Source organism: Spea bombifrons, chromosome 7, assembly GCF_027358695.1.
Source record: "Spea bombifrons isolate aSpeBom1 chromosome 7, aSpeBom1.2.pri, whole genome shotgun sequence".
Lineage (NCBI taxonomy): Eukaryota > Metazoa > Chordata > Amphibia > Anura > Pelobatidae > Spea > Spea bombifrons.
In genome coordinates this window covers 2,529,665-2,765,472 of record NC_071093.1, presented here as the reverse complement: position 1 = coordinate 2,765,472, position 235,808 = coordinate 2,529,665, and the positions used below count along the sequence as shown (strand labels likewise).

Genomic DNA, 235,808 nt, shown 5'->3' with positions numbered 1-235,808 from the left:
GGGTTCTCATTTTGTTCCAATGTCTCCCGCGGATGAGATTTACGTGTGAGTTTACGTGTTAGTATGTGCGTGTGTGTTACTCAATGGCGAGTGTAAGCATGAAAGAAACACTGCGCCCAGGTGCCACGTTCCCTAGGGTCACCCTTGGATGGGGTGCAAAGCAATGAATGTGATCAGTGACGATCGTGTGCGTGATGTGAATGTCGTCGCTGTCTCGTTGTCCTTTTGTCTCCCTGAGTGCGTCAGCACCTGACACTACAGTGCGGTGTCATTTACAAAGCTTTCATATGTGTCAGCTCTTCCCACACGCTAACCACGCCAGTGGCGTTCACGGGACATGGGAACTCACGTTACACAGCGGTAAGCGAGTAGCTACCTTATCAGGGTTTGTTTTTTTTGGCAATTAAACCCCAGGTTTAGTGGACACGGGCCAAGCAGCGGACGTGGCCACCGATGTGGGTGAATCCAGAGCCCAAGGAACACCTTGCACGGTCGCCACGTGGCATTTTGTGACATCACCGCTGACCGGTGGCATATTCTAACCAGCCTGACTATTGGTTGGTCAGGCTCCTCGTAGAACCAATGTTCAATGGGCTGGTTAAAATGGACATCGCTGACCTCCCCAACCGACCCATTAACACTTTAGAGGATCGCGCCACGTTGGCACAGCCTCCATAGTTTACCTTTGCAGTGTGCCGCGTGTGCTTAAAGGACAGATCGCCGGGAGATGACATCAGACGAACAGTGGTGACATCAGAAAGAAGGGTGGTGACATCAAAAGAAGGGTGGTGATGCCACTGACACCAGCAAAACTACTAACGGCATCTCGCCTGTCTGTCATGTTTAAGAGCTGCTTTTGAAGGCATCTCATTATTCTTGGGTGGCATTGGAGGCGCCCAACCCACCCTTCAATCACCAAGACTTGGGCAGAGAAAGTACAGGTGGGGCAAATAACAGGAATGTGAACGGACATAAAGTTTATACCCCGGGTTTCCCTTATCACTACTCCAAAAATGGTCAGGAAAGCCAGGGGGACACCCAGTATGACCTGCATGACATCATAATGATGTTTCCTCTCTAATGCTTTAAGAGAATCTCCTCAGGTGAATCATTTTATGTATCAGTCTGCGGAATTAACTAAAAAAAATGGAAACATTCTTGGAAGCAGGTATCTGATTTCCGACATCTTTTAGAGAGATTAAAATAAACTCCCCAAAATTCCCAGACTGGATAAATACTACAAAAAAAAAAAAGAGACAATCGAAACTTTAGAACCCTGCGTAACCACCGAAGGATGACGGCTGCTGGGGATCGGGGGCCGCTGCTCGGGATCGGGGGCCGCTTCTCGTCCCGGCAAAGGAAAGAATTCTTCCGAAAGACAATACAATAATAAAATATATATAAATATATAAATATTCTCTGCAGAATATCCCCAAATCCCCCATAACTCAGATCAAACCCTGAACTCTTCTCTTCCCGTTATCCATCGAGTGACTTCAATCTTCTGAAACCCCCTCCGCTCGATGAAGCGTAAAAATAATCCATTCAGTGAATTCTTTCAGTCGCTAAGTGGGGATACTTTTTAAAAATTTCGATTCTCCTTCTGACTTAAAGCAACGCTGTTTATTTTTTTAAGTAATGTGATTAGAACGGGGCCGGGGAACTTGGATCTCACTCGTTGGCTTTTTAGGTAGAACGCCTATCTTTGATAGAATATTCAAGAAGCTTAGCAGAAGAAATAACATCTAAAACAGATAATTAGCCAAATCTGAACATTCCAATCAAAAAGAGCTCCTTGGAATGTGCCGGGACCGTAACCTTCTACTAAAAACAACATTAAAAAACACAAGCGCTAAAAATACTAATATTCTTGGATAGTTCCTTAATGAGTGGAGCTTAAAACACTCCACCTGAAGTTAAGCAGGAACCTCACTTGTGTCGTTACAGAAAAAAGGTTTCCATTGACATATCAGACTAATCCTGTCCAGAAGGTCATGGCTGGTGGCAGCGGGGAGTAGGAAGAAAGGAGACACGGAGGTTCCGGCAGAGCCTTTCACAACGTCTCCGAGAGTCCTGCGCATGCAGTTACATACAAAGAAAGCTCTCAGCATGGTGGGGATGCCGGCCAATCCCTTGCCTCCCTTTCGAGGGTCCTTGTACATCACTGCGGGTTTTACTCTGTCCATTTCGGACCCCCAGATGAAGTGGAAGACTGACTTGTCGATGGCTCGGGCAAATGGGAACCAGTAGAGGCCAAGCCTGAGCCACAAAACGCAGGCTTCCCTGGGCTGCCCTCGTGGACGGAGGATCGGACTGATTTGCCAATGAAGATTTTTTCTCTGTATTGGCACAAAACGCACCCAAGCCGTCCCGCGCCACACGGCGTCTGATCTCGTTGTTCCCGGTGCTTGGGCTCCAAATGAGTAGAATTCTGCAGATTTCAGGACCGGTGGGCGCGGGTAGAGGAGGGTCTCCGTGGTTTGCTATGGACCATGCATTGGGCAGTGCCAAGTCTCCTTCCCCAGCCCTGGAACCATTGTGTTCCTTGTCTACGAATCCCGAGCACAGTTTCCTCTGCGTTTGACTCCACCGAGACCACACAAGGAGTTCCCCGACCCAGATGTGCCGGCAGGCAGCCATGGGAAGAATTAGAGCTGATGGACAGGAACCTGAGAAATCCGCTCTCCATAAACAATTATTGTGGTTTAAATCATAGCCCCAAAATGCTGATTGTGGTTTTGGCTCGCTTCGTGCATCCCGGGCTCGATGTGCGGTATATTGGGTGTTAATGCCCGTCGGCAGCATTATCCGGCTGGATCGCAAGTAATTCCCCGGCTTCAGAGATTTCAGCACCTAGCTGGTTAAACTGGGAGCCGTGTCAGAGTACAATCCTCGCCTCTTTAGTTTATGGCATTTCAGGGTAACATTGTTACAATTTCAACAACAACCTTTAGCGGATTACAAATACTTACCTTAAGGAGAAGCTGCAGCTCCCCGGCTCTAAGCTTGAAGGAGCCAATCAGTGTCAGGAAAGTTCTTCCAGTGAACACCTTTCTGTGAATGCATACTTTGGGGTCTCTTTAGACCCCTCTATGACATTCCCCAGACTGTCGCTGGAGCTGACTGGCAGTAATCAGAGAGAGAGTCTCCTGCGTGGAAAATAACTTGGGTTTGGGGTAAAGGGGCACATAGAGGGAGTCTGCATTTTAGGGGACCTACACATTAAAGTGTATATGGTGGTCTGAGCGCCCCTTAAATGCTGGGAATGGATCAGAATCCCCCGGGTCTCCTTCTTAGAGCCGCAGGAAATCTGAATGCGAGGAGCGCACCTATTTGGACAGAGGCCGCTTTGTTTCAGCCCAGCGCAGAGGGAAGCTGGCATTACCCAGACAAGCCTGCCGAGGCCTCTGCCAGCCGCATTAACCTGCGCTTCCTTCCCCACGAGGAAGATCTTGGTTTTAAGATAAAGGTCACGTCCAGAGAGGTAAATCGGCGCAGAGAATCTCCCACCAGTAACTTTCCGCTTGTGAGCATAAAACTACAGAGGTAGCCACAGAAACCCAAACACAACGGGGGGGCTCACCTGGTGCGCAGCCATAAGAAAAGACGACGGCCAAAAATAATGGGGGACAAAGCCACTTAAAATGAAAGAAAACTTATGATTGTGAAGAGTGATGGGGTTAGCGCTGTTACCGCCTATAAAGGCAGAAGTGCCCCAAAATGCTCAGCCCTATCTACCAGGGGCTGATGGCACAGAGCGGCATGGAGCCTGGTAGCCCAGACATCCCACAAAGCCATGTTACGCTCGTTACGCTCGTTAGGTGGCATTGTGGTAATAAGGAGGTAGAAGAGAGACAGGTCTGTGTGAGTAATAGAGAGAGAGGCAGAGAGGGAGAGAGGGAGAGAGGGAGAGAGGGAGAGAGGGAGAGAGGGAGAGCTGCACTGATGATGGGAGAGAGGGACATTGTGTGTATGTGTATGGTGTTAGAAGGAGTGAGTGTTAGAGTGAGTTTGCGTGTTAGGATGTGAGTGTGTGGTGGGGGGCTAGTGCCACTAACCGTAGGCTCACCACTAATATTTTGTCTGCATTATGACTTAAAGTTGTCCAAATGCACCCCCCCCTCTCTCCCCAAACTCCCGCCTTTTGGAGAAAGTGAGCTGTTTCAACATAATAGATCATTATATTCTTCTTGCATTACGCAATCACTCTTTAGGATTATGTTTGCACTGCGGTCCCCCGGAAACCCCCAGCGATATTCCGACCGCCCCTGTGGATAAGTCCGACGTTGTGGCTCTTTATAGCGGGGATTCCTTAAAGTTACTGTTTAATTCGGTTTTATTGCATATCATATTATCACATGGCATGCGCTGTTATATTAATGGTCTCTATGCCAGGGGTCGGCAGGGCACCCAAAGATTTAACTATTACAGCCCTTGTCTTGGCACCAATAGAATAAAATCCTGTCTGGGTTAACCTTTTAATTGCTGGAAGCATGGGAATAATACTCTCCGTAGGTGAATATTATTCAGGTGGGCGAGGAATTCATAATAGAGAAACAAAGTGACCCAAGAAGAGGGTGATATGTTTCAACAATCCCACCCTTCAGCCATGGAGGAGGAATGGTGGGGAGAGGAAGGGGTATGAGTGTGAAGTGGGATGGGGTGAAGGGAGGATGATGGAGATAAAGTGGGAATGAGAACACCGGGTGGGATGAAGGAGAAGAGGGGAAATACATTGGGAATCAGAAGCCTGGAGCAAAAGGGAGTTGGAATCAGTTATAGAAACATAGAATCTGCTGACAGATCGGCCCCCATCCGGCCCCCGTCTAGTCGCCCGTTTCTCCTGCTCTAAAGACTCAAACCTTAATCAGTCGTTGGTCTCGTCTTAGATTCAGGAGCCGTATGTCTATCCCATGCGTGTTTAAATTCCCTCTCTGTATTACCCTCTACCACCTCTGCTGGGAGGCTGTTCCACTTATCTACCACCTTCTCAGTAAAGTAAACTAACATTCATTCCATGTCACTGTCTGACTCTCTTGTAGCTTCCCTCCTGTACTTTGGTAAATCCCTTTATGTATTTAAATATTTCTATCCCATCCCCTCTCTCATTCATGAAGGCAGGAAAGATGTAAATTAGGGAAAGGTAAATTTGAGGAGAGTGAAGAATGGTAAAGTTAGGGAGAGGTTGTAGGACTGGGGAGGGGAGAAGGAGGAAAGAGGTGAGTGTGAGTGAGTGCAATGTCAGGTTTTTAAAGAGAACATCTCTGAGCCCCTGGAACTTCCTGAAGAGTGGGAGGAGGAGAGGGGAGGAGAGAGAAAAACAAGCAAGTCCCAGACATTCTCCCCCTCCTACTCCTTCCCTCCTCACTCACACCAAGTGCGGAGCGCACAGAGCCTCCATCAGCCCGACAGCACCAGCCATGGGGAGAGCGGGGCTCCATCTGCCCACCTGGCACTGAGTCACCTGGAGACCACCTGAAACCCTCAGCCTGGCACTGACCGCTTGGTACCTTCAGCCAGGCACTGACCACCTGGGGCCATCAGCCTGGCACTGACCCCCTGGTACCTTCAGCCAGGCACTGACCACCTGGGGCCATCTGTCTGGCACTGACCACCTGGGGCCATCAGCCTGGCACTGACGATCTGGGACTATCAGCCTGGCACTGACGATCTGGGACTATCAGCCTGGCACTGACCCCCTGGTACCTTCAGCCAGGCACTGCCCACCTGGGACCATCTGTCTGGCACTGACCACCTGGGATTATTAGCCTGGCACTGACCACCTGGGATTATCAGCCTGGCACTAATCACCTGAGATTTTTATCCTGCTCATTAGGATTATAACCAAGCCTGGCTTGATCTGGTTTTATGCCCAAGGCATCACCAGCTAACTACCCCGGCAGCATTAAATGAAATTGCTTGGCAGGACTCACCCGATACCGCTAGCCTGGAGGCACTTACCTGACCTTCTTTGGGTAGGTAGCCTGGCACTAAAAGGCTTGGATCATTGCCCTGGCACCAGTAGGCTGGCACTTTAATCCTTAGATAACTACCCAGGGACTCTTTTGGCCACCAGTGACCTTGGATTTATAAACTGGTGATATTAGCCTTGAATTCCTAGCCTGGTATTATTTGCCCCGTGTCAGTAGCCTGGTGTTGTGTGAACTGGCCCAGGTAAGCAGCCCCTACTAGTCCACCTGCAGCAGAGGGTGGCCCTTGCTGGTAGTCTGCATGGGATGCACAGTGAGCTTTGTTTGCTGTGAAGAGGACCCCCCACAGATGTCTGCGGACCACCAAGATGACACTAAATCCACGGAGGAAAAAAAGAGGCTCCTTCCCAAGGTAACCCCCCCCACACAGACAGACACACAGACACACAGACCCCTTACCCCGGGGCAGATTGATCCATAAACCAAAACTCAGCCTCCTGCCCGCTTCCTTCCTCTCTCTGCCACAATGTATCAATATCAATGCGCTTTACACCCTGATTATTGCACCGAATGGCCGGATTATTCCACCCCTTTGGGTGCCGTGTATGTCTAGTAGTTAGGTGAGCCATGCCCCAAAGCAGGGTTCAAGGGGTTAATCGGCGGGATGGTAAAAATAGTAATAATTCTTGAATTATGAAATTCGTAGCACAGCCTGCAATGCACCTGTAAGTTAAGAGGTTAACCTTCACCCAGCCATAGTTCTGACAAAGCCTATCACTAGCCCATGGCAGTCTCCTAGGCTAGTGATTGACAGATCCCGACTGCTGCAGAACCTCTTGGAGAACAGATCTGTCAGTCATCTCTTTAACCCTTGTCTGATTGGCTGGTATGGCAGAGGTTCTGCGGCAGGTGAAACCTTTCCTACCCCTGTGATGACAGAAATGCCTCCCAGGGTGGCCTCAGCAATTAACAAACTACCTCTCCGCCTCCCAGGAACTCCATAGGAGGGAGTGAGTGTGAGTGTGAATGTGGGAGTGAGTGTGTGTGTATATGAGAGTCAGTGTGTGTATATGGGAGTGAGTGTATGGGAGTGAGTGTGTGTGTAGACACCACTACTTAACTCTTTAACTGCCAGGTGATAGCCAGCATTACAGTGACAGGTTCATCTAGCAGTTAGAGCAGGGTTATAATCCAGGCCTTGCAGCCTCTGGAGTGTGGGGGTCCCTACAGAGTGCTAATCACTGGAGATTTCTATAATTAAAATACGATTTATTTATCAATTCACAGGAGTCTTTAGGTAAAGTTGACATCTTTTATTGGATGTAAAGTTCATAAACTTTCAGTACCTCAGCGGTCTCTTCTTCAGATGGCACATGAACATTGAGTTAATGTACTCCATTATATATATATACCGGTATATATATATACATCTATAAATGAATACAGATCCCGCACATGCGCAATATGTTTCAAGATGCAGCCAAAACAGGGTCCACGTATGGACATGAGGCATAATGTTTAATAGAGATGGTTTGACAAACTATAAACACAAGTATCCTCTACCACTTCTGCTGGAAGGCTGTTCCACTTACCCATCACTCCTGGTAAAGTATTACATGGTCCTTTGCCGCAGTCTTTTATTCTTTATACTCGATACCGCTTTAAAAAAAGCTAATATTGTCAAAATATATAATGGATCGCCAATTCTATGATTTCATGGAATTTTAAATAGTTAAATTCCGCCGCTCCCTTGTTTTCTGGAGTTTATTTGGAAATGAAAACTGGGTGGGATTTGTTTAAATCATTTAATTACTATTATATCATAATTTACTTTTCTCTTGGTAAAACGGTCAAACTGGATTTTTTACACTTAAAAAAACCTAATAATTTTGCAAATTTCTGCATAAAGCTCGGACTTGTTGTAGCAAATAATAGAATTTCTGAGTTTTAGCCCTTTTGCTTATTCTTTCTTCCTGGGTGTGCGTTAGATATTGTCACTTGGCACGCGGAGAACCGCCTCCCAGCAGAGGTGGTAGAAGCTAATACAGTGAGGGAATTTAAACATGCATGGGACAGGCATGCTAAACGGGGCCAAACGGGGATTATTTGCTTTTTCTGCTCAGTAAATTTAGGTTTTGAGCACTATTTATGTTTCTGAGTAGGAACACCGCATGTATTCCCTACACAAGACACAGCTACCAACAATCCTGAATTTCCCTGGACAGTCCTGACAACCAGGCTTACGTCCCAGCTGTTGGCTGTTTAGAGCAGGGTAATAGGCTGTCGCGATGACAAAGTACAAAAACGCAGAAAAAGATATTTAAAACGAGATTTATCACCTCTTACTTCGTTTTGTCTCATAAATCCTGTAAGTGATCCATCGTTTCCGTGTGACTTCCCCTTTAAGCGTTTCTCTGTAGGTGATGTGAGAGCGTTGCTCCGCTCCTCGTCGCCTGTCAGCGACCCCTTCCTTATTTTCGGATTCGCAGATTGGGAATATTTGAAGGGAATTCTCTTCCTAGCAGAGAGACCAGAAGTCTGCGGATGACGATAATAATGCTTTATTCTGACGCACGGCTCGGAAACCCCAAATCTTTCCCCTTAAGGGATTTAGGAGGTGGTTTTGGAATCCGCCGACGAGATCTTTAACATGAATGAAATATAATTCGCAGACGCCGGCGGTGAAAAAAAATGTATCCATTTAGAAAAAAAAAAAGTTTTTTGTTTTAAATGTAAACATATTTCATAGTAATAATAACAATAATAATAACAATAATAATAATAATAATAATAACAATAATAATAATAATAATAACAATAATAATAATAATAACAATAACAATAATAATAATAATAATAATAATAATTTTATCATATTTCATATCACTGGCAGGATAGCAACCAATAAGAAAATGTGTATTAGGCTGTTTTCTTCAATAAACGATGAGCAGATATGATAAACGCTTCTTTCTCTCTGGGCCGGAGATCCGATGATTTTGTAAAAAAAAAATGTATTTCGGTCGGCAATTATGAAATTTTACGCTTCTGGCTTTTTCTATAACTAAATTATCGTGGAGTTCTGGGGTCAGCCATGGCTAATCCAGCCAATGGAATCCTGCTTGAAAAGGGGGCACAGATGGGTCATGGGAAATCTAAAGTGATTAAATTGTTAACCCTTTCATTGCTGGAGCCCCCGGGATCCATCTCCTGTAGGGCTGGGAAGACAAGAATGAATCATCTTTGATATTAAACAGGAAAGAATCTGACAATTTGACTTCTTTTCTGTAAACTGACAGTAACGTTGTTGCACGGTTTTCAGTTTTTAACATTTGCAGATTTGGGGGGTTTTCCTACATTTTCCCCATCTTCTCTTCCTCCTTCTTTGCTTGGAGGTGGATACGCCACGACGACGGAGCACGTTGTAGGTTAAGTAAAGATCCGAATACCTCTTGAAGAATCCCCCTATATGCATTTACCCCTTTTTTCCATTGATTTCTATAGGGACGCTTCCCTGCCACTGATTGGCCACAGTGGCGCAAAACATTGGACCAAGGAGGGGGGCATTGATCTGCAGCTCTGGAGCTGCAGCTTCTCCCTAAGGCCTTTTTTTGTAATAGGTGTGATGGTCTTTGTGTTCTTATTGGTTGGGGTAGAAGCGTCAGGTCTCCGTGCCGTAGACAGACTCCCTTTTACCTCTGAGTATAGAAGTGGCGCTGAGCTCACACTCCAAGCCCATCTCCCCGGCAGAGTCTGGAGTCAGGTACCCTCTCCTCCTACACCCAGCGCTGCCTGTTCTGTCGTTTTAAGGCTCATTGGCTCCAAGGAATTGCAGATTATCCATAGGGGGTCCTTCTTCCCTGCTCCGTGCTCGGGAGTTGAAAGGGCCGTGCTTTTTATTTGCAAATGGATCATGTCTTTAACGTTTATTATTATTGAGTTATATAGCGCCATCATATTCCGCAGCGCTTTGGGTTATGCGTAATCTACATTTGAACTTTATCCATTTACCTTATTCATTTATTTAGATATTGGGGGTCATGCTGAGGGTGAAGGGGGTGTTGTGGCGGCCGTTTGTTGTTGGTGGTATTATTTATCACGGTGGGTCGGTCCCAGTAGAGGGTTGTTGTAAAACATGGCGTGGCGCGGAGACCCTCAGAGAGTGCACAGGTCTCTTGGTCTAGCGTAAAGACCTCCAAGCTCGTTGTCGTACCCCTTAACGATGTCACAAAACAGGCAGGGAGCGAAGATCGGATCTTTAGGAATAACGCGGAAAAGCTTGCTTTACGACGAGCCCTTAGCGGCCGCCGCGCTTGGAGGTTTTCGCTTCTTCGGTTTTAAACCCAAAACAATAGAGATGGCGTTGAAGCCCCCGGCGCGTGTTTTCAGGAGACGCTCCGCATTCTGTCACACCATGTGCATTCCCGTGTAATGCCGACGACTTTCTGCCTCCCACTAAATGCGATAGAAAGCGAGCCGAGTCCACGCAGGAATGTGCGCTTTCACAACGCGACACGCCTGGCCTCCTTTAATTGATGTTGTGGGTCCCGAGCGCGCCCGCCTTATATTGTTAGGAACAGAAGCTGTGCTGGAGATAAGCCATTACCCGATATACCAGTCCTGAGATGAGAAATCTGATTGTTGCCAACAGTCCCGGATCTGGATGGACAGTCCCTACAATCGGGCTTACGTCAGCTGTCGCCCGTCTCCCGTGTTATTGGTGGGATTTCATGTTCCCCGTCACATTCTATTTATTTAAAGGGACTAAATATCAAATCCTTTTATATTTATAATTTCATTTGCTTGGTAGATATAAGAAAAAAGTCTGCTTTCTGGGGGATTTTTTGAAATTTTGTAAATTTTAAATCACTGACTGTTCTTGATTGGTTCAGGCAGCCATCGTAATGATGGGGAAGAGAACTTCAGGACAGGACGTTGATCGGATAATGCTAGATCTGCCACAGGCTGCCTCCGGTCTCCAATTCATTAAAAATCTCCAAAGCAGATACAAAAAAACACAAACTAGAATTAGATTCCGTAAATTAATTTAGTTTTGCTAAAAGGTCTCACAGCGGCCATATTTTTTCTGGTCATTTTACTGACCATTCCCACGTCCGCTCCTGGCCACCGGATGGCATGCTGCGCTTAAACATTTACCAAAAAACATGCCTTTCTTCTCAAAAAACTCCCTGTCCTGTTTTAGCTTCATAGAGTCTTTCATTCCTAAACAAACTGATTTCAGCATTCAATCGATTTGTGACAAAACTGCGCGAAAACAGCGATTCAGTCTAATCATTTTAGATTGTAAGCCTGCGAGCCGAGCCCTCTTTGCCTGATGTAACTAATGTAAAATTATCGGACCCTTTGAATGTAGGGACTGTGAGAAGCGCTTTGGGAATTGTCGCTATATAAATAAAAGATAATAATAATAAAAATAAAAATAATAACAAAAATAATAATTTTAATAATATTGCTGCATTTTCTATATATTATAAATGTTTGATTTTAACCACCTCTATATTTTATACTACAGTTCTACCAACTACCCCGAGGCTTCCAGTCTATTTATCAGATCGGGTCACATGTTCAGGGCTCTGATCGCCTTTATTAGGAGCTCGGAGTGATATGCGTCTTCTTCTGTAACTTTCCGTGGCTCGTCTATCCTTGTACCGTGAATCTCTTTATTATATTGCTAAAGAAAAATAACTAAAATAAAGAAACCCTTACAAAAAAATTACTGCAGTTTTTCTGCAGTTTTTTGGACATGAAAAAACTGCAATACTGTACTTTTACTGCAGTATTACTGCACGTTTACTGCAGTTTTACTGCATTTGTACTTCACTGTACTGCATTATTACTGCGTATTTACTGCGCTTTTTTTTTTTACTGCAATTATACTGCATTGTACTTCAATGTACTGCAGCTTTATTGCATTTGTACTTCCGTACAAAAATAACTGCAGTAAAACTGCAGTACAGTGAAGTACAAATGCAGTAAAACTGCAGTAATTTTTTCGTAAGGGAAATATTTAAAATTTGAATGTTGGCCCCTAGGCTGCCATTTTTGGTGGGTCATGTGATATTTGAGCCCCGCCCGCTGGTTATCAGACTGCGTGGTGATGCTTTATGGCAGACATTTTTTGAACGCAGTATTTTTATTAATAATGATTGGCTTATTTGGCGTCATCGCATTCTGGAGAGCTGTAAAGACTTTAAATGGTTAGACTTAGAAGCAAACGTTTGCTGTTTTGCTTTATATTTATTTGTATTTATTTAGTATTTATTTCATTAATAAAAAAAGTCTACTTTATTTAACAAAGTCTGAGTTAGCGTATTACATGCATGTAGCCCCTTTAGGGGAAATTGAATTCCAATAATGTTATTAAAACTTTCTAAGTATCTTTAAAGTATCGTAAAAGTTCTGCGTTGTGGTTATTTGGTGTAGAATTAGGAGACGCGAGCAGCCGGGACGCTCTCTGTGTGAGGAGGACGCTTTATGGCTTCTCAGGCCTTCTTCTGAGATATCTGATCTCTCCTGTGATGGAGGCACCATTGGGCCTGAGTTTTTTTGTCCAGTCCTGTTTATCTGGGATGTGTATCTCTTACAACGCCCCGGGGACAGCTTATTCTTTTTAACCGCTAAGGAAACAAACAGAGCGCACAGAATGATGAGCCGGGGAAGGCATTATGAGAGGGCGAGGACAGACATGACACCAGAACGTGTTCATATGACTGACAGTCTACTCTCCAGCCGCCGAGAGACTCAACACAAGGTACAGAGTGTACTATTCAGTGTCATACCTCCCGAGTGTCCCTGCTTAGGAGAAAAAGTCCTTCTTTGGAACTCAAATCCCTCTTTTCTAGGAGGTCAGAATGTTTGCTGGGTATGAGGGGATCGCAGGGTTCTACGGTCCTAAAAGCCCCGATAATGTGTATCGAAACAGCAGGGAACGGCTTTATAAATTAAATTCTGTTATTCTAAACCCCGTTCACATAAATAGATAAAACCATATAAAAAGTCCAAAAAAACACCCCAGGCAGTCGGGTTCTGGATATCGGGATACCTGGCAGCTCTGTATACAGCGCATGCGCGAAATAGTTCTGCAGACTGACCCCCAACTGTGCTGATTACACCGTTTTTGCCAGGGTGGCCTGTTTATGATGTCATAGCTCTTATGTGTGCCGGGAATGGTCCGCCGCGGATTTAGTGCCCCCCCCCCCCGGGCCAGGACAAACTCCGTAAACAATGTTTTGTAACACGGAGCCGCAGGCGCTTATTGAAAGATAAAAACCCCACGGAGCGCTGTGTCTCCCGGAGCAAAATTCATATTTAACCCTTTGAGAGCCAGAGGATGCTGAAACAGGCGTATATCGCTGGTAGGCATGATGGAGATATTGGATGAGGACCACGCACCTCCATGTCGATTACGCCGTCCGTTTCGCCTTTCTTGTCAAATATATGTTAGGAATGTTACGGGATGAAAGAGTTCGGACGCTTTGTGGGGGGGGGCTTTAAAAAAAATACTACAGAGTCATTGGTCCAAACCTGGCATGGACAACGGACTCAGCAGAAGGGTGAAGGGGCAGATTCTCCAGGTCGCACAGTCTGACTCCTTCCTATTCTCCTTCGCTGTGATCATAAATAAGACTATAGGTGCTTCTGCTCTTAGTATGTTATGGATAATATCCCTGCTTGAATGCAGGTAAATTAAGTGTATCTTTAAATAACAACTAGTCAAGGTTTCCATGAGGGCCGCCAATGGGCTATTAAGTGGTTAAAGTGACAAGAGTCTCAGGGTCTGCTCAGTTAGACAGCTCACATGGATGCTAATAATCCAGATCAATATTTCAGAATGAATAAAACGAATGAATGAATAAAATGAATGAATGAAATGATTTTGTTACACGGCAGAGAACAGAACTAGAAAAATCGCAGGCATTCTCGGCTGTTCTGTATCTTCGAGGCAAGTCCCCTCTTGCAGATTTGGAGCTCTATTATGTCTGCGTTGTTGTAAGATCTTCCTTCTGGGCTTTCAAAGAGAATATTGTCCTCGGCGGGCTACGGTGGCTGTCTGAGGGCGCATCTGTCTAACAAAGCCTGCATTTTATTTTCTTACATATAGCGGCGGATGAATTCGGCTACAGAAGCTTTCGGTATCGGCGGGTGGGGCGGAAGGTTTTAGAACCCAAAGTTTGAGAGTTTTAATTATTCTTTCTACGCGTCGCTCTATTAGGGTTTCCAGGATCTGGACTTCGAGGGACTGTCCCTCCTAAACAGGGATACTTGGGAGGGATGTAGAGGGAGTCTTCAGTGAAGCCCGCTTGGGTAACGCTACAAAGTCTTCCACTTCACACGGCAGCCGAGAGGTTAATAGCCGGTTTATTTCGTGTGAAACAGGTGGAAACGCAGGCCGATCTGATTGATAAACACATGGCGGTGACGCAGACGGTTTCCCCGGCGATGCTTGTCTCGTCGCTATGGTTTCAGATTCACGTCACGTGAACCCAGGGGACAAACAAGGGGGGGAAAACAGTATTTTAAACAATTTTGCCTCCTCCTGTCCAGTCCAGCCAGCAGGGGGGGTAATAGCCGTTAACCCTTTGAGTCCCAATCGATTTGACTGCATTAACGCATTGAGCGAATGAGCCGCTGACGGGGTACGCAGTAAATGAGTTGTCGCAGCTCCGTATTGCGCAGGAGACGGGGGATTCGATGACAGGAAGCCATGTTTAGGAATATTACCGGGACCTCCAAATAGTTTTTTTTTTTTCTCCTCCAATCGTACGACGTTGTAAAAAAAAAAAAAAAGCGAGGAAATGACTTTTATCTTAAATTTTGAGGGCTCTCACGAGGCCAAACTGGCACTTTCACACCTTATTGTTACACCCACAATGCCGTCTGTTGACTTTGGGTCATTCTAACCGAGGCGCTCTCGGAGAATCGCATTACTTTTTATTCCCATTGTTCTCTGTGAACGGCCTTTGTTTATTTTTCCAGATTCTCTCGACATTTCGTTGTTCCCTACAGGGGCCCATAAAGCTTTACTTTACAAACTAGGCCTTTCCGGGTCCTCGCCGAGACATAACACTGACCTATTGAGGACTTAAAGGGTTAAAACGGAAATAGGTCACTTTTCGCCGAATCTTGCCTTTTTACGGTTCTTTACCTGTCATGATGTTTACAAATTAAAATAATCAATATTTTATTCATGTAAAATTACCGACAAGGGGCACTCTTGTTTTAGAGGGCGTGGTTAGAGGCGTGGCTGGGGGTGGAGCTTTCCCTAGACTTTTTATGTGACTTTGTGCCCTATCGCTGGGTATTTGTGGGGTATTAAATGTTTTATTCACCCCGTTTAATTTATAAAGCCGTTCCCTGCTGTTTCTATACACATTATCGGGGCTTTTAGGGCTGTAGAACCCTGTGATACCCTCATTTTTTTAACTCCTTATGTCCTATCAGAGGGTATTTCGGATATTTCTTTAATATAAAGGATGCATTACGGCTCTGGGGTGACGCAGAGCTGGCTGTTGGTTTGCGGTGAGGCTTTAGTCTGTTTACAGAACCTTCCGCGCTAATTGCTTCGTTACAGTAATAGGTGTTCTTTTCCTCTGTAATTTGCTTGTGCTGAGGTTCCACTGGGTCGTTTTACACGCCGGCCGCGTAATTATAGATCACCGGCCGCTGTAGCCCGAAGCTCTTCTGTGCAGAGACCCCCGATCTCAGGGCCGCGTCCCGCTGGGGTCTGATCCGAAAATGATCGCTTCCCGACTGTTCTTATTGATACCCCTTCTATGGCGCCGGGGCTTTCAGTGTTTTTGAGCTAAAGCCTGGCCAGTTTCTAGCAAATAACCAAAACATTTTAACTCTTTAAGTGCCATTGCGGAAAACTGTGGTTCAGGGAAATGCAGCAAAATGCAAATAGGAGTTACAAATAAGATAGGATATGACAGCATACCTCCCAAGTGTCCCCTGTTTAATTTGCCCAGTCCCTCTTTGGTACCCAAACCCCTATATCTGTCTTTCCTCCGCTGTCCCTCTTTTCTAGGAGCTCGGAATGCTTGCTTATTCTACCCTGACTTAATGATATCTGGGCGTCCTGATCGGTGCTTATCTCCCTGCTTTATCACAGTAGAAATCCCTGCATGAATACAGTTGACTTCGTCCACTTTTGCCATAAGGGCAAATTATTAGAACCATTTGGTTAGAATTTAGAACCAGTAGCGACTCACTACAACTTTTGTGATTGGCTACTAGAGGGTTAACATAGAGCTTTAGGTTCAGCTCCTTTAGAATAGCCCCGCAGAATAAAACGTTATTAGTGTGAGGTCATCCGTTTGCCCCGTTTGCCCCGGAATGCTGTTTTAATCCTCTTTCAGGATATAAAACAATAAACATGCGCGGTGCGGGTGAATCGCCTGCTTTCCATACATAGGGGGTATAGGATGCTGCGGGACCCCAGACCGAGAACGGAGGGTCCGTAAAACATTCCATCGCAGATACGTGTTGGAGATCCAGGCTACACCCGTGTTATTTATCACGCCAGTCGTTACAACCGCTCCCTGGGTTACATGTGGTTAACACCAGAGTTTTTAATACCAGTTTCACTTGATATCTGCTTGAAGTAGCCGATGGGAGCGCTTTCTGCGCATGGCGTGGTGGGTCACATAAGGCTCTCCCAGGGAAAGAGGCATAACCCCCCCCCATGTTTTTGCAAGAGGGGCATTCAGTGTCTCTTTAAGATAAAGAGAAATATTGTGGTTATGATGGAGAATCAATTGTAAGCTCCTTTGAGCAGGGCCCTCCTCACCTGTTGTTTCTGTAAGTCAGATTGTTATGTTATATACTACTTCTTATGTCCTGTCTACCCACTGTACAGCGCTACTGAATATGATGGCGCTATATAAAAAATAAATAATGATAATATTAACCAGTGATCTCTAAGTCAGTCTTATTGAGCCGGACCACAACATCCTCACCGAATTCATCCGGCTGTTAGCAGAACCCTCCATGTTATGTTCTTGTGGAACTAATACATTCTGCACTAATAAAAAATAGAATAAAATACTTAAAAAGTGATTTCTTTTTATCACCGGAGAAACCGATCGATAGCTTCTGCTGATTGGGCTGTTCCATTGGTTTCTATGGCGATAAGACCACTTTTCAAACTTTGCACCGGAATCACTTTAGCACGGAACTCCCACGGCTCCAGTATCTTAATTGCTTCTGTTCTTGGTTTATTTTTCTGTGACTTGTTTATTTGGCAACATTGTTGTTTACAAAACACGGGGCTCTTTATGAATTGCATTGAAACATTGTAACGAGCAAAAAGATATAATAAAACGCAAAAAAAGAAAAAAGAAATAGCCAAATTCATTTTCGGTGCCCCGTATTCATTCGCATTGTGCCATCCGGGGGTCTAAATATATTAACATGAGCAAAAAACAATAAAAAGTGCCAATTTTGAGAGATAAATGATTTCTGGTACTCAGCACTCGGCCAATCAATCAGACGAATGCAGAAAATGATCATTTTTAAAGAGAGAGCAAAGAAAACTCAAAATTTCCTTTTTTTACCCTTTTTCTTTCATATTTCTGCCTCCTGCCAGTATTTATTGGGGTAAAACGTGCTTTTCTTACCAGTCCTTCTTTCTGCATTTTTATCTCTTACTTACCAAAGCAAAATTCTAATTGGCGTTAGATGGATGGGCATCAGTTAAGCTTTTTTTTTGGGTGAAATTAATATTTTTTTGGGTCCGTTTTCTTTCTTTTCACAACTTTTTTGCTTTGTCTGTTTCTGCTTTTAGAAACCCGCAAACTCTTATCAGTTAAGCGCTTGTTATGTGCCGGCGAGCGCTAAAATGTATCGGCAGCTACAAGTGACTGTGGCTTTAAGTGTTTGCGCAGTGAACTGACACCTAGAAACCTCGCGGGGTTAAACACACAGAGGGTTTGTCACACGTGTAACATTTCTCGGTTAATAATCAACCGTACATTCCAGTGTAAGCGCTGCATGTTGTTCAGTAACAGGGACAATATTGGCCTGTGGTCTCCGAGGGACCTTGGCCAAGAGTTATTCTGGGTGCCGGGCTCGTACCCCCCGGGCCGGGTCCGATCCCTGCCAGAGAAAACAAAGTCGCTCCAGCAAGAAGAGCTGGCGGAGGGCAGAAGAGGCGCTGAGCTGGCGCTCCGGTAAGCAGCTTCCTTTACGCCGAGTGTTTTCTCAGCTGTCGGCCCCCGACACGTCACTTTAAATGTCACCTTTTGGTACACTGGATAGGGGGGAGTGGTGTTTTAGGGGAGGTGGGGGGTGAAGTTATGATTAAAGAGGTGAGTGGTGACAGAGTCTGGGGGACGTGCCAGGGGCTGACTCACCCAGGGGGTAGCTGGAATATTTTGGATGGGGGGCAGGACCGTGGCTTCAGTTTCATGCGCAGTTTACTGGGATTAAGGGCTGCGTTTCCATTGTTTTTTTTCTCTATTGTTTAAGGGGATTGGGGGAAAAAAGAGATTTTATTTGCAGGGATGGGAGACTTCTGTGGCCTCTTTTCCCAAGTTTTAAAGGCACCCAGGGCGCAGTACTGGGGGGCACTGGGCAGATTTCTGTATGACACTTTGTATCCCCCCGGCACGGTGTCTGTGTACGTGTGGAACTGTGTTGCTTCGCTGCGTCCCGTGACTTCATGGTGCGGTGCACATTGCGGCCTTTCTGTGTACACACTCCTCGATCTGGCGAGGCTTCCGCCATCAACAGGATATTAACCCCGCTTTAACATTCCCTACATCGGGGTGGCATGGAAGGGCAACGTGCTGCTTAATGAGCTGACCCTGAGACTCTTTAACGATTAACCCTTTAATAGACTTTATACATTGGCTCTCCAAATGCGTCACCCGGATGTCTCTAATACCGGCCCTCATGGACACCTTGACCTATTAGTTAAAGATTACACTTGATAGAATCACCTGTATTCAAGCAGGTATATCAACCATAACATACTGGGAGCAAACGCACCAATAATATACGATCATAGCGGGGGGGTAGGAGGAGGGCAGTTCCAGACTGTGGGACCCTAAGAATCTGCCCCTTCACCCTGAGATTGGGGCAAAACCCCAGAGAGTTGCCAGGTATGGGAGAAACAATATTAATAATAATTGATGTTTAATTACCTATTTAGAGTAATATATTGTAAAGATGTATCCAGATTTTAGGCGTCTTGCAACAATTGTATCCTCCGTGCTGATAAGAAGCCCACGGCGCCGGCCGTCAGATATATGGAATAACCGGCTGCTGATTCTTACTACTGGCCTCATCAGTGGTTGGTAGAGGTCCTCGTCTGGACTCGCCTTAACACTTGGGGTGATACTTTGGAAAGATAGTTAATGTCTTTTTTTGGATTTTATTTCACTTTTTGGGGATCTCTTGGGGTAAACGTGAGTCCAGACGAGGACCTCATTGCTCTCTTGTGCCTAAAGGGATACCAAACCGATCCTGCCGAGGAAGCCCGTGATGCTTGGGGTTGTTGGTTCTCTTGAGCTGAGGATCAGACCGATATTTTGGTGGAGATTTTTCCTCTCTAATAACTTGTAGGGTTGGCTGATAATCTGCTGTCCGTCCCCAATAGTTGATCTCAGACCTTTTTTATGATAAAGTTAATTATAAACTCAGCAAATACCACATAACTTCGTTTTTAATAATAATGTTTCAAAAACTATGAGTTGCTTGATGTCATTTGATTATCGCGGTTATTTCCTTTCCATATCAAACTCTAAGATTCTGTGACCAATTTCCTTCTTTTTGTAATTTTCTGAAAACCACAAAACAATTATGATGTCATTTATTCTCAGAGTTAAAAGGGAATTTCCATGGGAGAAAAAAATCTCACCAAGCATAATCCCCAGTGCTATGATAAAGGACCATTGGAACACAGGAGTGATGGGAGTGATAAAGGGCCATTGGAACACAGGAGTGATGGGAGTGATAAAGGGCCATTGGAACACAGGAGTGATGGGAGTGATAAAGGGCCACTGGAACACAGGAGTGATGGGAGTGATAAAGGGCCACTGGAACACAGGAGTGATGGGAGTGATAAAGGGCCATTGGAACCCAGGAGTGATGGGAGTGATAAAGGGCCATTGGAACACAGGAGTGATGGGAGTGATAAAGGGCCATTGGAACACAGGAGTGATGGGAGTGATAAAGGGCCATTGGAACACAGGCGTTTCGCGGGGTATTCGATGAGCTCTGTGTGCGGTTCGGCTCCCGCATTATCTGTGCTGAGTTGTCTTATAACCAAAGGTCGTTAGTCTTCTCTCCGATGTACTATTATTTACAGAGCGCCTCTGCTGCCGCCATTAATCAGGGTAAGCGGCTCCGCTGTAGACCTCATCTCGGGCTCCCTAACTTGAAAAGATTAATGAATCTGAGACAAAACAAGACGGCCGGCGGCGGATCCTTTAATGACAAGTAAAATCGGACAGAATTATCTATTATTATGATTTGAACTCATTAACTATCTGTGGGTTCTAATGCGAGTCTTACCTCACCAGCTTGCAATGGGTTAATCCATCAATTAAAATGGATCCATACCCCCAAAATTTCAATTTTCCAAAGAGGTTTATTTACCCCGTTTCATTTATAAAGCTGTTTCCTGCTGTTTCTATACACATTATCGGGGCTTTTAGGGCTGTAGAACCCTGCGATCCCCTCATACCCAGCAAACATTCTGACCTCCTAGAAAAGAGGGGCATCAGGGGGGGAGAGAGGGGCATCAGGGGAGGAGAGAGGGGGGCATCAGGGGGGAGAGAGGGGCATCAGGGGAGGAGAGAGGGGCATCATGTGAGGAGAGAGGGGATGCAAAGAGGGATTGTCCCTCGAAATGAGGGATACTTAGGAGGTAAGAGGAATCGTTCGTAAATCCTGTTCATACCTTAGTGCTTAAAATTTAACCCCTTCGTGACCAAGGGTATTTTGTACCATTTTTTACCGCATGTCCCTCCACGGCGTCTCCCTGTCCCTGATATAAAAACAAGGAGACCCCCCAACATTTCAAGTGTGTATTTAGTGGTTTGGGAGTGGGTGTGGTGAGAGGTGGGTGGAGCTAGAGGTGTGGCTTCCCACCCACCTTACCCACAGAGCCGCCTTGTGGATGGGTGGCCATGTTTCAGATCTGTGATCAGATGATACCCGCCAACCATCTCATCTCTATCGGGACTATCCCATGAAATCCAGGGGGGCTTCTAGTGTAGCCACATTATTTTAACCTCTACCCTGCTGGAGTGTTGCCGGCAGTTATGGTGTTAACTTAGAACTGCACAGGCATGTGACCGCGAGGCTCCATGCGCGTTAAACTTTACAAGCGCAGAGCTAACAATTAACAAGGTGTTACTGAGGAATGCCGAGCCGCGCAAGCAGCCGCAGGAAAACAAACCGCCGGCCCGGCGCTGGGGAGCGTTAAAGGGGGACGTCTCCATCGGCCGCCATATCAAAGAACCCCCCATTAACCCGCGGTCATCTTGTTACGGCGCCCAGACAAACAGCGCATTACCTTTAACCCGCTTGGGACTAACACCGTATTCCGTTACATGCAATGGGGGGGGGGGTCCAAAATGGGGAAATCAGGGAAAAACATTTGTTTTTCATTAAAGGCAGACTCGGGTATTATACGCGCTTCAATTTATATAAAAACTGAGAGGTTCCCTTAAATTTTTTTGGTGTCCCTTTTGCAAATACAAAAATCCCTGTAACCCCCCAGCTATATTCCGGGGGGGGGGGGTTCGGCTTAATGTGATGCGATCAGCACCGGAAGCGCTCCCATTGCTCCCATTGCATCATTTTCCTACCAGTGATTGGCTGCTTCAGGTGCAGGGGTCTTTATTAGCTCTAGGACCCTGCATGCCCTGCGGATTCACTCATGGTGGTGCCAGGCAAGCATGGGGTCCTACGCTGGTACTCGGCGCACAGCTTTGACCCCCGGGGTCGAGTCGGATGCCTGATATTTTTTGTCCTTAACCCTATCCCATCCCGAGGACTCCTGCCTGGCGGCCGCCGGTTTCTCTCCGCTTTATGTTACGCGTCTTCTGCTCTTCTCGTTATTGCTCTTTTTCCGCTTTTCCTTCTCCTCCTAACCCGCTGACGGAAGCCTCGGGGGTCTCTCCCCGGATGAAATGTGCGCTGGGTAATTAATGCAATGGCTGCGATCGCTTATCAGCCCGTCGTACCTTGGCTTCATGGTTTCGGCTCTTGGCAGCGAGCGTCCCCTTGATGGCTACCCTTGGGCTTGGGCTCCGTCCAGGACCTCAGAGTCAGTATTGCCGTAGATCACAATATAAACCCTTCAGGGCCCAGCATCTGCGCGGTTAAACGAAATATCCCTGCGGCGACCTGCAGAGCTCGGGAGAAACCCCTTCGCCCTTTTAAACGCGCTTTTATCTCGGAATTGTTATTTATTGCTTCATATAGCGCCAGCATATTCCGCAGCGCTGTACAACGGATGCACTGATGTCCTGTAAAGCTGGGTATTGAAGGCACTCCTGGCTTTAAGGGGTTAAACATTAGAACACTGCAGTAAATATATATATTCTATATGGCTTTTCTGTCTATCTATATGCAGAACACTTTAAAGGGGCAGTAATCACAAATATTATCCCCCCCGGGTAAAACGCATCGGAGGGGGGGGGGTTGGGTACCCTGCATATTAATAAAAAATATTCCAGAAGTCTCTAAGGCACATTTTACTCTGAAATATTCAGCAGCCGCGGTGTCTACGTTTATTAACATTTCCCATAATTCCTAACGAACCGGCTGTGACAGCCAATGAAATTCCGTATAAAAAATCACGCCTTTTAAGAATACATTTATTCCCATAATCAGAATGTTTCTTTTTTTTTTTTCCATTAATGGTATTTGCTTCTACCACATCTGCTGGGAGGCTGTCCCACGTATTTACTACTCATACGGCACGTGAGGAGTTTCCTCCTGGGGGTGCGTAAGATGAGCCGCGGGTTATTAAGCTCATAGAGGATGAAATAAAATGAACGAAGATACGTCAGGGAGCATCCCCTGCGGGAAGGGCAGAGCTGGCAGAACGTATAGCTCACTGCGCCGGGAAATACTTTACTGGTGGGTAGGTGGAACAGCGTCCCAGCAGAGGTGGTAGAGGTCAGTACAGTGAGGGACAGGCTTATGGCTTCTAAGACGAGACCAACGACTGATTCAGGTTGGAGTCTTTACGGCAGGCTTGATGAGCGGGGCCGACGGACTGGTCTGGGACCCCGGCGGTGCTTTTGCTGAGTGCCGTCCTGTAGAGGAGACGCACGAGGCCTGCGCTGCAGAGAGCGACCAGAGAGGACTTATAAAAATTCAAAGCACATCCAGGACTTGTGGCTGATTCTGAGTATCGCAGGGGGGGGGGTTATTCATCCGAACCTAAACACGCACTCACACACTCGCACACTCGCACACGCTCGCCCCGCAGAGCTGCTATGAGCCAGGCGTTCGCTCCGTCAGTCCGGTCAGCGCCCAGGTTTTGGGCTTCAATCTTTTCTGGGACCCGGCTGGGAAACCGGCGCTGAGCTGGCCGGGCCGGTCATGGCTGAGAAGCATGCGCTTTCCGGTGTGCGCGGCGAGGGCGGCGAGGGCATCACTGCAGGTCCTGCAACGGAGAGATGTTCATCTCCGTCCGAGAAGCTCGCACTTCAGTGACGGCTGCTGGTCGGCGGACCTCCTCGTCTGACAGCTCTGGATGAAAAGAGGGAGGTGATCCGGGGGGAGCATGAAAGACGTTTAGGAGACAATTAGTCTGAATGAGCAGACGCAGGTTGGCAACAGAGAAGATCCGGTAACCGGAGCGGGGGGCTTCGGGACGCGCTGGAGTTGACTTTGCCCTCTAAGCTCGGAGACCGGGCTCTATTGGGGGGGGGAAAGTGGGATTTTTGCCCCGAAACCAGCGGATAGATAATGGCATGTTGGACCCGCTGCTTCAGCGCGCTTCTGCAATGGGGCAAATATGTCTTGTCCTGGATTTTCGTGCTGCGCATGTGCCGGAGCGACGAGAAGGTGAGTGCGGCAGGGACCCCGATCCTCAAAGCGCAGAGAATTCTTTATTCTTAGGTCTCGTAATTACTTTTCACCAGAAACGTAGAGCCGGGGGGCCGCCAGGAGCAGAAGATCTGCATTGAGACCCCCCCAATGAATATTTTAGCTCTTCTTTTGAATTTGATCGCCTTTTGGAGTCTAGAAGGAATTTTTCCTCCCCTTTAAGTGTCAAAATCCAAAGAATAGCTTAATTTTTGGGTTTTTTTTGCCTTCTTTCGGATGAAAAGCAGGAGGGATTCGTAGAATTGATGGATTGAAGTCTTTTTCAGGCTGAATGACTTTGTTACTGTGTTTCCTGGCCACGGTCGCTTGATACATTGTGACGCGTCAAGCTGGGCCACCTCGTTGTGTCTGTGAAGTTATTGGGGTCTCTGAGTCCCCTCCGTACCCCTCCGCCAGAAACCGGGGACCCCCAATCCTCTTTTTTCTTTGAATGTATTTGCTTTTTTTAGATTTTGAAGAATATATATTTTTTTTCTGCATGTGATGAGTTTTCAGTCCCTTTTTTTTAGCCGTTTCAGTTTTAACCCATTCACTCCCTGAGGAGGTGCGCGGAGACCTCGCTTAATGATTGGTTTGTGTTCGTTGGTTCGTATTTGTAGACATTTTGGTGCAAAGTTCTAAATGTGGGGGGAAACCAGCAGGAACATTCCATTGGTTTCCATGGTGATTGCCCCTCATGTGTGGCACATATGGTGCGTTATGGCTTCTGCGGCGTCTTCGTGAGAGGAGCGACCTTCGCGCAGTAATTACCGCTTTACGGGACGAATCAATCCTTCAGGCTGGCAGCGCCGGCGGTGCGGGGAGGGCATGCGCTGCGCATGGGGACGACGTAGGAATGAGTGCGTGAATACGGTCTGAATGCTGGCCCCCTCTGGCCCCTCGTAGATCAGCGTTCCTCCAGGATCAGCGTAAATGATGCGGGGAATCTGTGCTCGGGAGGCAGAGGTTGTTTAAACGTCCTTCCCCGTCTCTCTGTACAAGTCCTGGGACTCTACATCTGTATCGGTTTAGATTCCTCCCCGTTATCCTGCGTGTATAATACGTCCCAGCGCAGCGTAGCTCACATTGCTTATCGCGCATGCTCTGCCGGCTGAATAACTGCATGGCCTGCTTAGTATCAGGTCTACGTCCACGCTCTGATGTCCCGTTGGCCATTCTGAAACTCGGAGATTATGGATATATTGAGAACAAATGTCAAAGATCTACTTTATTGAGAAGGTGGTTGATAAGCGGAACAGGCTCCCAGCAGAAGTGGTAGAGGGTAATACAGTGAGGGTATTAAACATGCATGGGGTAGACATACGGCTCCTGAATCTAAGACGAGACCAACGACTGATTAAGGTTTGAGTCTTTACAGCAGGAGAAAGGGGCGACTGGATGGGGGCCAAATGGGGCCGATCTGCTGGCAGGTTCTATATTACAGTTTCTTAGGGTGGGGTTTCTTTATGCTGCTTCTGCCCCACCTGCCACTCAGCTCAGCTTTCCCGGGGTAATACCCCTACGCTGAATATCTTCAGGAGAACGTGGATTCAAATCCCGGAAGCAGAGTCCGGAGGAGGCTTTTATAGTCGCAATAAATACATTTAACCGTTTGTTTGCCGCGTCGGTGACAGACCCTCTGTGATCTGATCTACGAGACTGATCTACGAAATCGCGAGTCGTTCCCCGGTCTGTCCCCGGACATTTTATCATTATTATTTATTTATCATTATTATTTATTTATTATTTATTTATCATTATTATTTATTTATTGTTTATTTGTTGTTTATTGTTTATTTGTTGTCTGTTTTGCGCGATGAGCAGCTTGGGGGGGTCCCACGGGCTGCTTGCATCACCATTAACGTGATATTTTGATGAATTTTACAATAATTAAGGTCAAAATAAGCCACTAAATGGCCTGCTTATTCTACGTTACAGATTCCGCTCGCGAGAATGTTGTGTAAGGCGGAGTGTGTTAGTCTCACAAATATACGGGGTAGTTGGTTGCTATGACTTGCCACACACACTTTTTAACCTCATCTGTCCCAATAATAAAAAAAAAACTAAAAGCAGGCGCAGGTTGGGCGCAATAAGAGAACTTTATTCCCAAAACGTAATGATCTAATGGGATGATATATTTGGGGGGGTTCTAGGTGGTTCTAGAGCTCGCCGCTTTTTCCTGGAACCATTCAACGAAACTAATTGGAATTAAAAGGTGACATTGAAGCTGGCAGGACTCCTGCTTTGGCGAGATAGCAACGTCATGTGGGATTAGAGCGTCTAAATTGTAACGCTCATGGTTGGGGGTCGCTGAGACCCTCAGCGCTCCAAAGAGACACCTCGACAGAGGTCTATGATGCCACATTTTAGGGTTTTTTGTGTTTTTGCTCTTGATCCTGGTTCCAGGTAATAACTCAACTTTTCTCTGTCTGTCACTTTGTTACCCTGTCCCAGCCTGGCGGTGGAGAGGGCTTCTTCGCGGGCTGTCCAAGCTTTGTCCTCATTGTCCGTCCCGATGCCACCAGTTGGGCCATACCATCTTGCATTCGTCAATCCAGCCTCAACAGCCCCCCCACCCCCGTTGTAAAACCTTTTTCCACAAGACTTTCATCCATCATTAGGGAAGATTTCCAGTCTAAGCCATTCTGCTGAGCGATGACCCCGAACGAATGAATTAATTACCTGCTAATAAAAAGAGTCACAAATCTAATGCCTAAAAGCAATCAGCTAAGCAGCAGCGATACTGTATCAGCTACCGAGGCGAGAGATACTCTGTATCCGCTCCGTCCCCGGCTCCTGCCTTCTCCCGTCCCCTTCCCCAGCAATTTAATTAAGGTAAAGTGCTCCGCGTCCTCTAGATGTTTTTGCTGGGAGAGTTATTGTCAGCGGAATGGGATTTTACCATCTGAAGCAGCCATTAATCTCCATTCCTGGCAGATATAAACCTGCCGGGTCCCCCCCACCCCCGGGAGCTCCTCGTTACTGTATATGGACCTTTTAACTGCTTTGGGGCTCGGAAAGGGTTAATGAACACCACCTTGGTTTGAAATGCCTTGGTCTTCGCCATAGTGCGGCCCTGAAGGGTTAATGGCAAATCCCCTTCTGCCGTAGGCTCGGCTCCTGCAGATTGGATTTTTAACCCTTTAACGGTCAGTGCCAATCCCCCCATTGGCATCGACGAGATCGCTTTCAGCGCGAGGTTCGAGCAATCTGCAGCGAAGGATCATGGGAAACCGATGGGAATTAGCATAAAAACCATAAAAATAGAGCATGGTTTATAAAACTTATTTTAATGAATGAGCGGCTTTCGGGTCGTATGTAAGAAGTTTTTATATCGTGTATAATATATTAAGAAGGCGGCGTGCGGAACAGGGCGCGTTGTAGAGAGATTGCGGGTCAAGTCACCATGCGGAGTTGGAAGAGTTAAACAAAAAATACACACCTTGGCAAAAAAACACAAAGTGGCCTAAAATATTAGGTTCGGAGGGAAGTTCGCCAAAAGGTTCAGGAGATTTGATTAGGAGATTGTAAGCGCTGGTATGGCGAGGCGAGGGATGTTTGGAGTCATTCGATCTCTTTTTCTGCCCTCCTGTTGTTAAAAATGTGCAATGAATCGTAAAAAAAAAGAGTCTTGTGCTTTTTGGGTGAAAAACGGCAAATTTCCCCAAACTTCCAGATTGCTTGCCGGGAGGCAAAAGCTGTTTACACGGACACAAGGAGGTGAGGGGTCCGCGACCCGTCCAATCTGCCCACCTCGTTCCCAGGTGAGGACACAACAATGGAGCTTGGATTCCTCACAACTGGGATGGGAAACAAATAACCTCCGGCGGGATCCGCGGCGTCTCTGCTCCACCCTGTAAAGATCCAGCCACGGGGGGGGGGGTCAGTTATTTGTCAAATTTCTGGACTCCATGAAAATCCAGCTTTAATGAAAAAGTCATCCCAGCAGGCGCTCGGCCGCTGAGCTCACACTCCCTGCCGCTCTCAGACGCTCTCACCGGCTATTTGCGAGCGCTCTAATTACTGTCCAAGTCAAGCTTAGCAAACAGCAAGCATTGTCCTCGTCCCTTCTGTTACGGCCCCCGGCATTCCCATACCCTAAAACAGATTAAAACAAGGAGCACAGACCCCGGAGTGGACGGATTGGACGTGACCTCGGCTTTCTTTCCTCCTTTGCTGCCGGATCCAGCATTAATGAATCCACTCCCAAATATTATTCCCATTTTACATTGTACAGCGCTGCGGAGTATGATGGCGCTATATAAAACAATAAATGATAATAAATAGAAACTCCTCCTACAGCTTCCTATTTTCAACTTACTTTGTCCGTATAGAAACTAGAATCTGCGGGCAGATCGGCCCCCGTCGGCCCATCTTGACGCCCATTCCTCCTGCTGTAACGACTCAAACCTTAATCAGTCGTTGGCCTCGTCTGAGATTCAGGAGCCACATGCCTATCCCATGCATGTTTAATACCCTCACTGTATTACCCTCTACCACCTCTGCTGGGAGGCTGTTCTATTTATCTGCCACCCTCTCTGTAAATTATGAGAGACTGAGCAAGACTTGTATGTTTAAAAAGAGGGATTTGGGTGTTAAACGGGGCCGGATGGGAGTTATTCTGTGGATAGAACAGGCGTAGAATGTAGACAAGCTGTAATGAATGGCCGGGGTTAATTAAGTTTGGGGGCTGTAAATATTTATGGAGGGGAGGGGGGTCTATTAGGCTCTATTGGGATCTGTAAAACCTCATCCTTTTGAAAAGGACACTAAAGACCTTTTGTAGCAAACAAGCTCCTCGCATTAACCTTTTTATGATGTCACGGGCAATGTGGGGAAGATCTTCGGGGTCTTGGGGCTTTAATAAGTTCTTACAAGGTCACACGTGGCGACCTTCCCATCAACCGACTATTACACTGGGCTGGGGTGGATTTCATGACACAATACAGAGGTGCATAGCTCGGGCCGAGATAACACTCACCGGCTGTGAGTGATGGGCGCAGAGTTATGGGTTAAGCGCGGCTCAGGATCATTAGTATAAATAGTTTATATTTTAGATTATTATTATTTATTGGGTGATATGGCGCCATCATATGCTGCAGCGCTGTACAAACTGCAATATACCAGCGTTTATGTTGTGGACTCCAGCCGGGTGAGCCTGTGTATCAAACATGATTTTGGTGCAAAGTTTGAAAAATTGATCCTATCACCGTAGCAACCGATGGAATGTTCCTGCTGATTGAACAACTCCGTTGGTTGCTGTGGTGATAAGATCACTTATCAAACCTTGGATCAGAACCATAATTATATGTTTTTATGATTGTACAGCGCCACGGGATATGATGGCGCTATATAAAATAATAAATAATAATAATAAAATTAACAATAATAATAATAAAAATAATAATAATATAATAATAATAACAATATAATAATAATAATAATAATATTAACAATAATAATAATAAAATTAACAATAATAATAATTAAAATAATAATAATAATAAAATTAACAATAATAATAATACAAATAATAATAATAATAATATAATAATAATAATAATAATAATAATATTAACAATAATAATAATATAATAATAATAATGAGGGACACTACAGGGGTCAGTGTAATGCCTCCCAAAAGATTTTGCTCCATTGCCCCACTTTCCTGAACATCTGTTGTGTGCTGTTGCTTAAAGGGTTAAACCAGACTTTCTGAAGGTCCAGCTGCTTTCTGAGCATCGCAGCTTACGGGTTCTTGGTTGGCTGAGGATGATGGGGGTTGCAAGCGCACCCATCTGGAATGGCAGAGGCTTCCTGCCTGCACGGGAATTTAGAACCCCCCCCCCAAGGTGGACCCTCGCCAGCTGCAGGCGGTCTTTGATGTATAACTCGAGAGCTCCGCGCATGAACAGGGTCCGCTATTCTGTGTTATAGTAAAGAGTAGGGGGTAGGAATCAGAGAAAAGGAAGTAATGGGGGAATGTAACGGATCATTCAGACCCCTCTATTCTCTGCTTGCGCATAAAGGGCTGCTTTGTCTTTCTTTTGTAAATGAAACTCAAAATTTCAACCAGTTTTGTTTTTCATCCAAAGCCCCTAAAGGCAAAGCCTGCGAACCGGGACTGGAGAAAGGAGGAAGAAAGAGGAAGAAAGAGGAAGGTGCTGATTAAGGGCACAGGGGTCTCCGAGCCAGGAATGTCAGCTGTTTTCTATCTATGGGTGGGCTTGGTCGTTTTAACCCCTCATTGTCCATCTCAGACCACTGAAGGCCAATCCTTTACTTTGTAAGAAATGTAAAGTTATTCCGCGGTCTCTGGCAGAAGGTGGACGTTCTGGATCGGAATAAAATGGGTTAAACCTGATCTAGAAAAGGTCTACTTTATAACAAACCCTAAAACTGATTACATTCCGGAGCCAAAGGACCAATCAGCATCCGGCGGACCGGCCTTTAGTAGATAAAATATATGAAATGTAACCAAAGTGAAGACTTTCACGTCGCTTGGCATTCAGGATTCTTCTCTCTTCGCAATTCCTTCCGGAGAAACATTTATTCCCAGCATTCCGAAATGTTCCCGAAGGATCTGCGTTCGTTTGAAGAAGCCGGGCTGGGTTGGAGACACGGAGATGACACGGAGAGGACATGGAGATGACACGGAGATGACACGGAGAGGACACAGAGAGGACACGGAGATGACAAGGAGACGACACAGAGAGGACACGGAGATGACACGGAGAGGACACGGAGAGGACACGGAGAGGACACGGAGATGACACGGAGAGGACACGGAGATGACACGGAGATGACACGGAGAGGACACGGAGACCTGTTACGGCAACACGAGAGCGGCCTTCTTGTCTCGAGATCTGGGTTATTCCTCGTTTATTTTTATTCTCAACTTTCGGGAGTTTCCACCTAAAATAATAGACGGTCTGCCTGCGCGGGGATCGGATCTCCTGATGGATTAAGCGAGGATGACCTCATAGCATAAGGAAACACTTTTATATTGTCAACACGGTCCCATTCGGGGGGGGGCAGAAGATATTAACCCCCCAGCGACAGATTCAAAGCAGGAGACATCTGTTACCCACCAAATCTTAGCTTGGCTCGCCCAGCGTGTCCCCAAATAGTTCACTAGATTTACTATTATTCACTTATATAGCGCCATCATATTCCGCGGCGCTGTACAATAATAATAATAATAATAGCAAATACGTACAGAAACAGTTGCGAGTTGTGGAACTGCTCTCATAGGGTTAAGCCGCAGCGGAAATCCCTGCTTGAGAACAGATAATCCAAATCGACCTGATAGACCACAATACCAGTCGGTGTGATGGTCGGGATCTTAGTTGGCGGTTTCTGAACGCTCGCAGCCCGGCCGTAAAGCCCTGCCTGTATTTAGGTGGATTTGTGGTTCACCAAGAGATCATTCAATTTCCTTCAGAAAATGTAACAATTTCAGTGTTAATTCTGCTTTTTTGTGTCGTTTCCGCTCGGCGCGCATGTTGTCCTCTTTAACCAGGATAGCCGTAAATCATCGGGGGGGGGGGGGGGCTCTTCTCTTCGTGAAGGTCGAGGGAAGCAGAAAACCAACTCAGGGTCTCGGGGTGAGGGGGCAGATTCTCAGGGTTCTACCCCAGTCTCGGGGGAAATGGGAAGGTTCTGGGGGTCACACAGTCCGGAGCCGACTCCTTCATATCCCCCCCCTCTGATTTAATTATAACTGAGCCTCCTGATTGGTGCACTTCTCCCTGCTATATCACAGCTGGAATCCCTGCTTGAATGCAGGTGACCTCATTCCGAACATCTCTCCCTGCTGACTATTCATGGTTTCCGTAGCGACTGTTATTAGAACCATTCAAGACTTTTTTTTTTTTAATAATCGTGGAATTGGCCAAAAAAGCACAGAAAGAAGCGATTTGTTCGGAGCGAGCGAATGAATGAATCATGTCAGTGCTGGAACTTGTCCCCCGTGTTTCCCGCTCCCTGTGTTGGTAATAAGTTGTGCCGCACGCGGAAACTCGTTTAAAGCAGGCCGCCTCTGCCCGTCGCCGAGCGTCTGGCTTTCATTACCTTATTTTATTGGCGAAAGAGAGAGGAAAAAAAACAAATCCTTTTCGTTTTGAATTGCTCGGTAATGAAGGTTTTGCTCGTTCTGGACTAACGAGACGGCAGATCCGCCGCTTAGATTTCATGGATTTACAGATTAAAAATAAATTATATACACCCTATATGTATAACAGGGGAGCAGCCATATTAACTTCCTATTCCCAAGATCTGCATGATTATTCCTCCCCGTTGTTAAGTTGCTGATTGTTGCTGATTGGTTCAGGCAGCCTTTGTGTAGAGGAGTTTGATGTCGCGCATGCGCAACAAATTGTTCTCACAGTCTTTTTAAGACAGTACATGCTAGACCGTCTCAATAAAACTGCCCGGGGGGGGGTAAATGTTGCTTTACATTAAAGGGACACGCCAACCCCCATATACACTTTAAAGGGGTCCCTTTAAACGTCCGTGATGCCCCTCTTGGAAGTACATGGGGGGAGTTCTGCTGAATATGCATTGCCCCACCCCCAAACTGTTCTAAAGAGACCCCCCCTGTGCATAGACACGGAAAATGCCCCCCATTGGTTTCACTGGGAGCGCTTTCCTGCCACGGCTAAGCTATTTCTTCTCTAGCGGGGCGGTCCGGGACATTAAACTACCCCTTTACCCCTTTAAAGTAAAATGAACTTGCGATAGTGTTTGCAGAGCTGTCTAGGAGTAAACAGAAGGGGGTCGAATTCATCACCTGAGCCCATCTTGGCCAGTAAATTATCCACATCTGCCAACTGTCCGAATCTCCCATCCTTAAGATGTATCCCGGACTGCTGGCAGATAAAAATAAGTGATTTTGTCTTATTAACCGAAGATAAGAGGCTTTAGTTAAAGTCGATACCTTTAAAAGTTCCGTACGCTTCTGAGATCTCGGAGGTCTGTTCTTCAGATGGAATTCTAGCTGGAGTATTTCTCTTGTTTGTTAGCGAATGCACAGAATATGGTAGACAGCGAGAGGTTAAATGCCATAATATTATCCGCCCAATCAAAAAACTCCTATAAATTGGTTATTCAGGTGTAAGATCGACACTTTTTTTATTGCCGTCGTCTATCATGTTAAAGGATCTTAATTTAATTTTTTAGTTTTGTAGCAGTTACTGAAAGTATCATTGCAGGTAAGATCATCCAACATGACATCCATGCACTGCAAAGATGTCACAGACAAGTTGTTTGGGGGCAAAGAGGGCACAGTCAAGTTGTTTGGGGGCAAAGATGGCACAGACAAGCTGTTTGGGGGCACTGACAAGCTATTTAAGGACAAACATGGCACGGGTAAAGATTGCTAAGGCAAACTGTTGGGGACAGAAATGGCCCAGGCAAGCTTTTTGGGGACACTGACAAACTGGGGACAAAGACGGCACTGATAGGCTGTTTGGGGGCAAAAGTGGGAAATGTTACTTGGTGAAGTCTGGGGGCAATTTTCACACCGGGGCCCGATGGTTTCTAGCTACATTCCTGCTGGTGAATATATGTTGACTCCATCGATGCTTTTTTTAACCACGTGTTTGCCTTTGAGATATAAACCCCCCCGCTGTACAACCTGGTGCTAAAGGCTGGCCCCACACCAAACTCTACACATCATTAACGCCGCCGGCAACACCTTTCTCTCCCGGCGGACGCTGAACAGAGGCGGACGCTGTTATCGGCAGAGATAACGCGCTGTATCTGCAGCTAATGCAGGCGCTGGGAGCTCGGGGGGGAATAACCACAAGATGAATGAGTTAATGGACACATAATGGCAACCGTTTAGTTACCACGCAACCGTCCAATGCACTTAGTTCTTTGCTAACGTGTAGAATTTTATCAAAAGCGTGAAAGCGGAACATGGAATAAGCGGTTACCGTCCGTGTTAAAGCTGCCGTTCCATCTATTCTGCAATACATTCATACATTTTTTAACTAAATTAAAAACCAGAATTCTTTATGCCGCCGAACGTCCAAACCCTTCCCAGAAATATTTTTTTTTAATCATGCCAAATTTTGCTTCATTTCTAATTTTTGCAGGGAACACCTAATGGTCAGGTGATGAAGACACAGGAACTGATAGGTTGCTGCAACTGCGAATAATAGCCTTCGGTTCAGCAGGCAGCAGACCTGTAATAATAATAAAACTAATAAACAATAATAATAATAATAAAATAATAATACAAATTATAATGTATTGAGTATTACCATTTTTTGTTATTAGTTGTATTATTATTATTATTATTATTATTATTCATTATGAGTTTTATTATTATTCACTAGCTGCCTGCAACAACCTATCGGTGCCTGTTTTTGTCATCAGGTGACAATTTGTTCCCTATAAAAATTAGGATAGCGTGAGCGTCAGTTCATTTTTGTTATCTGCCCCGCAGTCTTAATTTTGCCAGTTTAGTTCTTCAAGAATAATATTAAATGACATCTATGTAGTTATTACTACTGCCAGAGTAGCACAGAATCCCATCTGTTATCGTATCATTCACTTTCTTTCTTTTTAAAATATATTGATGTCTTAGGCTTAAATGGAATGCAATTAAGTTTTACTTTACTGAGAGAGGTACAGATAAGTGGAACAGCCTCCCAACAGAGGTGGTAGAGGGTAATACAGTGAGGGGGTTAAACATGCATGGGATAGACATACGGCTCCTGAATCTAAGACGAGACCAACGACTGATTAAGGTGACTCGATGGGGGCCGAATGGGGCCGATCTGCCGGCAAATTAGACATTGAAGTGAGTTGATTGACACATCGTCCCTGGTAGGGATTTCGAGGGACGAGCTTAAAAGTTTGCCATCGGAAACCAAATAGCGGTTAATTGGCTAGTGTTTGCCCTCAGAGCATAATCCTTGTATTAAAGCAGTGAGACCCGGGGAGGCAGAGGAGGTGAGCTAGTGGGTGGGGGGGGAGCGAGATGAGAAGGAGAGGGGGGGGTGCTGGAGGTAAATGGTGAAAAGGAAATACCAAGGAATTAGGAGGTTTTTTTTCCAGCTCCCTAAAAAAGTTGCTTGTGGCTGCCAGCCTGGGGATGAGAAGGAGGGAGGAAAGAGAGAGAGAGAAAGCGACGAGAAAGGGAGGGAGAGAGAGAGAGGGAGAGAGAGAGGGAGAGAGAGAGAGAGGAAAGATTTTTTTTTTTTAGAGAATAAAAAAAGGCAGAGGGAAGGATTTGGCCGCAGCTCCTCCCCGTCTCTTCAGGAGGTGTTGGGGCTAATGTGAGGATGAAGGAAAAGTTGGAGAGGCAGGGATAAAGGAGAGCGGAAAGAGAGGGAAAGTATGATGTGGATGTAGAGCGAACGGAAGGTCTGGACTCGAGGGAACCTGGAGAAAGCAGGCGATACCGGGAGATTATCACAGGACCCGAGAAGGAGCCGGGAGCGACAGGGTTAAATCAAAGGGGGGTTCGCTTTTCGGCGGGGGTGCCGACCTACACTTTGTCTCCGAGCGCCATGGATGTGAGCGCCGCTCTCCTCGGGCGCAGTATTTTGGCTTAAAGTCGTCGGATCATGCCCTCCGCATCCCCCTGCTTCCCCCGACCGCATTCGGACCCCAGAATGACCTGGCTGTGCCTGTCCTGCATGCTGTGGGTACGTAAACCTCTCTAACGGCAGCTTTCATTCTCCTGCCTCTGCGTTTTATACTCCGAATAGCGGTGACGTGATTAACCCTTTCCGCTAGGAGGATGGATTGGGCGAACGGAGCGGTAATTATGATCGTCGATACAACAGCGTTAATCGATAATTAGCAGAAAGCAGCTGCCGGCGAGCCAGACGTCGCTCCCTCCTCTGACACCCAAAAAAGTCAAAGGCTGCTGCGTATTAAAGAAGGTTAATTCACGCCGAGCCGCTAGGTGCTTTAATGCAGATTCACAAAGTTTGGGGTCACTTAGGAATTTCCTTGTTTTTGAAAGAAAAGCAGATTTTGTCCATTAAAATAACATGAAATGGATCAGAAATCCAGAGCGGACGGGGTTAATGTAAGTGACTATTTAGCTGGAAAGGGATGATTTTCTAATGGAATCTCTTCATAGATCCCATCAGTCCCATCACTCCTGTGTTCCGATGGCCCTTTATCACTCCCATCACTCCTGTGTTCCAATGGCCTTTATCACTCCCATCACTCCTGTGTTCCAATGGCACGTTGTGTTCGCTGATCCAAGTTTACGTTTAAAAGGCAGATTGATCGTCAGAAACCCTTTTTGTAATTACGTTACAGCCAGAAATCTCCTTTCTTCCATGAAAACAGCCGAGTGACCCCAAACTTTTGAACCGTGGCGTAGTTGTAAACAAATTGTTAAATGATCGAAAAACGTTGAGCCACTAAAAGTTATTTAGAGGGGAGTCTCCTCTTATTTTGGGAGCGTGTTTTGGTTCAGCTCCAGGGTGTATGTATACGTTATGCATGTTCCTGTGGGATTCCGTGTATCACGCGTGTTGAGGCTCCGCTTCCCCGGTAATATTACGGTATTAGATCGCTCTGCGTACGCGGCCGCCTGGCCGTCGCAGGCTGCGGATTCAGCTTTGATGTAATTAAGTTGCCTCTTCGGACGGGGGGGGGTCCCGGATGGTGGTCCCGGGTAATATCTCTCATGATAAATCGATGCCAAGACGTTTGCTGACGGTCAGCGGCGAGCGGAGGGTAACCAGATGTGCGTAAATGCAGATAAACCCTGGAAATAACACAAATATAGAAATAATGGATTTATTCCAATCAGCTGGTTCCACTAAATAGGAACATAGAATGTTCCAGCAGATCGGCCCCATCCGGCCCCCGTCTAGTCGCCCGTTTCTCCTGCTGTAAAGACTCAAACCTTAATCAGTCGTTGGTCTCGTCTTAGATTCAGGAGCCGTATGTCTATCCCATGCATGTTTCATACCCTCACTGTATTACCCTCTACCACCTCTGCTGGGAGGCTGTTCCACTCATGTACCACCCTTTCAAAATGCTCTGGACATACCACCACCCTGAGCACCCTGAGGCGATTAAAACCCTCATCTGTTAGAATCTCAGCTAATGGACCTTTTGTTGTCTCAGGCAAATACAGTCATTTATCGCCGATCTTTCATGGCTTAATAGCCATTAGAAGGATTAGAAGCAGCAACAGCTATGATGTAATACAAAGTGCGTTAGTAGAACCTGGGCTGAGTCTAGTGATTCCCGGGAGCTGTTGCCGATCATCCGACCAGCAGAGGTGGAATTAGATGACTGTGGGGCAATTCATAAAGATGCCGCCGACGTAAAAATGGGGACGGTTGTGTTTGTGTATAAAGAGTTTTGCGGCATAGGTTTCCCACCATAGCTCACAATGACATCAAAAAAACGGGTTCATCCCATTTATAAATATTGTAAGGATTTGAGTTGTGCTGAAAATACCCCAAAACCACATTTATAACAGAATTTTGTGTAAAGTTATCAGTTATAAAATAATAATAATAACGATAATGATAATAATAATAATAATAACGATAATGATAATAATAATAATAATAACGATAATGATAATAATAATAATAATAATAGCAATAATGATGATGATAATAACAACAATAATAATAATAAATATGGCTGACAAAGCAGTACCCCGGTGTAAGTAAATAACCCGGGGCAGTTAGCAGTTATGAATAAGGCGTGCAGTACATGTATGCGTGTCGCGTGTTTATGTACGTTATACATGTAAGGGGCCGGGGGGGGGGCATTTGATGGTCCTCCGCACAAAGCGTTTGGATTAAATACCCTGAGTGAGGTAAATTTTTGGATCTGAGAGCTGTGAGGGTTCTGCAAGTTGCCACCGTGGGGTTTGTCAGTAAAGTTGGGCAAACAATGAAGGGAACTGCGAATATCGTAGAATTTTGCCCCTTTTCGGGTAACTCTCATGTTGATGGCTGCGAAAGTAGTGCAGAAGCTGTGAAGATCCGCTTACAAGTTGCGTGCGTCGTGGCCGTCTACTTTTAGATTTTTGGCCTCTTCTCCTAACGTTTCTCCTCCTTTGGAGTCCCTGGTCTACTGTTTGTGGTCCAGGCAGCGGTTGGGCCCTAGGGCCGCTTCTCCTCCTCCCTCAATAGCCCAACAAGGATGAAGGGATAATTCATGGCTGTTCCGCTGGCTGCTTTCATTCCCGTCCCGGGAGTCAAGTTCTGCTGTTTGCCCGGGGTCACGAGGCCTGTCTGAGAGCTCTTTGAGGCCTTTTTGTTAGGTCCTCAGGGTTTCCTTTTGGTCAGCAGGGAGGGTGAAAGGTCACCAGCAAGAGGCTATAATTGAGTGTCGGACTAGCCCCGGGCACTGTGCTGCTGGTCAGAGAGGTCACCGGGCCGCTGTCGCTCTCTGTGATGTGAGGCTCGGGCCGCTCCTGGCCTCTCCTCCTGCCACGGGTTGGTTTTCTGCTGTCTCTCAGCCGATGGCTCTTTGCCTGCTGTCCAAATACATTAACTTTGCCCAAAGTACGTCCAGATGTGAGAGCGTCGCAGGCCTCGCCGGGGTCCCTGATATTTAATTCCTTTAACCCTTTAGTACGCGGTTGTCCGGACGCCCCTGGAAAAGGTTTCTGTAGATATCCGAATAACAAGGAGCCTCACGAGGTTCTGACGTCGGCTTTAGTTTGGTCGCGGGGTGGGCTGGAGAATACGTTTTTTAAGTTAGATTTTGGTTAAATCCTCGGTTGCTGATTAGCAAACAGCTGGGTGATTTCAGGACCGCGCTGTTTCTGAGCGGTTTATAAATAAAATAAATAAAGCAATTTACATAACCCGCGCAGCCTTTGTATATTTACTTTCACTCAACGGAGTAAGTCGACCCTCGCGAAAAATAACATCGCCCATCGATTTATTTACCAAAAATCCCTTTTAGTGAGAGGCCTCGGTATACAATGCTGGGTATCTTCCGGGGGTTCTCATGCAAAAAGAACCCAGAAGAACTGGAAATGATGTAGAAAAGTTTTTTTTCATCACTGACATCAGATTAAAAGTTTCCAAAAATATGGATTTGTTTTTTACCCAAGTTTTAGTTTTTGCCCCCATAATATAATGTTTTCAGGCAGCTGCATATCAGCCATTTATATGAGTTCTCGCGCTGCTATCTGAGCCCCGATCTACTAAACCCCCCGACTCCTTATCATTCTGCCTGTGGGGAACAATAGAATGGCTCAGTCTTAGTCACCCAGCCAGACACTCTGACTAATGAAAGTGTATGGAGGAAGAGACTTCATTAGCATTACCATAAAGCGTCAGCTCCCTGTGGTGTTTGTGCTGGGAAAGCCACCCAAAATGTCACATGACTGACAGCAACGGCGGTTTCCATCGTCCGCTGGGTTTATCACGGGGTTTGGTGGTCTCTGGCCGACACGTCTCTGATTTATAATTCACCCAAATACTAACCGGAAAAAAAGGAAGTTGGGATGTAACATTCGCTGCCAAACAGACAAAACCACAATGATAATGAATGGTAAGAAAAATCTCTCTTGTTGCTTCATCCCTTCCGTGTCTCATAACTTTGGAGGGTTTCCAAAAGGATAACTGTGAATGAAGAATACAGAGGACTCGGAAAGTCTTCCCCAGCGGCTGTGTTTTTTATATTATATTATAGTGTTAATCTGAGTAAGTGGGACACAGACAAGGGATAGTACCAGGGGAGAGGTGGTATAAGGAAAAGCTGCCACTTGCCCCCTTGGTCTGCTTTAGAATGCAATACTTTTTGTTTTACTTGCAGTACCGCATTTAGCCACCAGGGTGTCCCAAAGAAATAAAGAGCTTACTGCGACCTTTACATGATATCTGGATCCATTCTGTGCTCTCCCTCTAAATACTTTAGAGATAATTGGAAACCAGCCTCTGACATATGTCTGGGGCTCCTGTATTACTGGGCCTTTTGGCTCAACCTGCCCCAAGGGCAGAATTCCCAGTTACTATGGTGAAATGGGGTGTTAATAGTTTAAAACAACTCGCAGTGGTTAAAATATACAGAAATCTTCTTTTCTGGTGCCTATTGATTCAATTGTTGATTTGAACCATTTACACAAGGTAGTAGGGGCCGAGCAGGGCCGGGAGGGTAACACTTAATGTTCAGCTTAGCTGGGTGGTCTTACCTGACGTGTGAATTCACCTGCTAAATTTGACACCTTGGATGCCGAGACCCGTTCGATGACCTTTATCCCCTATTTAATCAGCTCCCGTGTATATTTCTGTCAATGACTTTCTTTAAGTTTGTTATTAGACATAAATGAGTTTACAGCAGCTTTTGATAATAGATTTTTGGGGTAAGAAATGAATTGACTCCAATTGGCTTCTGGGAAGAGACGCGCATGCTGCGATCTGGAGCTTTAATCCATTGAAACCCATCCTGTTACAAAACATTTGTCATGTTCGTCCTGGATAGAATCTAACGACTGATGGATTCCTTCCTCAACTGGAATCATTTCTTGGACTCGCACCAAATGGAAAAAGACTTCTCCGTGATGTAAATGAAGAAGAGGTTTGGTTCTCTAGGACGGGATCAGTGAGATTAGAGAGGCTCTAAGTAAAGGTTTAGGAAACCACCTTGCGTTAGATGTTGCTGTATTGAGTTACATTGATACATTATTTACATTGATACATTATTTACATTGATACATTATTTACATTGATACATTATTTACATTGATACATGAAATTGAAACATTTTTCGTAAATTGTTACTGTTCAACAGACAGTTTACTGTCCCTGGCAGCCCCGCTAAATAAGAATGCATATTAAAGTACTCTGTGAGGCTGCCCTACTCCTTCGTGGGCCGATTCCTGCCCTGATTGACTTTTGAAGCAGCCAATCAGTTGCAAGAAAGCAATCCCATTGAAATTAGTGGGAGCACGTTTTGTGCATGCGCACAGAAGCAGAGCTTGGCTGGTGATGAAGAGGCGGCCATAGCTGGAGTGGCAGATCCGGTGGGTGTGTGGTGCTGTCAGCCAGCGGCCCACCGGGCGTTTGCCTAGTTTGCAAGTTCAGGGGGGAAAGACCCCCATCCGCAGCATTCCCCCCCCCCCCGAGCCACTGCTGGTGCTGACAAGAGGTGAGAATATCCTGTCGGCCTGACCCATCTTTGGCAAGACATTTAGCTGGGGGGGGGGTGGCAGAAGGGGACACCACAAACATTTAAAGGCACCACGCGGCTATCATATGCATTAAAGCGGAGGTGATGGCTGGAGACAATCCATTGAGCTCTTGTCTTACGCCGCTGCCGTAGCCTGTAGACAGTTATGGGGTTTTGTAGCGCGAAAGCAGGCAGCGGTCAGAGTTATCTAGAAAGTCCGTAGGAAGGGAAATCTTTTTTCTGACACGGTTGTAAAGCTGGCGTCCCCTTTAACGGCAGCCGCCGCTGGATTCTGGGTTGTGTTCTTTGGTGGAAGACCATTGACTCCAGTTCAAAAGTAGAGCAAACACGCCGGCTTTCTTCCGTATAATACGTAGCTTAGCGATTTATTGCGGGCTAATCAGAGAAATCTCCGAACGCTTCTGATTTCTGGAGCACAGAGTTTGACCCTGCGGTTTAACGCGCTGGAAACAACCTCCCTCCCCATAGCCGGGATCCGGCCAACTGTCCGGCCGATCGCCACTCTTGTGCTAGAATGTAAATGAAGTTGATTGTGGCCCCAGTGGACTCAGCTGTTCCTAAACGGGGATGAATATGCATAGGAGTCTCACCTGTTACCTCTGTCAGGCACTATGGCTGCTGGGGAGGAAAAAGGGGAACATTTAAAACTGGGCCCATCGGTCACCGAAGAGTAGGACACAAGGACCACTTCAAGTCATGAGTCGCATGTCACTGTAGCCACGACACACCACTGATGTCTTCAGTATTAACACTTCTTGGCCAATGGTCGATCTATAGAGTCCAGGGCTACACAGGGGTTAAAATGAATGGCGACCAATCTTTTTGTCTATTCTTTATGATCTGTAGGTTGCAGCTTCCCATTAAAGGTTGCATCTTCCATATATACCCCGTATACATCAACCACAGTGCCTCGGGGGTCCTTGTCCTCCGCCGTCTCTGTGGAGTTTCAGGATTTCTTTAGGGGGCCCCCTCTTAAAAAGTTTGGATTATTTTACTCCACCGCCTAATTCGATTTGCTGCTTCACGTCTCCCCACGTGACCCGTTCCGCTGGAAACGTCTTTTTCCTTCCAATGACTCCTTTTGTTTTGATTCCCCCCAGAAGTGCCGTGAAAAGTCAGCGGGGGCCGAGAAGTCACAGATCAAGGTTAATGAGCTTCCGTAGCGAGCCAGCTGCAGCCGGCGGGATGCCATTAAAGCCCAAGGTGTGGGGAGACGGCGAGTGACACTTTAACTATGCCGCGTCTCGCTAATTCTCCGGGCAAAAGCGGGGAATTGGAGGCCTCCGGGTCTCTGTTTCCGAAGCGGCTCTCGTTACTCGTCGTGTGAAGGGCCACAGCTGCCACTTGTTAGGACTCGAAATGTCCTATTTGCCGATACAAGGCGGTGGGAAACGAAATCTTTTATCCACATGGCTTTTGCCTCGTTCCTCGTTCCTCGTTACTCCTGGCCGGACTCCAGCTCTGATTTCATATTTTTAGTAGCTGGCTGTTAAAGGTCTTCTGGGTCTCTTTTCTCACACCTGCATAACGGTGAAATCCAGAAACACGGCACCCGGCACACGGACTAACATCACACCTAAACCCCGCGCACGTTTCTATTGGTCAAGAACAGCGCCGCTTACAAAAATGTTACCTTTTTTTTGTGCTCTTCAAAGAACCGGGATGGTGGCAGCGGTGGGATCCTTTCCTAAAGAGAATGAAAAATACATCACCGGTCCCAGAGCCATCGCAAAAAACGATATTAATGAACTGAGTATTATCATCATTTTGGGTGGAAATTTACAAAAATAAAAAATGAGCAGAAAATTTGAAAAAGGAGCTCTGTTTAGTTTCCCAAGAAGATTCTCTATATATTATAGTATTTTTTGTTAATAAAAATAGTCACAAGAACCAAAATAGCCATCTTACCACCAGGTACCATTTCACATTAACCCTTGACAACCTGAATGACTAGGGGAGTGATGTCCTCCAGACAATAATTACTATTGCCCTCTAATAATAAAATTATAATATTAATAATATTAAAAATAATGATAAATAAAGTAGGGGGGCTTCATCTTTTGTTTTGCTAAACGAAGCCATAAGAGCTTAATTGATAGAGCGATGGGCCGAGGGTTCTTAATTGGCGTATAATATTTTTTTTGAATTTTTGTATTCTGATACATATCTACTATTCTATAATATTCTTTATAATAGTCTAATTCTGTAGGCGTTGCTGTTCTTGCAAACATTGATTTATAGAAACAATATTTCACGTTCGTAACTTTGGATTTTCCGTTATTTTTTTTTTTTTAACTTTTATTGAATATAATTATGGTTTTATGATGTAAAAGGTTCATTTTAATGGAACAGAAAGTATTTTACCATTTTCCCTAAACTCCATGTGCCTCCAGTTATCACTGCACTGCTATAAAAGTGGGGCAATGGTGACTTTGTGCCCTCTCGCTGGGTATTTGTGTAACTGGGAGGGGCATTTAGAAGAATAATGGGGTTTATTTACCCCCGTTTAATTTATAAAGCCGTTTCCTGCTGTTTCTATACACATTATCGGGGCTTTTAGGGCTGTAGAACCCTGCGATCCCCTCATACCCAGCAAACATTCCGACCTCCTAGAAAAGAGAGAGGAAAGAGGGACATCAGTAGAGGAAAGGGGGACAGAATGGTTTGAGTCACAAAGAGGCTTCGTCCTTCTTAACAGAGTCACTTAGAAGGCATGTATTCTTCTGGAACGCCGTGTTTTGTGAAGTCAGGTGTGGCTTTCACCTCCATCTAGAGGTTTATCTCCTAAAACCCTAAAGAAAGTCTGAGCCTCAGAATCCTCCCGGCCTCTATTTCTTGGCATCTTATCACAGAGATTCCCAGTACAAGGTTCAGCTTCTCGACAATTCCTGTTTCTTCATTGACCTTTTGCTGATTAATGGCTTTTATGTTGTGAAATGAACATGTCTCAGCTCCGCGTGCTGAAAGCCTGCACTCACTCCGGTTTATTTAGCCGAGGCCAGAAGAATGAAGGATAGCGACGCTGACGGGCAGCAGGACAGACTCCCACGGTGATCATACCAGAACCTTTCAGACTCTCCCAGTGAAACCCTGTAAGGCTGGGCTGGCGCAGAACCAAGAAATGTTCCGGAGTGAGGGCCGAGGTGTATGAGGGTCCGGCTCGCCCCGGATAGAGACTTCTTGTTCTCTCTCTCCAGGTTTCTCTACGTTTTGGGATTTCGGGGTAGGAACATAGACATTATTGTCTATATCGGTTTAAAGTCTTTGACATACCTGCCCTTTTCGTAATGTCTCTTTCTTAACCTGCAAGAATCAGACTAATAATTAGAAAAATATCCATTCAACGACCTGCTGGGGGCCTCAGAACTAAATCTACTAATGTATCACACAAACTAACAAGTGTATCCATGGTAACCACTAATATTGGAGTTCTAAAGCAATTAATTGATGAGAGTTTTGATATTGGCCAACGTCTTGGCCATCTTGGTGGACAAAAATACTAAACTGGCCAAGCCAAGGGGTATCAGGTAGTCCTTATGCCACAACGTGGTGGGAAATGTGCGATATCACAGCCCGTGCCGCGTGGCAGCGCTCTGACGTAACTCATTAGTGCTTATTCATCAATCTAGGAGTTTGGAGAATACCTGAACACTTCAGCTCCCGTTATGAAGGAGCAACCCCGGTGAGCTCCACCTGCGAGAGGTTTGGTGTCCAAGTCTCCTTTAAACTCGCGGTTTAGTGAATATGGCCATTTGTGCCTGAAATGCCTACTTTTCACATGTATGAAATGTGTTCTCCATACAAGTCTCCAAACCTACTGAAAGTAACCGGAAGTTATATTTTGCGTTGCGGACCGGTTCTTGGAGTTTTTATCCCGGGGGGGTGATGTCATGGTGTGCTCGGCGGTTAGATGGCGTTCTGTTACTGAGTGTTTTCTTGAAGTCCCAAAGTGTCGAGTGTCTCTCGGGCTGCCCGTCCTGCTCGCCAGAAGATGCCGGAGAGATCCCAGTTTCTGGAACGTGAGACCCAGATAAGAGAAGGAGGGATATCGGTATTACCGGCAAATGCCAGCAAGATGGGTACCGAGCCGGAGAAACAACGAATGACTGTGTTGGAGGGATAAGTTATTTCTTACAAAACAGAAGAGAGAGAAACTTATTACATAAGGGGAGTAGAAGTTAATATATACCCTGCCGCTCCAAAGTTTGGGGTCACTGAGCTGGTTTTTTATGGAAAACAAGGACATTTCTGGCTGTACTTGGATCAGCGAACATAACGTGTCATCAGAACACAGGAGTGATGGGAGTGATAAAGGGCCATTGGAACACAGGAGTGATGGGAGTGATAAAGGGCCATTGGAACACAGGAGTGATGGGAGTGATAAAGGGCCATTGGAACACAGGAGTGATGGGAGTGATAAAGGGCCATTGGGACACAGGAGTGATGGGAGTGATAAAGGGCCATTGGGACACAGGAGTGATGGGAGTGATAAAGGGCCATTGGAACACAGGAGTGATGAGAGTGATAAAGGGCCATTGGAACACAGGAGTGATGGGAGTGATAAAGGGCCGTTGGAACACAGGAGTGATGGGAGTGATAAAGGGCCATTGGAACACAGGAGTGATGGGAGTGATAAAGGGCCATTGGAACACAGGAGTGATGAGAGTGATAAAGGGCCATTGGAACACAGGAGTGATGGGAGTGATAAAGGGCCATTGGAACACAGGAGTGATGGGAGTGATAAAGGGCCATTGGAACACAGGAGTGATGGGAGTGATAAAGGGCCATTGGAACACAGGAGTGATGGGAGTGATAAAGGGCCATTGGAACACAGGAGTGATGGGAGTGATATATATATATATACAAGCAAATACAGAGACTGCAGGAAAGAGACGGATAAACCGTCCGTGGCGCGTTTGGGACCCGGTTTCCAAAATTATGAGGATTTATAAAAAAACAAGCTGTCTATAATTGGCTTTAATGTTTGTCCTTATAAGGATCCGCTCGGCGACGGAGTATGCAGCTGCAGGAATGAATTTTAACATAAAAATCAGGAAAAGCAAAATGCCAAATGTCTTTAAATATATCTAAAGAGTTTATCCTGGAAGAAGTGTAACAGCGCAGCTGCCCAGCACTGAAAGAGTTAAAGGGTTCACTAGTAGAATTTAGGGTTAACTCTTCTTTAACTGGGCTGAACTGCACAGGGATGATATATGTCCTCGGATGATTAGTGTTATTGTCCTACCCAGTCGGTATGGGGGTATAAATTAATACCCTGCATGGTGGGTCCTGGGGCATAATTCCCTGCTCTCTTTTTTTAATACCCTTGCTCTTTTCTGTCCTTCTCACCCTGAAGGACGTTGCGGGTTCCAGCTGGAGTCCAGATGTCATTAAGACGGAGAAATCAGAACCGCTGTATGTGGGTGGTCCGAGGCAGGTCAGCGGGTGGATGGGGGGGGGGGAGAAGGACAAATGGGGGGAGGGATGAGGGTTACAAGAGACCTTTCTCACTTTCGCCTTTTCTTTCTTCCTTAAAACGAATTGCAAGGAATGAGTTCATTTAACAAAAATTGTATTGTCTTGGTGGGGGTCTCGGGGAGGCCTGGGGGGCTCAGAACCTCACTATTAAAATCTCTTATTAACTATTTAGGGGTTCACTCCGTTCAGTTGGTTGTTGACTTAAACTGAAGTCCCTTCTGCAGAACTTTGTCCAATGAATTATTCATAATGTTACTCAAAGGCCTGCATTAGTCCTGCTGATGGAGGGATCGGTAACTTTATATTTCAGAGAAGGAGAACAAGAGGCCAGAATCTAAAACTAGAGGAAGTAGATAAGTGGAACAGCCTCCCAGCAGGAGTGGTAAACGCTGATTCAGGGAGAGAGTTTTAAAAAATGTAATCTGCTGCAGACTTCTACTCCCATGACGCACATACAGCATGCTTCATGGGAATTATAGTCTAAAGCAGCTCAGAGTTTTGACTCCTGGTCTCGTTGGTTGACGGTTCCGGTCTCTCTTTTATTAGGAAAATTTGGCGCTTTGCGAACAACAATGAATTCTTATAATCATCGGAGCTTACAAAATGTGGCATTTCTGTAAAAAAAATATTTTTGTGGAAATGTTTTAAATGTTTTTACATTATTTGGGAGGCGGAGAGAATTTTCCACGTTTTTGTCTTTTGTGTCTTTCCAGTCGCAGAATTCAATTTTTTTTACCCAGAATTACCCCAAGATCCCTGCAGATGTTTTAGGAATTGCCTGCCTGTGATTAATTGCAGCCAGATGTGTAATTTAACTCCTCCAGCACCATAACGCTGCAGTTAGATATATGTATCTTTAAAATTCCACCGGCCCCTCTGGGTTTTGCCTGCCACGGGGGGCACAGTTTAAATGATTAAACTGCGTTTCATGGGGTCTGAGTACCTATTAACTCTATGCAGACCTGAGTGCAGCAGGAATCGGTCTCTGTGTCACACAAGGGGTTAAATCAGTTCTTTATGGAAATATTATGAATCAATCACCATTGTTCATAGTAAGTATTTGGCGCCATCTGCTGGTCACTGAGCAGAAAGCAGGCGCTGCCGGTGAACGGATCATTGAACGGGGTCGACCACCTCTACCTGTCTATGGAGCCCTGAGCCCAGCTTCCCACATCTATCACAGGTGTCCTTACGTACTGAGAAGGTGGTAGATAAGTGGAACAGCCTCCCAGCAGAAGTGGTAAAGGGTAATACAGTGAGGGTATTAAACATGCATGGGATAGACATACGGCTCCTGAATCTAAGACGAGACCAACGACTGATTAAGGGTTGAGTCTTTACGGCAGGAGACTAGACGGGGGCCGGATGGGGCCGATCTGCCGGCAGATACTATGTTTCTAACATTCCTTTGTTCTGTATACAGATGTTTGTTTGTTGATCGGTTACTTTGACTCGTTAGTGAGATTCTTTCCTTTTTTCCTCCTCTATCAGCCTGAAGATCTGGAGGGTCAGAACTGCCACACGTTCAAGGTGAAGAACTTTAAGAAGGTGAAGTCGTGCAGCGTGTGCAAGCAGGCGATCACCAGAGAGGGGAGCGCATGCAGGGGTAAGTGACAGCTTCTGGTGCAAAAATGCCCTGCCCTGCGCATGTCCCGCACATATTGTTACGCAGATCACAGCTCGTAGGCTGACTCCCTGGACCTTCTCTCCGGCTATATGGTGTTTAATAAATAGTTAAAGGGACAATTTAAAGTCCCAGGCAACCTCAGCAGCGAATGATGGATATCGGAGTCCTTTGTAATTACTCCAGTACACATTCTTTAAATCTTACGGAGAAGCTTCAGCTCCAGATCTGCAGCAGAACGTCTCCTCCGCGCTAAGAAGATCTTTTGGGCAACATGCGCACGTGGGTCCCGTTCTCTGAGCCGGCTCTGGAGCTGACCGGTGGTTGGTTTCCGCATCGGGGAAAGGGTAGGGACGGGGCAAATGCATATTGGGGGGGGGGATGCTGCTGAATCCCCCCATACATTTGCAAGGAGGACATCACTGAAATTTAAAGGGACCACCCAGCTATCATATGCATTAAAGTGCGCGTGATGGTTAGCGTGATGGTTAGAGTGATGGTTAGTGTGATGGTTAAAGTGGCTTGCAGCTATCATACATACATATATACACACATAAACTTAATCAAGCACATATTAATTACAGATATACATACTTTGTATTTACCCCAACAATGGTTACCGTGGTGGTTAGCGTGATGGTTAGCGTGATGGTTAGCGTGATGGTTAGCGTGATGGTTAGAGTGATGGTTAGCGTGATGGTTAGCGTGATGGTTAGAGTGATGGTTAGCGTGATGGTTGGCGTGATGGTTAGAGTGATGATGGGGAGATAAATGTTAAACTCTCCTGCAATTTCCCACTGTAGTAAATAAACATCTTTAGTGTTTTATTCGCTAAACAGTGAGGTTGGGAAGCTGTATTTGAAGACCCCCGATGTGTGGGCAGGGTGGGCATCCTGGTCCGGGGTCACCGCGTGGGGTCACAGCATTAATTATAGGAAGTTCTGTATCAGCTTCTGAGTCGGTTCCACATCTGACAAAGAAAATAAATATCAGAAGGACTTCCTCGGCTTAGGAGCTGACATTTAATGCCTGACCCGAAGGAAAGACTTTGCGATCTAAGCTCTGTTAACCCTACGAGGCGCCCTCCTCTATAAGTGGACTGTGTACTGATAGAGGTAGAGCTTGGCGGGACAGCGGGACGGAGTGGCAGAATCAGGACTGGCCCGCGCTAAGTGAGACAGTTGGGAGGCATGAGAATGTATAGTGAGTTGGTGAGTAAATTGATAAAATCCTTTGCACCAAAGGTGGAATTGCGGAGTCTCACTGCGGGGGTAAAAAGTTCCGAAACCGTTCCACTCGGCTGAAACACACGCATGCGTTCTCTCAACACACGAAGCGCAGCATTCTAGAATGTGACGGAAGCTGGAAAAACAAAACAAATAGTTTGAATTCCTTCACTGCTTTTTCTCCCCGTATAGAGAGTCTTATAAGTTATGTTTTCTCCACCGATGCGTCAGAAAGTAGCCAGAGGGCGGCAATCTTTAGCATTCCGCGTCTTATTGTCTCCTTTTGGGTTCCGATTGCTGAACAAACCACGTAATTAGTGCAGATGACATTTTAACTTGGGAATGAATACGACGCGTAACGTAAACCGCATCGTGCGTTATCAGCGAGTGGCTGATGTCCCCGGCGCTGTCCGAGGCTTCGCGCTGCCGCGGTTCTTGCGCGACTGGATTCCCTGCGGCGTGGCACTCGGATTGGGTCACCTGATGGAGTAAACAGTTCAGAGAATGGCAGGACCTCATTAGCTGTGCGGGGAATGGGATCACCTGAGACAGGATACGGCCCCATGCAGAGAGTGCCGGACGGGGGGGGGGAGAAGTGACAAAACAATTAACAGGCGATGAGTGCTAGAGAAACAACGAAATCAATGGATTTTGCACCATAAGGTGGGCAGAGGGGGCCGCTGGGTAGGGGGATATTCAGCAGAACTTTTTTTTTCTTGACTTGCAGTTTCACTTTTGGCCACTGGGAGCGCCGGTGAGATTCTCCAGTAGAATGTTGGGGTTTGTGCTCGTTGCGAACATTCTTTCCTTGAGCGACGTTGTTCTTCCACGCCGTTACCGCTCTATTTTGCTATTTAACATTTTCAGCCAATTAGCTCATTGCCTGAAAAAAACTGAAGTGTTTTCCTAAAACTAGGTGAGTCTGAGGACATCGCCGTCTGGAGTTGGGTGTCGCTGATCCGGGCTCCGCTTTTGCAGACACCCGGTGTAAGCGTGTGTACGCGTGTTTAGCATTCTGGAGTGTATTCACCAAACCGATGGTTTTCAGGAGGAGAACTGTACTGAGAGGTTGGTAGATATATGGAACAGACTTCCAGCAGAAGTGGTAGATGATAATACAGTAAGACTCTACATTAAGCAGCAGGTAGACCGGCAGGAGGGGGGTAGGATTTGGACAGGGGGGCTTCGGGAGAAACCCACATGGATGAGGGGCGGGGAGGCAGTAGGATTTTGCATTCACCCCCCTGCAATGTTGCCAGTCCCGTTAACTGCCCCAAAGTGGTAGTGGGGGGATAAGGGCCGCACTGTAGTGGCCCTAGGGCTGAGGATGGAATCATTCATCAAAATAAGGCATATGTCCTAAAATGCCCAGCTTTGCCAGTTAACCCTCGCAGTGACGGGCGGCTGCGTTACTCATTCCTCTGGAACACAGACTGTTGAGGAATGTGAAACGGGGAGAAAAAATCCTCGCTGGCGGCAGAAACACATTCCCCGATTCCCCGCGTGTTTACAGATCCCGCCGCCGCACTTCCAAACAAGGCCTGGAAGGAGCCGATCCCCAAGTCCCGCTCCTCATACCCCTTTATGGCCTGCCGGGGGTATCGGCGCGTCCCTCCTGCCCCCCCGACCGTCTCTGAGCGCGGCTTTGCTGCACTCAAACGTTGCGATTCGCCCACTGAGTGGCTCTCCTTTTAATGTGTTAACCCTAAAAATGCCAGAAGCAATGACCCGCGCGTGGCTTGGTCTGCGCTTTTGTTTGCCGCTGGTTGGCGCCACCAATTAAGTGACTTCTTTAAAGAAGTCGTTTTTAAAATGATTTTTGGGTCAGCGCCGTTGCATTTTGCCCTGAATAGGGGTCCAGAGTCACGTTAATCGTTCCAATGAGCCCAAAACTGGGAGGAGCCGCATTTATACCTACAGGGGTCAGCCTAGGGTTAGTGATGGCACCGCACGCTTACACACACACACTCTCACCTACCACACACTCACACACACTCTCCCCTACCACTAACTCACACACACGGATAGAGCCTGGGAGGCTGAATGGATGATATCACGTCGGCTATCAGCCCTCTGGAATTAGAACTCATGACAGAAATGTAAATATTCTCCGGATTACCATAATTTTGCGGTTTGATGACAGAGCCGACCGGCTGAGCGATAACCAAGATATTCCGCCTCCTTTAACGTTTAATCCTCCAGACGAGGAGAGAAGTTCTTTTACTTTATAAACGAATGATTTGCTCCGGGGGAGCGTCGCTACCGCGGCCTCTGCCAGAAATCCATCGGCGGGACTGGAAATGGTAAAAATCTATCATTTACCAAAAAAAAATGTGCAGTGACATCATTCGGCCCCCATCCAGTCGGCCCCTTTTTCCTGCTGTAAAGACTCAAACTTTAATCTTAGATTCAGGAGCCGTATGCCGATCTCATGCATGTTTCAATTCCCTCACTGTATTAGCCTTTACCACTTCTGCTGGGAGGCTGTTCCACTTATCCACCATCCTGTAAGCAAACTATCCATAAATGCCCAGTGTCTGGATTCCTATACCGACGGACAGCACCGGCTGCACCCACCGGGCCGGGTCACTGTCCCTTTAAACGGTTTCCTTGCTCGGGCTGCTGCTCCGCTGCAGCTTCTGCCCCTCCTTGGGGCCGTTTCCGTTCTCCGGGTCCCAGCAGCGCAGAGAGGAAGCCGGTATTGTCACCGCCTAAATGGACTTTTCCTCCCCAGTGAAAGATCGGAAAGCGAGCGTGCGGCAGCGGCGCACCTGACCGGGGTGATAACGCCACTTGCCCCGGCTGCCCTCCGCGCGCCAGAAGGTGACCTCACCTTTTAACCCTTTATTAACCGTCCCCATCATCTTTACCGTAACTAAATCTTTTCATTAAAACGACCCGGATTCTGTGTTTTTTTTCATCTGTCCGTAATTGTTTTAGAGATATTTAAAGTTTTTACATCCCCCCTCCTCCCCGCCAGAGCCAATCAGCAACAACCAGCGACTTAATAGAGGAGAGATAACTGAATGGGGAGGGGCCGGTCCTGATACATACGATGCTTATGTTACCGGAATACCAGTGACGTTAGCTGAAAAAAAAATAATTAAAATAATGAAATTTAAATTGAAATGAGCTAAAAATATATTTTCTGTTTGTATTAATAACTTTTTAAAATAATAATATAAAATAATAACAATAATAATTAATTTAAAATAATAAATAGTACATGATAATACTTAATAATATTAAATAATAATAAAAATAATAATAATAATACTTATTATTATAAAGACTCAAACCTTAATCAGTCGTCGATCTCGTCTTAGATCCAGGAGCCGTATGTCTATCCCATGCATGTTTAACACCCTCACTGTATTACCCTCTACCACCTCTGCTGGGAGGCTGTTCCACTTATCTACTACCCTCACAGTAAAGTAAAACTTCCTTACAGGCCTTTGTGGCATGCGTTCCCAGGGACTTGCTGGAAATGGACTATTACTAACGTCGCTTTAATGATTAACCGGCCATTTTGAATGTTTTATTATTCCGGGAAAGTTTGCTACATTTTAACTCATCTGTTTTTTAAATGGGATGCTTTAAATATTTAACCATTTGTAGGCCCGCGCGCCGCCGGCTGCGCATGGTGGGAGTATCGCGTGTGTGTTCACCGCTTGCTGTTGATGAAAGGAAACGTAGCGCCGACCCCACCTAAAGCGAAGAGAGGAAACCCAACAATGGAGTTCCTCCCCGCATCACACGTTAATGAATACGATCTCACCGGAGGAAATTAACCCCTCGTTAACTGATTGCTTGGCTTTCCTCTCCTGTGTGGGCCGTAAACACATACAGCAAACAGATAAACCGCGACTGAAGCCACGCAAAAAGGGTAGATCAGCAGATCGGCCCCCAGCCGGCCCCCGTCGAGTCGCCCGTCGCTCCTGCTGTAAAGACTCAAACCTTAATCAGTCGTTGGTCTCGTCTTAGATTCAGGAGCCGTATGTCTATCCCATGCATGTTTAATACCCTCACTGTATTACCCTCTACCACCTCTGCTGGGAGGCTGTGCCACTCATCTACCTCCCAACTTTTACCCCCCGGGGAATCGGGGGATGCTGGGGGCCGGATCTTGGGGGGTAGCGCTATTGTGCATGTATTCAGTATGCATTCTCCGGGGTCCCAGGCGCCAGTTGTGATTGTGGTCCCGTATCTCGCTGTCCCTCTCTGTCCCTCAAAAGCGCCAAAATCGGGACAGTTGGGAGGGATGTCGGATATTTAATTTACGTTTTTAACGTCCCTGATACATTTTTGGAGTAAAATTGGGCGGCGCGGGCTCCTCTCGCTAACGGAGATTTATATCGCTGCTGGAAGTCGGGAAACGAGCATTTTGGGGGAATTAAGAATTTTTGGAGCATAAAAAACAATCATAGAGGATGTTAACCCCTCGGTTGCTAGGCATAGTGCAGTCTGGCATGTGATGGGTTAAGGCAGCATTGCGAGGGTTAATGCGCCACCGCAGGCCTCGCTCTTGTTTTAGTTTTTACTTCCCTTTAATTAAGTGGAATGTGGTGATCCCGTTATAGCTTCCCGTTTCCCCGCCGCGCTCTGACAGTCCCTCCGTACACGCGAAGAATTTCCTGGCGTCCGGCTGGACGTCACTAGCGCATTACATAGACACGACATAGACGTATTTTCACACTGACCCTCTGGGGCAAATGGGACGAGTGGGGCAATTTTTTTTTAAGGTTGTGGCTGGGGGTGGGGCTTTTCTCAGTATTACAAGTGCCAGGTGAATCACCCTATGATGTCATACACGTGACGACGTTCACTGCACTAAGCGAATCCCTCAGCTCTGTTTGTTTGCCCACCCGACGCGCGGCAGTCCTGATACCCCTGGGGGTGGTTTGGGCTCCGTAGCTTTTATATAAAGGGTTTTTAAAAGCCTCCAATATGGAGTCCACGACCCAAACCACGAGCCCACCGTGAATCTCCGAATTCTTTGACTTTATTGACCGTAATTCTCTGTATTTTGACCCAAAATTTAAAATCAAAATTCTAAAACTTCTGACCCTCTGGGACTCCTTAAATATTAACCCTTTCACAAAGATTTCAACTCGATGATGGTGGCAGCCGGTCAGTCCTTACTGAAACCATGATTGGATCAGGAGGTAAAGGTATTCTGAAGGGAGTCACCTGTGTTCAAGCAGGGATCCTAGCTGTGATATAGCAGGGATGCTCAGATATCATTAAACCTGAGAGGAACGTCGCTTGCAGACTGTGTGACCCCGAGAAGCTGCCCCTTCTCCCCGAGACTGGGGGCAAAAAGAAAAACCCTTTTACCTTGAAATTGCCATTTTTTGTGAACGTGACTGAAGCTTTGTCTGAAATTGCAGGAAGTTTAGCGCCCCTGAAATGACCGCTTTTTGCGTGAAAGGGACGGCCTGTGTTCTAAGCCTGACCTGAAAAAGCCGGCTCTTCACCAAAACGTGTTACTTCCTTACATGCCGCCAGGTGCAGACCTGCGCAGGGACAAAGGCTGGATTGTATGTGGAGTAACAGCGCCGGGCCCGGCTTACATACGTGTGCACCGCAGAGCGTACGTTTTCTGCTTCTCTAAAATTAAGGGCCTTTTTTTTGGGGAATCCCCCTCCCTGCCCCCGCTGCCCCCCCCACACTGGGTTCTCTGTTCTAGGTGTATGGAGCGAGGCTTACAGTTAAATCCCACGCATTTTTATAGCGCCATCATATTCCATGGTGCTGTACAACGGGGGTATTGCTGTCATTTTTGCTTTTTTTTTATTTTTATTTTTTTATAGCTGTTCTGTTAACCCCTCGTGCTTGTGAGTTTAACCCACTGGTTGCTAGAATGCGCAGCTGATGGTTGGAATAAATAATGGAATCATTTCTGGTTATAGAAAAAAAAAATTGAGAGTTTTTTTTGTCTAAAAAGGCAAAAAAGCCATTTTCAACATTTAAAGTACAACTTTCATTAAAAAAATCCAATGATATAAAATGCGCAAAATAGGCCCTGGCTGCAATATTTATTTTTATTTCATTTTTAATTAATACATGTAATTATTATTATTATTATTATTATTATTATTATTTTAAATAAATAAAAATATAAATTGTATTTATAAATATATTTTTAATAATATTAGATATTTAAATATTTATAGATTATAAATTATAAATATTTAATATTAATTTTACAAAATATTCTAAAGGTAATTAACCCCTTGGTGCACGGTTCTCATAATTTTAGGGGATAAGCATGAGTGAGTGATGGCTATGTATGTAATGGGGGGTAGCCATGCTTGTGATGCCACATGGCTGTGTGTGTTCAGTGTAACATGACTCCCGGGGGGGGGGGGGTTAGGAGGGAGTAGAAATCCTGTTTGTTTTTTGGTTTGAAGCATTTAGTCCAAGAAAAAAAAAAATTGTGGGGTAGAATGTGAGGCCCAGGCAGACATCGCTCGGGGCCGGGGACGCCTTCCTACAATGCAGGCAGTGTCTGGCAGGGTGAGCCGGTACCTGTGGGCCAGGGGCTAGCGCTAGCCGGCGGCCTCTGTGTCTGCCGGCTGTATAGAGAGGGGACTGAATGCTGTAATGCGGTTTCTTTCTCAACGCGGAAAGATTTTTAATTGTTTTTTTTTCTTCTCCCAATTCAGTCTGCAGATTGTCGTGCCACCGGAAATGTGAAGGCAAGGTGAGGTCACATCGGCTTCTTTTTAACGCCTAATTTATATATAATAATGTATATTTCATAGTTACGCCTTTCTAAAGCATTGCTATTGTATTATTATTGTTATAATTGTTTTGTATAGCGCCATCATATTCCGCAGCGCTGTACAATGTGTCTCTTATATGTCTGGGCGCCAGATGAATTTGGTTCCATGATCGCAAACAATTCACATCCCTGTGAAACACAAAGGGTTAATGGACAACTTGTTTCAGGTCTTCTATTAACGCTTGGTGTGCCAAAAGGCATTAGTGCGGCAATTATTGGTCAATAATAGTCTGATCGGGGCCGGGAGGGCCAAATCGCGCAGGTTAATCGACTCTGACGTTCCCGCCCGGATGGATAGTGAAGGTTCCGAATGCTTGACATTTTGTTACCGATGGAATTTATGCGCTGATGACATCATGTTGTTTGATTGAAGTCGTCGCCATGCGTTCGGATCAAATTATTGCTTTTTTGAGTATTATTTTCCGTTCCGGTGATTTGTGTAGCGCCGTTGCAATAGGGATCGAGGAAACGTTTGAGCGCGGCCCGCCTTACCCCTTACCCCCTGCCTCTGTAAGTTACGTTATTTACTAACCCGTTGTACAGCGCTGTGGTATATGATGGCGCTATTTTCCAAAGGACATTTAGAGCATTAACACACATACTGGCACAGAGGGGCAAGAGGGGCAAGAGGGTCTCTGCTCCCGTGAGCTTACAATCTATTTTTTATTTATAACATTTCTAATGAATCAGAACAGTACGAACACTTTTCTATATTCTTATTTATTGTTTTATATAGCGCCAACGTATTCTGCAGCGCCGTACAATGGGATATTCAATCGGAACGCTTAAAATGTGTCCCCCCCCCCACACTTATTTATACTTTGGCAAACCCGTGTCACGAACCCTAACTCATGGGGAGGCGAGGATACAAAGGTGCATAAAATCAGGGAGGGGTCCTCGGCTCAGAGCTTACACTCTAGAGGTGTCGAGCTCCCATCTTCAAAGGCTGCACACCGCGGGGTAGCTCTGCAGGGGGTGCACGGGGTTAAATGTTTAATTACATTACAGGATCCTTATTGCCCCAGAAAAACAAATATTTAGCTCACTGAGATCTAAGTTTTTAACGGTAATGATGCTAATGAATGCGATTAGCAGGGCATGCGCGGGGAGGATGATCACATATGCATTCTATAGGGGTTTATATTTTTAATGATTATTTATATAATAATTAAAATCATGTTACGGAATATTATTTATTATTATTTTTATTATTTTTATTATTATTAATGATTGAGCCCCGAATGTACAGCAGCTCCAATCCAGCTGCTTGTTTTTATTTATTATATAGCGCCATCATATTCTGCAGCGCTGTACAACGGATCATTGAAATATTCTGTATAATGTCTACCGCTGCTATCGGAATCGCTCCCGCTCTCGTAATACTTTATCCGACTATAATGGGTTAAAAACGCTTATTTTTTTATGGTTGTTCGTGCATTTGCTGGTCTTTGGAGTGAAGTTTCGTTCGAAGAAACACGCAGGACATAAAATAAAAACTTGTGGCTACATCTAATGTAACAACGTTTTACTGAGAGGGTGGTGGATAAATGGAGCAGCCACCCGGCAGAAGTGGTAGAGGCTAATACAGGGAGGGGATTTCATGGGGCTTTAACCGTTTGGTGTGCGGTGTGTGTCTCTCGGGCGTTCCGGAGCTGAAGGGGTTAATCGGCTGCATTCCTGGCTAGACGTTGCTGAAACATGGGAACCCTTCTGCTGATATTGCTGGCATCTGGTCAATGTTACGGCTAAACGGCAGGAAACTGAAACTCATAAAATCGAGGAGGAAAAAAAAAAGACAGAGGAGCCGCCTCTACCCGGGGTCCGCTTCCATGATGGAGGGAGCGGTGCCACAATTTGCCCCTTGTTTATACAATGTTTCTATTGAGCATACAGTAGCAGAGAACAGAGGCAAACAGTGTTCGGCCTCTACCGGTTAACGCGTCCTAACGGGGGGGTCACCAAAACGAACCCCCGGGAGCAGAGTCTGGGAGAAGGGGGGTTAAAATAGCTGAGAAACCCAAATTATCTGACCGTGAGACCATTCAAATATCATCATGTAAAATTTTCCCCGGGAACACTTAATTATCATGTGACACGGAAGCCGGCACTGATAGGCTGCAGAAAAAGCTCCCTAAATGTATCTTCAAAGCACAGAATAAAAAAAGATATATTTACTAAGATTTATTTGCGCCGCGCAATGCAAAGGGGGTTTGATGTACAAGACCAGTGCGGTTTCTCGTTTAGCCGGGGGAAACATTTTTCTGTGCGCTTCCTGTTGTGTTTTAAAGCTGCTTGTAGCTCGATGCTGTGAGCGCTCGTGAGTGTACCAGGATTTTACCTCCCCCGGTTGGCATTTAAAAAAAAAAAAAAAAAAAAATATCATAATATGAAACATTGATTTATTTCCTGCTCTAAAACTTCTTCCATCGTGGGAAAGCTTTTTTGAGTCTTCCCACATAAATAAATAAAGGGCCATTGGAACACAGGAGTGATGGGAGTGATAAAGGACCATTGGAACACAGGAGTGATGGGAGTGATAAAGGGCCATTGGAACACAGGAGTGATGGGAGTGATAAAGGGCCATTGGGACACAGGAGTGATGGGAGTGATAAAGGGCCATTGGGACACAGGAGTGATGGGAGTGATAAAGGGCCATTAGAACACAGGAGTGATGGGAGTGATAAAGGGCCATTGGAACACAGGAGTGATGGGAGTGATAAAGGGCCATTGGGACACAGGAGTGATGGGAGTGATAAAGGGCCATTGGGACCCAGGAGTGATAAAGGGTCTGCGCTGGATTTCTGATCCATTTCATGCTATTTTATTTGATAAAATGTGCTTTTCTTTAAAAAAAAAAAAATCCCCAAGAAAATTCCTTTTTTCCCTCCTGCACCTGGATCCGCATTTTATTTATTGCCGGCGCGTCTCTTAACACACTGGTATCGAGTATTACATCCCCTGTAAACCGCCGGGCGCGAGATAAGAAACTCCGTCCCAATCTGGTTTAGATCTCGCCGCTCATCGAGACTCTCGGGGTGAAAGTTAAGGACGTTCCCGCCAGCCGCGTGTGTTTGGCTGCCTGAGCGTGATGGGAGTGACATTCCCCTTGTATGCCATGCATTGCTGTGTTCTGCTAAACTGATTGCGATTAGCGGGGGGGGGGGGGGGGTCATGAAAGTCAGCAAAACGCCAGGAAAGAGCTTTCTGTGTTTTCAGCGCATGTTTAAATTTGGAAACACGCGATCTTTACCCTTTGGCCGACGTTATTTATACTGTAGTTAACCCTTTGAGTGCAAGACAGCTGAGCAGCGTACTGACAAATAAACGTCATCAGATCCCGGGGGTGCGTTGGTGGCCGATCTGCTTCCGGATTTTATTGTTTTTGTGTCTGGATTACTGCAGGTTTAGATTCCAGATATTAGCAACACGATATAAATAATTTTGTTGAATTTGAAACAATGTTTCCATTTAAAAAAAAAAAGTGTGGCATCCGGCGATTGCTGTATTTTGACAGCGCAGGTGAACCCCAAGTCAGCACTCGGGGGGATCTCGGCCGCTTCCAAACCTGCAATTTAAGGATTAAATCATCGGAGCCCCTCTGCAAAGACGGCGAAGGAACAGAATAACCTACGGGGGGGGCAGAAAAGGGGGGCATTATTCCCAGCGACATAAAAGGGAATTTCTGGAGGGAGAGAGTTAATTATGTAGCGTGTTACAGATCATCTGGAAAGCATTAGGCTCCAGAAAATGCCCATTTACGGCTCGTTCGTTAACCGCTCCGAAACCCCCGCAGAAATATTTAAGGGTCACTATGGTTATGAGAAAGCCTCGCGGAGATCTTCCAGCGGGGCGAGGACGAGGTTTGGCGGCGTTCGTTTAGGAAGCCGTGTGTTTCAGGGGGGTGAATGGCAAATCACGATTGTTTATGTAGCGCCATCATACGCTGCGGCGCGGTATGCGTTGCGTTTCTTTATAGCTGCAAAGAAAATGTGGATGTAAAAAAAAAAAATGTGACCAGCAGAGAGAGACCGGGGGGCCGCAACTCCCAGTATGCTTGGCCGGCTTTTTGTTGATTGGATCTCGGCCAATGGCGGCGTTCCCTGGCCCCCAAAGAGCCAAGATTCTTAGAATTAAATGACCGAAGCTCAAGTCCCGTCACACTCGAGACTTGAATGGGAATGGGATCCAATGGAGAGCCAAGGCTTGAGTTACATCGTTATGGGCCCTAGGCAGAAACGCAGCCCCCCCCCGGGAAAAAATAGCCCCAATGTTTCTGTTCCAGTAATCCTAGTAGAAGGGGCTCGTGGGTCCTCCAGGTGGGCACACAGGTTGGCACCTAACGGGTCTGGTTATGGCTAGAATGCAGCCAGGCTGCCCCTTATATTCTAGGCATTGGGGGGGCTTTAATGGGCAGGGGGGGGCCGGAAGCAGCTCGTCTGGGGTCCTGTGATATCCCAACATCAGGAAGTCATTGGGAAATCCTTTCAAACGGAATCGGGCGGCGATCGATACGCAGAGTGCTTCCTCCCGTCTGCTTCGCTTGCGGTCGGAAAAACACATGATTGTGGGGGAAGACAAACCACGCGTCCCATTTGGGTGGTGATGGAATGCAAATAAAAAAAACCTGAGGTTTCCAGTCAAAAAAAATGGGGAATATCCTGCTTATCATAGATAAAAAAATGGCTTTCTGATAGAGTGGTGGATAAATGGAATAGCCTCCCAGCAGAAGTGGTAGAGGGTAATACAGCGAGGGTATTAAACATGCGCGGGATAGACATACGGCTCCTGAATCTAAGACGAGACCAACGACTGATTAAGGTTTGAGTCTTTACAGCAGGGCGACTAGACGGGGGGCCGAATGGGGCCGATACCAGATACAAAGCTCCCTTCTGTTTTTGTTGCGCTTTTCCCGTCTGTATCGTTGACCTCCGTCTATTCCCTCTGAATCGCTCCGTGTGATTGGCTGGGGTTCCGCGTTATCGCCCGGCGGGTGTTTATCCGAGATATCGGTGACCGTGAATGGGTTGTTAGGAACCCCGCAGAACACACAACAGCTTTACAATCGCCTCGAGTGTTTGAGGGGCAGATAAAGCCTCGTTATCTCCCCCCCCCCCCCCCCCGAGCGGGCGTCTGAAACGGAGATCAAAGACACAAAGTGTTACAAAGTTGTTAATATGTTGAAGCCGCGCGCCGGGGGTGTGTGTGTGTGTGTGGGGGGGTGTTGTTGTGTGTGTTTTTTGTGTGTGTTTTGTGTGTTTCATTCATCTACTGACTCCGGAATCGCCCTGTTCTAGAGCGGGACTTCTCAACGCGTTCCACAAAGTCACCCAAGACAGGGATGTTTTTTCATTGAGAGGGGCAGGTAACGGGGTATTAGCTGTGCTGATACCCCTTTTCATGGAATACTCGCCCCGTGGCAGGGAAAACACCCCCAGATCTGCTGATCTTTAAGCTTTAAGGCACCCGCTCAACGTCTACAAGGTCCATCTTTGCGAATCAGATCCAGACCGTTCCACCCCAGTTACTCCTTCGGGTTCCGCGTTCTGCGTGGTTCCTTCCGCCCGAAAGTCGCGATTCGGAGGAGGAAGAAGATCGCCGGTGACTCCGGGGCGAGGAACGCGACTCCCACGGATCCAAAAAAGAAACCCTCAGATAAACGTCGTTTCCTCCGTGTGATTTCAGTAATTCGGCTGAAAGCGGCTTCCTCTTTTATTCACAGCCGTGTGATTTTATTTATTTATTTATTTCCCTCTGGCAGCTGCTTCATAAAAAATAATCTCTTCTATAAATACATTTATCGCTGGTCAAACATTTACAGAGAATATTCCCGCTCCAGCACCCGGGTTCCTCAGCGTTTTGGGTAAAAACCCTATCATTTTTGAACGAGGCACAAAAATTAGGACTGAGTTGAGCGCCTAAGTAGCCATTTAATAATGAAGTTATAACCCCCCCAGCGCTGTATACAGTAATATAACCCCCCAGCGCTGTATACAATAATATAACCCCCCAGCGCTGTATACAGTAATATAACCCCCAGCGCTGTATACAGTAATATAACCCCCCAGCGCTGTATACAGTAATATAACCCCCAGCGCTGTATACAGTAATATAACCCCCCAGCGCTGTATACAGTAATATAACCCCCCAGCGCTGTATACAGTAATATAACCCCCCAGCGCTGTATACAGTAATATAACCCCCAGCGCTGTATACAATAATATAACCCCCCAGCGCTGTATACAGTAATATAACCCCCCAGCGCTGTATACAGTAATATAACCCCCCAGCGCTGTATACAGTAATATACCCCCCCAGCACTGTATACAATAATATAACCCCCAGCGCTGTATACAGTAATATAACCCCCAACGCTGTATACAATAATATAACCCCCAGCGCTGTATACAGTAATATAACCCCCAGCACTGTATACAGTAATATAACCCCCAGCGCTGTATACAGTAATATAACCCCCCAGCGCTGTATACAGTAATATAACCTCCAGCGCTGTATACAGTAATATAACCCCCAGCGCTGTATACAGTAATATAACCCCCAGCGCTGTATACAGTAATATAACCCCCAGCGCTGTATACAGTAATATAACCCCCAGCACTGTATACAGTAATATAACCCCCCAGCGCTGTATACAGTAATATAACCCCCCAGCGCTGTATACAGTAATACCCTCCAGCGCTGTATACAGTAATATAACCCCCAGCGCTGTATACAGTAATATAACCCCAGCGCTGTATACAGTAATATAACCCCCAGCGCTGTATACAGTAATACCCTCCAGCGCTGTATACAGTAATATAACCCCCAGCGCTGTATACAGTAATATAACCCCCTAGCGCTGTATACAGTAATATAACCCCCCAGCGCTGTATACAGTAATATAACCCCCCAGCGCTGTATACAGTAATATAACCCCCGGCGCTGTATACAGTAATATAACCCCCCAGCGCTGTATACAGTAATATAACCCCCAGCGCTGTATACAGTAATATAACCCCCTAGCGCTGTATACAGTAATATAACCCCCAGCGCTGTATACAGTAATATAACCCCCCAGCGCTGTATACAGTAATATAACCCCCCAGCGCTGTATACAGTAATATAACCCCCCAGCGCTGTATACAGTAATATAACCCCCAGCACTGTATACAGTAATATAACCCCCAGCGCTGTATACAGTAATATAACCCCCAGCGCTGTATACAGTAATATATAACCCCCCCAGCGCTGTATACAATAATATAACCCCCAGCGCTGTATACAGTAATATAACCCCCAGCGCTGTATACAGTAATATAACCCCCTAGCGCTGTATACAGTAATATAACCCCCAGCGCTGTATACAGTAATATAACCCCCCAGCGCTGTATACAGTAATATAACCCCCCAGCGCTGTATACAGTAATATAACCCCCCAGCGCTGTATACAGTAATATAACCCCCAGCACTGTATACAGTAATATAACCCCCAGCGCTGTATACAGTAATATAACCCCCAGCGCTGTATACAGTAATATATAACCCCCCCAGCGCTGTATACAGTAATATAACCCCCAGCGCTGTATACAGTAATATATAACCCCCCCAGCGCTGTATACAATAATATAACCCCCAGCGCTGTATACAGTAATATAACCCCCAGCGCTGTATACAGTAATATATAACCCCCCCAGCGCTGTATACAATAATATAACCCCCAGCGCTGTATACAGTAATATAACCCCCAGCGCTGTATACAGTAATATAACCCCCTAGCGCTGTATACAGTAATATAACCCCCAGCGCTGTATACAGTAATATAACCCCCCAGCGCTGTATACAGTAATATAACCCCCCAGCGCTGTATACAGTAATATAACCCCCCAGCGCTGTATACAGTAATATAACCCCCAGCACTGTATACAGTAATATAACCCCCAGCGCTGTATACAGTAATATAACCCCCAGCGCTGTATACAGTAATATATAACCCCCCCAGCGCTGTATACAGTAATATAACCCCCAGCGCTGTATACAGTAATATATAACCCCCCCAGCGCTGTATACAATAATATAACCCCCAGCGCTGTATACAGTAATATAACCCCCAGCGCTGTATACAGAGGATGTGATTGGGATCTATGATGTATCGGCTGCATTAGGATCGTCCTGCGGCCTCCGACCCACAGACTAAATCTTGTTTTTACCGATCTCCTTTTTTTTTTTTTTCTTTTGTCCTAAATTTCCGGTTATTGGCTATTTTGTACATTATTATTAAACGTGCCGGGGGGTGGCTGGACGCCAGGGCTGAAGAGATGCCAAGTATTCTGAAACTGAACGCTGTGTTCTAAAACGGGAAGAAATCGCCCAAAACTGAATACAGGATTATTGCAAAGGGCGGAAGAAAGCGCCATAAAGACTCAAACCAATGGTCGTTGGTCTCGTCTTAGATTCAGGAGCCGTATGTCTATCCCATGCATGTTTAATACCCTCACTGTATTACCCTCTACCACTTCTGCTGGGAGGTGATTGCACTTATCTACTACTTTCTAAGTAAAGTAAAGTAAAACTTACTTACATTCTATCTAAGCCTCTGAGCCTCTAGTTTTAAACGATGACCTCTCGTTCTGTTTTCTTTCAGAAGGATTAGTTAAGAATACTCGTGATTTGGGTTTTTATTTATAATATTTGGTTCTTTTCCCTTTAAACCAGAAGGGCGAGCGGCAGAACATATACCGTAGAGCCGCACAAACATCAGCGCCGCCCCGCCGGGTGTATTTTATGGAAGAGGCTGGCTTGTTGTTAATAATATTTATTGCCGGCCAACCCCGTAATAAACCGGGCTGCTTGCTGCTGCAGTAAAGCGTCTTTTCTTCCTCGTTAAATCTGCTTACAAAGAAAACGCGGCAGAGATTTTAAATAAAACGCAAAGTCCGCCGTTGTTTCAACTTCATTAAGATTTAGAGTCTTGTTGTTGTTTAAGAGTTAATTCTCTAATTTACCTTCGTAAATAACTTCTTTCCAGACCTGGAGCCGCCGTCGCTGTCAGTCATGTGATATTTTGGGTGACTTTCCCGGCCCAAACACCACACTGAGCTGATGCTTTATGGCGATGCTAATGAAGTCCGTTCCTCCATAGACTTTCATTAGTCAGAGAGTCACACGGGGTGATTAAGACTGAGCCATTCTATTGTTTCCCACAGGCAGTATGATAAGGAGTCGGGGGGGTTGTCTAGTAGATTGGGGCTCAGATAACCCCGATCTCTTTTTTCAGTGGTGCTTGTGGTTTAACCCTGTAATTACCCACGTGGTTTGAAAGTTTCTCCTGTCCCTCGCACACCCTCTCCTGAAACATATAAGTTAATAATCAGGAGGTCAGCGTTACAAAGTGTCAGATCAGCCGCTCCTAGAGTTCTACGTCTCGGGTTTTGTCGAGAAGGATTTGTAGGACGAGGTAGAAAAACCGTAAGAAAAATGTTAATCCCCCTAAATCTTGTGGGCTGGAGATCGGCTCGATGACCTCCTGTAATCCGGTCCGTTTCTTTTCTCACACTCACCAGAAATGGGCAGGTAGTTTCAGGGTTTGCCCCAGTCTCAAAGTATTTACCCCAATCTCGGGGTGAAGGGGCAGATTCTCGGGGTCACGCAGTCTGCATCCGACTCCTCCACATTCCCCTCTGATTTAATGATATCCGAGCCCCGGGATTGGTGCTTTTCTCTGTGCTATATAACAGCTGGAATCCCTGCTTGAATACAGGTGACTTTGTTCAGAATATCTTTACTTCCGGACCAGTCACGGTTTCCATAACGACCGATTTTGGCTGGAATCTTGACGTTTTCTCAAGAGCGGTTCTTTGAGGTCTCTCGTTGCCCCCTGCGGGGCGCGTCGGGTTACTTTACGGGGTCACCTCCCGAGGATCCCATTCGGCTCGTTTATTCTATTAATCCAGGCAGGTCTTATCTTGCGATTCTGCGGCTCGTCGTCGGAAGGCAGGTCCTGGGCAGGGATCTTGGCAGGAGAAGCGGGAGATTGAGGCTCTTGAATGACAGGACTGCCGGCCCAGGATAAAGCTGAATGGTAGCTGTATTGCACCCCTTCAGTGCCGCTGGGCTATGGTGGGCTGTGTTACATTCTGGTTACATTCTGCAGCAAACTGTGTGCTGTGCCACCAGTGAAAGGATGGTGGATAAGTGGAACAGACACCCTGCAGAAGTGGTAGAGGTTTAGACAGTGATGAGATTTAAACATGCATGGGGGGGGCAATTTGGTGGGGAATTCTTTGGTTCCGCGGAATGTTTCTGCTTGTTTTGGGAAATGTTTTTGTTGATCTCCGGCGCGCCCCCTGTAGGACGCCTGCGCTAAATGGCTACAAGACTGCGTTTTGGATCGACGTTGGCCTCCTGGTCCTAGCGACACTCCTGGGCGTCCTTTTTGAGTTGCACCGGGGAGGAAATACTGAGACTTGGTTGAGTCCACTCTAAAGACAATAAAAAGCCAAAGCAATAAGGCTGAGAATCCTGAAGCGACCCCCTCCGGAGATAACGAGCTTCGTGATGGTTTAGGACCGACTTTAATGACCTCAATTGGTTAACCTGTAAATGATACAGTAGCTCCGGGGTAGGGGCCGCTGTCAGACCCTCTGCAAGCTTGGGGGCCGCTCTCACATACTCTCCAGGACCCTCTTCTCCTTCCGTTACGGCTGTATTACTGTTGCTGTAATTAATGCACGGAATGCGTTCTGCGAGCGGCTGAGTGTAATGGGAGTTTCCGCCATCCCCGCGTCTCTATCACATGTTCACCCGACGCGCGCAGAGCCTCCAGAGCTGGACGGAAAGATCCTGAATCACCGGCCCCCGCGCCTCTCCCTAAACGCTCGTTTTGGGAAGTGCAGCAGAACGAGGTGTTTTCCGGTAACGGGCGGCCCCCCCGTACTCATAGTATATATTATACGTGTTTTCCGTGGTTTCTGAGCCTTCGCCATAAAAACGACGTTTAATAAGTAAAAAAAAGAAAGAAAAGAGAAAATCCAACCCGCTGATCGCAGAGCGCCTGCCGCCGGCGCCGTCATTATACCGTTATGGAGGACCCTCTCCCGGGAAGCCCCTGAAACATTTAACGTGTGTGGGGTTTACTGTGTGATTCCTAGCGGTTTATGTGCGATGGTTGTGAGAATTCACGTTTCGCCCTCGTTTTTATGGTTATTGGTGAATTTCGGGTAAATGGGTTTTATGATTAGCGGCGAATCTGACGCGGCTTCTGTGGAACTCCAAGGTCCGGGAAACGCGAACGCAACAAAGGAAAGATGGCTTTGATGTCAGAGCGATTGTTGAATGACTTTATCATAAAAACACAGAGCCTGCCAGCAGATCGGCCCCATCCGGCCCCCGTCTAGTTGCCAGTTTTTTCCTGCTGTAACGACTGAAACCTTAATCGGTCGTTGGTCTCGTCTTAGATTCAGGAGCCGTATGTCTATCCCATGCATGTTTAATCCCCTCACTGTATTACCCTCTACCACCTCTGCTGGGAGGCTGTTCCGCTTATCCACCACCCTCTCAGTAAAGTAAAACTTCCTACAATCATATGGGCAGAATTGTTCAAAAAATGCTTATTTTGTTATATTTTTTTGGTGGGGGGAGGGTGTTTCTATGAAAGAAAGTAAAGGGTCCATCAAGAGAATACGTGTCCTTGGATCCACAAGGAGAAATAGGGACCGGCCCTTACAGTGGGGGCTTCAATGGATCCCACGCCTCGATCTAAACTTGTATATAACTCCGGATATTTGCTATAGCCGACTATGTAAAGAAACAAAGCCCCGGCGGTACATGTTGTGTAGTTGTGGGTTTATAAAAATGTTACGCAATAATCTATCCACGCGCCGCTTGGGTCTCGTGTCGGTAAATGGGGCGTCAGTAGAAAGGGGAGGTCTATTCAGAGACCCCCTGTAGCAGATCTGTCATCCGAACCACGGTCGCCCCCTTCACCTGCTCCCGCACCCGGCTGATCCTCTTATCGTCAGAGGGAGGAATTTCACCTGGGGGGTAGAGTTCTGCAAACGTGATTTCCCTTCCCTGGAGGCTGGAATTCATCCTCGCAGGAGCTCAGGACTGGGGAGCGAGGCGGGTAAAGGGGGGGGGGTAAAAAATGGAGCCAAGCGACCTCCGGCTGTCCCTGCCCGGCCCGGAGAGGCGGAGATCCCAACTTTCACGCTTTTTGGGGATTTCTCATCATAATAAAGATACAACCCAGAAAAAAAACTTTCCTTTTTTCTGGTTTTGTTTAATATTAGAGCTCTGCAAGGATCCATTCAGCCTGGCCTTAGGAGCTTGCAATCTAGGGGTGTCCGACCTGTGGCCCTCCAGCTACTGCAGGGCTACATCTCCCATAATGCTGTTCCAGCTGGAGGGCCACAGGTTGGACACCCCTGTTCTATGCTATTAATATCCAAATGAGTCACGCATTAAATGTCCTCAGATTTCCGAAAGCATTATTGTGCTTAAAAAAAGTATTATTTTGGTGTAAATCCTTCTTCTTTGAGCGCACCTCCGTCCAGTTGTGTTTTTTTATTTTTTTGGGTAAAATTATCCTTTTTCAGGCATTTTTCCCCTTTCCTCTAATCCTCACACAGACCTTTTAAATAAAGCTCGTTCTGGATACTGTTTCAACTTTGCGTATTTGTTTGGAAACAAAGTAGAATAAATGTATCGATCCCCATATCCCCAATATTAACCCCTTATGTGTTTGTTGTTGTTGGGTATTCACTCTCCATAAAAAAAAAAAAAAAAAAGTCCAGATTAGTTAAAAATGTTTTTTATTTTTTTTTATCCGGCTGGCGCTGAGTCGGTTAAACTGAAGGAAGCAGCTGGATGTGTAGCTGGGTTTGTAACATGTGGAGGCTGAATTCCAGAGCCCTCCTTCTGGTCCACCTCTGCAGCTGCACGCCCTCCCACCTGGAGAGAGCCCAGACTCACTCCTCGCCTCCCCGGCCGCTCGCCCCGGTCCGCGCCCGCCGCGTCTTCATGTTTTTCCTCTCCTCCTGGATTCCATGCCCTGTAAGGCTGCAGAGAGCGACGAGGCGGCCAGGAGCTGTTGTTGGGTGTGTAAGTGTTTTGCTTGGAGTGAACAGCGCATGAAAGGGATAAAAAAAAAAAAAGGGAGAAGAAGAAAAAAAAAAAGTCACTGAATCCAATGGATGGGGAGGAATAAGACTGATCCCCCCTCCTCCTGCTTAGTTCCTCTAAGCCCTGCATGCCTCTCCATACACCGAGCCACACGCTTCTCGCACTCGGGATTACCGCTCGCTGCTCTCCGCTGCTCTCCGCTGCTCCGTTCTCTGCTGGCTTTTGTCTTGGAACGTTTTTTTTTTTTTTAAAGCTTCCATCGTTGTTACTTTTTAAAGGCAAGTTTTTCTTTTTTTTTTCTTTTCTTTTTTTCGTTCTCTTTTTATTTATTTATTTTTTACCCCCCCCCGCAGACTTGCGCCACTCCCCCCCACCCCCCACCCCTCTTGTCAAGGTGAGAAGGGAGATGGAAGGAGAGCGAGAGATTAGAAGCTGTGCTTTCTAAAAGATAAGCGTTTTGGATTTGCGGAAAGGAAAAAAAAAAACCCACGGGTCCTGGCACCTGGCGGAGCGGCTGCCGAAACACCGAGGATCTTACCGCAGCCATAGAAGGTGAGGGGCATGCGCGGCTTTGTGCAAACGGCAGAGGGGCAACTCCTAGGGAGCTGCGAAAGGCTACATTGATGAGGTCTCCTAAGTCTCTTCTTCAGTCATCTTAACAAAAGAGACCTAGATAGTCTCAACAGCTTGCAATCTATTACTGTACCGTGAGCCAGTAGAGGCGTCATCTTTCACAAATTTGCCTTTTTTTTTGCTAAGTACGGCTGTGCGCCGGGTTCTAGGTGTCAGAAATGTATTCGTGGAGCGGAACGTGTGTGAAATGTTGCTGTGTTGTGGGAACTTTGTTTAACCTTCGACATCCCAGAATGGCTAGCAATGCATGGCTTTGATCTTTGGCGCGCAAATGGTTAATCTGCACAGGCTGGAGCACTGATTTTTCTGTGATTTCTTTATTTTATTTTTAAAAAGAACTCAACGTTTTACTCAGCGTCTGGATATTATCGTCTCTGACGGATCTGGATGAGGTCGGGATAGTAGCATTTGCTCATTCCTGAATTTAGTTCAGGATGAGAGAGGGGTATGTAAAGTAGTTTTCTGTGGCTGCGTTTTGGTTGTGTTCTCTGGTAGAAAAGTGGAACGGCCTCCCAGCAGAAGTGGTAGAGGGTAATACAGCGAGGGTATTAAACATGCATGGGATAGACATACGGCTCCTGAATCTAAGACGAGACCAACGACTGATTAAGGTTTGAGTCTTTACAGCAGGAGAAACGGGCGACTAGTCGGGGGCCGAATGGGGCCGATCTGCCGGCAGGTTCTCTGTTTCTGGATCGTGCTGTCGGTGGAATCGGATCCTCTGCAGGTGTCGCGTTGTTTTGGTGAACATCGTATCACCCGTCGGCTGCTGTTGTGTGAAGTCGGGTTGTTGGTAGCCTTGAAGATCTTGGCGCAGGTCCCGTGGGAGACTAAACCTGCGCAAAACGTGTTTCCTAGAACCCTGCGAGAGCAAAACGGTCCCCGCAGACTTATTCACTAAGCCCCCCCGAAGTCAGGGGTCTTCGGTAATACTCATTACTGTCATTAAGGCTGCTCTGACAGGGGGCTCCTCGGGATGATAACGATGCCGCCAGATACTTTGGTGGGAAACCCTTTAGGAACACGGACTTTATCTGATGATATTTCCATTTTGGAACCTCGACCCGAAGCGTCTCCGGTGAGCCGGCATCCTCCGACCGGACTACTAATACCTAAAACCCGACGCTCAGTAATTATTCATCCGCAAAAAGCACTCTGTGATTCACCGACGGCTGCGCTCGCTGACGTACCGAGATTCCCGACAAAGTCTACCTGTCCAGAAGAACATCTCTGCGATCCAGACGGGGAAAGATCTCCCGAGCGGCTTCGGGGAGAACTCCTCCGTCGCTACGGCCGACGTGGATGTAATTATTCTGTGTGAGGTCTCCGCGTTTTTGAGGTGGAAAAAGGTTTTTGAGTATCTGGAATGTGTGAGGTCGTCGTTGCGTCTGACCCCGTGTGTCTTCTTATCCGTGTATCTTCTGGATACATTGTGACGAATGCGCTGCGTGTTCATGTATGTTCTGGATTAGAACTCGGTTGTCCTCGCTCTTTGCCGGGTTACCCGTCGTTGACGTTCCTGATTTGTTTGGATTCTGATTGTAGATCCGCCGAAGCCTCGTTCGCGAAGCACCTGCGCCGCGTTCTTCCTGCAGAAAACAGGATTTTTTTTTTCTATGTGAAAAACGAGGGTTTCTTTGAGGCTGGTTACCTAAACTGAAGCGGTTACGCTGCCCCTCGGATGAAACGTCTAAAATTCATTCTAATTCCTACTAAAACAGGAACGCTGATCTTGAATGTCTGGATGAGATGATCTGCCCCCCCCCACGCTGATCTCAACCCAAACTTTTCTGAAGTTCTAAGCTCGTTTTGGCCCCAAAACTGTTACGTTTTTAAAAACGTTGGTGACTCTTATCTCCACCTCATCTTTCCGCCACCTGCGGCTCCTCCGATGAGCTCAGAACCTACGCGGGAAGGCATTCTGTTTCGAGATTAGATCTGAAACCTTAGCTACGGAGGACAGAAATAGTTAACAATTAATAAAAGAAGGGCATTTCAGGTAAGAGGCTGTTATAAGATATTAGGAACGAGTCCGTAAACACAAGCCACTCGGCACTCGCTTCCAGTGCTTGTGTTGAGTGTAATGAAGGCCTCTATAATCAGCCTAGAAGCCAAGTTTAGGGGGGGGGGGCAAAAAATATCAGAGATTTAAACTCTTGGACACAGAGCTTGCAATCTAGATGGGATCATTCTTAATGAGACCTTTCCTCTTGCCTGTGGATTGTTTTTCTGGATAAGCCTTCTTGCGTGCTCTAGAACGTTCTGGCGGAACGATGGCTGTGAGTCTTTGCGGGCATGGCAGGCACTCTGTTGGCGCGACGCGGTTTACATGCAGGTTTTTTTCTCTCTTATTCTGCTTTTAAGTCCCCGCAGTTTGTGTTGCGAGTTGAAATCGTTTGGGAACATCTGGGAATCGCGTTAGGAAGAGGAGCCGACGGGGGCTTTGTGCGCCGTGGAAGCTGCAGGAAGCGGCTGTTATTCTTACACAGACCGGAGCGCTCGAGAAGTAACTCGGAACGTGTTCTGGAATCCGCCAAGAGATGGCCGGATACGTTCTCCGCTGTCTTAGAAATCCTTCCAGAACGTTATGGAACGCGTCCTGAAACTGGAGCAGATCGACCGATCTCTGATTTGTAAACTTTACTGAAATATTGCAACTCAAGCGATCCCTTATCCGGGGGGGGGGGGTAACGTAACTTTGTAGCGATTCTTCCTGTATAAAGAGGACTTTGTAGAGTCTGACTGCTGTTTCCCCGAGACGGGGGACCCCGAGACGATATCGAGATCGTGAACGCGTTTATTCTTCTACAACCCACTATAAATGAATATAAAAAATATGCCCCAAATATATTTAATAATTCAGGCGATATCTGGACTCTGTGGACTCCTTGTGCGAAGACCCCACGTCCTGAGAAAAATTCACGCGACATGAAATATATGTGAAATGCATTAACTTTATAAAAAATCCACATCTTTTTATTTAACATTTTAGTTCGGGAAGCCTCAAAAATCCCTCGGCATTGGAATATTGGTAATTATAGGGTTAAATTGCCATGACTTCTTTCTGTCTGGTCCGTTCTTGTTGTCGTTTTGGAGACAGAATGTTAGGAAGTTCTGGGATTTAATTATTTCGGCTTCTGGTCCTTAATTGGGTTAATGTCGTCCTCGATCGATGATTTATTGCAGATGAAATATGTCGGATCACGTGGATGGCGGATAATAGAGCGTTCGGAGCGTCGCCCCGGGAATAACCCCGCTGCGCTGCGACCTTATCTTTTATCGTTAATGGTTTATTGGAATAAAGTGAAATATTTTACCATATATTCATAATGAGGAGAGTTTGTGAATCGTCCTCTACCGTCGTCCGGTCTGTTAGTGAACGTCGTCCGTTCTGGACCTGCTGATTGGGCCGTATTTGGGAATTTCACGAGAATTGATTTTTATCGGCACGGCCATCGACTTTCTCAACTTTTAGAATCTGGTTTCTTGCTTTCTCTGTATTACTGGGAGTGAGAAGATATTTACAGATACAGAACACTCACACTCATACACACACACACTCACACACACTAACACACTCACGCATACACACTCACACACTCATACACACACTCACACACCCTAACACACTCACGCATACACACTCACATGTATGTGTGAGTGTGTGTATGTATGAGTGTACACACACGCACGCACTCATACACACATACACACACACACACACACATGCTCACACGCATACTCACTCATACACACACATTCTCACACACTCACACATACACTGTACTTCTACCTTTTCTGATCGTGGGTTGGGGAGGAAGTTCTGCGTTGAAAGCTTTTGCTGTTTTTAGTGTAACGATATGTGTAAAATATATGTAAATTGTCAGTAAATGTGTAAAGTCGTCACTTCGGCTCGAGCGGCGTCGTAGATACATTTATTATAAATTCCTGGCTGTTTACATTTAGCGAGCGGGGGGGTCTATTCCGTGTACAATAATGGAAGACAAATGATGGCGAGACACGCTAAATATTATCCATCCCATATGTACCGTGTAAATGTCTCCTTCCTCCTCTGACAGATCTGATGAGCCAATCACGGGCTTGGAAACCTGCGTTTGCCGGTGGAATAAATGTAAACATCGTATGACTCGGGTCAGGGCCGCCAACCCCCTCCCCCCACCAAAAACACCAGGGATTGGCTGAGGCTGTAGATATATATCTATATATATAGTTAACTCAGCAGCCGGACCCTGTATAAAGTATTAATGAATATATCGTTACCCTGGAGAGATTTATTGAGTGATCTCAGTGCCTTTACTATACATTAGACGGAGGTCAACCTTCAGCGCATACAAAGTGACCTTTTCATTTTGCCCAAAACTGCAAGAATTAAGATGAAGAGCGAGAATAATATCCGCACGCCCTCCGTGTTCCAACGCAGCCACGAGTTAGACTTTAATGTTCTGCGCGGAATAAACTTGAGAGCCGTGGTCGCGGAGGGGACGCCTCAACAAACCTCCGTTTGGTCTTTTTACAGTTTGTTTGCTGTGAGGAGCGTGGAGTTGGTTCGCTGACCGCACGCCGGCAAATCATTAACCCCCGAGTCAGACCCTCCGGCCCTGAAGCTTGCGATGAATTTGTGTTTTTTTTGTAATAGTTGATAATAACCCTGTTGCCCAATACCGGATATCTAGATTGTAAGCTTGCGAGCCGAGCCCTCGTTACCTAATGTTTCGGCTCCTCTCATTCTATTGGTTTTAGTTTGGTCAGACCCGTCGAATGTAGGGACTGTAAGAAGCGCTGCGGGAATTGTTGGTGATAAATATATAAATAAATAGGCTTCCCACTTTTAAATTAATCAGCAATATTTAAAGTTACATTTTGGCAAAACTAGTTTGTAATTTTATTGCGAGTTCTATTGAAATGTCAATAAATTATTTTATAAATCTTTTTTTTTTTAGATAATCAGTATAGAGATTTGTATTAGCTGTGAAAAGAATTGCACCATATGGGTAAAAGGTATAGAAAAGCAGGAAATTCCTCCCATTTCCAACAAAAATATTAAGTTCAAAATAATTTTAAAATAATAATTAATATCTACTATAATCCATTTAAATTTGCAGGTATTTCCAAAAAAAAAGAATAATTTATCTCCATTTATTTCGTTTCTCTTCTGGAATGTTGGTATTTAATTTATTTCCGTGGAATTGCTATTGGGGGCCGATAATCCCGAAGGACAAAGAGTTACTAATCAATTCACCAAACACGTCGCAGCCGTCATGGGGCGGACTTACAAATTTTTGCCAAGTTTAGTCATTCAGCAATAAGGGAGGATTAAATAAAACTAAAGCTTTGGGATATTCTTTTTTTAACGCTGTATTTAAGTCGCAATGGGTCCTTCTGCGTCTCTGTGGGAAAGTTGAGTCACAGAAGACTATACAGACGCATGCTTCTAATTTTCCGACCCTGGTAGGGTGGACCCAGCCAGCTCTTTTCTTCCGTTTGAGTGGGAGACTCCTGTGCACAGGGAAATAACGCGCTCTGCATACATGGGGCACATCTGCTAATGGTAAATCCCATTCCATCCTTTTCACGACTCTTGGTTATTGATAACAGACAGATGTGGAGCTCTGTGAAGCCATAACTCTTCCGGCATTCGGCGGAGGTGTCTGGAGAGGCCGGAGTCATCTTCCGACGCCAACCCACCCGCCAACCCACCCGCCAACCCATCCACTAACCAACCAACCCACCCGCTGACCCATCCACCAACCCATCCGCCAACCCATCCGCCAACCAACCCACCCGCCGACCCACCCGCCAACCCATCCACTAACCAACCAACCCACCCGCTGACCCATCCACCAACCCATCCGCCAACCAACCCACCCACCAACCCACCCGCTTTATCGACAGCCGGTTAAGGTTTTCTGCATTCCTCCTTCCTCCAGATGTGGCTCGATGATATCCATCTTTATCCAGCAAGAAGCTTCTGCTTTGTGTATATTTTTTATCGGAAAGTAATGTGCCGCATGTTAGGTACTTATGGTCTACGAAAAAAAAAAAGAAATAAAAAAATAGTTAAAAACATATATATCCATATAAAAAAATAAAGTAAAATAAAAAAATATATCCATATAAAAAAGATAAATAAAATAAAAATTATATATATATCTCTTTATTAATCAGATGTATCAGATTCTACTTGTCTAGAAGAAGGTTGTTGGTCTCCCAATGGTAACCCAATGAGTTCTCACGCACCCGATAGAGTTTACTGCGGGAACACATTAATTGTATGTACTGGTATAAGTTTCTCAGCCTGTGGTCCCATCGGCACCCAAAAGATACTTCTTACAAACCTAGATAATATCAGAAATCAATGCAGTTTAGTAGTTAATGGCTTAATAGACGAATGTCGTTTAGATGGATCTGATTCTAGACTTACTTGGGATTCCGAAGACCGAGAGACTCTCTGACCGATCGAATTCTTTTCTTTGCGTCGGCCGCCCCAGCCGCTGGTTGTATTTTAAGAAGATTGATTCTTGGGTTTTCTCCTTCCTTTTTTTCCCCATCCCGTTCTGTTAGTTCAGCGGTTGCCACAGAAAACAGCTTTAAACAAATTTTAAACACAAAGTAACTGCGGTCGACTCCCAAGATTTGGAACGCGAAACAATCGCGGCTCTAGATAATCGCAGATAAAACGGTTTTTATATTAAATCTGAACTCATCCTCCTTTCTGGTGGAGAACGAGACGTTTAATTTACCAGAAGGTGATTTCTGTGATAAACACAAAATAATACATTATTCCATTAATAGACGTTGGAAGTGTCTGATGACCTCGCTGGCTGTAATGGACAACAATCCCAGGAATCCCTGATGCTTTAAGGATGGGGTCATAGAAAGTCCTATAAATTGGTAACATTTGATCCAAGAGATTAGCTTGGTGAATTTAACTCAATGGGGAATGTTCTGGATTTAGAAGCGTAGAGTGTTTTGTAAAGAGGCTGAAATCTGTATAAATTTAGAAGCCACTCAAGTGAGGACAGATGAACCGGTCCGGCAACCAGCGAAGAGTCCACTGATCCGTGGTAGACGTAGGAGAAACAAACTTGGCCGTGAAGGACGGTCATCGATAACGGTTGTCTTTGGAAGAACGTTTTGGGCTAAGAAACCAATATGAAAAAACTTTACGATCCATCAGCCCTTCATGAGCAGCAACTCAGTGACCCCCTTTTTAGAGGGAACTCTATAGGGATCTCTATAGGGTATCAGGGGAGGTCTATGAGGCTTTGTATGTTATCTACACAGCATGTTTCTGCTACTCCACGCCGCACCCTTTGGAGGTTTGGGATGAAAGACGTCGGTTTGCAAAAAAACAGAATGTTTTTAGTGAAAGCGGAATTTTTCGGCGTGTGTCTTCTATGCGTATAATTTCTAGAAGGAACGCTGTTGATGGAAGTTAAGCTTTTCTTTTGCCAAAGTCTTGCGCAATCCCCTGTGCTCACGTGTCTTCACGTCTTCAACTTTGTAAACAAAGGCAGACCGGCCTGTTTGTGTGAAATGTTTTTCAGATTGGTTACGTTACTGCACGAAACTGCCCGTCTTTCTTTATTGGGGAAAAAAGTGGTATATTTGGCGGTCCCTGTTAAGCCATTTTTTTTTTTTCATTTTGTGTTTAAAGTGTCCGATTAGCCAGAACATGTGTGTGTATGTATGTATGTATATATATGTGTGTGTGTATGTATGTATGTATATATATGTATGTGTGTGTGTATGTATGTATGTATATATATATATATATATATATATATATATATATATATATATATATATATATATATATATATATTGAATAGTTCCCTTTAGTCTATCCGGCCCTTTGACGATCGGAGTTGCTTGGATGATGTATAGTAACATAAAAAGGGAATTCTTGGGAATCCTGGGATTAGCGTTTCTAACCTGCACGTGTTTGAGTCTGGTCTTCTGCTTGCCTTTTTCTGTAATAATCATTCGGTTTTTTGACGTCTGTACAACGCTCTGTAAAATGTCGGTAAACAGCCTAAAAAAAAGAGTAAAAAGTCTGAATTATCCAGATATTGTTACATCGTTCGTTAACCTTTTGGGTCTGGGAATTCTAAAGCCCGACATTCTTTCCTGTTCAATAAGTTGAGTTTCTTCTCCATACCTGACTTCTGGGTCAAATTCTTTACTCAATGAAAAGTTCAGTCCCGGCCATTCAGAGCGAAGCCCCCTGATGAATTTTGTTTCCATAGAAAGTAAATTGGGGGTGAGGGAGAGAGGGGGTACGATGTGGTTTTGGCTGTCTATGTATTCTCCATTAACCATTCCTCTGAAATTTGGGAGGGGATGGGAATGTAGGGGGGGGGTTGGCTTGTGTAACATCTGGGGATAGTTAACATAATTTGCTAGTGGGAACATTATGTATCACAATGAACGAAAGAAAAAAGAACTCAAATATTCCATTCCACTAACTGCTATGCCTTGTGTTTGTTCTTGTTACTTTGTAGCACAGAGTATGTGATTTTCTTGTTTATGACGTCAGCATGGGATGCGTGTAGGGCCTTTACTCGTCTGTCTCCCTATTCCCCGTATGATATATGGAGACGTTGGTGGAGAAGGACTCTGGGAGCCTTGGGCCTCTCGAGGAATCCGCAGAGGGATACAGTCTATCTTCACCTTGTCGTCGCTGTGACATAACACAAATGTTTACATTCTGTCTGGTCCGTGGTACGGATTAACGTCTGATACACAACATGTCACCATGTGCTTTAGATTGTAATAAATGAAATCACTGTTGGCTGATAACCGTCTAGAGCCGTCGTTGGGAACTTTGAGAACGAGTTGACCTTTTCCAGAGGTTGGAATGGAACCTATTAAGGCTAAATGGTGTTTCGTTTCAAAGTTACTGTATGTTACCAAATCTTCAAGTGACTCCCACCCGGTTCTGCGACCATCTAGAATTCTGGGGAATGTGGATACATAATTACAATGTAGGGTTCTATGATGTCCTAGAAACCACTTGTATGTAAGTGATGGCGTCCTATTACACTCTAATATTTCAGCTTCATGATTCTACTTTGTATTATGAAGGACCTAGGTGAACTTCTCCTACAAGACGTAGCCTTCTATAGAAGGATGAACCAGGGATGGAGGAGCCGGTCACAAAATGCCGGAGCTCCCATTAAGTGCTGCTTCCCGGCAGGGCATAAATAGGATTAAAACAGATATGTACGGGTCAAGTTAGTATCCAGGAGGTAAAACCCTAGGCATCAGGAAGCAGGAGACATGGTGCCAGGGGTTTGTTGAGCCCCTGGGAGAGAGCTGTATCACCCATGGGTGTCTTCTCAGAGTGAAGATACAATAATGGCCAAAAGAGACCATGTAAAGGAAATTATTTTGTATCAACCACATGTTCTTCTAACCCAACTCACAACCAAAACCAATTCTTTAACTTTATCCTTCCCAAAGTACGTGTTCACTCCATTTTGTTTGCCCAGAGGAGCATCTGTGTTGCGTTGCGCGGGGTCCCAACCAGCAGCGAAAAGGTCGAAGGATGTGAGAACCCGCGAGAAATTAATTTCCTTCTTCAAAACCCGGCCCAGCAGAACCCTTACGGGTCCGTGGGGAGATGGAGTTCCTGGGATCGCCTGATGCTGGATCATCTCCAGATGCTTAAAAATAGACATTTTTTTTTGGGGGGGGGGATCGGTGGATATTTTCCAACAAAACATTTTACCTTATCTTATGTCTGTACCAATAGCCGGCCAAGAAAGGAGCCGCAGGGGAAACGTATACTTATGTTATGACATTTATGTTTTTCTAAGATTGCCCATTCGGGGAGCCGCTTTATCGAGCTGTGTCTGACAAATGCAAATATAATCTGGGGCAAAGGTTTTAACCCGTCGACGGAAATAGCTTTTCAGAGGAGAGCTTAAACCTTGGTAGCCATGCCTTGAAAACAATAGAGTTCCTGGGTCTTAGTCCCACACTGGAACGTCAGGGAACGTGAAATAATTCACTCTTTCGGATTTTTGAGTGGAACAGAAAAGTCATTTCAGATCCTTCAGATAATAAGGACCAAAATCACAAGCGTCACTAACATGAGGTTAGTATTTAATCCCAAATAGAAACCCTTTTATCCCCCTTATGACTTGCTTTTTACCTCCATAGAACAGAAAGATCTTAGAGATACTTTTGGTGATCATTGGACTGCCACTAAATCGCTGAAAAGGTGGCTTAACAATTAGGAGAACCAAAGCCGAGGGCAGCTCGCTTCACTTTGATCCGAGAAGCGGGACAAACCGTGCTGACAAATCCGTATCGGAGCGCCTGCCTCGTTACTTCGGGATCGCGCCGAGGACTGGCTTTGCGTTGGGTGTCAGGTCTTGGTCTTTGATGCCGATTTCTGCCACCAAACATCTATCCGGTATATTGTTACCGTGTAACGGTCCTGGTTCGGAACGTTAACCCGTTCTTCGTGATATCGCATTCCGAGACTCTGTACACGGAACGTCTTATTCGTTCTTCCCCTAAAACAGTGTTTGAATTGCTTCTGGTTACCTCTGGTCACCCCTTCTGAACCGAGCTGGAAGAACACAGAAGTAATCTGCCTTTTCATATCTTAGGTTTATTTTGCAGCGGGATATGACATCACACGTGTATTAAGATTCAGAAATGTGACCACGGATCGTGGAAACATCAGACGCGAGCGCGTGTGTGTGTGTGATATGCATGAACATGTTATTCCTTGCCCCTGGCGGGCTCTTGTCATTAGCGTTTTTTGGATGCTTCTCGCCCCTCCGGCAGTAAATGGAGCATTTGATGTCTAGAATGTAAACTTTGCATTCCAGAGCCCAGACGAGATCCCGTTCTGGATAAGGAGATTTGGAATGTAATGCGGGGTCTCGTTGGGCGAGGGGTAGTTTCTGATTTATCACGTTTGGCATATGGCGTTACCCGGGGATGATAACAAATCATGAACGTGTTCTCGGGATCTAATGCAGACCTTCAGCCTGGCACGGGGTTTGGCCTCCTTCAGTATAGCGTTTCAGTGAATGTTCTGGGTGTTTAACCGGTGTCCTTTCTGATTGTTTTTACCCTAGAATGGACTGAGCCATCCGGAATCGTCAATACATACCTCCCAAGGATCTCTATTCAGGAGGGTCAATCCCTTTTTAGGACCATCTGCCCCTCCTCCCCTGATGCCCCTCTTTTCTAGGAGGTCAGAATGTTTGCTGGGTATGAGGGGATCGCAGGGTTCTACAGCCCTAAAACTAACTAATTTTCCAATTAAAATATTGGGGGTTCTGGTTACATTGCGAGCACCCCGATGTTTGACTCCCTTCGTCTCCCCCAGATTTAACCCCGTCCCTAGCGTCCCCTGGAGTGGAGTCTGAGACTGGTGTAATTTTGTGGTTACTGTGACAGAATAGAGCAAATTCCATAAAAATAATAAAAAACCACTGTTTAAATGTAAACTTTGTGATGTGGCTGCTGGTAGCCCCGGGCATTTGTCTAAACTACCCCATGAAAACCCAGTGCTGGGTAAGAAAGCGACAGTCCCTCTGCCATAAATGCCAAACATTGTTCCAATTATGCCGTCCGCAACAGAAACATTGTTTCAGTTTCAATGGTTCTTTTCAAGAGATCTAAAGCGTTAGTGGATTATTGGAACAGCCTTCCAACGGAGATGGTAAAGGCTACTATAGGGATATGCGCATGTGTCCCGGGACTCCCCGCTGGGTTAATTAGCTACATGCGCTTAGTGTATAGTCAATTAACCGTGTGTGACGTTACTCTGACTGCGCGCTGAGTCAAAACCAACCCCCCCATACTTTATACTTTCTGGATTATTATTATTAAAATTATTATTATTATTTATTTTTTTATATAGCGCCATCATATTCCGTAGCGCTGTACAACGGGTAACATAAACAAAACTTTTTGAAACTCCTCGTACCCTTATGGTCCCGTCTCATTACGATGGCTTTTTGAGGACAGATATCGCTGATTACAGTTTCAGTACTACTTTTTAAGTCCTGTTTTACCCATTGTACAGCGCTACGGAATATGACGGCGCTATATAAAACAATAAAAAAGAATTTATTTCTCATAGAAAGTAAAGTTTCTTAAAAAGTTTTATTTGTTAGTGATTCCCAAAAATAATGAGTCTTTTAGATGTTTTATATTTCTCTGTTTTGGAACAGAATGACATTTCTGTGCCCCCCCACGCCCTCCCCCTGGGCTCCCCTTTCCCCGGGTCCGCTCCCTTACATTAGGATCATGGAGGGCGACTTCAGCTTGTAAACAGAGCGCACAGCTGATGTTCCTCTCCTCCCCTTCCTTCCTTGGATCAATCAACGAGACATGAAGCACAATGCCGTGACGTTCCTGTGTAACAGGGAGATGTTTGAGGGAGAAAAGACAGGGCGTCCTCCAAAACAACAAAAGCATGAGAATCAAAAACAGCGCGTTAGTGCCAGCATCTGACTAATGGACTCCGGGAGCGCGGACAGACGCAGGACGAGAGGATATCAGGGGTGTGTAGCAAATTCTTCCAGCTTAAAAATGCACAACAAAACAAAAACAAAGACCCCGAACACCCTAACATCTTATATTTGCATTAAAAAAACCCATAGATATAAAAAATGGGGATATTTACAACTTGTTTCCGATTTCAGAACGTTCGGAAGATCCCCATTTTTGATGGATAAGAATCTGTCCACCAAGCGTTTAGGTAGAATTTTGGCCAGTTCACAATAATCAGTGAGCCGCTGTCCTGGTCTTTGCGGCTGGGTTCTATAGCGTTACTTGGCATTCTAGACCCTGCAGAGTCCAGTCGAGAGGTCTGAGGAGACTAGAAAGGGTTTGGTAGGAACTTGCGGGTTCAGAGTTCTGTCTAGATCCCTCTGAAGCCTCGTCATGCTTCAGTTTAACCTCCCCAACTAAAACCTACCCTTAAATCCCAAAGTAAGATAATGGTGCTACTGGTGGATCTAATCAGTGTTTTTGTCTAGAAGAGTCGTAGGGCCAATGTCTTTGTTGTGAGTCTTAGCTGAATTATAATGCTCTCCAAGTAAAGAATCCCTGGTGCCAGCTGGGCCGTATTTACCAAGTCAGATTAATGAGAGGCGTTTTGAAGAGGCAGCGGGTGCTGAAGCGCAACTGAAGCTAGGAGAGAAAATGTTACCAGGTCACCCACCTCCATTTCCTCTCCCATCTCCTATAAAATGCTTGTGCGTGACGCCACCGACATGATATATGCTCCTGGATCTGGTGGACAGACCCCTCCAAGCCTCTGGCTGTAATGTGAACCAGGAGAAAGCAATCGCTTGTTTGGTGATTGAGAAGAAATTGCCAAAGTGAAATAGGTCCCTGCCCAAAACAGCAGAAAGGTCAAGTACAATTAAGTAGCTCCCTTTGATAGGTCGTAAGAACTGGCGTTGCCTCACTGGAGGGTGGAATACAGGCAGCTAAAGGTCAAGTAGAGCGTTATCGGGGTAAGATGTGTCAAGCTTTCCTCCAGCAGGAACACCAGCATAGCTGGCAGTCAAAGCGTCTGAGCTGAGAACTATTTGGAAACAGATTTTCTTGAAATCGAAACAATTTGGTTAAAGTTATCAGGTTCACCGAGAGGTTGATGCAGGAGTATGGAAGATGCACCAATGGCACAGAACGCGACCGATTGTCGAATAGCTAACAGTGTTTGTTTTTTTGTTTAACTTAGAACTTTGAGATAAAAGTAAAGTTCTAACAGTCCAGAAAACACAATGTATCTTAACAAGTAACAAGTTTAACGGAGGACATTAGAGAGGAGGACAACCCTCGGCTCGGTAATTGCGGTCGAAAATTGTTGGGTTTTGCGAAGGAAGCCAGCTACATCTCACATTTTTGGACGTAGGGATTCCATGGCTTCCAAGCCCTTTGATGGATACGTAACATATAATTTGCAGCGTGAGTCATCCATCATGTCCTTAAACTTCGAGAACCGCGTGCGAGCTCTTGTGAGTAAAGTTAATATTACCCAAGAAGAGTGACCACAACTTTTTGGTTCGTGATGCGACCAAAGTAGAGTGAAGCTGGTGGGGAAAGGTCCATTGATTTGAGCGATTGGTAACAAAGGGAACGTATGACAGAAGAATATGTCTTGAATATCAATTGGTTGCGGGCAAGGAATTCCAAAGAAGGAGCTGCGTTTGGCAGGATCCAAAGTCAAATGAATTTGAATATCTTTGGAAGACGTAGATTAGTATCAATGTCCTTTAACCCCTTAAGGACAATGGGCAGTCCCTAAACCCATTGAAAACAATGCATTTTGAGCCCGTACATGTATGGTTAAAGGGGTTAAAGATCTGGGCAAGAATTTACCAGCAATTCCATTTAGAATCTTGCTAAATATTTCTATTTCTGCTCAGAACGCCTACAGTGGAAAGCTTTATCATAAGTTTAAGTCTCTCAATGTCGAAATCTTGTTGGGTCTTGGAAACGATGAGGTCCTTCATGTTCGGTCTTCATTCTGGTCCTTCTCCCATCAGTCTATCATGGTCTCCAGGCTTCCTGTCAATCTCCCAAGGTTCTCCTCGCTGTCTTCTGCCTGTTTAAATTCACCCCCCCACCCCGGCCCTCCTATCGCATTCCAGTGCAGCTTTACAACATTAGACGGTTGGTATTTAAAGTGGATTTAGTGGAATGTAAACAGAACAGGGCAGGGTGGGGAGGGGGAGAGCTTTGGGTAGAGTGGGTCCTGCTGGAAGGGAGGGCGGCTGAACGAAGGGAGGAGATGGGGGGGATGCACATAAGGAACACTTACGTCTGGGATTCTTAAAGGGACAATCTCGTCTAGAACCAAAAATTGCTTAATAATAATGTTTTCTGGATATACCAACTTTTTTGGTCATAGTTTAAGACATTTTGTTTATCTGGCTTCATGGTAACAAACACTGATTGAAATGAACATTTTTTTTGTGGTTAGAGTGACTTTTGGGCTATTATGTAAATCAGAATTAGTTTTTTTCCCTCCATTTAATGTTTATTAACTTTGCTGCCATCTTAAGGCAGAAAAAAAGGAATTTTACATCAGAATTTTGAATTTGATGCAAATGAGAACAAGGAAAGAATCCTTTGTCTCTCTTCAAATTTCTATTTCATTCTCGAAGAAAAATGAATATATTTCTTTTTTAAATGATCTTTTTGTCTGTTTTTCAGTTAAACACCGGTGTGCTTTATCTACCGTTACGATTAATAGGCGATTTGACTTAATTTTAATTCTCTTTTTTTCATTCAGTGAGAGATTTCTTAAGATCTTTTTTTTTTTGTAAATAATCTTGATAATGTAACATTCAATCAGTTATCACTCATTAATGATAAAAGTGAATAAATAAATTACCAAAACGTCGTCACATTTCATCATTTCTGGGAAATTACGTTTTCCGTTACTCTGCCGATGCTTTTTGGTGCTAAATGATGTTTTAAATAATGCTGCTATGTTATTACTGCGATTGACAGACGTTGCTCATTAGTTGTAAAGGCCGTGTCTGTTCGCACCGCAGATTAACCTCAAACACTCCGAATAATGACAGACCTCTGGAACTCTGATACTGCGACCCAGCAGATGTTCGGAATGGGGCTAGAATGTGGAGACAGACGCTAGCTGAGCAAAGACAGGTTACCAGAGGGTGAATCTCCAGAATAGTACAAATTAGGGGAAAAATGTGAGTTTTGTTGAAAAATTGTTTATGAAGATCATGGCGTAGCTACTGATGAGTTTTTACACAGAGATATGAGAATCGGAGAGGAACGCGCAGGAACCATCGAGAGGCTGCTGCCAATGATTACCTTTAAATGACGAAGTGGAAATAATGACTGTTTCTTTAAAAATATTAAAATAAAATAATAAAACACACATATATATATATATATATATATATATATATATATATATATATATATATATATATATATATATAATCTCTACTGCCATATATCTCTACTGCCGTCTGCCTTAAACCCTTTAACTCTGGGGACTGTTCGCTCCTCTGGTATGTAATGTGTTAATGTGTTAATATTACGAGCTCTAGTTTCTGCTTACATTTAGAAATGAAAGACTGGCTAATCCTAATTATTTAAAGACGGCCCTGGCAAGGAAGGGGTTAATGTTGAAGCATTCCCAATGTCACCTTTTCGATCCTTTAAGTCACCGAGTCCGATGATGACAGATGTGTCACGCATTGTGTTTGCAGGTGGGTGAGGGTGGGAATCACGCAATGCCCCCCCCCACGCTCGCTCTGTGGCATTTGCGGGGTTAATTCCTTGGCTCGGGCAGCCAGCACATTCCTGCCCCATCAGGCGCGTGCCGTACCTCTGAATAAGTCAGCCTTTTCTTCAAGGCCAAAGACAGAGGTTGGGGAAGGGGGGGAGGTTTCTGATATTTGATAATTTAAATGTTCTGCTTCTTTGCCCTTATATAGAAATATTTTTCGAAAGATGCTTTCGGGACGGGTTTCAGTACCCAGGAGAGCAGGTGTCCCGGAAATGTCGACTCCGCTTGGATTTGGGGGGTCTTAGGGGGTTTAAAAGTGTTTGAAGTACCCGCTTCCCTCTCAGATCTCATGTAAGAGCAGGAATTTTAAGTTTTGGAAACATTTTATCAGATTTACACATTACTTAGTAACCCCCATTATGAATAGAGCCCAGAATGATACATTTTAACCATTTTCTCTTGGGATTTGGCTGTTCTTAGTGTAAAAGTCAATCAATGGACAATGTGTTATGTTTCGACCCTTTCATGGTGCCAATGGACCGTCAGTATGCTTGTTGTAAGTGTAAAGGGTGGTCTTCAGACACTGTGTGTAAACCCCCAACATTTCAGGTGTCCAAATAGGCAAGATGGGGACGGGACCACCTGCCTTTACAGAGGCTGATGCTGTAACCTCAACGAGAATTTCACAGCATGGTGGGCTGGTAAGGGGAAGATACCCTGAACCCCCCCCCAGCTAGCCCACCATCCCCGCTGCCCGCAGTAGTAGGACAATGACCCAAGTTCATCGGATGGTGGGAATGGTTGGCCACCAAGGGAGATGCTCTTCACTCCAGCTCCAAAGATTGCCTGATGGGTTGGTGACACCCTGACGTTATATTTTTGGGGTAACCAACATTAAAAATACAAACTTCTTGGTGATGCAGTGCAGGACTTGGGGTTATTATCTTAGGGCAAGCAAGTATATTGTCTACATCCACCTGTCCATGGATCTAGATCAAGAATGGCCAACCTGCTTCTCTCCGGCTTCAGAACGTGACTTTTGATCTTGTTTCTTTTTTTTATATTTTTGGTTATTAGCGAACAGCCGAGAGAATGGAACAAACTGATAAACATCCCAGCTCCAGCTCCTGATTCTTTAATCTAATTAATCTCTAGCGGTTTGAAATCCGCATTAGAAGAATATATTCCGTCCGCCTCTGCCAGGCGGTGTATTTATTTTCACTCGCTTTTTCAGGCCACACGTTGAGCCGCCGTGGGGTACATTATGTCTCGAAGCCCCGATCTAGGAATATAAGACTGTTTTATTTCTGTGCCAGGGGAGTATTAACAAAACCCAAATAAATCATGGAAAGGGAACGTTACACGGGACTAAAACATCTGAAGAGAGATCTGTCCGCAGGGTTTGTAACGGGACCCTCAGGTTCCAGGATGGAGAAGGCGTAGATCCTTTCACTTTGTGCTTGTTCTCTGGTTATTGTGGTGTGGAAATTGGGTTGCATTGCACCTGGTCCCACGGCAGGGGCATATAGTCCTTTCAGGTGCCCCACCGTTGGGCCGCTGCAGAAAGATGCCCTTTGGGGACATCAAAGGACTTCTGTCGTGTGACGTTGGGAGAAATTTGCTCCAAAATAGGCAAAGACTTTTATGCATGCGCGCCATCGTGGACCCGAGACCCGAAGCAAATGGATATGATGGTCAGCCTTTGTGGGAAGGTAGAAAATGGGGGGGTCCAGAGTGGGTTTTAACCCCTTAATGACAACGGGTTGTCCTTACACCCTTTAAAAACAATGCATTATTGTCATGAAGGGGTTAAAGAAACTAAAGAAGAAAAATTGTGCTCACTGATCAGTCTGTTGGAGGGGCGATTGGCTGCGTTTATTGTCTCGGAAATGAAGCAATATCTATTATCTATTGATCTGTAATGTCTATCGATCAATCAATCTATTTAAATCCAGTCTGTCGGTTCTGGTTTTGTGAAGCCCTTTGAATGTAGGGACTGTAAGAAGCGCTGCGGGAATCATTGTTGCCGTAAAAATAACAAAAGGTGATGATGATATAAATAAGATGATGATAATAATAAGACAATAATAATAATATAATATAAATATCAATAAAAGATAATAATAATGTTCCTAATTTTGGGAAATCTGGTGCAGAGGAAAGTGCCGGTAACGTCTGAGCGGCTTGTGAATGTCTTGGAGCCGTAACGCTCTGCGATCTGTTTATACAAAGTCCAGATCCAGAAGCTTTGGAAGTGCTTTATGTTCCCCCCTCGACCGAGCGCCCGGAGACGCCGTCCAAACACGCAGCTCGGCCAATATCTGCTCGCAGGTTCCTGAGAACGCATTCCAGGCCCCCGGAGGCCGTGGCCGAGAGCCAGCACACCCCGGCTATTCCTTCAGGACCGGAGACCTTAAATGGTAGCGTTCTTCCATCGCGAGCGACGCGCATGGAGAAATGTCAGCCTTCGGGAATGTACAGAACACGCAACAACAGGTTAACCCCTTTTGCGGCCTTAAAAAAGTTAGCGAGACGCGCTATGCGTTGCGCCCTAAGGGCGCTGCGTTTAGAACTCAGACCCTTCAAGAGGTCGGCCCACCGCGCCAGCGCTCCTTTCATCTGAAGTCAACCATCTTTGGAGACCTCCCCGAGTCGCTCCTTTTTGGGGCCCACGTTAGGGCCACTTGTGGAAATCCTGAACTATTTGCGTGACATCATAATTTCGGTAAAGACCTTGTTTTAATGATGACATGGATATCAAAACACGCGAAGATAAGATATCTCCCGTGTTCTCGCATTTTTCTAATACCAAGGATTGTTTTGACATCAGAGAGGTTTTGTGGTATTTATTCAGCGTTTTGCATCCTGCGCCAACTAATTTAACACCTTCTTTTTTTTATTGTTACTTTTTTACGTTGTGTTTGGGACGCAGGTTTATACATGTCCTGGGTGACAGAGATTTAGATGACCACCCACAGGCGACGAAAATAAAACGTTTAGAGTGTGGTCTTATTGCTATAGCAACCAGAGGAACGATTCTGTCAGATCAGAATGTTCTGTTGGTTGTCGTGGCGATAAGAGCACTTTATAAATTTTGCACCTGAAAAATCTATAAATAAATAAGATATATATATTTAAAAATAATAATAAAAAAACATATATAATATAAAAAAGCACTTGGAATAACCACATAAAGTTTATATAAAAAAATTCCATTATGGGGAAAAGGCCAGCGCACTGTTATCCTCCAATCAGTTTACGCGTTATTTTTTTGTCGGTTGTTGCCATATAACTGCATTCCGAGAAGTGTGGCTGTTATTTAGTGATTGGGGGCCAGACCTTTTCATTCTTGGACTGTAACATCAATGTTGTTTAATGGAGCCTGACCACCTCCTCGCTTTTCATTTCTCAAATAACTCTGGTGTTTTCGCCATGGCTGATCAACTCCTTTCCTTAGCGTGTGTGTGTGCGTGTTGCGACCTGCATGATCATGTGGCATGTTCTAATTTTGCTCCAAGTTTGAAAGGAAAATCAAATACTGCAATTTAGCCAAACGTGTCGGCCCTTCTAGCCGCCCGTTTCTCCTCCTGTAAAGACTCAAACCTTAATCAGTCGTTGGTCTCGTCTTAGATTCAGGAGCCGTATGTCTATCCCATGCATGTTTAATCCCCTCACTGTATTACCCTCTACCACTTCTGCTGGGAGGCTGTTCCACTTGGCTACCATACTCTCAGTAAAGTAAAACTCCCTTACATTCCATCTAAGCCTCTGACTCCATATATTTAGCTTATGGCGTTTTGCCATAATGAAGAAGTTGGCTCTGAGACCTGTATCTGCAGTAGATGGAGTTGCTTCTATATGGGGAGTATCAGCCCACAGAGCCCTCAGCTCTCTATAGATAAGGAAATGGCGGATGAGAAGCATTGCAGGCACCCGGCCCTGTATCAAGGATGAAACAAACCGCTCGCTATTCATATTGCTTCATATAGTTCCGCGGCAGGGAGGTGATTTGTATATCGTGACAGTCGGCTTCTTATAGAAGAGGAAAATGGTGAGAAAGAGCGCCCAGAGATTACCAAGATCTATACTTTTAAGGAGGAGACGTTGGATGAAAGCAGGGAAGGAGGCAGATGCTGGGCTGGTTAACTGGGGATGGACAGTGTAAGCCAGGGGGTCACCTAACCACATAAGTGCACTCGCTCCCTCCTCTTTGATATTTATAAAATGTGAAGAAATATGGAACCTTCAGTACCCCCCCCCACCGCCATCGCCATCCATAGTATTAGACAGAGCCTCTCGGTGCCAGCCCTGAAGAACCCACAAGATCTGCTTCCTTACTCATCTGGCACGGCTGGCAAACGCTGATATCTCATGTAAAGTCCTCCTTGGACGTTGTGTTTCCGCATCCATACGCGATACATCCTCTGACTCTCTGCTCTTGATACGATGTTTCCGTGTTGGAGGATACAGTTTACCTTCTGCTTGATTCTTTACTCTACACCTAATCACTGGATGTGGAGACGTCATTTCCTATCCTATTCGAACTCAACGTGTCCTGAAGGCCTCATGATGGGATTTAACCTATGAAGAGGACAGAGGTCGCCCATTAATAAAACCTGATCACGTCAATGGTTTCTATTTTCAAGAGGACAAGTAGAGTCCTGTGCGATGGTTTGAGCTCGACGAGGCGTTTCAAGGAACGTTCAGCTGTCGGTGACGGCCCACCACATCCATTAAGCCGTAGGAATATGGAACTCACGTGTAACAAACATAACCCATCAGAAAGATCCGATGGCGGCGACTGGCCAAAGGCGGGAGCCGAATTGCTGGGTCACCTGTGTTCAAGCAGGGATTTTATCTGTGATAAAGCATTAAGAAATGCAAGTTCTCTTTACAGTGTTTTGTTTGAGGAAGCGTGATTCTAGAGATCCAGAAATAATCATTTATACCAAACGAAACCGATGATCTGCTGAGTTTCGGAAAATCAGATGATTAATTGTCTTATGTTTCCAGCGAGACGCAAAACAGGAAGCATTCTGATGAGTCTTGAAATAGTTTTCTCATTTCGCCTGTGTTTACTCGTAATCTTAGATAACTGCGTATTAGGGTTAAAAAAAAAATGTTTTAATATAAAATGGAAAATTCCATGGAAGTTTATCTTGGGAATAATTGATAGCCCCGCTGAGGGACGCGATCCCAGGATCCTCCAAAGCTTGGCCCGGCCGTTCTGGAAGGTCCTGGGAGATAATAGGTGATGAAAACACTGTTTATGCGCATTTGCTTTCAAAAAATGTCCTTGTAGACCATGCACATGAAGTCCCTCTTCCCACCAAAACCTCTGCCAAGTTCCAGTGAACTTAACCTCGATGTTCTCCCCAGAAATAGAAGGATTCTGACAGAGGTCACCCTTTAGGATGTGATTAAAAAGCGGAAACGTTTGTTACATTTTAGTTTCAAGCTGCTACATGTTTGATACATTCCTTCGAAGAATCCCAAACGTCTACTTAACATAACGGCCTTTTTTACCCGTGGCGGGTCTTCTCCATGGAATAACCGATGAAGATCCAGTCTATGATCCCTGAAAGAGGCAGAGGACCTAATAGATCAGCAGGTAATTGGCCAAGGTCCTCGCCACCTCCATCATGTGCTGATGTTTGCTGATTGGTTGAACACGTTTCATCTCATCAACCAATTAGGTTCTGTGTTGGTGTTTTTTGGTGTTCTACAAACCATCTTTCAATATTGTGAGTTTGGTGATTATGAAGTTACATAAAAAAAAATAAAATAAATATATATATATATATTAAATCTATATATAGTTCCAGTCTATTTGCCAAGATAAAGAACCTAAAGAATCATAATATTTTCCATCTTGATTGGTTGCTGATTTTATACATTTTTATTATTATTATTTTTTTATTTATATAGTACCAACAATTTACGCAGAGTTTATATTATTCATTACATATCAATCTTTTGAACTTCATGAAGAGTTAATTAAACGAGTTCCCTTAATCTCAGGTTGAAAAGCGTTATTACAAATAAATGAAACTTAAACCTTAAACCTTCTTATATAAGAGAGGATATGACTCTAAATCTAAGGAATAATCTCTAGAATATTAAATATATTCTCATGAAAAAATCCAGAATATATATATAATTTTTTTCTTCTAAAACTACTATTTTTAGGATAATTGTGTAGCAGCAGGAAGCTGGTTGATCAGTCAGCGTGACATTGCTGTCTTTCGCTAGATTGCTGACATAAAAGGCCGCCCTATGTGCCTGCGCCAGCTCAAGAGCCGGACCCCGAATTAAATTACTCTGTTTCCATATTACCGGCGATGCTCTGCTAGACCCCAGAGAATAGAGCTGTGTCTGCGGCAGACCCGAGAGGACATGCAATGCTGCTTCTTAATCTCGTTACTCGGATCCATTTACAGACAAATATTTCCCGAATTATGAAGATTCATCTTTTTAATGAATGAATTCATTTTTTTTTTTAACCTCCTCATTTCCGTTGCGCGGAATAACGACCCGAAGACCACCGAGTGTTTAAAGCTTAAAAGCTAAAGCATTTCCATTATTTTAGCAGAGAAGCTCTAAGTCTGGGAGGCTGCGCAGAAATTAGAATTTATAGTCTGATTTTAATGTTATTTTTTTAAACATTTTACATTTTTCAGATTTCACGCAATGAATCCTTTTTTTTTCTTCATTTTTAATATCTTTTTTATAATATTAGGGTGAAAAGTCATGATAAAAACATAAGGTTTTTTAAAACTGTCTGTAGGTGCATTGAGGAATGCCCCGCTGCATTAAATATACATTATAAGGGGGAAGCCCTTCCCCATGCATTGTTAATACAGTGACCCCAACTGGCTACACGACGTTATAACGCAGAGCAAACAATAACAACGTGCGACTTGGTAACATTGTATATCATATGTTCACCGCAGGCCTGTTTTCATGGTAAACCCATTATACTATATAGACTCTGCCGGCAGATCGGCCCCATCCGGCCCCCGTCTAGTCGCCCGTTTTTCCTGCAGTAAAGACTCGAACCTTAATCAGTCGTTGGTCTCGTCTTAGATTCAGGAGCCATATGTCTACCCCATGCATGTTTAATCCCCTCACTGTATTACCCTCTACCACTTCTGCTGGGACGCTGTTGCGTTTATCTACCACTGTGTGCTTCCTCTGGTGGAAAGCAGATGATATTATCACTAGATTGTAAGCTCCTTTGAGCCGGGCCCTGCTCACCTGTTGTCTCTGTAAGTCAAATTGTTGTGTTATATATTACTTGTTATGTGCTGTCTACCCACTGTACAGCGCTACGGAACTTGATTGCGCAATATAACTAATAATAATATTAGATGTTACTCTGTTGCTTTTATTATGATGTCATGCAGTCCGTTTTGGCCGTAACATTGGTTCCCAGCTCACCGTTAAATTGTAAGCTCTTTGGCACAGGAACGTCCTATCCTACTGTATCTATAACTATTGTGACCTAAGCAGCGGTAACATATGATGACATCATAAGAGCGGAACTATGTATATAATATAACCCAAAAGGCTTTTCTATAGCAGTGAATATTTAATATTATTCGTATAAAAATGTTGATTGTAACTGTTTAGAGGCTGGATGATAATTAATGCCCTGTATCGCACGTTTACATACATGTAACAGATGTGTTTCAGACATGAATTGTCACTAAAAACTGCAAAATCATATTTTGATAAATTGGAGGCTTAAACATTTTATAAAATACACGATTTTCGTTATTTTGGTGGTTTAATCCTAATCCGTTATTATTGTTACTGATATCGAACGCTCTCGATAAATTATCATTATTAATCGGCTTTTTTTTTGTTTTTACAGATTGTCTCGCCCTGCACTCCGCGCGTCAATTACGAGCTGGTAAGTGTATTTATTATGAATAGAGACATTTTATTGTTTCATTTGTTACTATAAATGTCTTTATACTGCTTGGTTTGAGCACCTGTAAGGATCTAGATTGTAAGCTCACGAGCCGAGCCCTCTTTACCTAATTTATCGGTTTGTCTCAGTCTGTCAGTTCTAGTTTTGCCAGACCTCGTGAATGTAGGGACTGTAAGAAGCGCTGCGGGAATTGCTGGTGTTATATAAATAAAAGATGATGATAATGTTTAAATATATATTATTATTATTATTATTATTATAATTATTATTATATTTTTTTTTGTGAATATATAATTTCCTGCTCTGTACAGCAGTTACATTTCGTTGTGGATAATATTGGCCTTAATCAAGACGGAATGTAGGCAGATGGCACAAAGTATGGATCAAGAGGCCATTAAGCCACGCCCCCTCGCGCTTAGCGCTAATTGAAGGGGCGCCATTACTCATGCTGTAAATTAGCTAAATTAGTAAAAACACAGCTTCCTGTTTTTGTCATTCTTCCCGACAATGTGGTTTATTAGTCTGGGTATTTTGTAGACTCGAACGTCTCATCTCCATGACCTAAGTCTCCATTATGAAGAGCAGACCCAGGGGACCTTCTCCTGAGCCGGCCCCTGTATAATGTATATGTGACATGGTTCTTCACAGTATAGTTAAATCAGCGAGCCGGCCCCTTGTATAATGTATAGTTAAATCAGCGAGCCGGCCCCCTGTATAATGTATAGTTAAATCAGCGAGCCGGCCCCCTGTATAATGTATAGTTAAATCAGTGACCGGCCCCTGTATAATGTATAGATAAATCAGTGACCAGACCCCTGTATAATGTATAGATAAATCAGTGACAGGCCCCCTGTATAATGTATAGATAAATCAGTGACCAGCCCCTGTACAATGTATGGCTAAATCAGTGACCGGCCCCTGTATAATGTATGGATAAATCAGTGACCGGCCCCCTGTATAATGTATAGTTAAATCAGTGACCGGGCCCTCTGTATAATGTATAGATAAATCAGTGACCGGCCCCCTGTATAATGTATAGATAAATCAGTGACCGGCCCCCTGTATAATGTATAGATAAATCAGTGACCGGCCCCTGTATAATGTATAGTTAAATCAGTGACCGGGCCCTGTATAATGTAAAAAATGTTAGGTAAAAAGGGCTCGGCTCATGAGCTGACAATCTAGAGCCAGCTATCTGTAATGTATTATATATATAGTGTCTTTTTTATCGTCACGCTATTTCTTTTAAAGCTTCCTTTTACTTGTTTTTTACGTTAATCTTCGGTATTTTTGGTGAGCGTCCTTTTAAAAGAACCGGAGCCACTTAAAAAAAACTCTTGTTTATTCCCCTCGGCCCTCGCTTTAACCTTTTATCATAAACTTGCCTTTCCTGCGAATGTTTACGTGGCTATGAATAAACGTTTGACCCCCGTGTGTTTATGCAGCATTATAACGAGAATACGCGCCGCTCGTAATACGCTCTCGCGCTCGCGCATGCAATATGTTTGTTACGGGTTTGCTTTTCCTGCCTCTTCCCCCAAAAATAAAATAAAAAAATATAAAAAATTCTATATATAATATTCTGCCGCAGAGTAAAATAATAATAATTAATAATATAATATATCTGTACACAATATTTCCGCTGCTAGACTGTCAGGAGGGGGTGGGGCATAGACAGTGGTGGGTGGGGCATGGGTGGGAATATTAAATGCCTTGAAAGAAAAGGGTGGGGCATAAATAGGCCTGGGAGGAGCTTTGGTGGATTTTTTTTCTAATGGAACCCTTACATTGACGAAGAATAGTAAAGTATTTTCAGTGAAAAAAGGGGAACTACTAATTTTCCGGGCGGAGAAAAGGATAAAAATGGGTGACGAGAAATAACAAGAAAAGGATTCACAGATATTTACATTTATTATCATTTTGACAGACTAAGACGAACCGACACATTGGGGAAAGAGGGCTTGGCTTGTGAGCTGACAATCTAGAGATATGTGGTTTGGATAAACTGGATAAGCTCAGGCTCTTCAGTCATTATTTGCAGTATTTTTAGGGCATTAGATGTAATAATCTGGATATTACATGGCGGTATAGACGTCTGGCGTATTCCTTATGATGAGTCCTCCAACCATAACACTCTCTGCCCCCCCTCTCCTCTCCCCCCAGGGTTTTAATAATTGTTTCCAAATCACTCTCAGAGCCGTCTTTTATCTCAGAGACGAGCAAACTGTGCACTCTGACCGCATCAGCAGGCGTGCGCGATAGGAGCCTTGTGCCTGGGATGAGATGTATTTAACGAGGCAGCCTGCCAGCCGAGGGGTTACTTTAATATCTTTGTGGTTACCGTCGGAAAATAAACGCAGAGGCCCCACGTGAACGCGTCCGAAAAGAGCGAGTCAGAGGAGAGACCTCCTTCCCAGAAGATCAAAAAATCCCCAAATCCCCGGAGGTTTTGGCCGTTTAATCCTGAAAGTTTCCATTTCATCCGAGGGGACGGGGCGATTGCGTCATGAATGTTTCACGAACGTCCCGCGGAACATAAAAGAACGCCGAATGTGAATGTAAGGGTAGAAGCACAGAACCCGCCGGCAGGTCGGCCCCATTCGGCCCCCCGTCTAGTCGCCCGTTTCTCCTGCTGTAAAGACTCAAACCTTCATCAGTCCTGCTGTAGATCAACAAAAACCTCAACAAACCCCCTTTATCCGCAGACCTGGGGGCCGCCATCGCTGTCAGTCATGTGATATTTTGGGCGACTTTCCCGGCTCAAACACCACACTGAGCTGATGCTTTATGGCGATGCTAATGAAGTCCGTTCCTCCATAGACTTTCATTAGTCAGGGAGTCCGACTGGGTGATTAAGACTGAGCCGTTCTATTGTTCCCCACAGGCAGTATGATAAGGAGTCGGGGTGTTTGTCTAGTAGATCGGGGTTCAGATAACAGAGTGAGAACTCATACATGTATTTTCGACATACACCCTGGGGTTCCGTTTAGGAAGAGACCCTGCGAGAAAAAACAAAAACGAGAAAAACTTCGTTCCCCGAAAGGAGAAAACCAAACGCCTGGAATGTTTTCTTCCGTTTTGATCTCTACATCCTGGAGAGGGAGACAGCGCAGAGTTTGCACGAAATATTTCACTGCGGTTCTGGGATTATATACTTTCCAGACAGTTTCTATTCTGTTAGTAACACAAATGAGGCTTTTTATGTATTTTCCTGTTTATTAATATTTTTTATATTTTTACATTTTTTATTATTCCCCTTTTCCTTTTTTTTGTATTAATAGAATACGATTTTCTTTTTAAATTCTCATTTTTTACCTTATAGAAAAAAAAAAAAAAGGGAATTGGAGGACCTCAGATTACAAATAAACATTTTTTCTAAATTTGATTTTTTTGCAGCAAAGCTTTTATTTACTGACCCAAATGTTGTTACTTAGTAACTTCCTAACATAGAAACAAGAAAATGCGTCTCGATTAATATTTTGGCGAGGAATGTATCGGAGATATCGATCGCCGCGTTATCTGTCTCCAGTGAACGTTTTGATCCATATCAGGGGACGAAACGATTACAGGCATCACAAGACCTACAACGGTCAGGAATTTTACCAAATGTACAACTTTTAGCCAGAATGTAATTGTTGAAAGTAAAGTTATAGGTAGAGAAGTTAAACTTCTTTCTGGGTTTGCGTCCAATGATATCTTCTTCATGCGAAGGCTTTTTAAAATGCTTTTATAAATAACCCCGCGCTGTCTCTCCATCCCTTGCGACTTATGTTCGCCACCTAATGGTGAAAGTGTGCATAACACCCAATATCTGCATCTGGAAGTCTCTCGTTGTCTAAAGTTGAGTGTTTGCCATGGGGCGCAAATTGCATAAAGATTTATTATATGTTATTCCTACCCTTTGGTGGTAGCCAGAAGTGTAGAGCAAGATGCCACAATCTAAAACTAGAGGAAGTCTTACTTTTGCTCTGAGGTTGGTAGATAAGTGGAACAGCCTCCCAGCAGAGGTGGTAGAGGGTAATACAGTGAGGGTATTAAACATGCATGGGATAGGCATACGGCTCCTGAATCTAAGACGAGTCCAGTGACTGATTAAGGTTTAAGTCTGTAAAGCAGGAGAAACGGGCAGGTTAGACGGGGGCCGAATGGGGCCGATCTGCCAGCAAATTGTATGTTCCTATCACAAACCCTCTTCCACATATTGCCCGCTGAGTTCAGACAGGGTCATGATGCTGACCATGGATGTACAATTGAGCTGCAGGAACTCCCATCTTTTTTGGGGGAAAAAGTGAAATCTGGATGTGAACATTCTGTACGAAAAATGTCTTCAACGACTGCCTTTATATTAAAGCTCCAGATGTTTATTACAGGAAAGTTCTGGCATCGGGATGACTGTAAATGTGTTTCCCGTTAATAATGAGGGTTCCGCTCGTCTATATAAAGCCTATAAAGAGTTAATTCTCAAAATTCCTATTTTCTGCGCTTCTGTAACATTTTCTGGGTGGATCTCCGCATGAATCATCAGTCTCTGTGCAATCCGGCCAATGATCAGGAGCCCTGTGATTCTGATTGGAAGGCGTCCAGTAACCCTCGGCAGATGCACCCGTTCTCCAAAGCCCCGTCCGCTGGTGGCGCGTGATCCATCACCCAGAGCTCTCCAAACGCTGGCAGCGCCACCCGCCGCGCGCTTCTCTGGGACCATGGAGACCAAAACAAAATAAATGTGGGCTACAGAGGACCGCGATTCATAGCAGGCGATGTTCCAGGGTGGTTAAGATGTAGAAATGAAGCCTTCAGAAACTTTTTATATATATCTTGTTATGGAAGAGATAACAATGTATCAAGATTCTCTAGACGTTTCTATTCTGTTGCTTCCATCCTGTGATAACAAATATGGTTTTAATAAATATTCTGGAATTCTTTGGAGCTCGGATTAGCCAGACCATAAAGCTAATTCCACCGGTGTAGATCAAGTAGGGACCAAGATCTTGCCGAATTATCGTTTAATGGCAATGAAATATAAAGTTGGTATCTGAAGGGCAGGATCTTCTCTAAAAGTTACGGGACATATAGACGTTCTTGGGCACATTAGACCATGGAGAGAAAATTGTGGTTGGCAAACCCAGCAGATAGACGAGACCCTGCTTGAGCACAGGTTATTCAGGAGAAATGACTTATCCGGAAGCTTTTATCCGGTACGTAACATTAACCGTACCGGATTGTGTCGCCAGATACCACGCGGTGCTGAAGATGGTCACCTGTGCCGTCTCACCCAAAGGTCAATCGATAGGATTGTTAATTTGCGATAGGCCTCTGACCCGCTGAGGTTTACATCTCCGGAATTCATGAAATGTTATTGGCCAAGATGGTATTTTAGCGGCCATTTTTGAACTCTAGTTGCCCGCCATTAAGATACAAGAGTCGCTAGATGAGGGTGAAGAAACGTGAGATGTTCACCATGGCTCTTCCTCAAGGACAGTTTTTTGGCTCTGGTCGCTGGACCTTGATTGTCGGAAAGGCCAAGAGTTTATTGTGGGGCTTTTATAATGGTGGAATATCAGACCTTAATCAACTTTATTTTTTGTTTCCTTTCAGCCAATCAGCACAGAGAGTCCACAGAAGCATGTAGAACCCACCGTAAGTCCAGTTCTTACCACCAAATACTTCTTCCAAATCGCTCCGAATCTTTAATATCTCGTCATGCTCTGTAAGCCCCTGACTCTCCAATGGATGATGAGGAATGATGTCATCGAGCTGAAAACGCCACTTTAGTCCCCTTTTGTTGGTATTGACCATGAAGCTGGCAGCAGTTGAAGTTCTTCTCTTCCTCCTCTGCCTTAATTATATTTATATTTTCACCACCAAACCTCGTCACCTGGCAGGTCTGGAATTCACAGAATGAAGTGGGGGGGGGCGTACAAACGTGGGAATCTGTCATGAAATCTTGCCCTGGGGGGGGGATTTTTAAAGAAATGCATCCATGGCTTGGGATTCTCTTGTGTTTTCGAGAATTATAGGTGCGATGGAACTCTATCTCTAAATAAGAAGTTGTTACGTTATGGATTTCCTTAGAAGGGAAAAGCACTGTATTTGGCATAGTTTGGCAGACAGGAAAGAGTTAATAGATTTGTTGTTCACATCAGCTGATAAGAGCCTGACCCTTCTGCTGCAGGGAGGCAGAGGGAGGGAGAGCGGAGGTACCCCGGGGCACATAGATCTGAATCAGAAGCCACTCCGCTTTCAGTATGGGAAAGAGTTGCCCCAAGAGTCACACACAGAGCGGTTTAACGATAAATGGGAAGCAGAGGAGTCGCCGGTGTCGGGGGGCAGGCGTATTTTAGGGTCCTCAGAGACGGAGGCTTGTTCCTGAGACGCAAGAGCTTGCAATCATGTCCTGGCAAAGGTTTGTGCGAACGCTCAGCTTCCCTAAGGTAAGGCAGCACGACTGATACCAGGGGGCCGTTTTAAATGTATATTTCCATACACTCATCCCTGGAGCCTCTTCAATCGGAAGATCAATTGAAATCGGTTTATCCCACAGGCTTCCTCTCCCTCTGCGGTACGGCTCTCTGGCACTGGGAGGGTTAAGGTTTTGTTTGGCTGTAGCGTTTAACGTAGAATAGAGGTAGAAGCGCTGTGTGGATTTAGTGACCGTTTGCGCGTAATTGTGTGTGTGACACATGCCACAGATTGTGTTTCCATGTTTGTGTTGTTGTTGTTTTTTTCATTTCACATGTTGACCAAAAATATTGTACCCAGCTCAGTGAACACGTATGTGACATGTAGTCTGTAAATCACTGACTGTTTTTTTTCTCTGTTAATTTCAGGGATCCACTAAATCCTCCAGAAGTACCACGTCACGCCGCAGACCATCAAGGTAAGCGTGCGCGTCTGCATTAGAGTGACTATAGCTGGGGAGGATATGTATCGGACTGTCCAATGGGCTGGCGGAATTATTGGCAGAGTTATTGTTTGAATCCAATGGGATTTAAACATGTTGGCCCCTCCCATTTATGGACTTGCCTTATACTATAGAGTGTAAATGTGTCACTGCCCGTTAAATAAAGCCCATTTATATCGTATATTTAACACACTGTGGCCACAATGTTGTGAACACCTTGGTTTTGTCTTGTTGATTATCCGTTACAATGTATCACGTGGAGGTGGGAAATAAATCGATACAGATCTGTTCTCACCTGGGAAGGGAGGAGCAACGGCTGCCCCTACGCGGCTCTGACATGAAGAACGTGGTCCGCCTGCTCCTAATGATTATCCATCCTCTATAGGGTTCAAGGTAGATATAACCATATCGTCCCAAAAGAAGGTGGAGTGTCTGGTCGTAGGTTAAACCTTTTTTGGGACCGGGATAGAAAAAAAAAAAAAAAGGACCTCATTCCATCTGGAATAGGAACCCCTGAGGTCTTGAAAGCTTCGAGTATTGATCCAATGAAGAGTATCAATCATGGTTAAGGAGTCCACCCATCGCAGTCATGAGCCGTTGACTACCAGTCTGCGTTGGGCGTTCTGTCTCAGGGCTCCTCCACGTTTTTTTTTGTTTTTTTTTTAAATTACATTTTTTATTCGGAATCTTAGACAAGAGAATGAAAATACATACATCTAGTGTCCGCAGTCAAAAAAGGAAAATGATCCCATGAAATGCTGCAGAATAAGTACAGAGGAATCCATAATAAGATACAACTCATTGGCGTAGTCTTTGTGCCTCTTTTTTGGTAATTTTAAGCACTTTTGGCCCAAAAGATACCTCCATACGAGGCTATCTTTGTGTGTGATGAGCAGGACCGTACCCAGAAAACCAGGAGAACAAAAGAGATGCCGGTGTTTTCGGCGTTATGCAGGTAGCCATGCCAGGGCTGTCTAGAATAAGTGGACCTCCTTGAACCGCCGGTCAGCGTCAGCTTTTACATTTGATTTTATCAAAAATAAGGAAAAATACATTTTTTTATTTGTCTCAAAACGTTAGTTAAAGAAAAATGCTTTTAGTTGCTCTTCTAACATTCTTTAGGATTAAAGACATATTCTGATATTTCAAATTCCCGGTAAAAATAACAATGATAAAAATAACAATTCATCGGAGAAGCCGAACTCTGGATCTCGCTGATCTTGAGAACTTTAAAAGAATTCGACGACCCGGAACTTCTGATTGGCTGTAAGGTTAACTCTGATGTCAACCCGGCCAATGGGGAACCGAGCTCAATGAACGCAGGGTTCCACGGAATGAGCTGGGAATTATATTTTTAAACAATTAAAGCTCCACAATCTGTTTTTTTCCTTGGATTCTGTGCTCCGGTGCGATCCGCTGGAGGGACTTCGCTAATCGGCGGTGCTATAATGTAACCAGCCTCTCGGGTTCTGCGTGTCCCAGCCGGCCCACGATGAATCGCTATTGTTTCCCGCAAGCTTTTGAATTTCGCAGGTGTCTGTGTAAGAGAGCACAACGAGAAGCCCCGATCAGCAGACGTCCATTCAGTGCTGCCCCTTGGGTTACTTTTGAAGTGCATTCCAGTGCCCACCACGAATGAAAGCAACCCCACGAGACAGAACAGCATCGGGAAGTAATTGGGCGATGGCCGGTGCTCTCTCACACAGACAGCTGGCTCATATCTTTCCTCCAAGCTCACGGAGGGTGAGGCTAGTCACATACCTCTAATCTCATGTGACGGAGTCAAACTCACCATGGAAATCTCCCGAGCACGAAGAGGACATCGGGCGGAATGAAGCCTGTTGAGATGTAGGGTCGCGCGTGGCGTGTTCGGTCTCGTTCACGTGATCCGCGCAGCTTTTAATTACTTCAGCCCTTGAAGAACATTTTAGGTTTGGTCATTGTGGACTCTTACATTCCGTAGCATTCGCAGGAACCGTCACGCCGCTCGGGACGTCCGAAGGGGCCGATGGTTCATCAGCGAGACGGAACGGTTTTATGAGCCCAAGCTTGGTGGGAAATCAAATGAATTCTCTGGTTAGATTTGTCATCATTTGTTAGATTTGTCATAATTCTGCGTTTTCTTTCTAGAAGCTTGAGCTTGATTCACACCATGGAGGACAGCTGCGAGCTGGATCTCACCTACATCACCGAGCGGATCATTTCCGTCACGTTCTCAGCGGGCGCAGAAGAAGCCAACTTTTGCCGGAACCTGAAGGAGGTGGCGCACATGCTGAAGTCGAAACATGGCGACAATTATCTGGTGAGTCTCGAGAAACTGGCAGAGATGCCCTAAACAGCTGCAAAAACCCCTTATCCCACCCCAGATGTGCGCCGTGATGTTTTATCTCTGCGGATTCTGCCGATAATGCCCTCTTACGACCTGTTCTGTACAGCTGAGGAGCAGAAGGTACTTAGAACAAGACGGCACATCATCAATATTCAAATGATTGATTTTGTAGGCATAATGTTCCCTGCTCAAGGAACGCTGTGCAGACGGCAGTAAATCACGGATAGCTACCTGCCAAAAAAATTGCAGTACGGCATTCAGCGGAGTGCATTGAACCCACGACTGGCACTGAAAATGTTAAATCTCTCTGCTCCGAAAGCTTTCCAGAGTAGAATACCGTGCGGAGCCGTAGCTGCTGATATCTGGGAACGTATTGGGTCCACTGGGTTATCGCCTCTCTGTTTTAACTCTTTGATTGCCAGCTTTCGGCGCTGAAATGAATAAGTTGTTCCCGCAGCACTTTTTGAGTTCTAACGTTCGGTTGGTTATTTATATCTTTATACTTTTTTTTCCCCGAACAGATCTTTAACCTGTCGGAGAGAAGACATGATATCGGAAAACTCCATTCCAAGGTGAGGGGGTTTGGACTGGAAAGAACCGGGTGTTATGTATAAAAAAAATAATAGATTTTTGAAAATAGGTTTTTATAATGGGGTCTTATCATTGATCAGTGATTGCATTGGTTCCTATGGTGATAGAACCTGATCTGTTCTCAGGTGTTGGACTTTGGGTGGCCAGACTTGCACGCCCCGGCTTTGGAGAAGGTGTGCAGCATCTGCAAGGCCATGGACACCTGGCTGAATGCAGATCCACACAACGTAGTCGTCATCCATAACAAGGTAAGAACCGCCTCTCATTTATTGAGAGGGTAGCAGATAAGAGGGACAGACTCCCAGCAGAAGTGGTAGAGGCTAATACAGTGAGGGTATTAAACATGCATGGGATAGGCTTTTACAGCAGGAGAAACTGGGGACTAGATGAGGGCCGAATGAGGCCGTTCTGCCGGTAGCTTCTGTGTTTCTTAATAATGATGTTTTGTGGGCATTTACTGCAAATGTGTTCAGTTTTTGCCAATCAGAACATTCAGTTTGCCCAGCGACCCACGTGCGGGGTGTCTCTTCTGCCCCCAAGACTGATTTTATACCCCCTCTAACAGACAGAACCCTTGGGTTTTTGGGGGTCTGGTACCACAGGGAGGTTTTACTGAACGGACTTTGTCTGGCAGCGGATATCACCCACGTCTTATTGGGTTAACAAACTGAAATTCTCATTATTCACTATTTCTTTATATGGGGGTTTCTTTCCGTATAAGTTTGCTTTTCTTCCAGAGAAATCTATAATATTGCAGCAGATAGGAAACCCATACGACCCCCCCCCCACAGGGGCGATCTGATGACCTCGTACATTCATTTGTGGTTACAAAGTAACGGTTCAGATTCTAAAACAAATATTATTGAGCAATTTTCAGGGGAATTTGGCCTTTGAAGTCGTTCTGCTCTCACGTAACACGTTCTGCATCTTTAACATTTCGCTCCGAGGTTCATAACAATAATTATTTTTGTAACCCAGCAAATGAATGGTTAATCTCTACAATGGCAACGATTCCCTAGCCCATGAATGCTTGAGTCGAGCTGAACCACATCTCCTGTTCTCCCTCAGTTGGCTGAGGATGATGTGAATTAGATGCTCCGAGCAGCTGAACATATAGAGATTAGCTGAGGATGTTGGGAGTTGTGGTCCTCAGTAGCTGGAATGCCAGCTGGCTGCCTCCCCCCGGTGTATGCGATGAAATAACGCTCAGACGCTCGTACAATGTTTTCCTTCTGCCTCTTTGCACAATGGGCGCAGTGTATACCTCCGGCCGCAGACGTGCCTTCAGTTTCTGTTTTCTTTCCTTTAGGGTAATCGAGGTCGGACAGGCGTGGTGATTGCGGCTTACATGCATTACAGCAACATATCTGCCAGGTACCGCACAACCCCCAACTCACCCGGTTCTTTCTCATAATTCCTTTAAAAATAAAAAATAACCACTTTATCCTTTCTGTGGAATGTATGTGTAACGGCTGGGGATAAATGTGTAAAAGTTTCATGTCCCGAAGGAGCGGGTGAGACTTCTGTACCGGGGAAGGAGCCGCTCACGTCTTCATTTCAAATCGCTTCTGCCCCCGGGAACACGGATAGGAACCCCAGAATCCTTAATAAACCTCACTTACATGACTGTTCAAAAGTTTGGGGTCACTCAGCTGTTTCCATGGCAAACAAGGACATTTCTGGCTGTAACATAATTACAAAAAGGGTTTTCTAACCATCAATTAGCCTTTTAAACTTAAACTTGGATCAGCGAACACAACATGCCATTGGAACCCAGGAGTGATGGGAGTGATAAAGGGCCATTGGAACACAGGAGTGATGGGAGTGATAAAGGGCCATTGGAACACAGGAGTGATGGGAGTGATAAAGGGCCACTGGATCACAGGAGTGATGGGAGTGATAAAGGGCCATTGGAACACAGGAGTGATGGGAGTGATAAAGGGCCGTTGGAACACAGGAGTGATGGGAGTGATAAAGGGCCATTGGAACACAGGAGTGATGGGAGTGATAAAGGGCCATTGAAACACAGGAGTGATGGGAGTGATAAAGGCCATTGGAACACAGGAGTGATGGGAGTGATAAAGGGCCTCTATTCGCCTATGAAGAGATTCCATAAAAAATCAGCCGTTTCCAGCTACAATAGTCATTTACAGCATTAACCCCTTCTGTGCTGGATTTCTGCGTTACCCCAATCTTTTGAACGGTCTTGTACGTGACAATAATCATTCATAGACATTCGGATGTTCTTGTTACTTGGTTTCTAATTTGTTCTGCTTTACGCTGTCACAGCCTGTGAGTTTGATACAAAATTCTGTCTTTCTTCAGAGTGTAAAATGTTCGAATTTTAGTTACAATGAGTTTGGTTTATATCAAATTCCTTGTTGTATTAAATGTTCCGTCCCACTTAGACAAAACATTCCTTGCGCAAATAACCCATAGCAGATCTGTCATTTTATTCTTTCCTTTGATGATTTAATCTCATAAAACCAATACAGAAATTTATAAAAACTTTATTCCGCTCCTATGCTGATAACCTCAGTGCTAAAAGAATTATTCCTGGGAAGGGTTTTCAGTGCTGCGAATGATGTTTGTAATGCTGGGTTTTGTTACAGAAATACAGAAATGTTAAATTCAGCAGAGTAGGGGGAACAGCACCTTTAATTGCTATAATTACTCATCTATAGGGTTTTCTATAGATCTGATCCAATGATAGGAGCCATCGCGAGATCTTCTAGGATATAGTTTGATACGAGGTATCGGTCTGTTTAATTTGCCGTCATGTCCTGTATCTTCCCCGCAGTGCTGATCAGGCTTTGGACAGATTTGCAATGAGAAGGTTTTATGAAGATAAAGTCCTCCCCGTTGCTCAGCCCTCCCAGAAAAGGTCCGTATCCAACCTCTGTGCCTCCGGCCTGCATCTTCTTGTTTAAAAAAAAATAAAAAAAAATTAACAGAATTTATGGCTACCTTACCAAGTCTCTGTGTCCTGCTGCCGATATGAAGATCAAGTGGGCAAGTTTTACGTTACTGAGAGGGTGGTGGATAAGTGGAACAGCCTCCCAGCAGAAGTGGTAGAGGGTAATACAGTGAGGGTATTAAACATGCATGGGATAGACATACGGCTCCTGAATCTAAGACGAGGCCAACGACTGATTAAGGTTTGAGTCGTTACAGCAGGAGAAACGGGCGACTAGGCGGGGGCCGGATGGGGCCGATCTGCTGGCTGGTTCTATTATGTTTAAATGCATGGATTCTGCATTAGATAACTTGTTAAGAAACTGCAGAATTTTCTTCATATCATCAAAACAGAATCACTTTTAGTAGAGTTACCTGTATTATTTTATAATAATAATGTTATTATTTATTAAAATATATATTATTGTTATTAATATCTATTTGAATTATATAATAATAATAATAATAATAATAATAATAATATTAAATTGCTACATTCTAGAACACGGTCACACATTTCCATCTTGGTTTTTTTTTCTCATGGTGTTTTGATAATTTATGGAATTTGAAAGCCGTTATCACCTCCACGTCTCAGGAAAGTTCGGGGTTAAGTTACACGATGTAGAAATCTACGGCGTTTAGTAAAACGTTAGATTCCAGCGGTAAAACGTATTTTTGTGTCTTTCGGCCCCCCCCAGGTATATACATTACTTCAGCGGACTCCTATCGGGGGCCATCAAGATGAACAATAAGCCTCTGTTTTTGCACCACGTGATCATGCACGGGATCCCAAACTTTGAGTCCAAAGGAGGTGAGTCCGGAAGTCACGATGCCGGGAGCGCTGGGGGGGGGGCATTACGTTATATACCCTCGTCGAGTTAGGGGGCTCCGCTTAAGAATATTCCATCCCTGCTGAATTTCCAATGAACGAACCTCATCGTCTTTCCCGCTTCCTCGCCAGGTTGCCGTCCGTTTCTGAAGATCTATCAGGCCATGCAGCCCGTGTACACGTCTGGCATCTAGTAAGTCGCCTGCGCTGCCTGATTCTTAAAATAAAGCCCTGTTTTTTGCTTCCTTTCAATAAAAAATCATTTAAAATCTTAAAATGTAATGAAATGTATTTGCTACATAGTGACAGGTTGTCTCCGTTGAGGAGTTAGAGGTCCCTGATCAATAAGTCCACGCGTTTCATTATCTCGATAAAATTCCCAATGGATTGAAAGAATTTCTTAAAGAGTCGACTCGGAAACTCAGATTTGTACCAATTTCAAGGAATTTTGGCAAATTCGTTAATTCCCATAAATGTCAACCAGGTCCTTCTCTGTGGGGGTCCAGAAAGCCCCCCAAAAAGCAGTGGGAATATTTCTAACCGACATTTACCACAAGAGGGAGACAAATACATCGAGATAAAAACATACTGCGGGAGTCTATAGCACAGAAAGTTCAAGGTTATTTTTATCTGAAATGTTAACTTTTCTTTAAAAGAAAACAAAAAACTTTAAAAAAAAATCTTTAAATTAAGCATTAATGTCTTTAAATGGTATCTGTTGTTTCTGGGGACTTTTAGGAGCTGCACTTCTCCTTCTCCTCACCTGAGTCCTGCACCAGTTCTAAAATCATTCAAAAGACCTTTAAAATACGACTTAGCAAGAAATAGGAATAGGAGATTCATTTTTATTTAAGAAAATGGGTCCGCGTTAAATTATATTTTATGTCTTACATAAAGGCCATCTCCGTCGGAGGATTCTAGGAATATTTTTCTCGCAGTTAAACGTCGCTTTTATATTTTTTTGTTTCTCAGCAATGTTCAGGGAGACAGCCAGACGAGTATCTGTATCACCATCGAGCCCGGTCTGCTGCTGAAAGGAGACATACTGGTAAGGGGCTTCGTATTTCCATATTTACAACGGGGGATAAGTGCAAAATAAACAGATTATAGAAAAAAAAATATTTTATTTTTTATAATGATATATCTATATCTATCTATATATTCCTATATCTCTATATATATATACCATAAAATATATTGGCAGAATTTAATATATCTATATATATATATATATAATATTTAACGTGTATATATATATTATATATATTTATAATATATATACAAGCATTTTTATAAGAAATATAAATATATATATAAATATAATATGTATCATGAATATATATTTATAAAATATAAACATTCATATATATTGTTAGACCAGATTTATTGCTTTTCCAAACCGTACGTTCCATATCTTAATTCGGCTGTTTCTTGTCTTTCCAGCTGAAATGTTACCACAAGAAGTTCCGCACCCCGGCCCGTGACGTCATATTCCGCGTACAGTTTCATACCTGCGCCATTCATGACCTTGGAATTGTGTTTGGGAAGGAGGATTTGGATGAAGCTTTTAAAGGTAACATTTTTAGAACCTTAGAAGGAATCGATTCGTACCTTAAAACACCCTTTCTGTACCGTAACAGGAATCCATGATTCTGGTTACACGCAAAACTACTCGTTGCATAGCAGTCGTCTGATGGGTCGCTGGGTTTATGGTTTTCTCCATAAAAATATATATATCACGGGGCAGCCGTATTAAATTGGGGGAAGCGAGTGATAAATTCTTCTTTAAACAGGAAACGTCCTCAAAATAAATCTCCAGGCATTTAAGGCATTGCTGTGCCGGCTTATGTGACCGGATTGGAAGTGACCCCAGAAAGCGGTCTAATTACGGCCGATCCCAGTTAGGGTTTGACCTCTTGAGCGCTCTTGCTGGTAGGGATCATTATGAGACATTCATGCGCGAGACTCCACGATGACGGCCGATGTCACGAGAGAGAAACCGCGACCCGCAAAACCTGAAAACGTGCTAAAATTACACCTAGAACGTTCTCTGATGTCTTCTAATTTGGGAAGAGAGACTCTGCCTCTCCTAACCTCGCCTCGGTCCTTTCCCTGCCCCGCCGTCCGGCTGATCTGGAATGATTTGCTGTTCCTTATACGACGCTCTCTAAAAAGAATAACTTTGAATAACTACATATAAAATAACTTTATCCCGCTCTTTGAAACCTATATGTATAATATATACACGGTTGTTCAAAAGTTTGGGGTCACTTACAAATATCCTTGTTTTTTGAAAGAAACACTAATTTTGTCTCTTAAAATAACATGAAATGGATCAGAAATCCACCGCAGACGGGGTTAATATTATAAATGACTATTGTAGCTGGAAACGGCTGATTTTTAATGGAATCTCTTCATAGGCTTACAGAGGCCCTTTATCACTCCCATCACTCCTATGTTCCAATGGCCCTTTATCACTCCCATCACTCCTGTGTTCCAACGGCCCTTTATCACTCCCATCACTCCTGTGTTCCAATGGCCCTTTATCACTCCCATCACTCCTGTGTTCCAATGGCCCTTTATCACTCCCATCACTCCTGTGTTCCAATGGCCCTTTATCACTCCCATCACTCCTGTGTTCCAGTGGCCCTTTATCACTCCCATCACTCCTGTGTTCCAATGGCCCTTTATCACTCCCATCACTCCTGTGTTCCAATGGCCCTTTATCACTCCCATCACTCCTGTGTTCCAATGGCCCTTTATCACTCCTATCACTCCTGTGTTCCAACGGCCCTTTATCACTCCCATCACTCCTGTGTTCCAATGGCCCTTTATCACTCCCATCACTCCTGTGCTCCAATGGCACGTTGTGTTCGCTGATCCAAGTTTAAGTTTAAAAGGCTGATTTATCGTCAGAAACCCTTTTGTAATTACGTTACAGACAGAAATGTCCTCGTTTTTCATGAAGACAGCTCAGTGACCCCAAACTTTTGAACAGTGTGTGTGTAAATATATATGTGTGCGTTTGAATGTTTCTCTCCAGGGATATTTTGTTCTTCCAAAAATTCATGATATTGTTTCCGTGTGTTTATGTTGATTTGGGACACGAAAAAATGTAGGAATTTTTTTGCGTCCTGATTTATTGTTTTCGGTGATTTACAATACAGAAGCTGATACCGGGTGCGGACGCGCGAAAGAGGCCACCGGCTTTGGTTCAAACGTCTTGCACCTGTCTTCTGAGTCGAGTATTTGGTTTAACATCAAGCCCCCTCCCCGTGGCCCTTGGGCCGGAGCTAATATTACATCCAGACCGCTGTTATCGCGTTCCTTTTATCTTCCGGCATGCGTCCCGGGGGGAATTTCTGATGCTCGGTACCCACTGTGTGAATGACATTAATGAGCCGGCAGTTTGTTTAATGCTGACTTCCATTCCTGGGAATAAATAAAAATATTTACAAATATAACAAATGCATTCAATCACCATGACAACAGCCCTCAGTCCCTTCCCGTAATCCTCATCCTGTGTCTGGTTCTGAACGATAAGCGATGCTCGTGGACCCCTCCAAACATATAACTAAGTAGAAAAAAAATTTAGGATTTATTTTTAAAGAGTTTTTTTCTCTTTCAGACGAGAGATTCCCGGAGTACGGAAAAGTGGAGTTTGTGTTTTCGTACGGCCCGGAGAAGATACAAGGTGAGATTATAGAAATTATGTATTTTTTGTAGTACTTTGTAAAGTAAAAGGATATCTGGGCAAGAGTTCAGCTCTAAAACTCCCAACAATCAGACAACCGCTTCTCCGTCTCCTTCTCCGATCCTTCTGTATTATTCTCTCCGCACACCGCAGGGACCCAGCCACCCCCCCATTCCTCCAATCGGGGGAGAGGCTGCCCCTGTGCTGTGCGCGGAGACCCCGAGGAGAAGCGGAGGAGATCGAGACACGGAAGCGGTTGTCAGAGCGGATGTTTTAATTTTCCTCTTCCCCCAGCTGCCTCTACTGGAAGCAGGAAGTGTACTTAAGTACACTTCCTGCTCATGCCCTACCCATAGACATCCGATTGGTTGTCATCACTCCTATCAATGAACTCTATGGGAATAGTAAAAACCAATTGGATGTCTGTGGGTGAACAGCAGAGCATGAGCAGGAAGTGGAATTAAGTAAACTTCCTGCTTCCAGTAGAGGCAGCCGGGGGAAGATGGAGCCAACGCAAAAAATGGACTCTGATATGCATTTTACATGAAAACCCAAAAGCGCTGAAGTGTTCTTTCCTGAATAAAGAGTTCGCCGCGCAGGTACAGTCCCAGAAATCGTTTTTACGTAAATATTTTTAGAAAGTTTAAGCCCTGCCTAGTAGGAAAAAATGTTAATAACTTAATAACAAGGCTGAAGGTTGCGTTTGTTTGAAATGGATGGAAAAGTTTAGTCCTCAAAGGGATTCTAAGAGAACTTGATTACTGCGGCCTTTTAACCCAAAAACAAGTGCTTTCCCACACACGCGTGTACGCCCGGCCGGAGCAGGGAGGATCACACTGAGTATTAATCACGCAAGATATACGTTTATACATTTCAAGCGGAATACTCGGGTTTGGCTTAGTGGTTTTCTTCTGGTGTAATTGTGCGTGCGTGCGTGTGTGTGCGTGTGTTTGTGTGTGAATGCGTGTGTGTGCATGCATGTGTGTGTGCATGCGTGTGTATGTGTGCATGCATGTGTGTGTGCATGCGTGTGTGCTATGTTATGGTTGATATCCCTGAGATACGTTGGATTTACCCCTCAGACACCTGATCCGCAAGAAAACAGGCTACTGCATACCCCCCAAGTGCCCCTATTTAGTTTAGCCAGTCCCTCTATAGACCCCCAAACCCCTGATGCCCCCTCGGAGTGTTTGTGGGGTATGAGGGTATCGCAGGGTTCTACGAGGTGTGTAGAAGTTGTGATCTGACGTTATGAGGTTATGAGGCTCGTTGTTGTTGTTCTGCAGGGATGGAGCATTTGGAGAACGGGCCGAGCGTTTCTGTCGATTACAACACGTCGGATCCGCTCATCCGCTGGGACTCCTACGACAACTTCAACGCGCACCGCGAGGACAGCCTGGAGGGTACGTGTTACACGGGATTATAATCCCACTTCGCTCATAGGGGGCCAGTTTACCACGAGGAGCGTTTAATGGAGCGGCGGGGGCTCAGTGCTGGGCCGGGGGTCCCTCCGGATGTTCTTGGAGATTTTGGCTGATATGATGTGGGATGTTGGTTCTCGACAAAAGCAGAAATGTACATTTTTAATGACTTGGTGAAGGAGTTTAAACATGCGCGGGATAGACATACGGCTCCTGAATCTAAGACGAGGCCAACGACTGATTAAGGTTTGACTCTTTACAGCAGGAGAAACGGGCGACTAGACGGGGGCCGAATGGGGCCGATCTGCCAGAAGTAGATCCTTAGGCTTTTAGTTTAGCAATAGTTAATTAAAATATATATAATATTCTTTTTTCGGTCTGCAAAATTCAGCTTGTTATAAAATAACATAAAATGATCAGCTCTGTTTGGTTAAAATGTTAGAAATGTTTTTCTTTGATGTGGGGATAACGGTAAACGACAGAAAAAGTCAATTCTTGGCTTCTTATTTGTAGCCATTTATTGCAACATTTAGTATTCCTTCTGTAAAGCTTCGCTTCTGATTGGCCGACTGCAATCACCAGATCCGTTTCCACCTCAAAAATAATATATCGGCCAGAAATAGCGGGAACGGGAAGCGTTACCGCCGTCCAACCCCCCCCCCGAAAGTGAGTGAGGATTGCAGAGGACGCGGAGGGCAGGGGTGTAAGTGACTCTGGGGAGTGTGGGGGGGGGGCGTTGGACGTCTCTGCTGGTGGTCTCGTAAACCTAGGAGCGGAGCGGAAGGTGAGAAGTCATGGGATAGAAGCGGTGCAGGTTGTGCCAAGGCAGCTGCTCGGCCGTGCATGACACGGAGGGCGTAACACGCTTTGTTTACACGGAATTGGGGAAACCTCCCCTTCTCTACCGGACGGGGGATCCGCTGACTCCGTCAGTCATCCCGAGAGAACGTTTATTCAACGAACTTTATAATGAATTCTTTTAAACTAAACATAAACGCGTCTTTCGTTGAAATGAATACCTTTTATTTTGCCAGCATAGAAAATGGAAGATGATTCCAAATGAGGAAGAGACCTCTGAGGTCCCAGGAGCGGATGTAGCTTTATATATTTTTCTTTGGTTGCCCAATAAACCGTATTCTCTTTATTCCCCGAACCTCGAGTTTCCGGGTAACATTCGGAGGGCCGACTCGGACACGTTTCTCCCGAAAGGGAGCCTTAAAGTCAATCAAGTCTTGATGATTCTGGCGACCTTGGAGTAGAATCTGGCCCTTGCGGCCCCCGCGCCGTCACAGCGTGTCCCTAAAACAAGCGCTAATGGCCTCTGTGAGTTAAAACGGTCCCGACGCCTCCAGCTATTTAGAAAGTGCAGCCCGTCGCGTCTGAGAGGGGCAGGTGCAGGAATATTACCCCCCAACACGCTTTTAGTGCAGACCTTTTCAGCAGATTTCCTGGATAAGGTCACCTGTGTTCAAGCAGGGATGGAACCCTGAGAAAAGCACCAGACATCCATAAAACCCCGAGCTGCTTAACCATTAAATTAAAAGCGATTAGTCTGTCGAGAGATTACTGTGTCTTTAAGACGTGTCCTATGACATCATAATTCTTGCAGTAGTTGCCTTCTGAACTCTGCTGTTTTCTATAAAGTCCCTTCCGTGGCCCCCTGAACGCACCCCGGACCCCCGGAGTCTCACGACATCAGGAATTCAGATGCCGGGCTTTACATTAGGATATTTAACGAGTTGCCGTAACTCTCCCGCGGCCGTATAAATGTTCTTTCTTGTGGAGCGGCTCACGTCAAGAAGTCTGAGATGGAGAACAGAATACGGTAATAAAAAAAAAAAAAAAAAAAAAAAATGAATCAACTGAAGCAGGAGGAGCTGGACCCGGCGGCCGCTGAATAAGTATTTCCATTCTCCTGCGCGGGAGGGACTTCCAGCAAAGGCCTCTCCAAATCTTCAATGAGGGATGTGAGAAAAAAAAATATGCGCTAAGTGGGCAAAATCGGGGGAATTTGTGTCTCCGGGGACGCTGCTCGGTCTTAATTGAGGTCTTGTAATGAAAGCGGTGGGGGGGGGGACCAGAACCCCCCCCCAACAAATTCCATTCTGCGCTGGCAAAGATCAGCCGGGGATTAGAAGGAAGGAACACAGCGCGGACTTGTTCTTTGCTGGCAGCGAGGAACAAAAACAAGGGGAAAAAAAAGGAAAAATAGAAAATAAATTTCGTTGGGCCAGTTACAGGGCGGTGATCTGCCTGAGGATAATGTGAGTTCTCCAACAATTTTGCGTTGAGGTTTTTTTTTCTGTTTAAGGTCACTTTTTGTTACATTACTGAAGCTCTCAGCAGAGGTGGTAGAGGCTAATACAGTGGCGGAATCATCTATTTATTGAGATATAGAGGGTGGTAGATTAGTGGAACAGCCTCCCAGCAGAAGTGGTAGAGGGTAATACAGTGAGGGTATTAAACATGCATGGGATAGACATACGGCTCCTGAATCTAAGACGAGACCAACGACTGATTAAGGTTTGAGTCTTTACAGCAGGAGAAATGGGCAGACTAGACGGGGGCCGAACGGGGCCGTTCTGCCGGCAGGTTCTGTGTTTCTGTTTGTATGAATTTGCTCGTGTCCCCCCCCGCTCCTCCGTCGCTATCTGTAACGGCTTCGGAATGTGAGGATAATAATAAAAGTTTCCTCCCCGTCAGTCTGGCTTTAAATAGTTGTGACGGGGGGGGGGGGCGAATTGGGGGGGACACACACAGCGCGTCCGATCCTTCCAGCCCGGTCTTAGGAACGGAGCCAGCGCCGGCTTTTCCCGCAGATCCCAAATGTTCTCCCGGGTTAAATCCAGCTTCCCGTTTCTGTTCTTTACTGCACTCGGCTCTCCTCGTGGAGCCACTCGTAAAAATGTGGTGGGGGGGGGGAAGTATTCGTCGTCTTCGCTCTTCCAAGTCTTGTGATTCCTTTTAATAAGAAGGAAAAAAAGGTTAGATTCATCCAGAGATAAGAAGCGCCTGATAAGACGAAAAATGCAAACAATCTCCGTAATCACAGGATCGGATGAGACTCGTACGGCGGGAAGTCTCTGCATTCCAAGGCTTAACGGCTTTTTATTTTTTTATTTTTTTGTTATTATCAGCCAGCCAGTTCCACCGTTGGCGTGAAGGCATGCAAATGGTTAAATTGCACCACTTACAAACATAGTGCCGGTTTCGGAGGGTAGGAGGTTACGTGGGGTTCGGCAAAACCATCTTAATAGCAAGACCCCAAGAATTTTTATTGGAATTTGTTAGAATTCTGTGGTCTGCTGATTTTTAACGATAAAGTTTTTTAACAATATTTATTAAACCCGCATTTGGGCAAATCTCTAGATTATAAGCAATCTACCATCTTTAGCGGAATTTTCATGTTTTTAAATTCATCTCAAAAACATCATGTCTTTTATTTGTTTTTACGAGAATTTAACTGTCTTGTGTTTATCCGGTGGAGACAACGCCAGAGCTGAATGTGAGTGGAGGTTCTGTTGAAGGACAAACTCAAACTCCAGAATCCAGAAACAAGTAGCCTCCAGGCGTTCTCGGATACAATGTTTCTGAAATCAGGAGAAATTAGCTGAGATGTTACTCGTTTCTCTGACTTCTGGTAGAATCGTATTTATAAGAGGTAAAAAATATTCTCCTTTCTTCTTGTGATGGATCACGCGTCCTATTCGTCGGGACGCGCTAACCGAAGCCGTCCAGCGCTTGGCAAAATGTCCTGTAACAGGGTTCTTTCTAGGGCCAAAAAACACAGAATTCTCCATCCAAACAGGAAAGAACGTTATGTATGACACCGCTGTCTGGAGTCAGGAGACCTCGAAGTCCTGAATCCTTCTTGGAACGTGTACGGAGTCATCGGCCGAGTCTCGTTGTTCAAGATTTGTGGCGCAATCGTGACGGCGACTCAGGTGTGTCAGAGCGGCAAAATAACAAACGCTGAGGTGTCTCCAAAATATGTGTTGTTGGTTCCCTTGTGAAGAGAAAATGTTCCTTGCGCTTTGGTTCTGGGCTGTCCTTGTGGTCAGGATCAGACTGATCTGTTGATGAAAATGTTTCTTCTATAATGGCACAAGTGAGTAAAAGCTTCAGATGTTCCTGTAGGACAGACCAAGTCGATGTCCGTTCTTGGTTGAGTTCTTCTCCTTAGATGCCGTCTCCAAAGTACATCCTCTGAATAGAAGATGGAAAGTATCTTTTTATCAGTAATAATCCAGCTCCTAATGTGGATGGATAGTTGACCAAGGCCAGATCTAACCAGAGGACTCCACTTTTTAATTGGCCCAGCAGCAGACAAACTGAAGATACTTAATCTATACCACCTTGAGTGTTCCTCACCGACTGTTCGTTCTGTTCTAGATCTGTTCTAGATTTCCAGCATTCCATTATTAAAACTGACTTAGAAACTGCTAAATCTCAAAGGATTAACATAAAATACCCAGCGTAAATTGGGAGAGTGATTCTAGCAGGACCTGCTTTTAAGGAAAAATGTTTACTTTTGGAAACATTTGTATCTCTGGAACACTGTACTGACAATGTAACGGCAAACGCATGACTTATGTTGGTTAGTTTGGATTAGAACGCCCCCCCGAATGTTTAATGATGGAACATCTCACGTATTTTCAGATCTGCTGGCTTTTCTCAACCTGTCACTTTTATCCAATCGGCAACCTCCTCTCTTCCCCAACGGCGCTCTTTATATGGAGCTACGGGCCCCGAGGACTCCGATTGGCTCATACCTCTTGACTAATTGTAAATATTCCTTCGGGTATTTCAAAACATGTTATCGTTTAATCATTCCTGGAATATTTTAAGAACGTTTCTTAACTCACTAATGGAACTGCTGACCCAGAACATTAACAGAGTGCACGGCAATAAATCCAGAAAAGGAGCAGCCTTGCCCTAAGTGGTTACAACTCCTTAAAATCCTATAATTCCCCAATTCCTATGAAATGTTAACTACTTGTTGGGGTAAATTGTCCTACGGTTTAAATTGACAGGGTTATCAGCTTTATTGTGACCTCGGTTTTGGTTATATGGTGTTAATAACTCAGAATGGTGCATCTTCTCCTAGAATCATAAGCTTTACATCCCTCCTTAGACCTTCAAGGGGCTCTATAGGATGCCCACTTCTATTTACTGGTTGACTCTGGCCAGAATATTTAATTGGGGATCTCTTTGGGTCAATGCATATTTTCAAAAGTCATCAAAGCTGGAGCCCAAGGATAATGGAGACACAGAAACCACCGAGAAATGATAATCCTCATCAGGAAGACAACTTCGTAGATTCGTAGACTCCAGTTGTGATGTTCTACCAGCCATAAGGCAAGGACTGCTGGGTCATACCAATCTTAATATCTGGGTTCTAAGACTTTTATTTTCTCAAGAATAAACCGATGATAATCGAGACGTTTCTTCCATGTGACTGGATTCATTGGTACATCTCAGATCTTCACAGCTGGTTCTTGGCTGGAAAGGGGTCCTCTTGGCTGATGGAGAGAGACCGTTTAACCCAGCCCTAGGTGTTCTCCCTTACACAAAGCTGTTCTCTTGGCCAGAGATCGCGGGGCTGCTTTTAGCAAGGCTTGGCGCCGGCGTTGAAATGCTACATTTAAATTTACCATGAAATGTCGCTACTGTCTGGCTGCCAGCTCACCTTCTCCTTCGGGAAACCGGCAGCCCATGAGTTTGTGAGTAGATTCCAGGTAGAGTTTATTTATCTCGGGGACTATGTCATGTGTTACTACGTAGCAAAAAGTGACGTCACTCACTACGTAAAGACGGGGGTCCGAAAATGACTCCAAAATATGGATATAAAAGTGCCATATGTTTGACTGGCGTAGAATAGAAGATGAACGGATTGTTCTGGGCACACGGTGTTCCTTCTGGATACTAAATGGAAGAATCTGATTATTTTGGTGGGGGAGCTCACTTTGCGCATATGTAAAATCTTGAGACGTTCTCCGGATCAGATGGTCCCAAGGATCCAAAACGCCCTGTTACACAGTTATCCATATCGAATGATACAATGTTTTTAAATTAAGTGGCCTCTACAATTCTTTCAGATTTTTTGAAGCCTATCGACACAGATTGAGTAGAAATAAGCCGTATTCAAACCCAACCTTGTGTAAATGCCATGGGATGTACGTTCGCTTCCTTTTCTCAGGATTTCCATGGTTATTCCTCCCCGTTAGCAGCAGCTTCCTGTTAACAAGGTCCCAACAAGAGCTTGCTGGTTGTTACGAGGATCCAATGATCCACAGAAAACAAGATCAAACTTTATCTGGATCCAATAAAAAATTATTTTGTTGAGCTGATATCGCATAAGCGTGAGATCCCAGTGGAGACCTGGTCTAGGATGGAGAATGGTGATGGTGAGGGCAGGGTGGTATGGGGTAATAGTTTAGGTGGCCTGTACATGGAGGTAAATGAAAGTCAAACATATGGGGGTGGAGCGATGTGGTTGGGGTAACTGGCAGAGGGTTAACACGGGGGGGGGCAGCGATAATGATGGGGGTTTTAAAAGGAGAGAAATAATGGACTTTCTCTAATAAAGCTCTTTATGACCTCAAGAACCGGCTCATCAGCTGGACTCAATCTTCTTTTTTGATTGGATAAAAAACTTGCCAGTTCTTGCCAGACTTTTTGTTACTTTGTGTCTCTTCCCAGTAGGAGTAAATAAACCGAATTCTCCGGATTTTGCTCTAGAAACGTGATAATATTCCTCGTTTCCCTGGAATTTGATTGTAGAGGATTTGGTTTTTGAGTATTTTCTGCTTCCCGTCGGACACAGGGATTTCTGTCTTTGTTCTTTCATCTGTGAACTTTGAAAGTGAATCCGTTTTGGGCCGGAGAAGGAAATAACGAAGATAATGATTCGCTTGTGTTTTTTTTTTTTTAAATCTGCTTCATTAGAATTCTTCGCAGGGATTGTCTAAAAAATGTCAGAATAACCCCATTCACCGGGGGGGAAATTTACATAATAAATGCAGCTCGCTCTCCGGCAGCGGCGGTAATATATGTAACGAGGAACCCGCCTGCGTGGGGCTTTTGTGCGGTGGAATTCAGGACAGTAAGAAGATCTCATTGCATTAACAGTGCCTCCTGCCCTTTGGGAGCCCCCATTAACCCCCCCCCGTCGCGTGACGTTCACCGTATTCGAGTTTTCGGTAGGAAAACACAAAGGTCCGCACCGGCCTTGCCCTGCCCGTGTCATGTACGGCGCGGCCTTCTTGGCTATTATATGTTATTGGGGTTTGGTTTCCTACTTATAGGGGTTTTATTTTTCCCGTGTTGCCCCCATGATTTCTCACAGGTCCTCTTTTCCCAGCAGGGCATTATTCACTAAGCCCCGAGTCTTGGAGTTAGGATTTGCAGCTCTGGGGAACTCGGCTGCACTCGGGTGGGATTTATTTCTTTGTTTCTCAAACAGAGTTCTGTTGCACGGAGTCCCCGTTGACCCGGTTGTACAGCGCTGGGGAATATGGTGGTGCTTTATTAACCAATACTTAATAATAATCTCAGGTGGAGAGCAGAGTTTTATCTCTGAATCCGTGAGTGAGGTTTTCCATGTTTTTTGGTAGAAACCAGTTATCGCTCCATTAGGGTAATTCTCCAAACATCGCTACATTGGGCAGGAGCAAAAACGGGGCAATAATGAGTGGAGAATCGCACTGCCGCTGCGTGGGGGGCAAATTGCTGCCCAGGAGGCCAAGTAATCAGAACTATGGCCGTCCAGGGGAGCCGCCCTCTTTGAGTAGCTCCATGATATCAGTGGGTGGGGTGGATGTCATCGGTGGGTGGAGCTAAATTGACAGTGGGCGGGGCTTGTGACATTGTGGGTAGGGCTGGTCCTAGAGGACGGCTAGAGGGGGAATAGCCATGGGGGGGAGTATCGAGTGTCCCGCATTTTCTTCCGGAAATAAACGCTGGCGTCTGCACCGAACCGGAAATAGCCTCGTATTTTTGGGACGTTTGGAGGTCTGCTGGATTCAGTAACTATAAAAGTGAAAGGATCGCAATGCTGCAGAAGATGTACTGCGTGTATATAGACTGATTCTTCCTTAAAAAGGAGTTAAAACCATGAATTATCCAGATTGTTATCCCCCCCACAGACTCGTTACTAAATATTAAATTATCTGCAATTAACTTCCGTGTATTTTGCCAACATTTGTTCTTTTTTTTTGTCAAATTCTCCTGTAATATTTCCTTGAAATTCACGGCTTTTTTCCCGCTTTCGGCTATTTAGAGAGATTTGTGGCTTCTGTTGAATTTGACATCTGCGCTTCACACAGGGGGAGTTAGCTGTATAGCTGCAAACTGTCCCGTTTCACATCTATTAACTAAACAAATAAAAAAACTCTTGGCATATAGTTATTCCAGAACAAAGGAAGTCATTTTAGTAAAAATAGTTAGTTTAATAGAATGCAGTTTTGGGTACTTCTGCTTTAGGGGGTGTGGTTAAACGTGACTGGAGGCGGGGTTTTATGCAGACTTTTTATGTGCCCTATCACTGGGTATTTGTGTAACTGAGTGGGGTATTTAGAAGAATAATAATGGGGTTTATTTACCCCGTGTAATTTATAAAGCCTGTTTCTATACACATTATCGGGGCTTTTAGGGCAGTAGAACCCTCCGATACCCTCATACCCAGCAAACATTCCATTATATGAGTCACCCCCGAAATTAACAATTTTGAAACTGCAAACACCGATAACGTCATCCCTAATACTTTTCCAGAAATATTTTGTTACTCTTGTAAATTTTGCCTCATTCATAAATTATACCGGGAACACTTTTATTGTCATGTGACACAAATGCAGGCACTGATTGGTGGTTGCCGTAGGAACAGAAAAAAACCTCTGAAAATTTATTTTTTTTAAACCTGATGAAATCATATAGAATTCAAGGTCATATTCAGCAAGGTTTGCTTAAAATACTAGAAGGGGGCCTTTAATGTTTAGAGTAATGTCACCGTTAACTCTTCGCACCCCACTGGTACTCCAAGGGTTATAAGCACAAGGAATTATGGGGAAGGCTCTGGATTTGGCAGCCATGGGTTATATGAGAGACACAACAGGCTGAATGTTCCCCAAACATCTGGATTTGCTCTGCTTACAGTATGAAGCCCCGCGCATGTTTGCAGAGAGGTTTAGTTTTCGGGGAGGACTTAACACCGAGCCGAAAGAGGCATGAAGTCAGGGTGCTTGGAACGTGGAGTTCGCTCACAGGAATGTTCCTGCTTCCTCGCAAAATGACACAAAGCAAGCTTTTATTTATTGTCATCATTTTTTTTTCCCAGCCAGAGTCAAGGTCATTTTTTCCTCCCCATTGAACTATTAAGCATCTCCCACGGTATCAGCTGCTGAATACGGGAAGAAAGAAAAAAAATGAAACATATGTTTTTTAGAATATTTGAGAGAACCAGAAAGCGGGTTTAATTAACACAAAATGTTTCTCTCATTAACAGAAAGTATTTTAAAACGTTCCATTTGGGGTTTATAGTCGCTGCAGCAGGAGAAACGGGCGACTAGACGGGGGCCGAGTGGGGCCGAGTATCTGTGTTTAGCTGATTGGACCATTCCATTGGTTGCCATGGTGATAAGACCATTTTCCTTTGCTCCAGAATGATTTTCTTTACGCATAACACCTACTTTTGGAGAAACGACGTGCAGAAACGTTTTGTTTTAGCGAAAGATGCGTAACGATCGCATTTATTTTTTAAAAGTATATATTTTTTGTAGCTTTGTAGATATTTTATAAAAAGTACCAAGTACACTAATATTCTTATTCTTTAATCTGCTTTTTTTATGACGAGTAACTAAATCCCGAAGAAAAACAAACAAAAAAAAAAATTCTGATTTCCACCTTATAACATTGAACCCCCCCCCGACTAGTAACTTTTTCGGCTGGCTAGTAAATCTAAGTAAAAATTCCCCAGCCCTTTCATTTGCCCCGGCACCAGCTCCCTGCCCCTGCAGCTGTATAGGGAAAAAGTTGCCCCCCTGCAGTTCTTTTTCTGCGCTGATGTCATTTTTAAATGACTTGGCTGCCGGCTGACAGACCAAACCCCCGGCATCCAGCTGGCGGGGCTGACAGAGCCTCTCTCTCTCCCAGTACGAGCCAGCGGCTCCCAGTGGCAGACACTCCTCCCGCTCTCTGGACTTGGTGCGTTACAATGTATCGGAGAAGCTTGTTTACAGCTCACATCCCCTCCCGGAGCTGAGCGAGCGAGCGAGCGATCCCGAGCCCCCGGCAGCCGGTGAGTCCGACCCCGACAGCTTTCGCAGCCCCAGACAGACCTTTACAACCATCTTTTCTTCTGGAGCAGCATGACACGCTCTTTTAAAGCCCCCAAAATCAGGTGTTTAGCCAAAAAAAGATACTTTTCTTTAAAGATCCATCCAACTCGATCCATCAACGTGATTTAATGGGGAAAAAGTCTCATTTTAACCCAAATAATGAGTTATTTTGCTTTTCTTTGCCTCCAAAGGCTACGTTCTTAAATCTCGAGTGTTCTTTTTCCTTCTTGTTTGCTTTTTTTGGGTGGGAGGCGGATTTAACTGACTATGTGGCAGAGGCATGCGAAGGAATGTATTACTCAGAGCTCTGGCACTCAAAGAGTTACATTCCCCCCCTCTGGCACTCTAAGAGTTACGTTTCCCCTGAGACCTGCGATGTGTACAGTGTTGTCTGGTTAGCTTGGTTCCAGATTTTGGGGTATTTCCTTTCCTTTCGGGGCGTTACTTTACCAAACCCACTTAACCCCTTAAAGCTTTTAACCCATGAAGAGGGACAGAGGGAGAAGCGCATTCATTATCAACCTCTTTGGTACCCAAAGGGTGGATCTGCTCACAAAAAGCACAAGAAAAAAAGAGGCGTTAAGGCAGAAAAGCAGGGGTTAAATAACCCAGACTGTGCTTCCTTCCTGTGAACCTTCCCAGATCCGCGTCCCCCTGATACCGCCGTATGACGCTGCAGTGTACCCGCATTATGACATGGACGTTTTATTAACCCTTTCATGCCCAGACTGGGCGGATCGGCGAAGGGAGTCATTGATTTTTTTTTTCTTTATTCAAGGTCACCGATGGTTTACTTGTTAACGTTTTTGTTAACTTAACTGTAAACTTCCGCTACTGAGAAAGTTACAAAGTGTTTCTCCGCCGTGTTCCGAGCTCCGGGTGGGAAACGGCACAAAGTATCAGATTGTTGGCGTGGGCTGCACCCCGGGGGTGAGAGATGTTAGGGGGTCCCCCACCTCGTGTTCCCGTGTAGACAGCTTGCATACTTGTCTTTTTTAAACTGGTCCACAACATGCTGTGATGTAGGGGGCAACGAGACCGTTAGGGGTCCTTTGGTATTTAAAACAGCGGGCGGCTCGGTCTACAGAGCTGTCATGGTTAATATTCTGCATGTTCGCTGTTTCTTCTCATGGATCTGCTACAATGTTAAGTTCTGTTGGCTGGCTGAACATACTGGGAGTTGCATTTCAATATATATTTATTGACAGAATGATGGTTGAAACTGGCTATGATGTCATGTGATGTCAGCGAGAGGGGCTCCCATTCTGGAGCCTGGTACATTGCAGGGTCCTTTTGTACTGCAACTCTCATCATCCTCAGTAAGCCAAAGGCTGCGTGTGCCACAATGATCGGTTGTTGTGGATGGGACTTCTGTTTCTGTCCAGGGACAAGCGAAGTCTTCCATCCCGCCGATGTTCGTGGCGCTCCTTTAAATATGTGGAGGAGAGAAGGAATGCGATGGAAAGATTTAAATACATGAAGGAGGGGAAACGTTACCACGAGAGGCCAGAATGTAAAACTAGAGGGCCAGAGGCTGAGATGGAATGGAAGGAAGCTTTACTTGTGAGTGCGAGTGAGTGCGTGAGTGAGCGTGTGAGGGTGAGTGAGTGTGTGAGGGTGCGTGTGAGTGCGAGCGTGTGAGTGTGTGAGTGAGCGTGTGAGGGTGAGTTAGTGTGTGAGGGTGAGTGTGTGAGTGAGCGTGTGAGTGTGCAAGTGAGTGCGTGAGTGAGCGTGTGAGTGAGCGTGTGAGTGTGCGAGTAAACGCTGTAATTGTTTGCATTCTTGAGCTCGGAGCGTTTATCAGGAGTCATGCGGCTGAGCGCGGTGTTATTGTTCCCCGGATTAAGTGTAATGGAATCTGCGTGTTTATGGAGGGGATGAGCCGCCCGCAAAGTGTGTGACGGAGCTCAGGAAGTGGAGCGAGTAGGGAGAGCGACTGCGGGGCCCCGTCTCCTAAAAACCTCACGGCTCCCTATGAACAGAGACTCGCTGCGGCGTTACTACGGGGTCTGGGTCCAACTTCATACTCTCCTCTGATTTAATGATCTCTGAGCCTCCCGATGGTGCTTTACTCCCTGCTATACCAATGCTGGTATCCCTGCTTGAACACAGGTGCCCTCATTCACAATATCTTTACCTCCTGACAAGTCATGGTTTCCCTAACGACCGATATTAGAACCATTTGGCTGCCAGCATCAGCGAATCGCTGTGTGATGGGCTATTAAAGGGTTAACATGTAGAGTCCCAAAGCCAGACGATTCACATGTTCACATTACTCCTCGCAAAAAGTGTTAAAGATGGGAGTAGTCTAACAGGGAATGTTAACCCTGCAGAGTTATTTTCCGGTGCAGCTGTTCTGGCCGGTGCTCTCCCCCTTCACTATTTTTACGCTCTCCCCCTTTACTATTTTTACGCTCTCCCCCTTCACTATTTTTGCTCTCTCCCCCTTCACTATTTTTACGTTCCCGCACACTATTTATAATTCTTTTTTATTGATCTCCTTGTCACAGGACGAGACTCCGAAACATGGCAGCCGCGTCTCCCCCTCCCCCTCCCTCATTTATTATTCACGTGTCGGTTCCAGTAATGGGTTCTGGATTTTTCTGTATCGATCGGCTGATCCGGACCTCCGGGTTCCGGGTCTCGCGGTGGGATATTTCCGCCCCGATTCGTTACGCTGCTGGCTTTGAGGAGTAACGGGCCGTCCTCCCGACATCTGCCTCCGATCCTACATTTCCCTTTTTTTCTGGGTAATTTGTCCGCGTAAAACATCTGCGAGCGCAACATAGTAACCGGTGTTTGGAAAACATTCATCGGCGGCCCCTCTGCTTATGTTTTATGTCAAAAGCGGACGTTTTTAAATATTTTTTTTTAAAGAAATATTTCAGCTGGAGTTTCGTTTTTTAGGCTCTACTGAGAGGGTGGTAGATAAGTGGAACAGCCTCCAAGTAGAAGTGGTAGAGGGCGACTAAACGGGGGCCGGATGGGGCTGATCTGCCGGCAGATTCTGGGTTTCAGAGGTTGCCTCATTGCTTCAAACCAGACTTTATTTTCCTGTCACACAGATATTGGTTAGTAACCATTTAGGGCATCAATGCCACCTCCATACCACCCCCTGAGTCCTGCTCCAGTTATAAAGGACGTTCCGTGTATTACGTGATGGCTTCTATCTTTCGGTAATTCTCATTATGCGCGTCCTGGGAACCGTGGGAACTTTTGGGAAGCCATGCCGGCTGGGGGGCTTGATACGAAGGATGGGATTTCCCAGGGGCCGATATATTTACCCCTGGCGGAGGTGCAGAAACCGTACGATAAATGAAGAACAATGAGCAGGGAGAGTGAAATAAAGCAGATTGTGCGTCTCGCAGCGACAAGGAAAATAGACAGAGACAGCTGGGTGACAGAGAACAAGAAAGTGTCACAGCAGGGGTGGCAGAGACGGCAAACAGACGGGGCAGGACAAATAGACAGCTATTGGCTCAGAGATGTACGGAACGCTGGGGGCTGAGAGACAGGCGGCATTCAGCGAGACCTACGAGGGGCCGCGAGCTACAGAGACAGCCAGAAAATACAGAGAGAGAGAGACACACAGAGACAGGCGGCATTCAGCGAGACCTACGAGGGGCCGCGAGCTACAGAGACAGCCAGAAAATACAGAGAGAGAGAGACACAGAGAGCTCTATTAGCTAGAGACAGGCCGGAGACACATAGACATTCAGAACCTCATAGATAAAGAGACAGCCAGGGGCCGGAGGCACAGAGAACTCTTCTATTAATTATATTAATGAGACGGATTCCGAGAAATAATAATAAATGAGTATTTTATTCGCGCCGCTCTATAAGATTTCTTATTATAATCGGATTGGCTCTTACCATTCGGCCGCGGCCTTTCGCTTCCTGCCAATTATAATAATAATAAGGGTCAGCGATCAAAGCCGAGGAGGAACGGGGTCCCCACCTTTGTCTCCCCATCAAACCAAACTCTCAACCGACACAATGCATCGCGAAGACTTCGCTCCTGAGTGTACCTGCGCGATGAAAACCATCCTCTACCTGACCTCCGACCATACGTGGAAGCAAAATCTCATCTTTTGCTTATTTTTTTTAGTTTTTTTCCCCCTCCGTAGACAACATGACCCCCCCCCCGTCTCCTCTCTGTGAGCTGCTGAGACGTAAAAGATGGCGTAGAACGTTCTTATCGCTCACGGGAAAACGCTCTATAGCATCTACTGGGATGCCATTCCTTGCAATAATGACTTTAAAAAAAAAAAAACTTGCGCACGTTTTCACCAGTCCTTTCCAGACCCCCCTTTCATGTGCCAGGGTATATTTCCGCACTTAGTGAGTCATGCCCCATTACTGCATGGTGCTTGTTTGGCACGTAATTCGGGGCTGGTTGTTCGCCGTCGGCTCCTCTCGCCTCCACCCTTGGACTTCAGAGTGAATCAGCCTCTCCGAAGCTTCCCAGAGGGTATAAAAATATCCCCGGTCCTGGCGGCTCGGGGTGCGGTGCGGTGCGGTGAATCACAAGCTGACGGTGGCAGCCGCTATCCTAATAAAAACAAAAAAAGGCAAAATGATTAAAAAAAGGATGAGGTTTATTCTGACGTTAAGGAATATTTTATCTTTTCCTCTAGAATGTCTTAGAAAGACGGCTTTGAATGCCAAGGAGGGACAGCATGGACCCCCCCCCCCAGCATTCAGTTATCTCAAAAATGTGAATTATGTTAGAATGAGGACGCGAGGACGCGCTGTGCAGATGTTCTGAGAAGTAACTACAGGAACCATAACTCATGGAGAGAATTTAGGCTACTCATTAAAATAGTCAAGGTAACCGAGCGGCCCGTCACCTTTCGATAAATCTAGACCCGCTTTACAGCCGCAAAATCCTTTTATTGCATTAATTAATCACTTGATACATTGATGCAAGCCTTAAAAATGTTTTTTTTTTTTTTTTTTACACCCCACTCTGCCTCTCAAAGAGTTAAACACGGCAATGCGATAACCAAGAGTCCGAGTTGAGAAGAGAATACCACCTGTATCTCTCCGCCGTCTGTTAAACTACAAGTCCCATGATCCCCGTCCTTTGCTGGTAGAGTATAATGAAGTCACTGGGGCAGCCAGTTGGACCACTGGTTCATACTGGAGGAGCCAATTGAACCCAACCACCATGCAGTCTCTTGGACACGCGTGTCTTCTTCTGCAGGCTCTAAACCTTTACCTCCCTTACCTAGTGACTTGTTACTTGTTTCAATGAAGTAAAAAGTAACATCTTAAAGAAAACCTTTAGAATTCAACTCATATTTTACTTATATATTCGATATAAAAGCTAAAAAGTGTCCTAAAGCTCTCGGCTCTTTAGCCATCGTACACCGACAGGTCCCAACATCCTACTCCGGTGCCATCAACGGCTGTAGAGTCCGGCGGCGTCTTCAAAGTCAACTGACCATGACACGTCTCTAAGATTAGGAATCCGTTCCTCTCGGCCGTTCCAGAGACTTTCCGCCATGCGTTGGGCCAAAAGCCAGGAAAATGTCACCCATTTCCGTAGTTCTGTACTTGGGAATAAAGCAAACCGCGGCGTGGAGTGACAGGCAGCAGAGATACTGACCCGGCGGGACCGGGACATTTAATGCTGAAAAACTAAAACCTGAAAGTTTTATGTGAAACCCATTAATAAAAAAAAAATAGTTGATAATGATGGCAGATCGTATATTCTTTAACATTATACACTATCTCTCAAAAGTTTGGGGTCACTCAGCTGTTTTCTGGCTGTAACATAATTGCAAAAGGGTTTCTAACCATCAATTAGCCTTTTAAACTTAAATGTGGAACAGCGAACACAACGTGCCATTGGAACACAGGAGTGATGGGAGTGATAAAGGGCCATTTGGACACAGGAGTGATGGGAGTGATAAAGGGCCATTGGAACACAGGAGTGATGGGAGTGATAAAGGGCCATTGGAGCACAGGAGTGATGGGAGTGATAAAGGGCCATTGGAACACAGGAGTGATGGGAGTGATAAAGAGCCATTGGAGCACAGGAGTGATGGGAGTGATAAAGGGTCTCTGTACGCCTATGAAGAGATTCCATTAAAAATCAGCTGTTTTTAGCTACAATAGTCATTTACAACATTAACCCCGTCTGTGCTGGATTTCTGACCCATTTCATGTTACTTTAATGGACAAAATGTGACCCCAAACCTTTGAGCGGTAGTGTAGATAACCTACCAAAAGCATACGTGTAGGCGCTGGAATATTTCATTTTGTGTACGAACATCAGATATAAAATGTAATTTTTACAAATAGAAACAAAACAAAGTATCGCTTGGGGAAAACTTTCCAAAAAAAAAAGGCTTTCTGAAGCCAGCGATTGTTTTTGTGGATAATTGATTCCCGTATGTTTGTGCACCGCTTTCCAAAACTCCATTATCTCACACATTAAGAGAAGCTGTTGTTGAAGCCACCGGGTAGTTGTGGGAGACTTAAGTGCTTGGATTGGGGACGGACTCCTGTGGGGTTGCATCGATGTCGCTTAAATGGACAATAAATTAGATTTATGACCCGATCTTCCACTTGCTGAGAAATTTTAATGCCACTTATTCTTGGATAGAAATTGATACCAGAGCTGAGCTTGAGGTCTAAGCGGTCTCGAGAAGGAGACGCTATGACTGTGCCATGGCTTTAATCGAGGTTTAATATCGTTCTGAGGCATATTTGGGAATGGAAGATGTTAATGCGTCTTTTGGTTATTGGCGAATCACGTTTGACGTTGAAACAATCTAACAATGTTTCTCTCTTCATTTTGTAGAAGTTGGACACACTCAAGGACCATTGGACGGAAGCCTGTACGCCAAAGTGAAAAAGAAAGATTCCACCAACGGGAGTACAAGCACAGTTAACGCCAGCGGTATCCCCCTGTCCGCTGCGCCCAACCATATTGAACACACTTTGTCGGTGAGCAGCGACTCGGGTAACTCAACAGCTTCCACCAAAACCGACAAGACCGATGAGCACGCGGCCAACGCAGCGGCCAACCAAGGGTTGACGCCCGAGGAGAAGCAAGAGCTTGAACGTCTTTTGAGTGGCTTTGGCTTGGAAACAGAAGCACAGATGCACAATCTAAATCCTGGCACATCGGTAGCAGGAGGGATGCTGCATGTGGTGCCGGCACAGGTGCACGTCAACGGAGACAGCACATCGCCACCAGCTGAACGGGAGACGGACATTCTAGACGATGACCTCCCTAACCATGATGGCCACAGTGTTGGGAGCTTGGGCACCCTATCTTCCTTCGATGTTACCCCCAATGTACATGAGACTGGTTTCCAGGACTCGACTCATATGAACATATCTTCATTAACCAATGGCCCACCCGCAATTAACGGCCTAGATAAGCTACACAAGCTTGACTTTAATAGCAAGGAGACAATGATAAATGGTGGATATCCATACAACAACCAGAATGTCTTAAGGAACACTACTGTCCCCCATTCTCAGGTTGTAGGTCACATGAGACCATCGGCATCGGCCCAGGAAAATCTGTCGGCGTATCCAGTAAACCAACCGGTGGTGTACACGTGGGGACAGCCTCAACCCTCAACACAAAAGCACTTATACTATTATGACCCCAGCGGGATGTACCGTTCTCAGTCTTTCACGGCTTCGGATCCTGGAAAATTTGATGCGGATGCTCAGCTGCCCCAAGCACCGGCTCGAAGTGTCAGCAGCAGAGAGGCAGTTCAGAGGGGCCTCAACTCGTGGCAGCAGGGTGGAAGCAGACCCCCTTCTCGTCAACAAGACGGGACAACCGAGAACCAAGTTCTCAGCCCGAGTCCTCAGCCAAGCACTTTTCAGACTGTTCCTCAGAGCCACAGCATCCCCGAGTTTCCCAAACTGGCCTCGCAGCAGGAGATTGAGCAGTCTATTGAAGCACTTAACATGCTAATGCTGGACCTTGACCCCTCGTTCTCCCACTTGCCCAAATCTCAAAGTGTACCGGTGGCCCCGAGAGAGGAGAGAATTGGCCCAGTGCCGGGGTCGCTCTCTGCCCAACCATCATTTGGATTGTATAGCCAACCTTCTTCGCAGGTGGCTCCTCCAAAAATAAGCAATTCGTATATCACTACACCACCTGGCATGGGGCAAAGTATCACTATTACTTCTAACCAGCCTTACGGACCTTCAGAGCAAGGTCCACGAGCATACGAAGCTCTCGAACTGACTCGGCCCCTGGAGACAGACCGGGTTCTAAACGATTACAGGGAGCCCTACTCAATGCCGACGTTCACCCCCTACAACTATTCAACCCAACAGCCATCTTTGGGTCTTGCTCGAAGCTACAGCTACGGGACCGGCAGCAGCGCCGCTCCTTCCTCTGTGCCGCCGCTTTCCGCTTTCATGCAAGCGAGTCCACAACAGTCTGTGGTGACGTCCCCGGTCGCACCGGCCACTGCCGTTCAAACCCCACCTTTGGCCAGAGAAGACGAAGACGAACATTACGACGTAGTAGGGCTTGTCGCTCACCGAGTTGCAGGTAACTCATTCTTACACTGTGCGTTTTAATATTTAACGTTATGATGTCATTTGGCCAAACTATAGCATGAAGCCTTCTGCCCTTTCTCTGAAGCTCTCCCCAAAAAATTCCAATAACCAATTTGCCAGAAACTCAAAAAAATGCGTTTTTATGGGCTTCCTATTCCTTCCAACATGGATGTAAATGTATAGATTATTTACATCCGTCTACAAAGTAACAGTTTTGTAAGACTGGCCGTAAAGGTCTTCGTAAAGACGCTCTGTAGAAGCGGTCAACGTTCTGGACTCGTCGTTGGGTTGAAACCCGTTGGCCGCGCTGTTGCCTGAGCTGTCAATCACAGTTTAGTAACGTTCAGAACGAGGAATGTGTAGTTCTAGCTTCTGGGGTAAAATGCGTAAGATCTTGCTAGACCTTTGGCCGGCGTTACTCCTATCGTCTTGCCTGTCCTGAGACCGCAGCGTTAGGTATTTTAACCCAAATCCTTTTTTTTTTCTATTTACTTAATATGATGATTGCTAAACACTCTGGTGAAATATCTGGATGGTAAATACTCGCCACTTACGGAGCACGCTTGGAATTTATTGACCGCGGACGTCCGCCTCGCGGCCCGCCGTACATTCCGTCCAACTCCAGCCGTTTCTAAACACTCGGCTCTCTGTAATTCTGCGGGGTTTCTGGCCAAAGCCGAGTGTTTGCACAGCATTATCGCAAACAGCCGTCCGCCGCAGAGTCAACGGCACGGGGAGGAAAAAATGTCAATTACCAGCAATCGTTAAAAGCATTACGTTTTGTTATACTTAATGGTTGCCTTCCCCGGGACAGTAAATGCATTGATAGAGCTGACCCCAGGATAGGTAATAAAGCTCTGATTTATGCACTAAGGCACTCTTGTGGTTACAGCCCCCACAGCAAAAGCTACATGGATGATCCTGGCGCGTTTTACGTTCGCTGCCCCAGATTTTTTAATGAATATTTGCACGTAAATATCTTTCAGTCGTCATCTTCGGTGCCGCTTTGGCTGCGATTTGAGGTTAAAGCGCTGTGTAAGTTCTCGGCTCTGAATATAAGACAATAAATTGGGAGACGAAGTGGGAAAAGTCGCAAAAATGCCCCGTACTCAGCAAAACGGCAGACGTGGGGGTCCGTTAAGTTTCAGAATATTGTAAAAGTCCTGTTTATGAAGCAATTGCCCTCAAGCTAAGGATTTATACTCTGATGACTGTAACCCTTCAAGTGCCATATCACATTTTGTGCACCCCACATGACCTTTTTTAAGTAAATTTCACCTGTTTTTTCTGGTTTAAAAACATATTCTAATTAACACTGACATGGTACTCTGTATAAAAAATAACTATTCCTGTATTTGTCCCAATCTGGAATATAATATTGAGTTATTACTTTCCTCCTTTCCGTCTTTCTTTCCTCCGTTCTTTTTTTCTTCCCTTCTTCCCTTCTTTTTTTTTCTTTCTTTCCTCCTTTATTTCTTCCTTTGCTCTTTTCCTCTCCTCTCTTCTGTTTTTCTTTTCTCCTGTTTCTCTCTCGCCTTTTTTCTTTTCCTCCTTTATTTCTTCCTTCGCTCCTTTCCTCCCTTCTGTCTCTTTTCTCCTTTTTCTCGCTCGCTTTTTCTTTCTCTTTCTCTTACTTTCTCTCTTTATTTCCTTCTTTCACCCTTTTTCTTTCCTTCTTAAATATATTTTCAAGACAACCATTTATTTAGTTTCCGTGACTACGGTAATGTAACTTAAACATTCCAAAACAATTCTGGTTTCCATATGTAGAGATGGCAGATGTGCAGAATGCAGCGCGAAGGAACACGGTGTAATTGGACAGAAAAGACCAAAATATTACATACCCTGTGTTAAAAGAATAACGCATAATATTGTTTGCCCCAGATCATGCTACCCCGGGGCGCTTTTAAATATTAACCCTTACTAGTCCACTGCAAAGAGTTTAAAGCCACCAGTGGGAAAAGTCCTACAAATTCCTCCGAGTTTAGCACGTTGTTTTTTGTATATATTGCCCATGTTGTTCTAATACCAGTCCTCATGGAAACAAATTGAGGTGAGGTCACCCGTTTTCAAGCAGCTAGTTCTGAAATAGATGTAAAAACGCCGAGGCCTGTAGGCAGGAATGTTCTTATGTTTTATTATCTACCGTGAATATTGAGATAACGCTCATGGGGACATCTAGCCTTCTTGTAAATAATTTTTGGATCATATAAAATGTTAGTAAGCTTTTTTTTTTCTCGGGAACATTCAATTGTCAGGTGACTCAAAAGCAGACACAGATTTTTTTTTTTGTAATATGATTAAATAAAGTGACGGATCTCTTAAGATTTATGCGACCGGACATAGGAAACCGTCTGACGGCGGCCCTATTTGCGTCGCCCTTACGTACCTGCCCCTCGGACACGCGTGGAATCCGTGCATCAGCTGCAGTTTTAAGGCTCGATTTATTCTCCCAGATTTAGCTCCAGTCTCTTGCCTTTTTCAGCTCGGACGCTGGGGGGGGGTGTATATATATATATATATATATATATATATATATGACCACCGGACGTGGAGGCCGTGAAACGGGATACGCCGGGATCGGTTACCGTCCCAAAACGATCATTCACTTGTCATTGTCACAAGAGCGGCCGTCTGGATGCCCGCGCGCTACCATAGAACGTTTATATAGGGAAAGAATTCCGTGCACATAACGGGCGAGTATTCTGGGAAACCGACCCTAGATGGAAACGCTTGTAATTATTTGCTGCGTAAAAACAGACATCGTTGGCCGGGATCGGCCAGATTCCGCTCCAGAAACATCGCCGGCCGATATTTACAGAAATTTAGAGCTGTTACAAAGCTTTTCAAAGAAGGAGAACGGCGAGAACAAGAGGCCATGATCTAAAACTAGAGGGTCGGAGGCTGAGATGGAATGGAAGGAAAAGTTTTACTTTACTGAGAGGGTGGTAGATAAGTGGAACAGCCTCCCAGCAGAAGTGGTAGAGGGTAATACAGTGCGGGGATTAAACATGCATGGGATAGACATACGGCTCCTGAATCTAAGACGGGATTCTGTGTTTCTAAAAGTATTTCTCCACCATTGGGTTAAGTGCAAGAAACTATGTATCATTAACAGAAATTTGTAAGAACTTTAATCGTTGTAGTAAAATCAGAGTAAAAATTACCACGTTTTGCTCCAATAAGATAAACTGTATTTTTTTACGTACTTTTTAATGTCGGTTTTACACAGAGTCCTTTTAGTTCTGTCTGTTCACCTTCTTTAATGATAATTCGTCACCGAGTGGGATCCTCGCCTTGGACGTTATCTCGTATAACACGAGTCGGCGACAATAACCAGCTGTCATAAAGTCCAAATATAATTCATCAAAGCAGCGAAGCCCAAGTGTCCCTCAACTCAGATCATTAGCGGTGTCGTCGCATTAGCCGCATTCATTTAAACACCTCGGCGGTGGGATAATCGGAGGCGCCAAGGCTTCCAATCTAATGCAAGCGGCTCAAGAATCAGGCAGTCGGGATCGTAAATTATCATTTAAACCAGTGTTCGCTTTTTTATATATATATATTTCAATTTATTCATTTATGTAACTTAAAACTGTATAACTCACCCCACAGACACATTATATATATATCTATACATTGTAAGTAGTAATAAACTAAAATGGAACTTTATTATAATAAAAAGAAACAAAAATATTACTAAAAAAATCAATAATAAATAATAAATAAATTGTTGATTTAACAGAGTCTGTATTAAAACAGAATTAGAAAATTCTCACCTTAAGCTCCAAAAATAAATACCGGAACCTCGATTACAAAATCCTCCCGACGTCTCAAATATTTTATCATTTCTATATTTCTGCGTTTTTGTATTTTATGTTTAAATTATAATTATTAAATTATTTTAGAATGGAGTACAGCTGTTTTTGTGAATTCTGGAAACGTGCAGTGAATTGAAAATGAGAATTATGGGCAATGATTTTGACGAATAACAAATTTCAGATATTTTGCTAAAAATGCTGGACTTTAATTTTCTAATCGTTTTCTGTTCTTCCAAATAACTCTTCATTGTTTTTTTTTTTCTTTCTCTGTTCGTTTTCCTCGTCTTCCTGCCCGTCCGCCCGTCTCCTCGCGGTGATGGCTCATTCCTTCCGCCCTGTCCGATCCTGATACCCCCTCATCATTCCTCCAGAGTACAACAGCAAAATCCGTAATATCAATAAAAGCACGAAACCCCCCCAAACACCCACTGTTCACCGCCAACGCTCCTTCACCTTTTCTGGTTTGTCCAACCACTTTGCTCCTCTGCATGGTGTGGCTCGTCTCGTGGCATTACGACCCAAGCTCTTTTCTGGGTCATACCAAGTGGGGTGCATGCTGGGAATTGTAGTCCTCGGCAGCCGGAATGACAAAGACCGCTCGGCTTTGATTATGCGTGTTGCTTGAAGCCGTTTTTACAGCGCATCGGAACAAATGAGTTTATTTAGATGACGTTATTCAAGATTGAGTGCAAATTGTATCGTTTCAGCTATTTATTAAAATTATGTATTAATTAGTTACGTTCCTAATGCTTTGAAATGCATCTATTAATTGCGGCAATAACTATTTACTAATACTAAGAGTAAACTATGGGTAAAACAGCTTTCCAGCCTATGTATAGCAAGGATCCTTCCAGCCACATCCATTAAATAGAGCTGGGAAGTGCTATACATTAAACGGGGCAGAATGCATGAGTGGGGTAACTAATAGCGCGGGGTGGGGGTAGCTTCTAACCCTGTGTTGGATGCGCTGCGTACGCCCTTGACTGTGGTGGTATTTTTTGGATGGTTTGGATTGCCGAAGACCCTGTTGGTTGAATACGTAACCCCCGTATCGTGACGTGTTTACGTTATCAACATCTTTTCTTTTTTTTCTAGCGATTATTAAAAAAAAATGTTGTTTTTCACGATTCCTACACCGCTTTCCTGGGATGACCTCCACTGGCAGAATCCCAAAGCGTTGGCCGTGGACCAAGGCGTCCATACTGACCGAATGCCGATGTTTTATCGACAACGTGCGATGCAGTCATTATTTTTAGAAATGTCATGCAGGTTGGGGTCTTCAGCCGACAGATCGGATCCCATCGGCACACAAATGCGGGGATGAAGATACGTTGTATCTATCCGTTTAGCTTAGATCATCGCTAGCAGATGTCTGTATCAAGTTCTTTAAATATTCTTCCCGTGCAGTCGGCTGTAAATGTATCACGGAGTTCTACGCGTAAAAAAATAAGTTATGGAAATAAAATCCATTATTCTTCTAAATGGCTCGCTCAGAGCGATAGGGCACAGAGCCTAATAAAAAGTCGTAGCAAAGCTCCACCCACAGTTACGCCTCTAACCACACCCCCTTAAGAACAGTCCCCCTTCTTGGCCGTCTATATGTTGAGTTAGGGGTCCACTTTCTGCAGGTTTCCAGAAACACGGATTTAGAACCTGTTGGGGTCTTTGTCTTCTTGACGTTCCCAGTAGGAAGCCAAACTGCCCCATTCAACATAAACCACCCCCCGGACTTGGTTGTCTATTTAGAACCTGCGGAATAAGACGCAGAATTAGTTAGGATGTTTGCGCGGACGTTATGGGCTCCATGTTGGAGGAGAATTCTTTTAGAAAGAGCTCCGTTTGTGTCTTGGAAGCCGCCCCGTTCCAGTCTGTAGAAGGGGTTTCATTGTATCCAGGGTTTCCATTTCAGCTTTGGCCTGCAAACAATGGCCCTTATTTTGATGCTTAAGAAATCAGAAGAATTCGCTGTCTGCTTAGCTCTAGTATCGTGTTCGAACAGAGACCCAAGTCAGGCGGGTCAGGACTCGTTGGAGAGCACAAGACTCTTACCTGCAGCCTCAGTGCTGTTTTGTTCATAAAACCGAAGCCTTGGGGTTTCGTGTGTGCGCGTGTCTGCGTGTCTGCGTGTCTGCGTGTCTGCATAAATACATGTTTTCCCAGCTTCTCCGTATAGAGCATATGGAATCCTCTTAAGCCATTTATTCAGAAACAAGTATAAATTCTGATTATTCAACTTTTTTTCAAATTAGGTTAACATTTACAACAAAGTATTTCTATTTCATTAACTGTCTCTTCTTGTGATGTCATAGCCAAGGTACATTTCCATTCATGATGTCACCTGAGACTTTTAGGGCTGTAGAACCCTGCAATACCCTCATACCCAGCAAACACTCCTATAAAAAGAGAGACAGCGGAATTCAGGTCCAATGGCGGGACTGTCCCTCCAAAACAGAGGCACTTGGGATGTATGTACAGCAAACATAACTGTACATTACATTTTTTTCATCTCCCTGTGGCATTTTTCTCCTTTTTTCCCGTTCCTCTATGACTTCCTCCCATGGATAAATCTGTGCAAACTTTCCATGGCCCCTGAGTTACTCCCCTGGCTGTCACGAGTTAATCTCTTAAATCTGTTGTTTATTCAGATACTTCATCCTTTAAGTAAACGAATGTAAGATGTCGTATTATTCCGTCCCTCGTCTCCTCTCCTCACGATAAATTCACTGCATTCTTTGCTCGCTCCCTTTCTTCCGCTCGGCTATCTTGTTCATCTCTTGTTCTTATATCGTTGCCAAGACCTCCCATCCGATTCGGGAACGGGGGCCCCCAGTGTGTGTCTCGGAGACCCTCCGTGGCATTGAAGGAACTCCCCCAGAGTGCGACGTTTCCATCCATTCATTCCCCCTCGTTTAGAGGCCAAACTTTCACTGTCTGCCTTGTAAGTTTGGGGCCACATTTATTCCGTACGAGATACGCATCTAATCGGCCTGCTGGTGACTCCTGGGCTCCTCTGGACAAGGATCCTACCGATCCTCCAACAAACCCTGTCTGATGACTGAGGCTTAGAGACCCCAAAAATCCCCCAAATTAAATATCTAAATGTATCGATTTCTATAAGGACCAAAAAAGACTTTTAAAGAGTAAAACTTAAAGCTCTTATCTTCCTTTCTACAATGCGTATACTTGATTTTATGAAGGTGTAACTCGTCTTTTACTTTTTTGTATTCATCAATCCTTAAAAATTAAATGGAAGACTAGGTTACTAGGTGTTTTTATTATCAACTAAAAAGTAAAAAAAAAAAAAATAATAATAATAAAACCCTTCTAGATGGTTTTGCTCTGGGGAAATGTTGTACCAGCGTTTAAAGGGTTAGTTACTAAGTATCCAGTTCCAAATAATGGTAATTTTTATATTGTGTTCCTTATACACCTAGAATGTCGTAAAATTGTATTGGATACGTTATTGCAAGATCAGTATTGATATCAGATTATTTTTTTATTTATTATTTAATTATTGATTTTTTTATTTTATTTTATTGTTTAATAAAATATTTTCTTTTTCCCAGTGTCACGTGGAACAATAATATTATGGCTTTAACATAGGAAATTAGTGTATTTTGGGGATCTATTTGCTTTTTTTTTTTGTTTTTTTTTTTACTAGAAATGGCTAAATAGGTCTGATTTTCCTAGCTTTTGTTTGTGTGGAAGAGACGCTGCTGCACGTTTTATTGCATTTTAATATTTTTTGCGTTATTGAAGTTTTCGGTGTAAATAGCGGATAATGGACGGTGGGGTGAGTATCGGATTATCAGAGCAAACTCTGGAATGCAGATATATTTTGTAAGCGAGCGGAATCCGGATTTGGGTCGGCTTCTAATTCTCTGTTGCGTTCTTCAGGGGTTCACTCGCGTGACAAGACTCCCGACGAGATAGGGTCGTCGTCGTCGCCGCGAAGGAGGACCACCAGCGAGGGACAGTATGAAGAAAGTGCAGAGGAGCCCAACGTTTTGGCAGGTAGTCCCACCAAGGTGCGGTCGCCCGTCCGCTGCGTCTCGCCCGAAGTATTCAACACTATTGCCGCCAACCCGGGAGGAAGACCTAAAGAGGTAGGACTGCCCCCCCCCCCGAGAGCCTTTTTAAACTATATGAACAGTGCAGGAACAAAGGAACAATAGAGATAATGAAAGTCGGACGTATATTCCCTTTGTACTGCGCTACAGATATTGGCGGTGCTATATAATCCAATACATAATATATATATTATATATACAATATATTCAGCTCTTCCCATGGGTTCTCCCGATTTAATGAGTAGAACCGAGACAAACTGATGATATATCTATAATTCTAATGCCGTTTATCTCTGACGTTGGCCTCTCGGGTTGTCTGTTTTCGCAGCCTCACCTGCACAGCTACAAGGAGGCCTTCGAGGAAATGGAAATGGCTTCCCCTGTGACCAGCCCGACGTCCGTAGGTAATAACAACACCTTCGTGAAGTTACAAATCCAAAACCGTGTGTCTGTCCCATGCATGTTTAATACCCTCACTGTATTACCCTCTACCACTTCTGCTGGGAGGCTGTTCCACTTATCCACCACCCCTTCAGTATAATAAATCATCTTTACGTTACATCACAGTTTAGGTGGTTGATCCCTTGGCGTCTGATGGCCTTAGAGGTGGGGGGGCCGGCTATTAGACTCTATATACTGAGCGCATGCCGAAGGCGGCCCCTGCTTGTCGGGGTATAGATGCTGCGAGGCGGGTGTAGCTGCCGCTCGGAATGATCTTTACATCTCGCGGTCGCGGTGAGTGGGAGATGGAAAATTCCCCGGCTGAATAAGAGGCCTTTGTGTCGCAGAGTGCGGGAGAATGTCTGGAATTAGCCCGGCCCGGCATTAAACGCCCCTCTCCCCCGAATCCCGCGCCTTGACAATTATGCTCTTTGGGAAGTCGCGTCCGTGGCGTGACGCGCGCTCAGAAGTGCTAAGTACGGCTTTCATAAAACTTTCCGCAGACTCCCTCGTGGCCCCGTCTGCAGCCTCAGCGCTGCTTTATGTTTTGGTCGATTCCCTTTAACGCTTTGAGCTTCGCAGGCCGCTAAGGAGAGGGGTTTTAGGGGTCCGGGATTAGGGGTTCATTAACTAAATAATGTACGTTTCCCAGATCATGTATATTCAGTAGGAGACTGACTTCACAGACAGGAATTATTATTAATTTCTTGCCATGTTTAGACAATCTCCACTTACTCACCTGTGCTCAAGCAGGGTTATTGCAGAAACCTGACTGCAGACCTTAAAGGTTTCCCCCCAAACGCTATACATTGGGCTTTTAATATCCCTGTTATGAGCTCAGCGATAGTTACCAATTAAGCTAATTAAGCTGCCACTCTCATAACCTTAAGCCAGCGAGTCAACCGAGCGACTCCCGATCTCTCGTCTGCTCGCCGTATTATTTCCGGGCGCGTTGTATAATTCATACGGTCACTTTGTATCCTGTATCCTCTTTCTCTTTACAGCCCGCTCCCCCCCAGGACTGGCCAGGACGCCTCTGTCAGCTTTGGGGTTAAAGCCACACAACCCAGCGGACATCATCCTGCAGCAATCAGGGGGTGAGTCGAGAAATAGTTAAAACTCCATAAATAACACCGCGTTCGGTAATGTACCCTGCGGCCGGCGCTACCGTGCGTGGAGCTCGTCCCCGTGTCTGGTGGGTAGCCAGAAGAAGTCTTTATTATTATTATTATTATTATTATTATTATTATTATTATTATTATTATTATATTTTATAAATTCCTAAGCACTTTTCTATTGTAACATTCTATAAAATATATTATCATTATTGTTGTTAATTTCTATAAATAATAACAATACTTATATTTTATAGAATGTTACAATAGAAAAGTGTTAAGGAATTCACTGGCATTCTATAAAATATAATAATAATAACAATAATAATAATTGTTATTGTTGTTATCATTATTATTATTATTATTATTATTATTATTATTATGCATCTTTACTGGTCTTACTTGTCACTCCTGAAAGTAAACTGAGAGAGCAATGACTCTGGTAAGACCCCCAGCGGCTTGGCACCGCGCTTGTTTAACTCTTCAAAGCCTGGGCAAAAAATTGGCCTTGAACAGCCTAGAACATAAAATAATATTTCTGAAGAGCCCGGAAGACGTGCGCTCTGTTGTCTTGAGATCAAAACACGAGAAAAATGTGAAGAAGCAGAAACCCGGACGGCTCTTAATGTTGGAATTGGGGCTTTTCAACAACTCAAAGGGCGGTGAAAGTGCGGAGCGCTGCGCTGGCTCGGGCTTCCGTCTGTCTGCCGCTGTCAGATCGGCTCTAACCGGCAAACGGGACCAAATTAGCTAAAAATGGAAAAAGGTGTATTCGCTGCGGGGCGTCTTGTCGGGATTACATTGTGTTTTTCATTCCAATCCAGCATCGTCTGCAGGGTGACGCAGCGCTCTTTAAACCTGCCGGCGCTCGTTAACCCATTGTCACGTGACAGCCGCTGGCCGGGCGCCGTGGAAAATGTGATACTTTATCGCGGAATGTAGCGGGAATACCGGAGATCGCTTCTTTTTGTAGTCAAAAAGTTGGGATATGAAGCTTTCGGCTTCAAAAAAATTACAAGGTGTTATTGAAATGAGTTTAACACTTTCAGTGCCAGAGGGGCGAGCGGAGCCCTTCAAATTAGGACTAGACAAAAAAAATAATTAAATAAAAACAGTTACCATGAAATTTTTTTCTGCTTTATTTTTCTATAGTGTATCCACCGCTATTATGTGTTTTTATTTTTCTCTGGAATGTAAATGATTTAGTTTATAAGGCTGATGAGTTTGTAACGTCGCACATAAGTCCCCTTTATGGGTTAAATCGGTGGTAGAATGGGAATCCTAGAAATTGCTTTTTATTTTCTTACTTTTTTCTGTGTTTTTTTTTTATTTCCGCCGATTTTCTTACCATACTTTCCACATCAGAGACAGTCATGGAAACTGTCATCGGATATGGGGACGGTAAGTATCCATTTATCGCTCGGAGACCCTTTGGGTTGGTTGCTCTGGTTCTAAATACCCGCGTTTGGAATGTTCCGATAACGGCATGGATGGAAGTGGTTTTGGGGAATTTTTTTTCATTGGATTTTTATTGTTTTCTAACTTTTACATATCTCATCTTTTGGGTTGCTGTTGCATGCTGGGCAGACGTCTCTTGGTGAGGTCGTTTGGGTGATGGCTGCGGGTTATGGTCCATGTCTATTTAATTCGCATGTTCCAGAAAGTAATGGAAAGGATGGGTTTGTGGCCCTAACGAATATTTTTTAGATTTTAATGTATATCTATATGTTTCTGCCGCATGACTGCACTGATGGAGAATGAAGCTTTTCATCCATGGTCCATACATTGGTCACCTTGCCCCGATGTTCTCATAACTTCACATTGAAAGCCCTCCAGGTTGATACGTTGTTTAAATATCATGAGGAGCCACCAGTGTGTATTTATGGCTTTCTTAGGTTTATATTGTGGGGCAGTTGTAGTCCTCGGTGGAACAACCCTGGGGTCACCAGCAGCCCTCAAGTAGACCGTTGTGTGTAGGGTTTGGAGTAAAGTTTATGTGAGAGGGAACTTGGTGGCGCCCCCTCGCAGCTCATGTCGCTGTACCGTCGTGACTCGGGGTCTTCTGAGTTCAGTTACATTATTCACAAGCTGACACTTTGTTTGGTTTTGTGAAGTCCTGTGAGAAGACACACGGTCATCATGAGATTAACACAAAAAACAATCGTAACCCCAAAAACCTCGGCGCTGAAAGAGGCTCGTCGGTTACGAACCGCATCGACTTCCACGACCAGGTTCATAAGATTGAGAAAGTCGCTATTTCCCAACATTTCCACCCATTATGATGTTGTGAAAAGAAGAATATTTTTCAATTTGCAGCGAATCGAGGGGCGTTTTTAATACAGGCAGAGGAAACCAAATCGGTACAAATAATATTCCGGGTGACCGACGTCTCTTCTCTCTGTAACAACGCACAGTTTTTTTGGGGGGGTGAGGGGTATAATAATGCACAGTTTGGGGGGTATAGAAAGAGAAAGAATTAACCAAATACTGAGCGTTTTTCAACAGATCTGGGTTCTGTCGAACCCCTTTTGGAAGAAGAAGGCAGGGATTCTGTCCATAAACGTTTGGACGCGTTCTGTGCAATAAAAACATACATGTTTAGGGGCTGGGATGTCTTGGTAAACGGATCCCAACAGATCCCCGCAAAAGGGGTAAGAATCTGCTCGGAACGAAAGCATTTCCCAGGTGGGGGTCTGCGATCTCCTGCCCGTTGGACGCTGTCTGTGCCTATATGAGCCTCAAATGTCCCATTAAAAGGTGGCAGCGTGGGACACTTTTTTTGATTTCCGTGACCCGGATTACGTCATAGAATTCCCATCCCTCCTAAAGAGGAGGAATCCTCACTCTCACGATCCTCACAATCCACCAGTCTTGACGAGACAAAAGCCCGGCGCATTCTCTCCCGACCCAAGAGCTCCCTCTCTGGATTCCAGTCTAAGCTCCGGTAACGAGCTGGGATGCAGAGCGGGCAGTAATTGGCTTCCGGCTCTTTTGATCTGATCGTTATCATTTGAAAAACATAATGGTAATTAGGGGGTCCGGCATTGTGCCCCTTCTAATCCCTAATTCATGATCATTGCCACCACGAAATTGGGCAATGAGTCGGGGGGGGCTCCAGGTCGGTCAGGCATAGGAAGGGAATTGGGGGGGCAAGTTAGAGATTGAGATGAATGAGGAGGAGGGGGAATGATCAGCCCACTGAGCCATGAATGGAGGAAAGGGATAGAGGAATGGGGAGTTAAATATTCTATTTCTCTAGACTTCATTGAGAAAAAAAGCATGTAGGTCATAAGAAAATAACACAAAATCATTGGTGATTTTTATGAATTCCTTGGTAAATCTTTACATTAACTCCTGAAATGCTGGTGACCTAATTCATGCAGTATTTTTGGTATGCGTGGGGCATGTAGATTGCAGTGAAGTGCTGTAGGGTGCATTCAGGGTTAATCCTTTACTGACGACGCAGACTAAAATTTATCTCAACAAAGGACTATGACCCAGCAATGAAGGGGTTAAAAAGTATATGGGGGGGGGAATGCTCTTTGGGGAAAAGCAGATTTGTAGACCTAATTTTTTTTTTCTGCCCTCGGAAAAAATGTCTGCTATTTAGGGGGGGCATTAAGGGGCATACAGCCAAAAGTACCCCAAAGTTCCTGATTTTCTGCGCTTTACAATTATTTTAAAATTATGCAGAGTGAGGAACCAATCAGCAAGAAGCCTGGTGCTTTCTGGGAAATCACACGTGATAATCACAGGGGTCTGGCAATACGTTATTTAAATTCCTTAAAAATATCTAAATGTTTATAAAAATTACAGAGCAACACGGTTTCCATAATAATATATTTTAGGGAGTAAAGTAATTTTTTCCATGCGAAACAAACCACGCGATGACTACGGTTACAATAAACTGAAAATTACATATTTTAACGGCTGAATTTAGTATTTACAAGATCTCGCTCATTCATCCACAATTAATTTTCTTTTTTCATTTAACGTATTTGATTTTTGTGGAAATTAACATATTTGACGCTTTTAAACATGTCCGCGATACTGCGCATGGCTCTAACTGCTGAGGCTTGGTTGGTTGATCCTGGTAACGGTTACTTTGTTGCAGGGAAAGTAATTGGATTCCCATGGATTAGAATCCGGGATTCAGCATTCCGTTCCCTTTGTTGAAAATTCCTTTTTTGTATCCTCGTAGAGCCCAGGAGCTACGTTGAATCCGTGGCTCGAACGGCCGTAACCGGTGGCGCGGCGCTCCCGTCCCCCACCGTGCCGCAGGCCTACAGCGTGGATACGTTGACGAGGAACGGAGGATACCCCAATGCCTTCGCTTCGCCGAGTCCTGTTTCCACCAGCAGTCCTGTACACGGCACTGATGGGTAAGAATCCACTGGAAAGAGCGGTGCGGGCGCTGAATGAATCATATCAATGGGATCCACCACCCCCGCAGCGTATGAAACAGCCCCTGGGACGCTGGAACATCTAATGGGGTATCTGCTGATAGAGGATGAAGTCGTAATTCCATGCACGGTTTTCTCGTGTGCTGCAGCATCATTTCTTGCGATTCCGTACAAAAGTGCAACTGTAATTACGCAGTCCTGGAGGTAGTCGGCCGAAGCGAACCTCTGCAGGAGAAGAAGTCATTTGCGATAGACCCCATCTGTTTCCATGTTCTGCTTGTTTGTATTCATCCATCTCTTTGTCATCCGTATTTGCCGTTATTTAATGTTTTTTTTTTACTCATTTTGTTTTTCAGTTTCTCTCTAAAGAGTTACCCGTCGGCGGAGAGTAGCGTCCAGGTTCCTACGCCCACTCAGCCATCCGTGAACTCGAGTTTCAGATCCACGAGTCTGTCTCAAGCTTCCCCGTCTAGCAGTTACCAGAACGCATCTCCATCCCCTACCATGGGTCCCCAAGCAGGCACCCCGGTCACCGCATACGACTCCTACACGTACAGTCCTGGCGGTGCCATGACCCAGGCAGATGGGCTCCCGCGAACGCAAATTAATTCGTTTGGTGGACATGTGGTTCAAGGCAGCCCGCAGCTTCATCACCGAACAGTGGGCACCAACACACCTCCAAGCCCAGGATTCGGGAGGAGAATGGTCACTCCTAATATGTCAAATGCCCCCGGCAGCCCAAGCTTGAGTAGACATCAACTGGGAGCCCACAACAATACGGCCGTGGCACCGGGTAGTCCTAGTCTTGCCCGTCACCAGGCTGTGATGGCAGGAAGTTCTCCGGTGACTCCTGGAAGCCCAAGCTTGGAAAGGCATATCATGTATGGCTACTCTGCCCCCGATGACAGGCGACCAACATTGTCTCGACAGAGTAGTGCATCAGGATATCAAGCTCCATCCACACCGAGTTTCCCGGTCTCTCCCGCTTACTACCATGGCATGAGCAGCCCATCCTCTTCTTCTCCCGACTCTACGCTCTACCGGCAGGGAAGCCCCGTGCCGCAGCCCTCCTTGCCCGAAAAGAGAAGGATGTCCTCTGGAGACAGGTCCAACAGCCTGCCCAATTACTCCACTCTCAACGGGAAGACGCCATCACCCATGTCCAGCGGGATGTCCAGTCCTAGTGGGAGCACAATGGCGTTTACCCACACGTTACCGGACTTCTCCAAGTTCTCCACGCTCTCCATGCAAGGTAATTTGTACTCCAAGTAATTTAACTAGATAGACACCCAAAATGTCACATGACTGACAACAATGGCGGCCTCCTGGTCTGCAGATATAAATGAACCAAACCCTCTGACGCTACGCTGCACAACTGTACACAACAATTTGGGTTGAATTACTTGACTATTAATAAATAGAATGTTAACGATCATATCGTATATATTTGTTCTGGGGATTTTTATTATTATTATTATTTTTACATTCCCAGACAGCAGCCCTGAAACGCGCGCGAACGTGAAGTTTGTACAGGACACGTCCAAGTTTTGGTACAAGCCAGAAATTTCAAGAGATCAAGGTAAGTTTATTATTTATCCGATTATTTTGTAGATTTTGCCCAACCTTTCCCACTCCCGTAGTTTTTGCCTCGGTTTAGGTGTTGATCGTTTAGCATTTATTCTACGTTTTCAGCAATCTCACTACTGAAGGACAAGGATCCCGGGGCGTTCATTATCCGTGACAGCCACTCCTTCCGCGGCGCCTATGGGCTGGCGATGAAGGTAGCCACGCCGCCCCCCACCGCTACCCAGTCCAGTAAAAAGGGTAAGTACGTCACATGACACTCCGTCGGTGTTGGCCACGTGTCTGCCACGGCCAGTGTTTAATGGAATGTGAATTGTTACTTTGTTGCCGCAGACTCCACCAATGAGCTTGTGAGACACTTCCTGATAGAGACCAGCCCCCGAGGGGTGAAGTTAAAGGGCTGCCTCAATGAACCCTACTTTGGTGAGTCTATACTTTATAGAGTACCCTCTGCCACTTCTGCTGGGAGGCTGTACCACTTATCTACCTATTAGAAACTGTATTATGTGTTGTTAGAAGATTATAAAGGAGGACTGAATGTGGCTTTGTGTAACACTACGTTCTCCCGTGGACAGGGTGTCTCTCCGCTCTGGTGTACCAGCATTCTATCACACCCCTCGCGCTGCCCTGCAAGCTGGTTATCCCAAGCAGAGGTAAGTGTCCCGGCATTAACACTACGTTCACCGGAGGCAGAACTCAATCTGCCGAGACCTTCAGGGAGGTCGCGGCGAATTCCAACCCTCTCTTGTCTTATCAGATCCTTCGGATGAAACGAAAGAGACGGCAGCCCCCGCCAATACCACGGCGGACCTCCTGAAGCAGGGCGCAGGTACGTGTCTTCAGCGGTCGGAATATATATATACGGCCGTTAGATCTTACCTAAAAAAAAGTATGGAACTTAGTTTTTCAGAGTTGGATAACTTTATTAAAGTTAAAAAAAAATTTGCACTGATTTGCCCGTTTTGTGCCAGGCCAGCCCCTTATTGTTCAAGCTCACAGGTTATTGGAGGATATCCCGGCCTTCGCTGTGATGTCATTACTCCACACGTCGCCTCCTTTGGTTTAACGTCGCTTCTCCTTCTTGTGTCTTCTCAGCCTGCAATGTACTCTTCATCAATTCTATCGACATGGAGTCTCTCACCGGCCCGCAGGCCATCGCAAAGACCATCGGGGAGACGCTAACGGCCGAGCCGCAGCCCGCCGCCACCATCGTCCACTTCAAAGTCTCAGCCCAAGGAATCACCCTCACCGACAACCAGAGAAAGTGAGAACTTAAATAAGCTTAATTATCGAGATAGACATTAACGTATTACAGGCGTACCTGGGAACTCTCCGGGGGAAGCGGTGGCTCCTCCACTGAGAAACTCCGGGTCGTTGGAGTGGTGTTCCAGCAAGTCCGACTCCCCACTGACTTCCCTCCAACCATGGCGTGGGGTCCAGCCCCGCCATCCTCGGGACCGCCCAATGGTGGCAGCGGGACCGCCTACTGGCGCCATCCCGACTGCCCACCAATGTCAGTGGGACCCCCCTACCCGCATCCCAAAAAGGGAGAGCTCCGGGTAGATGGATGTTCCCAGGTATGATTACGGGGGGGGGGGCATATGGCGTCAAGGGTAACTGACAGATAGAAGACCAAAAACGAGGCTGAAGCCAACTGAAGGAACACAAAGTGTTTGTTATCTGGGACGCTCGTTCGTGGATTCTGTTAGAACCCCCCATACAATGACTTCTAACAGACTGGGAACCGCAAAGAGATACAACGTAACTCCGGAACGAGCGACAGATAGGAAGCAGCCGGTAACTGCGCAGGAAGCAAGATAACAAAATAATCTCATGTTACGAGGTAACTGGATAACCCGTCGGAGCGGACCGCCAGCTGCCGGTTACCAAGAGAACTGCTTTCTCCGATTATCCAGAATGTTGGTCAAACCGACCCTCTGAAATAGCAGAATTCTGACAAAACTTAGACACATTGTTACCTAATAAATAATAATAATCACTGGAACCGGCTCTGGGTTCTGTTCTTGGAACTTTACTAATCATTAGTATATTATAGAACCTGCTGTCAGATCGGCCCCATTCGGCCCCCGTCTAGTCACCCGTTTCTCCTGCAGTAAAGACTCAGACCTTAATCAGCCGTTGGTCTCGTCTTAGATTCAGGAGCCGTGTGTCTATCCCGCACAGGTTTAATCCCCAGTACCCCTTGTTGTTATCTGAACACGGGGTAAGCGATAACATTCACAGAATAAGCGATTCTGGCCCAAAGTGGCAAAAATAGAGCAAAAAGTTTATATGGTGATGGCACCGGATCTTCTGTGATCATGTTGAAGCCCTGTAACCAGATCACTCAGATCCCGGTTTTCTCTCTTAAACATTAACCATTTCTTTAACCCCTAAAGGACAATGAGCTGTCCCTAAACCCATTGAAAACAATCCATTTTGAGGGGCTTTGTCATTAAGGGGTTAATGGAGACAGAAACACCGCGTTTAATTTAATTCTCTTTGATATTACGGGATTATTCCACTTGTTCTCCTTCGTTCGGAGAGATGCCGGAGGAAGCCAATTATTTGATTTTAATGATAACGTTTAATTTTATAGGTTGTTTTTCCGAAGACATTATCCTTTGAACACAATCACCTTCTGTGACCTGGACCCGCAGGAGAGGAAGTAAGTGAAATTACCAAATTATTATATTTTATCTATTATTCTTTATATATATAAATCAGATTCTGTGGCGCTAACAGGAAAGTTAAACCAATAACACTCCGGACACCCCTGGGGTCCTGCTATTGTGAGTTAATAATTTATTTGAAGGTTGACGGGGGGGGGGTAAATAGTTAAATCCTGTACCAAACGGACCATGAAGATAATTAATAAGTAACATTGTTACCAGTTAATACCGTTTAGAATGTCACGTGATGTTGACGTCTCATGTATGTCACTGTCCGTCGTTATACATACAGCTGCGACTCGTGTTATGCCAGAGTTATATTCCTGAGATTTACGGCACAAAATGAAGAAGCGTAAATTGTTCTCCGCTTCTTCATTCTTCTCTGGTGATCTGCTTCTTTTCGGCTCTCCCTGGAGCACTTCCTCATCACAGTGCAGCCACGGGGACGATCTCTCCTCCGATTGGAGGAATTGGGGAGAGGTTGTCCCCGTTGTGCGCAGCGAGGCTCCACCCAGTCGCGGAAGTGCTCCAGGAGCACAGATTATGTAGATGGAGCTGCGGACAGAGAGGAGTGCAGAAACTCGGAGACGGTAGGGAGACACCGAGTAAGATAGAGTGAGTAAGAGTGGGACAGAGAGTGAGTAAGGGTGAGTGACAACGAATTTCGTTTCTGAATGGGAAAAGTCTTCCGAATTTTTGTCTGAAACAAAATTTTATTACAATGTCGGGTCCATCGTTGTCTAGGAAGTCGGGCAGAGTCGCCTCCCTCCCTCCGATCGTAAACCATGAGAGGGGCAAACCGAGTCGTGCCTGCATATGGTATTCCTGCCAATTCCAAGTATGTTTTGGCCATAAAATATTTGTTTTTCTATCTCTAGGTGGATGAAGACAGACGGATCGCCTGCAAAGTAAGTTTAAAAACAGGTTTTAAGTTTAAATTACTAGCGTAGCGCGGGCCTTAAAACCGCCCCACCGTCCCACCTGTACCCCGGTCCCAGGCAGGTGAATCCAGGTGCGGAATTTAAATGAAAGCGTCTGGAAACCAAACGACGGATCAGCAGGTTCTGTAACACACATGGGTAGTAGATACCTGGAATAGACTACCGGTGGAAATAGTATAGGCAAACACATTAAAGTTTGGGATGTGGAATGTCTAGTCTTCATATGCTTCCCGCAATGCGTATTTGTTGCAGAAATAAGGGAAGGGGGTGTATTGCGAACCCCTAAAAAACTAAGATAACTTATTATCTCTTATTAAAAATATTGGATGAACCATTAAGAAATGTCTAATAGTTCTCGACTGTACGCGAATATTTTTAACGCCAGCTTCTTCTCCTGTAGACTCTTCGGCTTTGTGGCCAGAAAGCAGGGAAGTACGACGGACAACGTCTGCCACCTCTTTGCCGAGTTGGATCCCAACCAGCCGGCCACGGCCATCGTCAACTTCGTGTCGCGGGTGATCGGCTTGCAGAAGAGATGAGCCGACTTCTACTCCCCCCCCCGCCACCCCTTTGTTCATGAATTGGTTCAAAAGAATGGACTCTCAAGAGAGAAAGTGCATTATGGGAGAGGAAAGTGATTTTTTGGGGGGTTTCCTGATTGTGCAGGTGGGATATCAAAGCAAAAAAAAAAAACCAAAAAAAAAAGAGGAAGAGGTGACGCAAAAAAAGGAAATGATATCATAGTGATTTCCTGACGAAGGGGGTGAAAGCAATGATGTCATTGTACATACTAATACGTCTCATCGGTCTCTCGGTCATTTAACAACCGCATCAGAATCCTGGGTGTTTTATTTCGATTGACGATAAAATGCGACCATCGCTATACAATGTATCCGGCTACGATGGCGCGTATATAAACACATATAGCATACACGAAAAAACTATACCGCCTTGTTTAGGAGAGTATATTATAAAGCGATTTTTATATAAATGCGTTGAATGTACAGAGCTGGCTGCAGGTTTGCTGTCTTTTTAAACCGTTTTTTTCCGCGCTGTTTTATTTTTTTTACAGCGATTTAGGAAGTGGGGCGGACTTTCGAGATTTTCCTGGTTGGAAACGAACCGATATCTGCGGTTTTATCGTTTTTTTGAGGGTTTCTGGCATCTTACGGACAGAGCTCTGACGTTAGTGGCGCCACCTAGTGGCCAGTAAGGGCATTGCACGCGTCTCTATGTAATGGGGGCTCTGCCTCTTTAAGTGTATGGAGAGGCTGTGCTGCTGGCCCTGAGTGATGAGAGCTTCCTTTAAAGAGACAGTAACGTGCGGCCTTTTCTGTTTGTCTTTCTCCTCTTAGCTGCCAGGAAAGCTTGTTTAGTTACCCAGGGGCGGCGATATAATTCATGAAAAGGGCTGTTACAGGGGGCAGAAAGGGGTATTGATAAATGTTTGAATGCGGAGGAGATCTACTCTGTGATCCGTTACAAATTATTCCGCGGAGTCTTGAAGTTGTATTATTTCTTTTAAGATTCCGCCTCTTTTGTTAATACAAAAAGCAAGACGAGACAATGGCAACTCCTCTCGAGTGACCCGGCGCTTAAACGAGAGAGCCCGAGCACTCAAAGGGTGGGACGCGTTCAGCGTGTAGCCGCCAACAAGTTCGTAGATGAAACTGTATTCTTGCCTTGTTAGTTTGTAACTGTTACTATTGAAGCCGTGTAACTACAGAGCCCTCTGCGCATCCTAAACCCTGACTACTAGCTTTATAACCGGCGGGGGGGAGGGGAGAAACCCCCCCCCATTTTTTGTCCTTTGCGAAAACGCTCTGTAGTTCCTCTAAGGGGACATTATTTAGCCGCGCAGGTGATTAACCCTTTCAAAGCTCCGCACTGCTGCAAATCTAGTTAGCATAAAAAAACGTACCTGATAGGGTTAACTCAGAGAGACGAAGACGGGCGCGTTGCTTACCTCGCTGCCGCTCAAAGTGTTAAATTCCGCCGCATGAATGTGGGGTACGGATGTTTTTATTCTGGGTTTTTTTTATGGGGGTCAGGGAGGCGCATGGGTAATAAGACCCTTATGTTACGTTCGCCTGGGAGTTGGCCTGCGGCTGCCTGAGCGTAATGGGATTGTCTGCAGAAATTAAAGCGCCAGCGACAGCCAACGCTTAATTAAAAATGCCGACCTGGAAACAAGAGGTAGACTAATCCCTGAAGCAACTCGCCCTGTCCCGTGAGAGCCGCCTGCAAACGCATTTTATAGCATGGATCGCTTGCAGGGAAACGCGTTCCGGTGGGTCTGACCCGCTGCCTCCCCTCTGACCCACAGACGCCCCGGTCGTTTTACCAAGGCGCTCTCCGGGTCTCTTCCAGTATTAAACAGAAATAATGCTACAAAATGAGCTCCATTATATATATAATAAAAATCACACCCACGGCTGAGCATAATAGGGGTTGTAGTCCACAGCTTTCGATTGGCTGGAGGTTGTCTTTGGCTGGTAATGCCCCGGGAGCATTTACCGTCACGCGGGGTCTCAGAGTATGTTGGAGCTTTTAATCAAATAATATTTATAAGAGTGATGCGTTCTGTAAAATACATAAAAAGAACAAAGTGAGATTTCTATTTTTCTACTAAAACCGAATTATTGTATTTTTGTTCCGTTGAGATAATTGATTTATTTTAATCTAATAATCTAATCCCAGACATGACGGTTTTCACCTAACGGGGCCGGATCCACGCTTAACGGTAGCTTCAGAAAGGTCTGTTCACCAAGGGGGGCCGAGGTGGCCTTATCACCCTGGGGAGGAATAATTCAGTGGACACAAGTAATCATCACTCGGGTTCAGTGCTAAACCTGCTCCGTCGGTGAAACGCGTCGGCCCCCGATCAATGATTCTGAACTTCTTGGTCAAATTTATCAACAATCCAATGTAGCCCTGAAATGTTGTCTTTGATGAATTGCGGCCCTCGGGGCCGCCGGATGGCTAAATAATAGCAGCCTTTTTAATAAATCTGATCGCGATCGACAAACCTGTTCATTCCAAGCCGAAGCTTGTGTATCGGGGGCAGAATACTGGGGTCTCTGCTTCACCCCCTTCACGGGACGAAGGAATTAGCACGTTAGAAGATGTACGCGGAGGGCATTTCTGTAGATGGCGCGTGTCGTGCGAGTGTGCGAGGGAAATAACGATATTTCGAGATGGCGCACTTTTGTTTTATTTTTTTTTAACCCTTTGCATTCTTAAAAAAGCTGTTCTTGGCTGTGGATGATGGCATTTGCCCCCCCCCCGTGCCCCCTCTTTGGAGTGCCTTAAAATATTAACCCTCTGAGTTCCTAGGGGGGATTTGGGGGGCTATTGTGTCACGCCGTATGCCACTTAAGAACCAGCCAGCGAGAATGGCAACGAGGGAAGGGTTTCATGCGGTGCGTCGGGGAAACAATAAAGATGCCATAGGTTGCCTGCTGGCCTTTGTAACATCCAGCAGTGAAAGGGTGTTTTTTTTCTTTTTTTAAAGAATCCATGTTTTTTTTAAGGAGGTCGGATTCACGTGGAAACAGGACGGCGATCTGTGCTTATTGGTGCAAGCTGAGCTTTTTTGTTTGGTTGGGAAGTGAGGCCGATTTGCCGCCGGCGCTGATTCCCAGCTGACGGGAAACGGATTCCGTGATGATGTCACAATGTAACCGCACAAGGAATGAACGCGTCGGGCGCGCCGTGTCGTGTGTCAGCCCGGGCATGGCTGGGTATCTCATCTGATGCCCCCCAGAGGGCAGAATCTTTGAGAAGCACTGGTGGCGAGAAGCCTCGATAACGGGTGGGGGGGGTGATGAGTAGGTTTGTTGACCCCCTAATAACGCTTTATGGCCCCCGAGCGGCTGGAGGAGCCTCCTTCTTCTTTTTCAGGATCCCCGAGACGGGGTTTCTATTCTATCATCCGTCGTAGGTTTTGGGAAGAGAGAGATTTTACGTCCTCTGCTTGCCGGTCGCAGCCATTTTTTTTACCCCGATCTGAACGCCAGCTCACGTTGCTAACTACCGCCCAGCCGTGCACCGCTTAGTATTCCCTGCCCCATCCTGCGCGGGGTTTATACGTCTTCTCTGCACGAGAGTCCAAGCTAAAGCGCTGTTATCGTCATTCACTATAATTATTAGGCGTGAAAAGGACCAGCATTGGGCAGCGTCGGGTGCCTCCAGCTGTGGCCGGGCCCAGGCAGCGGCTGGCTGGGAATGATGGGAGTTTCAGGCCAACAGCAGCCGCAGGTACCCAACGTCAGCCGGTGCGAGTTTGTAACCCACCACGGCATATAGAATCACGGTTATAATGATCTGAGTTATAGCACTTGTGTCGCACGCGCCCGTGTACTCACACTCACAGACGATGCCGAGTTCACAGTTTTTCTTTTTTTACGGGAGGGGGTACGAGGAGTCACTTTTTTTTTAGCTTCAGCTGATGAAATCTCATTGGTTGCTGGATTTCCCAGCCCCAAAAAGGGTTAAGCCACGACAACGTCTCCCAGCACTGAACAGGTTAACGTATAATTGCTTTAGAGGACACTGGACACGTGAAACACGTATGATATAAATCACTAAAGCTTACTTCGCGGGGGAAAAACAACTAAACGCCTCAGCTTCTGTATAAGAGAAGAGTAAAAATCCATATTATTGGGTAAAAAATATTAAAAAAATGTAAAAACTTCTTGTTTTACGCCGTATTAATGAAGCGACAAAGCGATGCTCCTCTTCAAGCCATATCCCCACGTTAAAAGCCATCGCTTTGATGTTACCCTAACCAGGGGTAAATAAGCCCTGGGGGTCCCGGCACTAACACACGGGAGGTAATTACCGTAACGCCAAATGAAAGGGCTTTTTTTTTATCTTTGATGCTGCTTTTGACAAAAATGCTGATTTTTTTTATATATGTAAATGCTTAAAAACACGTTTTATTATATTTCCTGGATATCTTCTGTTCGACTGAAGAATTTAAACTTTAATGTTTGACTTTGAGGGCAAAACAACGGAATTTACTAGAAGTGCATAGAAGTGTATAAAAAAAGGACTTAAATGGGTATATTGCTTTAAATATAATATAGGTCCAGATATTGAAATCGGACGTTTAATTCCGGGGCATCTGATTGGCTAAAGGACATTGCGTGTTTTAAAGCTGCCCGATTGGATCTTTGGGTTTTCCAACGTCCGCTGTGTCGGAATTCTGCGGTCAGTCTGTGGCTTCTTCGGAGCACAGAGGGGGATATCGCTACTTAATGACCCCGCTAATGTTTTCTGCCCATGTCATCTAAGACGTGCTACCGATAAGGCCATTTGTAATCACGACGACTCCCGGGCAGATGCTACGGGAGAATCGAGGGGGGTCGTTTGACAACGTGCCCCAAAAATGTCCAAAAGCCAAGAAATTTATAATAATGTACATTGTTTTGCCTTTTAACCGTTATCCACCGTTACATGTCATTGTCACATGTTGTGGAACCGTATGTGACGCACACTGAACACGCCTCGCCTCTCCTTTCCAGTTCACCGGCGTCTGCTCTAACCTTTAAGATTATCGTACACCCCTAAATTATTCTGCCTGTTAGAGGGGGGGTCCGCGACCCGACGGCACCGACCCCTCTGACCAGCCGAAGCCAGTAATCCCCCAGCTCCACCAGTCGCTGTCAGCACCCATCACTGCCATCCCCTTGCATCGAATGACATCACCAAACTCGTCCGGCAATAATAGGGTTCCCCCGGAGCGCCTTAACACGCTAACCTTATATATTTGCGTCACAATTTATCAACCGCAATCAGTAACCAAAAAAAAAAAGAAGAAACAAAATAATAATAAAAAAATTGAAAAAATCACAAAAAAATAATAAAACAAATAAAAAATGAACAAAAAAAGGAAGAGATTACCCCCTCTCTGTATTTATATAGATTGAAATATACTTTATATTTTGTATCCATGTGCTCTTAATGTTATCACTTGTATAAATATACGGTGCGCTCTTTGCTTTCTGTACCTCTCGCTGTTAGACATGCGCGTCCCGCGTTCTGTTTGTACAGATGTCCGCATTTCTTTTCAGTTTATTGTACGGCTTCATCAGTGATAACATCAATATATAAAATATACTTTTGCTTGGAATGATTTGGTGTTTGGTGCTTTTATTTTATTTTTTTATTCATTAATCTGCATGTTCTGGTGGGAGAGACATTAAAATACATAAAGGGGCTTCACTCAGTACAGGAGGGGAGTTTATTTCAAAGGAAGAGAGCCATTAGAACACGAGATCATCATCTAAAACGAAAGCGTCAGAGGCTTAGATGTCATGTAAGGAAGATTTACTTTACTGAGAGGGTGGTAGATAAGTGGAACAGCCTCCCAGCAGAAGTGGTAGAGGGTAATACAGTGAAGGGATTTAAATAAGCATGGGACCTGAATCTAAGACGAAACCAACGACTGATTAAGGTTTCAATCTTTACAATTTTAATTTTAACATTTTTTTCTAAATTCCTTAATTCATCTAAAAACGAGGGGGGGCCTCAACAAAACAAAGAAAAGCTAAGAAAGATCAGAATTCTCACCTTGTTTTTTGTTGTTTTTTTTTATCTCGCTCTCTTCTATCTTTCAATGTCTCTCTTCCTTGTCCAAAAAAAATGTAAAAATGTAAGGTGAAAAAACAGATATTACACAGAAATGTAGAATTTGCCAGCTGATCGGCCCCATCCGGCCCCCGTCTAGTCGCCGGTTTCTCCTGCTGTAAAGACTCAAACCTTAATCAGTCGTAGGTCTCGTTTTAGATTCAGAAGCCGTATGTCTATCCCGCGCATGTTTAATACCCCCACTGTATTACCCTCTACCCCCTCTGCTGGGAGATCAGTAAAGTAAATCTGCCTTACATTAAAACAAAGCCTCCGATCCTCAAACATCCTAAATGCAAATATTTGATCCTTGCCTAAAGTCTGCACCAGGGAAGCAAAGTATCCAATTTGTAACAATGTATCTACTTGGTTCATGACTCCATTAAATGAAACAAAATGAATAATATTATTAGCGAGTTAAATACAATGTAACACCGAATGCTTTGCCGATCTGCTGCTTCATCCTTTATCAAGTTATCTCAGTGCTCTGCATTTTACATAATGACCACTAAGTGGCGCTGCTGCACTGCATGTGACTTTCCACGCCAGAAGCTCATAAAACCCATCCCTGCTCTGCAGACATTTCTGGAGCCGGGTCTCTCCATGTGTTTAAAACAGGAAGGAAGATATGACATAATCCGCGCAGGGTCACATTCAGGGGAATATTCAAGGAGCTGCTGATCCGGCAGAATTTGGAGAAGCGCTCACTCTATCAGCACAATCCTGCGGTGATGCCCTGCGGGGATCTGAATATCACAATTCAGTTTTATTTATTTTTTAATAAAAGACACAGCTGGTGCAGACGACAAACTAAATGATTGTCTTCCTGGGTCTCACACCTATAAAAACCTTTGCAATTGTTATTTTTTTTCGTAACGCTGCCTGTTCGTATTACTATACCAGTCAGAAACCGGGAAAGATATTCTGAAAAGCAACATTTCTAAATAAAACATTCAAAATAGCCAAAGAGGGGCACTTTGGTTTTTAGTATTTTTTAATAACTAGACAGAGTTAAACAAACACAATTTCAGACATTTGCCATGGCTTCCTTAATAGGGTTCTTCGCTTAGGGTTAGTGCCACCAAGGTGCGGTATTTCTTCAGCGCCTTCTTGTAACTCACACATGTACTAACACACAGACTCGATCTAACACCATGCACTAATACCGTCTATTCACTCTAACACCACACACTTACGCATGTTATCCTTCTCCCATCTGCTACGTCTCATTAATCTTAGGTTGACCCCTGACACCATGCGCTGACACACACTCATGCTAACACTATATACCAGCACACACTCTAATACCATGCATTAATACACACTAACACCATACGCTCATGCTAACACTATATACTAGCACACACTCTAATACCATGCAGTAATACACACTAACACCATACGCTCACACACACGCTCACGCTATATACTAGCACACACTCTAATACCATGCAGTAATACACACTAACACCATACGCTCACACACACGCTAACACTATATACTAGCACACACTCTAATACCATGCAGTAATACACACTAACACCATACGCTCATGCTAACACTATATACTAGCACACACTCTAATACCATGCAGTAATACACACTAACACCATACGCTCACACACACGCTAACACTATATACTAGCACACACTCTAATACCATGCAGTAATACACACTAATACCATACGCTCACACACACGCTCACGCTAACACTATATACTAGCACACACTCTAATACCATGCAGTAATACACACTAACACCATACGCTCTCACACACGCTAACACTATATACTAGCACACACTCTAATACCATGCAGTAATACACACTAACACCATACGCTCACACACACGCTCACGCTAACACTATATACTAGCACACACTCTAATACCATGCAGTAATACACACTAATACCATACGCTCACACACACACTCACGCTAACACTCCCATATACACATTCACTTTAACACCATAAACCTACACATATATACATACACACTCTCTCTCCTCTCCATCTCTTCCCCTCTCTCCTCATCAGTGCAGATCACATCTCCATCCCTCTCCCTCCCTATCTCTTACTTTCAGAGCTGCTGCTACCACTGGGTCGGGGAAAATATGGCGGGTGTTGGGAAGTGTTGCAATGTTTGCTATTCTGCTCACTGAAGAAACAAACAAACACGGCGTTAAACTAACTGACACCCATTAAGATAGATAGTTTTGCAGATGAATGTTGTTCTGGAGGGGTAACAAGTCATAATGATGTTCCCCAGCAGCGGAGGGTGAAGTGCCCCGGCTCCGAGACCTGCTCTTCATCCGCCTCCCTCCCACCGCCCGGCAGAGCTTTCATCGCTGCCGTCTGTTCGCTGGCTGGTATGCGGGGAATGATCTTTGGCAAGAATCGTAGCGTCCATAACTATGTCTCAGAAGCATTCAGATACTTCGGGGATTATGGAGACTTGGGAAGCTCTCCAGTGGAAGGCAGACATGGAAATGAGATAAAATGACTCCGTACGAGTCTCTGAGGCTGCGTTCCTTAATGCGGATCTGTCACTTTCCCAAATCCTACGTTTTACCGTTCCGTACTCTAATTAAAGCCATGGAAAATAAGCAGAATACGTTAAAACCCACCGTTCATTCCATGGGAGCCGCCATCTTAACTTCCTGTTTCAGGATCGGCAACATTATTCTTCCCCATCGAGGCTTCCTTTGTCAAAGTGGAGTGAGGAGGAGAGGGTTCAGGAGAGGACACCTATTCATATGCCAGATGTGCCACCCCTCGCCAGAGTCGGTATCAGCAAACCTTGAAACTAAATATCTCCATGGCGATCGCACGAAAGATGCGGATAGTTTAGCGCGTTCGTTTAGTTATGTTAAAAGCCGTGGAGACGGCTCCTCCGTAATACAGACAGATCAAATAGTCATTGCCTGGATGCGTTGGCGGAATGATTGAGGGACAGGAGAAGGAGAGAAGCTGCCTCGAATGTCCAGCTCTCCTGAGAACAAGGATCTGAGTTTAGTCGCTGACTTGTCACTCCAGAAATATTGCATAAACTAAGCCTTTAAAATTAGATTACCGCCACTTTGGATACGGGGAGCACGCGAAATGACTCGGATCGTATTCGCAAGTCTAATATTAACGTCAGTTATCTGACTCCTTTCACAGAGCGTTGGCCGCGTTCTGAGCAGAGCCTCGGGTTGGTGCAGCTCTCCAACCCAAAGAGCGCAAAAACTAAATAATACAAAAGTTTAGACACGAGGCTCGCTAGATAGTGGTTACTATTCTAGCTGTTTTGATCCAATGAGTGTCGACCATCAGTTTTTTTTAGTATTCCAATATTTGATCACAAGAGACACCTGGAAAATATGAAGAATTCCATACAGTTACACATACTCACAGTAACACACACACTTACACCATACGCTCACACGCATACTCACTCTAACACCATGCAGTAACATACACACTTACACCATACGCTCATACGCATACTCACTCTAACACTTACACATACATCAGTTTGGTTTGGAGACGCCTGGACAACGTAGCTTGTATTGAAAGTCAAGTGGTAAAATAATTTTTGGGGTGTAACTGTCCATTTTGATGTAATGGCCTCGAATTGCGACTCCAGGCTGCCCTTACTTACAAATATATGCCTGGATGGAAGGTAAGCAAGCGGCTCTTCATTCTCCTCTGCTTGGGCACGCGAGGCAGTCTGGAATTTATTTGCTTATCGTTGCTCGGCCTCAACCAAAATGGTGCCTCATTCATCCATAACACTTTCTTTAAAGTCCTTTTACTCCGTGTCTTCCACCCTACAACTCCGTTGGCGTGTCAGAGGACCATAAGCACGTCTTCAGCACCAGCAGTCCAGGTTAGTTACTAAGACTTCTAGAACTTTTTCAGTTGACCCGTGCGTCTCTTCGGCCAGACGTTCGTACAGCTAGAGCGTGCCATGAAGGAGAAAACATATGCCAAGCCCCAGCCCCCCCTGATTGTAGAGTTGGACCCTTTTCTAAATGCTATAGAAGGATCTCCACCCTGTCCTTTCCTGAATACCTTTCAGAACCAGACTGCGCCAAAGGATTTATTTTCAGACAGGTTCTACCAGCCTCTAAATCTCCGCGAATTACACCGTGAGCTGTTTTCTTTTACCGGGCAGCGAATCGGACGCCGCTAGAAAGGGGACGAATTACATTAAATCGTCCTGTCGACGGCACGCTGGCATTCCAACGCTCAGTGATGGATTCCTTACTGCTGTGTGTGCGACGGCTTAAATATACACAATCAGGGGTTTAAGCGCTTCTAGAACGTCTCTTCCAAAGAAAATCCGCCTTAGCTTATACAAGGCGTCTGCGCTGAAAGCAGACTTCACGAGTTCCCTGGCAAAATCTAATCAGATGATGTGGAGAAAATAGTTTAGAATCCGGGTTATTAATACTAACAAATTCCTCTTATTGGACAATATTGATAATTGGGCCAAATGTTGAATTTATTTTGAATTGCTCTTATTATTTATATATTTGGGTTGGAGGTGCCAAAGTACAGATACCGAGAGAAATAAAGGGGGATTGTGTAATTAAATGAGACGTTTACAGCCCAGGCAATCAGAGGGTATTATTCTGGTAAATCGGTTCCAGATTTTGATACATTTAATTCTTTTGGCATCAAAAAGATTTACATGGAAGGTTTTAAAAACAAACGAAACATCACATTGGCTATCGTGTCTTGGTCAACCCAAAGGCTTCACATTCTTAAGAGCTTGCGATTTATTTGTGCTCGCTAATAAAAAGTCTTTTAAGAAGTGGACAAGACGTCTGGCAGGAACTTGTCCAGCGTTCTGATCTTAAAGCGGAACTCCCGCGTGGTTGTGTGGTCAGTAGGGCACCTTAACCCCTTAATGACCAAGATCAAAATGCATTGTTTTCAATGGGTTTTGGGTCCACCCATTGTCCTTGAGGGGTTAACAGTATTTGGTTGGAAAACGTTTTCCATGGGTGTTCTTGCTTCTTCAGTGTTCATGGCTCCCCAACGTTGCCTCTTCCAGCTGGACCATGGACCTCCGATGACGTGAAGCCGGGTACTGCCGAAGAGGAGCAAGGCGCACGTTCCATAAAGGACGTCAGAAGCCATTTGCGGCTGATGACATCAGACTCCCCTGTACGCTGCATTGAGTTCACTGTCATTGCTACAATGTTGAAGGGAAGACACCGAAGAATGCCAGAGGATCATGGGTACGTGAGTATTGGTATACAGATCTACAGGTGGGTAAATCTAATATTTTAAAATCATTAAAAGAAACATTAAGTGTGTTTAAGAAATACCTTGGGTGGGGTAGTGGGAGGCTAGAAATGTCTCTGTTGAGATGTGAGCCTATGATATATTCACAAATCCAACTTTATATATACCAATGGCTAAGACATCTTTAAACTCGAAACATCTATCTTTATGTTAAAGAAATCCATAACAACCTTAACAGCTTAAATCATAAGCCTTCTAATTACCCCTAATCATTTCAGAATGGAGGGCTAATTATTAAAGGTAAGTAAGCAGGGAAGGATTCCGGTATTAGAAGCCGTGCTGGATGATTATAGAAGACACAGGGTTAGCCAAAGAGTAACATTGTAACAATGAGTCACAAATAAAAACCCTACATAACATTTTTCTCCATAATTACCCGTAATCAGACGTAAACCAAATGGGAAGTGGTCTCTGGACAAACAGTTTCCTGCTTCCATTATGGACTCCTGCCCGAAACAGCAGGGGAAGAACCCTTGGCTCTCTGACACGGGTATGTGACATTGAAAGGCAAGTTGGCAACATAAGCTTAGAAATGTTTCCCCCCCAGAGGTTCCTTGGACTGGACGTGGATTTGGCGTTGTGAGGTCTTGACATCCCAACATGAGCTGGTCCATGAAACGAACGGGAATCACAGTAAACTATATGGTTAGGAATGACTTAATCAATTTATTTTAAATATCTGTCTTGGACTTCATGGCTGCCAGGTGGTGAACCACTAATCAAAACTGGAAGAGGAGCCCTTTCATTATAGCTGCGCATGAAGGCTCCGGAGACAGATCGAGTGGACAAGGCATGGTCATTAGCCTGGAGATTGATTTTCCATGATCAGAACCTTACAACCAGGGACTTCAAATTCCTCGCAAACCCACTATGAATTTTTGCTACGGTATCATTAGGCTGCCATGGTTGAAATGAAAAAATGCAGGTTATGCGATGCGAGTTGGCCAATTTACAGAGTAATTGCATAGAATAATATATGTTATTATACAACAATATAACCTCTTGGTTAGTGAAATAGCCTCCCAGCAGTAGTGGTAGAGGGTAATACAGAGAGAGGATGTAAACATGCATGGGGTAGGAATATAGCTATGGAATCTAATATTTTTCTATAAATGTTAATTTTCTAAGTTATGACATCATTAATTGTGTTTAGCTGAGGTTGTGTGTATGACTTTCTGCAACAAAATGGGGGAAAGTACTGAAAGTCAACTCTTTCTGTCTCCATTGTTGCCAAACTGATGCCGGCAGCTGATAAGACCCTCAGAAAGCCCCCCGCAGAGAGGGAGAAGGTGTTTGGCAACGCAGACAAGTGAGAACGGAAACCTCAGTTAAGATGACAGCTCTAGAATCTTAAACCTTGACGTGCGGGGTATATATCGCCTGACTGATGGATAGACGCAGGTGAGATATCTGGCTTCTTGTCTATCAACAGAATTCAAAAGAGAGAGAAAGAAGGATAGAGAAGGAGAAAAGAGATGAGAGCGAAGAGAGAAAAGAGGGAAGAGAAAATAAAGATTAAATAAAAATACCTGCACACAAATACTGTACAAATATCAAATATAACAACGGAGAGTAACCCATCTGCTTCATAAAGAGGATGCAACCAACAGCTTGGCAAAAAGGTAGGAAGTCTTCACCTCTCCTTGGTTAAAGCCATACCTGTAGCTTATTTCATTGATTTAATACTTTTTTAAATGTATTTTTCTTCTTGACCTAAAAGTTAAAGGGAATCATTTTGTAAGTTGTAGGCGAGGGCATGCAAGCTAGAAATTTACTTTCATTCACACAAACCCAACTACAACTACAGAGCATCTAACAAATATTTGATTTGTTGTTTTGAGTTGCAGCGTGTGCGTACGTGCCACCTGTATCCATTTTTGCGACATTTTAACCCTTTAATTCAATTGACAACTTCTAGTGAATGTAAGCCATTATTTAGTCCTCATTTTGTTTTAATGAGAAATAAAAATGTTCCTCAGTTTCGATATAGAACGTTTGGCCGTCTGTTTCCCTTCTTCCCAGGTAATCAGCACCCCAGCAACGAGCGAGGGTTAAATTATTTCCTCTTCTGTATGGCATGCGTGCACGGACATATTAAGTGACAAATTCACTTCAGCTTTTAAAAAGCAGATGTAAGGATCAGCGAGGGGTTTATCATTACCTTGGGATCTTAAAATACATAAAACATTCTCTTAAAATGCACCTGTTACACATGGAAGGAAGTCAAAGGACCAAACCGATGGACAATAATTAACACACGAGGCTCGGTAATTAAATAGCAGTTTGTATTTGGGCAATCAAGACTCAAATAAGACTCCCAAAGAGACCTCATTTTTTCTTAAAGAATGTTTAGAGATAAAGTGTCTGCAAAGCTAATATTAGACATGAATGATCAACAGACTCTAAGGATTGTGATCGAGACTTCAAGATGAAAACATATTTTTTGGGGAAAATGCCATTGTTCCAATAATCCCGTTTATCTGCAAACCTGGAGGCCGCCATTGCTGTCAGTCATGTGATATTTTGGGTGACTTTCCAGGCCCAAACACGACACTGAGCTGATGCTTTATGGCAATGCTAATGAAGTCCGTTCCTCCATAGACTTTCATTAGTCAGAGAGTCCAACTGGTCATTAAGACTAAGCCATTCTATTGTTTCCCACCAGCAGTGTGATAAGGAGTCGGGGTGTTTGTCTAATACATTGGGTTTAGATAACTCAGCAGCTCTACCTGTCTGGCATTCTAGGATAATATACCTGAAGAAGAGATAGTCTCGAAAGCTTGCAATCTATTAAAATTCAGTTAGCCAATAAAGGTATCCTCTTTTTATTTCTAGGGCTCAGATTCTATTGTAAGATCCCCGTCCATTTTATCTCCGGTAGAGATCGGTCTCCGCTCGCAGGGTGCGGTACCTGTAGCACAGTCTGACGGCTCAAGTTGCAACACAGCCAGGTGCTTTTTTTTTTTTCTCAGTTGTTTTGTATGTTCAGCAAATTGCGGATCATGTTGTGTCAAGGATCTCCGAGCAGAAGTTCAAACATGCCCGAGGAAAGGGTTCATATGCAGTCAAGCATCTGCAGTCAACGTTTTTTTATTTTTATCAGTAAAATATATCCTGGCTCCACCATAACATTAAGACAGGCGCTGGTGATAGCGCTGAACGCATCGCACGTCGCTGGAGAAAGAGAGAAGAAACAACTCATTAAACGTCAAGAGGGTGCAGAATGATCAAAGCCGGGCTCAGCCTATTACTTTTAATTAGGATTTAAAAAACGACAGGACCAAAGGACGTATAGGGTGAAAACGATGTACACAAATAGAAAAGCACGCAGTATTTGCATAGTTAAAATGTTTTTTTCCATGAATTTGAAAAAAAAGATGGATTCATCGGGCAAATGACTACGGTATATTAACCAAAATACAATATTTTTGAAAGTTTTGGAAAGTTTTTGAAAGTGTCATGGTACTGGAGATTAGGGATAACTCTGTGTCTTCTTAATGTTATGATTCTTGTTTTTTTTGGGGGGGGGGCAGAATGTAAAATTTATATTATTAATATTATTACTTTATTACTATGATTATTGTGATAAATGAATAATATTAATAATAACTTGATAATAATACACAGCGTGGTAATAAAATTCATGGACAGAGAGACGATATTTTATAAGATATGTAGCAATCCCTTTCAAGGAATAATTTTTTGTTGTTGTTGATTTCAGCCCATTTAATAAATAGATACAAGATGTTGCAACCAGCAGAGCCCAGACTCAGTATTTAAGCAGCTTGTTAAACTATATAGAGAGAGCTTTTATGAGGACGATGAAACTGTTGCGCAATAGACAAAAAAAAATCCTTACTGGGCAGAAAATGGAGTTCGCTGATGACCCAACGGGGTCCTCAAAACGTATTCCGTAGATGAAGATCAAGTGCTAGAATATGGAGACAATATGCGTAAACTGCCCCATTTATTATAGTTTTGTAATTGTCTCACCCCAAGTGGGGAGGTAGGGGACACCCTCCTGGGTTAAGGGGACCCCCATTATTTTTTTTAATTTAACACACATACACACTTCTGCTTACATAAACTTACACTAACACACATTTACATCACCATGGTAACACATGCAAACCTACACGCTCCTGCACCATCATGCTCACACACACTTACACATATACATTCATGCTCACACACACTTACACATATACATTCATACTCACACACACACTTACACATACACATACTCAGAGGCTTAGATGTAATGGAAGGACGTTTTACTTTACTGGGAGGATGGTAGATAAGTGAAACAGCCTCCCAGCAGAAGTCTCATTATTGGTCTTCAAAGCACCAAATTACATTAATCAATAAAAATATAATCCAGCAATTCTGTAACCGTCTCCTCAGCCGCTGCTCTGTATGGAGAAGATGCTAGATATCTGTCCTCTTCTATCATGTAAGTGGTTACTGTGCTCCTCCTGTCATAATGAAAGATAAGCACAATTACTGTATAAGCAAAAACCTTATTTCACTTATCCCGCTGATGGAAACCAGATGTTTTCTTTTTCCATCTCTCTCTCTGACAGATAATGTTTATCCAAAGCAATATGTATGAGCAGAACACGAAAACCTTCCCTCCTGCTAGAATAGCCTTGGAATATTCAATACCCGATAAGGAGGAACGAGATGCTTCCCACCTTAACGTTACATAATATTTCTTAAAAAAAAAACTTCTGAGTGCGGTATGCAAACACACACACACGCTACCGCTCAAACACTTTTTTTTATGAAAAACAAATTTCTGGCTGTAACATAATTACAAAAAGGGTTTCTAACCATCAATTAGCCTTTTACACTTAAACTTGGATCAGCGAACACAACGTGCCATTGGAACCCAGGAGTCATGGGAGTGATAAAGGGCCATTGGAACACAGGAGTGATGGGAGTGATAAAGGGCCATTGGAACACAGGAGTGATGGGAGTGATAAAGGGCCATTGGAACACAGGAGTGATGGGACTGATAAAGGGCCATTGGAACACAGGAGTGATAGGAGTGATAAAGGGCCATTGGAACACAGGAGTGATGGGAGTGATAAAGGGCCATTGGAACACAGGAGTGATGGGAGTGATAAAGGGCCATTGGAACACAGGAGTGATGGGAGTGATAAAGGGCCATTGGAACCCAGGAGTGATGGGAGTGATAAAGGGCCATTGGAACACAGGAGTGATGGGAGTGATAAAATCTTGTTGATTTATATTTATTATTTTTTATCTTTTAACCTGATTACACAGGATTTGGAAGTATTCTGAATTCTAAAATGTAGGATTGGGTAACGCGTCATCTCCTCCTTAATGATACCCGATTTGATTGACTGATTATATGTTACGGGAATCCTAAATTCCGTGGCTTTTGCTTTCGAGTGTTCAATTTGATTTAAAAGGACAAGTTGGTTACAAATTAAAGCAGGAACGGGAGCTTTAAATATTAATTGGTTACAAGTAGGATATAAGAAGAAATAAAGTGTGTGTGGGGGGTTAATAAGTCAAAAAGTTAACACAAGGACATAACTATGCAAGTGATTTCAGGAAATGCACGCAAGATGCCTTCTGAGATCCAAACCACCAGATGTATCCCAAGCTCTGCCCGCTGGGCTCGGAGGAAAGCGACTTGCACGCAATAATAAGTTATCCCGTTGCGACGTATGTTACAAGCAGAGCATTTAATAACGTTGTGGCGCGAGTGCTGACTGCACTGCCAACCTCAAATTATAAATGTGGACGCAGCGAAACGACACGTGATCAGACCACATGGTGCCGCCACGAGCAGCCAACTCGAGCAGCGCAGCGGGTGAACCCTGACGTGCCCCCCCTTCAATAAATGATGTTTTCCTTGGTTCCGGATCCGTAACCATTTACACGCCTTGAAATTTCCTTTTAAAGGGCCATTTATTTTTGTGGGGTGGGGGTATATTTTTGTGGGGTGGGGGGGTATACGCTCATATCAGTGCATGGAATGCTAATAGGAAATTTAGATTTCATATTGTGGTTTTGACCCCTGAAGCAGCCCTGCTGTACCGCTAGGAGATCCACCATATTTTTACTGTTCAATGAGGTGAATGAGGTTGGTGGCAGAAAACAATTGCAATGTTGGATATAAGACTTTCAGATCGAGAGCAATTTGAGGGATTAAAAGCAGGAGTGAGATTAGGATTAGTGGCTCCTGGGTGCAGTATTTTTTGGTGCGCAACAAACACACACACACACACTAACACACTTATGCTAACACCATACACTAACACACACATGCACCAACACCATACGCTGACACACACAAACATACTAACACCAAAGCTCACACCATACGCTGACACACACACATACTAACACCAAATGCACTCATGCTCACACCATACACATACTCTAACACTATACTCTTATACACTCTAATGTATACGTGTTAGGTGACCCCACTGGGAGCCTTGGTTACCGCGCACGCGCTGGTTAAACTGTATGTTTAATATTTCCTAGTAGCAAGACTATGTGCCACCATTGAAATTCTGCACATAGGCCTAAGGAATCTCATTAGACCACCTGGAACTCTTGCACAAGCCAGTGTTGGCTGCTGTATTATGGGTAATATGAGGGCTGGAGTGACCCTTTAACCACAGCAAGCGACTGGTTATGCCTAATACCACTAGATGGCGACACAACGCAACAATGACACAGGGGCAAGAAAAAGGGGAAAACGGTGGAAACAATTACGCAGCCGGCGGGCTTAACCGTAGCAAAGGCCGATTTCTTGTGTTTATTTTCTACAGCAATGTTTTAACCCTTTGCACGCCAGATATGTTATGCAACACATAGCTCTGGAATGTAAATGGGTGTCTCCCTTTTAAAAACAAAAGCCCCCTACACATTTCAAAAGTTTGCAAAGAGGAGCAACGTTGTTTTGCCGAAACCTCTCCTGCTGTCCCTAATTAAGCTGCTCCATAACCATTCCCATCATTTTATCTCCAAAAATAGCTCCAGGGGCCCCCATCGAAAAACCACAAATGCTCGCTCTGTGGTCTGTAATGTCTTGGTGCATCTTTAGTGAATTTGTTTGGACTAAGATCCTACTGAACATTTCTAAGAATGTCATCTAAGGTTCCATAAAGTGTCCACCAGCAGCAGTCCAAGATTAAGCAGCGCTAAGTACATGCATATGGATTTACCCTGCTTGTCTCGAGCTCAGATCGAAGCTGACCTTCTCTGGGTAATAGTTTTAACAGGTGTTACAATTACAGTCATCACATTGCTGTGCGGTCTCTTTAAATGCTCATGTTGTCCCTTTTACTAATGACTGGGGGGATTCTGCAGAATACCCCCATATGCATTTGTCCCTCCCCCCCAGGCCGAACACATCTCCCCCACGTGATATGCTTACCGCCAGTCAGCTCCAGCCTTGACTCAATGAACGCTCTGAGCTCCAAACTGTGTGACCCTGAGAATCTGCCCATTCACTCCAAGACTGATGTAAAAACCCCAAGATATAAAGGATATTCTGTACCATGATGTGTTGTTTAAAGCTGTTCATTGGGCAATATTTGTCTTCTATAATCTTGGCTTATGGGGCAGTGGATGTTATTACCCATAAAATGTTCATATTGTTCAGGTCTACTCACTAAACTATGACTGCTTGTGAAAAATTACCAACTCGCAGGTTTAACTAAAGCCAAGTGGTAAAAAAAAAAGCTGAACCAAATAAAAAAAAAAAACCTTGCATGACCTCGCCTGAAAATCAGAAAACGTTAAGTTGCATGCCCTCGCAAACACTTTGCTCATTAGTGAATCTGGAAGTGGTTTTGCAAGTGTTAGCATGTGAGGGCATGGGACTGAAGTGGAGCCTGGTCAGTCGAGTTAACCCTTAACTCAACTGACCACTCTACTTCTTAGGGAATAGAGGTAGTCGTTTTGGCACAATATAACAAATGAAAAAACAATGAACATTTTGTGGATTATTTAAAAGTGGTCTACGTAAGCGCTAACAATTTCTTAGGTGCCAGGCTCAGCAGTAGGGCAGAGTGATAATTCTCCTCCAAACTGAATATATTACAAGAACTAAGCATGTTCGGGTAAACAGGAATGTGTTTCATTACATGTTTTACATTCTCTCCCTTATCCTCACGAGATGACCTCACTGTCTGGGCTCCAAACATCTTTCTTCTCCCAAGATCACCAACCCTACATCGAACATGAGCTCCAACAACATAGGATAGGATCGAGTTATGTTGGGAGAGGGAGCGCAGAATTTTATCATCTCGTAAACCTTTTGTTCTTTTAATTTTTTTTTTAATATTAAATGAACACAAACATTATTGCATTTTAAGCCAATTTATCTCAGAGGAGCTCTCTAGAAACATTATTGCATTAAATAAAAAGCTGGAATTATTATAATTATTCATTTATTTCCAAAGTGTTTACTGGAAGAATATGCTCTTCAACCGAAAAAGAAAGACAATAAATAGGAAAATGTTTTATTAGAAGACTTGTTCCCCTAATTGCTTGCAGACCAATGAATTCGAGCATAAAAGCAGTATTTATATATATATATATATATATATATATATATAACATCATTTTAAAGGACCTGTCTCTTGCGTTTAGGACATACTATTTCCCATTGGGCAGCCGCCCTCCTCTTCTGGATTAGTCAATTGTAACTTGGATTTAACTGGTGCAGGAATCAGGAGAGCAAATAGTGAATCAAGCGTGTGCTCCAAATCACTTCTGTGAACTGAAAAAAAAATCTTAAAGCAATAATAACATTGTTACATTCAGCACAGGGGAACAGCATCTTTGACATATATTTTACAGCGTTTTATATTTGTCAGCTTAACCTAACAAAAGTGGAAGTTGAAATTAAATATTAAGACAAAAAATACAATTTCTTTATGCATTCTTTACACAAACTTGTCTTTAATAGAAGCTGCAGCTCCATAGCTGCAACTGCCTTCCCATCTCCATTGTCCACTGATTGGCTGTAGGAAGCAGTAAACCGATAGGAACCTTATCCATATGTGCACATGGTGGGTCTTGCTTCCCCCAACACATATGGGGATTTTCATGCAGAATCCCCCTAAAGGCCACGTAGTGATCACCATTAAAGTACATATGATGGTTGGAGTGTTTTTTCCCAAAAACGCGAGATTTTTAACCCATTTTAGAGCTCCATCAACGTTCCTGGGACACTGAGGGTTATGAAAGATGCCATCAACGTATTTTATTTTTCCCTTTTTTTTTTTTTTTTTACTCACGCAAGATGTTCCTGAGTTCTCCCGAAGCCGTTTGGAGTTATGTGCGTTGCTCAACAAAGCGGAATTTCCCTTGTGCACCAACCTATCAATTATGGTCAGCTTCAGTACCGTTTGGGAACAGAATCATGTTTCCTGCCTGACAGAATCCATGTTTCGATGCAATTACCAAATTAAGTGCACACATTTTTTTTTTCAGGCTAAAAGTACAGTTTATGTGCGTGGAGGATAACACACAGAAGGCAATATTTAAATGTTACTTATAAAGTTCAAGTTTCTAAAAAGTCGGCCCTTGGAACTTAGTTTACAAAAGAACATTAAAGACAAAGGACTTTTTTAAAGTATTTCACATGTAACAAAACAGAACGTCGTCACAATGTAGCCAGTGGAAGAATTTTGCGGTGGAGGAGCCTCTATGTGGTTAGCGACAGAAGCTGGGACCAATTTATGAGTTAGAAGCTTTGTAGCCCAGCTTTGTAGCCCAGATTTGTAGCCATGGGGCAGTAGTCGCAAGTCCAAGCGGGATGAGGGTCACAGCCCAGGCTGCTTTATAAAGTACAGATCTCGTATTGGGGCAATTGTCCTCTGCCAGTATGCCATAGCTGCCCATGGGCCAGATTTCCCATGAAATGTATACTATGGAGGTCTTTGAGGACCTCTACAGTATCATTACCTAAGGCCCTTATAAATACATAAGTGATGGGGCAACTGAGGGTATTTCAGTCTCCCTGCTCCTTAAACGGGGTGGTAGGAAGCCCGATCTGCTCCCTTACACATTGCTATCTTGGGTCCATAGGGCAAAACTCCTGCTAAGGGGGACAATCAATCCAAGACTGCATGAAACTATGTGATGGTTCTGTGAATTTGACCTAAAGACCATGTTTTCCTTGCATTCAACATCTACTGTAGCTGTCTTAATAACTAGAAAAGGGCATTTGCCCCCTTTTTTTACCCCATGGAGAATATACCCCTGCCAGGGAACGATGTTCCGGGAATATGTTATCCAGGAACGCGAAGAGTTAAACATATCTCAGCGTCTGTTAGGAGGATAAGGCTGTTTAGATAACAGCATTTGTCAAAGGTTTTATCCAAACGTTAGCACTGATTAAATCTGTTCCACGAGACCGATAAACGTTTTGTAATAACCAGGGATATAAATCCCCCTTAATCTCAGATCTGTCCTCGATTGGCCTTCAGGGAGATTTTTCTTAAACCCCATACTAATTTCAATTTGCAGGAGGAAACTTTTTTTTTCCAGAGATCTTTCCAGACTGAGCCTCTTGCAGAATCTAAATGTCAAGTTAATTAATGAATTACGCGGTTCCTTTCTGTGACCTCGACAATCAGCAGCTGGTGGACAGGATTTGGGGTGACCCTGTGCGGAGGACGCCATTTGTTTTTTTCGCTGGTGGTGGATACATTTATTCACTATGGATTCATGGTTATTTCTAAAGCATCACAAAATCATCTCAAACTTTATCATTCATTTTTAGAACTTCGGCATAGTTAGGTACAGCGCCGAGCTGGGGACGACGGAACAGCCCTGGCACTTTAAGGCCGTTGGCCATCAATGGTGGAGGGGTGACGGTTGGCTGTGAAGATGCGCCCGCCATGTTTTTCAGCTAATTCCATCATTCTTTTGTGGGACATCTCCGGGGGAAGGCGCGCTTATTGGTTTTTCATTAAAGACGAAACCGAACTGAAAGAAAAATTAATCCTGAACGAGTTTGACGTTCTTGAGAAGGCTGACATATAGTTAGAAGTTCTAAGGTAGGGTAGGAAAAAAGGGACATTTTTAACTCTATCCCCAGTGCCGGGAGCTCTCGCTGCATGCTTTCCGCTTTAATTTAACTTACCAACAGCTGCCTGGAAAATTAATAAAATTAGCAGAAAGTATTGTCACGAATCTACACACCTGTTACATGGAACAAGTGTTAGCTACAATATATATATATATATAATGAAATATATGAAAAGCCATATATATATCTATATCTATAACCAAAAATATCTATATGTCTGTCTGATAAATCATATTCTTGTAAAGTCCCTGAGTGTTCATATGAAACGTCCTTTTCTATGGTAAGAGGTTTCGCATCTACAGATCCATATTCTCCATCCTGTGGTTTCTAACTTCTATGTAATGTCATTGCTGACAGTCCAAGCCTTGGCAGAAGGTCTAACCATAAAGGGGGTTAACGGGTTTAAGCGCCTGCTTTATGTATTTAGATGGCTGCTGCCTTCGCTAATAGAGGCTTTGCGATCCTAGGATAATCATAGGGTCACGTGAAATTCAATAAAGACACCAAGGAAACCCTCCCTGAGTCATTCCGAGACAATCCTGGGTTTCAGGGGGATATTGTTTGAGGTCTGGAAGGCATTTTCGTTTGCTACATCTAAATAAATCTGTTTTGACGTATTGGCACGAAGCAGGCTTTCAACAGCAATATAGTGAAAACCAATAAGAACCTCAACGTTCGCAGCGTGGATTCCGTGTGCCAGGCCTGTAAAATTATTTAACCAACCTATCATTCAGCCGTGGAGCTAACAGCGGAACAAAAACATCCCTATTTTTATGTCAGGACCTCAATCTATTGCTGGACTGCAACTCCCATCTTCCCAGCCGACCTGCTCCTGGCTGATGACAAAATCGTTTTAAGCCATAGCTGATTTTTAACCAATATGATGAAAATCCACCAAAATATCAGGTTATTTACATTCATATAAAGTTCAGTGTTGAACTCAGCAGGAACTTGGTTTGACGACGAGTTTATGCCTGGATCAACTAAAATCTTGAGGTCGTGGACTTTACTAGTCCAGAGGAACATCTGCTCGGCTGTTTCCTCATCCAAGGTCTATCTGCTGAGTATTACTTGAGTCCAAGCCAAGTTCCACCCCAGTTTCTCTAAATAAGTCGGCAGCTAAAACTAAAGGGTAAATAATCAAAGTCCATGATGGGATGGCTACCCAAGAGAACCCAAGCCTGCTCTTTTACATTGGAACAGACTTATGCGGGCAAACCTCTACTTTTGTCCATCAATCCCTTCCCTTCTAACCAACATCATGCACTAAGGAGTAGAAAGACAAATGTATTACTTGGGTGGCTAGAGAGGACTTCACATGAACAGCAGCTGGAAAAAGGTTCTTTCCATACCTGAAATAAACACAGCGCCACCTGGAGGATCCTCAGGGAAATTGATGTTAATTGTACCAACCAAGCTGCTGGTCCAGAAAATTAATGGTAAAAATGAATAATTTACACCTTAAAACCTAACTTTGATTTTACTCTCTTTTTTCTTTTGATTGAGGGAAATGTTACCCGTCCTTAATGGTCGTCGTGTGGGTCTTTGTACTGGTCATACGTACAGTACAGCCATTATATAGCAGGATAATACAGGCTTTCTATGCATAAATGGGTTACATTTCCTAAAAATATAATAAATTAACCCTTTAATACCCTATATCAATAACTCAGTGTCAGTAAGTACACTTATAATGCCATCAAATGACCCAAGGAGAGAGTGTCTCTCTTAAACAGAGGCACTTTGCAGTTATGTATTGGGGGGGTAGAACTGGTTTCATTGAATAGAACCCTGAGTCCTCATGGACTATTTAAAATGTAGCATATTAATCAACGCTGATGATGCATTCACACAAACCAACTAAAAATTCATAACCATGATGTTTATATCTATTCTACACTGGAGTATTAATTCATATCGATTATAAATATACACCTATACCTAGAAATGTGCTTTTTATGCAATCATTATACACAGAAAATAGTGATTATTGATTATGCATTCATAAACTCACACACAGTTTGATTTCTATTAATGCATTCAAACACATTCACACCTTTTGGGACGTGAGGATAAAAGCTCTATCTTTATAACCAGATAAATAGCAAATACATCGTATCCAGTGCAGCAGCCAGCCACCGGCGACACACAAAGGACACGTCTGTTTCTCCGTAAGAGCTACGTCGCCCCCAGATGAAATGGTTAATTGTACGTTGGTGGCATTAGGTACAAAGAACACATTGACTAGTGTAGCTAAAATAACAGACACCATTGATATCAGCTGTGTAAATGTTGGCCTCAAAAGCCATACGTCTCAATAATTATACCTAGGGCTGCCCTGGGGGCAATACTACAATTGACTAGGCTTTTAAAAGACAGGAAGGGCGCAGTTCCCTTGAGTGCCTCTAGAGGGAGCTGTTACTCCACACTCTCTGATTATATTTTTTTGTGCTATCTCAGCAGTTTCTATTTTAGTATCAGATGTCAGGGCGCAGACATGAAAACTGGGAAAGTTATGCCTATTTCTTTATGTTTCCAGCGGAGAACAGTGCAAACCGTGAGAGGTGACTTCAAATCACATTTTTTTTAAAGAATTCAACAATGCTGACTTTCTTAAAATTTAGAACAAACCTCAAAGTTAGAGTTTAGCTATATTATTATTATTTTTTTGTTTTATATAGCGCCATCATATTCCACAGCGGCGTGAGTTAAAAGATGTTATAATTCCATACCTAATTCTGATAATAATTCATATTTTATTCATATTAAAAAAAAATATTAAAGAAGTCGGGCAAGAAAAACAAAATAACCACATATTATTTTATTCATATCGAGAAATATAAAACATGGAAAATAATATATATTTAATATGAATGAATTTGCCAATGTGGCCTAGGTTTTCATCTTATGCAACCTACATTTTTAATGTTCTCTTTAATAGATGACCCCCCCCGTAGGGATCTGGGGTTTGGGGCTAATGACTACACATTGGGGTTATGAATAAATATGACATTTTTGCAGGGAACACTTAATTCTCATGTGATGCAAAAGCAGTCACTGTTGCCATGGAAACGTGCTAAATGTTTCTTTGGTTTAAATTGAGTAAACTTTTTAAGAAAATGACTTGACCTGATGAGATGTATCTGCTAGAGAGTGCAGTTCATGGTGGGACAGCACCTTTAAAGTAAGGACATTAATGAATAGAAACTCGGCTGAAGGTACGCTTTGAGACGCAGCGCCTGAAGTTGGTTGCCGGGTTGCTGACTTGCTAATAGGAATCAGTCGTCGGTGAGTGCAGTCAGACGGCTGGAGCTGGAATAAACCAGAACTGCGAGCTTTAGTGCCGCACCCTGCCCTGTGTCAGATAATGAGAAGGATTACTGCGTCCAAAAACGCTCTCTGCTCTTTATTAATATTCCATGAACTCCCACAGGGGAGAGCTGCACAGAGCCCTGCCGGAGAAGGAATGCTGACCTCTGAACGAAAAAAAATAGAAGAAAAAGCCTCTTCTATTAATCCATATCTCTGAAGTGTCCCTGTTCAGGAGCGATAGTCCCTATTTGAGCCTGTGTCCCTCTTTTCTCCCCGATGTCCCTCTTCTCTCTCTGTTACCCCTCTTTTCTCTCCTGATGCCCCTCTCTCCTACTCTGATGCCCCCCCCTTTCCTTCGCTGATGCCCATTTCCCTCCCTGATACCCCTTTGTTTGCTGGTATGAGGGGATCGCAGGGTTCTACAGCCCTAAAAGCCCCGATTATGTGTATTTAAACAGCAGGAAACGGCTTTATAAATTAAATGGGGTAAATAAAACCCATTATTCTTCTTCTAATTGTCCAGCGATAGGGCACAAAGTCACATAAAAGTCTCCCCTAGCCACGCCTCTAACCACACCCCTTAAAACAACAGTGTGTCCCTCAAGGGCCACCTGGAATGTTGTGCATTTGCCGAATTGTGTTGTCTAGGACATTTGACAACATAAAATCCAAATATTAATTCATGAAATTAGGTTTTATTCCAGGTAAAAAAAGAACGATGGGGGCTGTTAACTCCTTGAATACCGAAAAAATATAAATACAAATATTTACCATTCTTGGTCCAAAAACAATACTTAATATAAATTTATATTAATACAAAATATTTCTCATATTCACAAAGCTATGTGTCAGGGGTTACAATTCATCCAAAACAACTGACATTGAAGCCTCTGACCTCATAATTACAGACCATGACCTCTCGCCCCGCCCTTTGTTGAATGCCTCAATGTATCGAAATGTATCCATCGTGCCCCCTCTTTGTTTCCTCCGCGCTGCGCATGTTGAGATCTTTGCTGAATGTTCCCCCCCTGTAACTTTAATCCTATTTCCCTCGCTCTCCGCTGGACTCCCCCCAGATCCTTTCTATCGCTCTGGAGATGGCTTCTCCTTACTCTACACGATAAATGACGTCAGCTTCGTGGCAAAGTAACGCACGACTTGGTTAATGAAGTGTCAGCTATGGATCGCGTTCAATGTATTCCTTCGCTGGAAGCGTTTCTTGGACGTGGTCGGGGTTCGCGTTGGATACGTGGACTGCACTTGTCCGTCACTTTCATGCTCTGGAAGTCTGTTATCAGGAAGGTCGGACGATACAGGCTCTATGACATTACCCTATACAAATATTTATACTTGAGGTCAGGTGACGGCGACTGTACGTGCGGATTCCCAAATCCACATTCTGCGTGTGTATTCATACCGATCACCACGACATTCTCCGCCTGTCTCTGCCAGGAGGGTGACTTAGAAAACAGAATTACATTCAGGAGCCGGATCCCATGCAGGTTAAAATTCCCATATTGTATTAACCTCTACCGTTTCTCCTGGGAGGCTGTTCCACTTAACTACCACCCTCTTAGTAAAGCAAAAAAAATAATAATTTAAGCCTCTGACTCTCTAGTTTTGGGTTGTGGCTTCTTGTCGTAATGTTGCTGCTCCTTTGAAATAAACTCCTGGTCCTGAAAAACATTGAAACATTTTTTTCCATTTCAGGTAGAATTGATAAAAATGGGTTTTCTCCATGAAATTGATCGTCATCCTCAGAGTTTTAATCCACCGTTAATCCAACGTTGGCTCGAATTATGCGATGGAACACTAAAACCTCACAATTTACAATGTAGCCATTTTTTTCTGTACTTTTTATATTCTTTACATTAAAAAAATGTTTTAAAAATAGGTATTTTGTTGTTACCCTTAAAGCAGCGTTACTTTTTCCCCAAGTTTTTTGGTTTATTTGTTTTATACAATAATGAAACCTATGGAAAGGTGGCACAAATGTAAAGAGAAACCCCGTTATCTCTCCCGTATTGTTAAGTCGCTGGTTGTTGCTGATTGGTTCAGGCAGCCTTTGTAACGATCGTCGGAGGAGAAGGACGAGAACTTCAGGATAGAAAATGAATGAGATGATTCCAGATGTGCCAATTTTTGCCACAAATCACTCTTTAATGAAATATACTTTAACCCCTTGACTGCTAACGACGGCATGGTGCCGTCGCTAGCAGTCCCAGTCAGGTGCTAACGACGGCACCATGCCGTCGCTAGCACTCTCCTACCTTGATGGGGGTCTGTGGACCCCCATCACCACCTACCCCGGCGATCTGCCCCTCATTTTGAAGGGCATCGCTGGGACCACCCGATCCGGCCGGTGACGTCGCGCGTAATGACGCGATGACGTCACCGCGCAACTTTATTGAAAACTGACAATTGTCAGTTTTCACGGTATGGGGGCATGCTGCTTAGATGCCTGTATCTCAGGCATCTGAGCAGCTACAGACCCCCAACATATACCGTTGGAAAGGTAATCGCCTCACCTTTCCAACGGTATAATGCTTGTAAAAAAAGAATAAAAATTATTATGTTAAAAAAATAAAAATGTACAAAAAAAGTAAAAAAAATGATTTGGGGGTCTCTAAAGGCAGATAAATAAAGATCAAAATTGCCTAGAGACCCCCAAATTAAATTATCTAAACATAAACTGGTTTAACTTTAAAAAAAAAAAAAAGTTTAAGTATTCTAGCTAAATGATCACTGTGGTAGCCAATGTTACCACAGTGATCATACAGCTATAAAAAGTCACATTCCCTTTTTAAAAATGGCCGATACTAAATTTTAACCCCATGATCCCTTTGATCATGGGGTTAAATTTAGCCAAAGGTAGAGGGAGGCAATTTTTGAAATCCAGATGAACTGCAAAAATCAGCCGTATAGCCTGTAGTACGTAAGTTAACCATGTCATCCCTGGAGCCCCTTGCATTTTTACTGCAAAACTTATTTTTGCTGTAAAAGTGATTTTTTTCTCCCTTTACGATCATCTCTTTGGGATTGTAAGGGGAAAGAATGGTGCGTGCTTCTGCAAGTGAATGTATGGAAAGTATGGTGTGTGCTTCTGCGAGTGAATGGAGATATGAAAAGCGTGTGAATGGTCAGTAATTAGGGTTGAAGCCTTGACGTGGCATTACTGCTCACGTAAGAAGTTAAATTATGGCACAAAAAGTACATATTTTCAAAAACTACACCCCTCGGCGCATTAAATGAGGGGCTGCGTGTGTTTCTAGGACAAACCTGGAGTGCGCAAGACACAAATGAACATGTCGCTATGGTTAGAAAAAACATATTTTCTAGCCAAAACGACATATTCCATCATTATCTGTGAACTTAACTTTTGTCCTAGAAATACATGTAACCCCTCATTTGAAGCTCCAAGGGGTGTAGTTTCTTGAAATGTGTACTTTATGTACCCTAATTTAACTTCCCAGATGTCTAGACCACCTTAACTTCAGATATGGCAGATTGGAGAATCTTGTTAAAAAACTGTCTTAAAACATTTAGGGGTGATGGCTGCATTTAGACAGCTCTAGACAGCTGGGAAGTTAAATTATGGTACATAAAGTATATATTTTCAGAAACTACACCCCTTGGCGCATCAAATGAGGGGCTGCATGTGTTTCTAGGACAAACCTGGAGTGTGGAAGACATAAATGAACTTGTCGCTTTTAATTTTATTTATTTTTTATTTTTATTTGTGTGATATTCACTTATTTGTTGTGCAAGTCAGATTTGTGATACAAATACAAATAAGACCTCATTTGCTGCGGCTGGGGGTGTAGTTTCTAAAAATATATAATTTTGTTGGCATATTTTAACATCTCAGGCAGCTAGAGCTGTTTAATTGACGGCAGCCATGCATTAAATTTAAAGATGAATTTTGTGATAGTCTAATAAATTTAACTTTTAGCAATAAAATATTAGAAAAACACAGTCTACTGTTCTCAATGTCTGTTTATTTTAGACCGGTTACCTACTTCAAATATTTAGCAACACAGATTTTGATATTAGAGTTCAGAAAAATAACATTACAAACTAGTTTTTATTGAGTTGGAAGTGAAAAATTACACTTTTTTCCCATTTTTGGTTGTATTTTGCAAACCTAATGAGACATACACATATAAAAAGGGTATATTTGGAATCTGCTGGGTGTGCTGAAAAAAACAATATATGGTTTGTATAGTTTATTCCCAAGAAATTTACTTGAAACACGTTTAAACGTGAGATGCACCAAAATGCCGAAAACTAGCTTAGCACCAGGGTGGGAAATGGCTTAGCAGCCAAGGGGTTAAAATAAGTATAATAGCCCGGGCTTTAATAAATATATTTATATATATAGATGGTTTTAATAAATATATTTAGTTATTCAGGTAAATCATTCCTCGTACGTCGTGTATTATTGGGAAAGAAGCTTGAAATGTAACAAATGTTTTTAATTTATATTCCTGGAACAAATACGACTCCAGCGAGATAGAGATCAGCAGGAATAATCATTGAATGCAATTTTCCCGGTCTCATCCTTTGTGTCTTCGATAAAAGCCACTCATACAGCTCCTTACATCCAGATTATTACAGCGAACACAAAGAGAATGATGGTAAAACAGGCTTTACGGTGAGTGGTTGTTTCTGACTCAGCAGCCCCGACCCCCATTGCTGGCAGGCAGCTCAATAGCTGCACATGAATTAAAAAGAACTCTCAGCCATAACCCATTTCTTTTTAAATAAACATATAGGCGTACCGGAGAACTCCCTGGGTCTCGCCCGGCGACTCCGGGAGAAGTGCCGCTCCTCGGTGTCTCCGGGTCACTGCGGGGAAACTCCCAGTCCCCTCCTACTTCCTGCCCCACTCCTTACCCACTTCCTGCCCCACCCACTTCCCGTCCTGCTCCCCTCCCACTTCCCGCCCCACTCCCTACCCACTTCCCGCCCCACCCACTTCCCGCCCCACCCACTTCCCATCCCGCTGCCCTCCCACTACCCGCCCCACTCCCCTCCCACTTCCTGCCCCACTCCCCTCCCACTTCCCCTCCAAAAATGGGTATCCGGAGCCAGAGAGTTCCCACGAGCGCATATAGAACGTTCACAAATATTATGCTTTTCTCAGAACACAAAGAACTTTCCGACTTGTTTTGAGAATCGATTTGGATTAAAAAGGAATTTATTTTTAAGTGCAAATAAATATTTATAATAATCGTCATATCTGGGAACTTTCCAAATGAGCCGACCCTGAGAATTTTTGAATATTAACCCTTTAATAGTCCCTAGTAAAGCTTCGACGTAGTAACTCACTAAATTTGTTTCCCATATGGCTTTAATATCGGTCGTCATGGAAACCATGGCTTGAGATAAGATACACTTAACGGAGTCACCTGCATTCAAGCAGGAGTATGGAAGTCTTATAAATAATTTCGGTGGGGGGGTAGAATAGGAAAGAAGCAGCTCCAGGCTGTGTGATCCTGAGAATTTACCCCTTCACCCTCAGACCCTGATATTGGGGCAGAAACCCTAAGAATTTCCAGGTATGGCAATGGGCCACCGGTTAGATTCATAGGCTCAACATATTAGTGTTCAGAAAACAAATAGTAAAAAAAATAAAATAAAAAGAAAGGAATATACATTCCTATATATTTTTACAGTATACTTAGTTTATCTACCATTTCCATTGCAAAATGTACAAAATAGAACAATGAATAATCCGACATGTGTATTAAACCCACTTTGATTATTCCTCCCCATCAAGTTATTCCTCTCCTTTTGTGGCCTTCGTAATGGTGGAGGCTAGGAGACCGGACAGGAAACAGAAATGATGTTCCTTTTGCCACACAAAAACTTTGATCTTTGTCATTGTCGCCATCTTTGAAGACCTCATTGGGTCTTGAAATGTTTCAGCTGGAAAAGAGTCTGGAACAGAATGATGCAGATTAGAAAGCTTGGATTTGAAGATACATTTGAGACAACAGTGATGTTTGGGGCTTCTTCAGGGTACTATTTCTTTATTTAGATAAAAAGGCCCATTAGTGAGCCCTCGTACCAATCCAAAGTATTGGCGGTGGATTCCACATCTTTACCGCTCTCACGTTACACAACTCGATTTGTTGCCAATGAAGAATTTTCTTCTCTTGGAGTTTCTGGGACGACCTGAACCTTATCACTTTCATACAGATCAATAATATTTAGAATATTTTATTGTAGCACCTTTTCTAGTGAGGACAATCATGTTGCCATAACAACCATTTAGCTAATTGTCCACTAATTAATTCTTCTGATTTTATTTCTAAACTGTGAAGATTTCCAATGAACCCCAAATTTTTTTTTGACCCTTAGAACTGCTGTCAGACATTTCTCATTGTTGCGCTAGCCTCTTCAATTTCACCAAAAATACTTTACTTGTAAGGATCTACCCCGAAATGTAAACCTTTTTTTTTTTTGGATGATTTAGTGAAATTTATTACATTACATATTTTTATTTCACAATCAAAACTGAAATGTGGCTTTCCAAGGTCTTCACGATGTCATCGTAAGCAAAAAGAAAAACAGAAACATTTGGAATCGTGACAGATCCCGGAGTACCTTCCAAGTGGAGAATGCGTTATATACACAAACCCTCTGCGCTCCTTTCCTTCGCTGACGTTCTGAAATATTTTCAAGCCTCCATCATTCAAATTGAGTCTCCGAACGTTCTAAGGGAACTCCAAGGCTCTAACGAGACAGCGAACATGCCGATTTAGAAACAAACCATAGAAATCTAGTGGATTTTATCTAAAGTATAATGAAATATATGAAACACATTAGGTGCTTAATGCACGTACTTTCTTAGGGACACGCAAGGGATCGCGACATCATGTGATTTGCCCAAAATGTATGGCAAAGCCAAAAAAAGTATACCTTTTTGTCCTTTTATTCTTAAAAAAAAAGATTGAAGCATAAAAAAAATAGAAGCTTTTTCTGATTCTACGGCAACAAAGCATTTCGGCCTATTGGTGCCCTTTCCTTGACTACAGACTGTTATAGAGCGATCCGTGACAAAATATGAACGGGGCAAAACTTTTCAGCGAGATGTGGGGTTTCAGAGGTAGAAGGAGGGGATGTTTTGCTGCTGTGTTCACTCATACAAGCGTTAAGAAGACAGCGCCTTTAATCCACTTTCTTCACTATGGGGAGAGATCTAGAAGAAGAGGTTTTGTAAGAGGACTAAAGTCTAGAAAGCACAGTCTTCCCGTTCCGTTGACCTTGTTCATTACGGAGAATACATTCGTCCCGACCAAGGATATCTTAGAAGAAGACATATAAAGCTCAGTCTCGAGGACACGTTCCAGAAGAAGACAGCAATGCCCTTCATGGTGTCGAAAAACAGTATTTCAAAAAGTTGCCCCTCGGATAGACAACTCTTAAACTTTATAGGATTTCTTACATTACTTCGTTGACTTTTTTTTTTTTTTTAATTACACTGACGAAAGGCGAGGTGCTAAAATCTAATTGTTCCCGTAGGGTGCGACTCGATGCCGCGTAACAAATTACTGACATCTTCAGCTTCTCAAATCCCTTTCAATGGTTTCCATCAGAGTTTTGTCAGGGAGAAACTGGCTTAGGTCGTCTTGATTGCTTTTTTTGTTTTTTTTTCCTTCTGGGTGCGCCTTAATTTGGGAGCGGCGAGCCCTCCTCCGCACGCTTCTACCTCCGTCAAGGAGTGTGGTGCAATTAAAGAATGCTAATAATCCCCTAATCAGAATCAGTGTTTGCTTTTTCGCAATCGAACCAAACCGAGGTTACCTCCGAGCTGTTGAAGAATGACAGGTTGGCAGGGTAGACATATTTCTGGCGCATACGAGGATCACGGGCAACACCCAATGGCAGTTTGCAGATAATTTAATACGCATCATTAAAAGAATCCTGATGATTTATTAAATTAAATTAAAGTTATTTATTAAATTCGTTAATCATGTAATGATTCCCCTGAAGCTATCCTTGACCCCATCGAGATTGGGCGTCTAGTTGGGTTGAAGGTTGATGGTGGTCAAGTGTGTGCGGGAGCAAGATGACTTATCAAGGGACGTTCCATTCGGAACTTTAGCAGGACTGTACAAGCTAATTAAAGACTGCTGGCAGTTCCTCTGTAGTCTGCTTCTCACCAATTTATGATATGTCAATTGTTACAATGTTACCAAAATAACTTAATTATTATTAATCATTATTGTCTAGCCGGCCATTGACATGGAATGATATGTGATATTATTGAACAAATCTCATGCTTTTATTGGGTTCAATTGTATCAGATTGTGTTGCTGATATAATGTAGCAAGTTGGGTCGAGAGGCCTGTTGTGTTTGGGGTATAAATGGCAATAATGACAATATATAATAATGTGCAATTATTAACCCTATTATTATTAGCGTTCTGTACGGAACCTCAGTGTTGTTAAAGTCTCCGCAATCAAACATAACAGAAAGCATCTCTCTTTTGAAACCTAAAGCTCAGCCCATTGATGTCTCGCATTTCAGTTTAAAAATAACACGCGGGGTACGCAGGGAGAGGGGTTTTTTTTTCTTCCGCGTTTGCAATAATGATGACCCGAGCCTGTGTCCATCACGGGATGGGGGATGGTAACGTAATACACGTTCATGATCTACGGCACGTTCGCAATCACAGAGCTGTGAAGTCACTTCGGCAGAAGACCTGTAATTCATTATTACACAAATACCCAAATCTACTTTCATTCCGTAATCAGCTATAGGCGAGCGAAGCCAGATCTCAGGATTGGACGCCATTGGGTGGATTCCTTTTGGATTCTCTCATCTTTTTTTAATGTAAGAACATGAATGACAATGTTCAGCTCTTTCCACCTTAAAATAATAATACGCCATATTCTCTTTAGCCGCTAACTGTAAACGCACAGGACTGGAGGGTGCCCATAAGCCATCAGAGTGTTATTAGGAGTGACCTTAATGACATGAACGGGAAATTCCCACCAAACCTTTATATTCTTTTATGCGGATTCAAATTTACCAATTTACGTTAATTTCTACGAATGTCTGAAAACAAGGATTGGGCCCCAACCAACTTAATGAAACCAAAGGAGAACGTTTAGAACTTGTGATTGAATTTTGCTGTTTTTCTCTCATTCTCTGTCACGATGTCTCCCCCTCTCTAATCTCCTCTCTCAATGTCTCTATACCTTCTCCAACAACCGCTTCCATGTCTCCACTTCTTGTTCAGATCCTCTCTGCTTCTTGTTCTTCTCCCGGCATTATCCTCGCCTCTTCGGGAACGCTACTCTCGGAGTAGATGGCTGGGGGAGATGCCCTTTGGCCGGGTCGAGGGCCGCCCCGAAGAGACGTCCCTGATGAATGCCATTGCAATATGTCTTTCCATACAAAACATACGTGACATGAACACGCACACACATTGTATTTAGAATCCAAGAGAGGACTTTCTATCAAAAAGCTTCTCTCCAATATTATGCAATATTTTGATCGGCTTCCCTGATTATAGCAGATATCCCCCCAAAACAAGTGAAACTAATAAAAAAAAATTAAAAGACGAAGCATAATATATAGTTATAGGGTTTAATAAATGCGTTGACGTTTGATAAAAGCAGTAATGATGACAGTCCTCCTTTAAGCCATACAAACACTTTGTAGATCAAACCCCCCCGGGGGTTGCGGAGAGCGCCTCGGATCTGTCTAAAGCGAGCGGTTAAACGCTGACATTTAATTCATGTCTCTTATTAGAAGAACCATTCATCTCGTTTTATTGATCTGCCAAAATTGATGTTTCCATGAGCTATCCGCTCAGACACATCAATGAAATACAAAGTAAATGATTAAATTAACACGGATGGCAAATTTCCTTCATGTCCGAAGGCCAGACTTTCTAAGAAATGAATTCACCTTTTTTTTTCACATTTTTTTTATTTTCAATTTCAGATTTTGAGGAAGCCGCATTTGTCAAGGCTTGCGTCTGACTTATTTTTCATCATTTAAGTGACAGTTTACAAAGAAACTTAGAAAGAGCCCAGAGGGCAATTTCACACTTCTATTTTGGTTTAAATTCTAAGAGAATTTAAAAAAAATAAAAAAAAAAACACCTAGAGGAGACAAATGTTAAAAAATCACTTGTCTGTCTTAATAAATTGCTACAAGATGATTTACGGGGACGAGCAGCTGAAGAGTTCCGTAGAATCGTTACTTTTTCTTTCGACAAAGAAGAGAAAAAAATGTAACTTTTTAATCTTGTTTACGGGAACATATTCCGGATCGGGACTCTTGTGTTTAAGGGTGTGAGAGGAGGCAGGAAGGGGAAGAGCTTATCGAGGAAGGGGCAGGGCCAGAGGCGTGGCCAAGGTGGCCATGTGGGAGCTACAGTGGCGTCTGTTGCAGCAACTACACGCTGTAGGCCTCCATTGAGTCTTACAGCTCCTTGGGATGGTCAGAGTAGATCAGAGGATCCCCCTCAACAAGCCTGTGATCCCCACTGCCCACAAAAGTGGGATCGTGGGGCAACCTTAAAAAATCAGGACTGTTGGGAGGCATGACACGATAAAAAGCTTTTCTATCTGCATTAAAGGATAATTTGCTTAATCCCAATACCCCCCCCCGAAACAAAGAGGTCACCTCCAAGCCAAAATAAAGACTGCCCTCCTTCTATATAATGCTTTCTCCCCCTCAGATTTCATATCGATGTTTTTTGTTTGCTTGATGAAACAAATATTTTGGATAAATACTCTTGATTTTGAGAAACTGGGAGCTTCAGTTATTTCATTAGCTACTCTTGACAACAGCGTTCATTTGTGGTCCCTCGAGCCCTTGATGAAGCCATAAGGGACGGAACGTGTCTGGTGTTTGTCTATAAGGACGCGTCTTACCTGTAAAATATATGTCATAATCATATATATTTATGGGAAAGAGATCGTTATTCGTTATAAAAAAGAGATCGTTATTTTGATTTTTAATTTAAAAAAGAAAGTTTTTTCCCATTACCATATTTTTGATGGTATTTAATACTGGAGAAATCAGATTGGTTAAATGAGGTGTTTGTGGTTAATTTCTTAATTTCTAGGATTTTCCAAAAAAAAAAAAAAAAAAAGATAATTATTAGGGCTTTTTATAGCTAATAGTTGTTGGGAATAAAATAACTATCTCTTGTATTTTTTATTTATTTTGTTTTTGTTTCCCTACCCAAAATATTGAATATTTAATTAATTATTTATATAGAATTTTTGATTTATTTGTAACTCTGATGCTATTTCAGGGATGAGAGAAAATTGTTAGGGTTGAGTGAGGAGGTTTTTATTTGGAATAAGGGGGTACTTTCTGGAGTGATTGGCATCTGGTCTCAAATTAATGTATAAAGAAAAATAGAGGACCATAGATTTTGGGGTGATCGACCAGCCCATAACTTTCAGATATAACAGATGCGATAAGTTACCCAGAATCTTTTTGGAGTGAACTGGAGGAAAGGGCTAGCATGGAAATACAACGTCAGCGGTATCAGAGATTCACGCAGGTGTGAACAGACACGTATCCCCGAGCAACTTGGAAAATTAATATATGTCTGTCCCAAATTACAACAAACTCTTTGTGTTTTCAGACAGGAGATACTTCTGATGAATGTCAGGAGGTGATAAGTTCTCAGAAAACTAAAACAGAAAAAAAAAACCAGATCTTTCTAATTTTGAGCAACCCCCCCCCCCGAGAAGCATTAATTACACCAAAAAGAGAGTGAGGCTGATGTTCTGCGGACACGTTTAGATCCTCTTACCGCCAGCTACATAGTTAGAACCTGTAGGCGATTAAATGTCACCTGCAGTGGTTCTTTCTAATGAGAATTCCCAGGATGGAAGCCAATAAACGCCTCTGATACAGGGGCAGGTGCCGTAGGTGCTACACAGGTGTACGGTCAGGCTGGGGGTCATTACAGATGTACAGGTGCAGCTTTAATAAGATGGGCCAGATGTTTTGTGAATAGGAAGAGCTCTTCTCTAACCCTAACCTATTAATGGACCAAATCACTTTTTATTAACCCCTTAATGACAAAGACCGTACATGTACGGGCTCAAAATGCATTGTTTTCAATGGGTTTAGGGACCGCCCATTGTCCTTAAGGGGTTAATTATTATTTTTTAAATATTATTTTTTTTTTTAAAACAGAAACAGAAAAATGCGTGTGAGGGGGTTTAATAATTTTGCCACTTTTAGAAGAGTTAACCTAAAAATCTAGCGTGCGTAATATGTTTCTTGAAGAACAAAAGGCCCAACATTCATGAATTAAGATTTTGGGTCACAGAAGCCTTCAGGCTCTCAGAGGTCTCTTCTTCAGATGTTGTCCATAAAATAAAGACAATGGGCCGAGGGGTCTGTGCTTTTGTATTTAATTCGGAAAGAAAAAAAAAAAATATTGAAAATAATAATTTTATTCCGCACTTAGCTCCGTAGGGAGCGACGTGTGATTAATCAGCGTTTGATGTGTGAATTTAAACAGCTTTCAGCTTTTGTTGACTTTAGCTTCTGGTCCAAAAAATTGGTCCAAACACCTGCAGGTTGAACTGACACAGCTTGCGATGTACATGTTTGTAATTATAATTATTATAATTTATACCTACTGGAAATTACACAATAAAACCAGCGTGAATCACGCAAATCCTACGAATACGTCCCAGGAACACATCGGTCTGGGAATCGACTGTGACTCGTCCAGATACTAATTATACAATTTCCGAATATATTTCAGCTTTTCTCGGGAAATGTGACTTCTAATTAGCTGATTTAACACACATAAAAAAGTTTAAAACGAACTGAAGTTTTTGCTTAATCTCAAAATGTTGTTTTTTTTTCCAAACGCTCATCAAAAATATTTTCTGGGCAACATTTACAAAGTTTCACAAGTTAACATTGGTAAGGAAACAATGTATGTAACCGTATTAGTCCAAGAAGAGATAGCCCAAGAGTCATTCATTGGCCCGAGATAAAGATCTAAAGCTGCATAATATTGAGACAGCGAGTGCAGAAGAGACCTCTGAGGTCCTGAGAGTTGAAGAAGATAAACTAAAGCAACCTTACGTCTTTTTCTATGTTGGCCCAAAAAATGTATCGACTTTACCCAAGTCAGCATTGGAATTTATACATTGTTGCACGATGATGGATTTGCCTAAACAATGCATAAAAAGAATCCAGTGAGTTTAGGCTTTGTTGTCATTCTTGGCCAGAATTTCTCACTAGGCTTGTGCATTCAGATTTTAACAAAATCTCCCACTTTCGTTATTTATACAAATGTCCAAAAACAAGGAAGGACCCCAAAAAGAAAAAAGAGGAGAGAGCTCAAAATTTATTTTTTTCTCTCATTCTCTTTCAGAGGAAGGAAAACAGGAGAAGAAGAAGAAGAAGAAGAGCCAAGAAAAGAAGTGGAGCTGCTTTTTGTTTGAATCCTTTTTGGTTCATGTGCACAAGTCTACTACTCACTAAAGTCCGAGTTTGAGTAACGTTACAGAGCTTACTCACCTCGTCACCTTGCCTGCACACGACAAACCAAACTCGCACAGCAACGCGCCTACTGACTAACGACTGGGATGCTGTAGAGCTGATCGGAGTCATGTTTGAACTTGGAATCTCCCATTCAGTTGAGTTGTACTCAACATCTATCCAGTAACTGCTGAGTCAGACTCCGTGGCACTCGAATTGGCTGCCAAATTGGGTATTAAGTTTACAGTTGAGCTGAATTGGTACTTCTGAACCCAAATAATGACTGTCACGCAAAAAATGTGACACTTGGGAGATATATTAGGGGTGGTGGTCTGTACCCCTAAGGGTATCAGTCTCTGTTTTGCAGATCCTTCTTAGGTTCGTTTTTTGTACAGGGTGGGAGACCCCAGAAAACATTTCGTCACTTTTTCTCACTGGCTTGATCAATTTGTTCCAGAAAAAAAAAAATCCCTCGTTTTCAAAGAGTTAAAAATGTCCCAGTGAAAATATGTTATTCAAATGAAGTTTCTTCCCTCAAACTATGACTAAACAGAAGCAGCTGTATCCTCCTGCCAGGAGCAATACCGTTATTTGACATTTTATGGAAATTATCCATGTTTTGGACCGGGAAGAATTTTTTTTTTAAATATATTTGTAACTTTTTTTTATGTGGGTTGGAATTTTGAACAAATTGGATTTTGCATGACAAGGAATGCCCAGATAAATGATCGCCCCCCTTTTTTTCCCCCCTAAAAAGATGCAAATGGATTCCATCCGACGGAAAAAAAAATCTCGAGTGTAGCAATGGAAGGGGCTGAGTGGAAGAAGTAAAACTTGGCTCTACTCTATTGTCATGCAGATGCGATTGAAAACTCTACCTGTTTAGTGTCAAATACACAAGTGCCAAGGCCGTCAGAGCTGAATCACAAATGGGAAGGAAAAAGAAGAATTTGGAGAGTCAGGATTCCAGGAAATGACGGAAGTGCCCCAAAAAAGGGGGGCAAGAAGAGTTTGGCCCAATAATATCTGACTAATGTGGGGTGAATAAAACCCTTTCATCCTCTGCTTGTGTGTTCTAAAAAAAAAAAACAAGAAAAAAATATTCTGGATTTTTCGGTTACAAGTTTAGTTTAATTTCCCTAACACACAGGAAGAGCATGGTTGTGATTGGCTGGAGAACTCACAAACCGGTGAACTGTTATTAGTTAAAATTCTATTAATGTCAACCCTTGTGGCTTACAAATTTTGGGAGGTCCCACTTCGAACCTAAACATTAGACAGCCCTGTAAATATATCTTTCTATTAACATATTCATTTATTTTTAAAGGGACACACTTAAATCGGACTGGCCAGCTGGCACACCGGGCAAATGCCCAATAGGGTCTTATATTTATACTAAGACACAATCCATCTTACACCTTCACATGCACACTCATGCTAACACCCGCACACTTACACACACACACTCATACTTACACACACACATACATACTTACTCACACACTCCTTTATCGTCTCACTCTTTCACTCTCTTACTCACTCGCTCCCTCCATCACTTCTTTACTTCTCACCCTCTTTCCTGGCCTGGGGACCTCTTTTTATGAGCAGTCCCACTTTTACCACAAGGTCACGTACCCCACTGTGTTCCTGCAGCAATTGCCCCCCCCGTCCAGCCACCAGTCTGGCCCTGAGCACACCTGCAAGGTATGATAGATAACAATGCTCAAAATCTTTGGATTTAGTATCTCCTGGAAGTGATCTTTGAGCTTCTTCATGCATAAGACCATGCTTACAAAATGTGGATAGATAAACGTTACGAAGTTTACCGCGAGAAATATCAAAATATGATAAATTAATGAATCACCGTGCAGCAAAAGACATGAAGTTGAATTTTAAGCTCCAGCGTCCCTTGCAAAAACCCTAGCGTGCGGTTTAGATCTCTCTGTGACGGGGATCCAGAGATGGGAGTCTCATTAAAATGGGACAACACATGGATACTCAGTATCACAAAAACATTTTCATTAAATTTCACCAAAGCAACTTAACGAAAGATGGGATTCTAATTGGAAATTGATCTTCGGGACCCAGCTCCTCATGTTGATAGGCGAGCTACCATCAGCTGTTGTTATTGCTTAAATAATCCCAAAAATCCATCTTCTAGAGTCCAAATATTTATTAGCGTTCCCCTGAAATGTTATAGGCACCGTCTGAGATACCACGGTAAATAATGTCACAATATTTCTCTAATAATATTAGAGAAAGGAACCCTTTAAAGATGAGGGGTAACTAAAATATTCTTATCTATATTCTATCCTGAAGATCCATTGAATTCTTCTGTCCTGCCCCTCAATCCCTTTTGGGGTAACCCGGGGGTAACATAAATATTCTCACACACCTTGATTAATAGGGAGCTGTCACCTGAGATTAATCACAGCTTTTGGCAAAAGTTGGAAGGGTCTTCTTCTTGGAAGTGACAGGATCAGCATTAACTAATCAATTTCCTGGCCCCTCCTCCTTCCAAAGGCTGCCTGGACCAAACAGCATCAATCAGCAACATAATAGGAGAGAGATAACTTAACGGGAAGGATGCTGGTATAATGCATGCATTTAAGTGGGTTACTGATTTTATTGCCTTTTTTTGTGCATACGGTAAAATGTAGGATTTAGGGAAAGTGTCATTTAATTAATTCATACGTGTGCATTTTACATACTATGACATGTAAACGCTGGACGTCTGTGGGGGAAAACCCCAAATGTGGTAACTCCAGTCATATCCCGTCTTACAGTAAATCTGCATTTTTTCCTCCTTTTTGGACTTAGCGATGAATATATTTAGCATGTAATTTTGTTGCTTTGTTTCCTGCGGCATAAACATTTCCAGATCCGTATCCAAGCAACTCATTCCCAATGAATACACTAATCAATTAAGTAAAATGTACATTAATATACAACAGCTCAGTGGGAGATTACTGAGGTTTGCGATGGACTTAGGGAGAGGAGGCTTACAAAATAGCTATTTTTTGAGACACGTATTTTGTAACTTTACTGGAATTTGTGTTGACTCCTGCTGAGGGACTACAGCTTAAAGAAACATGAAACCGGCATGGAAGGTATTTAACATTCATCATGGTTTCTGCGGGTCAACTCCGGGAACAAGCAGTCTGAATTTGCAAAAGGTTGGGGGAAGACAATTACCTTTGCACGTCATCTTACTTCCTGTTCTGTCTCTTTGCCCAGGAAGTGCTCCTAAGAGCCAAGTGTGATGGAAATTTTCTTCCCCTAGGATTCAGGAAACAAAAATGTTTTTCATGCAATGATTAAGTGGGCTGGATTCTATGCCAGAGGCGCATCTATCTCCATGTTCAACGGACAATGCCTGACCTAGGAACTCTCAGGATTTACCCCTGGGTTTCTGCCCCAGTCTCAGGGTATCAGGGTGAAGGGGCAGATTCTCAGGATCACATAGTCTGGAGCCGACTCCTTCCTGTCCTCCCGCTGCTGGGATCATATATATGACTCCCGATTGGTGCTTTTTCTCCCAGTATGTTATGGTCGATATATCCCTGCTTGAATGCAGGTGACTCAATTAAATGTAATCTTTAAATAATGACAAGTCCAGGTCTACTAAATACACCTCATTGTTGTAGGTTTCATGGTACGGGGGGGGATGAACCCTTCGAAAAAAGTTTATTTTTTCAATAATGTAAAAGGTTTCTAAGCGATAGCTCCGCTTTGAGAAAGAAAAAACACTTGAGCAATTTATACGGGACCCTCGTTAAATAGAGAGCCCACTGCTCCTTTGATCAGCAGGATCTCTTAGGATGTGTACGTACGCGTCAATCACCGGCGTATATACGCCGTATCTGATACTTCCCGGCGGATTACAGCTCCTAATGCTTTCTATCACTTTGACGATTCCCGATGGCGTATTTTTGTTTGGAAACAGAAGACCGGCTTGCAATCCTCCCCGTCCTCGCTGCCTTTATGGATGAGCGAGAGTTTTTCATGACGTGGGGAATACAAGACTCCGTCTGTCGATATGTCATAAAATATATCAAAAACAAAGCGATAATATGAGGGCGATGTTTCCATAGGGAAAAACAACAAAAAAAAAATCATTCTAAAATATATATTTTATAAATGTCTTTTGTCATCTATTGGCAGCCAAATGAGACCTTTAGAAGAAGAATAATGGATTTTATTTACAGAATTTAATTTATAAAGCCATTATCGGGGCTTTTAGGGCTGTAGAACCCTGCGATACCCTCATACCCAGCAAACATTCTGACCTCCTAGAAAAGTGGGGCATCAGGGGAGGAAAGAGGGGCATCGGGGATTTGGGACACTCTGGGTTCATTCGTTCATGGCATTGGCATGGCGTGGGAACTAAGTAGATCGAAAGCACTTGTTGCAGAGTATGAGCCGGGGCGGACTGGGGCAAAGTTTGCTTTAATAATCCCTGAAATAAAAATAGCCAGGACAGCCCAGTCAATCCTTTCTGTAGTCCTTTCAGACTCGAATCCATCTAAACGCGTCCGTGATTTTATGTTCTATGAATGTCAGAAGTGAATAAAATTCCACATTAAAAGGTCCTAATCCCTACACCTGTAACCAACATAATAATGGAAATGTATATAAAATGTATCTCTTATTTTTGTTATGGTTGTGATTTCCCTCCATCATATTTTAAATCGCCCCCTCGCCCTAAGATAATTGTGATAATAGCATTATAGAGACTGGAGACTAGCGCTAGAGGCTCGCGCGCAGTAATGCAGGCAGAGAACAGGAAGTGGCTTTTAAAACTTCCTGTTTGAGCGGGATTCCAATGCAATGAATGGATATTGCTGGGAAATTTGCATGAAATGCCCCCTGGCTGTGCCACTTGTGAAAGTCAGAGCTTAAAATATGAATCAGAATGACTTAATAATAAGTCATAGGTGGCTTTCAGGGGTGCGTTGAGTAATGTTAAAAAATGTTCGAAAAATTGACAATATACTAAACTGACAATAACATTATCACCTGCTAAGAAGGAGAAAAGGACCCTGCCGAGGTGTTACAATTCGTTACTAAAGAGACGTCTTAAAGGGACATCGCCCCCCCAGTAACGCTCACTCCAGAACCCACATATCCTGCTCATGAAATAACTGGAGGGTAGGGAAAAGGGGCAAATACATCTGGGGGGATTCTGAAGAACCCCTCTATACATTTGCCAGAGAGAGAAACCGAGAATTAAAGGGACCACTCAGCTATCATAAGCGTTAAAGTGCATATGGTGACTGTCCCTTTAAGATGTATGGATATATACATGTTAGACATGCTATCCTTCATCCCCCCCCCCTCCGTTAAAGTACCTCTCGGAAATTTCTATATAGAGGCAGAAGCGGGTAGTTGAAGAAACACTTGTCAGTTCATTCCAAACCCATCCTGCATTCGCATTCATTCGTTTTAATGGTGATTCTACCCTTTCCTGAACCTGATTGTAAAAGAGCTTTACAGTCATAGACAAGAGCCCGTGTGCTCGGATTCTGCAAGGTTAGCATTAAATCCCGAGTCCCTTTCTGTAAAAAGCATTAGAGAATGTTACATAAACCCCAAGGAGCCTTTTTCATTACAACTTCCGAGCAAAAGAAAGAAAGAAAAAAAAAGGAAAAAAGAAAAAAAAGGAAAAAAGAAAAAAAGAGAAAAAAAGAAAAAAAGAGAAAAAAGAAAAAAAAAGAAAAAAAGAGAGCTCAGCATGATGGAAGGAGTGTGCGAAAGAGTAGACGGGGCTAAACCATATGGTATGAAGGGGACATTGTTTTGTCCCGGGTGTCTGTTAAAGCTTTGGGTAAACACAGCTGTTTTTCGGGAATGCTTGCTTGTGAGAATGTACACTGTCTGTGTTAATAATCGCAAACTGCTCTCCGCGAGTGTGGGAGATTGACTGTTTTGTCTTGTTGGAAGGAGACAAAAAAAAAAAAAAAAAACTCGTTATGCCAACACTTGTGTTATAAAGTGGCATCTGGATACGGGCCGCCGGAGTGAAAGGTGAAGAAAGTAATAATAATAATAATAATATCACTAAAGAACAGACAAAGACAGATACATAACAGAAACGTAGAGTCTGCCGGCAGATCGGCCCTATTTGATGGTAGATAAGTGGAACAGCCTCCCAGCAGAGGTGGTAGAGGGTAATACATTGAGGGTATTAAACATGCATGGGATAGACATACAGCTCCAGAATCTAAGACGAGACCCACGGCTGATTAAGGTTTGCGTCTTTACAGCAGGGGAAACGGGCGACTAGACGGGGGGAATTGGGTCTTTTGTTAAGAGATATTATTTTCTCTTTATTTTACTATTTTTTATGATGGAATAATTATTATTTATAATAATAAAAAAAAAAACGACATCCACATTTCTGCATTTACATAATAAACTGCAATTAACCCCATCCTATCACAGCTGGGTTTTCTCTATAACCAACTGGTCCTAACTAGCTTTCAGCGCTCCGTCCCATGGCTCTCTACATCGGTGGCGATTTTCCAGCTCCAGCTGGTGACCTCTTGACAACAGAGGTTGGGACATTACTGCATTAGCTACCGAACTTGGCTTTGGAACAGAATGTTCTCTCCATCTCTCTATTTTTTGCCAGCTGTCAGTCTCAACACCCCTTTCTCAGAGGCAATTCAGTTTGGGGCGTACCCTGGCCTAGACTACCATTCCTATCATCCAGAGCCGCCTCTGCTCGGGCCGAAAGCTCCGGTGGCCTTCCGTAGACTTTCTTTACTAGGTTCATTACCAGAAGACCGAAAGCAAATTTTTACATTTCCCCTACTCACCCTCGGATAAAACTTACCATTCACTGTAACATTATTATTATTATTTTCCCCCTAACATTTTGTTTTGTATAACAACACTCTGGTGGTTTTCAACCCTAATTCCTGGCATTCGCACGCTAAAAATACCATGTAAATATTGAAAGTGCGTTTTACAAGCGTACGGGCCGTGCACACGTGTTTCGGTAAACGTGGCTTTGGAAATCTCACTGGGATCGTAAGGGAATTATTAGCAGAACAAGTGTCAAAGGCATCTGGTAACTTTCTCACCTCGACCCTTTCTTCTCCCCAACCCTCACCAACACATGTCGTCCGAAGTGTCCTGTTTTCTCAAGGAGGAATAAGGAAATAGGGGATGGTTGGTTCGATAGGCAAAAAAAAAAATAAATGTTATGGAACTTTAGGGAATGTATGAATTCTGCAGGATATGAGCCATGGTGTCCGGCGTGGAGGAAACTACCAACCCAGCTGCTCATTCTAATGTTCTTCTCAACCGAGAAGATTCTTTCTCCATTATTGAACTGTTCCCGACTCCAAGCCCAACCTTATGAAATGTGAGATTCGGTAATAATAGAAGTTGGGGATATAGACCCAAGTTTTATAATTAAGGTTTTTTTTTTTTTTTTATATGTGCACTGAGGAATCCGTGGCTCGAAGTGTTTGCCGTGTGCTTCGACACCGTGATACTCGTGAAACAAAGCCAGAGGCGGTGTGATGGTCCAATGCTTTACACGCGAAACCACAAGAAGGAAAAATATTTCACTTCCCAGCTGCTCCCCTCTGCTCGACGTATTATTAGGAGTTTAGTGGAAATGACAGTAAACACCTATCAGAGGAGTCGGTGATGATTCTCGTACGGAATTAAGTTCAAAGAAATGTCGGACCGTTTCAGACCAAGTAGAGTTGTAGGCTGCGGTCAGCGTGTTCCACGGACTGTAAGCTCTGTGGGGCCAGGAGCTCCTTTGCTAATTCATACTGACTCTGGTTCTTTAATGAAATGGCAGATGACTCCGTGATCGGTTATTTGAATGTTTTGGGTGGAAACTTGTGTTTCACGCAACAGAAATGATTTATGAGCTGAAAAGTGGGTCTAAGTCAACTAACGTGGGGTAAAGACGAGCAGAAAGTTTTCATGCAAGGTCAAAGGTTGTAGGAATTACGGTGTCCAAACAAAATAATTTTTAGATTTGTTGCCCCGCTATCGATCAATAGAGATGATCATATCTAGAAGATACATCTGTCCCAGAATTATCTCAGAAGATACAACTCATTTTTTCAGGGCAGCTAAAAACAGAAATGTTACTTTGTATCAGATAAGCCAAAATGATTTCATTCTCATTCTGTAAAAACCCCTCGGCCCTCCAGCTGCTGCAGGACTACATCTCCCATCCTCCTCAGCTAGCCCCTTAGCTGAAAGAGCATTATGGGAGATGTAGTCCTGCAGCAGCTGGAGGGCCGCAAGTTGGACGCCCCTGGGCTATTGTATAAGACGTGGTTCCTTTACCCACTGCCTCCTTCACCATCAGCCATACTTACCAAATTTTGGGTTCCTTTGTTGAATCACCCAACGGGATATGACATTACGCATGAGTCCCAACAAGATCGTGGATGACATTGTACATTATAACATGCTCTGCCCATTGAACACCCAGTCTTTGCCCCCTAGACGGGTTATGTCTATTGGCAGCTATGCTCAACCTCCGAATGGATTTTAAACTTACAAAATCAGAGCCTTCTACACTTTCTGCAACAAAAAATAGAAATAGTTTTCAACAGAAAATGGCTGTTGGACTGGCGGTGTTATTATATTTTATTTATGGAGAGCTGGAAGATTCTGTAGAACTACTAGAGTTTGGGAGAACTAAAAAAAAAAACATATATAAAATAAAATGACCAATAAATAAGCAATAATAGAAAAATTGATTTCTAATAGAAATAATGGAAAAATAATGAAAAAATATTCAAATTTATCTTTGTCTACAAACGTACATTTTTATTACACTACAATAAAATAATCTTTCTTATATATTTTTTCACAGCTCTTTAAGTTATTATTAATTTTTAATAAATTATTAATAGTTAATTATTATATATATGCATAAACATTACATTTTAGATATTTTGCAGAAAAGTTATGTTTGTTCAAAATGTTTGGATGTTGTATTTCCAGAGATTTTAAGAGTTTTTAATTTTTTTTTTCTTTTTACTGTTTTTCTGCTGACTTCGCCTTTATTTCTATAAATTCTCTGGCATTTGTCCAAAATGAAACATACTATTCCTCTTTTTCCAGGAATTAACTGTGGACATAAAATGAACTCCAATATCACCCTCCCCCCCCGCAAAAAAAAGTCATATATAGTATATTGACAAAAGAAACAGATCTATGCTTGCTTTTTGTGAATAGAAAAAAGAGAAATATATCAAGAATAATACAGAATAACATGCAAGAGAGCGTGATCGCTGCTGATTCCCTGCAAAATTACAACCCAAAGAATTACTGTAAATTAACAAAATTAGCATACATTATTTGCTCAATCTCCAATCCATGATGATAGATAAGCAGATACTTTCTTTATAGGCAATTCCTCTTCCAGCCACTTGGGGTCGCTGATGCGTTGGAATAAATAAACAGGGTAGCTTGCAATCGGCAGCCATTTTTCACTCGCCCGCCATCGACCAAGGATTAACTGTTTTTTTTTGTTTTTGTTTTAACCTCCCCAGGGGTAAGAAAAGAGGGGACAGTTGTTAGTCCTGTTGGTTAACTTGAGTAACTTGCACTTTAGTGAATAGACCTACCCAACAAAAACAAAATTCTGATTAAAAAAAATTATGGGCCAAAAAATTAAAGAGCAATCAAGAAGAAGACAGGCGGATGCACACAGATAATATGGGAAAACACCAAAAAAAGTTGAAAACTGCTAAATTCAGTTTCAGTGCCGGTGTTGACGTATCCACTTTACTTAGTCATTCATGGCGATTATTTGGTTAATCTATTAGAACCCTGAATGTGTCAATTCCACAATCTATATTCTGAACTAAAAAAAGGTTCTATTTGTTTTTTTTTTTATCAATACGGACAAAAGGTTGCTACATCCCAGGCAACAGAGCCATTAAACGCTTAAATAACTGCGTCGGGCAGCCATATTGATTGATGATTATATGGCTATTACATTGTCTCTATTAGTTGTTTGCATTCCGCCCCGGAATGGGTTTTGTGTATATGTAACAGTTCATTAAAAGCGTAATTCCTGTGCGCTACCAATATCATTTATCTGTTTTTTCCCCCACAATTCAATGCGCTGGGGCTTGGAATAACCATTTAGTTAAACAAATCAACACAGCTGGCTCTAATAATCCGAGGGTGGTAATTATTATTGATTACTAGTCTTAATATATTTCAGGGTTCTTAGTGACCAGAAATCGCTAGAAAACCTTTAAGCCTGACTTTCCTATTTTTTTAAGAAATCACTTATAAAAAAATGCCTTGGGAATAAATGGCTCTCGTTGACCAAATCCTTAGGTACGGAAGTAATCGGACGCCAAATATATTGAAACATTTAAATTCTATTAGAGCGGCTTAAGCTGTTTCCTGGTATTTTTTCTGGATTAGGAACGCTCGGGACGAGGTAAGAAAAGTCTAATCGACTGCTTTCTTTTCTGAAATACTTATCCGGACGTTCTATACGTTTAGGATGTTATTAATTATCACTTTTTCTTATTGCATCATTGGTGCGAAATCAGTACAAAGGACGGGATTCGATGTATCACAGAAACGGAATCCCGCGGACGCCGGTAGAATGTTCCGTTTCAAAAGTTTGATTGAAGTTTGAAATTAAGATAGAGCCGAGGCCGTTAAAGAAATATAATCGCCATACAGGGGGCTTTTCAAACTAGTTAAAAAAGCATAAATCAGTCTTTTCAACTAAAAAAATATTTGAACTCAGTGAATAATCCCTCATAATTTACATATAAATGTATCAATTTATCTTCTAGTTCTGTCAGACCCCTTGAATATATGGACTGTAAGAAATACTGGATAAAATGCTGGCGCTAAATAAATAAAGCATAATAATAATAATAAAGCACAGACAAGTCAATATGTATACGTTTCCAATTTTCTTTTGGATAAAATATAATGTTTTTTTGTGAAATTTCAATTAAAAATGTGTATCTACCGTTTGTGAAAATGTATTTTGTATTTGGACACTTTGGGAATTCAGCTAAACTCCTTCCTGTTTCCTGCACACAAAAAAGGGTTCTGTTCATGTGAGTAGCCAATCAGGAAGCTGCGTGTTGGGATACACCATCTCCCAGCAGGGGATATATAGTAAATGCAAATGTATTTAAAATGCGTGACAAATAAAGTTTTCTCCAAAATATAGTAAAATTCCAAAACTTAAAGCCATAGCTCCCTTTTCATGAGGGGTCTTCAAATTAAATACAAACCTCCCTTGTGTACCTGCTTGGGGTTTTTACCCCAGTCTCAGGATCTTGGGGTGAATGGACAGATCCTCAGTGTTTTACCCCAATGTCAGGGTGAAGGGGCAGATTCTTGGGGTCACGCAGTCTGCAGCCGACACCTTTATATTCTCCTCTGATTTAATGATATCTGAGCATCCCGATTGGGGCTTTTCTCCCTGCTATATCACAGTTAGAATCCCTGCTTGAATGCAGGTGACCTCGTTCAGAACATCTTTCCCCCCTGACCAGTCATGGTTTCCATAAAGACGATTATTAGAACCATTTTGCATGCCGCCATCAGCGAGTCGCTGCAGTTGAATCTTGGTGATGGGCTATTAAGGGGTTAAAATGTGAAGAAATTCAGAAAGTTCTTAGATGTAGTTTTTGATCCATAAAAGTTTTTTTTTTTCCCAGAAAAACCCGTGGTCCACACATTAGATAAAATTACTGTTAAAAATTGCTGACTCTAAAAAGTGATGATTACCAGTCTGTCTAGTTTTTTTTTTTTTTTATAACTTTATCGCCAGAATCTTATCTTATCATTCGTTCCGCCATAATCTATAACTAATTACATTTTCTGGAATAATGTTCGATGTCGGCTGACACGTTTGACAGAAAACAGGGAGAAAAAGGGCCTTACTTATAAAAAAAATTAAACTCTCCCTTTAATCTCTGTGTTTTTTTTCTGACAATTTAAGACATGCCTGTATCTTCTCAAAATTAAAGCTACCAAAAACTACTGGATCAGAAGTAATGAAAATATGATTTTAAAAATTATTAAAAAATATATATATATATAAATAAAAAATCAAACCAGGTCTTACAAAGCTCCAAAGACGATAATAAAATAGCTGTTAAAATATCATTTTAAATTTTTTGTTATCACTATTATAAAAATCCAAGGAGGCCCCGCCCAACTGTCAGAACTGAGTGAAAAAAAATAAAAAAATGTGTTTTTTGCCTTTAACACCAATTTATAGCTATTCTCGCCGAGTGCCCACTTTATTAGATATATCTGCACATTTCAAATGACAGAAGATTTTAAGGGGTGTGGTTAGAGGTGTGGCTGTGGGTGGAGCTTCACCCAGACTATTTATGATCCTTGGTGCCCTACCACTGGGTTTTTTTCCTGCTGTTTCTATACACATTATCGGGGCTTTTAGGGCTGTAGAACCCTGCGATACCCTCTTACTCAGCAAACATTCTGAGCTCCTAGAAAAGAGGGGCACCAGGGGAGGAAAGGGGGACATAAATGGAGGAAAGAGGGTCATGGGGGAGGAAAGAGGGACGGGCCAGACTGAACAGGGACACATGGAGTATGCACATATATATAACCAGGCAGACATGGTGAAAAGGTTTAGTTGTTGACTCGCTTATGGACGGGTGGGAGAGCTGCTTCAGGCCCGGATCCGGCATAAACAGATGACGTAACCTGGTTACAAAGTTTATTAACTGAACCTCGTTAAAGATATTGCATGTTTGCAGGACAAAGAGATTGGGGAAGGGCAATAATTCCAAGCCAGCGGTGCTCCTGTGGGTCTGCGAGGTAATAGAATGCGGAATGATATATAACTCTCCCCTCGACATTTCCGAATAAATCACATTTATACCAGTAAGTGGCAGGGATCTCTGCTTCTACCGTCTTTACGATCTGAGACGAATGACCGTTATATGCACCGGGTGAGGGGCATTTTTATGTCTTAATGTGGATTCACCCAGAGCAAAATATGAAACGTGAAAACACATGTTATGGGAGGATACACACTTTATGGCGTATACATCTTTCAGGGCCCCCGGAGCGTCAGACCTAACCTAAAAACTACATAGAGATCTGTACATGGATCTGAGTAACCCGTTCGCCATATTAGTTTTTTTGATACTAATTAAACAGGAAGGAATCTTGCAGAAACGTTAGATAAATAACCAGAATATTTTTATTATTTCTCAATGTTTTCGTGATATGAATCTCCGGGGATCGGTTATTATTAATTATTGAAACAACCCTTTACTTTGTATATTTTTAAAGTGTGAATCTTTAAACTATTTCATTTTATTTTGTACTTTATCTTGTTCGAAGCTCTGAGACATACTATTACGTTCTAATGGAGGTGGCCCAAATGACCCTTAGGACTTAATTGCATGTCTTCAAAATAGAAAAAGGCTCCAGGCACTCAAGGGTTCCATCAGGCAGATTTATTGAAAGAGACGAACAACAACATTTCGACCTCACGATGAGGTCTTGACAAAGGGTAGATTACCCAGCCACCAATTAGTAGATTTGATGGAATGTGGGTATCATCACACACTGCTCTCCTGGCCAGAGAAAGAAGAAATTGACCTGAAGACCCCAGGTCAAACCCTGAAAAGAAACTGACCCAGAGACCTCAGGTCAAACCCGGAAAAGAAACTGACCCAGAGACCTCAGGTCAAACCCGGAAAAGAAACTGACCAGGAGACCCCAGGTCAAACCCTGAAAAGAAACTGACCCGGAGACCCCAGGTCAAACCCTGAAAAGAAACTGACCCGGAGACCCCAGGTCAAACGATGAAAAGAAACTGACCCGGAGACCCCAGGTCAAACCCTGAAAAGAAACTGACTAGGAGACCCCAGGTCAAACCCTGAAAAGAAACTGACCTGGAGACCCCAGGTCAAGCCCAGGTATGGTCCTAAGGCTGCCCTTTAATCATTTTCATTTGTTTCACATGCAGTAAACCCTCTGAATGTTCATGAATCGCTTATTAATTCTTTAGAATGGCTTTTACGATCATCCCAAACTTTCTCAAATGTGTTTACCGTGACTTGGGGACAGTGCTTACTGATAACGGGTTTAACAGAACGCTGTGGGTACTAAACTGTGAACTTTTCAAGGGTCAGAAAACTTTGTTCTGAGAGGTGTCTAGACAAATTGTTTCTTGTTTATATTAGAAAGAGACGTCAACAGTGGTATTAGATTAGAGTTTTCACTCGAGTTCAAGGTCAACGCCGATGCATTTTAGGCTAATGTTTCCTTCCATTGTACAGGTGAGACACGATTATCCTTCTAAATCAGAAGAAACAAAGACTAGGATTGAATGTTTAGAGCAAATGAAAGTTAAACCAATGGGATTTTAAAATATAATATTAAAGGTAAATTATTCTATTTTTAAATAAAAAAAAATCTTTAAATCATTTTTTCCAGCTCTTTATGTATAAATAAGCATGCATGCGACAAATGTGCCTTTTATTAAACAAAGAATGGCACAAACCTTTTTTTTTTTTTTTTTTAAATTATACCATTTTTTATTTTGATAATAAAAATAATTTAGCTTTTTTTGTTTTTTTAGAAAGAAAGAATCTAAATAATGCAATAGGTCATAAAGTCAAATAATTTTTTAAAGATTTTTTTTACATATATATATATATATATATTTTTTTTTTTTGGTGACTTGGAGGTCTCACAAAAAAACATTTAAGGAAACCACCACATTGGTATTAAAATTTCTAGGAATTAGTAGATTTATTAGTAGATTATTATAAAACGAACTGGTGCTGAAAGTGGGCAGGGCTAGGACAGGAAGTAGCCAGGATAAGATTGTGTAGCGGGAGTGTTGGGAGGTATTTTTTATAACGTAGTGGTTGTTCTATGTTGTGATTGGTCAATTTTTAATATGCGTTTCTTACCCAGAATCATTTATTAAAGAGGAAGTGTCTGCTTTTAATATAATAATTAATTTATCGAAATAGTGTATAGTTTGTGCATTTTACCAGATTATCAATGTTGAGATATCATAATGGGGAGGAATAAGAATACAGAACTTGAAAACAAGAAGTTAAAATGGCAGCTCCCACTTTATTATTCACATGAGATGGGTTTTCAGTCATTATAAAAAACAAAATTGTATAAAAACATAAACTTTCCCTTTAATTCATAGAAAAACACACAATTATTCACAGCACACTGAGATAATGACGGCTTTATGCGTTACCGTGTCTGGACACGTCGTCATTTTACCCCGCCAGCCTGTGATAGCCGCTTTATTATGTTACAGAAATGTACCGCGGGTTATTGTTTGCTTAGATTTTTTCCTCCTTTTGCTTTCTGTTTGCTTTTAGCATGAAAAAAAAGGACAAAAAAAAAAAACAAAACACAATAAAGGAACGCAAGCTTTTCTGATCACGAAACTATGACGAGCGGCGGCCCCCTTCCTGCTATGATGTAATGTAACAGAAGCATTAAGCGATACATCAGACAATAGAATGGAGAACAGACTAGAAGTGTTATTTTTTTCGATACATGGATTTGAGGATTAGACAGCGACTCTAGGGTTTACTTGCGAAAAGGGTGCTAAAAATGGGGGGGGTTCAAAATATGTACCCGCAAGGCGCTATCGGGGGTGGGGGGGCTACCAGCACCCGTGTACGGAGCTCGTACAAACCTTGGTCTCGTGTTAGATTCAGGCGCCGTATGCCTATCCCATGCATGTTTAATCCCCTCTCTGTGTTAAAGTAGTTAAGACGGATACACTTACATGTAACCTATTCGGGGATATTTAAAGGACCGGATAACCGCATGGTTAATATATGGGATTCTATTCTATAATGGCAGACTATAAGGGGAAACATAGCCGTGATCCCAAGCAGGTACCTGGCTTCCATCCCATGCACAGCCCCCCTTTCTGAATCCAATTGCCCTGCCCTTGTTCCAGACACCATAATCCAGGCAATCGCGCGATCTTTTATCTCGCATGTGACGGCTATCAGATTTAATCGAAGATAAGACATGCAATAAATGCAGTTTTATCGCCCCTTCTGCCAAATATTATTCAAACAGCTCATCGTTTTATGATCGCAAGCCCGACGTCCTCCTAACGCTCAGCCCTCCGCCCTGTCGACGTTCATTATCTAAGTCACCCCGTCGGGGACACGGCGTTGTACCTTGAGCTGCGCTCGATGACATCATTTGGGTTTAATAAGCTATTGTTCAGGGACGGCTCTAAACAAACGTTATGTTACCAGCACAGGTGTAAAATATCATCTCTTCTGCTCGTAAGACATAATAATAATATTCACCCCGTACCTTTTATAACCATTGTGCAATTCTCCTCAATTTAACCCTACAGTCTCCTTAACTCGACTTATTGAATCATGTGTTAACCCTACGTGACAGGGAAACTCTTCATACTGAGAACATTTAATCGCGGAGTGTCATTTATACAAAAAAATGAAATCCATGAAAATAAACATGCATGCCATTTTTTCATTATTTTATTGATTTTTGTGGGTCATTTTATGGAAATAGTTCTTTGTTTTCCCATGATCCCTCTGGGAAAATTAAACTGGAATCCTACGCTCATTAACCCTGTCTGGAAATGGTCACATGTTACATTTCTATCGAATTCTATAAGATAGAACACAAACGTTCATAAAGCTTTTATTACAAACATTATCTCAGGTTTAGTTTTCAGTTTTCTCTCGAAGGGTAAAAGGGTTCTTCATGGCTACAAACCAGCAGCCTCCTCCATGATGCAATCCTTCTTTTGAGTGTGAGGATATGATGTCATATCCCGAAACTCCGCCTTTTAAGGACATGCGGCGCAGGTGGAAGTAACCGCACCATAGTCCTCCATGGTGTTAATTAGACTTGGGCACCAGGGGGCTCTTCGTGTTCGTCTTCGTGCTCGTCTTCGGGGGAAAAAAAATCTTCGTATTCCGCGAATATTCGCCCGTTCCTGTCTTCTCTTCGGGCGAATATTCGCGGACATTCTTCGTGCTCGTTTAATCTTCGTTTTCCTCCTGGTTGCCTAGCAGGGGTTAATACGGGGTTAATAACACATCACAGCAGCAGCAGCTGCCGTGAAGGTACGTGTGTGCAGCTCTATTGGTCGTTTCGGCAGGGGGCTGGTCTGGCATCAACGAGTGAATTGCAGAACTGCAGAATGCACTTCATTCGTTGATGGCAGGCGAGCCCCCTGCCGAAACGACCAATAGAGTTGCACACACATACCGAGGTGTACTGTCCATAGATGTTTAATAAAAGAATAGGGAATATTTTACATTTTTAAATTGATTTTGGACCACTTTACATGCCTAACATTTGCTACCTATTTACAATGGCATACTTTGCAACAACCCAACTTACTTATTGGACAGGACTGGAAAATAGCAGGACTGTCCACCAAAATCTTGGGTGTGTTGGCAGGTATGCTGATGGAAAAATGTTGGACAAGAACTAAAAAATAGCTTAGGGTTAATGTACGGTTATGTTTAAGATTAGTAGCAGTGCACTGGTTTGGTTAAAGATGGATTATGTCTAAATAATAATAATTTAATTTTAATGTTTTTTTTTAAAAAAAAAATAGGGGTTTATTTAAATGTATTTTAAAGTTAGATTTATTATTTAGTACTTGATTATATTTATTAAATGTTTATAGTAGCGTTACCTACCGAGCTATACCTACCTATGTGTATTTGCATTTTGCATACCTAGTTTAGCTAAATTAGATGGGACAGGACTGGAAAAAAGCAGGACTGTCCCTGAAAAAGTTGGGTCTGTTGGCAGGTATGTGGATGGAAAAATGTTATAGGGTGAAGTGTGAGTTATAGTGTTAATGTAATGCTATTAGTGAGTGAAGGCCAGGGCAAATAACAAGGAAAAGGTCCTTGTGTTTTGTGCATTGTAAGTGTGTGTGTATGTGTGTTATGTGTGATGTCACTGTGTGTTATATGTGTTATATGTGTTATTGTGTGTGTTATGTTTGGTTGGTTGTGTATCAGAAGGAAAATAATGAAATGGAAAAGGAAATGGGAAAGGCAAATGAGTGGGCAATTGGCGACCCGCTCACCTGTTTCACCCCAGGGCAAAGCACCCAAACACTGTCAGTCTTAGACGTTTGGCAGCAGACTTCCAGAGCTCAGACACAAGGCCCTAGCGTAAGCTGGCCACTCCGGCGGAGGTAGCAGGCGTTGCCACACCGCAGACAGAGGCAGCCAGGGGGGAGAAACTGCCCTTACCATTAGGGACATTTTGGGCATGACTCTAGCCAGGAAGCGAACTGGCAGAGAAGAGATGCTGGCACCACCACCAGCAGCAGCATTGAAAAGGCGAATGAGTGGGCAATTGGCGACCCACTCACCTGTTTCACCCCAGGGCAAAGCACCCAAACACTGTCAGTCTTAGACGTTTGGCAGCAGACTTCCAGAGCTCAGACACAAGGCCCTAGCGTAAGCTGGCCACTCCGGCGGAGGTAGCAGGCGTTGCCACACCGCAGACAGAGGCAGCCAGGGGGGAGAAACTGCCCTTACCATTAGGGACATTTGATTCATGACACTAGCCAGGAAGCGAACTGGCATCGAAGAGACACTGGCACCACCACCAGCAGCAGAATTGGGAAAGGCGAATGAGTGGGCAATTGGCGACCCACTCACCTGTTTCACCCCAGGGCAAAGCACCCAAACACTGTCAGTCTTAGACGTTTGGCAGCAGACTTCCAGAGCTCAGACACAAGGCCCTAGCGTAAGCTGGCCACTCCGGCGGAGGTAGCAGGCGTTGCCACACCGCAGACAGAGGCAGCCAGGGGGGAGAAACTGCCCTTACCATTAGGGACATTTGATTCATGACACTAGCCAGGAAGCGAACTGGCATCGAAGAGACACTGGCACCACCACCAGCAGCAGAATTGGGAAAGGCGAATGAGTGGGCAATTGGCGACCCACTCACCTGTTTCACCCCAGGGCAAAGCACCCAAACACTGTCAGTCTTAGACGTTTGGCAGCAGACTTCCAGAGCTCAGACACAAGGCCCTAGCGTAAGCTGGCCACTCCGGCGGAGGTAGCAGGCGTTGCCACACCGCAGACAGAGGCAGCCAGGGGGGAGAAACTGCCCTTACCATTAGGGACATTTGATTCATGACACTAGCCAGGAAGCGAACTGGCAGAGAAGAGACACTGGCACCACCACCAGCAGCAGAATTGGGAAAGGCGAATGAGTGGGCAATTGGCGACCCACTCACCTGTTTCACCCCAGGGCAAAGCACCCAAACACTGTCAGTCTTAGACGTTTGGCAGCAGACTTCCAGAGCTCAGACACAAGGCCCTAGCGTAAGCTGGCCACTCCGGCGGAGGTAGCAGGCGTTGCCACACCGCAGACAGAGGCAGCCAGGGGGGAGAAACTGCCCTTACAATTAGGGACATTTTGGGCATGACTCTAGCCAGGAAGCGAACTGGCAGAGAAGAGATGCTGGCACCACCACCACCACCACCACCACCACCAGCAGCATTGAAAAATTGGAAAGGCGAATGAGTGGGCAATTGGCGACCCACTCACCTGTTTCACCCCAGGGCAAAGCACCCAAACACTGTCAGTCTTAGACGTTTGGCAGCAGACTTCCAGAGCTCAGACACAAGGCCCTAGCGTAAGCTGGCCACTCCGGCGGAGGTAGCAGGCGTTGCCACACCGCAGACAGAGGCAGCCAGGGGGGAGAAACTGCCCTTACAATTAGGGACATTTTGGGCATGACTCTAGCCAGGAAGCGAACTGGCAGAGAAGAGATGCTGGCACCACCACCACCACCACCACCACCACCAGCAGCATTGAAAAATTGGAAAGGCGAATGAGTGGGCAATTGGCGACCCACTCACCTGTTTCACCCCAGGGCAAAGCACCCAAACACTGTCAGTCTTAGACGTTTGGCAGCAGACTTCCAGAGCTCAGACACTAGGCCCTAGCGTAAGCTGGCCACTCCGGCGGAGGTAGCAGGCGTTGCCACACCGCAGACAGAGGCAGCCAGGGGGGAGAAACTGCCCTTACCATTAGGGACATTTGATTCATGACACTAGCCAGGAAGCGAACTGGCATCGAAGAGACACTGGCACCACCAGCAGCAGCAGCAGCAGCAGAATTGGGAAAGGCGAATGAGTGGGCAATTGGCGACCCACTCACCTGTTTCACCCCAGGGCAAAGCACCCAAACACTGTCAGTCTTAGACGTTTGGCAGCAGACTTCCAGAGCTCAGACACTAGGCCCTAGCGTAAGCTGGCCACTCCGGCGGAGGTAGCAGGCGTTGCCACACCGCAGACAGAGGCAGCCAGGGGGGAGAAACTGCCCTTACCATTAGGGACATTTGATTCATGACACTAGCCAGGAAGCGAACTGGCATCGAAGAGACACTGGCACCACCAGCAGCAGCAGCAGCAGCAGAATTGGGAAAGGCGAATGAGTGGGCAATTGGCGACCCACTCACCTGTTTCACCCCAGGGCAAAGCACCCAAACACTGTCAGTCTTAGACGTTTGGCAGCAGACTTCCAGAGCTCAGACACAAGGCCCTAGCGTAAGCTGGCCACTCCGGCGGAGGTAGCAGGCGTTGCCACACCGCAAACAGACGCAGCCAGAGGGGAGAAACTGCCCTTACCACTAGGGACATTTTGGGCATGACTCTAGCCAGGAAGCGAACTGGCAGAGAAGAGATGCTGGCACCACCACCACCACCAGCAGCAGCATTGAAAAATGGGAAAGGCGAATGAGTGGGCAATTGGCGACCCACTCACCTGTTTCACCCCAGGGCAAAGCACCCAAACACTGTCAGTCTTAGACGTTTGGCAGCAGACTTCCAGAGCTCAGACACAAGGCCCTAGCGTAAGCTGGCCACTCCGGCGGAGGTAGCAGGCGTTGCCACACCGCAGACAGAGGCAGCCAGGGGGGAGAAACTGCCCTTACAATTAGGGACATTTTGGGCATGACTCTAGCCAGGAAGCGAACTGGCAGAGAAGAGATGCTGGCACCACCACCAGCAGCAGCATTGAAAAGGCGAATGAGTGGGCAATTGGCGACCCACTCACCTGTTTCACCCCAGGGCAAAGCATCCAAACACTGTCAGTCCTTGGCGTTTGGGAGCGGACTTCCAGAGCTCAGACACAAGGCCCTAGCGTAAGCTGGCTACATTGGCGGAGGTAGCAGGCGTTGCCACACCGCAGCAAGTGCAACCAGGGGGGAGAAACTGCCCTTACCATAAGGGACAATTAAGGCATGACACTAGCCAGGAAGCGAACTGGCAGAGAAGAGATGCTGGCACCACCAGCAGCAGCAGCAGCAGCAGCAGCATTGGAAAAGGCAAATGAGTGGGCAATTGGCGACCCACTCACCTGTTTCACCCCAGGGCAAAGCATCCAAACACTGTCAGTCCTTGGCGTTTGGGAGCGGACTTCCAGAGCTCAGACACAAGGCCCTAGCGTAAGCTGGCTACATTGGCGGAGGTAGCAGGCGTTGCCACACCGCAGCAAGTGCAACCAGGGGGGAGAAACTGCCCTTACCATAAGGGACAATTAAGGCATGACACTAGCCAGGAAGCGAACTGGCAGAGAAGAGATGCTGGCACCACCAGCAGCAGCAGCAGCAGCAGCAGCATTGGAAAAGGCAAATGAGTGGGCAATTGGCGACCCACTCACCTGTTTCACCCCAGGGCAAAGCATCCAAACACTGTCAGTCCTTGGCGTTTGGGAGCGGACTTCCAGAGCTCAGACACAAGGCCCTAGCGTAAGCTGGCTACATTGGCGGAGGTAGCAGGCGTTGCCACACCGCAGCAAGTGCAACCAGGGGGGAGAAACTACCCTCACCATCAGGGACATTCGAGGCATGACACTAGCCAGGAAGCGAACTGGCATTGAAGAGAGACACTGGCACCACCACCAGCAGCAGCAGAATTGGGAAAGGCGAATGAGTGGGCAATTGACGACCCGCTCACCTGTTTCACCCCAGGGCAAAGCATCCAAACACTGTCAGTCCTTGGCGTTTGGGAGCGGACTTCCAGAGCTCAGACACAAGGCCCTAGCGTAAGCTGGCTACATTGGCGGAGGTAGCAGGCGTTGCCACACCGCAGCAAGTGCAACCAGGGGGGAGAAACTACCCTCACCATCAGGGACATTCGAGGCATGACACTAGCCAGGAAGCGAACTGGCATTGAAGAGAGACACTGGCACCACCACCAGCAGCAGCAGAATTGGGAAAGGCGAATGAGTGGGCAATTGACGACCCGCTCACCTGTTTCACCCCAGGGCAAAGCATCCAAACACTGTCAGTCCTTGGCGTTTGGGAGCGGACTTCCAGAGCTCAGACACAAGGCCCTAGCGTAAGCTGGCTACATTGGCGGAGGTAGCAGGCGTTGCCACACCGCAGCAAGTGCAACCAGGGGGGAGAAACTACCCTCACCATCAGGGACATTCGAGGCATGACACTAGCCAGGAAGCGAACTGGCATTGAAGAGAGACACTGGCACCACCACCAGCAGCAGCAGAATTGGGAAAGGCAAATGAGTGGGCAATTGACGACCCGCTCACCTGTTTCACCCCAGGGCAAAGCATCCAAGCACTGTCAGTCCTTGGCGTTTGGGAGCAGACCTACAGAACTCAGACACAAGGCCCTAGCGTAAGCTGGCTACACCGGCGGAGGTAGCAGGCGTTGCCACACCGCAGCAAGTGCAACCAGGGGGGAGAAACTACCCTCACCATCAGGGACATTCGAGGCATGACACTAGCCAGGAAGCGAACTGGCATTGAAGAGAGACACTGGCACCACCACCAGCAGCAGCAGAATTGGGAAAGGCAAATGAGTGGGCAATTGACGACCCGCTCACCTGTTTCACCCCAGGGCAAAGCATCCAAGCACTGTCAGTCCTTGGCGTTTGGGAGCAGACCTACAGAACTCAGACACAAGGCCCTAGCGTAAGCTGGCTACACCGGCGGAGGTAGCAGGCGTTGCCACACCGCAGCAAGTGCAACCAGGGGGGAGAAACTACCCTCACCATCAGGGACATTCGAGGCATGACACTAGCCAGGAAGCGAACTGGCATTGAAGAGAGACACTGGCACCACCACCAGCAGCAGCAGAATTGGGAAAGGCAAATGAGTGGGCAATTGACGACCCGCTCACCTGTTTCACCCCAGGGCAAAGCATCCAAGCACTGTCAGTCCTTGGCGTTTGGGAGCAGACCTACAGAACTCAGACACAAGGCCCTAGCGTAAGCTGGCTACACCGGCGGAGGTAGCAGGCGTTGCCACACCGCAGCAAGTGCAACCAGGGGGGAGAAACTACCCTTACCATCAGGGACATTCGAGGCATGACACTAGCCAGGAAGCGAACTGGCATTGAAGAGAGACACTGGCACCACCACCAGCAGCAGCAGAATTGGGAAAGGCGAATGAGTGGGCAATTGACGACCCGCTCACCTGTTTCACCCCAGGGCAAAGCATCCAAGCACTGTCAGTCCTTGGCGTTTGGGAGCAGACCTACAGAACTCAGACACAAGGCCCTAGCATAAGCTAGCTACACCGGCGGAGGTAGCAGGCGTTGCCACACCGCAGCAAGTGCAACCAGGGGGGAGAAACTACCCTTTCCATTAGGGACATCTGAGGCATGATTTCAGCCAGGAAGCGAACTGGCAAAAGATACTGGCACCACCACCAGCAGCAGCGTTGGAAACGGAAAAAGGTGAATGAGTGGGCAATTGACGACCCACTCACCTGTTTCACCCCAGGGCAAAGCATCCAAAGACTGTCAGTCCTAGGCGTTTGGGAGCGGACTTACAGAGCTCAGACACTAGGCCCTAGCGTAAATTGGCTACACCAGCGGAGGTAGCAGGCATTGCCACACCGCAGCAAGTGCAACCAGGGGGAGAAACTACCTTAAACATTAGAGAGAAAAAATTTAACTTTCCAAGCTAAGAGCTGGGTAACCCAATTTGGGCAGATTGAATTTAAGAAAGGCAATCTGCTCCATCAGATGAGGTGCCATGCGTGAGCGCTGTGGACTCAGTATGTTTCCAGTCATAGAAAACACGCGCTCACTTTGAACAGTGGTTGGCGGACATGATAGAAGCTGCTGCGCAACCCATGAGAGTGCAGGCCACACACTCTTCTTTTCATCCCAGTAGCTAAGAGGATCAACATTAGGAGCAGAAGGAACTTCACAGAGGTAAAGTTTGACCATTTCAGCAGCACTACTCTCCTTTCTGCTGCTAGCTCTGTCAGATGGTCCAACTATACTGCCAAGTGCCTCTTCCCAAAACGCAGCTGCTCCACTCAGCTGTGTTGTGCTGCTTGTGGCACTGCTGCTGATGCTGCTGCTAGGGGTAGCAGACCACATCATCTCTTCCTCCTCCTGCACCTCACCCTCCTCGGACAGCATTCCCATTTTACGCTGCCAGTCACGCACCTTGTTGACCAATTGCTCCCGGTAGCTACTGAGAACATTGAATTTCAAAGCTAGCTTTCCCTTAATTCTTGGATCACAAAGGCACGCTAGCATCATTTCGGGACTCTCTTCCATTCGCTTGCGAAGGTGTACTTTTAGCAGATCCTTCAGCTTCCTGACTATGGCTGCTACGTCAGGATGTAGAGTGCCACCTTGAACAGCCTCACGGTTTCCAAGGAACACATCCATCTTGCTGCCTAGATGGGAGAACACTGGGATTACCTGGGCCAGACTGGCAGTGTTTGAGCTTAAATTTTCTGTGGCATCCCTGAATGGTTTAAGGACTGCCACTAGCTGGGCGATCACTGTCCAATCCTCCCTATTCAATGGAGAGGTAATCCCAATATTGTGCTCTGAGGCAAGATTATGGATTGCCCTCTGCTGCTCCAAAATCCTCTCTAGCATGTCTAACGTGGAGTTCCACCGTGTACTGACATCCTGACGTAGGCAGTGTACGGGAAGACCTGACCTCTCTTGCTCTTCCCTCAAAAGTTGGCTAGCCTTAACACTATGGTGAAAGTGCCCAGCGATCTTTCTGCAGCGGGACAGAACTACTGCTGCCACATTAGTTCCTTCTGACATTGCTGCCTTCACTACAAGATGGATGATGTGGGCTGCACAGCGCACACCAACAATATGACCATCTCGCAGCGCTTTCACCATATTGGCACCTCCGTCAGTTACCACAAAACCAACTTCAACATTGGTGCCCGCCTCTGCTCCCACCCAAAGGCTAAACATTTTCCTCATCGCATGCAGAATGTTTTGGGAAGTGTGCTTTTCATCCATCACTTCTGCATGGAGAAGGAAAGATCGGTAGCCTGCTGCAGCAGCTTCCTTAGACACACCGGGCTGCCACCAGTGTGCTGTCAAAGAAAGAAAGGCATGCTGGCCGCTAGGTGCACTCCACAAATCTGTAGTGAAATGAACAGACTGACCAGCAGCCTTGGAAAGCTCCTCTTTCACTGCTGCAACACAGGACCGATACAATGAGGGGACAATGTTCCTGCTGAAAGTGGAACGTGACGGAACTGTATATTGTGGAGCCACAGCCGCCATCAATTGTTTGAAAGGCTCCCCTTCGATCATAGAGAAGGATGCCCCTCCAACAGCAATGAACTGACCAATCAGTCGCGTTACTTTATTGGCCTGCTGTTTGGGCATTGACCTTTTGGATTGGAATGCCACAAATTGTTCCAGGGTGGGCTGGACATGCAGTGCTCCAACCTGCCTTGGTCTCTGGCTGCCAGCACTAGTTGCTGCTGCTGCTGCTGCTGCTATTGGCTCAGAAGAAGAAGCTGTTGGGGTTTTTCCACGGCCACCAGCTATGCTGCCTGCACTAAGTTTTACCTCTGCATCTTTCCCCAATAGCACAGCGTTGTGTTGAGTGCTGAGGTGATGCTTCATGCTAGCACTGGTAAAATGGCCAGACACTTTCCCTCTGCTTATTAGCTTCCCACAATGTTTGCACTTTCCATAGCGCCCTTCTTCAACATTTTCAAAGTGCTCCCAAATTGGGGCGCGCATAGCCTTGGAGTGTGCCTTGGGTGCTGCTCTTACTGCTCGGGGTGGATCAACAGAGGCAGAACTAGTGGTGGTGGGACTGGTGGTAACAGTACTGGCCATAGTGGGACTGCTAATTGCTTTAGATTTGCTAGGTTTTGCTGCTGCTGCTGGTGGTGGTGATGGTGATGATCGTAGCGGAGAAGGTGGAGGCTCAGGGGAAAATTGTGCACTAGTCATTTGGACACTGCTCCCTGAGGAATCTGATTCCTGACCACTCATCTCCTCTACTTCCTCTGGCTCATAGTCTAGCTCTTCATTAGCCAGATCGAATGGAATTCCTGCTAGGCTGGAGCTAAGACTGATATCGTCGTGAGACTCGTGACTAGTAGTAGTGCGAGCAGGAAGAATAGACTCTGCACTTGGCCTCTCAGTCTCAGGCTCCTCTGCTACCTCGCTAGGTGGAGTTCCACTATGTGTAGCCCTCTCTCTAACTGTCTTTACAAAAATTTTGTAAGGACTTGGTGGCTTGCTAGAGGTACTAGGAGGACATGGCGTGGCGGTACCAGTGGGAACAGTAGGCGCAGCACTAGTGGTGGTAGAGGCGGTAGAGGTGGGGGTGGTGGTGGTGGTTTTCCCTACAAAGGAATGAGATCGCTTTGGTTTGGGACCCCTCTGAGTCTTGCTGCTAATTTGGCTCTGCTTGGTACCTTGCATGCTGCTGGTGGATGGGGAAGATGCTGCTTGGGGCAAAAGGCACTTCTTTTTAGTCACTGGGCTGGTACTACTTGTGCTACCCTTTAACTTTGAACGTGCTTCTGGTGCTTTAGGCTTTCCGTAAAAAACCATAGAGCTTGTGGGCCTAGCCGCACTACTACTGCCTGCTTTTGGTGCCTTTCCTTTACTTGATGATCCTTCAAGCAATGCTTCCCCAAATGATAAGCGAGAGCTTGGCCTACTTGGCCGACTAGACTGACGCAAAGGCTGCATCTTAGAACTGGTGGTGGTGCTGGTGGTGGTGCTGGTGGTGGTGGTGGTGGTGGTGGTAGATGGAGCTTGTCCCTCCTTAGTCCCAAAAGGAGGATCCATTTCAAATTTTGTGTTGTGTGTGTAGTGTAGTGTAGTGTAGTGTAGTGTAGTGTAGTGTAGTGTTTAAAAAACTATAAAAAAAAAATAAAAAAATAAAAATAAAAAAAAGGAAAAACGAATTAAAGACAAAAAAATTAGAGGAAGTTCTCTTCAGTGCTACTGCTTAAAAAGTAAAACTATGCACTACTGCACTGTGCTGTGTGCAATCTGCCAAAATCCTAAAGTTATTTAAATTATTAACTCAAGATTAACTATTTAATAACTAGCAGTATTTTATTTTTAATTTGAATTTACACGGGCCTAAGAGCTTAGCCTACTACTATGCTAGCCTAAAGCTATATTTCCTTACTATAAGTCTACCTCTAGGCAGACGCTCTCAAACCCACTAAGCTAAAGTGAGGTTAAATCAGATTCAGTATATGATTTATTAATTAATATTAAGTTATATAATATTAATAGATTAGAACTAATTTACTTATATATTATGTATTATAGATAGAAGAATATAGATTATGAATTAGAATTTAGAATTACTTATATTATAGATTATGAATTAGAATATTATTATTTATAATATATTATAGATTAAGATTAAAGAAGATTAGAATTATTTTAGTACTACAGCTAGTAGCTTGAAGCTTTGCTTAGTACAGCTCGTCACAGTCAATTTTTCTTGAAAAGAATTAGAAATAAAATAAAATGTCACAGCAAAACAGTTATCTTCACTGCTTGCTGCACTCACTAGCCCAACAAGTTCACTTCACTGATGGACTGAGGTGAGCAAAACACTAAGGGTACTTTTAATAAAATTGAAATAAAATGTAAAATAAATGAGAAAATCTTTGCAAAACAGTTAACGTCACTGCTTGCTGATCAAAAAAAAACACAGCACTTATGCGGCTGCACTCACTAGCCCAACAAGTTCACTTCACTGATGGACTGAGGTGAGCAAAACAAATGAAATAAAATGAAAGATTAATTAAGAAAAATTGACTTGGTCTCTTACTGTTGCTAAAACAAAGCACAAACTATAGAGCTGCAGCACCAGTACTAATAAGATTAGCTGAACTATACGCTAGTAGTAATTAATTAATATTATTACTTTTATTTATAGCTAATTTAATTAACTATTAAGATAAGAAAGAATTAGAGAATTATTGATATTACTGATTTTAGATTAGACACTAGTAGATGTTCTGAATGTCTACAGTACACTCTACACTAGTATACTATTACTAACTATAACTGACAAATATATATATTTTATAATGAATTCAATTATTAATTATATTAATTAATATTACTGATTTTAAATTAGACACTAGTAGATGAATGTCTACAGTACACTCTACACTAGTATACTATAGTATATATATATATATGACTGACAAATATATATATATATATAATATTATAATGAACTATTAAATTATAGATTCTATTAAATTGTAATTTATAAATTCTATTTAATTTATTTAAGCAGGACAGGCAATAGGCACTAGTGCCAGCCCAGGGCAAGGGCACCCCAGTGCCACTGAGGCACTGGGTGCACTGTCAACTCAACAGCACTTACACTAAAGTTGATGACAAATTAATTTTAAAAAAATTAAATTAATCAAATTATTATTATTAAATTAATTATATTAAGTAGCACTGAAGTGAGGATGAAGTACACTGTGAGAAAGGCTTACCAGTCTCACACAGAACAGAACAATCTCTCTCTGTAACGCTCGGATGCAGCACAGCAGTGTTGCCAAAGCAGTCACAGCGAAAAATGAATGGATCTCTCAGGCAAGCTCTGGTCTTATAAAGGCGCCTTCAGAATTCAAAAAACAGCAGCACAGGCATTGGACGAGACCCTTAGCGTTACGTCACAAGAGTGAGCTGATTGGACAGACGAGGATCAGCTCACTCCTGTTTGAAATTTTGGCGGTTGCGCGGCAAAAACGAAGACGATCACGAAGAATCTTCGATTCTTCGTGATTGTGAGTCTTCGTCTTCGCCTACGGTTTGCCGGCACTGTATTCTGTTCTACGTTCCTTCGGAACGAACAAAAAAACGGCCTCTTCGTGCTCGTTTTCATGTTCGCCCGAAGACGAATGCACAAGTCTAGTGTTAATGGGGAGGTCACCGATTTCTCTTTTAATCAGCCCATGGACCAGCGGCCCGATCGGCTGCCTCCTCCTTGGACCTGGCACCCTAGACCTAGTTGCCCCAGGCCAGAATACGCCACGAACTATAATTAGGTAAATTAGACGTTATGCTCTAAACAAATAAGGTTTAAGTCTTTGAATGAATTTCTACGGGACCAATACAACAATAATCATATATTAATAATTTTATGGGTACTAAAAAAAAAAAAATGGTTAAAAAAATTTTTCATTCACAATTTTTTCCCCACAAAAACAATAAAACAAAACTTATAAAAAAATGTATTATTTTCAAATCTAAAAGGAACAGTTTAAGTGAATCTATAGATATTAGGGTTGGTTTCAGGATTATCAATTACCGCCAACTATGCTTATAATAATATAACTTGCAAAAAATGTTTTTTTATGTGGTTCTGTATATAAAAATCTCGGTGGAGCCGCGCCGATATCTCCAGTAAGGAAAGCTCCGATTTTAAATGTTGCAAACATTCTAACGAGCGAATAGAAATTCTGAACCATTTGGCTCCATGTTTCTGCTATTTAAAGATAACCCTGATTCTTTCAATCATTTTATTTCTTTTCATGGGAAATGTATCTTAAACCTCTGGAAAAAAAAAGAAGAAATTGCAGGAGGAGTTGAAAGCTTTTTGGCAAGCGGCCACCCCTTCTGTGATTAAACCTTTGGAAGTCTGCTGCTCCCTTGCACAGATTTGTTATCATAGGAGAAATGCGTGTAATCAAGCAAAGATACAGATAATTATGCCGTTGTGTAACAGGGTGGTAATGTTTAAAGTCTTTATTGCCGCAGGTAAAACCACAATTTACATCTCATACATTCGTAATGCATGCTGCTGGGATGGAAATTCGTATCATTAGAAGCGGGGTAAATAGTTTATCCATGAATAAATCCCTTAGCTAATTATTTCTCGCTATCGCAAACTGGCTATACCTACGTTACACGATATAAACGGCTATCGTGTTGAGAAAGGCTACTATGGTGGGTTTTATAGGGGCCGATTGTCTAAATGAGGAACAATTGCCCCCCCCCCATTTTGTGATGACTGACCAATTCAACATGTAGATGAGCGCTTTGGTCCATAGTCAGATTGCCACTGATTATATTAACCTACATGATTGGGATGGTCACTAATGACTAAATCAGGGGTTCTCAAACTGCGGCCCTCCAGCTGCTGCAGGACTACATCTCCCATACTCCCCAGCCAGCCCCTTAGCTGAAGGAGCATTATGGGAGATGTAGTCCTGCAGCAGCTGGAGGGTCGCAGTTTGAGAACCCCTGGACTAAATGGATAATTCTTCTAAATGTCCAGTAGGATGGCCAGCTTAACTTCTTCTTACAGCAGAATTCAGCTAACTTCATAAGACCTCGGTGACCTCGCATGAATCAAACCCGAAACCTGGAAAGCCTACACTTTCATGAGATTGGGAGTGGGAGTGCTAGTCCAGAGCCCCCTTCTTACTCCTCAACCTTCTGGTACTTGAGTGAGGTAGGGACACAGGTGAAGACCCTCAGCGTATGCTCGGTTCTTCTTGTTCCATGTCAAGGCTGACTCTTCTCACCATAATCCCGTATACCAATCCAGTGCTGCCTGAAATTAAGAATTTAGATGGACAAAAACTGGTTTATATGAAGAAAAGGGCAATTCCAAGATGGAACTGGGTGGGATTGGCACTAGATGACAACCAGTCGTCTCCCCCAGCAACATCTTGAGAAAAAAAGGGTTAATCTTGACAACTCTTAGTTCATAAGAAACGCATCCTGTTCTCGTTGGGTGAGAAGGATTATTTCTACATTTTCTACAAAATTAGAGGTATTAGTAATGGAATATGAAAAATCTAGAGAGAAAACCTGGTTAAATGTTGATTTAATAAAATAGAAACCCAAAACATACAAATAGCAATAGGTCTTTTTTACTCATTTGAAAAAAAAAAAGTAATAGAAACTTTATGTATTTTTTTTTTTAAACAGAAAGTACAGATTCTTTAAAACCTTGAACGCAATTAACTTTTGTCCAAACTAATTAGCAATGCAATTATGTAATTAAAGTAGAACACAGCATAGGAACACAAAATCTGGTTTCCCTAAAGAGGTCAGAACATCATTTGGATTTTATTTGTGAAGGGCTTGATTACAGGAGTTAATGATTTTCACGTGAGTGTATCGAAAGGGCCAGGCCAAGCTGGCATGATTCCCAACTGATGTGAACTCCAGGGGAAGGAGATTAAAGGTGGTTTTACAGCGTGCAATAAAAAAGAGTTATTAAGACTCCGCTGTCTCAAAAACATCTGAAGTGCGGAGTCGAGACAATTATGTTTTGGAAAGTCTATCCTATAGCAATCTGCAAACAAAGAAGAGACATTGTTACCATGTGTTCAACACTATCAACAATAATATGATATGATCTCAGGCTTAGTTACCCCAGTTTTAGAGAAAAGATTAAAAAATATGTTATGTTTCAATTCTTGCAAGTCTTTGTTGAGATGCAATCAAATTGCTTCTCAATGTGACCCTCAAAAGCCTAATTATCAATGAAATAAACGGTTGCCTCCACACTCAACCAATCAATATTGGTCAGTTTTCCAACCCAATGAAAAGGAGAAACGACCCTAAAACAAAGTGAATTTTTGAGTTCAACCGAAAAGTAAATTCCTACCGGCCAGTGTTACTCATCAACAGTAGGAATTATAAACTCAAGTGGCAACAGAGACATATTTTGGGTAGCACCATTACAGGCCCGGCCACAAGACGCTTGCATATTGGGGATTGGAGAACACAACTTCTCCGACACAGATCTTAATAGTTTCCTTGCTTCCATAGGCAAATTCAGCAGAACAATGGATTATGATGTCATACCCCCTGGGCTTGGTAATGGAGGGGCACCAGTAATTACTCCTTCGACCACAATTCCGCGGAGAAACTACTACGCCAAGTTAAATGCAAAGAGAGCTTAAGCAAAAAGTATGGCGCCCTGGTCAGGCCTATTGGAGTACCCAAGATCAATAAATCATTGGATAATAACACTTTTAATTTCCATTTTTGAGTTCCACGGGAAGACTTAACATCTCTGTTAGGTCATCTACCCAAAAGTTAAAGATACTCTTAGTCAATGGGACATTTTGAATTGGGACAACAGTCTACGTGGGGTTCGAAGAGTGCACACCAGACTAAATAGAAACAAAGCTCGGGAGCAAGGAAGACCCTCTTCCATTGGAGCTGAGGATGCATTTTTTAGGTGACCCCCAATAATATTCAGTGTGAACCCCCCTGCCACGTATAGGCGCCACTGGCCCGTGTGTCCCATAGAAGACTGGAAAACACATGCTGTTATTTACAAATTCTAATCGCAATAAGCTCATTTATAATAATGTCTATAAAATAACCAGAACAACAGAAAACATATTTTTTCACAGAAAAAAAAATGCACCTATGCACTTCGCATCCGATCTGTAAGCTTTCCCACATTCCAAAGGAATAACTTGTATAATTATCTCAGGCTTGTGTCCAAAATTCTGTTTTTCATTCATTTTCACACTTGTCGGAAAATACTCATCATTTCTGCCCTTTAGAAAAGCGAAATTTCCACAGTTCTTGCTTGTTAGTTTTTGGCAAAACAAAAGGTCATTTAAAAAAAAATAAATGATCATTCGCATCATCTTACCCCTCCTTACCCCTGCGTTATGTTTTAAACAGATAATTCCAGAATTCCTTTTTAGTTCTATTATTGTCACATGTATTTAACGATTTCACTAAATAAAGAACCATTTAGAGATCAGATTCGGGGGAAATTAACAGCTTTTTAGAGGTTTTTTACAGATCATTGCATGGATAGAAGATTTATAGAAAAATATGTAAAAAATATTATATTTGAACAAATATAAAAAATTAAAAAAACATCCAGTTTGCATTTTATTTTATTTTTATTTTTATTTATTTTTTTCAAATTTTAATTAGATTTAATTTCTAATTTAGATCTCATTTTAATCTAATTAAGCTGAAAATACTATTGCTTTTAATATCATCATTCTTTAACATTGTGGTATTTTTGAGATAATTTATCTCACCTTATTTCTCCAATTTATTCGGTTTTAAAAACCAATTAACACCGTACTCTGTTACATGTTTCATTCACGTGTGTGTGTGTGGGGGGGGGGCAGCAACTTCTGAAAATCCAAGAGGAAATTTTCCTTCCTGCCTGAAAACAGCTGTGATCCTCTGAGACTCATCAAGTCTTGCTTAAGATTCATCCTGGGCCATATTTAGAAAAAAAACATAAGTAATAATCCCACACATACGTACAGTGTGTGGTCTTTAACTATCACAAAAGGAAGAAAAAAAATACAGTAATTAATTAGGGAAATTTGTCCAGAGGGATTTTCAACACGTAACGCGTTTGTTGTACCATCGCCGGAGATCCAATGAAAATAAAAGAGGAAATAAAAACAAAAAGATTTAAAAAAAAAAAAGCCGCACGCTTCCGCGCGTTGAAAAGAAGATTCCAATTGCTGTTGATGTGCAAAAAGTAATCCGTTATAGAATAAATATTTTTTTTTAGAAAAAAGATGATTAAATATTTCAAGGCTGATATCATTGTTACATTCTTTGTTTTTTTTTTTGTTTTTTTTTTTGGTATCACGGGATCTTTTACCCCCAATAATTAGAATTAAATTCCCATATCCATGAGAGTAAAGAAAGCGTATGATAGAATGTGACATTAGGTATAATATACGGTCTCTCGGCAAGAGCAGAAGCTCGTTTTTGGTCCAAGAGCAGATGTCCAAGCTATTACATCACACGCGAGGCGCATCAGTTACTATTGTTGTCACAGCTGTAACGACCGCGCTCTGACCCGTCTTCAGTTGGCTTCTTGGGTGCACTTTTGGCCGAGCCAGTATTAATATTTAGACTCCAACAATGGTACCTCCACCCTTGTTGGAGTCTCTCAGCTACATCCTCCCAAGAATGTCTCTATTGTGTGAAGCAATGCTATTATATTACAGGCTATTAAATATAATTCGGTTATGTGCAATGTATTTTTGGGTTAAGCTCCGCACAAATGTGAAAGGTTAACAAAATCAAATATAGCAAACAATTCTCCAGAACCACATAACAAGCCGTGTGCCTGCGTCTCAAGTGAACACAAGAACGTGACCTTCAAGTCATTTGTAAGCGCTAGACATTGTTACAATGTATCATGATGCAGCAATTCTTAATGCTAAACCCTTCTGACCTCTTCATTAACCATGAACTGCATTGTGGCTTAAAAAATATTCATATGAGCTGAACTCTGGGCTTCCACCCAACGTGACCCCTGACGTCAACCAGCCCGTTCTTTGGCCGATCTAACGAACCCATGGGTTTAAACAGGCGAGAACATAACATCAGTTAGAAAAAAAGAAACATAGACAAGACGTACTGACAATAACCAGAGATCTTCGAGATCCCCTGTGATGGAGGATTAACCTTCTTACTTTTAGCTCACCGACTGAACAATATGAGAAGAAAAAGCAGCAGGTCAATGCAGCAACTTTAATGTTCTAAAGCACGTCGAGGAAGCTTCCAAGGAGTGAATTGGGGAGAATGTGCAGGAGGGGATGATTATTGATTGCGAGTTGTGTTATTTCAGTGTGCGTTATACTCCGAAAATCAAAAACAGGTGTGAGCGGGACTAATATTAAACTGTTTAGAGCCAATGGGAAGTTCTGCCATCTCATTACAGCTTTCTTAGGAGATTTTAATCTATGTATTCTGGAATATGATTAAAAAACAAATAAAAACGTGAGACCACAAACAGAACATTAATTGGCGCGGCACCAAAAACAAAATGAATATCGAAGTTCTTCAGTCGTAGAAAAGAATAATTGGTTTCCATTAAATGCTAAAAGGGAGAAACGCAGCACGACCTGGTTGGTTTTTAGATCCAACTTTCCATCCAAAGTAAATTCCACCATCAATCTACAGCGACGCGCAGCCAGAAACTCTTCTGTGATGTTTAGGAAGCAGCGGCCGTCACATCACAGAGTTACAAAGGGTCTACGCTACGAGGAACCTTTTGGATGTGAATACAATGCAGCACACAACGTATCAGCTGTTATAATAATCAGGGGGAGTCTTTCATCATGCGTTGGCAGCAGAAAGGTTTCAGCATCCTAATCACGCTAATCGCACTAATTAATATTAGCTAAAACCTATTTCGAAACAGTGAACTGGTTTCGTAAGGAATACAGTGACCCATTTACACCCATACGTGTTTTTAATGTATAATGGGTATTATGTAAGCTGCTACTGGTTCGTTTTATGTCTAATAATTGCTGTTTTCTGTTAAAAGAGTTATTTCTTAGTAAAATAAATATACCCGTATTGCATCTTCTATTATCTTTAATGGATACTGAGCAAAGATGTCTCATAGGGGTCCTTTACTTTTGCTTTAACCCCCCCATCACACTGGTGATAGGGAGGCACCAGCTGGGGTCCGTGCCTCTCATAGGGTTTTTATTATCATATATATTATATTATAATTTATTATTTAACCCCACTCTCCCTATTAGGAGTGTATGAGGTAGAAGGGGGGTATTTAGGACAATACAACCCCCATCCCACTATCCACAGGGCAAGGGGAAAAAAAATTTTCAAGTTGTTTTATTTTTTTTATATGTTATATTAATGTAACAAGGAGTTTTGCAAGTTTCAGATGAGGACATGTAGTTTCAAATTTGAAGTTGCAGGCACTTGCTAGTGCTCACAAAATACTCGCTTACTATGAGGCATGAGATCTTGTGCAGGAACTGCTTGCTAATTTTCCGGAACGTTATTGGAAATTGTATGTATTTAGTTTTATTTCAACGGTCAAAAGAAGCAGTGCACGCTTTATAAAGAAAAAGCATAAAGACATTACATGTCTAATTGTTATTGTTGAACAGCCTAGTTAATTGCCAAACGATCACATTGTAACACTCACTGTCCTCAAGATTCCGAGGAGTCTTCGAAATATTAAGTAATCAGATAATTCGGCTGATTCACAGTGAAAACAGTGTCTGAAATTAAAACCATGTCCCATTCCTACGTGATACACCTTTGTCTTCAATCAAGGGAAAACTCATTTGTCTCCAAATGCTACTAACCGTCATCCATCTGTTTCTCATTCGTCTCCCACAGGGGGAAGAAAACCCAAAGGAAGCGAGAAATATGGATTGAAAGCTAAACGGAGGGATATTAGGAGCAGCCTCCGCTCCGTCTCCCTCCGACGGCTCCTACAAATCAGTTCCATCGTTTTCCTTCATGTTGTAACATTAAACTATAGCTGATAGGGCTTAACTTCCCAGCCCCCCATCCATCACTTCATTCACCCCCCGCGATCGTAACACAAATGATTCGGCTATAGAGATTAATACTTTGGAGACCAAAGATTTCATGTTGAACATAAAATACCCCTAATAGCCTAAACTCATCCTAATTCTTTCAGGATGCCGCTGATAAGGGAGGGCTGTTGGGAGGAGAAGTGATTTGCTACAGGGGGTCGTTTTGGAGAGGAGGTCTGTTTGGCATCAGCTATGCCGTGGACAAAAAAAATGGGCAAACGAGGATTTCCAGGTGGTGAGGATCTGCTCTCTTGTGATTTTGTCCGGACAGTTTCTGTACGTTTCAGAATAATATGACTTTAAACTTGGCTTTGAGGTTGGTGTCTTCAGCTACGTGACTGGTTTTAGGACGAGCAAACTTTCTCAGAAACAGGGAAGCTGGGAAGTAGGCACACGGAATGAAAAGCATTCATAGCAACATTAAGTTTGACCTCACTGTTGGTCCTGAAAAAGGCCAAAAAAATCCTTATAACCCGTTATATCCCTGTATATTCCTCATATTATATATTATATACTCTCCCCCCGTATAACTAATCCCGTCCTTATAACCCGTTATATCCTGTATATTCCTCATATTATATATTATATACTCTCCCCCCGTATAACTAATCCCGTCCTTATAACCCGTTATATCCTGTATATTCCTCATATTATATATTATATACTCTCCCCCCGTATAACTAATCCCGTCCTTATAACCCGTTATATCCTGTATATTCCTCATATTATATATTATATACTCTCCCCCCGTATAACTAATCCCGTCCTTATAACCCGTTATATCCTGTATATTCCTCATATTATATATTATATACTCTCCGGCCGTATAACTAATCCCGTCCTTATAACCCGTTATATCCTGTATATTCCTCATATTATATATTATATACTCTCTGGCCATATAACTAATCCCGTACTTATAACCCGTTATATCCCTGTATATTCCTCATATTATATACTCTCCCCCCCGTATAACTAATCCCGTCCTTATAACCCGTTATATCCCTGTACATTCCTCATATTATATATTATATACTCTCCCCCCGTATAACTAATCCCGTCCTTATAACCCGTTATATCCTGTATATTCCTCATATTATATATTATATACTCTCCCCCCGTATAACTAATCCCGTCCTTATAACCCGTTATATCCTGTATACTCCTCATATTATATATTATATACTCTCTGGCCGTATAACTAATCCCGTCCTTATAACCCGTTATATCCTGTATATTCCTCATATTATATATTATATACTCTCCGGCCGTATAACTAATCCCGTCCTTATAACCCGTTATATCCTGTATATTCCTCATATTATATATTATATACTCTCCGGCCGTATAACTAATCCCGTCCTTATAACCCGTTATATCCCTGTATATTCCTCATATTATATATTATATACTCTCCGGCCCGTATAACTAATCCCGTCCTTATAACCCGTTATATCCCTGTATATTCCTCATATTATATATTATATACTCTCCCCCCGTATAACTAATCCCGTCCTTATAACCCGTTATATCCCTGTATATTCCTCATATTATATATTATACACTCTCCCCCCGTATAACTAATCCCGTCCTTATAACCCGTTATATCCTGTATATTCCTCATATTATATATTATATACTCTCTGGCCCATATTAAAAGGCATATATTGGATCTGATAGAACAGTCTCTGTTTCTTGGTCAATCTCTCTCCCTCCCCACACACAAATCAAAGAGCCAAATTAATTATTAATCTTATTACTTTTAAATCTGTCAGCTGCCAAAGTAAAATAATTAGTGAAACGTAAGAATAATGACCCTTCAGAATCTGATGAATCACACAAATGTTTCCCTGGCTCCCCGTAAAGATGAATTTCACATCATTAAGATATCTTATTCATTTATGGGATAAACCTTTAATAAATCATATTTTGAAATGAATATCTAATTTCTAATTTAATATCTAATTTTATTATCAGTTATTGACAAAGTTTTTCTCAGCTTACGCAGAGTAGGTTTTCATGCATCCCCCGTCCAAAACAGAATTTAAAAAAAATGGTGTGCAATGCATTTGAAAGGTATACGGAGACCCATCAGCCCCATTCGGCCCCCGTCTAGTCGCCCGTTTCTCCTGCTGTAAAGAGTGAAACCTTAATCAGTCGTTGGTCTCGTCTTAGATTCAGGAGCCATATGCCTATCCCGTGCTTTTTTAAATTCCCTCACTGTATTACCCTCTACCACATCTGCTGGGAGGCTGCTCTCTGCTTAGATACTCTGTAACTCACAATGGAATGACCACATGAATAAAGCTTTCAAAGTATTTTATGAGGTCATGGTGGTAAGGGACAGGGTATATATATATATATATATATATATATATATATATATATATATATATACAGACTGAGGAAGAAATGCAAACATCTAAATTTGAAACGTTCCCGCAGTGACTATATATCCTGCTTCCTCGAGTTCCTTTGATGATTGGAAAGACAGACTCCGAGGCAGGTGGCTCTTACGTGTGCCAAAAATATGTTGAAAAGTAAAATCAGAAGCACGTTTTCCATCATGATTACTCACGAAACATGTTTCTTTTTCTGTAGGTGACACAGGATATTGAACCAACAACTCAATTGCTCAAGCATAACACATCCTGCATGAAATGAGAAACATACACCCAACCGATTCCGATCCTCAGCCTAACAATTACTTAGAAAGATGAATTAGATGCCTGGTTGATGCATGATGAGATAAGGTACAAGATGGTTGTTGGGGCCTTGGGCCAACTCTGGGCCCACAGATGAAGAATGGGCCACTGTTGGCATTTCATGGGTTGGTTTTCCAGAGATAATTATCCTATAGCGCATGGGCCCATGTGCCAATTTCCAAAGCCAACTCATCCATGTCTTCGTGCAGGTCTTGGTGGGACTGGTGGTCTCCATACCTTTTTTGATGGCCCAAGAAGATTCAAAGGTTAGGAGCTGGAGGTTGAGGATATATGGAGTGCTAGGACCATGAATGTGTGCACCTAAAAAAGAGTGCCTGGGTTCTGTGGCATCACATCTGATCTCAGCTTCATATTAAGGTCTCGGGGTACTTGGCAACAGGGAAGGCACAATACTGTTCCTGTAAGGAGTTGCAGGTATCAGCTCTGTATCACTGTGTAATCCTTATATGTAATATTTTTATATAAATATTAGAAAGCATAAATGGTTCTCATCAATCAACACCAATGAGCAAGGAATAAAGCACCAAGATGCTCCATAATGGTTTGTATGACTTAATATTTTGTGCCTGACAAGTCACCATTTTATTTTTTAGGCTGACTTGATTTGATTAGGCTGACTAGATTTGTTATTCAGGACCAGACGACGGTCATTACCTACTTCTATAAGTCATTATCTATCTTTAATATGTTTTCACTGAGATTGAATGTCAGACAATAATCCATTACCCATGACTAATGTGTTACACCTATAACCGTATGCCAGAACACGTCATAACCCTTATCTCATTTTAGTACACAGAAAAAAACCAAGAGCAGAAAAATAAAGAATTATCATTAAGCACAGAATACTTGACATACTTTTTTTTTACAACCTTTTTTTGGGACAAATACGTCATTTTTTCACAGCTTTTGGCATCATCACAAACCTTTTCCATGTTCCACCCGTCACCTCTTTCAGTGTCATTGGGTAAACACGGACGGTAATTATTCAAAAGGTGTACAGAACCGTCAAAACACGTGTAAAAATGCACCCAGGTGTACTAGGTGCTTACGTAGGTTGAATTGTAACTGAAAGGTGCTAAAAGTTACAGGCAATGACCTCAGTGAAAGCACCTCGAGGTGTATCATGTAAAAGAATAGCCTGACAGCCGCTTCGTGATAAATATTCAGTTATAGAACCAGCCTCTGGCTGCCCAGCTCCACAGCACATGCAATATTTATTATCATCAACCATTCCCCTCACATGTTTTTGTATGAAAACTCATGTTTTAGATCATTTAAACACAACATTTCATCATTTTTAAAGCACATTTTTATATCAAAGTTTTTGTGCCTTGATACGGTTAACTAATAGAAAGTTAACAGATTTCTGGGCTTTCTGCCAGAAAGAATAAAATTGACTGCCTGAAAAAGTTTATGTATTTATACTGATTTCTGGCATTAAGCCCAAATAAGTAACTTGTTTTCAAATGATGAAAGCCCACTTCAAATGGAAGAGAACAATAAGACACTTCAAGCTGAAACATTTGTAGCAAGCAGTTCCAGTCATAACTTTGATGTGGTTAATTGAATTGTGAAGTGATACTTTTCTGGCAGAAAGCCCAGAAATAGGAAAAAAGAAGTATTTTGGATACTGAATCTGTATTTATGGAAATTCCACTTAATGGAAGTGGTTGAGAGTTTACCATACAGCCCGGCCTCTAATTATCCTGAAATAATTACAATAATGACTTGAAAAATTCATCGTTTTTGTGCATGACTTTACTGATTATTACAAAAATATGCAATCTCTGGCATGGAAGATAAAGGAATTTTTATAAAACTCTTTGGACATTATTAAATGTATTTTCGCAGATGGATTTTGCCCCACCCCCCAAGCATCATGTATAATTAGCTTAAAATAAAAATAAATGCAAAACAGAAACTTCCTGAAAATACAAGATATGTAACAAATGAGAAAATATGTTAATATCCTTAAAATGAAATAAATTAACACTATGATCATTATTTTTTCTCTGAAGACTTTTGTCCTCATGGCCACCGTCCTTGCCCCAAATAAACAACTAAATAAAAAACCTTGTAGCTTATGGATGTTCCTTTTTTGTCCTACTGAGGAACTCTCCATTCCTTTGGCCTTGAACCTTTGTTAAGTCAAAACATTTTTGTGATATTTTTAATAGCCCAGAAAAGATTTATGGAAATGTATCACCCTGAACCTGCATTATTCAGAGTGTTCTTTGACTTTAACGATGATGGATGTTAGTAAAGGATTTCCTTAGCTCCCCGTCCCTTTCATCCACAAAAACAGGTGTCCCATTGTGACTCCTACAAGAGTCCGCATCTCAAGTGAACGTCCATATCAGACATTCTTAAAACAGGTTATTTTTGTATTCTTCTGTTCAAAATAATTTTATTTTTGTTTATTCTCGTAATGGATACAAATATCCTTCTCCATTCCAATCATTATAGGTCTGTCTGATAATCTCCCCGCCGATCGATCCTGCCTCGTTCATTTTAGCTGAGCGGCATTTTCTACCTAAAATATTAGAACTTTTAAGATACAATTGCATTGCGCTACAATGTAACTCTTGATAAAATTCTGTTTGCCAACACTCTATATTTGCAACCTCTACCCATGTGACCTCATAACGCCATATATGGACATAAGGATTTAAAGGTTATCCCGCAGTGCATACAGTTCTTCTTTTGGATGGATAATACTTAACTGGAAACTGTTTACAGCCTAAAGACGATGATTCTGGTAAGAATATATCATCGGACATGTGTTTGCGAAAACCAATATATTTGGACCCCCACCTTCCCCCCCGCACATCTGGTTTTGCTTTTTGCAGGTCTTCATGCTCGTAGTCTGAAATATGACATACAGTAGGATACACATGTCAGTAAAAAGAAAGACAATGAATGGAAGGTAGAGGATGGGGGGAAGGAACCACTGTCTGGATTCCATTAAGAAGGTCATCTCGATTTACAGCAAAGCCTGGACTGGGCAGATACCGTCAGGGGACACGGCATGTAGGATGAAGACTTCTCAAAATGTCTCTGACACTTATACATGATGAATGTTCCAACCAAAGGCAGATATATAATAACATATATCAAGCTTTATGGATTTGAAACCAAGCAAGCAATTTGTTTCAAGGAGAAACATCCCACAGCTTTTCAATGCTTCTTTAGTATGACTGATGAGGCATTTTATCGCTGAAGCGGCGGTGCTGATCTTTTTTCCAATTATTCACCTATATGGAAATATATATATATTATATACAGTAAATACAGTATATCTCAGGCTAAAAAAAAGCTGTCGTAACAAACTTTTTGTCTGTAAATTTATATTTGCCTCCAGAATTCTGGGAATCGAAAACAAGACGGTTGGAAGCAATGGAGGATATTAAATAGATAACAAGTGTTCTTGTTTTCTTAATACATTGTACATTTTTTTGGTTACCCCTTAAAATCGTCACGAAAGATTGTAAAAGAATGATAATGCCCCCTTTTTTTGTTCCAAGCATCAGTAAAGCAGGCACTTTATGAATCACCGGCGCTTTACTTTCAGTGAAAGAAGCTCACTGAGAACCTGAAGACCAGACAAGAGTTTGGGGATTAGCCAGCTCTCGTCAGGCGTAGAATGATACTGCGTATATCATACAATGTATATTATAAGACAAAGAGTGTACTATACAACATGCATGTTGACAGTGATTTATTAATTGTTACACACACGTTATAGTCCCTGCATGATTTGGTAAGAAGAGATGATTTAAGATTTTCATGTCTTTATCCATCGAGAGCAGATATTATGTAGAAATCTATTTTCCTGTAACTCTTATTCAGGAACGTTTCCAAAGATGTTGTGTTAAGTAAATAAATGGAAACTCGTTTTCATGCCAAAAAAAAAAGAAAAGAAATTGAATCTTATTTAATCTTTGGAAATATACTACTTTAGAAACATGGAATATTTAAGGACAAAAACCATTCATCTAATCTTAGAGCTCGGACCTTCCTTGGACCTCGGACCCGTCTTATGTTCAGGATAGACACATGCCTATCCCATAGAGGCTTAAACAGCCAAGATTCCTTGGACAACCCACCTGATGACTAAGGAGAAGACCTTTCATCTGCTAAGTGATATGCCTGGTTTTATGATTAGGGACATCCTTGAAGGCTCCTGAAGAGCTGATATTATGATGAGAGCTGTCCGCTGATAGATAGGGCAGACGGCCGCTTGGAAACAAGTTCAGCCCCCACTCCATCTCTGCCTTTTCTCCTGTGCTGTCCAAAAACTTTGTAAACGTATTAGGCTATCAAAATTAGCTTTAAATGGAAAAGAAGAATATATTATCTGCCTCTGCTCTGAGATACTGAATTTGAGTCGCATGCAATTCTAGATGTGGCCACAAGGGGCGTCTGGCATTCCAACGGAGTTTGATTATTCTTATCGTTTATTTCTATAGCGCCAGCAATGTCCGCAGTGCCTTTTATCTTCCATACATGACAAAACTAGAACTGGCAGGCTGATTTATTAGATAAAGAGGGTTCTACTCGAAAGTTTACAGTCTTACTGATAATATTTGGCCTCCGCTTGCACACTTTCTGCAATACTTCTTCTGATCTCTCTGTGTTCCAACAACCGCTTGGTTGCCAAACTCTCGTACACTCAAACGTCTGTTCTCCGGAGCCCTAGAAGAACGAATGTTTACACCAGTGTCACACGTTCCGTGAACCCTCTGTCCATCGGACATTCGCTAAAAAACATCGGGAATTAATGACAAGGAAACCCGCCGTGTTTTTTTAGATTCAGAAATGAACTTCCAACGGTTGATCATAGCTGTGAATTTCCTTGTTAAGTTCATGCAGAGGCAATATTTACTGAGCGCGTGCGAGCCCACACACAGACCTGGTACTTCTAAAGTATCGCTTTCAATGTTCTGGAAAATAAAGGAACACCTGCAAAGTACATTTAATAAATGTTTGGCCTCGGTAAATGCCAGAGTGGCTAATGCCAAGCGTTGAGAATCCCTCTGGGGAATCCCGACCTCTAGAGAAGTCATCGCTTCGGAGAACGTTACCTATCTCCTTACTCTCCTTGGAAGGCAGCTCGCCCCAACAGCTCTGCCAGCCCTATTCATCCCGCAACTAATGACATTCAAAGCCTTGGCGCGTTCCCTCCTAATCCATCTTCGGCAGCATTCGCCCAAATAACGGCACAGAAAGTGCGAAATGTATCCAGTGTCAGATGTATCAGGACAATCTTGGAGAAAAACCTTGGGCGTTTTCTTCCTGCGCGAATAAAGCCCCAGAATACACTGCCAGCCTGAAAGAGCGAGAACTGGCCGGGTACGAGATACAAAGATCTTGGACAATTTATATTATTTATATTGTCTACCGGACCAGGGTTTGGCAGGAGGATTTAACATTTTACGAACAAAGGTCCAGCCTCAGTGAGCGTCTCATCGCCAGCCCTGTATAATGTATAGTTAATGTGGGGGATACTTATTGAGTCAACTCAATGATTGAACTACACATAGTATAGGGCTGGCTCACTGATTGGACTACAGGGCTTGCTCACTGATTGGACTATACATTATGCAGGGCCAGATCACCGATTTAACTATACATTATGCAGGGCCAGATCACCAATTTAACTATACATTATACAGGGCTGACTCACTGATTTAACTATACATTATGCAGGGCTGGCTCACCGATTTAACTATACATTATGCAGGGCCAGATCACCGATTT

The 235,808-nt window shown here is 43.8% G+C and overlaps 1 protein-coding gene and 1 long non-coding RNA gene across 6 annotated transcripts; both read left to right on the top strand.

Moving 5' to 3' along the window:
- The first annotated feature begins 17,927 nt into the window (after positions 1-17,927).
- Positions 17,928-30,146, top strand: LOC128501942 (uncharacterized). Its single transcript, XR_008355071.1, has 2 exons — positions 17,928-18,118; positions 30,098-30,146. It is a non-coding gene; the product is annotated as an uncharacterized LOC128501942 (long non-coding RNA).
- A 5,204-nt stretch (positions 30,147-35,350) lies between these two features.
- On the top strand, positions 35,351-151,604 carry TNS1 (tensin 1). 5 transcript variants are annotated; one of them, XM_053471585.1, is made up of 34 exons: positions 35,351-35,662; positions 48,120-48,234; positions 56,147-56,184; positions 94,167-94,205; positions 99,822-99,863; positions 101,054-101,103; positions 103,258-103,429; positions 103,978-104,028; positions 104,173-104,295; positions 105,357-105,421; positions 106,848-106,931; positions 107,701-107,813; positions 107,964-108,024; positions 108,804-108,879; positions 109,275-109,404; positions 111,460-111,525; positions 112,812-112,928; positions 130,092-131,816; positions 136,017-136,106; positions 139,543-139,751; positions 140,044-140,119; positions 141,161-141,253; positions 142,637-142,672; positions 145,473-145,653; positions 146,031-146,926; positions 147,167-147,253; positions 147,367-147,498; positions 147,592-147,681; positions 147,834-147,911; positions 148,016-148,087; positions 148,354-148,522; positions 149,858-149,926; positions 150,809-150,838; positions 151,272-151,604. In XM_053471585.1, the coding sequence occupies exons 1-34, from the start codon at positions 35,582-35,584 to the stop codon at positions 151,408-151,410; spliced, it is 5,595 nt and encodes a 1,864-aa protein (XP_053327560.1). In that variant the 5' UTR covers positions 35,351-35,581; the 3' UTR covers positions 151,411-151,604. The 5 variants fall into 5 exon arrangements, with proteins under 5 accessions (XP_053327560.1, XP_053327561.1, XP_053327562.1 ...); XM_053471586.1 differs by lacking the exon at positions 142,637-142,672; XM_053471587.1 differs by lacking the exon at positions 136,017-136,106 and having other exon boundaries at positions 35,352-35,662.
- Positions 151,605-235,808: the final 84,204 nt, after the last annotated feature.

Bases quoted from the DNA above. Each gene is read 5' to 3' on its own strand.
- TNS1 (XM_053471585.1), top strand. From the start codon at position 35,582: ATGCCCTCCGCATCCCCCTGCTTCCCCCGACCGCATTCGGACCCCAGA. The intron at 112,929-130,091 runs GTACGTGTTACA...TTCATTTTGTAG, and splicing joins CCGCGAGGACAGCCTGGAGG to AAGTTGGACACACTCAAGGA. The intron at 141,254-142,636 runs GTGAGTCGAGAA...TTTCCACATCAG, and splicing joins CATCCTGCAGCAATCAGGGG to AGACAGTCATGGAAACTGTC.